Genomic DNA, 288,358 nt, shown 5'->3' with positions numbered 1-288,358 from the left:
TCATAATTGTGTTTGACAGATAAACAATTTTCTTTCTAGAGCGGGCAGTTACGTTGGCCAACGAATTAGTTTGGCCATCCAAAGGGGCAATGCTGCCAGCATCTCAGGAACTGTGCCTCGCTCCGGTGGTTTCAAAGACGTTTAAGATTTTATTTAGTCTTACATAGTTTATTTTAGGTTATATTTATAAAAAAAATTTTCTTTCTTTTAAAATTAAATACCTCCGTTTCGATGCTGTTTCAAAATTACCTTCAAACAACATAAACACAATTATTATTTCTCTATATTATTATATATATCCAAATCTATGAAGTTCTTCACGGTGGAAATAAACTATGTTATTCTTGGTCATATTTCTGATCAAATACAGATACAACGCACATGTAGACGCAGACTGATTTTCTTTTTAGAGAAATTTATAAAAAAAATTGGGATTATAAAAATACTAAGTAGATAATTTTGGTTAGGTTAAATTAAAAAAAGATGGAAATTGAAAGATGTGTAGTGTAGGTATCATTTTCAGTCACGTTTAAATGGTCGACGTTCTGAAATCGAATCCATGGCACGGTCTTAAATAAAAATATGATGGCCAAATATCGAACGCCTGTCTGATAGCTGATATATGTGTAATCTGTAACGCTTTACGTGATTGTTATTTGACGAAGAGCTTCCTTGTGTAATAAGTTCACGTTTTAGGAGTTCTCTCGAAGAATTTCATGAGGATTAATGGCAGGCATTTGATACATGTCTTATGAGAGAGAAAATATAAGGGAATTAATACTAGCTTTAAGATATTACTATTACTTTAACTCGCATAGCACTTTTCGTAAAGTTATCATCAGTAACTTAATTAGTCAGTCACCCCGAGTTTAATTGTATACTTTCTGTTACTTTATATTTATATTTTAGTAACTTCTATTTCTTAATCATTGTTTATTTTTTATAATTAGTCTGTTCAGTATGTAGATTAGTTAAACATAGTTGTAATTTTAATTTTAATCATAACTTAGTTTTTCCGTTTGTAACTGTTTCGGCTTTTGTTGTTGTTCTTCGTATTCGTTTTTTTTTTGATTCTCTTTGAAAATTATTAGTTCATAAGCGAAATTAGCATGTAGTGTTTACCTTTAAATGGTTTTGCATACTCTGTGTAATGTACATATGATAAGTAATAGTATTTTTATTTATGTGAAACTGTGTTGACTTTTATGCCATGTTGACTTGTTACTTCTAAATGCATTCGTGACTTAATTAGGTATGTAACGACGTAATGTTATGTAGAGTTGTTGTTATGCTATGTTAAATTAATTGGTAACTTGACTTGGTATGTAATCTTAATATATATAAATCTCCTGTCACGATGTTTGTCCGCGATGGACTACTAAACTACTTAACCGATTTTAAATAAAATTGGCACACCGTGAGCAGTCTGGTCCAACTTAAGAGATAGGATATCTTAGATCTTTAAGTAAAGTCGCAATTTTATTTTATTGCAAATTATTTGTCACATGTCATATATATATGTATATATGTACTACAATACTCACTTAAGGCTAAGCGATACTGAATACTTTAAAAACAAAATCAAACGCAGACGAAGTCGCGGGCAACAGCTAGTGTTATTATATTAAAATGGTATCTCGTTTAATGAGTACAAATTACTTTGGTTACCCAAATCGGTACATTAATGATTTGGGATAATGTACAGAAATAGTTGTTTTTTTTTTCAATTTTCTTAATTTTTGAAGTTATTATTCTTTAGCAATGTTAGGAGGATTTATAGGAGTGAAATGTTACGAAATGCGCGCGCTCATGGTTACGTCATTGTAACATGATGAAGGTAGTGCAAAGCCTCACAATATATTTATAACAATATAGTATTTGTAAGACAAAATACTAGTCGACTTACAAGAAATGGTCATAAATTTGTGACATCTGCATAACGTCTGCGAAAGGTGCAGGGGTCATTTGTGGGATTGAGTATACGTCTTTATAACATGATTCCTAAAGTAATTTTGGACCTACCAATTGATGAATCTCTTAATGACTTTGCTTGGAAGCATCCGGCTCCGCTCTCATCTCTCACCAGATGAATTTTAAAATGTAAAATGTAAATTGTTGATATTGGAAAAGAGCAACTGCTGAGTTTCTTGCCGGCTTCTTCTCGGTAGAATCTGCCTACCGAACCGGTGGTAGAGTAACTACACACAGACAGACTTGACGTTTCAAAAGTGCTTATATTAAGCCTACTTGAAATAAATGAATTTTGAATTTTGAATTTGAGTAAGCAGTGGTCCGATAATGAGATAACTAGATAATGCGTTCTAATAAAACTTTCAATGTATTGACACACACGTTTTTTTTACCTTCCTTTTACATTTAACTACATTCCAAAGAGACGTGATTGCCTGAAGGTTGACACTTTGGTCTCCATTCCGGGGGTTCCCAGACTTCCGATCTGACCAGCTTTGTGGACTACAGCCTAAGCCCTCCTCATTCTGAGACACATGTATCCTATAGTTAGTATATTGCAATCTTGATAAAATTGTCAGACATGTAGATCCAGAAGAGAGTATCTATCCCGAAACAGATGCTGGTACATGTTCTAACGAAATTTGCCCGGAACGAAGATTACTGACGACAGCACTTTAATAAGCTGATTCTAAGCTCCGTTCGATATTTTAACAGTGTGCTCGCCTACCCACATTCAATAACAGCAAGAAAACTGTTGAGATTGGTTAGGATTGGTATCGAGAAGAGACAACAACAATTCCTGTCTCGATGGCCGTCCTGGCTACTGCTGTATGTAGTACTAGTACTGTTAAATTAGTAGTTAAATAGGGATTTAAAAAAAAACAGATGCTGGTATGAGTTACCCGCGGGATTTAAAAATAAGCACATGCTGCCTATTTATATCTTGACTTACCTACCTAAATTTTGCCTAGAATGGTTTGCATCCGGGATACGGCCATAGGATACCTTTATAACCAGGTTGCTTCTTTAATAAAGTTAAAAAGTTTTTAAAGGACAATGTGAGATGGTGATTACAAAAAAAATAACAACCGGCTAAGTTTGTTGTGGGCTTCTTCTTAGACCAGGGAACGCGTTCGCGTTTGGAACCCTAGTAGCTTTAGTTTTAAGTTGACGAATTTATTTATCGCCATCAACACACTCCTATGTCATATTTAACATGTAATGTACGCATCAAAAGTGCCATCTATGTGCCTATTTGAATGAAGAAATATTTGACTTTGACTTTGACTTTATTTCCGGAATTAAAGGGTTTTGGATTTGAAAAATCCAGATAATGCCGAAGACGGAAGACGGAAAAATGAAAGACGAAATCACGAGCTCAGCTTGTATAAGATAAAAGTGACAATTCATAAAGCCTAATTTAATTTAAGGCAAATTCCATACAAAAGCAACGGTAGGTATTTTGTCTAAATTAGCAGATGGCCGCCCGGGGAGCGCGGCTAAGCGTGATTTATAGTTTATTTACATTTGAATATTATTCCAAAGGAAAATGTTGCGAATTTCTGTATTACGCTTATGAATAAGTTATTTGAGCTGCTGATCTTAAAAACAAGTGAGAATGTCTTTCATTTTTTTGTGTTATAGAAATGTGGAATGCCTTGCCTGAAGATTCAATAACTGCAGTATCACTGAATCAATTTAATAATAGACTGGACAAACATCAAACAGACAAAGAGTGCAAGAAATTATATTGACGCATCAGCGAAAGCTGCTTAGTCTGTTATAAAATAATAATAATGTATGAATATTTTTACAGGATAAATTAAAACTGTGATAAAATCAATTATAATTATATTCTCATACTGTATTCATAGCCAATTTATTCATCAATATGAACCCGTTTCAAGCCTATTACATCGCACGGGTCTCCTTTCAGAGGAAGAAGGGTTTTGGCCGTAGTCCACTATCAGCATAACGATTTTTGGCAAACAGAATCAAACCCAGAACTTTAGAAGAAGAAGAAACACCTTATTGCACGTATAACATACAGGAAAATAAACAGTAAGGAGTATACAGTACACAATGTATACATGCAAAGGCGGCCTTATTGCTGCAAGCGATCTCTTACAGGCAACCTTTGTAGATAGGACTTACAGCAAGAGAACGGGATAGTGCCAAGAGTGTTGATAGATATACATAAATACCAAAATGTTAAGATACAAATACATATATAATTTAAATAAATATACGTAATATATAAATATATAACAAACACAATATATATAAGTAGATCTTAACATACAATTTAAAAGAAAGAAATATAAAGAATCCGCTTCGAATTCCATCACTCAAAGAGAGGTAGTCTTTCGGTGACTCTTAAATATCAGAAGGGAACCTTCCGTGCCTTAAAGGTGAAAGAACTACTGAAGAACTTCGTTTTACAAAATGTGAGGACCAGAAGGTTACCAAGGCGAGATCGAAGGTTGGAATGAGAAGAAGAGTCAGAAATAAAGCGAAAACGATCCCTTAAATAAGGATCCCTTTAGGTGGATATTCAAACCGTTTTTAGATAAGATGTCATATCTCTTGCACGGCTCTCCTCCCACAATAAGAAGGGGTTAAGGCCGTAGTCCACTAGACTGGCCCAGTGCGGATTGGTGGACTCCACACACCTTTGAGAGCATTATGAAGAACTCACAGGCATGCATTACATTAATTGAATTTAAAACGGTTACACGTTGTATAAGACTAACTTAAATCTCTGTTATTACGCCACTTGGTTTAGTAAATACCATGACATTATTATAGTATCTACATTATTTAACTCTTTACGTATACAAGAGTACGTAATACAAGTCAAGCGAAGTGTTTCTCTGTTTAAAGGCAATGGCCTACAACTTGCTTATGCCATTAGCTTGGTCTGTCTATTATAACTAAGAAAGACACGTGGGCAGTGGCGTGCATAGAGGGTATGCACAGGGTATGCATATGATACAAAATAAGGAAAATCTCCAATACGAGTTATAAATACTTAAGGATCGCCACATATGTAGGTCAGACGTACATTTGAAACGCGTTACAAAGAGCATATGGTAGTCTTCAATAATAACCATCCTGAAAAATCTAATTTTACAAAGCATCTTTTCGAAAGTGGACATAAAGTAGCCAGTAATCATTCATACGAAATATTACATACTTGCGACAAGCGGTTGATACTTAATTTGAGAGAACAATTTAGAAATTATAAAACAAATAAAATGATCAACCACACCTCTATAGATTCAGAGGCACTAATGAGGTGGGAGGGGCTTAGGTATAAAAGGCGACATTTGGCAAATTTTTCACTTAACAATTATTCATTGTAAAGTCAACATCTCCTGAGGATAGCGAAACGTGTATAGAGGGTACATTGCTGAAGATCTGTTTGGTGTGGAGTATAAGGATTGAAGAAATTATAAATAACACCATACAGATTCTCCTGCTGTTCGCGAAGTATAGCAAATGAAGCTTAATTTTCATAGTACATATGGATCGGCTTTTTATAACTTACAGAGCCGGTCCTTAGGTTTTTAATAACTTGTACTGGAGATTTTATGCACGCTACTGCACATTTTGGCAAACGGAGGACTAAACTCAGAACTATATATCCGTATTATGAATGCGACAGTGTCTTATATGTATGTTCTAACTAAGGACACAATAAACTTGATTTTTGGCATAGAGTTAGTGAGGTAGAGAAGCATAAGGCTGTTAACAGTATTATACTATACTCGGTGGATATTCAAACCATTTCGCGTCTTGCATCTCTTTATTCAAATATGGCCATTTTCTCAGACACCGATACTCCAGAGTTCGCATATTTTGCGCGGCACCTTATCTCTCAGTTCAGCTATATTGAGTGTATTGTCAATATTTTATTGCTATCTGCATGCGCCGGTGATTTTATGGGGCTCTTGAATACCATCGGTACAATATTTCCTTTTCGCTTGAACATGCCAAATGTAAAATATAAAAATTACGGCATACGGGAGCGGTTCTACGGTTAAAAACATTTTGTAAGGGTCTGATACTGTAACAAACCTAATCCTTACTAATATTATAAATGAGAAAGTGTGTTTTTTTGTCCTTGCTTCACTCCCTATCTTAGCAACGCGTCAACTAGACTTGACTCGGCTCGGCTTTTTATCCCAGTAAAATTAACGGTTCCCACAGGGTTTGCTAAAACCGTAATAGCTGATAAGTAGTACACTTAAAGGGTGATAGCCTAGTGGTTAAAGCTTCGGACTCTATTTCGGGGAGGCTGAATTCGATTGCCGAGAACGCACCTCTAGGATTGCGTGCGTTTTTATTTTAAAGTAGTAGTTAATATACTACTTATTTTAACGGTGACGATAAACATCAGTAAGCGTGTAGTCTACCATTAGGCACTTGGCTGGCTTTGTAGAATACTGCTTCATTATGAAAATTACGCTTAATTTGCTATATTCCGCGAAAAGCAGGAGGATCTGCCTGGTGTAGTTTATAAATTCTTCAATTTTTATACTCCACACCAAACAGATCTTCGGCAATGTAACCTCTACACACGTTTCGGTACAAAACCGTAGCATCCTTAGGAGATGTTGACTTTACAATGAATAATTGTTAAATTAAATATTAATTTTTAAACATCTCCTAAGGATATTGGATAGAAGGCTATCCTACCTAGCTAGGCTAGTTAAATCAGGCTTTACTGAATGAATTATTGTTAAGAGACACAACAATAACAATCATTCATTGTAAAGCCAACATCTCCTGAGTATGCTCCGGTTTCGATGCGAAACGTGCGTAGAGGGTACATTGCCGAAGTACCAGATGTCAGCCCAATAAAAATTCTTAACATTTATAAAATTTGCTCAAAATATCTACGTTATTTCTGAAGACTTTTTCTTGTTTAAGTACCTTATTATAATATAAGTACGGATCAAATATTGAAAATTCTAAATTACATATTTTATCAAAAATTATATATTATGGATGAATCGTAAACAATTATTAAAATTAGTCATACTGTCATTTTAAAAATAGGGGCATTATTTTAGATAAATATTGAACATAGTGTATTTTCCCACCTCATAACAATTTGTTCCATTATAAATACACATGTTTTACAAAATATGCACACCAATAACAAACAAACAAACCATTAATCTTTCGCACAAAGAGACAATACCATTGCGAAAGCTTTTTTCAGGTTTCGCCGGATGCGAGCCGCCTGTATCCGCTCCCTATACACACCCTGAATAATGTGACCTCTCCTTCACTCTTTGTTGGTTAGTGAGGGACAGTAAGGGGCATTTTAAAGCGGATTTTGAGAACGATCGGCGTTGTGGTCGCAGGAAACAATACTCGATGCCCTGAATTAATGACCGCGACTGGAAGTCAGGGGTAGATAATCACTGGTTTTGTTTTGAATACTTTAATATTTTAAGCTGTTTTACTATATATACATATATAAAGTGAGCGTACGAAATCTGCGTGTGCAGTTAATCAAAAATATAGAGAAAACCTTTTCATATCTCAACGTTTTAGGCATGATTTCAGAAATCTAGTCCCTGGTGGACGAATTATTCTACTCAACAGATACAGATTCAGGATATTTTGTACTCTTTTATTCCTGAAACAACCTTTAACAAAGGAAACAACGAAAAAAAATAAGTGCATTTATTTATTACTTCTTCGAAAAGCCGTTTGGGTCCCTCATATATTAAAGTCGAATAAATGATAAGCGAAAGGTTATCATTTTATTAAATTTTTTACCATCTCCCCACCATTCAGAGGTTGCAGAGATCGTTACCCCAATAAAAATATAAGCTACGGCTATATAACAGTGTGAAAACTAGACCCCATTGATAAAAAAATTACCTACACTCCACGCGACCTACCTACACAACAGTAAAGCGAGCGACTTACATTTCAGTTCACTTTGATTTTGTAACTAAATTAAATAAAAATAAATAAATAAATATATTACGACAATACACACATCGCCATCTAGCCCCAAAGTAAGCGTAGCTTGTGTTATGGGTACTAAGGTGACTGATGATTATTTTTATGAATAACATACAAAAATACTTATAATATACATATAAACACCCAGACACTGAAAAACTTTCATGTTCATCATACAAACATTTTCCAGTTGTGGGAATCGAACCCACGGCCTTGGACTCAGAAAGCAGGGTCGCTGCCCACTGCGAAAACGAATGAATTTAACTGTCTTTTTGAACCCTGAAAGTTTTAGTTTTAAATTGACAAATATAGTTATATCACCATAGAATAAATTGTGAAAGTTAATGTGAATAATGAAAATAGCTCACATAACATGGTTATCGTTGCAGCAAATTTTAAACTGCTCTGCTCAACAAAGGTAAAAAGGTTGTTGATACCTGCCTTCAGCAATATTCCAGTAGAACAATGGGAAACGATGTCCCCACGCTCGTTCAGAGCTCACCTGCGGATATTAGCGCACCGCCCGTGCGTGTTTTGGTAAATATGTCTATACGTAGCGACTTCGATTACTTGGAATCACGTTCCTGATTCCAATGGAATTGAAGTCTTAACCGCGCACGAAATCCTTTTCGTTAAGAATATCATCCTACCTATTTACCCCTTTATGTACAACCCCTTCTATTTATTTATTTATTAACTAACTGTTGATCGCGTTGTGCGTACGTTTCTTACGGTTTTTTTACAAATCCCATGCATAAAAAGTTACTTTCCGTCCTTTTAACTAACTCTATGACCAAAATCACGTGTATTGCTTGTTTTTTATGGCATATAGGAAGGACAAACAAAGATACTTTCGCATTTATAATATTAGTTTGGGGGTTTTAACCCTTTTTTGCACACCTCGACAAGGTACGGAAAAAAAAAATAGAAGAGAATCACAAAAACCTCGCTTAGTAGCGATCTCTGGCAGGTAACCTAAGGACAAGGAAAACAGGCAGAAAGTAAATGAATACATCACAGCAACCCATTACTGGCCGATAACAGAATTAAGGCCGTAGTCCAGCATGCTGGCCAATTTTGCTCGTTCCGAAAAGTAACTTACGGGCCTAACAAGTTGATTTTCGATTAAATTAATAAAATAAACGTTTTGTTCTTTAAATAATTAACGCCTTTCAACCCCTAAATAAATAAGCAAAATGACTATATACTGAACTATAATCTCTATTTCTTCCATACAAATTTTATTTTTACTGAAAACAAAACTTGATTGGAAGGTGAAGCTACTTTCACAATAACATGGCAGTTATTAGGCGGGTGGCGACGAAAATACATCCGGCCGCTTCTATTGAAATTAGAATCAACAACCCAACGCCAATCACTGGTTTCCGGAACACCCTCTATATCTGTACGTACAGCAATTTGAGTTTGGTTATTGCGCGGAATATTATTTCAATATTGTGGAAGTTTTATTTCAAAATTATAATTCTTATTTAAGAGACGTCAAGTTATGTCATTTTAATGCTATTAAGCGAAACGTCTAGTTATGTAACGGCTTAGAAACGGTATCATACACTTCTCTATTATCCACGCAACGTCGCATTGTAACACTAAATCCGTCTTAGTCGGCAGCATGGTAACCAACCACGGCCAAAGCCTCCCACCAGACCAGACCAGCGAAAATTAAGAAAGTATAAAATCCCAAATTGCCTCAGACGAACCCGAGACCTCCTACTTAAATTCACAGCGCTCACCGTTACGCCAGGGAGGTCGACAAATCTTTATCAGAATTAAAAGTACTCTTCAACCTGACTTACCTACTACCCATTTGCGCATTCGACGCCTGCGTTGTAACAACTGTTCCATACTGCTATAATCACCATATCGACCCATTACCGGCCCACTACAGGTCATGAGTCTCCTCCCACAATGAGAAGGGGTTAAAGACGTAGTCCACCACGCTGGCCCAGTTCGGATTAGTGGACTCCACATACCTGTGAGAACATTATGTAGAATTCCCAGGCATGCAGGTTTTCTCACAATGTTTTCCTTCACCGTCAAAGTAAGTGATATTTTTAATTACTTAAAACGCCTACACTTGGAAAAGTTAGAGGTGCGTGCTGGGATTCGAACTCGGCCCCCCGAAAGTGAAGTCGAGTTCTTACCCACTGCGCTATAATAGCTTCGCTATACTGAGAAACTGCGGATGCGAATACCTTTGCTAAAGGCGTTTGACTGCTAATTTCTACCAATTCGCACTTGGTGTTCCCACTGTAAGAGGAGACCCGAAATATTCCTAATGAGACTTTTTATAAACTCCAATTTAGCATCGGTAAACTGCAAAATGTAAAGTGTTGCCTCCGAAGTAAGCCATAACTCGAGCGCCCATTGATTCGTTGAGCTCGATAAGTAAATGTTCCGAGCGAGCAGCAATAGTTGTGCTTGTACTCACAAATCGTTTTATAATCCCACCTTTTATCAACTTGCTGACTTGCTGACATTAGATATCTGAATAGTTTATATTTCGAATTTATCTGTTTTAATTAGAAGTAATGACATATGCTAAGTTTACTTTAATAAAATAAATAAATAAATAAATATACTACGACAATACACACATCGCCATCTAGCCCCAAAGTAAGCGTAGCTTGTGTTATGGGTACTGAGATGGCCGATGAATATTTTTTTATGAATATAATACACATAAATACTTATAATATACAGATAAACACCCAGACACTGAAAAACATTAATGTTCATCACACAATCACTCTCCAGTTGTGGGAATCTAACCCACGGCCTTGGACTCAGAAAGCAGGGTCGCTGCCCACTGCGCCACTCGGCGTCAAAATGACTAATGTGATATTATTATTCTCTATAATTTATTGATTTTAATTTTTTCAAAGTCAAAAATATCTTTATTCAAGTATGCCCGGCCCATAGGCGGCACTTTTGATCCGTACATAAGAATTACACGGTAGTGGGATGATGGCGATTACCACATTCTTTAACTTAAAACTAAAGCTACGAGGGTTCCAAACGCGTCCTGGTCTAAGAAGAAGCCCACAACAAACTTAGCCGGGAGTTTTTTTTTTGTTATCACCATCTCACAATATCATTTAAAATTATTAGAAGAGCAACCTGGTTAGAGCAATAATTTACACCCAAGCTTTTTTATCGATTACGTAGTCCTTTATACTATAATAGGACTTTTCTATAAGCTTACGTTTAATACAAACTTTGAAATTTTTAAGACACATCTCCAAGATGTCAATTGGTAGTTTATTGTATGAAATATCCTTTAAACGAATTATGAATTTTATGTAACCTAGTAAATTGCACTGTAAGTTTATTATTACTTCTAATGTTTAAATTATTGCAGTCACATTTTTTCTTAAATTTAGTTACTATTAAAAATTTATAAGAAATAACATCCACCCTCCGCTTGCGGGGCTTTTGAATGCCCAAGCAACCGGCGTTCAGGGCTCCAAAGTGAGGAGCCTCCTCACAATACTTACGCGCCGTTTTAAATAATACTGCCTTCTGTATCCGACCCTTGATCCAACAACCAAGCGAAAGCTTCTTAAGATATTATATTTATTAATATTACTCTTCTTATTATACTATTATAATTGTTATTATTTGTCGTTAGTTTGTATTATAATCTTTTTGTTAATATTAAGACAATTCATAATTCCGTGCTAACATCTATTAAATTTGACCTATTTAAAACATATGTAATGACATAAAATTATGAATCTATTGAATTATAATTAATTGTTAAGTACTTCCTTAATTTAATCTCACTACTGTAAAATTTTCGATAATGTCACATTTTCATACACCGACTAGTGGAATGTACTACATTCTATTTAATATTATAAAATCTCAATGTATCTAAACTCTTGTGAATAAATTATTATTATTATTAGTAGTAGTACATAAACATAAAATGAGCAAGAAAGCCTTAGTTGGAGGACACAACTAAACAACGAATTCGTACGCGTTGTTTTCAGCTTTTTTAATCCCGCTCAAATAAAATGCATCTTACGTCCATCTTCAGGATATAAGCGATACGTAAGATATCTGAATAGCTGGATTGCATATATAAACATGAAATGAGCAAAAAAGTCTTAAGTAAAGAACACAACTAAATAAAGAGTTCGTATGCTTTGTTTTAAGTTTTTTTTTATCCCGCTTAAATAAAATGTATCTTATGTCCATCTCCAGGATATAAGCGATTCGCTGCCACTGCGCACAGTTGGAAAATGTTTGTTCGATGAAAATGAATGTTTTTCAGCGTGTTTATCTGTATATTCTAAGTGTTTATGTATATTATTCATAAAAATATTCATCAGACATCTGAATTTGGGGCCATGTGGCGATTTTTGTGTTGTCGTAGTATATTAAGTATATTTTGAAATTATTTTGATATGGAGCAGACACGTACCCTGTAGTGGGCTGGCAGTGGGTCGATATGATGATACTAAGTACAGTGTACCAGCCATTTGTAAAACATTAAGAACCGCAATCGCCCAAATCGGCATAAGTCATTAACCCTCTCACAATTAGTTGACGCGATGGAAAAGTTTGGTGATTTCGTTCGGGCGTTTTATCTGGCCACTGGTGCGTGAATTATTGAGTTCCGCTCGTGCTCGGTCTGCTTGAGTTGGAGTTTGAGTTCGGAAACGATTATCATTTAATTTTGTGGATTATCAAATCCCACAAAATGTCGTGAACTTCATAGATAAATGAATCTTTCACTTTGATTATTACATAGCTGTTATAGCGTCCCATAATTTTCCTGCGCTGAAAATTATGCTAACTCTGTTTCTAAGATGCGTGTTGTATATAGAGTTTTGTCAAAATAATTTTGCTACGATGCCCTACATTCTCACTACCTCTATCTTTCCTAATATTATAAATTCGCAAGTATGTTTGTTTTTTTTTATCTACGTCTAACATACGCTTTTTATCTCAGGAGAAAAAACGGTCCCTACGAGATTTGTAAAAAACCGTCTGAAACTGTTGTTACCTGTTGTTGACGCGCCTACACCCTTTTCAAAGCAAATGCTACTGAAAACGCATTCGTTATTACTTATATTTATTACCCATCCACCCGCTATACATCCCATATATTTTGTTATGTCAATGTCTTTGACGCACACATTTTCACTACTTTTTCATCTTCTATTTTAATCCGTGTGAATCGGGACAATAAATTGTGGAAAAGACGATATAATTTTGATTTATGCAACCAAACACAAGACCTTTATTGGGCTTAACTGCGGCAGATAACCTGGGAAGAACAAAGGAAACCTTTTTTATATACCGAGAAAGCTTACATCATCGTTGTAATATCAATCCATTACTGGCCTACTACAGGGCACGGGTCTTGTCCCACAATGAGAAGGGTGAAAGAAAGTGAAACATAGTCTTGACTAGACAAAGAGTTGAGAGAACTTATTTATTCAAGACATATTGATCAAAATTAATTAAAACATAGAGTTTCTTCGATAAAATAAATATATTATTTTGCTTATTAATTTAATAATCGGCATCATCATATCAACCCACAGGCCGTAATACACTACGCTGGCCCTGTGCGGATTGGTGCACTTCAAACACCTTTGAGAACATTATGTAAAACTCTCAGGCATGCGGGTTTCCTCACGATGTTTTCTTTCACTGTTGAACTGTTAATGATATTTGAATCGCTAAACACGTATAAAACTTTGAAACATTAGCAATGCGTGCTGGGATTCGAACTCGGTCCCCCGCAAGTGAAGTTGTAGTCCTAACCACTGGGCAGCTCAGAAGTAAACCAAAACAATCGCAAATAAAGTCGAGTCTAGTCAAAATATATTTTCCCTAATGTCTTTCGAATGCTACATTATTTAGAGACTTGCGTGAATCGACGCGTTAACACCGATACCTTCGATTCGAATGTTCCTCTCCGTCAAATGGCTTGGAAGCGTACGTGTGACATGCTGGCCTTTCTGGCTTGATGACTTACATTTAAAGGCTTTCTGGCTTTTGTTACATTAGGCTAATACAAATTGGAACCACTATTTTGCCCCTTAGAGAATTCTGAGAAGAGAAAAATTCTGCCTTAGAGGACGCGTGCGTTATAATATGTATTATGAAAATTTAGCTTAATTTGCTATACACCGCGAAAAGCAGGAGAATCTATATAGTGTAATTTATAATTTCTTCAATCCTTATACTCCACACCAAACAGATCTTCGGCAATGTACCCTCTACGCAGGTTTTTCTCCGAAACCGGAGCATCCTCAGGAGATGTTGACTTTACAGTAAATAATTGTAAAGTGGTAATTGTCTTTGATTGATTGGAGAATTTATAAATAACACCATACAGATTCTCCTGCTTTTCGCAGTTATATGTATGCCAAATTTCAGCCTGGTCCGTCCATGTTCTGACTTGTCTCTGATAAATGAGCCGTCAGTCAGTCAGACCCTTTTTTGTCTTATATACTACTAGCGTACCCAGCCCGCTTCGCCGGGCTAGATTTTGCTTTATTTTATTTAAACAATAAACTTACATCATTAAATTTTTAATTTAAGTCTCATAATATATATATTAAATCATTTATTTCTCTCCGTATTCATTCTCTTCTATTCTCTTCTCGAGTGGGTGAAGATCATTATCTACACCCATGTACACCCAACAATAGAATATCATAGTAAATAAAAGCTGTATTTGACAGTTTGACAGTTCAAAAATAGGAGTGCTCCGATCGTCACCAAACTTTACAGGATTATTCGCCAGGTAAATCCGGAGATTCCCTGAAAGTTTAATTGAAATCAATCCAGCCGTTTCGGAGCCTATACGGAACATGCCCACACACTTTCTCTTTTATATATATAGATATGTTATATATTATATATATATATTATTAGCTGTTGCCCGCGACTTCGTCCGCAGTGAAATTTTGATTCGCCCAGAAATTAAATGTAATCCCGGGAAAAAACGTATTTTACCACCCTTAAGGGGGCATTTTTCAAAATATTTTTTACAGATTTTTGTTATTTAAACCAAAATGCCATTTCCACGTAGGTACCTAACAGGTAGTGCTTTCCAGAAAGAGCTCTGTCACAAAAACCTCTACTACTACTGGGAGTTTAAACCGAGTTTAAGGAAAACCTCGTTTCAAGAACTTAAGCCTTCATAGTAAGTGAAGTTGAGCTTTAAAAGAGATAGTGTTGATAACCCTACCGCTGGGCTATGTATAAATCAGTTAGCGAAGATTGTCGCTAGATGACGCTGTAACGCGGTTTGCGCGGTACGCTACTGTTTAGCAAGCCTGCTACCCAGGGTTGTCACAAAACAAAGATTAATAACATTGCGATCTAGAGTTTGAATCGCTATGGAAATTAAGATGTAAAAAATAAAGACGTATAATCTGCGATGCCAACTTCCACACCTATTTACACGAGATTGATTAAATATTACGTTATAAGCATGGTTTTTTTAATATTTCTATGGTTATATATTAGCGAAAAGTGTTTTGCATAGATTCTTTTTTTATGTGCTTTATTTATATGTACCGGTATGCTTCACCTTCTTTAACATTTTATCAAAAAATTAAGGGGTGAAATTCCGAACGATACATTATATTGTTATAAATATTTGAAGATAAAACCTTATTAAAAAATTGCGTATCGTTAAAAAGTATGACGCTTATTAATATAAGATAAAAAAAATGTATGTTAGTTAAAAAATAATAATCAAAAATTCTGCTTCAACAAGTGCCCTCACAAATACGGTAAAAAATATTTTAAAATAACACAACATGCAGATAATCATGAAAACCCTTCAAAAATGTCTAAAGTAGAACGATTGTAATAAAAAATGTCAAAACTTTTGTATGGAAACCTAAAATACCTGGCCCCTGATTCTATATGGCATTTGCATCTACACTTCGCACAAAATAAATTTTTTGACCGTGTTAGTTTTTATATTATCACAAATAGCAGTTATGTCTAGTATGTAATAAAGAATTAGGTCCTGCTCAAAAAATACATTGTTAGTTGGAAACATACAGTTTTAAAACTTTTTTATTGACGTTTCAAAAGTGCTTATAAACTGGGCCTACTTGAAATAAATGAATTTGTATACTTTGATATACTTTGACATGTGTGTTTGAATGTTTTCTACTAACTAATTAGTGTTTTTTCTCTTACTTTTTTTTTATCGCTGACTCAATGTATTGAAACTGTAATAAATTTATTTAGACGTTGCATATTCCCTCTAATGATTAAACAAAATTATAGAATGTAAGCGGGTAGCTGAATCAATACATAGCTTATTCTATTTTTAGGTATATTTTACTTAGTAATGCTTAAGTGCCAACCCTAACAACCCCGTTCATAGCCTAAAGGGTTCGTTCCCCAACAAATTGTCGTTTAAAAACAATGTTATTAAACAAACCGCAGGCTGATGCGTTTTGCGAACTCATAAATATTTAAACACGGTGTTTATACATTTCAACTTTAGTTTACTGAAAAAAGTGATTCTAGAAAAATATGCTTATGAATTTACATTCCACTTCCTACTACTACATATTTTAGATGCTTGAGTTTATATGCCTCTAGTTAGTCATAAACCTATATGTAGCAGCAGAGCTTTTCCTGGCAGAGCTCGTCCGGGGAAGTACTACCGCCGCTGTTGCCAAGCATTTCTGGTCGGTAGGGCGTTCTTCTGTCAAAAATCCCACAGTGCCTGAAGACCAAAGTCTTCGGCCATGCCATGTCTGCGTGTTGCCAGTGATGACCTATGGCTCCGAAACATGGTCACTAACTATGGGCCTCATGGAAGGGTGTCTAATAACTATAAGCTTTTAAGGGTTAAATAATATTTCTTTTTTTAAATATACCACATCGCCACCTAGCACCAACATAAGCGTAGCTTGTGTTATGGGTACTAAGACAGCTGACTAATATTCAGATAAACACCCAGACACTGAAAAACATTCATGTTCTTCAATCTTTCCAGTTGTGGGAATCGAAACCGCGGCCTTAGACGCAGAAAGCAGGATAATTGCCCATTGCGCCAACCGGCTTTCAATTATCACAACAATTCTTTATATTTTTATGTATGTATAATGAATTTAGCACACATTATTTTATTTTTTATTTATGCATAATGTAGTAAACATCTATTACATTTTATTTTATGAGTTTGTTGGACAGTTTATGTCCAACAATCCACTCCGATGTCATCTGTCCATCTAGTGAGGGACCTCCTACATTTCATGGATAGTACAAAAATGATAATACTAGTATATTATTTTAAGGTTCCGTCGAAATAGCGGTGCATCTTGCTATATTCCCTGTCTGTCACAATGCTGGCCCGAGGCGAGGCGAGATTGGAATATGCAAATACGTTGTTTAACTTCGACAACTGCTATCAAGCCGGTTAAATGCTCTTCACAGGACTACGGGAAACATTGTAGCTTTATAATCTCCACCATTTTTACTCACAAATTTGCGGAGACGTTTATTTATTTTATTCATTCACTTTATTACACAAACAAAAATACAGTTTTCAAAAGGCGGACTTCTGAAGCATTTTCTACCTTAGGACCTGCGAAAAAAACGAGTGAGGGCCAAAAAAATTTAGGCAGTAAAAAAAAATACTTTTTGCATGTAAAGTACACAATATATAAAATTCAAAATTCATTTATATCAAGTAGGCCTAATATAAGCACTTTTGAAACGTCAAGTCTGTCTGTTTGAAGTGTCTCGGAAGGCAAATTCTACTAAGAAGAATCCGGCAAGAAACTCAGCAGTTGCTCTTTTCCAACATCAACAATTTACATTTGACATTTTAACATTCATTTTTCTATCTTGTGAGTTATGAAAGCGGAGCCGAAGCCGTATGGATGTACGAAGCTACCTTGTCAATAAGAAATTAGGGGGTTAGGTTATATATATATATATAAAATTTATTGACATACGGGTACATTTATATTTGAACGTGTATTCAAAATTTAAAAAAAAAGGCGTGTACGGAAGAAAAACAAACTAAACATATAAAACAGTAGATAAGAGGAAAACATGGAGACGAGTGTTAACGCATGGAGCAAAGTAAAAGATTTATTTATATAAAATTTGATTTCGTTTTTATAGTTATAATATCCTATCAACAGAGCTCCGTTTTTACCATGGGGTATAGTGAAGTCAAAGTTTTCTTCTTTTATTATCGGGCTTTTTGGAAAGTCAAAGTAAAGCTTTTTTTTATTGATGGCCGATTGTCGCAGTGGGCAGCGACCCGGCTTTCTGAGTCCAAGGCGTTGGTGGGTTCGATTCCCACAACTGGAAAATGTTCGTGTGACGAACATGAATGTTTCTCAGTGAATGGGTGTTTATCTGTATATTATAAGTGTTTATGTATATTATTCATAAAAATATTATTATTATTAAATATTATATAATTTGACGGCCGACTGGCGCAGTGGGCAGCGACCCTGCTTAATGAGTCCTAGGCCGTGTGTTCGATTCCCACAACTGGAAAATGTTTGTGTGATGAACATGATTGTTTTTCAGTGTCTGGGTGTTTATCTGTATATTGTAAGTATTTATGTGTATCATATTCATAAAAATATTCATCAGCTATCTTGGTACCCATAACACAAGCTACGCTTAAGATTCTCAGGAACCAGTTAAAAAAGCGTCCAAAATGTATAATCGAATAAAGTGAGACAAAACTGAAAAAATATTGCTTATTCAGTACCAAATGGGGTGTATGAAAGCACATCTGACCTAAACGTCTTTCCCGTCGCGCAGTGAATCATATTTCATTATGTAATGAAATGCGTTCAGACTTGACCGTACGCCCTGGAAAAAGAAAACGCTGCGGGACACTGAGTCATTCACTGCAATATATAACTAACTCTAATAATTTGACCCGTGGCGCAGTGGTGAGCGCTTATAATCAGTAGGTCCGGGGATCGATACCTTGAAGGGGCAATTTAAATAAATAAATAAATAATAAATATACTACGACAATACACACATCGCCATCTAGCCACAAAGTAAGCGTAGCTTGTTATTGGTACTAAGATGACTGATGAATATTTTTTATGAATAATATACACTGAAAAAAAAACATGTTCATCACACTAACATTTTCCAGTTGGAATCGAACCCACGGCCTTGAATTCAGGAAGCAGGGTCGCTGCCTACTGCGCCAATCAGCCGTCCTTTTGTAAATATATGTTGCTTTTTTCTTTATCATCATCATCCGCAGCCTATAAATGTCCCACTGCTCAACACAGGCTTTGTCTCTCATAGGAAATACTATTTTAGAGCATAGACCCAAAACGCTGCTCCAATGCGGATTTATAGTCTTTGACGACTAATACCACAATTAAGGGATAATAACTGGGACTGACGGGTTTATGAGCTCCCGTGGCTCGGGCACGCTGCTCAAGCTAACACTCAAGTTCTTTAATAGATAATGCACAATACCTTATACAATTTAGCCCGGCCCGAGATTCGAAACCCTCGTGATCGTGAGTTGAAAATACTATTCTGGTGGGAGGCTTCGGCCGTGGCTAGTTACCGACAAAGTTATCGACAAAGACGAATTAGCGTTCCGGGACCGATTAGGGTTATTGGTGTAATATGACTGCCATGCCTCTCATTGTTTTGCCCGTTAATATCTTGGACTGTACCTTCCGGTGACATTACAGTCGAGGACTAACTTGTGGTGAAATAAAAAAAAGTTCCTAGTAATATAACGCAGGAAAAAAACGCAGGTTTTTTCGCACGCGGCGTTATATCACGCAGTGCGTAACCCGCCCCTACCATTAGCGGATGACGGTGGGCGCATCGATCATACGCTGCCAATTCATTATCACCACTCGGCGCAGATTGCGAGCCACGCATATCTACATATACATAATATAATTAATAATATGTCACTATTCATCAATACTAATATTTTAAATGCGTCTGTTTGTTTGTTTCCTATGCACGTACCAACAACTACACGATCCCGGGTATCTTCGGGATCCCGAAAATAAAGGGTTCCCATGGCGTTCATAATTAAATAAATAAATAAATAAATAAATATACTACGACAATACACACATCGCCATCTAGCCCCAAAGTAAGCGAAGCTTGTGTTATGGGTACTAAGATGACTGATTAATATTTTTATGAATATAATACACATAAATACTTATAATATACAGATAAACACCCAGACACTGAAAAACATCCATGCTCATCACACAAACACTTTTCAGTTGTGGGAATCGAACCCACGGCCTTGGACTCAGAAAGCAGGGTCGCTGCACACTGCGCCAACCGGCTGTCTAAAATTGTTTGGTACGTTATGTAACCTTTTTTTGGCTCAAACGCTAAACCAATCTTAACGTTATTTAGTATAGACATAGAGTGAGATAAAATCCGAGAAATTAAAAATATATATATCGACGTACGGCTACATACTAGGATACACGCGGACGCAGCTGTTAACAAAGCGAGTAATATACATAAACTCTGGAACTATACAACAACAGTAGTTGTCCGAAAATCAATGTCGTTAACAAGAAGGATTTAAAAAGCTGTCGTTAAAAACGGTCAGAGAATTTTAGTGTAATGTAATGGTTAATTGTGTAAATGTTAAATGGATAGAAAGATCTTTATTTGCATAATACACACGTTTACAATTTACATAGATGCCATTTCAATATCAATTGCGAAGTCACAGTTTATTGCCATGTTAATAATATAACAAAGAGTTTTAAACTAGCTACTGCCCATGTGGCCCCAGACCACTTCTTTTACATTGTACTCATCATCATTGTTATCATATTAACCGATGAACGTCCACTGCTGGACATTAAACTTTTGTTGAGAGTTACAAATTCCAAGGTATTGTGCTACTTGTGTTCAGAAGCTCCCTGAGACGTGCGTGATGTCGTCTGGGAACTTCATTGGGAGTCGAACAACCCTGCGTTCACTAGAGCGGGGTAGCCATTCCAACACCTTGGGAACCCAAGGTCCATCGATTCTCCGAGCCACGCCACGCCCATTTCCACTTCAGCTACTCGGCTCACTTAATATCGGTAATTTTAGTTCTTCGAGGAATCGCTTTCATTGTGCAATTATATAAATATTGTAACATGCGCAATAATATGTAGTTTTTGTGGGTTCGATTCCCACATCCGGAAAAAGTTTGTGTTATGAACACATGAATGTGTCTGGTTGTTTGTATATTATATAAGTATTTATGTATATCTATATATATAAAAGAAAGTTTTTTTAGTTACACCATTTATAACTCAAGAACGGCTGGACCAATTTTAATGATATTTGATTTTTTTTGATTCCTCTTAGACCGGAATAGGATAATAAATATTAAAATAAAACATTCATCAAAAAAACAAAATATCCGCGGTACGAAGTTCGCCGGGACAGCTAGTTATACATAAAAATATGCATCAGTCTTCTTAGTACCTATAAAACAACCTATCCAGTATAAAAATAATTATTTAAATCGGTTTATATTTGACAGAGTAATGGTTTAAAATCGCCAAACACTTTCACACCGTCTCCCAAAGGAACTAAGCTTTATTATGGGATAAAAACTAATCTATGTCCTACCTCGTAGTATGAACTCAAATCGTGCAAAATTCATTAGAATCCGTTCAGTAGTTTCAGAGTGAAGCGGCCAAGATACAGACAGACAGACAGACAGACAGACAAAAATGAAAAAAATACAGTTTTGGCTGCATTATCTATTGTATATAAATCCCACTATATAAAAATCTGGTCACTAATCCAAAAAAAAAATCTTCAATGTTCAGAATTCGACCCGTTACAGTTTTATTAGGTTTCCAACTGTTGTTAGCAGTAGCTACAATATGCTTACCCTTCCGAATTTCTTTGGAATTTAAAATATTGGTATGGATTGGTCAAAAAGTTTGCAAAACCTAATATTTTGCTTCGTACTCACATTGGCAAAGCTTGAGCTGTCCGTCAGCATATGCGACAGTTCGCTATGACGCGGCACAATCTACTAAATGGGTATTTTTAGAACACAAAACAAATGGATGCGCTATTATTTGTAGATACAAATTAAAGTACGTAAATATATAAAATGAAGAGTATGTGTTAAATAAATAAATAAATAAATAAATATACTACGACAATACAAACATCGCCACCTAGCCCCAAAGTAAGCGTAGCTTGTGTTATGGGTACTAAGATGACTGTTGAATATTTTTTATAAATAATATACATAAATACTTAGAATATACATATAAACACCCAGACACTGAAAAACATTCATGCTCATCACACGAACATTTTCCAGTTGTGGGAATCGAACCCACGGCCTTGGACTCAGAAAGCAGGATCGCTGCAAACTGCGCCAATCGGCCGTCGTATGTGTGTTATAGTACGCAAGTCAAAATTAAAAGTCTCAATCAATCTTAATGGAAATCTGTAAGCAGTTTAAGATGGATGCGATGGATGGATGCTAGCCTGTGTGGGATATGGCACCCCAATCGGCTTCTACGTGGCATCGTACCGGAACGCTAAATAGCTGGGTACGGCTTTACCGATAGAGTCGTAACTATCTACCGAAGTCCCCCACCAGATCAGACCAGAGAAAAAAGGAACTTTTGAATTTCAAATAGCCCACGCCGGGGCTCGAACCCGGGGCACCCATTCATAAGACAACAGCGCTCACAACTGTGCCAGCGAGTTCATCAAAGATGTTGCAATTTGGTTTACTTTTCAGCTAAAAATGACTTTTTATTATTTTTTTCCGTCAGTCTTTTTGTGTCCCGTTTCTGGGTACGGACATCTCCTCCACGCTACTCCAAAGTTAGCGGGTTGGCAGGCTAAAGAGCTTATCACATAAAAATACCAAATTTCTACATATACTTAATGATAGCTACAGTAGAAAGGTAGGTGGTAAATAAAAAATGTTATATTTAAATTTTTATGTTAATATGGCAATTCATATTTTCTTAGCTCCACGGAACTTTGTGCGCTGTGACGGCTCCACTGCATTTCTCTGTCCAATTTAATTATATTAGACAATCTCAGCATTTTGTAACATTCTCCTGCACCATATATCATCATTTGGACCAGATCCAAATCAAATTTCATAATTTTAAATTTTGTACATACACATAATCCTTTTCCTTCTTATTTCTTTTAGATTCCTTCCTCAACCAAAATCTTCGTTAATATCTTTTCTCTCAATTCCTACTAGAGTTACGCTAGCACATTCTCTCCTTCTCTCTAATCTCGATTAACCAGCTTCACAAACTTAAGCTCCTCTGAAATCTCTAAAATGTTCTTATTCAGTTCATATTTGGTCTACGCAAATATGGCTGCTTTTTGTATTCTGCTTCTATTTTATCTGTTTTCTTGTACACATCTTTTACTTCATGTGATGTACAAATAAACAGTCATAATAAAAAAAAATTTACTACGACAATACACACATTGCCATCTAGGCTCAAATTTTGCGTAGTTTCATAGTACGATGTCTTACGGGATCTTATTATGGGGCAAAGCTGCTGATATTGAAACTATATTCATATTGCAGAAAAGAGCTGTACGGTCAATATATAAACTTAAATCACGTGAATCCCTCCGTGAAAAATTTTAAGAAATAAGTATCCTTACGGTAGCCTCACAATATATTTATAACAATATAGTATGTGTAAGACAACGTATTATTCTTTATAAACAAAATGTGGATATAAACAGTCGACTTACAAGAAATGGTCATAAATTAGTCACATCTGCATATCGTCTGCGAAAGGTGCAGAAGTCATTTGTGGGATTGAGTATACGCTTTTATAATATGATCCCTAAAGTTATTTTGGACCAACCAATGCATAAGTTTAAAGAATGGGTTAAACCACATTTATTACAGCGGGCCTATTATACAATTTATGAATTTCTTAATGATAAGGTTGCTTGGAAGCATCCGGCTCCGCTTTCATCTCTCACAAGATAGAAAAATGAATTTTAAAATGTAAAATGTAAATTGTTGTTGTTAGAAAAGAGTAAGTAGTAGTAAGTATTTAGTGTAAATTATGCTTTTATGTAATGAGAAAGCATAATCTACCAAAAAAGCCATAGTCCACCATGCTGACCCAGTGTGCATTGGTGAACTCCAAACGCCTTTGTGAACATTATAGAGAACTTCCATGCAGGTTTTCTCACGATGATTTCCTTTACCGTTGAAGCAAGTGATATTTTTATTACTAAAAACGAAAATAACTTGAAAAAGTTAGAGGTGCGTTCCGGGATCGAACTCGGACCACCGAAAGAGAAGTCGAAGTCCTACCCACTAGGCTATCACCGCTAGTTAACTAATATTCAATATTTAATAAACTAAGTGGCACATTGCGAACAGAATCGCCCTTTACACAATACAGTTGTAAATCTCAATCAAAATGATGCTAACGGCCGGACGGCCTCGCGCCTTTACTCTGAAACCATAACGCGATCTCAAAACGTTATAATTTCAACATCATATTCGTCAGTATTAAAATTTATAGTCATATTTTATAGTATTAATTTTTCCGATCATCATCATCATCCATTAACGGCCCACTACAGGGCACGGGTCTCCTCCCACTATGAGTAGGGGTTAAGGCCGTAGTCCTCCACGGTGGCCCAGTGCGGATTGGTGGACTCCACACACCTTTTGAGAACATTATGGAGAACTCTCAGGCATGCAGGTATCCTCACAATGTTTTCCTTCACCGTTGAAGCTAGTGATATTTTAATTCCTTTAAACGCACATAACTTAGGAAAGTGACAGGTGCGTGCTGGGATTCGAACTCGGCCCGGCGAAACTGAAGTTGAAGTCCTGCCCACTCGGCTATCGCCACTCCTATTGATCTGATGGTAAGAGGAGAACCATCGTCTATAAACAGATTCTACAAAAACAAGTCCTACAAGCCGCCCTGTGTCTGACAACGTCTTAATGCCAACCGCACACCGGCAACCATGCCCTTCAGACCTGTATACCTCCTTAGTCCTTCACTCTTGACAGAGTGATCGTGATTGACGATGATACATTTTCTTTGGCTACAGCAGCCCTCGCGATGCACCTCCACTTGTTACGATCTTCAGCGTTTCTGGAACATTGGACTACGGAGGTTTGTGTTGCAGCTTTTATTATATCTGTCCAACGTGTGGGTGATCGGCCGCGTGACCGCTTGCTATAATCCTAGTTATGTGTCCAAAGAACTTGAGGATTCGTATCTGCACAGTCGACGATAACCTCTCTTTGACTTTTAGAGCCTCCAGGATCAACACGTTAGTCCGAAAAGCTGTCCAAGGGATCCGCAACAGTCGCCGCCAGCACGGTCGACGATCGGTAGAAATATTGGAAAGCCCAAAATTCTCATCAGGTGGATACAGCAGTACTGAAATAAGGATTGTGGTATAGCATTTCCCAGCACGAGTTATGTCACAAAGAGATCAACAACTATTAAACCGTACATGTTACGTGCATAAAACTTAACAATGCTTTTTGCTTAAAATAAAGTTATACTCTGTTAGTTTTTAACTCGTTAAACGCGTTGTACGCGTGTACGTTACTTCAAAACTCTTTCATACTTAAAGTTTCACGATAGTCCCGTAAAAATAAAACCTGAACGTTTATCGATCGAGTTTTATTTATCACGTACCGCGTACCGAATAGGAGGTATAAAAAATATTTTCAGTTATACTACGTGTAACTGAATTACGAAATACCGTTTAAGTGTGCATAAGTATATTTCATAAGAAATAACCCTGTAAAAATATTAAATCAAAATTGGCATATTTATTTTTCCATACAAACTTATTCAAAACATGTTTACTTATGACAACCCTATTGAAGATAAAAGACGGACACGTTGCATGGTGCCTACGCTACGTGACGCGTACCTAATGAAGTGACAGGAGTCGCATGATTTTAATTTAGCACTTGATATTAGGGCTGTATCGAATTTCTTTCAGTAAAAACTATGGCAGTGGTTTGCTCAAAAACTATTAGCGTTTCGCTTTCACAGATAAGTCCCGGAACAATGTCGTAACAAACATATTTTGCTCATACCTTACGAGATAGATTGAATTAATGAACCACGGATTTTTATTATTACTCCAAACAGCCCTGTATAAGTATCTAACATTGAATACGTGCGAAGCCGGGGCGGTCGGTAGTAGTTTAATAAACCAGAATAACGCCGTCGGCAGGCGGCGACGGGTGGATGAAATATGCTCGCCTGAAACAGATAATGCATGACGGGAAACTTTAAAATATTAGCACAATGTACGGACATACATATTGCGCTATAAACTATTGAATTAACTGACGTATGCTGCTACAACTCATGTACATATAGTATATGTAGAGATACATGTTACGGAGTTGTTGTTATTATATCTATACTAATATATAAATCTATAGAGTTTTTTACGGTTGTTCCGTTATAACTAATAAACTATACATCCGATTAAGTTGAAATATTGCATCCATGCAGAGGATACATTGACTTAATGGATAGGCTAACTTTTTTATAAGTGCTAAATCTCCGAAGTGTATAGCGGGGGCGTTAATGATTAGAAAAAATCATAAAAAACTTAATTTTGTATTTTAACTCTTTTAGACATCAAATTTGGACAGAAATTTTTTGGGCTATGTTACGAGCAAACAAGAATGTATTGAATGAAGTTCAAATCACAAAATCGGTTACGGGGGTGCTAATGAAAAAAAATTAAAATTTCATACTAAAATTCCCACAGACTTAAAATTTAATAAAAGTTTCATGTTTGTTAAATTAAGGTCACTTACTATCAGATTTCGAAAAATTTTAGCCCTAGAGGAGATTTTGGGGGCGTTAAAATTATTTATATAATTATAATTGCTGATAACATCCTAAAGGTTTTTTATAGTAATAAATGATGGACCAAGCTGTGGTATTGTAATTTGTTACATAAACAGAGGAACACTTTGAATGCCATGCAAGGAACATCCTATGAAATGACACCCTTCGGACTAGAACGCAGCTTAGCAGCTTAAATAGGCATGGGGGTAGTAGGAACTCCGCTGGAAGAGCTTGGCCACAAAATGCTTTAATAGGTACTACTACTAAAACTTTAAGTGCGGAAGAGTCTATGAAAGATTTGCAGTCAATGATTACAACTATCTATAATTTCCAAATAATACTGGTTGCCTCTGGAAATAGGAGGGACATCTTTAGTGCTAAAACACATATCTATATATATAAAAATGTTATGTTGGTTTGTGTACGCTTCAAAAACTCAAAAAGTTCTGCAATGATCGGGCTGCAATTTTAGCATGATATATAATACGCATCAAGGATTGTTTTTATCTATTTTTCTCAACCATTCAATCACAATGTGCCACAGCGAAGCGTGGCAGGGTACAACTAGTATACAATATAACAATGTTTTCGGTATATGTTGATAGATGTCTGTATAGTTAAAATATGTGTGGTGATTGTGGTACGGCATGCAAACTTCGGCTTCCCTTTTGGGAAGACCAAATGCGATCCCACCAATCCGTACTGGGCCAGCGTGGTGGATTACGGCCTTCTCATTATGGGAGACGACTCGTCCCCTGTAGCGGGCCGCGAATGGGTTGATATGATGATGACGATGATGATGATATGCGATCCCCGGTAGGCAACTCCAAATTCGGAGCGATGTTTTTTTTTTATGTTTATTTTTTTTTGCGCTTGACTGCGATCACACCTTATGGTAAGCGATGATGCAGCCTAAGAAGATGCCTATTCACTCTTGATTTGAAGGTACTCATATTGTAGGAACTGGGGAAGATAGAAGCTGGAAGAGCATTCCAGATCCTAGCGGTGCGGATCAGAAACAAAGATGCGAAGCGCTTCGTACCTATCCGCGGTATATCGACCACGTAGGGATGCAGATCCTTACGGTGCCTCGCGGTTCGATGGTAAAAAGGCGAGGGGGGAACTAGATCAAATAGTTCTTGAGCACACTCTCCGAAATATATCCTATAGAATACCGATTATATATACTTAAAAAAATTAAATATAACTTGAATGAATGAATGAATGAATACACTTTTATTGTACACCACAGAGAAAATTTACAGAGATACAAATACAACAGCACAATAAGGTAGAACGTACAATTTGGCGGCCTTATCGCTAAATAGCGATCTCTTCCAGGCAACCAAAGGCATACAAGAAAATGTTATAAGAAAAAAGTAGGTGGTACAACAAACAAAATTAAATATTAGGACTTGAAACTAAATTAACATAAAAAAATAAATAATAAAAAAAAAAAAACATAAAACATAGTATATACTAAACATAACATATTAACGATATGTACATAAATATAAAATATATTCCATACATATATACAAACATATAAACATACAAATACGCTACTATAAATACTTAATTAATAAAATAAAAGAACCCTCAAAAATATGTAGAAAACGAAATAAACAAAAAAGAATACAGTGATCATTCCCATCAATGCCCGGCCGATACAGACAAGTAGTGATCCTTCACTTGTTTCTTAAAAATGCCGATCGTTTGCGCCTCACGAATCTCTAACGGCAGGGCGTTCCAAAGTGTAACGGCCTGAACCGTAAAGGATTTGTGGAAAAAAGAGGACTTATGACCAGGCACCTTCAGGATAAACCTCCTCGTAGAGCGAGCATCCTCAGGAGGCCCTGTGAATACAAATTTCTCTTTGAGATAAACAGGAGTAGAAGGATGGAACAAGATACAGTACAGAATAGAAAGAATATGCAAATTCCGGCTTTTGGCGTTAAAGACAACATCGTTAGGAAACCCTCTCATGTTCTTCTTTTTTCTTTTGTAATTTGAGGGTACATTGCCGAAGATCTGTTTGGTGTGGAGTATAAGGATTGAAGAAATTATAAATTACACCATAAAGATTCTCCTGCTTTTCGCGGAGTATAGCAAATTAGGCTTAATTTTCATGATATCTGTAATGTGTTGATAAGATGAAATGCTTAAAGCGGTCTTTAGGACTTTTGAGGCAACTGAGCACGATGCAGCCCTTGAATTAAGTCTATACAGAATCCTCATTCAGCCTTTATTGTATGCATTGTTTCCAAAAACAGTGAAAACGAACAGCGTACGTCTCACTTTACCCGAAATTTTGCTATCTCACAAACTCTTTCCCATTATACGGTAAACGTTTAGAACATTAGAGGTAAAATAATCACTGTCAAAAGCTAAATGGGATGAAGTGATTGACAGTTTGTTCGAGAAACAATTCTCGAAACACTACTAAAATGGAGTGGTTTGATGCTTCAATATTAGTATTATAAAAATTCAAATTCAAAATTTCTTTATTCATGTAGGTCTATCACAGGCACTTATGAAGCGTTCATACATATTTGTTAACATAATTGTAAGGAAGTGGTGATAAGTTCGTTCGCCAACTTAAACCTAAAGCTACGAATTTCCAAATGCGCTCTGTAGAACAGAGAGTACACGTAGTAGTTAGTACACGGTTTCTGTATGTTCTTAATTCTGTGGATGCAGCTATAACTTTCCGGAGTTATAAGCGTTTTATAATGTACTTTGTATGCCTTGAAAAGTGCGGCTCTGTTTATTAGAAAAATCCTATTATAATATTAAGGATTACTTAAACCATAAAAAACTTTGGTGTGAATTGCTCTAGCTTCGTAGCTTAATATAAATTTACTGTGAGATGGTGATAACAAAAAAAAATACCCGGCTAAGTTTGTCGTGGGCTCTTCTCTCTGTTCTACAGAGCGCATTTGGAAACTTCGTAGCTTTAGGTTTAAGTTGGCGAGCGAAGTTATCACCACTTCCTTACAATTATGTTAACATATAGGTATGAACGCTTCATAAGTGCCTGTAATAGGCCTACATGAATAAAGAAATTTTGAATTTGAATTTTGAATTTAAGCTATTAAAAACAAACACACGATCAAAGGCCCTTAACAACTCTCTCTTTGCATCGTGGCTTAAAAATATTAAAACGGTCGTATAAGTAAGTAAGTAAGTGTACCCTCGACAATATCTTAACAATATGCGTATGCAATTCATCGTGGGATACGTATGCTCGCGAATAAATATGGTTACTGGCGACACGAATATGCCTTTAAGTTAATAGATTGATAAAACAATATCCCTAATGGTTTAGCGTTGTCGAGGACCTTGGGATGGGACAACGGTGAAAAATGTCTGAATGCCTCCAAGATGGAAATGTAATGTATGAATTGAAATAGACGTTTAATTTAAATAGTGGTTTTTCTAACACAACTCACTTAGATAACACTTTCTTTGTTAGAGTATACGCTTTTATGATATGATTTTTGACCTGCCAATGCATAAGTTTAAAAAATTGTTAAAACACATGTATTACAGCGAGGTTACTATACAGTTGATGAATTTCTTAATGACAAGGTTGGTTAGAAGCATACGGCTCCGCTTTCAGCTCTCACAAGATAGAAAAATGAATGGTAAAATGTAAAATGTAAATTGTTGATGTTGGAAAAAAACAACTGCTCAGTTATTTGCCCGCTTCTTCTTGGTAGAATCTGCCTTCCGAACCGGTGGTAGAGTCACTACAAACAGACAGACTTGACGTTTCAAAATTGCTTATATTAGGCCTACTTGAAATAAATGAATTTTGAATTTGAATTTGAATTGTGGGAGGAGACCCGTGCCCTATAGTGGGCCGGTATTGGGTTCATATGATGAGATCACTGGCCTCTTATAAATAATTAGGGGATACCTCTTGGCTGTATCTAACTATATATTTTTTGCCATTTGTTTGCTCACCAACCCGTAATGAGTTTTTGTCGGGTCCCAACCCGATCCAATATAGCCCGACACTGAAATATGCTATTACCATATTCACAGCGCAAATGAGATGTCCGTAGTATAGTTTAACGCCCCGGCCCCGCCTCCCCATTACCTCGCAGCCCCGGGCGAGGTAAAAACGTCGAAGCTTACCACGGATGTAAATCTTTCGAATGCGCATTCTCTGTCAAAGCTTTCATACCAATATTGAAATCAGAAATCCTTACTTATATTATAAACTCGTGAGTGTGTTTGTTTGTTTGTCCTTCTTTCACGCCCTAACTAAGCAACTAATTAACTTGATTTTGCATAGAGTTAGTTGTAAGGACGGAGGGTTACGTAGACTACTTTTTGGCGCAGTGGGCAGCGACCCTGCTTTCTGTGTCCAAGGCTGTGGGTTCGATTCCCACAAATGAAAAATGTTTGTGTGATGAACATGTTTTTCAGTGAACGGGTGTTTATGTGTATAATAGATGATACCCGCGACTACGTTCGCGTGGAATAAGGTTTTTATTCCCGTGGGAATCGCTTATTTCCCTAATCAAAAAATAGCTTTGTGCTATTCCAGAATAAAATCTATCTCTGTAACAAATTTCAGCCAAATCAGTTAAATCCTTGGGACATGGTTGAGTAACAATCATCCACACCTTCACATTTATAATATTATATAGTAGGATTATAGGTATTTATGTATATTTTTCATAAAAATATTCATAAGTCATTTTAGTACCACATAACACTGGCTAAGCTTTCTTTGGGACGGATGGCGATGTGTGTATTGTCGTAGTATATTTATTATAATTTATTACTTTTTATCCCAGGAAAACCTGTTTCCACGATATTTGTAAAAACAGTAGTAAACACGAACGAAAAATGTGGACAATAACAATTTTTTACTTCTATATCTATACTAATATTATAAAGTTTGTATCTAATGGGCTCCGAAAGTACTGGACTGATTTTAACCTTTTTGAGACCAAATAAAAACTAAACTATCACGTAGTAATAGGTTATAATGTATTTTCAAAAAAAATGGAGATCCTTAAGAGAATTGCAATAATAGCAAAGTAGTAAAGTATGAAAATCATTACTTGGCGTGCGCTGAAAACTATTAACGATACATAGAAACTATACTATAGTACTTGACTAAAGTAATTATTATTACCTACAAAAAAGTGTATGAAGTAATATATCTAACTATCATACTATAGTATGCTATATGCAATAGCAGCTTTTGTGTTCTTAAATTTTATTAAATCGTCGATAGAAACAAACAAACAACATTAGTATCAGCAGTTGTGTTAGTGGTGTTACCTGGTACAAGGTGCCAACTGAAAATCAGCGCTGTATGCTCCCACTGGCGCATGCAGCACAATGCTGAGCTGGCACCTTTTTTCTAGGTTGTGCCACACATAACATATGTGGTGTTGTGAATATTGTAATGTGTGGCGCAATGTAAAAAATAAATGTTTCTTTCTTTCTTCTTTCTTTCTTTCTTTCAGTTTTAATTATCTTTTAAATAAATAGTTTAATCATTAAGTATAATTATATAGCAGTACATTCTAATTCATTCCAATTGGACATTTAATTTCAAAGTTAAAGCGAGTTCAGAAAATTACTAGAACTATTCCTGAACAAAACAGTTATTTCTAGAGATATACAAGTAGAAACAACTTCAAAATATCTGTAGAACTACATCTAAATTAAAATATTTAAAAAAATGTCAAATATCTCTCTTTCTCTGCCATAAACGCAATCGAAGACGCACGCAAAATCTAGTTTTTATATATTTTAAGAGGCACTTCATAAAAATTACGAAAATAAATATTAAAAGGCTAACTATAACCTCCTATATATAACTTGACAGCCGACTGGCGCAGTGGGCCGTGGGTTCGATTCCCACAACTGGAAAATGTTTGTGTGATGAGCAATAAATATTTTCAGTGTCTGGGTGTTTATATGTATTTTCTAAGTATTTATGTATATATAATTCATAAAAATATTTCATCAGTCATCTTAGTACCCACAACACAAGCTATGCTTACTTTGGGGCTAGGTGGCGATGTGTGTATTGTCGTAGTATATTTATTTATTTATTTATTTAACCTCAACAGTAATGTACTATTCTGTTAGAATAAGAATTTTTTAATTATGAAAGATCATTGCTATTGTGAAATTCATAAGTCCACCCAAAAAATTCCACTATTTTGTTTTATACTGCAGCTTTATTTATAAGTTCATTAAATGGACAGTTTAATACAATACATTTTTTCATGTTTTAAAAGTGCCACCTATGGGCCTAAGACCTATTATAATCCAGATATTAACATGAATAAATTTTAACAATCGGCTTGCCGTACCATATTATAATAAAGTATATCCAGTTAAACCTAACTCCCTGTAGCAATAAGAGCTGCGAGATGGAAATATGAAAGGCCCTGGATAAAATATGTAATACCCATATTGGGCGGCACTACCCGTCCGCCATATTGACTGCCGACGCGCTACCTTTTATACAAGCAACAGACCTAATGTACCTACTACCTAATAATGTATTCTATTAATAAATCACTATCAACCCACAGTAGACTTCATATGCCTTTGCGAACGTTAAGGAACTCTCAGGCATGCAGGTTTCCTCTAAATGGTTTCCTCCATCGTTATCGTGAGTAATATAAATTAAAAACGCACATAACTCCGAAATTTACAGATTGGTACCGAGGTTCCAACCCTTTTTCCAGAAGGGAAGCCGACGTCATCGTTACATCTTGATAATAATATACGTAAGTTTTTGAGCCGTTCTTCTACGGCAAGACCTTTTTCTGCCTGACTTTCTTACATTTCATGATGAATTAAAGAAGTACAAACTTTTTGTGTTCCGAATCACATGTCCAAAAATTTGTTAAATATTGTTCAGACTGGACTAAGGACACCATATTTGTCATGGTACTAATTTAAAAGTCAGTTCTTGTCTTACCTGTGATAAATTTTCCTTTGTACACTTCATGTATCTTATGTTCAGAATCACAATTTATAGGACATCCCTACTAATATTATAAATGTCAATGTAAGTTTGTTTGTTACGCTTTCACGCAAAAACTACTTAACCTCACTCATGAAACTTTGTAAAAATATTCTTGGAAGTGTTAGAAGTAATATAGGATACTTCTTATCCGACATTAAGCTCGGGTCCTTTGGGAGAGGGAATGAAAATGTTTGACGATTTTACACCATAACTCCGACAGATTATAACCGATTTAAATAATTATTTGTGTACTATAGAGGTTATAATATGTGTTTAATTTTGCCCAAACTTTGTGAAGATCTGATGAATGTGGTTGGAGATAGAGGACAGAACTCCTCAGCGGACAGCAGCAAACCCCTCATTTAAGGCTTAGCCATACTGAATTCTTTAAATTTATGTAGAAGTACAACTAAATTGAATGCCACATCAAAAAACAATATCAAACGCAGATGAAGTCGCGGGGAACAGCTAGTAAATAATAAATAAATAGTTCTACTTCTTGGAGTGTCTCTCCGACTAGTGAAGGTTGGCAGTCATCTTTGTATTTTTCGCGAGGCAAAATAATTCTGCTGCACTCGCAATCCACTCTCTGATCCTTGAGCTAGGACCAGGCAATGTTTGGGGCACAGAGCTCGGAGAATCGATGGACTTTGGGGTCTTAAGGTGCTCAAATGGCGACCCCGCACAATTAAACGTAGGTCAACCCCCAACAAGGTGGACGACATCAGGCGAGTCGCTAGGAGTCGCTGGAGGCAACCGGCCCAGGACCGTGAATTGTGGAACTCGCAGTCCTATATCCATGATAAAGTAGCCTATCTCACTCTCCAGTCCATAATATCACAACCAACAAACACAATTTCGCATTTACAATTCCAGTAGGGATTCTTTATTGAAACAAATAAAGTCAGACATCTTTGAAGTCACTTTCTTAATGGCACCTACCACATTTCCCTTGTAACCTTCCCAACAAAACACATAAGCCGAGAACAAACTTACAAGTTACAAGGGTTCCGAAAATAAAGAAAACACAAGTCACCGTACCGCGCACGACACCGCAATTTATATCAGCAATAAATCGGTTATATCGCAAACGGAATCAGATTCGCCGCGTCGCCTCCTATCTGCTGAAGTTTGATAATAAATACGCGGGATCTGCATAACTCGAATATACATAACGTTACCGAGTTACGTTCTCTTTCGTATGTACCGCGGGATACACAGATGAACACTGTGCGAGCTTTTGTTGATACGGCATTTAGGATTAACTGTTCATTATCAGGATAGAGTCGAACAATAGTTATGGCCCCAATAATCCTCCTTCGACTACACCAGTTTAAATTACTTTTCTTTTTTAATTTAAAATGTTTTTTATTCAGTAAAGGCTTCTCAATAAATAAATAATTTGTTCATTGGGGCAACTGAAACTCATAATGATGTTAGTGCTACATTAAACAAAGAGACTAAAAACTACTTCTAGTAATTCATAAATAATAAAGAGTCATATTAATTAATACAAGGTATAAGCCATAGTATAATATTATTGAATATTGAGAATATTCGTGCGACTTTTATGCATCTAGCTTTGTAGACCTTAGGTAGATCTCACACGCTTTTGAGAACATTATGAGAACTCTGAGGCGGCCAGGTTTCCTCACGATCCTTCACTGTTTAAAACAATTGGTATTTAAATTACTTAAATTAAAAACGCACATAACTCAGAGAAGTCAGTGGTTTGGAGCCGGGGTTCGAACTCGTCTCCGCGAAAGGAATACCGAAGTCTTACCTACTAGGCTATCACAGCTTCTTAGGTTAAATGGTTTACTCATTTCCATTTCAGTTTACCGCGATTTCAGTGATATGATTTTAACATAATAAGATTTCATGTTGTGACATAATTTTTTGAAATCTTGCCTGTTATATTTAGAATTCCAAACATACCGCATCCATTATTCAGACATCAGCACATTAAACCTAGATGGTTGAACATAAGAGAGCTAGTGCGGGACCCTCTTCCGGTGAGAGTCTCGCTAGAACAACTGTTTGTTTGTCTGCACGTTACACGGGAACTTATATACATACGTATCGCGAGTTATTACCCCACTCTGACATATATGCGACATGATAAAGTTGTTATTGCTAATGGATATTATGGCAATTCGGATGGAGTGTTGGTGAGGTACCTATCTGTGAGGCAACTTAGGAGATTCCGGCCCAATAAAGGGCACGGGCAGTGGCGTGCAATTCATAGATGCAAATAAGCAGTGCATACCCTGACCTCAGGGCCTCTCAGACCATAAGGACGACCTAAAATTTAAAGATTAAAAAAAAATTAAACAATTAATAGAAAACTATAAAAGCGCCATCTATATAGTTTTTTAATAATTGTTTGTATATAGTTACAATTATTATTGTTAACATTAACCTATCTGACAGTGTACTGTTTGTAAACGATTGTGAAGAATATGCTACGTGTAAGAAAGTTCTTATGTTCGGCGTGTGATCTGATGGCTCAGTGTGCTTGGAAAATGTAGGTAAGTTTAGAGCTAACTAACGTTTTATTGAGATTATTCGTAAAGGAAGGAATGCACCTACAAGGAACGGCACGGGCTCTGACTGACTTACATAAACAGGCGAATAGCAGTGATCAGTTTTTTGTTTCATTATTTATTTATAATAATACCTATGTTTGTTTATTGTTTACATTAAAAAAACATTATTTAATATAATTGCCGCAATTGCAGACAATTTTAAAAACCCGCTGGTCGGTCGTCTCAGAGCTTACTATACTGGACAAAGGAGATGATGAGAAGATCTACATGGATATCACAAAAAAATGTTAGGTTAGGTACCTACTCACAAATAAAATTATACAGTAACATCAAAATAGCATGTTCAGTACCTATTTTTTTTAATGCATACCATGACCGAAAACGGGTCACGGGCACGGGTCTCTTCTTATAATGAGAAGGAATTACTTGCAAATACTCCAATAGTTAAACGCTAATAAAAAAAAAAAGCCTTGAACCACTGTCTGTGTGAATTTGTTTTCCTTTAATCCTTTTTGTGATTAACTAGGTTAAATACTTTCATCGTCATCATCAACCCTTTACCGGCCCACTAAAGGGCGCAGGTCTCCTCTTGGAATGACAAGGATGTAGACAGTAGCCCACCACGCTGGCCAATTGTGGATTGGTACACTTCACAAACCCTTGAGAACATCATAAAGGCTCGGTGAATTTGCGATATATGCTTATTTTTTCCACCAAGCAGCATGGTTGGTTTCCGGTGTAATTACAGGCATATGAGCCATGTCACGTACACCTCTGGTTTATATTATCAGAGTGACACAAGACCTGTTCCTTACAATACCCTGTATAGTTTTGCTGTCACTATAAGCGATTGACGCTCGGTGCGTTAATTTTTTTTTTCTAGATTTTAGAAATCGAACGGGACCCGTTTGTTTTCCCGAGATAAATTTATCCTAAGTCTGTCTCCAAACTGTCTCTGTGCGTTGGTAAAAAATGCTGTTTTAAAATGCCCAGAAAAATTATCTAATCCCTACTTATATTATTAATGTCAATGTAAGTTTGTTTGTTACGCTTTCACGTAAAAACTACTTAACCGATCCTCATGAAACTTTGTACACATATTCTTGAAAGTTTTAAAGGTAAGATAGGATACTTTTTATCCCGACATTAAGCTCGGATTTTACACTATAACTCCATGATTTTACATTATAACCGATTTAAATAATTATCTTTGTACTATAGAGATTATAATATGTATTTAATTTTGCTCAAACAGTGGTTGGAGATAGAGAACAGAACTCCTCAGCGGACAGCAGCAAACCCCTCATTTAAAGCTTACCGATACTGAATACTTTGATTTTTTTTAGAACTGCAACTAAATTTAATGCCACATGAAAAAACAAAATGAAACGCAGACGAAGTCGCGGGCAATAGCTATTTAGATATAAAGAATTGTGTGTCCATCTCCAGGATGAAATCTATAATTGTGCAAAATTTAATCAAGATCGGTGTAGATTGGTGTTAAACTGAACATAGGTAACAAACAAACATATTAGTTTCGATTGCAATAGAATGTGAGTTAAGAGTTTTGGGTATCGCCAAGAGAATTATAAACTTGCGCTTCGCAAATCGTTGTGCACAGCGTTTTCGCCGGCAAAGACGAGGTCCCCGACTTCTAACGTCAACCGGACGTGGGCTCGCACCACGTTCTCGGAAGCGTGCGGATTAATCACCGTCCGTAACCCTTTCACTCCAATCGTCGCCTGAGCCGAGGTTCGGCCTCACATGAGGCGCCCTCAGGCCGACGATCCCTTCGCTTCTTCGAGCCCTAGGGTTCAAACTCTTCCTGGCAGAGCCCCATTCCGAGGCTCGCCAACAAGGCCCCGTTACGCTGTTAAAATCATTAGGGTTAATCAGCTAAAAAAAAAGTCTTACTATAGTATTAAGGACTTTATAATCGATAAAAAAAGATTGGGTGTGAATTATTAGGCTCTAATTAGGTTTCTTTTCTAATAGTTTAAAACGACAATGTGAGATGGTGATAACAAAAAGAACACCCAGCTCACTTTGTTGCGGGCTCCTTTTTAGACCAGGGCGCCTTTGGAACCCCGGCGAAGCCTTAATTTAAGTTTACGAATATGGTTATCGCCCTCATCTCAGTACCATGTACCTTTCTCATGTAATGTGTATGCTATGTGCACTTGTCATTGACGTGCATATCAGTCCATGTTTTTGTGTGTGTGCTATGTTTAAAAAACGTGTAATATGCATGTTGTTAGTGCTCTAAAATAAATAAATAAATAAATCATAGTGCCATCTACGGACCTACCTGAATAAACATATTTGTGACTCTGACTTTATGTATATTATAAGTATTTATGTATATTATTCTTAGAAATATTCATCAGTCATCATAGTAGCTACAATACAAGCTACGCTTACTTTGAGGCAAAATGGCGATGTTTGTATTGACGTAGTATATTTATTTATTTCGATCACATTCGTTTTATAAACATAACCTAAAATAAACTATGTGAAACTAAATAAAATCTTAAACGTCTCCGAAACCACCGCAACGAGGTACAGTTCTAAGATGCTGGCTGCATTGCCCCTTTGAATGGCTAAACTAATTCGTTGGCCAAGGTAACTGCCCGCTCTAGGATCACCGGTAGACTCGATAACCCTTTTCGATAATTCTTTAAAAAGAGCTCGTGCCTTCGGACCCCACGGTCCCAAAGTCTCTACTCCAAAAGGCACAAAAATGAAACTGCTATCCAGGTTTTCATATTTACGCCTCTTGGTCTGCTCGGCACTGGTAGCAGCCGCGCCCACTATTGTATATTTAGTAATTTAAACAGTTGCGTAAATTCATATTTTCACACTATCAATCACTTCTCTACGGTCAGGTGACCATGTTGTGCTTACTTAAAAACTTCATGTCTTCCCGACCGCGTGCTCGGTTATCTTTAAAGTTTATGCGTTTGTCTCCGCTCTTGTATTCAGAAGGTGTTGCCAGTCGTTACTCGCGAGCATAGATGTTTAAACGCGCACTTAATATTTTATTAGAGCAAGATTCGCGATGCTCAGGGTTGGGGCAACACTGACTTTAAAAAAAATAAAGTGATCATCAATTTATTTTTTTACTCAATTACAATTCCATTACAATGCCATATAGATAGAATAGAATAGAAAAACTTTATTGCAATACACAATAGGAAAAACACAACGAAAACAGTAATAGTACTTAGTGCAAGGGTGCAAGGGCGGCCTTATCACTGAAAGTGATCTTTTAAAGGCAACCTGAGCGTGCGTAGCTGGTAAATAAAATATAGATTACATTATTATTATATTTTCAAGAGAGAATGTCAAATGTACACATTTGAAATGCACGCCACTGCTTTGGAGATAAACATATACCATGGCGGACTTTTTTATTGATCGAAACCGTTAAGGTATGGGTTAAGTGAAATTGTCATACTCCCTAACAGGTTTTTTTTTTCCTGTTCCTTCCTATTTTCCTCCGACATGACGGTAGGAGACTGTTCTAGGTCGGTACTTACTATTTCGCTCAGTTATTTTATTTGCTCTGTTTTGTGTATTCTTATATACATTGAGGTGCAGATTTGTCATTCGGGGTACATCCTTATCTATCACGTTGATTATACGTATATACTACTTTTACATTACTTCAAATTACCTACATATTAGTCTTACTTATTTTATAGTGCTTACCTATAAACTAATAATATTTGACCTTTATATTTTTTTCTTCTTTTACAGTAAATTTTTTTTTTTTTTTTTCTTATAATTTATTATTCTGTTCAGTATTTTTTTTTTCTGTGGAGTATAAGGATTGAAGAAATTATAAATTACACCACACAGATTCTCCTGCTTTTCGCGGAGTATAGCAAATTAAGCTTAACTTTGATAATGCTACGCCGGTTTTTCTTAACAAACACGTGCGAAGTCGTATGCAATAGATAGGCGTGCACAGCAAGCAGCCCTACCGCGGTATCTTGATCACGTAGAGAGAGAGCTCGCGCCTTGCATATTCCCCGCATTTAAACCTTATCGTTTCGCGTTACTAATTACCGCAACAGCCTTGTGCGCTATCTTAATTGATGTATTAAGATATTTCATTCAATTTCTACAGAATTTTTCTTAAACGCACGGGGTTAACCGCAATTGTTGTTAGTGCGCTATTCTAAATCAAAACTCAACGGGAGGGTCAGCTATCATCACCACGCTGGGCAGATGGGTCGGTGATCGCAGTAGATGGTAATTTTATCACGGAGGATATTTAGTTAAAAAGAGCACGGAGATGAGAGACGCAGGATTTAAGCAAAGACGCAGCAAAATAGTAGGTACTAATTTGAGCATTTTGTGACAGAACTCTTTGACCAACTTGCTTTCTTCTACCGCCAAGCAGTATTGTTATATACCTGATCTGAGGCGGGGGTTGTTGTCTGTGTAATTACAGACACAAAATTAAAAAAAAAAAAAAAATTCAAAATTGTATGACTTCATTTTAAAATTGAATTACTACATTATATATGTCTGTTTTTAGTGACACCGGCACCGGCAGTTTCCACCGAGAAGAACCCGGCAAGAAACTCAGCATGTGAACTTTTCCAACATTAACAAAATTTACAATTTAACATTCATCTTCTGAGATATAAAAGCAGAGTCGTATGCGTCCAGGCAACCTCACCTGGTCCTCCTACTCAGGCTTCATTTCCCCTCTGTGTTAGCTAAGCTCTCAGATAACCAGATCCTTAATAAAGCTACCAAAACCTTATCATAATCATCTGAGATGACCCGCCAACAACATTAAAGAGAAACTAAACAAAAAACACTTCCAATAAACAAAACAAAAAACGGTGAAAGTTTTCATCGTCCCATCCACTGAGGCGGTGGGACTCCGGGGCTGCGGGGTGGTATCAACAGTATCTCGTTTATAGTTAGGAAACAATCCCCCTGAGGACATTATAAGTGGCCAATGATTATTTTGCGTTGGGGGTGTATTTTTGGGGTATGCGATAAAAACTGGAGCAATAACGCATAACGTGTGTAATTTTACGAATGCGAGAGTTTATATATTTTCTATATATTTTCGTCAGCTATCTTAGTACCTATAACACAAGCTACGCTTACTTTGGGGCTAGATGGCGATGTGTGTATTTTCGTAGTATATTTATTTAGTTTTGCCATATAAAGTCTAGATTTTTTTATTACCGTTTTTTACAATCTGAAAGTATCAAGCTGGCAAGGTGGCAAGTTGTGTTGCAAAATTTAAGGAACATAATAATACATGCACCGATTTTTTTATGTATTTCATACAAATTGAGGATGTTATATGTTATATATTTATATAGATATTTATGTTATATATTTTATTTGTATTTATATGTAATATATTTATATATTTGTATAATTTTTAAATCTTATTTATTGCACCACCTACCTCTTTTCTATGTTTTTTCCTTTTACGCTATTGGTTGCCTGGAAGAAATCGCTATGTAGATAAGGCCACCAAATTGTACTCTCTTGATATGTATTTATATCTTTGTAACTACTTTTTTTTCTTTGGTATACAATAAAAGTGTATTCATTCATTAATTCATGCACCGTGTGGTGTAGGTAGATCTGAATACTTTGTCCCCACCTCCTTTTACTCGCGGGTGTCTGAGGAGGCGACTATTGGAGTAGTGTAAAGTTTAGAGAAAAGGCAGCAACTTCTGTGCTACTGGTACCATCTACTGCGAAAACCATCCCGCCTGCCCATCTATCCTATTATTATAAAGCATCACAGAAAGCTTCCACTTACAGTTTTTTATAAGTATATGAAAAATCACTTCAAGTATTAGGTAAGTGATGTTAAACTAAATAATGTTCACCGCAAAGCTTATGTATCAGAATAGCCCCCGCCCTGTCCCGCATTCGCCCCTCTTAAGATGCTCATAAACATGTTTTTCTCCCAATAAAAATGATAAATCACCTTTTTTTATATGGTCAATCAGGGGATATGGTGTTTTTTCCATTGACGGATAAAATCTATGGAGTCACCGTCCTTTACCGATGGGAATATCGGGGTACTAAGTATGATTTCATTTTGATTGATGGCTATCTATGATATAATAACCCAAAGATAAGCATCCGAAAATATTCTAATAAAAAACGATTGACTTCGTGGATTTTTAATAATGATTAAAACTAGGAAAAATAAATTAAAACTTATAATGACTACGTTAAAAATACTTTATATAATTAAATCATTATTAACAAGAACACTTTTGCTGGTATTTACATTAAAGTACATTGGAATCTAATAAAAAAACATAATTAAAATTTTCATAAATTTAAGTCAATTGTAGCCAACACACTAGATACAGATTACAGACTAATATTAGAAATGCGAAAATGTGTATTTTTGTTAGTTTGTTTTTTACCTATTTTTGGCCCAGCACATCGTAATTAAATTTGGCACACATATAACATGCTTGAGACTGAGATATATGATACTTTTTGTACCGGAAAAGCTCAACGGTAAAGTTTCCTGAGGTTTAAAAAACCCCTTTGATACATGGTACGACTTAACAGCTACCCTGATTATACCTAGGCGAAATAATGCATAAATAGCTTATACCCTGATTTTTATAAATCGTAAAAAAACGCGGATGAAGCCGCGGGCAACAGCTAGTATACAAAATTTTGAACTATGTATGTATCTTCATATTGTTATATCAATAATGGCTATCATTGTTGGCGAGTGTTTATTATGGGACGAAGAAGATTTAGGATGGACGCGAAAAAAAATTTTATTGCAATAAAAGAACGATAATTTTTCTTGTTACTATTGTTTTCTACGACAGAGAAAACTTTTTAGTATGAAAGTCATCATAGTTTGTATTTATTCATACGCTGGATTTTATTTAGGCATAAAAAATAAATTTCAAATTATCAAATCACATCAAATACTTACACGTTACAACACACACCAAATACAAATTATTAAAATAATACGCAATTCAATAAAGACAAAAAGGTACAATTGGCGGCCTTATCGCTAAAAAGCGATCTCTACCAGGCAACCTACCAAACTACATTAAGTAAAGAAGAAGGGTTAGGGTGTGCGCAAAATAATACTTAAATAATAAACATAAATAACAAAATAAATATTTTATTTTTTTATTTATTAGCTTTTTCATGGGAAACAAACAGTACTATTACACATAAAAGTAATGCCGTATTTTTATATCACATAAACCAATGAAGTTTCCACAACTTTGTTATACATATAATAGGATAACATTAACCACAATTGCTTAGGAATAAGTACCTACCAAGCGAAAATTATACAAAAAAGGAAAAACATAATTAAATTAAAACTAAAAAGAAAAACAAAAACTTTAAAGATAGATTCCAATGTAGAGTAGAGTTAATAATAATTTAATTATAGAAAGTATTTTAACTTAGTTATTTTAAGTTTTAATTTATTTAAGCAATGATAGTTTTATATGATTATTGTCTATGCGTAACCTAAAAAATCCACATCCATGTCCTAAAAGTACCAATTTTGACATGAAAAATGTCCGTCTCACACTATTTGTTGTTGAAAGCATTGCACGCACGAGATAAAAAGTTATTTGCCGAATACCAATGTCTTCCATCTAGCCCACGCAAAGGGAGGTTTACGCCTTGCATTTAACCTACGACATGCAAAATCGATATTACTTACAAGAAGTGGGGAGTCAACTAAATTATGTATTATTTTATATAACAACATTTGATCTCTTAAATCGCGTCTTTTTTCTAAAGTAATTTCAGTTGCAGATATACTGTGATCAAACGTACGTACGTACACATATAGGTAATATAATAATTCTATTATATGAATTATTTCATTGCTGTTAGTAAGTAACCTACCAGTTTTTTTAAATTCCTTTATATTTTCTTCTTGACATTACCTGCGACTAACTCTGCGGTTTTAAGGGAATTTTAATTCCGTTCAAACCGTTCGTCTGTTCGTTGTCTCAGGATAAATTCCAGCTTCCATGATGCAAGCTGTCTATTTGTAAGATTTTGACAAGATCGCTGAAGCTGCAAAGCCTTGCATAAAGAAGCTTTTTTCGAATATATCAGGAAGGTTACCATGTGACACAAGCTCCGAATTATATGGACCAAATTTCATCAAAATTTATGTAAAATAATTTTAAATTAGTGAACTTAAATTTTTTTACTTAGAGTAGAATCCTAACTTTTGTTTATTTGACGTAACTAAGCAAGCAATCAACTTGGTTTTTGCATAGAGTTAGTTGAAAGGACGCAGAGTTTATACAACATTACTTAACAACCCAATACTGGACACGGGTCTCCTCCTACAAAGAGGAATTTCGGCCGTAGTCCTCAACGGTTGCCCAGAGCGGGTTGGTGGGCTTAACACGCTTTTGAAAACATTATAGAGAACTCGCAGGCATCCAGTGTTTGTTCATGTTTTACTCCACTGTTAAATAATAATAATAATCTCTTTATTCCAGGCAAAGCCCATAATAATACATTTAAAATAACCATATTAGAGAAAAGAAAAAGAAAAAAATAACAATATACAATATCGAATTAAAATTTAAATTGCAGTACAAATTGATTAAAATGGCATTTCATAAATATAAAATTAAAAAATAAATTAAAAAGACAAAATAAAAAATTACAATGAATAATGAAAATTATTAAATAAAAAAAAATTAAAATCTAATACTTTTTGATCCGTGTGTGTATGTGTAAAGCAAATTTAATTTAATTGCTTAAAACGCACATAACCTAGAAAAGTAAGGTCTTTCCTAAAGTGAAGCGGAAGTCCTAACCACTATATATATACGTGTACGTATAGCTTAAGCTGAGAAAATAAATAAATATACAATTGAACAGGTATATCTTCCCGAATTTTTTTACATCGGCATATTCATGACAAAATATCTGCCAACAAAGCACACGTTATGCCTTATTAAATATGCCGCAATAACAAACGAGTGAGTTATGCCGTGAATTACGAGCAACGCATGAAAACAGCCCCTATATCATCCGCTGACAATGGCGGCCAATGCTGGGAGAAAAATACCTTTATTCTAATAAGCCTCTATCGAGGGCAAACCAGTGATATGTCACAATAATAGGGTATTTTTAAATGTATTTTCGGGCATACCGTCGGAGGGATTTGCAATTTTTTTTTGTTGTTCGAAAGAATCCCATTTTAATTTCATATAGATCTGATGAAGAGTTTCGAAAACAGACTACGGAAGCTTCGAAAAATTACAGCAAACCAACCGCGATTTCTGCTATTGTATAAATATACATTGTTCACTCAATCGCATAACATAACATCAAACTTGTACTCTTAGAAGGGTTACGTTTAAGGGGTACATTTTCCATCAAAGTTAGTCTTCTTCTTCTTCTCTTCTTTGAATCCTTCAACACCTGGTGGTGCATAGGGCCGAAACAACTTTTTCCATCCAGACCTATCCCGAGCTGCAGACCTAATCGTGTTCCAGGATAAGTGTGAAGCCTTCATTTTCCATCGAAGTTAGCCTTCTTCTCTTCTTTGAATTCTTCAGCACCTGGTGGTGCATAGAACCGAGACTACTTTGTAGCACCCAGACCTATCGCAGCTGCAGACTTAACCGTGTTCCAAGATGAGTTTGAAGCCTTCATTTCCGCTTCCAGAGACCGCTTTCATGTTACCTTTGGCCTTCCACGTCTCCGTTTGCCCCCCCATGTTGAAATGCTTCTTGTTGGACACCGGATGTTCGGCGTACAACGCGACCCATCCAGTTCCATTTTCTACGCTGTATTTGGTCAAGGATAGAGTTTTTCTTAGCAAGGGCCCAGAGATCTGAATTGGTAATTTTTTCAGGCCAAAAGTTACCAAAAATATTAAAGTAAGATATCAAAATAAGTTGTACTTTCATATTTTTCATAGTACCACATTGTGTTCAACCTTGAGTAATGCAAAAATGCATGTACATTTTAAGTTGCTGTAACATTTGTGAAATAAATCGCGTGCTATGTAGTATCTACACAATTATTTTATAAAATAACTAAATAAATTTATGTCAGTCCTTACTATCAGGCACTTTCTGAGATAAACAGTTCAAACATGCATGCAAACAAAATCATAAACTTCAGCATCATCATCATCATATCAACCTATTACCGGCACGGGTCTCCTGCCACAAGGAGAAGGTGTTAAGAGTTAAGGTCTACCAAGCTGGCCCAGTGTGAGATTGGTGGACTCCACCTTTGAAAACGTTATGGAGAACTCTCAGGCATGTAGGTTTCCTCACGATGTTTTCCTTCACCGTTGAAGCAACTGATATTTTAATTACTTAAAAGACACATAACTTAGAAAACTTAGAGGTGCGTAGATTCCACCCACTCCTACCCACTGCGCTATCACCGCTTCTTATAAACTTTATTATACCTGCCAGTTGGAATTTGGATAGTTATTTTATTTGACGGCCGATTGGCGCAGTTTGCAGCGACCCTGCTTTATGAGCCCAAGGCCGTGTGTTCGATTCCCACTACTGGAAAATGTCTGTGTGATGAGCATGAATGTTTTTCAGTGTCTGGGTGTTTATATGTATATTCTAAGTATTTATGTCTGTTATTCATAAAAAAATATTCACCAGTCATCTTAGTACCCATAACACAAGCTACGCTTACTGTGGGGCTAGATGGCGATGTGTGTATTGTCGTATTTATTTATTTTGTTTATTTATTTATTAGCTTTTTCACGGAAATAAACAAAACATAAGAGTAAAGTCGTTTTGTACCACATAAACCAATAAAGTTTCCACAACTTAGTTATACATAAACGATAACATTAACCACAAAATGCTTACAGACCAACTAACCAGCGAAAGTTGAATAAGAAAAAGAAAACTTTGGAACCATTTAAGACCACTTTGGGATCACACCGTTTCTATAATTGTCGTGTAGACTATAAGTTGTTTTAATTCTAGTATGTGTATATCCAAATAAAAGTTTTTTCTTTCTTCTTTCTTTCCTTAAAATTAAGAAAACTACTTTAAAGAGCTGATGCAGCTCTTGGAAATCGTTCGATGACGATGAAGCGAGTTTCATAATTTTTTTACCCAAAAAGTAATCAACGCCTAAAGAACCTTTAGATAACCCTGAGCGAAGTTCCAGGCAATAGCTAGTTTCGTCATAAAGGAATAAAAATCCGCATCCCCTAAACAGACTCCGAAACAAAACTAGTTAATAAAACGATACAATAAGTCAGAAATAAACGTTTCGCAATAAACAGAATTAACTCCAAGCCAAAACAAGATTAAAACAAAAGCAGTTCATATTTTTTATTATTTAGCTCTTGCATCTACAAAACGTTATCCAACAAGCCACTGTGCTCGACACTGTGCCGAATTTTATAGGAAAACTTTAAAGCTCTGTGTTTAGAACAAGCACAGTGTGGATGGTGATTGCAATGGGAAAAATAAACACTATGGCGTAGTCGACGCCAAGTTTTGATGATTATTGCTTTATTAACCAATATTGAGTGGCAGTAGTATAGTGAGGGCGGGTGAAACCGCAATTAGTTTAATTTTTTTAATCTTAGGTTAAGATAAATGTCGTATGGTTGATCATTTAGTTTGATCCATACTCAAATTACAAATGTGAATGTGTGTTTGTTTGTATGTCCTTACTTTACCCGATTTGATTTTTGGCATAAAGTAGCAGGCTACTTTTTATCCCAGGAAATCAATAGGTTACCCCGGGATTTGCAAAAAACGAACTGTCGTGTAATAACTGAGAATTAAATACATACCACTATAAATTAAAGTGCAGTGCGGTGGCAGAAAATCTTTGACACTTCTTGTCCTCTTTCCGCGGGTGTTGTACGAGGCCACTAAGGGAATATAACGGAAAAACGAGGTTCCCATTGCTACAACTAGCGTCTACAGCGGTCACCAAACAATCTGCCCGGCTTGGTAATTATGGACAAAGCCTACAGTTGGGAGAGGTTTTTAGTCCAGCCATGAATTTTCATAGGCTATTGCTGAAATACACACACATACTGTGATATAAGTAAGTGCATCAACTGATTTTGTTTTATCCTAACTTTTACAGATAAACCTTTTTTCATAAATAGGCTTTAAATCAATTGCTGCAATAAACGTTTTAATCTTTAGTTAAACCATGATTAAGCGTTCGGTGTAACCGGTTTAAAGCACTCTTGAGAGCGGCAGTTAGCCGAGGCGTCGCCGCTTGATTGGGCTCCTCGTAAACCAATCCGCACCGCCTGATTATAGTGATGTGCCTTTAACTGTGGCGAGATTTATCGAAATAAATATAATCCTTATGGCATGTAAATGATCCTAATTAATATATTATTTTTATTATAATATTTTGGCTTTACCAACAAAGATAAAAAGAAGACATAAACATTAAACAATCAGCTTACTTAACCGGTTCATAAACTCTTCCACTTCTTAATATCGACAGAAGTTATTTGTGGGGTTGATTATATATACTTATTATGAATATGTACTTTTCGACGACCTCCCTGGCTCAACGGTGAGTGCTGTGAATTTAAGCAGGAGGTCCCGGGTTCGATTCCCGGCAAGGGAACTATAATTTCTGAATTGCGAATTTCGGTCGGGTCGGGTCTTGGCTTGGTCGTGGCTTGCTACCACCCTATCGACCGACTTCGCATAGAAACCGATTAGTTGTAGGACTACCATACTCCCTAACAGGTTAGTCCGCTACCATCTTAGACTGCGTCATATCTTATCACCAGGTAAGATTGCAGTCAAGGCTGACTTAAAGTCGAATAATAAAAAATACTTAAGGCTGATGCTTTAAGTATTTTTTTATTATTCCCCAGGTAATTTTGGAATTACCAAAGCTTAAAAAAATGTGTTAAAATTCATTTATTACATTAAAGAAGTTCCAATTGTAATAATTAAGTGTATAATATAGATGAATACACATAGACTTGACGAGTCAAAAGTACTTTTATACTTGGAGTAAATGAGCAATGGATATAATTACCTACTTAGAAATAAATAATAGTAATATTTCAAATGTGAAAGCGTATTTAATTGGCTTGTCCTTTGTTCAAGTAGCAAAAGAGTAACGTAGATTTTATATATATTAAGCCAGACATAGATAGTAACAGTACTGAAAAATGACAAAGTACTTTTTATTCTGAATTATTTTTGGTCTTTGAAAATTCTGTTTCAGATATTTTACTTACTATAGTTTACTTACAAAATTACATAAGATGCTTCTGTATAGTAAATAATCTAGGTTATTATTTAAAGTAGAGGTTTATAAGATTAGGCTTTAATGGGAATCCTAAATATAGGTAGATATTTACCTTAATAAAAGGTATCGACATTTCACCACTCTATTTTAAAACTTTTAAAGCGACAATCTGAGCAGCAAAGCTTTTAATATTGACGATAAACTGTCGTATAGTTACTATTTAATGTGCTACTATTTGTAGTTATTTGATCTCTAACCGTGTCGTATCAGAAATAAGGAGAACCGTAGTATGACTAGAGTTACCCACACAGCTGAAGTGGCAATGTCCGGGGCATGTAGCTCTGAGAACCGCTGGATGTTGGGTTTCTAAGGTGCTGGAATGGCCTCGCATCGGTAAACGCTGCGACGGTCGGCCCCCAACGGGGACAGATGACATCAAACGATTCTCTGGAAGCTTCTGGACTCAAGCTGCCCAGGATCGTGCATCATGGAACTCCCTATAAGAGATTTGAGCTGTGCTGTGTGACGTCAATCGGTTGAAGTGATGATGACTCTTTGGAGATATTCTCTTACATGATGATCGGCATCCTTCTTCTCAATTCCGGCATAGACTTCTACTTATAACTATGGAAGAGGGAGTAAATACACCACTTTGCTTGCTTGCAGTATGTTGGGAGTTATATGTTAGCTAGCTATCAGGACCCATAGTATTAAAAACGTGTAGAACCCAAATCCAGCCATTAATGCATGAAGTTCATTGTGTCCAAAAACTTCTTCTCACACTCGCATGTTGCAAGCTCACAACTTTTTTTTTACTTTTTCCCCATTTTTTTGTAAACGTTTAGAACATTAGGGGGAAAATAGTTACAAAGTTATTAACTACCTGTTCTTGAAAGACTAGTAAAGTGGAGAGGTTTTTCATGCTTCAATATAAGTCGTGTAGGCGGTTTATGTACGTTCTAAACTCTCTGTCAGCTCCGTACGTTTAAACAAAATGCAATGGCTCAACTTCAACGTACAACTACACCAGAGCACTTTAAAAGAATATAAACTAAATGATAGTCTGAAATGATTTAATAAAAAAGACCGGGTCTCGAATGTGCTAGTCAGATAACAAAACTTTCCTCTTTTAAATTATCATAATCTTCACTCAGCCTAATGCAAAGGCCTCCTCTCTCATAAGTCTTAAAGCCTGGAAACCCAACACTGAATTGAAAATAACCCTTCATTAAAAGTCTGCGAGTTTGGACAATAACCACAATATAAATTAATAATATCACAATAATTAATTTTGAAGATAGTACCCGGGATTGATGAATTCACGTACTCTCCAAGGCATAGGATTTAATTCGTACACCTTTTTAACCTCTGATGTCCTTTAGTTTCCGATTTCCGAACGTAGGTACCCAGGTAGAGCAACTCATGCAGAACTCAGTTGCAAATGACATTAAAGTCATCTTTCTTATAAGCACAACAAACTTTCTAATTTCAACTCATGCAGAACTCAGTTGCAAATGACAATAAAGTCATCTTTCTTATAAGCACAACAAACTTTCTAATTTCAGGCTATCCACCCAATTTCAAGACAGATCCTCTCACTTACAAGACCACATGGCATGTCGTAGCTTGACCGTGATCGTGTCGTGAGGCTAAAGGGGGTTTGTTTACAGCGCCAGCCGCCATGGCTGAATATATTGTGTAAAATGTGTTTAGTTTGACAATTCGCTGGCGTGGAAAGTGTGGCTGTTGTCATTATTTGTGGCGCTTATTCCGTAATGTTCGCTCGGTGCGGTCATAGCTTTATCAGACTTTTTACCATTCTAGTGCAGTGGTTAGCGCTGTCTTAATGGGAGGTAATGGGTTCAGTCTATGGGGCCATATGGAAATTTATGATTTCTCTTTTGGTAGGGGAGTTTTGCCATGGCAGTTACCTACCTACTGGCAATACATGTGGTGATCCAAATAAAACTGCCCTACCTCAAAAAGATTAGGCTGTTACTTAACTCAATACCTATGCTTCCCGTATTCGCCCGTAAACATAAAAAATACCTTAATAGGTACATAATTCTTTGGAGGCCTCAATAGATTATTTATCAAATATACGAATATTTTGCAGTTCCGATATCATGTATGTACTTAACATACGTGTCGAATTGATAACCACCTTTACTTGGGTTGGTTTATAAAACATTGTACCGAGCACCCAGAATTTTTAACACATGAATAATAATAAAAATGGAAACATAGTGACATGTTACGCCATCTACAAATCTAATGCGTAAACTTTGTATGCGCCATCTATTGCCAGCTAAGCGAATTACTTTCGAAAACCTTACCTTTCACCACAATGTCTTTTGATTTACTTTTAGCTTCACATGTCGACTGGTAGATGGCACTGTGTTATAAACTTATACATATGCTTATATAAAGAAAAAGAATTATACAAAGCTTTCATAGTAATAAAAAAACATCAGTTCAATTTATTATATTTGCTTGCAACTTGATGCTGTTTTTGTGCGTAAGCATTATGTTTAAAAATTACCAAGAAAGCTGCGGATTCTTATTTTTATTTTGAAAGAAAGAAAGAAAGAAAAATCGTATTTATTGTCACACATTTGTGTAAAATGTTACATTTGTGAAATAAAATACTTAATTGTTAAAGTATAAAAATTAAAAAAAATAAAATAAAAAATGTGTGACAAAGGAGCTGGCTCAGTATAGCTGCAAACTAAAACGCGCAGCACTGGTTTTCAGCCAGCCCCATTATCGTCGTCATATTTCATGTGGTGTCTTTTGAAATTATTATGAAGAAGATATGAAAATTGAATTGAGTTGCTCAACAATTAAACAAGTAGGTATTATACCTAAAGTCCTTACAACACGTTATTAGCCTGAAAAGATTTGTTTATTTATTAGCTACTACTTCGACTGCGTTAAACTCAGAATTGGGTCTAATGATTCACACGAAACTATTGGTTCCCCAGGATCCAACCCAAGGGCAATTTTTTATTTTCTGTGGTCTGATCTAAGGAGAGTTCGGCCGTGTCTAATAACCATCTGACAACAAAGACGTCTCGACGAGACATTAAGCGTTCCGGTACAATATAAATGCCATAACCTAAACAGGTTGAACCATTACTTACAACCTCCGTGACGCAATGAAGAGCAGTGCGGTGTTATACGCGGTGGTCTCGAGTCTAAGCTTTTTCTGGTCTGGTCTGATGGCTTCTGCTGTAGATGGAGACAAACCTGCCAGCAAGGGCAGGCACTTCTTCTTCTTCTTCATACAAACGTACAACGGACGGTCCCACACCAACCAAGTGCGGAAAAGGCCCAGGAACAGAAGAAGAAGGCAGGCACGTTAAAAATTGTTAACGAGCAAAGCTTTCGACCCAATTCTAAAGTCCACGCAGACGAAGTCACGGGCAGAAGCTAGTGTTGCTATAATTTTTGGAAGTGAGAACTTCTTTTGGCGCACCGCACACACATTTTTTCGTAGGTAGAAGGTTAGGCTGGACCGTCACGCTCTGAGGTGAAAGGCTCGATCAGGTGAACTCGGGATCGCCGAGTTTACCTACCCGAGCGAGAAGGATACAGTCAGCTGCTCTTAGCTGTTGTATCGCTCTCTTTATCTTTGTTAATTTAATAGTTATTATTGGTCCGTAATAATAAATTGTTTTATCAATTATTTGGTTTACATTTTGAAGTTGAAGAGTGTTTAGTTAGCGGTTAACGTGCTAATATTACCCACTACCATTTTGAAGTGTATCATACCGAGTTAAGGGCTATCTTATATAAAATACTGACGACCTACTGGCGCAGTGGGCAGCGACCCTGCTTTCTGAGTCTAAGGCCGTGGGTTCGATTCCCACAACTGGACAATGTTTGCGTGATGAACTCGAATGTTTTTCAGTGTCTGGGTGTTTATCTATATCTTATAAGTATTTATGTATATTATACTTAAAATTATTCATCCGTTATCTAAGTACCCATAACACAAGATACGCTTACTTTGGGACTAGATGGCGATGTGTGTATTGTCGCAGTATATTTATTATTAATTATATATGCCTTTGTAAGAAATAGGCCGATTAAACACCATGCTGATGTGGCCATGCCCTCGCGCCGTAGACTCGATAAAATATCTAACGTAAGCTTCCGTATTCGCCCGTACCTTTGATCGTTCGGCTAATATTAGCCGCGGCGTTCTAGATTCGGCACTCAGGACTCCTACTGCCCACTGTTATGCTTTTTACTCTATGGTACTCTATGGAACGTGACATGGCCGCATTTAATTTTGTTGTTACTCTGTTGTACTCTATGGTGAATAAGCGGTTATAGCTTAGTGGGCTTTCCATTCGTGGATACCGACTTCGAGCTCCGGCACACACCGCTGACTTTTCGGAGTTATTTGCGTTTTTAATTAAAGCAATTTAACTATCAATTGCTTTGAACGGTGAACCTGCATGCCTGCTTGTTCTCAGAATATTCTCAACGCGCGGCGTGTGAAGTCTACCAATCCTTCTCATTCTGATGGGAGACCAGTGCCTTGTAGTTGGCCGGTAAACGGTTGATGATGATGATGATGACTCTATGGTATTCTATGGATTGTAGCCGGATTACAAATTTAGAACGTTGCAAACTAACACGCGTCCTAAATTGCTCTATGCATTTTTCCACTTTCATTGCAATTTTTAGTTGTTGCAATATTTTTTGTTGTGTTTATGTTTTGTTGTTGACAATGACCCGCTTGCTTTCGGTAATATATTACTGTTACCAAAGGTTGTCTATAAGTGATTACTTTAGCAATAAGATCGCCTTTGCATAGCTAGCATTGCTAGCATATTTGTATAGGTGTTCTTCTTATTTTCTGTATATTGTATTGTCTCCTATGTATGTGCAATAATGTTGTCTACGGCCTATTATAAAAAACTGGCGGTCCCTCGCCAACTTTATCCGCGTATAATCAACCTCAAAAGGTAGACATATGCTGTCGCGTACTTTTTTTTAGAACTTTTCTTTTTAGAAAGGAAACCCCTGTAAACTTTGTCTTAAAAAAACTTTAACAACGCAGCGGAAGCTCTCAGAGGGGAAAATAAACTCGATTTTAAAACATTCTTAATTGTCTTAGCGTGATGATAGCCTATAGCCTGTCTGGATAAATGGACTATCCAGTATTGAAAGAGTTTATCAAATCGGACCAGTAGTCCTGACATCATCGCGTTCAAGTAAACAAACAGACTCTTCAGCTCTATATACTAGTATATATATAAGATAATATTTGAAAAGAGTTTATTATTATTGCAATTCCCTAACCACCGTATAATAACTGTGATGTTATCACAAACCTTATCGCGTCGCCGGTGGTACCACGGGTCGCGTCAAGCGTTGGGGGCAATAAATCAATGGGGACTTAATTATTTTGATTAAGGGTACCCACGTAACCGTGCCGAGTCGCATAAAACGAAAAACCAGAAGTTGTATATTTAGTAAAGAAAATTAAGCTTGAATGTCACGGCCACATATTGAAGAACCGAAAATACTACCTACTACAACTCTTCTTCTAAATCTTCTCCTACTCTGCGCTTGTCTCCGTATTTCTCAATTTTTTTTATAGTAATAATTGACGGACCAAGCTGATGGCTCATCATTGGCCCAGTGCGGATTGGAGGAGTAGGCTCATGTGCCTGCAATTACACCAGCAATCACACCCTTCAGACCGGAACACAGCAATGTAAAGCGGCGTAGCGGCAGAAATAAACATGGCGATAGTACTTCCCCGGACGAGGTCTGTCACAATAAGCTCTATATATATATGTCTACCAAAAGTATGTAAACCTTTCGTTGTGCCACTGTACAGCACCCCGCTGAGTCACCAGCCAGCCGAGCTCACTCCAGAAGATTAGCAGGCCGCCCTGGTCCCAGATTGTTAGTAATACTACAACCGATCATACAGTCCAAGATCCAAGGAAAACGATGCGTGGGGCGAAGAACATCTTCGCTGAAAAACTTACCATAGGCTGCTATGGTTTGGGTAATAGCACTCGTTCCTTATTTTAAGCCGCGGCATCGAAGATACAAATTGCCTTGATCGCCGATCTTCAAAGAAGGGTACCCACGTAGTACTGCATAGTTGGCGGATTTCTCCGGTCAGCCTGGAAACTCATTCTCTAAATACATCAGGTATTTAAACAATGAGTTTCTCGCATATTGAGACCAAAAAATTACTGTCTGCAGTGTTACCCTTATGATAAGAGCTTCGGTCAGCATGAAAACTCATTGTCCAAATACCTGATGTATTTGTTACTTTAGGAAGAAGAACCCAGGTAGTACTGCATAGTTTCGATAGAAGCAGGCGGAATTCCGGAATTACTTTGCGGAAAACCATAATATAATATGAAAATAAGGCTTAATTTGCTATAATAAATTCCACGATCTGCAGGAGAATCTGTATGGTGTAATTTATAATTACTTCAATCCGTATACTCCACACCAGACAGATACTCGGCAATGTACCCTCTACGCACGTTTCGCTCCGAAACCGGAGCATCCTCAGGAGATGTTGACTTTACAATTATAATTGTTACGAAACCGGAGCATCCTCAGGAGATGTTGACTTTACAATTATAATTGTTACGAAACCGGAGCATCCTCAGGAGATGTTGACTTTACATAATATACTGGTATAGTTGGCGGATTTTTTCGGTCAGCCTGGAGATTCATTGTCCACACTGAGTTTCTTGGCTATAAGACCAGGAGTAAAACAAAATTACTGTCTGCAGTGCTGGCCCCTAGTCATGAGAGCTTCGGTCAGCCTGGAAGATCATTGTCCAAATGCATCAGGTAAATGGACATTGATACCAGGGCTATTGAGAACAAATATATTTTTCAGTAAGTAGGAAGGTAGTTATTAACGGTAAAGGAATACATTGTGAGGAAACCTACATGTCTGAGGAATCTACATAATGTTCTCTCAGGCAAGTGAATTCTACAAATCCACTTTAGCCAGTGGTGGCTAAGGAGGCTACGGCCTTAACCCTTCCCATTCTTTCATTGGTAATGGGTTTATATGATGCTGATGATAACAGACTGCATGACCTCTTTGTGAGACTGCAGTCAAGGGATAAAAACAAATTACGATCACAACAAACCGAAACAGTGCACGTCGCTTAATAAATAAACATGCAATGATTACAATGTTTTTTTTTTTGTTTATCGTTACTTCACGATCTTATGACGCAATCGATTGACTTAAGTTTTAGGATAGAATTAGTTGAAAGGACCGAGGACATAAGCTAGTTTTAGTCCTTGAATAACATCAAACTCTAAAGTAAACTGAAGGTTCCAGCCGACCAAGTGCGGAGACAAGCCCAGAGAAAGAAGAAAAAGAAGAAGAAGAAACATCCAATTCTCAAGGATTGTTTACATCTATATTCATATTTTTAAACCTAAATATCGTTCTTCCTTTACGTCTTAACATAGCAACCAAACCACTTCTTCTCCGAGGATAACACAGCGAAAAACAGCTATAATAAAATAAGAGTACCTAAGTATAGTAATGAGAGGAATAAAAAATAGTTTTCTTTCTTTAACCACTTTGTTAAACCACTTTTGCAGTCAAAAGTTAACTTGTAGTGGAATTTAAAAAATAATTTCTAATGTAATTAACGAATACAACACCCCACTACAGCGTAAGTCGGTTAATAAATAAACATGCAAGTGATTACGGGGACCGCCCGCGCCGGCGCTGCAAAAAGATGAAAAAACACGCGAAAGGCGAACAACTCAATTTTGGAGGCACAGCGCGGTGGAAATAAGACGGAAAAAACGCGAACGAGCCTGTGGCACCGGGCCACGGTTAACCGACTTTAAAGACGCTGAGTGTCAGTGGATATTCGAATTTAACGTTATGGTTGAATATTGGATAGAAGCAGGCGTTACTTTGCGGAAATCCATGATATATTATGAAAATTAAGGTTAACGTGCTATACTCCGCGAAAAGCAAGAGAATCTGTCATTATTTCTTCAATCCTTTTTCTCCACACCAAGCAGATCCTCGGCAATGTACCCTCTACGCACGTTTCGCTCCGAAACCGGAGCATCCTCAGGAGATGTTCACTTTACAATGGATACTTAATTGTTAAGTCACTTAACAATAATTCATTATTGTTGGTGTGGAGTATAAGGATTGAAGAAATTATAAATTACACCATACAGATGAAAAAGAGACAGACGGAAAAACTTATTGAATGTTTCTCTTAAGCGCCCTTAAGAGAAAAATTCAATAAGTTTTTCCGTATGTTATTTTCAAATTCGATTCGACTGTGATTCGACTTAAATATTAAAGGATTTCACTTCACCTCGCATTCGAAAAGTCGAGCTCGGTAACAAAGGCTTAATCAGCACCCTTAGTGCGACATTAACACACTATCAATCGTGGAATCGTTTTCGAGTAACGAGACGCTGGAAGGACAGAGTAAAATGGAACGTATTTGTAATTAGTTTTAAAGTTCAATTTTGCCTACAATTTTTGAGCAAGTGATTTCAGCAGGACGCTTGTAAAATAAAATTTAGTAGTACAGAATAAAAAACTTTAAGGCTATGAGATTGGGTCCATTTTGCTATGACGGGGTTATGTTTCGGTACGCGAAAGCGGCTCTACTTTTGCGAATTGTATACTAAGGTGCAGATTACAGAGCGGCCGCGCTTGGTGGTCCTTACCCCCCTAACGAGCGCGCGATTAATTAGCGGCCCGTACTGTGCTGCAGAACAGCAGAGACCGGCAAGCGTGCGGCACATGACCGGATTCGATTTTAGAACGATTCAATGCGAACTAAAACGCGACCTAAAATGCTCCTTAGCCATATCCCCATTTTCATTTTAAATATTAAACTAAAAAATGTTCTATTCATTCAGACCTATCACAGGCACTTGTTAGGAAATAAGGAATTATAGCACTTTATAATCCGATGATTTTATTAAATATGTGGAAAACCCTAGTTGGTATACTCATTGATAGTGTATTGAAAATAGAATAATGGTAGTAGACTGTCAAAGAAAAAGTATAGGATCTATGGCGGGTGACGCGAGTTTTTGACCAGATCGATTGGCGGGAAAGAAAAGTGAGGACGTATTTAAATTAATAAATTGGGAAAGGAAGATTAAGAAAAGTATTGTGGATAGAACGTTACTAATTGGGAATAGATGATTTATAATGGAAACGATATACTTAACGAAATATTGTTGTGGCGAAACAAGAGTCGTATGTACTGGTGATGGAGTTGTTAAAAGTTGTTGGTACCATGGTTGTACCTGATGTTGCATAAGATAAGTATATCTCATCCTTTGGGTTATTTAGGTATCATATATGGAGCCCTAGCATTATTTTGTACAAACAGTTTATGAAGCAGATGTTGCTCTATACAAACAACTTGTTCCAAATGTGATATAAGTGATAATAGTAGTTATGTTTGACCGGTCTTAAAATATGTCTTGTATCAAAGGGCCCAGCGTTATTACATATGACAATGTTGTAATTGTGTTTATAAGTTGTTTTAATTGATTGAATAAAAGAGCAACGGTAGAGTTTTTTGCCAATTAATTTTTTTTTTAAAGTATTAATGAAAACTATGCCTAATTTCCTATACTCCGCGAAAAGGAGAGAATCTGTATGGTGTAATTCTTAACAATTATTCATTTTTAAGTCAACATATCTTGAGGATGACCCGGTTTCGAGGGTACATTACCGAAGACAGTGGCGTGCATAGAGGGTATGCACAGGGTATGCAGATGATATAAAATGAAGACAATCTCGAGTACGAGGTATAAAAAACTGAAGGATATGCTTTGTAAGAGTTATGAAAAGCGTACCCTTATGTATTTATATCATCTGCATACCGTGTGCATATCCTCTATGCACGCCACTGGCCGAAGATCTGTTTGTTTTGGAGTATAAGGATTGAAGAAGAATAACAGATTCTCCTGCTTTTCGCGGAGCATAGCAAGTTAAGCTTAATTTTCATAATATATCATGGATTTCCGTAAAGTAACGTCTGCTTCTATCCAATATTTAAAGTATTCATAAAACTCGTATTCTGGAATAAAAAATGTATGAAAGCACAGTTAGAACTAAACACAGTAGAGAGCTTTTGTGTCGCTAAGCAGCATTTTTGCAAGCTGTGTCCCGGTCTGAAGGGCGTGGTTGCCGGTGTTGTTACGGGCGCATGAAGCTTAAAACCTACGCCACAAATTGTTTATTGTTTATTATTTTGAGTACACAAAACAGGAAATAACTAAAAGTAGATCTAAATATAAGTAATAACAAGTTTTGTTCTAAGCTACAACCCAAAGTATGTGTACACAACTTGGAATTAAATTAAACAAAAAGTTAAGATAAAATTAAAGTTGAAACAAAAAAGAAACATTTAAAAAATAATATATATATGATTTCCCTAAAGCTTATATGGAATAGTGCTTAATAATTTGGTTTTTAAAAATTCCTTTTGTTAAAAAATGACAATATTACGATTACTTGATACTAAATCATTATAAAGGCGGCACATGCGAACGATGGGATTGTAAAAGGAAGTATTGTTCTTGTAGACACTTAGAACAAAGGGTTTAAAATATTTTAATCTGATTTTAACGATTTTCGGATGGACACTTGCCGATAACAACCTGAGGGGTTGCTACGGTGTCACCGGGGGAGTGGGGTGAGCGCTAAAGCTCGCCATGAGAAGAGCCCCAGGGCTCGATGACATCGGGGGGAGAGTTGGAGACGTCGACCCGAGGGTGCCTCCTGCTCACCTCGGCTCGGTTCGACGTTAATCTGACTGTTGGTGGACTTTTGGACTAATGATTGTTTTGTCCGAACGCTCCCGTGACGTGGATCCCGTTTTGATGCGTACATAAGAATTACACGGTAGATGATGGCGATAACCACATTCGTAAACTTAAAACTAAAGCTACGAGGGTTCCAAACGCGTACTGGTCTAAGAAGAAGCCCACAACAAACTTAGCTGGCTGTTTTTTTTGTTATCACCATCTCACAATGTCATTTAAAATTATTAGAAGAGCAAGCTGGTTAGAGCAATAATTCACACCCAAGCTTTTTTATCGATTACGTAGTCCTTTATACTATACCAGGACTTTTCTATAAGCTTACGTTTAATACAAACTTAAATCTTTTTAAGAAACATCTCCAAGATGTCAATGGCTAGTTTATTGTAGAATTGTATGCAATGTCCTTTAAACGAATTATGTGAAGTGCTGCTCTGTCAATAGGCGATGGTGTTCCACTAACCATCAGGTGGACTATCTGCTAGGTCCGTCAATTATTACTATTTTAAATTAAAAAAAAAATACAACTGTTAGTATCAATAACACTACTTTTTATTCACTTACCCTGACAACCCCCGGGAAGCGAATTCCGGCAACGCCCCTAGTGAATCCCGTACGTGTCAGGCACGCCTCTGGAGGGATTAAACAATAAACTGCGCTGGGGTACCAATAAAGGTAAAGGAATCCGATTCGACAAAGGACACGTTTTGACGTCCCGAGGTGTCTTTGACGGCGTTTTTTGGTCGTTTCGCCGTTTGTCGGGAGTCACGGATAGACTGCTGCACTGTGGGAATGGGGAGCGGCGCAAGTGGATGGTTTTGAGGTTTTTTTTTATTTGCAATTATCAGCTAGGTGAGTGCTATTTTAACTGAATTATGTTAGGTGTCATGAGAAGGTGTTGTTTTTCAATAATGGGTTTTTGTATTGAAAATTGGTACGCACTCATCCGTTTTATGCTATTTTGAGCTTTCGTACCTAATAACGGGACTTGGCGGTTTTTTTTTACATTTGTCTAAAGGAAATAGAGTACCTTTTCCGTAGGCTGCATAAAATAACTAATTTATATAAAGAAAAATGAATATTTCATAAATTAGAATAGAATTTTTTTATTTGCAAAGTACACGTTATTTATTATTTATGTACCATAAATTGTGAATGCGTAACATGTAATACATGAAGTGTACAATCGAAACGTTTAAAAGCTGTTACATATTTTTTTAAAAAGGTAACAGTTTCTTGACACACATGGCGTGCAAAATCTAAACATCATGCAAAGTTAATTAAAGCAAAATTTAAAAAATGATTGTCAAATGCAACAAATATAATTTTGTTGTAAAAAATCATTAAGATTATAAAACTTCATGTGTTGCAACCATTTTCTGAGTTTATTAATAAATTGTAGGTATCATTGGAACCACTTTTATGTTAATAGAAAATTTATTAAAATTTTAAAGCACATTGCGTAACAATTTTTCTGAAATAAGACTAAGTCTTCGAGAGTCTATCATAGATTAATCTTTTTTTATTAAGAGTTTTTACTTTTCTTGTTTCAACATTATAAGGAATCTTTTAAAAATGAGAGCGTTCATTTTAACAAACTGCTATTTCTAAAATATACAAGGAAACGGCTTTTGAGTTTAAAAATTACTGGATGAAATCTTTGAGATGTAACTCGAAAGTTTATATAAAACGTAAGCATACAGGAAAGACTTATTATAACAATTAAGGTTTACATTAAAGGTAAAAAAGCTTGGTTTTGAAATGCTGTAACTTGATAGCGGAATATATTATTTGACTGGAAAATAGTTAAAGCAAAATAAAATAAGCCCTGCTAAGATTGTTGTGGGCTTTTATTAGGAACACGAGCCTAGAAATTACTTGGTTTAACTAGATTTAAGTTAACGAATTTAGTTATCACTATTACCTCACAATAATCCATTCTTGATCTGGAATACCCTTCCAGCTTCCATTCTCCACAGTGCCTACAATATGAGTACCTTCAAATCAAGAGTGAATAGGCATCTTCTAGGCAAGCGCGCTCCACCCTAGCCTGCATCATCACTTACCATCAGTTGTGATTGTAGTCAAGCGCTCGTCTATAAAAAATCTAATATTATGAATGCCAGAGTGTGTTTGTTTTGTGCGTAGTTTATATAAAACGTAAGCTTAAATACAAATCCTATTACAATATTAAGGATTACACGTTTGATAAAAAAGCTTGGGTATGAATTGCTCTTACTTCATAGCTCAACATTAAATAGACTGTAAGATGGTGATAACAAAAAAATGTTTGTTGTGGGCTCTTCTTAGACCATAGTACGCCTGGAATTCTCCTAGCTATAGGTTATAGTTAACGAATGCAGTTATCACCATCACTAACATTAGTGTAACATGTTAAATGTATGAACGCTTCATAAGTGCCTGGGATAAGGTCTACATGAATAAAACATTTTTGAATTTTGTCTGTTTGTCTTTACTTCACGCCGTAACTCTCTAACCCTAAACCCCAGGAAAACAATCAGGTCCCACGGGACTTGAAAAAACCGTAATAACCGCGGATGAAGTGTGAAAGCATACAGCTACTATGAGAATAGAGAATGTTTGTATTTGTATATGCGAATATTGAGGTGCTCTAAGAAAACGTGTTGTCGAAAATAAAAAGTTATAGTGAACAATGCAACTGGTATTAAAAAATATTTTCCTGTTATTAATATTAGTCTGATATACAGTATGTGTAGAATATACTATACTATGTACCGCACAGTATATACAGCGTGTCCCACTGGAGGTTGCGCCGCTCGTCCCGGCTCCATTCGATGCAAATTCTCACATCGACCGTATTTGCGCGTGGTTCAAGTCATAGGTGCTCGGCTGCAAATTAAAAATAATATTATAGTTACAATGCAAATTATTTTTTAACTATTTATTTATACTCTTTATTTGTGCACTACTACGAAGTAAGGAAAATAAAGGAAGAATAGAAAGAACCACGAAGGTTGGAGTAGAATACATAATAATAAATAAGCATGACTTAAATAAATATTTACCAGGCCATTTCCAAAAAGTTGCTTGTAGATAAAGTCATCTGCTCTTTAGTTAATTACGCATATGTATTATGGAGTGTTGGTTGCATGCAGTTTTATTGTGTTGTTCGATCAGTATCAGTTTGTTTTGTTTTTCTTATTTTAATTTATTTGTTTTTTTTCAGTGTTCACTTTGTTTAAAGTAAAAGTCTCTTTAATTAAACAAAATGCAATTTTTCTCCGTATTTTGTATTTGCCGCGTCGCTCTTATAATATTTAACAAGCCTTTTATTTAGTTACAAAACATAGAATTTTTAAGACAGTTTACTCTACCATGTACAGTAGCTATCAAGTTTAATTTCAGCAGTTATTCCAGATTTAGAAATACAGAGTCACAATTATCGTTACAATCTTTTAAATTAGACCAGCCCCTGAGGTATGTTAGGAACGCAATATTCGCCTCTATGGTGTAAGGGCCGACTTTAAATAGCGATGTTACCGGTGAAGGATTATGTGATCGGGTGGCGATTGTTTCTGTGTTTATGTGTGACCAGATTAATGGTCACACAGGAACAATTGCCATATGTAGGATTCTCAAAATGTATTTTATTTCGCAGACCAACACTACGTTAACTTAAATTGTAATTAGGTACTATATGCTATTTTTGGAAAGATAAAGCTAGATAGTGATAAGGTAAACGTCTTGGTTGATTTACTTTATCAATCAAACAATTATGATAAAACAGTAATATAGATCAATTTATTAGGATACCTTTGAAAGCATCCTATTAAGCTTTTTAAAGCCTTGTTCATAGAAAAAAAAATATTATATCTTTCTTATAAGTTATTATAGCAGAGTTCAACGCTTTATTTTATTGATATATTCGTACATTTTGCAAATAAAACATAACCAATGAACCAAATGCAAATGATTATTTAAATCCTTCTCACATACAATACCACAACATTGTAATTTGCAAATCACTTGAATTTATAGGATTGGGGAACACAAAATAACAACCCTATTTAATATATTATGTAATAACTGTTTATTATAAATACAAAACACATTTACTTTATAAGTTTTACATCTTTCGTTAGTAGCTAAGTTTTCAACATTTTATTCTAATCAACCGTTAACAGTTTAAACTTTTTAACTATAGACAATAATGTTGCTACTATCATAAAATACAAAGGCGAATCGCCACAAATTGATATAACAAGAATCTTTAATGCAATATATTATGCATAATATAAAACGAGACATGAAGCCTTACCGTTTGAATTCCATATTTCCTATCAAATTCTAATTGTTTGTTACACTAATTACTAAATTTTTACAACAATTTCACCTCATATTATACGTTTTCAGTGCGTAAATATTATATCGTGACCCTTTGCTTCTGAAAAAAACTCGTCCACATACGCAAGTAAGAAGACTTCTCTGTAAATATAATTATTTGAATTTACTTCACAAAATTCTTTTGGAAAGTGATGAAAATCAGATGAGATGCATCTGATTTTGATCACTTTCCAAAAGAATTTTATAGCTTTGAAAATATTACATCAAATTATAAATAAAATGTCTGTATTATCTTGTGAGTAGGAACTAGAAACTCGCGCCTCGTAACCCCGCGGCCACGCAAGGTCCCGTGGGAATGGATTCCTCGAGTCTAATCCCTAGGACGCTCCTGCTTTGCATAGTTTATTTGTGTCGACAGCTACGTTTGCTATTAACTTATTGTATCTTTTACCGTTTATTAACAGAAGATTAAAGATTGTAATAAGGTTAAGGTTATTTGTGGGCTTAATCAATAAAATACTTTATTATGACTCTGAACGTACTCAGTTTTTGGCTATCAAATACAATTTATGTTAACGCGGGACTATCATGACAATAAAATCAGGTATTATGACTAATTGGGTATTAAATATGTCGTCTTTAATAAGGGGGAAGCCTCGAACACATTAAAAACTGGAAATTTTATATTATATGGATCACATATTTTTTAATAACTCGGATAAAGTAGTTAATATACTACAAATCACCAGGGTGTGTTTGTAGACAATAAAATGAACCACTAGAATTGAAACCCCAAAATATGAAATCACAAATATATCATGGGTACGGACATCAGCTAATTTTTATCGTGGAAAAGCTGCTGGTAAAAATTACCGGCGGGATTTAAAAATATCATTTGGTATCGATGCATGGCTTGATCGCTTAATTTATATTTAATTTATATAGAAATTGTTTGCATCCTGGTAACAGCCATAGGTAGGATACATTTCATCTCAAGAAAATAAACGGTTACTGTACGATTTTTATTCCAATCTAAGGCAGATTTAACTCATACATTGCCAAATCTCACCTTATATTACTCATCGGGTAAGTTACCTGTAATCACAACGCTGGGCAGTTGGTGCTTGCACACGGTTGTACTCTGTTATATTCCCATAGTGGCCTCGTCCGTAACCTGCGGGATGAGAGGGATGGTTTTTTTAAATAATTTATTTTTAACTTTAGATGCACAAGTTAACTTTATTTAAATATCTCGCGAAACAGGACAGCTAGTAATTAAGCGTAATGCAATTTTATTTAAATACGAAAAATGGTGAAAATTTTCCAAACCTCACAAATACATTAACAACTAACTGTCTGTCAGTGTATTCTGTACAATCTTTACTGTATTCTGATCTGTCCTCATCACCCATAATATCATCATCATCATATCAACCCACTACCGGCCCGCAACAGGACAAGAGTCTGCTGACGCAATGAGAAGGGGTTAAGGTCGTAGTTTCCCAAGGGCCACTGGTTCAGTGCGGATTGGTGGACTCCAAATGCCTTAGCACACACATAAAAGCCAAATAATGATTATTATACACATAAATCTGTATAAATATTTATGTGTATTATATTCATAATAATATTCATCAGCTATCTTAGTACGTATAACATATACAATATCACATAATTTCTGGATGCGAAAAGTTGGCAGGGAACTATTATGTCAAGCGACATAATAACCTTGTCCAATACGTCTACTGGTGTTTGGCCAAAAAACACAAAATTGAAGTTTCTGACCTCTGGTGGAAAGAAGCGCTCACTCAACCACAAATCAAAGAAAATGAATCCGCTAAAATTTTATGGGAAATGCCCATACAAACAGATGTCACTGTGACGCATAACAGACCTGATATAATATACATCGACAAAAAAAATAATAAAACATTTTTAATTGATATAACAGTACCATCTGATTACAATATAGGGCCAAAAGAGATTGAAAAGTTGAGTAAGTATCATTTATTGAAAACTGAAGTCAGTCGTTTGTGGAATACTAAAACGACTGTTATTCCAATCGTAGTAGGTGCAACAGGTGTAGTTGCTAAGAGTATTACAAAATATATAGATAAGTTAGACTCGAACATTGACATCAGCATTCTTCAAAAACAAGCAGCCATACATACATCAATCATTCTCGGCAAAGTCCTAGGTGACACTGTATTTGTACACAATACTCAACCAGACCAGCGCGTACAAAACACACAACAACCATCAAATACTCAAATGTCTTCAAGGATACCAGGCCCCTCAAACATTACTTACACACAAAACACGCGTCAGTCACCAAGCGGGATAAATAGATCTTACTCAAATCATACACAGACTCATCACAATAGACGACGAGGGAAACGCAGAGGGAGGAGAAGAAGAAGTACAGAACACCATAATATAGATACATAGAAGGGAGTGTAGATATCTTTTTTCCTGTGAGTTGCGGGACGGGATATTTATAACAGCCGACATAGGAAGTCGAGAAAGTGAAATTCACCGAATAATACAATATCATATATATATAGCATATATATAACACATACGCTTACATTTGGCTAGGTGGCGATGTGTTTATTGTTGTAGTACTCGTATATTATTTTGAAATCAAAAAAGTGAAAAACGAGATAAAAATGAAAATCACATTTGATAACCGCATCGCGACCGCTCGAGACTTGCGCCCTCACGCACACGCGTGCAAATTGGTCGGGCGAGCGACACCGCACATTGAAGCTGGGTGGTCGCACCGGTCATTGCGCGTTTTGCCCAAATTGACGACCGGCGATACGAGCGCACTGTGGGAACCAAGATGCAATCACGGAAGGGTTTTTGTTGTGACATGCGCTTTATTATCCCGTTATTTTGTAATACATAATATGAATTACAATATATCATTCGCTGTAACAGCGCAACACATCCAATTTGTAATTTTCCAGGAGGATCATTGTTTTAATTTGAAACATCGATTCGAAAAGCTCTTCTGTGAGGTTCAAAGCGTACCCTTAATCGGTTTTTACTTGACATCGCACCGGAACTCTAAATCGTTTAGCGGAACGCCTTTTTTCGTAGGGTGGTAACTAGCCACGGCCCAAGCCTCCCAGACCAGACCAGAGAAAATTCAGAAATTGTACCGCTCCCGGGATTCGAACCCGGAACCTCCTACTTAAAATCGCAGCGCTCACCGTGACGCCAGGGAGGTCGTGGCTAAGGCTTTAAGTACTCTTTCGGCATCGGTGTTTCCTGCCACGTACAACCTGAATGCCTTCCTAGGCAAGAATGAATAGGCGTTTTCTAGACAAGCGCGCCCCAACTTAGACCGCATCATTGGTTTCCATGAGACTTTATAGTTATAATAGGTGTTGATTATAATTTAAGAATCAAACTGTTTTCTTATCTGCCGTCACCACACGGCACATGTTGCATACACCCTCTGATATTAAGTAACGTTCCCTAACCTGACCTTTACATAACTTAACACAAGGCAAGTCTAGTTTTTTTGGTTTATTGTAAAAACGTAAAACTTAGTAAGTAATTATTACATTTTGTCTAAAACTAACACAAACGCGAAAGTAATTCCCACAATAAATCATTTAGCAAGCAAGCCAGCTTGGAGGTCACAGGTTAGGACGCTTGTGCACTGCTTCCGACTTGAAACTGATAAAGGTGTACATACACCTAGGAAAAATCGTCATGTTTTGATAGACGTATTACATCATAATAAGGTGAAAATTTTGTCTGGCTTTGGACGAGGCAAAAAAGTCGTCGTAGAAGCCGATTAAGCGGGTTTAATATAACTGCCATATATCCTAACAGATTAACCTATAACCAACTTGGAAGGCATCATCATACAATCATCACGGCTAGCATGGGCACGATACTGATTATGTCCCCCACAGAGGATATAATTAACGTGTCAACCAGCTAACTGAGCATTTAAGTTTATTATTATACACATTTATAATTTGGTTATTATTTCCACTTGTGCACCAATGCTCTGAGACTTGATAAAGCGGAGGGAGAAGATAATTTGATATTATATCCCCTGGCAGTTAATATTTTGAACAAGTGGAAGTAATATACAAAATTATAAATGTGTGTAATAATAAATTTAAAAACTTCTCCTATTCCATGTTCCCGTGCTTTAGCAGGTGCACACGTTAATTATATCCCCTGTCAGGGGAAATTATTTTTGTCTTTTGCCTGTGCTAGCCCTAGCTAGCAGGGTTAGCACGGGCGGGAGATAAAAATTATATCCCCCGATTATATCCCCCAATTATATCTCCTGACAAGGGATATAATTTACGTGCCCACCCGCTAAATCACTGGAACATGGAATAGGAGAAGCTTACCCCCGTTTATTAATACACATATATTATTTGAATATTATTTCCACTTGGATGCCAGTGGAAATAATATTCAAATTGGATAGTTGATAAAGCTGTGGGGGAAGATAACTTTTTATCCTTCCCCCGGGGATATAATTTTCTCCTGTGCAGGTGCGATTAAATTCCAGGAGTTTTTTGTTGTGGTAAAAACAATAGATCAAAGCAATCACTAGGTAAATAAGTACTTCTATTGATTTACTTCAATCTGATTTAAATGGCCTGTGAGCGATTTTTTGTTTTTTAATGCCAAACTATCTCCTTGAGACACGATATTGCAGAGCGTGCATGGAGGCAGATGAAACACCGACCTACTTACTGCCTCAATGTAGAGGAGTAGCAGATCAACACGCAGCATACCTTGGCTCCCCAGCATCACTCTCTGAAGCACTTGGCGACCTGGGCGGCCTGCTAAGCTTCTGGAGTGAGCTCGGTTGGCTGGAGTGACCCAGCGGGGAGCCGTACCAATGGCACTACGTACAACGGAAGGTTCCGGCCGACCAATTACGGAGACAAGCCCAGAGAAAGAAGAAGAAGAACACGTCATTTTGTCGGTTCCATATCGTATAGAGTGCACAATAGCTCCAAGTTCAAGTTGCCGTCACGCGGCCACGACCTCTACGCATCGCAGCACACCCAGACGGACTAATTACTTGATAACAGCGCCGCGCGCAGCCAACGAGACGCCCATCTGATTGGGAAAGTAAATGGCCTAATGTCTATATTAAAACCCTTTTGGCCGACCTCGATTTCTGATTTTTTTTTGTATTCCACTGGCAAACGTAATAAATATGTAACTAGTACTTGAAATAAAATTTGAATTATGATTTTTTTTTTACTTTAGAGAGCCATGCTTACCTTTTAAAATGATCAGCCATCTAAACGCCTCAGATGAAACATCGGCTTTTTTAGTATTTCTTTTTATTCTACTGCAATCTCACCTGATGGTAATTGATAATGCTGTCTAGGATAGTAGCGGGCTAGCCTGTTAGGGAGTATGGTAGCCATATCCTAATCGCACCGGAACACTAAATCGCTTAGCGTCACTTCTTTGTCGGTAGGGTGGTAACTAGGCACGGCACAAGCCTCCCACAAGACAATGTTACCAACTAAAACGCGACCTAAAAAGCTACGTGAACACATTTTTTCATTTGTCAGTTCATAATATCAACCCATTACCAGCTCCTTTTGCAAGCTAGCTAAGTTCGGGATGGAAGACTTCATAAGAAGCCTTTGAGAACGTTGTTGAGAACTCTCATGTATGCAGGTTTCCCCATTATGTTTTCCCTCACCGTTTAAGCAAGTTATATTTTATTTCTTAAAACGCACATGACATTGAAAAATTAGAGGTCGGCACCTCTAAATTTTTCGAATTTTCCTCGAATTCGAACTCTGCCCCCCGAGAGTAAAGCCGAAGTTCTAACCACTATTTGCGACATTACCGGCCCAATACTTGGTTCGTCTCCTCTTGCAAAGAGAAGGATTTAAGGCCGTAGTCCACCACGCTAGCCCAGTGCGGTGTACTCCACATACCTTTGAGAACATTATATAGAACTCTCAGGCATGCAGGTTTCAACACGATGTTTTCGCTCACCGTTAAAGCAAGTGGTATTTTTAATTATTTAAAACGAAGAGAAAAGTTAGAGGTGCGTGCTAGGATTCGAACTCAGCCCCCGGAAAGTAACCTCACAAAAATAGCATTTTGTTTTTTAATAAATTTAAGTTTTAAAATAGAATCGATCACATAGAATATTTGCATAACACACACGTTTACATTTATGTCATTTAAATGTCAATTAAAAGTCCCAGTGTTATGCCATTAATTTGTGTTCACTGTTTTAATCTTTATCTTACACAGCCGCATAAACTTAAACTCATTCCAATATTTTTTGCAACTATTTAACTCCTTAAACCGTAGACTAATAACTTTGAAAATAGAAATAGATGTTAATTAAACATAAAACTAGTATTCTGACGTATTTGTCACGGTCGAAAGAATTTAGTGTGATACTTAACAAACTTACTTATTTGATGCGATATCTACGACATAAATCACTTGTTATAATGTGTTAAATTAACACGATTAAATGTATTCCGCAAATTATTTACCTCCATCAATTTTTTTTTCTTTGCTTACGAATTTTTGCAAACTAGTTTGCTTAAAATCAATACAGGAATTTTAATTTATTTAGTTTTTATGTACAGTAGATATATATGCAAATATATATGTATTCATATATGCACCACCAGGTAGCCTGGAAGATAAGGCCGCCAAATTGTATACCTTCCGTTAAATTTTAATTTACAACTTTTTGTAGGTATGTTTATGTGGTGTACAATAAAAGTAATAATAATTTAAATAAATATATATACGACACGGTGTTTATCTATATATTACAAGTATTTACGTATATTATTCATATAATTATTCATCAGTCATCTTAGTACCTACCCATATCACAAGCTACGCTTACTTTGGGGCTAGATGGCGATGTGTGTATTGTCGTAGTATATTTAATTATTATTTATTTATTATATCTTCGATCATATACATAATCAATTACAACCGCATTGCAGTCAAGGACTAACTTGTAGTGAAATAAAAAAAACACTTTAGAATATGAGTTTAATAAACTACCTTAGCGGCGTTAGTAGCCGTGATAGACCAGTGGTTAAGACTTCGGCTTCAATTTCGGGGGGCCGAGTTCGAATTCTAGCACAATTCAGTACCCCTGACTTTTCTAAGTTATGTGCGTTTTAAGCAATTTAAATATAATTTGCTTCAACGGTGAAGGAAAACATCGTCAGGAAAACCTGCATGCCTGAGAGTTCTCAATAATGTCCTCAAAGGCGTGTGGAGTCCACCAATCCGCACTGGGCCAGCGTGGTGGACTGCGGCCTAAACCTATCTCATTGTGGAAGAAGAACCGTATCCAGGGGGCCAGTAGTTGTTTGATATGATGATAATGAAGATGATGAAACTATATTGTTCGTATATAGCCCTATATTGTTTAGGGCTACAGTTTTGCATGTAGGGTGGTAGATATAATGTGTATACTTAGTACATTGTTTATGCGCGTTAAAAATGTTCGCGAGGGCTCCTACTGATGACTTCTTTGCCATCAGAAGAAATTGAATAGCATCCTTGATGAAAAGAACGTGGGTAAGCAGTAACGGCATTCTGAAGCAATCAACAATTAGATACGACTCTCCAATTAACTAGCTTTATATTAACCTCCATGTAGGGCTTCCTGGAGGCAGAAATTCTAATTTGTAATTATGTTGTGTATTTAATTTTAATATCTCATGTAAGTTTTATAATTTAGTTTTTGAAAATTACTATTTTTAATTATTTTGTTATATATAATAGTGTAGATGGCTCAAATTTACCAAGAATTATTATTGAATGAATGAATGAATACACTTTTATTGTACACCACATAAACATAACAAATTAAAAGTAAAAATTTAACAAAAGGTATACGAAGGTATACAATTATTATTATTATAAAAAAAAAAAAATCTGCGTTAAGGATCATACTCGTACCTTAACTTTATTGTACATATCTAAATTAGGTAAAACTAAAGATGTTTAAATGCTCCAGAGTCCAGACAACCCCATATTATCGTATCTTGACCTCTATATCACGCCGTGAAATCTACCCCAGCTTGCAGAGCATGTCGTCATTATTTGCAAGTTTCGCATCACTTTCCCATGCATCCGTTTCCCTTTAAAACTCATTCTGTGTCATAAATCTCCACGTACATAGGGATTTATGGGATTTACGAGAACGAGACCTTTGAGAAAGTTAGAACTTGAATGAGATATTTTTTTTAAATTTGGAATACAGATTCGCTTTTGACTAGGATATAAATTAGCAACATATGCATATTTTCTGAGAAAAGTGCAGACATTCTTAGTGAGGATGGGTATATAGGCTTTTATAACATAATACCGAAGGTAACCGGCCCACTACAGAGCACGGGTCTTCTTCCACAATGAAGAATCGGGCCTTCCCCCTTCAGGGAATGGGAAGGGGGAAGGCCTTTGTCCACAACGCTGGCCTTCGAGAACATTATGTAGAACTTTCATGTGTGCAGATTTCCTCACGATGTTTTCCGTCGTACATAAAAGGCACATAATTTAGGAAAGCCAGAAGTGCTGGAATTCGAACTCGGCGCTCCGAAAGTGAAGTCGAGCACGTACCCAATGCACTATCACTGCTTCCTACATTTAAACAAAGTTTTTAAAGACATTTACTCAAAGAGCAACCTGGTTAGAGCACTGACGACAAGACCGCTTGGAAGCCACTCCGTAAGGCCAGTCCGCTCTCATCTCTCATCAGGTCATGATAGAAAAATGTTAAAAACTATAAAATGATTGCGGGCTCTTCTCGGTACAAGATTGGACCATTAAGGGGGTGCCAATGATGATGATGAAGTCATGTAAAGATTTATGTCACATGATGCATTTCGGTATTATAATCCTTGTTTTTTATTGTTAGGAATGTCTTTCGCTGATTACGACATGTCAATTATTTAAAAAAGTTATGTTTAAAATATTTTCTTTGTACGAGGAGAGTTCTTGCCACTTTACATACTTCATAAATGAAATGTAAATTTGTTCTAAATTTTAAAAAGATGGTAATGATATTTTTTTACGTAATCACAAGGTCTCGTATCTCATAGGAGAAACGGTCTTAGAGCATAAACCCACCCAGCTGCTCCAATATTATTTTGGTCGCCATAGATAAATCTAAATAATAATAAGCTTCCTTTTAATAGATTATAGCAGACACTGACAGTGAAGTCTCGTCTCTTGTAACGAAGTGCTTGTATACTCATTGGTTTCATTGCCTGCGATAGTCTGTGCGGCGCCGGGGGCGGCAAAAGGCGACTCGGCGCCACCTCGCCTACCCTTCCTATTGAAGATGTACAATGCTAACTGGAAGGATTACTCGAACAATATATATATATATTTTTTTAATAATTAGCACTGCCTAATGATAAAGTATACTGAACTACGGATCACGAAATCCTAGATTGCTCGATTAAAAGTTTTGGGTTGGACCGAAAATTATTACGTTAGGTATCGGATTTGCTGTCAAAAAACTCTCAGTGCCACCCAAAGTTAGAAAAATTGCGCATACAATCTTAGTGTATTTCTTACTTTGGTCCTTAGCTCTCCAGGAGGACCACGCCCAGCCGTGAGACATTACTGGGCTTACCATTGTACCCGTACGTTATCATTTTTGAATGGCGATCAACCCAAGTTCAATCGACAAAGCTTGTGAATTGGAGAATCGTATCTATTTATGAATGCTTTCAGAATGCCGTTACTGCTACCCCACGTTCTTCTCATCAAGGATGCTATTCGTTTTCTTCTGATGGCAAAAAAGTTTTATACTGATGACTTTTTTGCCCTTGCGAACATTTCTTATGCATTGCAATAACGTGGTAGGCCTAACAGCGTTCTGAAACCATCATTATATATAACCATAGAATCTCTTCTCGGTAGAATCTGCTTCCAAACCCGTGGTAGAATCACTACAAACAGACACACTTGACGTTTCAAAGGTGCCTACTGGAAATAAATAACTTTTGAATTTAGTTTTGAAGTACCTTACATACCCTAAAATGCTTTCCAAGCTAGTTTGTTTACTCCGGGTTGAGTTAAATGTACATCTATTACTAATACATTAAGCTGAAGAGTATGTTTGTTTACATGAACGCGATAATCTCAGGAGCTACTTATCCGATTTGAAAAATTATTTCAGTGTTGGATAGCCCATTTATCGAGGAAGGCAAGGAACTAGGAAGGGATTATATATCGCATATATATCACCACGCGAGGACCAATAGGGGTATAGCACCAATAAAGATGTTTTAAAATCGGGGGATTTTTTTTTCTCCTTTAAGAGCTTGCGCTGCGTGCGCAGCGTAAAAGAGTGTTTAAAGTTGTTCCTTTTAAAAGATCTAAAAAAAGTACGCGACGGGATAAGCATATCTGTTACGGTTGACTTATACGCGGATGAAGTTGCGAGGGAATAGCTAGTATATGAATAAAAATAAACCTGCCTCATCTAGTAGCTGTAAATCCGTTGGCCATAACGTAACATATTCAAAGCGAAGTAGCGATTTTATATCCATTACGGCGTTTATCACGTCTGTTACTCTGCAGTTAACGTTCAACGACCCCCCTGAAATTAATATTGTCCATCATCTTCAATGCTTCAATCATTCTCAATTCAAAAGTTAAAAATTCATTTATTTATAGTAGGACTTCTTTAGAAGCACCTTTGAAACCTCACGTATGTCCGTTTGTAGTCACGCTACCAACGGTTCAAAGTCAAAGTCAAAAATATCTTTATTCAAGTAGGCCCATAGGTGGCACTTTTGATGCGTACATAAGAATTACACGGTAGTGAGATGATGGCGATAACCACATTCGTTAACTTAAAACTTAAGCTACGAGGGTGCAAACGCGTCCTGGTTTAAGAAGAAGCCCATAACAAACTTAGCCGGGTGTTTTTTTTTTTGTTATCACCGTCTCACAATGTCATTTTAAATTATTAGAAGAGCAACCTGGTTAGAGCAATAATTTACACCCAAGCTTTTTTATCGTTTACGTAGTCCTTTATACTATAATAGGACTTTTCTATAAGCTTACGTTTAATACAAACTTTGAACTTTTTAAGAGACATCTCCAAGATGTCAACTGGTAGTTTATTGTAGAATTGTGTTCGGAAAGCAGAGTCCACCTAGAATCCGGCAAGAAACTCAGTAGTTGCTCTTTTCAAACATAAATAATTACAATATTTTTTCTATCTTGCGGGAGATGAGAGCGGAGCTGGCTGCTTCCAAGTTAACTTGCTATCAGAAATTCATCAATTGTATAGTGTTCTCGCTGTATTAATCGTGTTTTAACATATTGTTTAAATGTATGCATCGGTAGGTCCAGGAATCATATTGTAAAAGCGTATACTCAACCCCACAAATGAGTTCTGCACCTTTTGTAGACAATAATATGCAGATATAACTGATTTATGTGAGATTGTTAATATTAGCTTATCTTAATACATATAAATCTCTTGTCACGATGTTTGTCCGCGGTGGACTCCTAAACTACTTAACCAATTTTAAATTAAATTGGCACACCGTGAGCAGTCTGTTCCAACTTAAGAGATAGGATAGTTTAGATTTTTAATTATAGTCGCAATTTTATTTTATTGCAAATAATTTTTCTATAATTAATTGACAGTCACATGTTATATATATATAATACTACTATACTAATTTAAGGCTTAGCGATACTGAATGCTTTAAAAATACAAAATCAAACGCAGACGAAGTCGCGGGCAACAGCTAGTTGTTTATAAAGAGAAGGTAATATTGTGTCTCACAAGGACTATATTATTATAATTATATTGCGATGCTACTGTTAGTAGGTATACCTATTTGTTTAAACTCTTTACGAAGCGATTCCCGTGATCAAAGTTTATACTTCGGAGAAGGGTTTAAGGCCATTGATGTTCGCTGGCCACTTGCGGATTGGTAGACTTCACACGCATTTGATAATATGGAGAACTCTCAGAAAAGCAAACCTGATTTTCGTCACGATGTTTTCCTCTAAGCAAGTGATATTTTAATTGTTTACTACGTCCATAACTTATCGGTTAGAGGCGTGTCCAAGATCAAACTCGGTCACCCCGAATAGGAAGCCGAAGTACTTATTATTCGAATGTTTTTCTGATGAGTACTATATTGTCGTTGAACGATCACTCATACCGAAATGTAATAGCTGAGCTGGAGTTATTATTGTCCCAACGCTGGGAACCGGCCTTGTCGCTCATGGGAGAGAGGTTTTTGAGAGGCCCACCACACTTCTCCAATGTTGGTTGGCGCGAATGTTGGTGATTATAACCGGTGCAGATTGCTTAATGTGTTTTCCTTGATAGGAAAGTGCATATAATAATAATAGTAACAATTTCTTTAGTTCAGGCAAAGCCCATATTAATATAATTTAAAAAAACAATTAGTATTACTTAATATACAATATCGAATTAAAAATTAAAATTACAGTATAAATTTATTCAAATGGCATGTCAAAAATATAAAATTAAAAGACAAATTAAAAATAAAAATAAAATTAAAAATTACAATGAATAATGATAATTATTAAATTAATAAAAAAAAAATAAAAAAAAAAATAAGTAAAATTATTTACTATTTACTTCGTGCGTGTGCATGTAAACCCATATGTGCATATAGCCAATTTACAAAATCTTAACTGGTCCAATAAAACCCAATAACTAAACTGGTCCTGTTAATTTCCTAAAATCCCAATAACTAACAAACAACAACTATACAAAATTATAGTAGTTTTATCGTCATCATAATCTATAAGAGTCCACTATTGACGGCCGAGTGGCGCAGAGGGCAGCGACCCTGCTTTCTGAGTCCAAGGCCGTGGGTTCGATTCCCACAACTGGAGAGTGTTTGTGTGATGAACATGAATGTTTTTCAGTGTCTGGGTGTTTATCTGTATATTATAGGTATTTATGTGTATTATATTCATAAAAAAATATTCATCAGCTGTCTCAGTACTCATAACACAAGCTACGCTTACTTTGGGGCTAGATGGCGATGTGTGTATTGTCGTAGTATATTTATTTATTTATTTATTTATTTATTGGACTAAAGGCCTCTCCCAGCGGGAGGGTTTGGGGCCACGTTGGGTATACGGGTTGGTGATCGCAGTAAATGGTAGTAACGCGTCCGCGGTATATCGACCGTGCGGATGCAGATCCTTACGGTGCCTCGCGGTTCGATGGTGAAAAGAATTATTAGCTTAGAATTATTCTTCTTTTTCGTTGTCATCATCTTGGTTTTGGCCCTGTTGAAGGTAAAACCGAATTCAGAACTAGTTACTTCCAGACGTGTTAGTAGAATTTCTAAATCCTCTTCGTTTTGGGCAAGAAGCAACATATCGCATGTTAGTCGTTTTTCGACTTCCCACCGGTAATATATTTTATATTACCTACCTGTTAATCCAGCACCATTTCAACAGGATGAAAACAATAAGAATAAATGCAGACAACGCGAATTCGCGGACCGTCGCTGTTAATTAAAATACTTCTTTGTTGCATCCAATATAAATTATCACCAATTTATAGGTAGGATGGGCGGAGGAGACCTTTTTTCCGTCGCTGGTGGCTACAGTCCATTCCGAAATCTGACGCCGACGTGAAATACCGCTGGAGATACAAAACAATGCTCCCTTTTAGATTCCTGACAAAGCAATAGCTTTAATTAGTTTATTTTTGTGTACTTCAGTGACTTGGATTTTGTATACTCTCATTGGATCTCTCATACGATCTGATTGCTCAGCATTAACAAACTATCGTCATCGTCATATCAACCGATTGTTACAAATACCGAATCGATGGACCGTCCATCAACTAATATACATTTTATCCTGGGCAAAAGGATTACCCAGGGGTTTTTAAAAAAGCGAAAAATGCGATCCTGGCACGAAATAGTATGCCATAAATAAATTCTGATTCTGATTTTGATTCTGGCGAACACTCCCGCGTCCGCAATCAGTATAAAAAATGTTAAATGTCGATCTCGATCCAACGGTGAAACGTCGATTAAAATCGCTGTAAAGTACTGATTGACCGCCCTCGGGGTAAAGCTTCACAAGCACTTCACAAGCTATGCTATCGTTCGCTTGATGAATTATGGAATCTTTTGGACGAATTATGCATTTCATCTAACAGATAAAAAGATGCATTAATTAGATTTTAAAAATTACATTAATAAGCATTAAAAAAACATAAAATTATGTTATTCTTTTTTTTATTAGTAACTACCTATGTTCTTTGTCTGCGTTTATTGCAAACCACGTGGAAACTGTTGGTTTTCTTGCGATGAAAAGTAGTCTGTGTTGGTCACCGTCCTTTTAACTAAACCTATGCTAAAAACCAACTCAATTAGTTTCTTAGTCAGAGCGTAAAGAAAGGACAAACCAATTCAAAATTCTAATTCAAAATTCATTAATTTCAGGTTTTTTGTTGACGTTTCGAAAGGCCTAGTTTATAAGCACTTTCGAAACGTCAACAAAAACAAAACTTCTTATACTAGTATAATACTGCTCTAGTATAAACCGCTCTAACTAGTAGAATATCAAGTAAGTATTTTTTTTATTTATTAGGTTTACTTACAAACACTTACACCAATACAGTCAGATTTATGATTTATTTTTAACTATTCTATATATGTATATTATTTGTATTTGTATTATTTATAGATATTAATTAATTTTCTATTTGGTTATTGTTATTATTTGAGTTGTTTATTATCATAGTTGCTTTGTACTTATTAATATTATATAGCTATTTATATCTATAATTAATACAATTATTTGTATGTAATTAGCAGAACTCTTTTATAGACGTGGGAAGACGAATTGGGTAACTGTAAGGTCTCCCCGGGTTGTGTTTTCCTCTTCACTTAACAAATAAATAAATAAATTACATCATCGTGATTTAACCCATTACCGCCTCACTATAGGACACTTGTCTTCTCTCAGAATGAGAACGGTTTAGGCCATAGTCTACCACACTGGCCAAGTGCGGATTGGAAGACTTCACACGCCCTTGAGAATGTTATGAAGAACTCTCAGGCATGCAGGTTTCCTCACTATGTTTTCCTTCACCGTTTACAGCAAGTGTTATTAAATTTCTTAAATAAAATAAATTATATATCTTCAGCATATCTTGCATTGCGTTGCAGCCCTTTTGCCTCATCGCCCGAGGCTCAGGCCACCCGGTGAATTTATGAAAATAACCTCGCGATGTATCATTTTGTATTTTGTCGCGGCCCTCATCTGCAACAGGTGGCATTTGCGAATTAACTCCCAGGCTTGTGGTCAAATAAATCGCGGGTCATTTGGTGTTGCTGAATAACGGAATGGAGAACGCGGTCGATATATCTCAGTAGCAAGATCAATGCGTGGAATTAATTCGAAAAAATCAAATCGTCAGAATTTTATATATTATCGAATATATACATTTGAATATTATTGAAAATAGGAAAAATAATTGTGAGCTAGCAAAATTCCGCGTGTTTGAAGTCACACTTGCGCGAGGCGTTTTCACTGTTTTTGGTCACAATGCACCCCATGCAATAATGGTTGAATGAGGGTACTCTTCGATGGGCATAACATGTCATAAACGTAAAGGCTAAAGGCTGAGGTCTAAATGCAATGCGTTGCTGTTGTTAATCCCAAAACATTGAATAAATAAGAACACTTATATTTGACATTTTTTATTTATTTATTTCATTAGATATACCAACGATGAAATGAAATGAAATATTTAGTTTGCTAAATATGGGTTAGTTATTGGTTTTTAGGATAGAAAGTTAAAACATATTCTATAAATACATCAACATGCAAAATTTTGACATTATGTCATATTAATAATAATCTTATTTGTTATCAATTATATAAAATAATGTTCTGAGATTTATAGGGTCATATTAGATCAGTGTATTAGTTATTTAATCGCAATTCTAAGTTTTAATATCAAATAAATACAATTAAAATTAAATTTAATTAATTAACATGTCAGAAAATTGAGGTCACGCACACATGCAAAATTAAGCAGGAACCACAGATATTTCCTGATAACCATAGCATTTGAGGTATTCTGCGATGGTATAAAATGATCTGTCATACAACAATAGAAACAGTTTCCTTTTAAAGGTTTTCAAGGGTAGTTTTTTTACATTTATTTCAATTTTATTATACATTTGGCAGCTCATTACGTAAGGCGATTTTAAAGTAAGAACGATACACCTTATCATCATTAATCATTTTAGATTATAGTTTATTGTCCGAGTACAGTTATCACCTACAAGTATATACAACATTGAAGTAAGTACGGTTAAAATAATTAAATTAAGTTAAAAGCAAAAATAGTAAGAATAAAAGAATAAATATGAAACAAATAAAAATAATGATTCAAATTAAAAAAAAACTAGAACAATTAAAAAAATATTACTCTAAGTTTAATTTCGCCTTAAAGCTAATTAAAGTGTAGGAATACTATGACAGCAAATAAGAATTCATAGAGAAAGGTAGAAAGAGCGAACAATTTGGCGGACTTATGGCTACATAGCGAACACTTCCAGGGAACCAAATTAGTAAAAGACATAGCTATAGATAAAGCGGTCATAGCCTAGTGGTTAGTTCTTCGGCCTGACTTTTGAGGAGTCCGAGTTCGAATCCCAGCACGCACCACTGACTTTTCCAAGTTACGTGAGTTTTATGCAATTTTATTTTATTTTTTATTAATTAAGCATATAGGTAAGGGTACAGAATTTACACAATAAAAGTGGTGCCGCGATAACCTTTGCAGAAGTATAAACTGTTTCACAAGAATTAACGCCCACCTCCAACAATGAATGTATGGTACCAATAACAAAAACATGGTAAATGTCTATAACAATAATAAGAGTGAAGTAAGTAAATTAAACAAAAATCGACAAGAATAATGATTAAGTTTCAAATTTAAATATCACTTGTTTTATCCGCGAAGAAAATACATCGCGAGGAAAGTGGCTTACCTATGACTTATCTATAACGTTGTAAAAGGCGTGTGGAGTCCACCAATCCGCACTGGTCAGCTAGTGGCTAGCCCAGTCCTGTCTTATTTAAAGAGGATACACTCCAGTGGGTAAGTTAAGTAAAATTTTCAATAACAAATAGCAGCGATATTAATACCTAAATTGTATTAAAACAGAACAGTGTGTTAGGAAAATATTTACTCTTCATCCAATTTATAGTATTCTTGCATGCAGATGTTAGCGTGCACGCGCGGGCCTCTAAGGTGAAAACAATCATATTTTGCACCAATCAACATATTGCTTGTGTTACAAAAAAGACTCTTTGGTCATCATCGTCATCATCATCACCCTTTTAGCGGCCCACTACAGGGCACCGGTTTCCTCCTACAATGAGAGGAGGTTACGGCCGTAATCCACCACGCTGGCCCAGTGCGGATTGGTGGACTCCACACACCTTTGAGAACATTATGAAGAACTCTCAGGCATGCAGGTTTCCTCACGATGTTTTCCTTCGCGTTAAAGCAACTTATATTTTAATTACTTAAAACGCATATAACCTTGAAAAGTTAGAGCTGGGAAAGTAACTTCACAAAAATTGCACATTTTTTTCAATAAATATAATTTTTAGGATACAATAGATCACATAGAATATTTGCGTGATACACACGTTTACATTGATGTCGTTATAATATCAATTAAAAGAGTCTGTGTACAGTTTTTTTCGTGATGTTTTTTTCACCGTTGAAGCAAGTGATATTTAAATTGCTTAAAACGCACAGAACTTGAAAAAGTAATAGGTACGCGCGTTCTGTTCGAACTCGGCCCCCCGAAAGTGAAGTCGAAGTCCTACCCACTGGGCTATCCCCGCATCTATTATTGGGGTCATTAAAAATCTATCATATTATTATTATCCATGAATAAAGACATGTCTATAGCGGGCTAACTTGTTAGGGGTATGGCAGCTGTGTATGAAAGTTATATATATTACTAGCTATTGCCCGCGACTTCGTCTGCGTCTGATTTTGTTTTTTGATGTGGCATTAAATTTTGTTGTAGGTCTAAAAACATTTAAAGTATTCGATATCGCTAAGCCTTAAATGAGGGGTTTGCTGCCGTCCGCTGAGGAGTTCTGTCCTCTATCTCAAACCACATTCATCAAATCTACACAAAGTTTAGGCACAATTAAACACATATTATAACCTCTATATAAATCCGTTATAATTTGTCGGAGTTATGGTGTAAAATCGTCAAACACTCATCCCCTCTCCCAAAGTAACCGAGCTTAATTTCGGGATAAAAATATCCTATATTACTTATAACACTTCCAAGAATATGTGTACAAAGTTTCATGAGGATCGGTTAAGTAGTTTTTGCGTGAAAGCGTAACAAACAAACTTACTTTCACATTTATAATATTAGTAGGGATAGGGATACGCTATATCGCTTGGCGGCAAGTCTTTGTCGTTAGGATAACTAGTATACCGAAGACACCCTCCTGACTAGACCAAAGGAAATTCAGAAATGAAAAAGTCGCTAACTACCCTCGTCGATGATCGTACCCGGAACCTTTCACTTATAAGATCGCAATGCTTACCACTGTGCTGAGGTGGACAAAGATAATTTGATACATCAGTGCTTGCGTTACGTTTTACGTTGCTCAGTGTCACGAAACACAAAGATATTCTCGTCGTAATTATTAATGTACGTTAACTGTACCATCAGTACTCACTCCATTCTCGATTGGAATAAATCTTACTTCAATGCTGGATAGAAAAAGGCGGTACTTTGTGGAATTCCATGATAAAATTGGCAAGCAAGCCCGAGCTATAATTTATGTGTGTTAAAAGTGCTTAGCTCGTAAGGAAATTATTGTTAGCACGTGTTTCATATTCATTTAAGTATTATATTAACGTGATTTTTTATCAATACATTCGTAGATGGAGATATAGATGGAATTTATACACAATCCAAATATTGTTGGTATATAAGATTAATCTAAACTTCTGTACTTTATACCTCTATAGTCACGTCATAACGCTCGTACTCGTACTACGATTCAATATATACCAGTAAATAGTCCGTGTCTACATTATTATTATCAATACCTACTTCACTCAATCAATCAATTTTTATTTTGCTTGTATATTGTACATGCAACATGTTTACATAAGGGTTAATTAATTTTTATAAGTGTCACATATCCTGCCAAGATTGGCGGGCAAGAAATGTTTTCGTTAATCATTAAATTAATTTTCCACATTAAATAACAAGCCACATTTAAATAAATCAATTACAAGAAAAAATACGAGAAAAAAATTAAAAAATAAGGAATAAGGATAGGAAATGAAAATAACAGATTAAATAAAAAAATTGATACTTAATAAATAAAATGAATTCATGAATGTCTCTAAATATAATAATTTTCCATTTAGGCAGTCATCGATATGATAATAAAGTCTACCCGAAAGTTAATCAAATAACACTGATTTTAAACGTGCAACGCATAAGTACAGCCATACAGTGTGCACTTTTACTGGTTACGGTGAGCTTTTGCATCGGAACATATAACTTAAGTTTATTCCTGTTATTCGGATTTCTTATGTTACTAAAGCTTTTAAAAAGATTTGCAGGCAAGTACGTAAAAATATACAGTGAACATGAAGCTTTATTTTAAAGGTTATACCCCGCGAAGATCTGTTCGGTGTGGAGTATAAAAATGGAAGAAATATGTATAGATAAGAATAAATCACCCTGTAAAGATTCTTCTGCCTTTCGCCCAGTAAAGATCAGATAATATTAATAATAATTAATATTATTTGATCTTTACCCTAATTCGCTATAACGTACTACCCTACTTACTGACCGCTGATTAGTTATGAATAATTCATTCAATCTGTAATAGGATTTATAAAAGTTTCAAATTAAAAACTTAAAAGTGTGTTTTATTCGAAGGCAAATTAACGCTTGTTTATCTCAACATATGCTTATTATATTAGTATCAATATTACTGCCTGTAGCCCAGCTGTGGGACTTTGTTTTTTGACTTTGGCGTATACCCGCCAAATAAAAAAAAACATTTACTTCAAGTAGGGTGACTTTCGAAACGTCAAAGTAGCAACGATTTAACCTCCAAATTTAGCCTTCATATGGTCTGCCCATCTCATGTGCAATCTTCCGCGTGCTCTGGTGCTCCCAACTCTTCCTCGGACAACTAGACGTTCGTTGGAGTAATTTTTTCTTCAATTTCGATTCTACTACCGAGTTATAAGGCAAACTGCACCATTTTGACTTGTACCAACTGACGGCCGACTGGCGCAGTCGGCAGCGACCCTGCTTTCTGAGTCCAAAGCCGTGGGTTCGATTCCCATATGTGATGAACATGGATGTTTCTCAGTGTCCGGGTGTTTATGTGTATATAATAAGTATTTATGTATATTATTCATAAAAATATTCATCAGTCATCTTAGTACCCATAACAGCTACGCTTACTTTGGGGCTAGATGGTGATGTTTGTATTGTCGTAGTATATTTATTTATTTTCATTGCTATTCTCATTGCCAGTGCCTAATTTCATTCCACTTGCATACGCCAATGAAATGAAAGGAGGCAAATGGTAGCGGAAGCGCCGACCGAGTTATATTTACTAGCAGGCGTGAAAGAGATTAACCAAACCCGACCTACCACTACCTACACCTACCGCGGTAAGTGCTATAGACTAGTCTACCTACTGTACTGAACTGAATTATGCTGATTAATGAATTGAGTTTGTAGTTTTTATTTTTAATAGATACCATTCAAAACTTTATTTATAAAAGAGGACAACGAAGAATAAGACTATCTTACGAGGGGTCCCTAACTATTGCATAAGATATACTTAACGCTTAGCAATATCTATATCCTTTTGTAAAATAAAGTAGGCAATCATATATATGTATCATTTAATTTGAGTAGGGCCTGTCCACACCGCGCGTTTCAACGCGCCGTTGACTCGCGTTTTAGAACCTGGCGTCGCCGAAACGCTTTTAAGATACAGAGTAGCTTGTTGTCATCTGCGTCGACACAAACGAGATGCTAATGCGCGTTTATGTTGACTCAAACGCGCGTCACTGCAGACCGACTGATCATCTTGTTACTGACGAGGTTCTGCTTAAAATTCAATATCTGGCATATTGAATTTTAAGCAGATCCTCGTTTTAGAATCGCATCTGTACCGCTACGCACACGCGTCTGTATCATGCATAGGTCTACAGGCTGCGTCTGACTTGCGTGAGTATCGCAACTGTACCACTACAAACGGGATCTGAGACTAGACGGCGGACTTTCAAACGTGAAAATCGTCATGTACACATGCCCTAAAAGTCCCTATTTTACTTTCAGTCCTTTCAACTATGTCTATGCCATTTTGTTTTGTTTCGAACATAAATTAGGGACGATATTTCTTTCGGCAATGTTCCTGCAGAAAACACGTGGGTATATTCAAATTCAAATTCAAAAATATTTTATTCATATAGACCTTATCACAGGCACTTATGAAGCGTTCATACATTTAACATGCAACACTAATGTTAATGATGGGCAGTCATCTAAAAATAGGAATGTGCAAGGCGTGTTCCAGGATATTTTATACATCGAGAAACAGTAAAACAGAAGTTCCGTGCGTGCAAAGTCGCGTTTAGCTGCTAGTCGATAATAATATCGATTATCGCGGTCCGAATAAACACCGTTGTCGGCGTCGCGCGGGAATTATGACAATTTTGACAATTACACGCTTAACGAGAACCGAGCGGCGACCGGGGTGGCCGGCGCGCCCGACCGGAGTATGCTCTGTGGGAAATTGCTTGTCTGTACACTCTATTTCTTTCACATTTACTCGTATATTATTAAACTATTTTATTTTTGTTACCTGGATGTTTTGCTTCTGTGGTTCCCATATAAATAATTATGTTTTTTTTCTTTTATTATCACCAACTGTCGCTGTATTGTTTTTATCTACAATTGATTGACACCAATTTGGTGCCTTTTAACAAAATATAAAAAATTAATGGTGCGTTTTAAAAAAACATGAGAGATGAGATGAGAATGTACCTTGCACAATAGGCACATTATACTAACACATAATTTCATGGCCGATTGGCGCAGTGGGCAGCGACGCGACCCCGCTTTCCGAGTCCAAGGCCGATGGTTCGATTACCACAACTGGAAAATGTTTGTGTTGTACATGATTTTTTTTCAGTATCCGAGTTTTTGTTTGTATATAATAAATATCTATGTATGTTATTAATTAAAATAGTTAACAGTTATCTTAGAAACATCATAAAAATATTCTAGAGTCATCTTAGTACCAATAACACAAGCTACGCTTACTTTGGGGCTAGGTGGTTTTGTCGTAGTTTATTTATTTAATATATTTTCTTTTTCATTTCCTTTTAAATTACATCTTCTCCGACTTGTTATTGTTTACTTTACCTAGCCGATTTAATATAAGTTAAGCTAACTTGGCATTACGTTTCACCTATGTGCTTGTGTTTTACTGTAATTAAGGAGTAAAAAGTAAAGTTTCTGTAATTCCAATAAAGCCCCATTTAAACTACATACTTTGATACAAACAAACAAACAACATTTGGCGCGGGACCCTTCGCGTGCTACTGTAACTGGCACTTAGCCGGTATATTTTTCATTTTAGTACTCTGTTTTATAATGTAGAGTGGCCTCCCAGTCATGTTTGCGGTACGCCGGACGCACTTTACATAATATTTAGTCATTTCGCATCACGTAATTATGCGTTGCGGAGACGCAATGAAGACATTACGGTGGGGTTTGGACAAAGCGAATATATATTATGTGCGTTGTATACCTACTCTAAAGGATCTCTTTTAACTTTTTTTAGCCCCCAACACAATTCAACGGAGCGTTATAGGTTTGACGTGTCTGTAAGTGTGTGTATGTGTGTGTTTGTGTGTGTGTATGTATGTGTTTGTGTGTCTGTCAGTAGCATATATGTTTATCATTTTTTAAAAATCGATTCAAGATGTCCGCTACTATAAATTGACGGATTACATATGTTTTTAAATGGCACGGCCGAGTGGCGCAGTGGGCAGCGACCCTGCTTTCTGAATCCACGGCCGTTGGTTCGATTCCCACAACTGGAAAATGTTGGTGTGATGAACATGAATGTTTTTCAGTGTCTGGGTGTTTATCTGTATATTATAAGTATTTATGTGTATTATATTCATAAAAAAAAATATTCATCAGCTATCTCAGTACCCATAACACAAGCTACGCTTACTTTGGGGCTAGATGGCGATGTGTGTATTGTCGTAGTATATTTATTATTTATTTATTTATTTATTATTTTAAATAGTTTATAATTAACGTCACTCACTAAGCATATTATTATTTATGGTTTTTTAATTTTGTTACTGTAGGAGTAATCTCGGTAGAATCTGCCTTTCGAACTGGTGGTGAAGGCAAGACGTTTCAAAATAGCCTATTAAAAAAGTTTGAATTGTGTGCCCAATCTGCTGAGTCTGATCATCTTAACCCATTTGTCCGATAGCTTGGCATATGCCCAGGGGCGTGCATTGAGTAGACTTTGTAATACTCTTACAATGCCTATCCTTAAGTTTTTTATAACTCGTACTGGAGATTTGCTTCATTTTATATCATGTGCATACCCTCTATGCACGCCACTGCATATGCCTCATCTCTCATAAGTCATAGAGACCCTCCACACTGCTCCAAAGTGGTCTGACGGGTTTAGACATTCAACATAATCTAAAACACCTGCCTCAGTATCCATAATCCATTAATATGAAAACGTATAAGAAGTAAACACAGAAGAAAAATAATTGTAAGGATTAACTAAATGTTTAGGTTTCTCCTAAAACAAAATTACATTATTTGTCCTAATCCAAAACACCTGTAGCAATAGATACCCTTTTAAAAGGTACCCTTAGAAGTGAAGTGAATAGGTACAATAAAACAATTAGTAATATTATTATGATGTGAACATCTGTTACACTGATAAGTAACGCGAATGAATCGTTATTAACTAAATGTTCAGATATTTATTTTACGTACTCATGTGGATATACGGAAAGAGTTAAATAATATAGACACGGAAAATTTTCTAGGCTGTATTTCCTTTAAACGTATAATGTCAAATTATAAATATCAGTTATCTAAGTACCTATAACACAGGCTACGCTTACTTGGGCTAGATGGCGATGTGTGTATTGTCGTAGTATATTTATATTTATTTATTTTTTATTTCTTAATCTACTGTGACCAATTTCTGTGTTCTAGATAATACGATGACGGCCGATTGGCGCAGTGGGCAGCGACCCTGCTTTCTGAGTACAAGGCCGTAGGTTCGATTCCCACAATTCAAATCGATGCAGCTAAATTTGTTTATGCTAAATAAGTTTCTTGTTTACGTTAATTCAAATTTTTATGTTTATAATTATGTATTGAAGTAATTCTAATTTTTATTTGTAAAATTATTGTCTATTGTCGTTTTCATTTATAAAGTAAGTTATATAACTACTGCAATCAGCACTGAAAAGCGCAGCGCAAACTGAAATTCAGCGCTGAGCATTGTTGCCAATGTATAGCATAATGCTGAGTTTCTGGCCAATTGCCATATTGTTATGTTACTTATTAATAAAGCATGGCAATAAAGTGATTAATTATTATATTATTAATAAAAATAATTCTCAAACTTATAATTGAATTTAATTAGGGATTGAATTTCGACCACTCAGCGACCACTAGTTAGTATTAATAGACAAATAATCAACCCAACAAACAGACGCTTTCACATTTGTATGAATACCACTACCATGGAGATGGTCAAAACTTATCTTAATCCAAAACACCTGTTGCAATCCTTACAAGCTTGTTAAGGTAAGGTGAAAACAATGCAATTAGTATTATCAGTGCGAACATCTGTTACACCGATTAGTAACACGTTGCTACGACTCCTTTTGCAAAGGCACCTATACAATCTTTTGTAACTTTTCTAATTTATCAGAGTGGTTTATGGGTTAGCTTTTCCAACTACGGATCACAAGGTCCTAGCTACGATTATCAAGTCGGGCAAATAATTTTGTTTATTTATAATAATAGTTAGTATGAAACCATAAAATAAAAAAAAACAATATTTAAATTTCATTTATATCAAGTAGGCCTAATATGAACACTTTTGAAACGTCAAGTTTGTTTGTTTATGGTGACTATACTACCGCTTCGGAAAGCATACTGGCGAGAAGAAGACGGCAAGAAACTCAGCAGTTGCTCTACTCCAACATGAACAATTTATATTTTGACAAAGTGAGGATCGCGTCCTACAAAGTTGCCGCCCTGTGTTCATTATCCTACGAGTAAGTCGTAGGTATTAAGCCTCTTGTGCCTGTAACTACAACGGCAAGAACCTCTTAGGACCGAAACATGGCGGAACTTATTGTCATTTGTAACAAATCATTCCAGTTCTGTCCTCTAATATATGAAAATAAAATATATATCGCAGTACATATATGATAATTTTATTTATGTCCATAAAAATATAACAAAATTTAAAAAGAAAATGGACTGTAACAATTTAAATATTAGAAGCAAAAATAAACTCGTTGTGCAGTTTACTAGGCTATATTAAAATGTAATAAATTATTCAACTCTGTAAAAAATGTCTCAAATGTTTTTAACAATTAATAAATAAATACTTTTATATAAACGTAAACCTTCTATTAGAAACTACCTAGCTGTAAAAACTAGATGACTCATCCAAAAAAAGAGTGATTTCATTCATACAAATCTTATTAATATGTAGCGGTGTGATAAAAGCTTCACCGTTCTATGATATACACCTGCCAGCGCAACCTTGACTTTCACTTCATAAATGCGCAGGGAAAAATAAGCTTTACTTATTTTTATATAGGAATAATTTTACCATATTCAAAAATTATTATAAATCAAAATACGTGTGGTTAAGAAGCCTCTGCTCAGGTGATACTCCGTACACAATACTACATACGATTTGACATTTTTTTCAAGGATTTTTACAGTAAAGTATGCAAATGTGTTAAACATTATTTATTTATGTATTGAGTTGATTGCTAAAGAAGGTTTTGGAACAAAGTTATTGTTAAGTAAATGTTAGTTATGATTGATTACTAAAACAATCTGCAATATAGAAAACAGCTTATTAAAAGGAATATTTCTGATAGGGGCAAAACTCCATTACTGCTAAACACACGTTAAAACAACAGTTCATCAAACAAGTATTGAAATGTATCAACCATATTTTAAAACAATCACAAATTATTCTTTAATAATAAATGTAGATAATTACCGTACCGGGAAATACAGGTTGTATTTCCCAGTACGGTTATTTTAATATTATGTGTAATATAATTACTTAAACGAATCTGTCAAATAGAAACAATATACAAACAACAGAGCATAGCCGCAAAACTTTTTATTAATGTAAAAACTATTTATGAACTGAAGGTGTAGTTATGAATGTAAACTACTTGAGATAAGTATTTAATACGAGCATTGTAAGTCAAACCAAAAACTGCTTGACTGATCGCCAGTGATATTTAGTAAATTCTTCTTTGCCGAGATGCTAATAACCTTTTTTTCTGGAATATCCGGCTAATGTAAAACTACTTTCGCCGACTAATTTTTGGCTAAATTAAAATTATGTGGCTTACCACCACCGCTTAAAGAACTGCTGTACTTTCGTCTCAGAATAATGTTCCTTATTTTTTCAATATTTCGAAATTTTTAAATAATACTATATAATACTATACTATATATGCCTATTTATGTGTGAAGCATTCAAATATTTAAGTATTAAACATTCAAACTATATTTTGCCACTTATTTATTTTATTCATCATCATCATCATATCAACCCATTATCGGCCAACAACAGGGCACGGGTCTCCCACAATAAGAAGGGGTCCTCCCTACGTCTTAACGTAGTTCAGCACGCTGGCCCAGTGCAGATTGGTGTACTCCACACACCTTTGAGAATTTTAAGGAGAACTCTCAGGCATGCAGGTTTTCCCGCTATGTTCCTGTTGTGTTTCCTTCACCTTTAAAGCAAGTGATATTTTAATTACTTGAAAAGCATTCAACTTAGAAAATTTAGAGGCCGAACTTCGCCCCCTGAAAGTGAAGTCTACGTGTTCCCACTGGGCTATCACCGCTTTATTTAATTACTAGCTGCTGCCCGCGACTTCGTCTGCGTTTGATTTTGTTTTTTAATGTGGCATTAAAGTTTGTTGTAGATAAAAAAAAATTAAAGTATTCAGTATCGCTCAGCCTTAAATGAGGTTTGCTGCTGTCTGCTGAGGAGTTCTGTCCTCTATCTCCAACCACAGTTTGGGCAAAATAAACACATATTAAGACCTCTATAGTACAAAAATAATTATTTAAATCGGTTATAATTTATCGGAGTTATGGTGTAAAATCGTCAAACACTCATCCCCTCTCCCAAAGAAACCGAGCTTAATGTTGGGATAAAAAGTATCCTCTTTTACTTCTAACACTTCCAAGAATAGGTGTACAAAGTTTCATGAGGATCGGTTAAGTAGTTTTTGCATGAAAGCGTAACAAACAAACTTACATTCACATTTATAATATTAGTAGGGATTAATAAGAACAGCCAGAGGGCAATTACACTAGCCATGAGGGCTATGAGTTGAATCTTACTGCCATACCCATAACAGGCTAGCCGGTTACCATCTAGGACTGCATCAGCACTTGCCAGCAGCTTGCAGCAGGTGAGATTGCAGTCAAGGTCAACTAAAAGTGGAATTTTAAAAGTTACTAAAACTATTCAGTCAAATCATAAATACAATTGCGGACGGAGTATAACTAGTCTGAGAGTAGGTCGACTTTTTTTGGGTTGAAAAAAAGCTCGGTCATTCATAGAGCACGGTGCGTGGAAGGTATCGGTATGAATGGGCCTACCTGGGATAAGTAGCGTATTTAGGGGTGTTGGCGTAAGGCTCCGTTTCCGTTTACGTTTTTGTTTGTTGTTTTTTTTATACGCCGTCCGGATGTGAGGCAAATTGGCGTTGACCGTTAGGTGTAACACTCATTAGAGTACCGTAGGATGGTTCACTTTTTGTTATTCCTTTGGTGGAGTTATTAGTTTATTTATAGACAAAAATATTTCCGTGTTTTTTAAATCTACTACCATGTGACACCACCCTCGTTGGCCTAATTTTTACGCTGTGTAGGATGAGGATGATAATTTTGACAGCTCACAGTAGGGTTGTGGTTTTGTACAGTTATAGTTATGTATCTTTAGTTAACCTTTTCGGTTATTCTTTTCATAGAACTTGGAATCCATAGATGCATGGCAATGCTGTATGTTCGGATTATAATTTATGATACAAAACATTTGATATTTCATTTTAGAATAGATTATTTGCATCTTTTAAAATGTTAAATGTAAATTATTACTTATCTATGTAATTGAGTATTATGTAAGTTTATAATAACATAAATATATATCATATATATCTATTATAGTATATATAAATTTATATCGGTATTTGTGTAGTTAATATGTAAATGTAGTATGTATGTTCATGTAAGTTTATATAATTTTTTTGTAACATACTTTATGCACCATCCACTTTCCACTTTTTTTATCGGCTTCGTACGCTCAGGTTGCCTTTAAAAGATCACTTTTAGTGATAAGGCCGCCTTTGCACCCTAGCACTATTACTTTTTTCCTATTGTGTTGTGTTGCAATAAAGTTTTTCTATTCTATTCTATTCTATTGTTGATTTTGGAAAAGTGCAACTTCAGAGTTTTGTTGCTGGCTTCTTCTCGTTAGAATCTGCCTTCCGAACCAGGTAGAGTCTTCGGTAGGTGGGTAGGTAGTTGCAGTAGACTCTACCAAGTGTACAAGTTACTTGGTAGAGTCACTAGAAACATACAGACTTGGCGTTTGAAAAGTGCTTATATTAGTCTACTTGAAATAAATGAACTTTGAATATGAATTTTACGTGCTAGACGACGACTAATCTTTATCTTGTGACAGACGAGAGCGGAGCGGCCTGCTTCCAAGCTTTGCCGTTAAGAAGTTCATCAATCGAGTAGTAACCACGATTAATGAAATAGGTTTTAATACATTGTTTTAACTTACATACGTGTAGATCTAAAATTAACTTCGTTATTATGTAATAAAAGAATATGTGTGTTAAAAGCTTGCCACCTGAGAAAATAGAATAGCTTTTGGCTCGAGAAAGCAAACAAAGTAACGGGCATTAGCTAGCAACTAATTCTGTATAGGTAGGAATAAAAATTTGTCGCAAAGCAACAGCAATAGAAAGAATTAAACTAAAAAAAACTGTAAATGTGTACGGAACCATTTTGCTGTTAAACAGTTTCGAGATGACGCAGGGGTACTGTGGGAACCACTTGTAAAGTACCTTTCCACCAGTGGACATTAAGAAGACAGGTAAGTATTTTAAGTAAAATACTTTTATTTTCAAACACCTTTCTTTTGCAAAGGTTTGTTTAAAATTCAAAATTCAGGTATTTCGAGTAGGTGGTAGTCACTACTTTTGAAACGTCTTGTGTCTGTTTGTACTACCACCTTACTCTACCACACCGACGAGAAAGTCAATAGTTCATCTTTTCGAACTTCAACATTTACAATCATTTTTCTATCTTGCGGGAGATGAGAGCGAAGCTGGCTGCTTCCAATCTTATCATTGCGGACGGCCGACAGGCAAAGTGGGCAGCGAGCCTACTTTCTAAATCCATGGCCGTGGGTTCGATTCCCACAACACAACATGATTGTTTCTCAGTGTTTATCTGTATATTATAAGTATTTATGTATATTATTCAAAAAAATATTAATGACACAACTCAGTACCCATAACACAAGATACGCTTACTTTGGGGTTAGATAGCGATATGTGTATTGTCGTAGTATATTTATTAAAAAAATAATTAAATAGGGACTATAACCTCGCTGATGTGTGTATGTTAAATGTGTTATCACACATTATAAGCATGTTGTAAACCAATCTCTTAAATAGTTTGCGTACTTAGATTAAAAATAGCGAAGCTTTAGACCCAATTCTGAAGTCCACCCAGACGAAGTCGCGGGCAGAAGCTAGTAGCATATTAAATGTTATCATCGGTTGCACCAAAAACCAAAAACTTTTTTCTTGAGAGTGGATCAAAAATATTAGTACAGGACTAAAAAACACAACATTCGATAGATTGTCAAAGTTAAATCTCGTCGGCTACGCGTCTACGCGCTACACCCCGTAGCGAGCTACGCATATAAGTACTTGGATGAAAACCTTCGCTACGATGCAGAGATTGCACTATTCATATCGATATATTATGTAGTATTCACACCGACATAATATGGCTATTTCCCCATAAGCTTCTAACATCTCTTCATTCCAACAATAGATTGAACTCCAAAATCAATCAGTTAACTATATGTTTTAGATTCATAGGATTATGGCCAGGAAGGCAAGTAGATCACGACCCTGGATACGATCAAGGGACTTTTACTGCGGTAAAATAAACTTTTCCCGCGAGATTTGAAACCAAAATCGGGAAAAATGTACACAAAGACGCGGGCAACACCAACTAAATAAGTAAATGCGTCATTTTTAGTATAGATAATAGAGCATTTTTCACCTGGACTTATCAATGGCTGTCAATGTAAAACCTTTCTATGACATACATTTTTTTTCTATTTAGCTGACATTTTCTTTTCCATATACCCGATATATCTATCTTAACTTTATGTATTTACTAAAGTTCAAGGTTTTCCTTCGTTTTTCCGAAGAAAATTATCTTTGTCTGAATAGCACACAGACAAATACGCATGAGATTTCCATCGTTGCAATAGGTTAAGTGCCGAGTTCTGATTGAATAAAACGAAAAAACACGAAATCTCCTCCGAATTTTGTTTTCAGCCTAGTTGTCTCTTGTTAAATATTATATAAAAGTACTCAAAATTCTTTCAATTTTAAATTCTAAATTCATTTATTTCAAGTAGGCCTAGTTTATATAAACTTTTGAAACGTCAAGTCAGTCTGTTTGTAGTGACTCAACCACCGGTTCGGAAGGCAGATTCAACTGAGAAGAGCCGGCAAGAAACTCAACAGATTGCTCTTTTCCAACATCAATTTATAGTTTAACAATCTTTTGTACAACATCACTTCACTTGTCACTTGTTCTAATAATCACACGTCAGGCAAACTTTTTGAGCACTGTATCTTGACGCAGATGTGACTAAGGCACTAATAGTCCAAGTGCGAGTGGAACTCGAAAACAGAAAGTTCCGTACCACCACTCAATACAGATTCTAAAAACAAAACTATAGCAACATCAAGGTAACAGTCGTGAAATGGTGACGTAAATTGTTATTGTTATTTAAAATAGTTACAGTTACAGGTATATTTACTTATTTGTTAGTTTAAAAGTAAATAAAATATCTGTAATCGTATTGGCCCTGAACGGTTACCCCGAGCCTCATTTAGGGGGTCCGAGGAAGACTCTAGAGGCAATGTAAACGGAGCGTTTGTCGGCGCCCAACGAGGTGGACAGACGACATCAAACGAGTCGCTGGGGGCAGCTAGAAACAAGCGGCCCAGGACCGTGGATTTTGGAACTCCCTACAAAAGACCTATGTCCAGCTGTCGACTTCCATCGGTTGAAATGATGATGATAATATATATAGCATAACGTTGGAACAAACTTATATCGAATTATATAATAATTATAACTTATATATGCAAAATATGAATATGAATATGTGTTTGAAAAAGTGTAAGCGAAAAATTTACGGGTTTTAATGATTTTTTTACCAATAGATGGAGTGGCTGAATGTGGCGTGATACTAGCCCTTACTTATGATTTTATCCGAAAACTTTAGTAATGAATCTCTTACTCGTACGAAAAACGTACTTACACATCGCGTCACAAATACCACAAAGCTTGTTGAAAATAATATTTGTACGAATAATTTGTGAAAAATATCATTATTTACTGACAACGATATTACGTCCGACTTGTTGGACGTAAGACTGTATTATATAATATATATAATAAAAACAAATAAAGCTAATATGCCAAGGTACATTTTGGTTTCAGTTTTCTTTTTGTATAATTGGTCACAGAAGGTCTAGGAGAAAACTTTAATATTTTGATAAAATAACAGATACCGCACCTACGGCCACCTACTACGGCGGAAACTATGTAGTATACTAATTGTTGGCCGTGAACTATGGGTATATTTGGTAATTATACTATATATGTGCATGTCTAATGTCTATGTGTCGTATATCTGTATTCTATTCGTATCAGTTATATCTGTAAGTTCCCACTCAGCACTTTTTTGTCACATTCGAGGGTTTCTGGAAGAAATTTCTTTAGATATCATTGACCCTTGTGCACGTAATGTACTTTTCATGTTAATTTTGATTTTTGGTACTAAATAAATAAATATAGATATGACAAATCGCGGTACCTGCTCTTGGCATATTCCCAGCCTGCCTTCTTGACGCCCTATAAGGTCAATTATCACCTTCCTTGTCCCCAATTCAGGACGCATAGACATTACGGTTCTTAACGGCAATATTTTAATACCGAACCCGAAAAAAAAAAAACAAGAGGCCTACTTAAATTTACAGGCTGAAAGGAAATTTTTAAAACGATTATTTCTGGATCTATTGAAGCACGGCACTTTATCTCCCTCCAAAAATAGAATGTTAGTTGCAGAAATAGATCTTCCTAGAACTGCGCAAGCGGACCTGGTGCTCGTCGCATTACTCATATATTATTACCTAAATCGATGTTAGCTTAGTGGTGAAGACTTTTGTCTTACTTTTGGAGGGAACGCGTTCGATCCCAAACACGCACTTCTACTATATTAATGAAAGCTTCATATTAACTGGAAGGTATCACTAATATAATATAGAAAAGAACCAATGGAAATCTATAATCAATAGATTTATATGTCAATAGAGATATATAGATTTGTTTTTTGACTGTGAAAATGAAAAACAAAGAAGTGAAGAAAAAGTGAGCAATAAAAATGAATGAAATGGGAAGAAGAAGGACATAGAATGAATAATTAAACACAACTGATAACACAAACAGTATTGTACGCTACTATTAAGAAAAGTGTTATTATTAGAGGATTTATTCTTCACGTAGGAGCACTGTTTTTTTTTTTTTTGGGAACGCATTCGATCCCAAACACGCACCTCTAAATTTTGTGAGTGTTTTAAGCAATTGAATATTACTGGCTTTAACCGTGAAGGAAAATATCTTAAAGAAACCTGCATGTCTGTGTTCTCCATAATTCTCAAAGGCATAAGTAAAGTCCACCAATCAATATGCAGTCAGCACGGTGTTTTATGGCCTAAAACCTTCTTCTTCTACTAGGAGACCTGTGCCCTTTAGTGGGGTAAGAACTGTTGATTCTAAAGAGTTATCAAAATTAAGCTTAACTTGCTTACTTGCATAATTGTTAACAATTATTATTGTAAAGTCAACATCTCCTGAGGATGCTCCGGTTTCGGAGCGAAAAGTGCGTAGAGTGTACATTGCCGAGCATTTGTTTGGTGTGGAGAATAAGGATTGAAGTAATTATAAATTACGCCATACAGATTCTACCGCTCTTCGCGGAGTATAGCAAGTTAAGCTTAATTTTCATAATATATTATGGATTCTGAAGAGAATATTTGGACATTTAAATATAGTCACGTTCAAACATATGCTAACTGAGAAAAAGAGATGCAAATAACATTTAGGTCCTTTCTACCAAGCACTAGAAAATTATGGAACCACCATCCAACCAATTTGACGGCCGTGCTGCCGCTTTTTGAGACGTACTCGGCAAGTGAGAAGCTGCCAACGTATCAACGCAGGTCGCATCCCACACCAGCGCTCGCCCCATCGACCACGGTACTATAGTCATACCGTCTGGTCTCTTGCCATCATCCCTGAACAAACCGGGAGGTTCCAATATATCTTGAAATATATGAAATTTTTAAATATTTCTTGTTCTCTGAAATATATCTTGTGGAATACTTATAGAGAGGCCACTTGCGATATAGAGAAAGACTGCCAGTAGACATTTGACGACCCGCTTGGTACAATGATCAGCGCTGATAGTCTAGAAGTGGGATGTCTCAGGTTTGATGCTCGGCAGAGGAAATTTATGATTTCTGAATTTTTTGTGTTCTGGTCTTCTGGGAGGCTTCGGCCGGCTAGCTTTAACCCTGCTGCTCATATCCTCATAAACCTCTTCATCATCATCATCATCATAATAATCATCATCACCCCATTTATTCCCTCAAACGCAAAACCGGTCTCTCGTAGGTAAGGGGGATAACCGCTTTGACAGCTTAGCCAACAATGCGCAACAATTCTTAGCACGATCCCGGAATCGAACTATCGGCCTTATAATATGTAATTCTAAAAGCGTAACCCTAAAGCCCAGATAGGTAATAATTTCACAATATTACTGAAAAATTAATACATTCATTTATCTCTTAATACCTGCTTACCGACATCAAAGCTAACGAAATATCATTCAAAGAGCAAAATAAACAAATCTGTCTTGAATCATTCACAGAGTTACTCACTCACTTTCAAAATAAATTGTGAAGCGAGGTGATGCTATCTATGAGCCTAATGATGTGTAGCTGCTTTATACCTATTGTTGACCACACACTTTTGGTATTGGTATTGTTGCAAATACCTTTGTTAGAGTAATAAGACATCGCAGGCTTGTCGCTTACTAATATTATTATCATAGATTCGAAGGAGCAGCTAATTAAATTAATAGAATCACAAATAAAATAATGAGTTGTCACAGGACAGCTGTGAAAATAAAGAAATATATTGTGTAAAAACTCAATTTTTTAATATACTTTATTTAAACATTTTTAAGCTTTCTCGGAAAGAAAGCTCGATATAACGTCCAATGTTCGTCGCTACGCCACCAGCTGGTCTATCCCGCTTCATAAGTCTATGAACTCAGCAGTTGTATTGCTGCGCGTACGCAGAGCCACCCCAACACGCCCGAGCCGGCTGCGCGGGCGCGGGCCGGCGCAGGCGCTAACCCGACGCTAATTGCAATCGAAAGCTGCGAATTAATCATCGTGCGGGCAAATCGGCGGCGGCGCGTGCCTCGGCGCAGCGACGGCGGCGGGCGCTGCGGACGGCGTGTTGACTATTTCGGTGTAGGCGGGGCGCGGGCCGTGCGGCGGAGGGTGGCGGAGGGTCGGCGGCGGCGGCCGGCCAGTCGCGCGCCGGCTGCCGACGTGCGAGGGTCGCACGAGTGAGCGACGCGCGAGCGCTGCGATGGCGCGATGAAGACGTGCGGGCGCGCGGCGTTTTGCTGGGCCCTGCTGTGCCTCGCTGGCAGCCTGGCGGCGCCGCGCCGCCTCTACTGCGAGCGGGCGGACGTGGCCTGGCGCGCCTACAGAGCCCCCGCCGCCTTCGAGGCGCGCGTGCAGTCGCTGGCCCGGGACGCAGCCACCGTGCGGGTGCGACGCGTGCTGCGGCGCCAGGCCCGCTGGCCGCGCGAGGGTGCCGTTCTACGACTCAAGCTGCCCGAACAGCCGCAGGACTGCGCCGGCCGCTTCGAAGTGCCGCTGCAGAACCGAAAGAACTATATCGTGTTCGCGGAGAGGCAGGGCCACGCCGCCGTGGCGCTGGGCCCACCGCTCCGCAGGACTGCCAAGTTGATCCGGAGGATCCGCGCGGTCTACCGGCCCGGCTACAGTGAGTGCTTTGTGTTTTATAAGTGCATGGAAGTTGAGCTCCTTGCTCCTCCTCTAAACCTCAGGGTCCACAAGGTTCGACCGCACATCGACTTCTGTGCTGTTGCATGCTTAGCCTAAGAATTACTATATCTGGAGAATTGCATACACCCAAAACAGTCAAATTTTAAGAGGAGCGATCATTTAAAGAAACTGACGATCGTAGGCAACGGTAATGTGGTAACCATAACTCGTCATATTCACAGGATATTAATTTAATAGACACAGAAGACTTCAACGACGCTAAAATTATAACCGCACTCGGACTTCGGAATTACGGCCGAGCAGACTGCACAATGCGAAACATATCATTATGGTTAAAGATACCAATAAATTTAACTGCTAACAAATATGCTATGGCAGGTGTATCGTACGAACAAGTAGCCATTAGGAATCCATTTTAGGTGCAGTGTAAATAGTCGAGCGTGGCTACTGTAGCAAAACATAGCCACTAAATGCACACTTACCTCGATCTCATTTATGCACCCTTCATAAACGGTCAGATGCATAAGGAAAAGTGCTGTAATTCGTTTTAACTAAGATCATTTTACTATCGAGAGTAGAGTAAATAATTTTTCCTCACACTGCATACAGTTAACAGGTCACATCTATAACTTTCCTTTAAAATATAGTAATTTCGCAAAAGTCAACCCTCATCATTCTGTTTTAATATAACTAAGTAAACAACCAGTAAGTTTCAAGATAGTTATGTATCAAAATTCTACAATTGAGTTTAACCTAGTACATATATGAATTAAATGTAAGATGTAAAATGTAAGATAGAAGAACATTTGAATGAAGTTTTGAACTGCGAGCTGCACTTTTCCTCAAACAGAATGTATTGCAAAAAAAAAAGCTGAGAATGCAACGAACATTCTCACAAAGAAAAATGTACCGTAAGGACGCACGTTTCAAAGAAATTAATTGAGAAGAGATATCAAGAATAAATTAAGAAAATTACTCGAGCCCAAATTGTTAAGTAAGCAAAAAATTGAGCGGTAGAGATAATAACGGCAACGTGTATTTAACCACTGGTAAAATTTTAATTATCAACATAGTTAACCTTTTTAAGTCTAAATGCATTTACGGTACTGGAATAGATAAAAGTTATTCTTTTACTGTTGAAAACATACTATTTGTAATAAAAACGTGTAGAAAATAAATAAAAATATCGAGAACGAACCAAATAATTTCGACGATAAACGCTCAACTGTAGAAAGTTAAGAAGCTCCGGAAATATCGGAACAAGTGTCAAAAAACTGATAGCAGGGTTCACGTAAGAGAACGTCATGCTACATTTGACAGACGGGCACCGACAGGTATGAACTGGAGCGTGTCATGACGTCATCGACTGCCAACTGATCCGAACGCCTCCGCGATCCGCGAATCCAATGCGATAGATGCAATCTAGATTAGTTAAGAATATTAAATCCGTAATCGTTCAGGGCCTTTATCGGTTTCACTAAAGGTTAAGCTTTTAATCGGGTAATACAAATGAGCTCAATTTTAAATGTTTAGATTAGATGCCCAATTAAAATATATTGAAATTTAAGGATAATATTATGAAATCATACATTTTATTTATTTAAACACTTTTGGCTGAGTCACCAAATTCTGTTAAAAATTTAGTTTTTATATTTGATTTTATTAGTCATATTTAAAATTATTATTCTACATCATAACCGTATATTTTTTTCTTGCGAATTGATTTTCAAAGATTGTTAGTTTCGCAACTATTTGTGTAGTGTGTATTATTAAATATTGCTTTTTAATTGAACAAGTCAAATTTGTCATTCAGACTTACAGTTACAAGTACGTTAAGATTTAAATGAAAGAGAAATTAGGTCCAAATGTTCAATTCTCCTTACTCCTTAGATTTTATCTTCCCAAGAATCTTCCTTGCTGACTAAGTACTACTAACTTTATAGGGATAAAGTTATAATATATCAGACGAATGAATATTAAATATATGCCCTCATTATTATCCCCAGTGTTTAGCTTTATTCTCTTAACCTGTTAAAGTTCTTTAAAGTTTTAATTGCTCATAAGCAAACCATTTTCAGTAGTAGAGTGGCGCTTGCCGCAATGTTTACGCTTGCCGTTCGGTTGTTCAAAATGTTTATCTATCTGGATGCTATCCATCGTTTTTCCTTTGTTAATGTTCCACTCATTATTGGCTTGTAAATCTGCTTCGGTTTGATCTACTTGTTAGTATTTTTTTTTAACTTATGCTCATCGCCATTGTTAATTGTTTAGTCGTTTATACTTTTTATAATATTTGCAAAAATACCGAACTGGTGAGCTTGATGACGTTTAAAATTCAAACATATTTTTATTTTTAATTTGTCTAGAGAACTAACTTTTTGCCTTTGGTACAAGTTATTATCTTCAACGTTAGTTAACTATTTTTCACCTAGACACCTGAAAGAACTCGTAGCGTCTTATTTCCATAATATGATTTAAACCTATACTGTGCGTTCAAATAACTGTGAGTTTCGAAGTAATAAAACAAGTCCTCCCTCCAAGATTTAATTTGTATATGTTTCTGGTATTTTTTCTACGTGTGTTTACAATCTTCGAATTTTAAGCATTGTTGTCTGTCGAATACTTAATAATAGATCGTCTGTCGTCGAGTGACATTTAATTCGGCAGTCAAGAAACTCATGTACAAGTATAGTTTATGGATAAGTCATCAAATGGCTTGACATAGATTATAAAATAACAATGCTGTTAATATTATAATTTGGTTTGGTTTTAAGACTTCTTACAAAATTACTTAGTAACATGGATAAAACTATAAACAGGCACTGACTAATCATTTAGTTTCACATTTTTTTTCTAAACGCTTCGTTTATATTTCATTTGTCTTGCCATATATTTTTACAGCTACGCATGAAAATTGATTTTAGTTTTCAGCTCATCCCGCTAATTCGTCTTAAAATCAATATGTCACATTACTCCCAACTGTCAACACAAAGATACGTTTTCTATAATCCACGACCTCCTAACAAATCTGTATGGTTTAATTTATAAGTAAGATGACCATATGATGATTTTTAGTGCCATAAAAAAACACCATCTATTGACGTCATCTGAGGTGGCAATTCCGAAACAAAATTACCAATATCGATTTGCCACATTGTTTTAGAGAAAAAATTCGAGGGAAGAAGCTAGTATGATATAAAATAAAACAGAACAGACACAGATCTTCTTCAATACGATCTCTAGCATATAAACTGGTTTCCTGGTCTTTTTGCTTTGCTTTCATCCTTGTTGATTTTCTGAACCAATGACCGAACTCAATCCGTTGCAACTCATGTCCAGCGAATTACCTCTCTTCAACTAACAAGGTTTATCAACACTGTGGTATTTGATACAGGTTCACTTTCAGCAGCTTTCAACTCCCACATATGTTTACTCTCACTGCCATATTAGCATTACACAAAGCTTTATGTCTATTAAGAGTAATCAATTTCTTCAGATACCATTTTAATCTGATATCGCCACGGGAATGTAATCAACGTATAACTAAATCGGTAATAGCAGTGGTTAGGACTTTGGCTTCACTTTCTGGGGCCCGAGTACGAGTCCCAGCACGTCTTACTTTCTAACTTCTTCTCACTTATGTGCGTTTTATATATCACTGCAATTAAAATATCACTTGCTTCAAAGGTGAAGGAAAACATCGTAAGGAAACCTGCATGCCTGAGAGTTCTCCATAATGTTCTCAAGGGCGTCCCCCAATCCGCACTGGGGCAGCGTAGTGGACTACGGCCTAAAACCTTCTTATTATGGGAGACCACCCGTGTCCTGTAGTAGGCCGGTAATGAATCCATAAGATAAGATGCCACAACAAATGATTCCAAATGCCACTAAGAGGTAGAAAAAAAAAAATTATTCCTATCGACTATATTCTGTACGTTTCTCATTACGTATAATACTTAAAAATAGAACTAAAAATAACTGCCTAGTTTTTACGTATGTCTAGTGAGACTATGTGTTAGTATATGTAATATGGATACACATGAATTGTAATACAAACATTATCATAGGTGCAGCCGACCTTCGTAAAGAAGTCGCACGGCGTCTTATTAAATGCTTTTATTTCATAATGGCGTTACGGGTTGGCGGCTCACCATTATGCTCGACTCGCTCTGTCGACTTTACTGTCCTAATAGGACAGTGCTACACGGAAGGCTCTCCCGCTGCGGAAATTCGCCTGTCCAAAACCATTGCAGACACGGCTCAGAAAACAAAGCAACATATAGAAATCCCTCGATAGAAAGATGTTTCATAAATGTTAACCCACCGAATGTAAAGTTAACAAACGCCTTTAAAAAAAATTGTATCTAACCGTTGTCTCGTCTTATTTATAGAAATCGGACGAGATATTGGTAGACATAATTATCTCTGCGCATTAGTGGACTTCGCTCTCGCTCATGTCTTATTGAGAGGATTCGGAGTCTTCTAATAACAAAATGAAACTCCTTTGCAGGACTTCTGTTCTTTTTTTTTTTTTTTTTGAGGGAACAGAAGTCCTGCAAAGCCCATCCCACGATTACGAAATCTTACTGTGAGGTATGGCTATTGGTGACACTAGGAAATATTTTATATTATATCCTTTATATTTTGTAGAGTCAAGTTTAATTGTAGTTAGTATTTGATAGTGACCCAATACCGCAGCGTGAAAACCGTCCGTGTGGCACAACCCTTTCTGTCCTATTAGAAATATTAACTCACGCAGTTATATTTTATATAGCTTCATTCTCTTCCATTTTATCGTAATCTCTCCCAACTTTATCATATACATCACTTTCTTTTGAATAAAATTTCCACTTGCGCCTTTATGTGAACTTTAAAGCTTCAGTTCATTTCAATTAGTCGTATTTAAACAAAAAAAATCTTCCGGGCGTAAAAATTTAATGACTTCATTTAATTTTTGTAACACGAACATTGCCTTTCAAAAGTATCTACTCTCAAAAGTTCACGTATGGAACGGTTATTGAGGAAAAATTTAATTTTGTAAAAGAGCATGAACCTTGGACGGCTGATATTATAGTAAGAACGCATTGTATAATCCTTCACTTAATTTACAAAGTAATGGTTGTAAAAAAAATTGAGTTCTAACTGAAAAAAGTGATGGGTATGACAAACTAAATTAACAATCAGATCATCATTATCATCATCAAATCGACCCATTACCGGCCCTTCAGATGAGAAGGGGTAAAAGGGGAAGTCCCGCTGGCCCAGTGCGGATTGGTGGACTCCAAACACCTGTGAGAAAATTTGAACCAAACCGTTGAACCAAGTGATATTTTAATTACGCACAAAACTTGGAACAGTTAGAGGTGCGTGCTGGGATTCGAACTCGGCCCCCCGAAAGTGACGTCGAGCTCCCACTGGGCTATCACCGCTGAATAAACAGATATCTGTAAGTAAATGTTGACATTACAAGAATAATTGTTAAGTCAAGCTCTCCTAAAAATGCTTCACTGTCGTCAAACATGCCTAGTGAATACGTCGCCAAAGATCTGCCGATGTTTGGTGTGGAGTATTAAGGTTGAAAAAAAATATAAATTACACCGTACAGATTCTCCTGGTTTTCGCGGAGTGCAACAAACTAAGCTTAGTTTTCATAGAAGATACCAGCTCTCTAACAATGCAAATAATGCGTCAATTTTAAAATCCGAATGCCCACGGTTCATCAAACTCGATACATGTAGACATATAACTGAGTTATTTCCTGATTATGTTTTACATAAAAAGTCTATGTCCAATGGACATGGGAAGCCGACATCGATGGCTGCCGTTGAACAATGGCGCACGGCGGACTATTGGCCGCGTCCTTGCTACTAACGCGTGCATCCGCGCTACATAATACAGTCTCGATTCATTGCCTCCGTAGGTTAATTATATGTATTTTAGGGCCATCGAATCTAGTCGGTAGGTAGGCTTTCGGGTTTATTGACGTGTTGCACGCTTAGTAACAATAATTGTATCCATTTCATTAACTAACAGTTCCCCGCGACTCCTTTGTAAACGCGAACTCCTGTCAATATATATCTCCGTAAAATCCAAAAAGATTACGATTTTTTTTACAGTACTAGCACAGAAAGGAGACAAAAATTATGTCCCCTGGGGATATAATTAACGTGTCCACAGCTAATGCATGGGAACATGGAATATGAGAAGTTTACCCCCATTTATTATTACACATATATGATATTTCTACTTGTGCGCCAATGCTCTGAGAGTTGATAAAGCTGTGGGAGAAGATACATGTTTATCCTCTCTCCGGGGAAATAATTGTCTCCTGTCCATGCTAGCCGTGCTGGGAGGATCATTAGTTTTCCTGGGTTAAAACTTATCCTAAACTCAACTACAGGATTCTAGTTTATTTCTATTCACATTTAAATTAATATCAGTCTGTCTGGAAAGCTAGCAAACGATTTGTGGTAACGTTTTCGGGATAAATAGTATCCTACGTCCATCTACAATGAACTGCAAACTAATACATACCAAAAAACAAATAAAACAGTCTAGATTAAAATAGTTTAACGACCATTTGTTTCCATCAAAATTTAATGCTGAACTGATATAAATTGTGGGAAATCGATCAATATACAACAGTCATCTATCGCTTAAAGCAGTAGATGTCAATTTAATACGAATGTCACTCTTGTCAGAAATTTTATCTTTATTTTGGGGACGTCAAGGAATGTCATATAAAATTGTCATCTTACAATAATACTGGATTAAGCTAACGTTAGTAGACCTCAACGAGATAGTTACAATAGTTAACATTATATCTACACCGATTTCTTTATTGACGAAGAATTTGAAGACGGCTTGGTTATTTATATTATGATATAATCATTATTAGTTTTATATACTAACGGTCGGGTCATTAATTTGTGAACTCGCATATATATTTTGTGGAATTCTTGGGAGACACTAACGTCTGCTAGGTATTTTGGTGTCGCCTACCGATACAAGCGCGGGCGCGTCTGTGCCGGCCCGCGAAACGCTATAAAACATTAAAATAAACTATACTGGTCACAATCTTTAGAGCGACGTTCGGGATCGGGCTTGTTTATAAAAAGGGAAACGAGCGAGCTTACTATCCAATATCATTACTATAAGTAGGTCCAGCATAAAAGCTTCACTTCGACTCCACTTCAAAAACAAAGAAACGGAGAAACACGACTTCCGTATGGTTCTTCTGTATGGTTTTTGAAGTGTAACTTCTTTATCGGCGTTGGAAAAAAATTACCGTCACATTACCGTCATAAAGAAGTTTCACTTTTTACGTGTGTACACTAGTACACGCACACCTTTTTTTTCTTATCAGAAAACGGCACCATACAACCGTGAAAGTTTCTCATAAAAGTTTCATCAAAATCATTTTGTTGAGCTTCTATGGATCTCCTAATTTCTGATATGACCTCTCCAACGTATATAGCCTTAGAAATAAAACAATAATTTTCAAAATCGGTTTATTAATTATGATTCCCGCATTATAACAAACGTAAAAAAACGCAACCGATTTAAAAACCACGTCCTTTTTTAAGTCATGGTTTTGATTAGAGTCATGTCAGTAAAAGATACGACTGCCTTATTGCGCACCTCGTCGTCGTGTACTAGCTTTAGCAAGATAAGGCTTACTTTAAAGGCTCCTTTGAAACGTCTGCCTGATTGTATTGACTATCAAAAGTCATGGAAAGCATATGCTACCATTTAGTTGACTTCAGAGATTTGTGTGGTCCAATTAGCATAACTATTCAGATAAGACACTATGATATTGTCTGAAGAGTATATTTCTAATTTATCCTACTAATAATTAAATCCCACGTAAGTATAGTTTTAATTTTATGCAAATTGAAGGCTTTTCACATACTTAATGAGTATTATAGTACCTACTTATATTAAGAACAACATTCTAGTAAATTAAGTAATAAAGTCGTTAATATTAAAACACGGTTCGTATGAAACAAAAAAATGCATTTAATATCGTTGTAGAAAACAATAGGTAAGTAGGTTGTACTATTAAAAATGTTGTTGTAAGTTTTTATTATATCACCTCCTTCGTTTAATGAATATTTAAAAACCTCCCTGGAAAAGTGGTGGGGTGCGGGGTTTTCTAAGTATGTGGTCTCGGCTTCTATCCCCGTCGAATCGTATTATTCTTTCTGATTTGGTCTGGTGAGACGCTTGGGCCGTGGCTAGGTACAACAATACCGAAAAGACATGCGACCAAGCTATTAAGCGTTCCAGTTACCACCTTAGTCTATACCAGTGCGGATTGGTGGGCTCCATCATTTATAGGGACTCTCAGGCGTGCATATGCTCACGATGTTTTCCTTCACCGTTGGAGCAAGTGATATTTTATTGTAAGTGATTTATAATGTTATTGCTTAGAAATGTTAGACGTGCGTGCTGGGGTCGAACTGGGCACTCCGAAAGATAACTCGAAGTCTAAACCACTGGGCTATCACCGTTTATATACCACTACATACTTAAATAAAAAGCATTATTTATACGTAATAATCTCAAAATATATATTGTACACTCCATTTTGTCGTGCATGTCTATTGATGGCAACAATTTTTTCATAGCTTTTTAGTAGTGTGTTTTAAATATTTAAATAAACCAGTGCGACTGATGAAGATAAACAAACAGTATAAGATTAAGAAGATTTTCTTTACCTTACTGTGCTTTAATTATTTTCTAAGTGTGATTTTTCTTATAAGACATAAGAAAAGAAAGACTGCATAAATGTGGATTTGGTCGTTCCCACCCAAGATCAATATGTTGAACGTAAAGGCGGTCTTGCTGACACATCCAAGACGAATTTTGTTTTAGAGAATCCTACATTATTTGGTACCGAAATAGTTTACACTTGTCAATAGTACGTGTAACGTGAAATTTTTTGCCTCTTTCCCTGGCTCGCGATTTCCTACGTGCTGTCTGCGCTATAAATAATGCCTTGAGTCACGGCTATGAGCTAGGTGTCAGGAAAATGCAGTGCGATTCTTTCGATTCAGTTGTTGCTGTGCCAACGGCGATGGGCAGACGAAAATAGACAGTCTACTGTACCCTTAAGGTACTGAGTTCTGCTATATGAAGATTAAATAACTTACAATATTAAGAATCTGTGCAATGGTTTGTCGGCAGATCATATTGCAGTTGTCACCATCAGTGGCGTGCACTTCATACATGCACAAAAGCTCTGCCTACGCCAAAATTATTGTAAAACTTATAAATGCGAAGGATTTTTTCATTTTATGGCATCTTCCTTCTTTATGCATACCCTGGTCACCACCCTGTGGCGTGCATAGAGGTGCACAGGGTATGCAGATGATATAAAGTGAAGAAATTCTCCAGTACGAGTTATAAAATCTAAAAGAGAGAGATGTCTCTTAAAAAGCGAACTTTTTAAGTGTTTGTATTAAACGTAAGCTTATAGAAAAGTCCTATTATAGTATAAAGCATGGCTGTCCAGCGCGGGAAAACTGCCAGCGTTACGGACACCATTGCACGCGGGCATGACTTGTACAGTAATTAGTTATAAATTTTAATGTAACACTAACTGCTAAGCTTCGTCCGCGTTTATTGCGTTTTTAAAATCCCGTAGAATTGTTTATTTACCTACGATAAAAAGGAGCCTTAGTTATTCTGCGTTTTTTCAACTAATTCTATGTCAAAAATCAAGTAGATTGGATCCTTGGTTTGGGCGAAAAGGAAGGTCAAACAAACAAACAAATAAACAAAGACACTTTCACATGTCACTTACAATAAAAGTAAGTAAGTGTTATCGATATAAAGTATTGTTATAAAGTTATATGAACAAAAAAAAATGTTAACATTGTTTATTAAAGGTCCATCAGAACGCACCGTTGGTTTTTGCAAATTGGCGTCCCGTGTGAAAGGGCCGGCTCATCAGGCGCGGGTGGTCGCTAATGCATGCCGCTCACCGCCCTACCGCATGCCACCTCACCGGCTATTGACAATTTATTGATCTTTTAATTTTCCATACTAATAGCATATTGTTTATATCCGCACATTATATAAAAGACTCGCTGTTACCCGCGGTTTCACCCGTAAAACCGTAAAGAGAAAGGTAGTAACTTAATGTTATATTGGCAACCTTCATTGTGGCTGAACTATAATCGTTATAGATTCATTCGTGAGGGTTTTTTGTGTAGTTATGACTACTTTAACCATGCAGTAGATACGTAATTTTTAAGGATAACCGATAATTTTCTCAACGCGCGTCAAATAATGAATGGCAAAAAATTGTGAACACTTTTAGTCACACTCTTACGATTTACTTAAGGATCTCTCATTTTTTTTATTATTGCAGGAAGTATCCTAAAAATTGAATTTTTTATTGGTAAAATAAATAACTTTAAATTCGGTCCGGTTCAAAGCCTATTCGGTACAAACAAACAAGAAATTCTTTCCTCTTTATAATGATAGTATACTAATTAACTAGTTTTTTTGCTATCTCTTTCACACAATATATGGCTCAAGCTATACACTTGACTAGGTAAAACATAAGTTTATCTATACTTCAACTTGTACTGTAGATCAGTGGATAGTAAATAAAGGATACCGATATTTTTAAATATCCTGGTGTTCTTTCGGGATAAAAAGTATCCTAAATCTAACCCCAGGATTCCAGCTATATATGTGCCAAATATCTTCAAGATCCGTGCTAACGCCGGTAACAAACTCTGTGTAGACCCCCTGCTCTTCCCGTGGGCGGACGTGGCGACTAAGGGAATGTAACGTAGAACGGGCAACACCGTCCAGTCTGTCCTGCGTTGTGATTATGGGCACACCCTCCCCTGCAGGGCTAGCGCGGACAAGAGATAAAAATTATATCCCCCCGATTGTGTCCCCAAACAAGGGATATAATTAACGTGTCCATCCCCTAAAGCCCGGGAACACATATATTATTTGCATATTATTCAGACTTTTGCACCATTGCTCTGAGATATGATAAAGCTGTGGGAGAAGATAATTTTGAATTCTTTCCCCGGGATATAATTGTCTCCTGCCCATGCTAGCCGAGGACTTAAGTCCACTGATAATGATGATTTTAGAGCCAATTTTAACTCATAATCCAGAAATACATTATTTAAATTTTCACTTATAATAGTGTCTTAAATGTAATTAACTTATCTCACATTCTCGCCAGCCAAAATCAATGGGGCATAAATCAGCTCGCGAGGGCCTTATCAATGCTTTATCACTCTAATTTCTCCGTCATAAAGTTAATGAACGTAAATGATAACCTGCGCAGGACATATTGCGTAACTGTTGACCACTGACCGACCGCGGGCGAGATTCGGTACAATTTACCTGGCAAATGTCGAGGGCAACAGTGCAAGTCACAAGCGGTAGAGAGTGATGCGATAGAGCAAGATGAATTATTGTTTTCCCTTTTTTTATGTCACTAATTAAGTAACCACTTGACTGCAATCTCCGCCACTGGTGGTAAGCTGTGATTAGTGATCGGAATGAGTAAACTTCACTAACTTCGGAGACAAAGAGACGAGAAACCCTTAATTTTTTTTATGGGACCTTTCGGGACTTTGCTTAATTACATTATAAAAAGTTATTTATGTAGCAAAAGAATCTAATTGTAAAAAAAATCCATAACTTGCTTTAATGCTACTTAAATTTAACTTAATCTTAAATCAAGTAATAAATGTAATATTTTTTATATAGTAGGTTATACATTTTTGTTAGGTTTTAAATACTTTAATTGCATCTTTTTGTAAGTAGTGGTTTCTAATAAAATTTCTTACATTTATAACTATTGCAGGAGTTTATACATGCCTGTGAATTCATTCATAATATTTTTTTTTTAACATCACATTTCAGCCATTTTAATTTAAAGGCGTAAATTTTCACTCTGTTGGTTAACTACATAAACTGTAAATATTTTCAGAATACTTTTAAAGAAACGGTATTTTATGATATATTTTCAGCTAAGCCTTATTTTGGATTTTTTAACCCAAACCTTTTTTGCAGCTTATATTTTCAAATTAAATTTATACTGTTATATTATAATATTTTAAATATAGTTTATATAACTTTCACATTTGTTTTATAAATATAACCTAAAAAAAATCAAATTCAGTACAAATATTCTTGTATTTCTTACGCATCGTCGTTGCAATCGTCGTCGAAAATTGTCGTCCCTCGTATTCCTTGGGAATTGATAAATCCCATGTCTTGAAATTCTTGACCCGCATTTCGCCTTGCCCTTTACACTTAATGCAAGCGAAAAAAAACCCCGATTCCAATGACATTTAGAATTAATTGGTAGGTGCGGTCGAATAAGTGAAAATGTTTACCGATTATAACGTAGCCTTAAAGAAAGTAGCCGCTTAAATGTTTGACTTTATCCCAGTTCAGGTTTAGGTCAATTTGGTTACCGGCTGTATCGCCCATAATAACAAGTCGCAAATTTAAATTTACATCATTGAATAAATAATGAATAAAAAAATATATTACGACAATACACACATCGCCATCTAGCCTCAAAGTAAGCGTCTCTTGTGTTATGGGTACAAGGATGACTGATAGATATTTTAATGAACAATATACATAAATATGTACTTATAATATACATATAAACACCTAGACACTGAAAAGAAAAGACTCAGAAAGCAGGGTTGCTGCCCACTGCGCCAATCGGCCATCATTAGCCTATTGAAGACCCACAGCTGGGCAAGCTTTTTCTTTCATAGGAGAGATGATTTAAAAGCGCAGATCCACCACACTGCCTATTGGCGGGTTGTTGGGTTTTCAAGTATTATCACATGTCAACACTTGAGTGGTGATAGTCGTTAAGACTTCTGCCTTATTTTCAGAGTTATATGCGTGCGTGCTGTAAGCCTGAGAGTTCTACATAATGTTCTCAAAGTTTTGTGAAGTCCACCAATCCGCACTGAGCTAACGTTGGGGACGAGGGCCTTAACCCCTTCTCATGTGTGAAGAGACCCTGGCCCTGTAGTGGGCGGGTAATGTGTTGTTATGATGATGATGATGATGACTCTTCAACCCCAGGATTCGAACCGAGGACTGCGTGATAGTCTAACACACTAACCATTAGAGCAACGAGGCAGTTATACATATCAACTATGTAATACATATGTATCAGATCATGCGCCGCGCACGTCGCACGTAGATCGACACCAGATCGGGCCGCACGGCGCCACCGCCATAAACGGACGGCGTTTTTATATTGAATCGAAAATTAATCATTAAGCCTTTATATGCCTCCGAGTATGACAGGTCATCAGTCTTAAAGCATGTCCAGATGACGCGTTTCGCACGCGGCGTATCGCGCGTTTTCATTCGGGTTGCCTAGACGATGCGTTTTATGACCAGCGAAGTCCTGGGGAAGATAAAGGCAGTGCTTTCTTTTCTTCATCATCATCATTTACATCAATAGCTAGCACTACAATACTAAGAGCCTCACGAAAAAAAATGTATCCCTACCCAACCTCACCAAGATCGACCAGATCGACCCTAAGGCATCAAAAGGGATTTTCCGGGTCGATCTCGAAACATTGTTAGTCTGTACCTCATTATTACTTAGTAGTTAAGTATAAATTTACGTGGGTTGAAGATAAAATGTCACTCTGCACCCGGTGTTCTCTGGAAATTATCGGCATGCAATTCACACTAGAGCAGCGAAACGCGCGTCTACATCGCGAAATGTACGAAATCACTAGTATCTAACAAACGCGCGATTGGTTAGGTGCGATAAGACCTAAGCGTTTATCGCTTCATGTGGACAAGCGGTTAAGCTGCTCTTCCACAAGATATGTGTGCATAAACCCACCAGTCGGTAACTTCTACTTTAACGCAGCAAAAAAGTTAAAAGAGATTTGATCTACCACCAGCAATAGTAGTAGCTGAAATTGTGAAATTAATTGTTATGTTTTCACCATGCCAAAAAATTAAACGGCGCTAGTTCTTTCGATCGAGTCCCGGATAAATATCAAAAGTAAAAAATTAGTTTTCTAGGGAAATTTTATAACAAATAACGGGATGAAATCTTTGAGTTGTCTCTCAATAAGTTCAAAGTTTATATAAAACGTAAGCTTACAGACAAATCCTATTATAGGATAAGGATTATTTAAACGATAAAAAAGCTTGGGTGTGAATTGCTTTAGCTTCATAGCTAAATAAATTTACTGTGAGTGGTGATAACAAAAAATAAAATTACCCGGCTAAGTTTGTTGTGGGCTCTTCTTAGACCAGGGTGCCTTTGGAACCCTCGTAGCTTTAGGTTTAAGTTGGCGAACGAAGTTATCAAAAACTTATCATTTAAAATAAATATTTGAATTTGATCTAGCTTATCCAGGAATGTGCTGCGACTAATGCCTCTGGTTTCAGCAAACTTTCCCATCATGTTTAGCTCTAGGATTAAATTACTCTTATTCTAGAGTACTTACCAAAAATATAACACCATTTTTCTCCAAATCTTTTGCAAGAAGTAAGACTACTTCACATACTGATGTTTGGTTATTTCTTATTCGAGTCAAACAAGGCTAGCTATTAAATTATAAGCGTGATCTTCTAAAACGAACGTTCACAATACAAACTTATAAATATGATGCACGAGTAAACCTGCAGCAATGCTGCAGAACAATAACAGCTGATAGTGTTATATCACTTTATGTAATTGTTACAGAATGGTTAACATTTACGTCTGTTAAATACCTAACTGTGCAATAACCTACGCCCTGACCTTGTGTGGCTTTTATCCAATTAGTTTCCACACGCGATTTTGTCCACGTGGAATGTATTTGTGCCAAATTTCTTTACAATTCGTCATTCTATCTTTACGCGATTGACTCTATCAGATATTTAGGAATCCTAATATCTAAACATACAAAGATTCATTTATGTAGAAAGAACATCTCATTTAAATAGAGACTTTGAACTGCATTAGTTATGCAAAACGCCTCTGCTACAAGATTCTCGTAAATGTGTAAATCATCATCATGAAATCCATACATTGCATTGTCTAAACATCACAAATGACGGCTGACTGGCGCAGTGGGCAGCGCCCCTGCTTTCTGAGTCCAAGGCCGTGGATTCGATTACCACAACGTGGAAAGTGTTTGTGTGTTAAATATGAAAGTTTTTCAGTGTCGGGGTGTTTATCTGTATATTATAAGTATTTATGGATATTATTTATAAAAATATTCATCAGTCATCTTAGTGCCCATACCACAAGCTACGCTTACTTTGGGGCTAGATGGCGATGTGTGTAATGACGTAGTATATAAAAAAAACATGTTTTTTGTCGCTGAGATATGGAACACCTACTTCTGTCCTTTTGGGCAGGATAGAGGTAATGTGGGACTCGGTTACCCAAACTGAAAACCACCACGGCATGTCCCTCTCGTTGGCTTTAGTAGACGTCCGGGGAACCCGTTGGATACTTCCCAGACGTCTACCAACCGCCCCAACCGAGTGCCAGGGCTGCCACGCTAAGGAGGAGGGGATCAGGATAACAGGACACACCCCGGGTAGCTAGCCCAATAACTACCCGCCGCAATGGAACACCGGCCTAGCATTTCTGCTTTCTTGCCACGACTGACTAAAACTCCTTTAAATTTTCGGATTTTGTGCGTTTTAAGCAGTCAAAGATCAATTGCTTTAACGATGCAGGAGAACATCGTGAGGAAATCTGCATGCCTGAGAAATCTGCATAATGTTCTTAAAGGCGTCCAAGGTCCAACTTGACGAAATTTCGCAAGACATAGCTTATATTTTGGCTAAGTATATTAACCCATTACCGGCCCACTACAGGGCCTCCTACAATGAGAATTGGTTCACCACGCTGGCCCAGTGCGGATTAGTGGACCGTGGAGTCCACACCTTTAAGAACATTATGTAGAACTCTCAGACATGCAGGTTTCCGCGCGATGTTTTCCTTCACCGTTGAAGCAAGAGATGTTTTAATTACTTTAAACGTACATAACTTAGAAAAGTTAGGATTTGTGATTATATTATGTTTGGTATAACATATGATACAATACACGCAAGCAAGCATGGTCGCGAAAACAGCCAGTTAAAAATATAAGTTTAATTAAACCTGGAATGAAGTGTTATAGATTTGGCGTTAACAATCTATCGGATTACCCAACAAGTCTGAATTCGGCATCTTCCCCTTAAAACCACGTCTTAACTTTATAATTATAACATTGGTTACGTAACGCAAGTGGCCCAAACTGAAATTATATTTTCAGAGTTCAGAGACCGGTGTTGCGTCCAGACGTATATCGACCTTGTCGGTCACCTGTTAAAGTTTATTTTGCGGTGTCGGCTAGTGCGGTGATTGTGACGTTTCGCTGCGATGGCGCCACGTGTCACATATCACTCGACGCGACGCTTCCTTTTGGACAATATTAAAGAAAAAAGTTTGGTAACGCGCCTCGTATCGTATCCCTCGACAGACACTACCGCGCAGCGATATCAGATGTGTCTTTTTAAGTAAAAGGCCCTGGGTTCTGCAAAATAAAAAACTTTCTTTATAAATTTACTAACTGTTGCCTGCGACTTCTTCCGCGTTTAATTTCACTATAGATTATAATTGAAAATAATATAACGTAACGAAAACCTTATTTTGCTAATTGAAAAATGGAATGCTCTTACCAATTTGGTGTATTGTCCTTGGTCATCGATATATCTACACAGTTTGAACGTAATCAGACCGTTTGAACAGGGTCAATTCCAAAGGAGTCGGTTACAAACATACAAACAAACATAGAAAGCGTGTAAAAAGCGCTTTTGATGCCTACCTAAAATAAATACAAAGTATTTCATTCAGATTTCACAAAGCGATGCGTTTGAGTTTTCCCCACAAAGGATAACTGCACTCTGCGCAGACTATGTGACGATGTAACTAGATTATATCCATAAATATATACGGAAGTCGATTGTATATACTTACAAGGCTAGTAAAGTTTCTAAGCCGATAAGGTTAAAGTGTTCATTATAATGAAAAACATGTAGTCGAACACTTTTTTGTGATATCGTTGTAACTTTACAGATATAAATTGTCATAAAAAATACGCAATGACAACCGCAACACCAGATGCATTCAAGGTCAAACGGGGTTACAGATTATTATGGTAACCGCTAAAAGGTTATGTCCCCGATAATATAAAAAGTCTGTCTGTTTTTGATTGTTAGCTATGTTTAGCTATTGCATGATAGATCTTGATGAATTTCTTTTTACTATTTCTATTTCTAGTTCCGGTTTCCGGCTCCAGTTCCGGGAATGGAAAATATAACTTCCTCAATCTTTATACGCATAATAAATACAGAGTTGGTGCCGCTTGTTTCCAGCGGATCCCATCGACTTGTTTGATGTTGTGTGTCTGTCTGTCCACCTCGTTGGAGGCCGACCAAGCTGAGTCGCTATTCCAGCACCTTGGTTCTCGACCTATTGCCATTTCAGCTTGGCGTCTCGTTGAGCTGTCGGTAACCCTAGTTCTTCTACGAGATCTCCTCATTTCTAATACAGAGTACGTCCGTACCCTAACATAGCTCTCTCCTCGCCCGCTAAGTGATGCTTTCTATGAGGCCCATACTGGAAGCGAACGATACGGAAGTCATCACTGGCAGTTCGAAGACTTATTGTACATTAAAAACGACAAAAATTCAGCAAGATAATGTTTTCACAAACATTGGTAAGTATGCAAAGGCGATCTGATTGCTAAAGCAATCTCTTCCAGACAACTCTTGGGAAAAGTATACAAATACAACATAAAGTATCATCATCATCATCATCATCACCGGTACAAATACCGGCACGGGTCTTCTCCCATCCCTCCCTCCCTCCCAAGAAAGAGAAAAAGCCGTAGTGCACCACGCAGGCCCCGTGCGGATCGGACTCCACGCACCTTTGTGAACATTTTGGAGAACTGTCAGGCATGCAGGTTTCCACACTGTTTTCCTTCACCGTTGGAGCAAGTGATATTTGAATTGGTTAAAAACGCAGATAACTTGAAATAGTTAGAGGTGCGTTCTGGGATTCGAAGTCCTACCCACCGCTTGATATAATATAATATACTATAATCATACTATAATTATTACTGTTATAATTTTTTTTTTGTTCTTTATATATTTATTTATTCTTTAAAATAATTGTTTTATAAATATAACCCAAAATAAATTATTTAAAACTAAATAAAATCTAAAACGTCTTCGAAACCACCGCAGCGAGGTACAGTTCCTAAGATGCTGGCTGTATTGACCCTTGGGTTGGCCAAACTGATTCGTTGGCCAAGGTAACTGCCCGCTCTAGGATCACCGGTAGACTCGATAAATATTTATATATTAATACGAGAAGCAAACATTTTGTGACAATTTTTAAGAAAATTGCGCCGATTGAGGAGTATGCAATTTCCCACACGTATATTTTATATAGAGAAGGAGTGCAGAATACTAGTTTTTTTTATATTTAATTATTAAATACATTAAATCAATAAAAAAATCATTTCACACACTACCACGTATTTGACATACCGGCATAAATACTCCTTTTTTTATAATTTTTTTAGGACTATAAAATAATAGGTAAATGAACAGTGTCACAGACAGAGTCTTGTCCAAGTGATCATAGAAGAAGAGTCTTTGACAATAGTAACTTAATAATGTCCAAACTTATTATTTAAATTAATTATGGTCACATTTTGACCAGTGGGCGACAGTAGGTACACATACTCGTATCTACTCAATAAAGATCGTATGGATATTGCAGATTTTCCTGATTTTTGCAGATAATAGCTAATTATAATAATAATCATAATAAATATACTATGACAATACACACATCGCCATCTAGCCCCAAAGTAAGCGTAGCTTGTGTTATGGGTACTAAGATAGCTGATGAATATTTTTATAAATATAATACACGTAAATACTTATAATATACTGATAAACTTCCAAACACTGAAAAACATCCATGTTCATCACACAAACACTTTTCAGTTGTGGGAATCGAACCCACCAACGATTCGGACTCAGAAAGCAGGGTCGCTGTCGACTGCGCCAACCGGCTGCCTAATTGTGGTTATGTCCGTAGCGTACTAGAATTCCTAGAACCCCTTACGAACCAGCTTTTAAAAAAACAATTGTTCAAAGATAAATGTTCAGTGAAACTGCATTTACCAGGCGAACATAAATTAGCAACATCGTTATCTAGTTAGGTATAGCCCTTCCGCGCGAACTGGGACAAATTATTACGTAATTAATAATGACCTACAATCGGTGCATTTACCTCAATTACCAGTATCACTATCAGATCAGAATCAGGCTTTGGTACAAATCTAAGCAACCTAAAAGCTGTCCTGTCCGTACCACGACACTTGCATCTTTTAAATATTCTGTTCGTTTAACTCTAAGGTTGAAAATCGCTTGTAGGCGTGGTAAAAACAAGTTTGTTGGCTCGTAACGGGCTGGGATCAAATGTGTGGCAGAGTACGAGACGGTATAAAAAGAAGCTGTTACCATATTAGACGGTAACGATTATTGAGTAGCCGTAAGTGGACAGGTCAGGCTTGGTGCCTTAAGAAGGTCCAGGGTTTAAAGCCAAGGTCGGTGTGCCCTTCGCTAAATAATATAAAGTCAAAGGTGTCAGTGTTTTATAAAACTATTCTGAATATTAATCGCCATCACTTTCGTATTCTTCAACTTCCTTCATTAACCCGTTATATTTTTTTTATTCCGCTTATCTGGCAGTTATAAAAAAAAAACAAAATTCAAAATTCATTTATTTCAAGTAGGCCTAATATAAGCACTTTTGAAACGTCAAATCTGTCTGTTTGTAGTGACTCTACCACCGGTTCGGAAGGCAGATTCTACCGAGAAGAAGCCGGCAAGAAACTCAGCAGTTGCTCTTTTTCAACATCAACAATTTACATTTTACATTTTAACATTAATTTTTCTATCTTGTGACAGCTGAAAACGTAGCCGGATGCTTCCAAGCAACCTTGTCATTAAGAAATTCATCAATATATTAATCCGATATCGGAACGCAAAATAGCTTGGCAGCATGTCTTTTTCGTTTGCATGGCAACTAGCCTAGTTTCTTCAGATAACACCGGGGATCGAACCTAGGATCTTCCATTTTTAAGGCCACAAAAAAATTATAGGCCATGAGTCCAGTACTGGACTTGTACTTCAGAGAGTCTGCGCCAAGCAGTCACGTGGGACATTCAATTTCGATTTATTTATACAGCACAATCCATATAGTTTGATTTGTAAACAAGATTTAAAATAAAAATTAACTATAAAATATAACGTATTAGTTATGACAGCCAGATGTAAGTGCGCAGCCATTTTTAAAATTAAAAAATTACATAAATTTCTAAGACATAAGTCAAATATTATCAAAGGAAAACAGAATTTAGTGGGGATGCTATTGTGATATTATACAAAAAGCATTATTATTTACTGAATAAAAGCATATATCGATCAGGCATGTTTTTAATATTATAAAAATTAAGCTTAATTTGCTACACTCCGCGAAAAGCAGTAGAATCTGTATGGTGTAGTTTATAATTTCTTCAATCCTTATACTCCACACCAAACAGATCTTCGGGAATGTACCCTCTACCGTACCATCCTCATGGGATGTTGACTTAACAATTATATTTACACCATACAGATTCACCTGCTTTTCGCAGATTAAGCTTAATTTTCAGAATATATCATGTAATTCCCCTAAGTAACGCCTGCTTGTATTGAATATTTGGAATTAATTATAATAATAATAATAAGTTTTATTTAATTAACAATTACATTCATAATTAATTAATACGCTGAGATCTCCTTTTAAGCATATAATATACTTGTATTAAAAGGTCTCGCTCTTCTCTCTTTCTAATTCAGCTGTATATTATTCAACTTTTTTTTTTGGAATTGCGTATGAACTTTGCTTGTGGGGCGCTAATTTTGTTTTTTTTTTAGCTCTGGGACCTCTTATTTAGAACATTAAAGCACATGAGTGGTCACACTCAATCGCATTTGCGTCTAATCAATCCGTTCGGCGTTCTTCCCACCAAAACAAGATGTAGACTTGTAAATAATGCAGTTGGTGCTGCCAATTGGAGGCAATGGTTAAATTGCTACTATAAAATGTCAACGGGTAAATTGGAATTACTGGCATTCCGTCAGGGACAGTTCTGTCTGTATAATTTGACAGCCGACTGGCGCAGTAAGCAGCGACCCTGCTTTATGAGTAAATGGCAGTTGGTTCGACTGGAACATGTTTGTGTGAACATAATTGTTTTTCAGTGTCTGGGTGTTTATTTGTATGTGATAAGTATTGATGTATATTACTCATTAAAATATTCATCAGTCATCTTAGTACCCATAACACAAGCTAGCTACTTTGGGGCTAGATGGCGATGTGTCTATTGTCGTAGTGTATTTATTTATTATTTATATATTTATTTAAATTTATACTTAAATACTTAATTTTATCAAGAGAAAAGATATTTATTTATTTGCTTGTTAGTTTGTACCAAATAGGTAGGATCTGAAAGTACTAGACCGATTTTAACCATTTCATCACTAAGATAAAGGTAATTATTATTATATAAAAAAATCTCTCGCGGGATTGATAAAAACCCGTTATTAACGCGTACAACAGCTAGTATATATAAAATCTAATACACATACAGTCATTGATTTAATATGTTACTATCTGCATTTAGCTATCAAATTCACTGGCAACCTTACTGTCATCGCTTTAAACAGCTTATTTGGCAAACATTGTCGTCCTATATATATATCTATACCAAATAATTCTGCAACTAAAGGTCAACAATGTTACAATAATACTAATGTTACTTATAAAATGGGTAAAAAAATAACTTTTGATGAGTATAAATTAATATTTGCCAGATATTTTATTAAATTGATTAGGGTTTTCAAGAAATAAAAAATATTATTTAATTAATAAATAGTTGGAAAAACAATGAGAATTTTATTTCATTCATAGCCAAAGTTCATGACATTGTGCCGTTGGGTATTTTGATATACATACGGGTGCATTTTCGATATAATTCAGTGCTTTATGGACTCGAAAAACGCATAGAAACCAGGTGTCTTAATCTATATCACTGCTTTAAGCGCTGGTGGCGCCCCTGCAAGGCACGGGCAGGAGAAAATAATATCCCGGGGAATGGATAAAAATGTATCTTCTTCCACACCTTTATCAACTCTTAGAGCACTGGCACAGAAGTAGAAATAATATCCAAATAAGGAAAAGAAACAGTAAGGAGTATACAGTACACAATGTAGACATGCAAAGGCGGCCTAATTGCTGCAAGCAATCTCTTACAGGCAACCTTTGTAGATAGAGACTTACAGCAAGAGAACGGGATAGTGCAAAGAGTGTTGATAGATATACATACATACCAAAATGTAAAGACACAAATACATATATAATTTTACAATATACGTAATACCGGATGTTTGGTGCATCGTGTGCCAAATCGAATCTGATGATTGGAGGGGTCTTTGGCTATCTCTTCAGCCCTCGTAAAAAAATCTTGCTCAAACGGTTTTTTTTATACTGATTTTAAATTGTTTTTTTAAAAATTGTAAAAATTCTACATTTAAATTTTAATAAAAAATAAAGTTGTTAAGTATTAATTAATTTTCTTTTTAATCTTTAATTTGTAACGTTTTACGCTTCTTTTGAAACTAGAATTACACGCCAGCAACATCTAGTTTTTGTTTTACAGCCCCGCAAAGTTTTTTTTACGTAAAAAAATAAGCTTGAACGTCAACTTTCGGTTTTAATAAAAAAAAAACTAAAAGTGATCATGTTCTTCCAATTTTTTTAAAACATCTCTGGACTGTCCCCTTTCTAATGGTGTGCAATATGCCATGAAAAGTAATTAGTAACATCACTAATTTTCAAATTTTCTAAACTTAGTCACAATTTTCTAATATTCAACAGATGAAAGAAAAACAAGTTTTTGCGTAAATAAAACTCACAAGCAGGTAAAATTTTTAAATTTCGTAGGTTTTACTTGAAATAAAAATAATACATTGCATTTGAAACATTTATTTCATAATTTTTACAAATTCTGCTCAAATTGTTCACCCCTGTTTCGAATGCAGGCCCGACATCTTTGACGTATTGTTACAGTTGTAGTCCGAAGCCGTATTTCGTTCTTAATTGTACCGAAGGCCGCTTCTATGCGTTGTATTAGTACCTCCCTCGTTGGGACTTCTGTGGCGTATACTAGCTCTTTGGCACGTCCCCAGACATAAAAATCTAACGGAGTTAAGTCTGGGGAACGTGGAGGCCATGCAATAGGCCCATCGCGCCCAATCCACGAATTGGGGAACACATTATCGAGGTATTCCCTCACAGTTAAACGCCAATGCGCGGGACAGCCGTCATTTTGTGGGAATCAGGTAATTGGACCGCACTACCTGCCTGATAACTTAAATGGCGATAATTATTTAGAGTTCCTGCAAAATGATCTGCCGGAATTATTGGCCGAGGTGCCCGTGTTTAATGAAGATGTGCCCATAGTATTTCAAAATGACGGCTGTCCCGCGCATTGGCGTTTAACTGTGAGGGAATACCTCGATAATGTGTTCCCCAATTCGTGGATTGGGCGCGATGGGCCTATTGCATGGCCTCCACGTTCCCCAGACTTAACTCCGTTAGATTTTTATGTCTGGGGACGTGCCAAAGAGCTAGTATACGCCACAGAAGTCCCAACGAGGGAGGTACTAATACAACGCATAGAAGCGGCCTTCGGTACAATTAAGAACGAAATACGGCTTCGGACTACAACTGTAACAATACGTCAAAGATGTCGGGCCTGCATTCGAAACAGGGGTGAACAATTTGAGCAGAATTTGTAAAAATTATGAAATAAATGTTTCAAATGCAATGTATTATTTTTATTTCAAGTAAAACCTACGAAATTTAAAAATTTTACCTGCTTGTGAGTTTTATTTACGCAAACCCTTGTTTTTCTTTCACCTGTTGAATATTAGAAAATTGCGACCAAGTTTAGAAAATTTGAAAATTAGTGATGTTACTAATTACTTTTCATGGCATATTGCACACCATTAGAAAGGGGACAGTCCAGAGATGTTTTAAAAAAATTGGAAGAACATGATCACTTTTAGTTTTTTTTTTATTAAAACCGAAAGTTGACGTTCAAGCTTATTTTTTTACGTAAAAAAAACTTTGCGGGGCTGTAAAACAAAAACTAGATGTTGCTGGCGTGTAATTCTAGTTTCAAAAGAAGCGTAAAACGTTACAAATTAAAGATTAAAAAGAAAATTAATTAATACTTAACAACTTTATTTTTTATTAAAATTTAAATGTAGAATTTTTACAATTTTTAAAAAAACAATTTAAAATCAGTATAAAAAAAACCGTTTGAGCAAGATTTTTTTACGAGGGCTGAAGAGATAGCCAAAGACCCCTCCAATCATCAGATTCGATTTGGCACACGATGCACCAAACATCCTGTATATAAATATATAATAAACATTATATATAAATAGAAAATATACATAATATATATAAATATATAACAAATTAAATTAGATATAATTTTTATCTCTTGCCCGTGCTAGCCCTGCTGGTATCTATTTTGGACTTTGATTTTTCACTACCAATCGAATCTGAATAATTTTTAATGACTATTAATACGGCTTTAATCTGATTATAACTTGGACAACTCTATAGGAAGCTCGGTATGTCTTTTTATTTTAAGCATATGTTCACAGCATTGACGCAGCATTCTCGTCAAGCTACCACGTTTCGGTAGTTTCAATATTATACAAAAGCCTACTCAGAAATAGCCTACTCATTTCACACATAAATTTCGCTAAGCTGTTATATTTCATTCAAAGTGCCATAACTCCTTATAGAACTGACAAAGGAGTCGCCGGTATCGCGTACAATTCCTATTACGAATTACGATATAAGGTCAGGAATGTTTTTTACTTACTTACTCATTACTCATATTTTTCCCATCGATATATTTTCACACGCAAGATTTTACATAACTATACAGCTATTCTTATTTGAGGAAGTAGTTAGGTGCTTAACCAGGTCTCTCAAAGAAAGAGGGATACAGACGCTGTTTTAACTGCATCACGTCTTAATCGATATTAGGGTTTATTTAAAAAAAAAAAAGTACCGCCATGGTTATATCAGCCGCATTGTTTTGACGGCCGACCGGCGCTATGGGTAGCGACCCAGCTTTCTGAGTCCTTGGCCGTGGGTTCGCTTCCCACAACTGGAACATGTTTGTGTCATGAATATGAATGTTTTCCAGTGTCTGGGTGTTTATCTATCTTGATATATATAAATCTCCTGTCACGATGTTTGTCCGCGATGGACTCCTAAACTACTTAACCGATTTTAAATTTAATTGGTACACCGTGAGCAGTCTGCTCCAACTTAAGAGATAGGATAGCTTAGATCTTTAATTATAGACGCAATTTTATTTTATTGCAAATTATTTGTCTATAATTAATTGACAGTCACATGTTATACATATATATAACTACTATACTCATTTAAGGCTTAGCGATACTGAATACTTTAAAAACAAAATCAACCGCAGACGAAGTCGCGGGCAACAGCTAGTATATTATAAGTATTTATGTATATTATACATAAAAATATTCATCAGTCATCTTAGTAGCCATAAAACATGCTACGCTTACTTTGGGGCTCGATGACTATATGTGAATTGTCGTAGTATATTTATATATTTTATTGCTGTGTTTCGGTTCCGTTCTGAAAGGCGAAGTGCTTTCGTTTCGGATTCGCACCGCAAAGATCTGGAATACCCTTCCAGCTTCCATTTTCCCCAGCACCTATAATATGAGTAACTTCAAATCAAGAGTGAATACGGATCTTCTAGGCAAGCGCGCTCCACCTTAGGCTGCATCATCACTTAGCATCAGGTGTGACTGCAGCCAAACGCTCGTCTATACAGACCAAAAAAAAACGTGAGGCTCAGGTTGATTACATGCCCTACAAAGTATTGCTCTTCTATAAGCAATGATTTTTCATTATATATTATGAAAATTAAGCTTAATTTGCTGTACTCCGCAAAAATCAGGAGAATCTGCATCGTGAAATTTATAACTTCACACCTTCAATTATACTCCACACCGAACAGATCTTCGGCAATGTACCCTCCACGCACGTTTCGTTCCGAAACCACATTAATTCACACAATAATCGTATTAATTAATGCTTTAGAACTAGATTTTAAATAACATCTATTATATATTTTGAGGCTGTAAAATAAACTTTACTTTACTTTAATTATTATTGATTGATTGATTTGTACTTTTTTTTCGTTTGTGCATTAATATGTGAAACAAAAAATTGTTATTATTATATTTATAAAACAAAGAAATGTATGACGTTCATAATTACTGTTATATAGCCTAAACTGAATAAAGATTTGATTGATTGATTGAATGGCAATCGGCATTCTGAGGAGATGTTGACTTTACAATGAATAATTGTTAAGTGCGCAAACTTACACGTACAAACATAATAAATTTTATAAATTGTACCATACAGATTCTCCTGCTTTTGTGCGGAGTATAGCAAATTAAGCTTAATTTTCATAATATAACGCCTGCTTATATCCAATTATGGTTCTTTACTTACAATAGGGCAATATTCTAGATTCGTTGTTACGATAAAAAAAAAGTTTTTACTTAAAATAATTATAATCATAAAAATTGCTTTGATTAATAATAATTAAACTTTATAAATTTTATCTTTTTTTAAACGAATTAAAAAAGAAATTAAAAAGAATAAATGATAGAAAAGAAAAATTAAACTAGAAAAATCATAAACGGGATTTTGAACATTTGGAAGAGTCGATCGTACAAACGCATTGTCAAGTGGTCCAATTAGAACGCAAATAAAGACATTAACGCATGTGATAAAGTACAATAATATGGTACTTCCCCTTCGCCTACTTGCGTCTGATTGCCAAGCGGCTCACATAGCCTGCTCGTCGCCTAATATGTACGTTTGACCTCGGCTATGCCACATACAGTGACAGATTTACAACATACGACACGATCACTTTGTACTTTTAAACCTAATAACCTTTTGCTGTTTGTGTGCTTGATCCGGCGATGTTATTCTGTGATACCAGTTATACTTGGATAGCGACTGTCCGGCTACGAACACTCTACGGTCTGAGGGGTGGTTCAAGCTGTCCTGATTTCCTCCTCGCTAGCGCGGGAGCTCCAGCAATCGGTTGGGATGGTTGGTAGACGACCAGGAGGTCTACATTTCTTCGGGAGGTTCTCAACAAGAGGGACATGCTGTGGTGGTTTTAAATTTGGTTATACCCCATTAAGAAAGGGGAGTCCCACGTTACCTCCGTCCTGCCCAAGGGTCGGAGGTAGTTTTTCCACCACGCCAAAAAGAAAAGAGCAAACTGTATTCTTAGACGACGAAATAATTGTTTGCTTGTAGTTAAAGGGCTACTAAATTTAAGAATATAGCTAACATTATTATTTTAACTTTTAATTTGTTATGTTTATGTGGTGTACCATAAAAGTGTATTCATTCATTCATTCATTCATTCATTCATAATTATGAACTTGGTATAGGTACGGTTAAAATTATTTGCTAGAGTAAGTGTAACTTGAATCTACATCGTGCTACTGCTCCTTACAATATCATGTGGATAGTGTTGTGGATTACATACTAACCCAGTATTTTTGTTTAAGAGGTATTGTTATAATATGTAATTGTTTTCTGCCCAAAAATAAAATCAGTGTGCGGGAGTAATTTTATTTAGTATTTAGGATTTGAAAAGATTTTTAGAAAAAAAATTCCCAGATTAGTGCAATTGTAGAATCTTATGAATAGGATGGTAGTCTTGTGGATACCACTACTCGCTAAGAGATGGCGCTATTTTAACGCATCTTTTAACTTTCATCTTATAATGTTTATATTTTCTTATAATGTTTCTATACTTGAAAACAATTCTACGCTTACAAGCGTACCAAGCTCGTTTCATTTTTAAAGTTTGTGACTTAAATGTACTTACCATAACTATGTAGATCGTCGCGTCGTACCGTTAACGCGTAGTAGTCGTTAGGTAAAGTTATGTCTTCTACCAATAAGAAACCTCAAAAAAAGCTGTCGGTTCATAGCGTCTTCTCATTAGCTCATAAATATTTATTATATTTAACGTAAAAGTGGCCACTACGCCTCTTTGACGTAAATGCAGTATGATTTATGGTACGCGCTTTCTATCGTATTTTTTCAGTCAGTATACTCATTTTCCTTAAGATTTCCAGATTGTACCTCTCTACTAATTGTTATTATACAATTTTAGTTGAAGTAGAGCTTTTGTGGTAGAGTCAGAACAAACAGTTAAGACTTAAAATAAACAAAATTCCAAAGAGCTTAAAATAAACCTACTTAAAAAACTACTATTGAATTTGAATTTATAATTCAACGAAATTTTGCATTGCCTGGATACTGGAATATTCGATACTTTATCGCTTTCACCAAGCGACTTGTACTTTTTTTAAGAAAGAACTAAATTATACAACCCAAGCTTTAAAAGCTACGCTTCTAAAAATATTTTTTACAAAAATTTCAATGTAATTGTAAAATTGACGGCCGAGTGGCGCAGTGGGCAGCGACCCTGCTTTCTGAGTCCTAGGTTGTGGGTTCGATTCCCACAACTGGAAAATGTTTGTGTGATGAACATGAATGTTTTTCAGTGTCTGGTTGTTCTACATACATACATAAATTACTTATAATCTGTAGATTATGTGTATTATATTCATAAAAAAAAAAATATTCATCAACTATCTCAGTACCCATAACACAAGCTACGCTTACTTTTGGGCTAGATGACGATGTGTGTATTGTCGTAGTATATTAGAAAAAGAAAAACATCTATGCCCATTTCAAACAAGAATATGTCAAGAAATTCCGCAAAATAACGTTTACAATAATCATGCACAAACAAAATTACAGTGTCGGATGTAAAGCTCATCTCATCTTGCATATCTACTATAAAAGGTAATTTCTCGGTATGGATCTAACTGTCAGCTAGTTGACGTCAGACAAAAGGGTGCGATGTTTAGTCTACGTTTTCAGTCTAGACTTGAGGAAGCTATGTTGACACATTGGGATGAGAAATTTTATCATCTTAATTTGTTTAATTGTATTTTTTTGTCTCTTATTCTGTATTCATTACAATCCCAAACCTACCAGCAAGTTGTCACTTTGGAGCATCGCGAAAGTCAAAGTCAAAAAAATTTCATTCAAGTAGGTTCATGGATGGCACTTATGATTACATGAGAATTGTGAAACGGTAGTGAGATGATGGCGATAACCATATCCGTAAACTTAAAACTAAAGCTTTGAGGGTTCCAAACGCGTCTTGGTATAAGAAGAAGTCCACAACAAACTTAGCCCGGTGTCACTAAAGTTATTAGACGAGCAACGTGGTCTGAGCATTAATTTATTTTATTAGCACAATTCACGTGTCTACATGTTTAACGTAGTCCGTTATACTATAATAGGACTTTTCTAAGAACTTACTTTTAAAACATACTTTGAACTTTTTAAGAGACATCACCAAGATGTCAATGGATAGTTAATTGTAAAATTGTATGTAATTTCTTTTTCAATTAATTTTATTTAACCTAGTTTATTGCACTGCAAGTTTATTCTTACTTCTTACGTGGTCAAGTCAGTCCTCTATACGTTCACCACCTTCCCTATTCTCAGATCCTACCATGCTTGATAGAAACAAATGTTTTCCTACGACCTGGATCGCTGGTATTCCTAGACGAGACTTTCTACCATTTTTCCCCCACAATTAAATTGTATCAGCTTATACTTAATTTCAATATTCGAAGGACGAATTAATAAATGTCTCAAAAGACGGCATGTCGTATTGGCAGTCCCTCTAGTACTGTTAATTGGGTGGCAGTAAAAACTTATCATTCGGTCTACTGCAATCCACAGTTCTTTGCCGCAAAAGTCCAGCCATTCCCTGCGACTCTCTTGATGACGTTTGTCCATCTTTTTTTTTAATTAGTTCAGCACCTTAAATCTACACTATCCATCGCTTTGCCGTGCTATATAACAACACTACAATCGTAAAGAGTGTGTTTTATGAAAACCATGTACGACTAAACAGACTGTACATTTTTTTCTAATAGGAAGGTAAACAGTCATTATTACTGCCTGTAACACTTCTCAAAATATGTGTACTGCTCAGCATTTGCACCTCAATATCACTCACTCTCTCATAATATCTCTTCCTCATGATACACGGTTTCTCTAATAGACGGAATTCGGAAACGGTCAATAACTGAAGATGTACGTACACTTCGTTACCTTCATTTCGGATGACTTGAAAACAGATACCAGCGATGGATTCGCGCGCGATTCCCGGAATACGCATCTTGCGAACCGTTGACCTATATGTTTACATTATATACAAGCCGGCACATTCAACAATTTGTACGCTTATATATAAACTAGACTCAAGCTTCTAGTAGCATTTAATGACCGCGTGGTCTAGATTTTCGATAGTGTTAATTGGATATTAAACTTCGAAGCAAAGCGAATTAAGCATCTACTGTCCGTGTAAGCGGTGATAGCCCAGTGCTTAGAACTGTGGCTTCACTTTCGGGGGGCCGCGTTCGAATCCCAGCACGCACCTCTAACTTTCTTAAGTTACGAATGAATGTCTATACTTTTATTGCATACCACAAAAGTACATAACATAGAAGAAAAGTATAAATAAACAACGTATACAATTTGGCAGCCTTATTTCTTCCAGAGCGTTATGTGCGTTTTAAGTCATTAAAATATCACTCGCGGTCTATAAAGAAGCCCACAACAAAGTCAGCCGTTTTTTTTGTTATCACCATCTCACATTGTCAATTTAAATTATTAGAAGAGCTACCTGGTACGAGTATGAAGCTTTCATAACATAACAGCGTGTAAACCCCGACAACATTGCATTGCCACAAAGCTGCTTCTCACGTTGAGCTCTGTCGCTAAAAGAAGAACTACTACGTATCTAAAAACTTGGTTGTAATTGGCTTTCGTAACTAATAACAGGCCATATTAACCTGAGTTGGAAATGTAACCCGTAGCCTCTGCGGCGGGGAATTAGTCAAAACTACGCACCTTATTGAACTCCCATACTATATAACTACACAAGATAATAACATCGGCCATATTCCAAACATCTTTTGTTTATTTGACTTCTACACAGAATGTTGGCGCCGCAACGATGTGCGTCGTTTCCCAGTAACTTAAAACACCACCTATATTATCTATACATTCAAGCATTGCCAGATTTACAGCCGTAATGGTCTAATCTTGACATGTCCAAGGTCACAATTTTGAATCCCCTACAAGACGGTCATGTTAACGCTTGCTATAAATGTGGTATCACCGCTTGGCTGGCTTTTATTCAATCGACGGATAAATGGATTTAGATGCAGAACAGAGAAAAACTACGAAGAAACTGATAAAACTGATACCGTTTTATACAACGTGTTACCGAATTACGAAAAACTGTTGCAGGGTGCATAAGTGTATTTCATAAGTAATCACCCCGTAAAATATTAAATCTAAAGAAGCATATTTATTTTTTTAACAAACTCATTCAAAACATTCTCAGTGTTTATTTATGACAACCCTATTGAAGATAAAACAAAGTACCAACACGCGCATAGTACCTACGGTTCGCAACACTTGATTTTAATTTTGCATGTGATATGAGGGCTGTATCTGATTTATTTATAATAAAGGTTAAGGCCTGGCTTCAAACACTAGATTACGATAAAACGGAAAATCTATTAAGAATTACCAGATAAAATTTAACCGTATCAATATTTAAACCTATCCTTACACACGCACGCAAAACACACACATGCACACACACACACACACTCATAAACACCCATACACCCACACCTATACACACCCAATTCGCCACACTTATTAAATAATCTATATATTATATCTCAATTCTCTTAACTCAAATAAAAAAAAAAAAAAAAAAATTGAATTGAGTCAATAAATATAATAGTTTGCAAGTTTCATCAATTACATTATTTGAAATTGTAACTGTAAGTTATAAATTATTAAAGTCAAAGTCAAAGTCAAAGTCAAATATATCTTTATTCAAATAGGCACATAGATGGCACTTTTGATGCGTACATACAAAATGTGTACATAGAAGTGAGTAGTGATGGCGATAACTACAATCGTAAACTTAAAACTAAAGCTACGAGGGTTCCAATCGCGCCCTGGTCTAAGAAGAAGCCCACAACAAACTTAGCCGGGTGTTCTTTTTGTTATCACCATCTCACATTGTCATTAGGAAATATTTAAGAAGCAACCTGGTTAGAGCAATTGTTTATACCCAAGCTTTTTTATCGTTTACGTAATCCTTTATACTATAATAGGACTTTTCTATAAGCTTTCGCTTAATACAAACTTTGAACTTCTTTAGTGACATCCCCAAGATATCAACCGGTAATTTATTGTAAAATTGTATACAATTTCCTTTAAATGAATTGCTTATTTTGTGTAGTCTAGTGTACTGCACTGCAAGTTTATTTTTGCTTCTAACGTTCAAATTATTGCAGTCACATTTTCTTTTAAATTTTGATATATTTTTGTGAACATACATTAAATTTTCAAATATGTATTGGCTATAGAGTGTCATTATTTTAACATCTTTAAATTTATCTTTCAATGACTCTCTCGGACCCATTTTATAGATCGCACGAACAGCCTTCTTCTGCAGCACGAAAATAGTGCCAATATCAGCAGCATTACCCCATAGTAAAATTCCATATGACATAATGCTGTGAAAGTAACTAAAATAGACTAGCCTAGCAGTTTCTATGTCTGTCAGGTGGCGTATCTTCTTTACTGCATAGGCAGCAGAACTAAGCCTGTTCGATAAATTATTATGTGCAATAACGGATACCTTCTATCAGGAAGAGATCCAAAAGCTATACCACAAAATCGCAAGATTTTAGCTTAGTTTTCGGTTCAACCATTTTAAATTAATTTATTATATTTTGCATCATTTGAAAAAGAAAACTGTATCTTAGATAAATTACGTTAAATTGGTATTTGTAATGTTTTCACCACTATGAATGAATAAATAAATTTATTATTATAATTTATTATTTCTGTAAAAACCATGGCAGTGTCTTTCCCAAAAACTATAAGCGTTGGGGTTTCATAGATAAGTCTCAGAGACAGTTAATACTGTGCCTCTAAAGCTTCTGAAGTATTCAGCTTCGGTTTTCATTTACATGTTGTATATTAAGACGGCCGATTGGCGCAGTGGCTCTTTCTGGTCTTTCTGAGTCCAAGGCTGTAGGTTCGATCCCCACAACTGTAAAATGTTTTGTGTGATGAAAATTAATGTTTTTTTAGTATCTGATGAATCCCACCAAGCCGCTTTGATGCACCGTGGTGGGTCTATGCTCCAAAATTATCTCTCTCTCTCTCTCTCTCTCTCTCTCTCTCTCTCGTAGCTTCTGTGCCTAGGTGTGATATGTAAATAGGCAGATGATATGATGATGATCCTAAAAGATCTTAAAATATCACCACAGACAACATTTTTTTCCTTTTACTGACGTTGAGTGTAGTGGAATTCCTTTATATATTCTGTAGAATGTCTGAATTATACACTTTGTAACGTATCGTATACATTAAAGTATAAAGCCTGTATATTTCGAGCCTGTACGTGGCGTATAAGGCTATCGGGAATCGCTCCCACCGCCTCTGAATCATAAAGTGATCACTTCTGATATTAAATTTGTTCTCATACATTGTATGATAGTTTTATTACAAATGTAGAATAGAATATAATATCTTCTAATGCAATTACTTTAAAAAGTTACGAGTATGCTGTTTAAGAAATCCTTTGTTTTCCTAGAATTAAGAATAACCTTTGACGGTGAGCGCTGTGAGTTTGAATAGGAGGTCCAGGGTTTGGGCAGGGGCAATTTGGAGACCGAGTTCGAGCCCCGGCACCAATGACTTTTCGGAGTTATGTGCGTTTTAAATTTCAGCCATTCTCACTTGCTTTAATCGGTGAAGAAAGCATCGTGAGGAAATATGCATGCCTGAGAGTTCTCCGTAATGTTCTCAACGGTGTTTGAAGTCTACCAATCCGCACTCGGCGGTCTAAACCCTTCTCATTCTGAGAGGAGAAGTGTGGGAAATTTCATACTCCTCCGTCCGCGTAATATTCGTAAAAAGGGGTACGAAGTTTTTGCTTCACGTATATATATAGTATAATATATAGATGTATTCACACCAATCAGATTATTCTGATCGCTCCAATCATAGCGAATTAAGCTCAATGATTGCCTGACAGAAAACACGTTAATATAATTGGGAGATAAATTCGGTAAGTATTCCATTCTCCACAGCACGACCTCTGACCAAACCTTGAGCTGTTACCAGTACCCGGTACACGACGGTATACGTCTGCGGCTTGTTAAATTACCCCGTTACCATGTTTAACGTGACCGTTTTCGACACCTTTCCCGAACGCGTTCTACAACATGACCCATTTATTTGGTACTTAAGTTAATTTAAAGTAAGCGGTAGCCTATATATTATGTATATATTACAACACTCTGGGCACTATACCGTTCTCTTGCTGTAGTCCTGTCTGCAAAGATTGCCTGCAGCAATAAGACCGCCTTTACATGTCTACATTGTGTTTTACTGCAAACTTCTTACTATTTATTTTCTGTTGTTATGCATACAAGAAAGTGTTTCTTCTTCTATTGGTATATAATGTTCATATTACTGCAGTCACATTTTCTCTTACTATTTTCAAGCGCTTCATATTCTTATATCTATTTTTTATATTTATCAATAGTATTGTTGTATTTGTGTAGTCTGATTTATGTATTAGTATGTAGTTATTCGTACGTATGTTCTTAATAGTGTACCCCACCTATTCGTTTTTCTTTTTAGTTTTCCTAATCCTAAGGATGCCTGCCAGAGATCGTGGATTTTGTATCACGTGATCTTTATGTGTTTGTTCGTTTTTTTTCTCGTTTTTCTGAGTGGTGTATAAATAAAGAGTATAAATAAATATAATAAGCTCCTAATGAGGCTCTTAAGGTTTTACACCGTGCAATTCTAATTTATTATAATAACTAGTTTAGTATTTAAATTTTTTCACATGATAGATTACTTTTTTGTCTACCTCAAAGCCCATTTTCATTTATACTTCATTATTTATCCGTATCCTTATAACATTACTCTTGCTTAACGATAGATATGATGATTAGCGGTATTGATGTTTCTCCGGCCTTATAAATTCTGAGAAAATGTTGAGGAAAACTGCAGTGCGAGGAAAACCACCCACTAACCGATAATTGAAGGTGTTTTCGTGTATTTATATAAACACTCGTTTCTTTTATAAATCCAACACAAAGTTTTTGTTTTTGTTCGCGATGGAATCTTAAATTACTTAACCGAATTTAATCAAATGTGCACACCGAGTGCCATTTGATCTAACTTAAAATATAGGATAGCTTTTATCCCCAAATTTAGCTTAGTTTCTTTGCGCAGCTGTCAACCAAGAGTTGGTGAAACGTTATTTTCTGCATAGGCATCACCTAAATCAACAGGAACTAACTTAAGGCGATGCAGATGCTTTCTTTTTAGACTACTAAAAGGGCATATTGAATTTAACTTCCTATGTATACACGTATATGAATATACTGCGACAATACACACATCGTCATAGTCCCAAAGTAAGCGTAGCTTGTGTTATGGGAACGAAGATGACTGATGAATATTTTTATGAATAATATACATAAATACTTATAATATGCAAATGAACACCCAGATACTGAAACACATTCATTATTCAGTTGTGGGAATCGAACTCACAGCCATTGACACAGAAAGCAGGGTCGCGCCAATCGGCCGTATATATGTTCCGTATATATTAAGCCCCTATTGGTAATTGTCTTAATGCGTGAAAACCCTACGAGGGCTTTTAAAAGCATTTTAAGAAATCAACAAGAACCAGTACATTACTAATCTTTGGGCATATCCCAAGTTTTTATAATAGGTTATTCATGGGCATACCTCATGACTTTGTAGGGCTTTTTAAGTGGATTTTTCAATTTTTTTTTTATTTTCAAGTCCTTTTCTTTCAAGCAACAGTCCTTGCAGCCTTTCCGCATTTTACTATTTAAAAAAACTCTCATTGTAAACAGCTTTGTTCAAAGCTCCAAGGCGAAATCACAGCTTAGCAATCGTACAGTTCAGAAACGGCCATACATTGTAATTTGAAGACTGTTCGTACTTCACACTAGTATTTTTAAAAGAAACGAATTAAAGGATCATAATTCGTTAAGAACCGTCTAGTCTAGCATTCAGATGCTTTTAAACTTTATAACTACTTAAACTTATTTACCTATTACTTTTTCTTTAGTTATTAATTACTGTTTTATTTGTTAATAAATATATATATTAGTATTTCTTATTTGTGAGATTAAAAAATTTTTGCGCGGGGCCTAGCCGATCTTCAGGATGCGAGCATTGTTTGCTGTTAGCTTTGTCTTTGAACCAATTTTCTATTTGAAACTTTTCTGCAAGTGTAGGACTTTTATATAACCTTTAATTTCCCATTTTACTCGTATATTCTTAGTTAGTAGTTATGGTTACTAAGATGAATGAATATTTTTTATACTTTTAAATACATATTTTTTATTTTGTGTGTAATTAAATTTTATTCACAAACTAGAATAACCTATGTATCAAAATAAAACTTTAATATTCCAATCAATAATAAGCTATTTATTATACTTCGCCTTCGGAGCTTAGTCTGTGCCGCCGGTTTCCGCCGCGTCATCGGTCTGAAGTTGCCGATCTGCACGCTTGTCAAACCGCGTACCCAACCATGAGTGCAAGAGTACACGAGGTGATGAGTTACGCCTGTCTATAAATACAGACACACTCGCACTATAATTAACTCTCATTGCTATGAGTAACCGTGCTATTGTTAACTGACTTGTCAAAGTGCGAAACACCTCAGTGCGCAACTATGCTGCTTTACGATGATCTGTGGCTGTAAACTTGACAAAAAAAAAAGTTGACAAAGCACACAAAAATGACAAACAAAGTTTGTTTTTTCTATGGCTTTAATATTAAGGATTACATAATCGATAAAAAACCGGCTAAGTGCGAGTTGGACTTGCACAAAAACGGTTCCGTATCATTATCTTAAAAAAGGCAAAAAAATCAAGTCTGTTATAATAATAAATAATAATAAATAAATATACTACGACAATACACACAATCGCGATCTAAGTGCTTACTTAGCTTGTTTTATGGGTACCAAGATGATTGATGAATATTTTCATGAATAATCTACATAAATACTTATAATATACAGATAAACAGTGAGCAGCGACCCTGCTTTCTGAGTCCAAGGCCGTGGGTTCGATTCCCACAATACCTATTACACAATAACGCTTTGTTTGTGGCTAGATGGCGATGTGTGTATTGTCGTAGTATCTTTATTTATTATTATAACAGACTTGATTTTTTGCCTTTTTTACAATTCATAACTCAACAATAAAAACATTCATATTCATCACACAGACCTTTTTCAGTTGTGGGAATCGAACCCACAGTTTTGGACTCAGAAGGCAGGATCGCTACCCACTGCGCCAATTGGCCGTCTGATGTATCGGAGCCCTACTTAAACATTTGTTTAATTTTGTTTTAGTAATATTCTTACTACTGAAAATACGGGTATCCACTGGGACAGATTTTTTACAGTAGCCTATATTATAACAGTTTGCTAGACTAAGGGTGTCTCCCAACTAGAAGGTTTTCCTATGGGTAACCACACCATTGGCGGTTTGGGTATTATGATCACCACGCTGGCCAAAGGTATGCTGATCGCAGTAGATTGTAGTGTAGCACAGAAGACACTGCTCGACTCCGTTATGTGCGCTTAGTCGCCTCGTAGAACACCCTGAAGAAGGTGGTGGTGGCACTGTTTTCTGATATGTCTTCACACTGCTCAAAGTTTTAACTGATAAATCCAATGTAGTAGTTTTAGCCGAATCTAGGATCTCGTGATCCGTTGTTTATCATGCCTGGTTCAAATAGTTAAAAAAATGTAATTAAATACATGCTTTTTTACGACTCATACAATTATTTGAATCTGTTATTGGGTTTCAAGGCTTCAAAACAGTTTACTTTTCCTCTCATAGCTGCTAGAGTTACAAAGTTACGACTGTATCATTTACGCCTTTCGCTAAGTGTAACAGCACATTAGCGACATGTCGCCAGACAAAATACAACGTGTAAAATAATTACGAAAGAATATTGAAGAATGCATAAGTATATTTCATAGGGAAACTGTAAAAATATTAAATCAAAAGAAGTAAATTTATTTATCCATAACAACGAATTGAAAACATTTATGTGTAACAAGCCTAATGAAGATAAAAGACCGACACGCGCATAGTACTACGCTAAGTAACGCGAACCAAATAAAGTGACAGGAGTCACATTATTTTAATTTTGCATGTGATGCAGCATGTGGTTTACTCAAAAACTATTAAGTTTTCGGTTTTACAGATAAATCTCATAGACAGTACATAATCCAAGGTCGGAGTGCTCGTCCGAATAGCAGTTTAACTTTTTGTCTCGTAGACCACTTGCTTTGTTTTTCGGTGATCAAAGCACGCTGCCCAAGTAAGGATGGCTTGAATTTAATACGCCTTTGATAACATTGTGGTTAACCCTCACGCATAGAGTTTTCCTGACGATATTTTCCTTGACTATTAAAGTAATATACATAAAGCACACAGCTCTGAAAATTTAAATGCTTGTCATGTTAGGTGCGGTGTTTAAGCTCATCTAATATAAACTAATATATAAAGCTGAAGAGTTTGTCTGTTTGTTTACTTGAACGCAATGATCTCAGAAACTACTGGTCCGATTTGAAAATTCTTTCAGTTCCCATTTATCGAGGAAGGCTATAGGCTATACTATATCACCACGCTAAGACCAATAGGAGCATAGCATCAATGAAGAATGTTTCAAAATCGAAGTTATTTTTTAGATTTTTCTCAATCATGTATTTATTACAAAGTTGTTCCTTTCTTTAAAAGTTCGAAAAGTCCGCAACAAGATATCTTTTAGGTTGACTTATACGCGGACAAAGACGCAAAGGACCGTTAGTACCTACTTTATAGTTGGAAATTCTTTAACTTCAAAATGGTTTTGAAAGCTCCTTCAGTGCGACTCACTTTGAAAGATTTAAACATCAACCATTCGATTCATCGATAGTCAAAAACCAAATTCTAAATTAATTTATTTCAACTAGGCCCAGTATATACGCAATTTTGAATCGTCAAGTCGGTCTGTTTGTAGTGTCTCTGCCACAGGTTCGGATGCAGATTACACTGAGAAGAGCCGGCCAGAAACTCAGCTACAACTGAATGATAAATATAGCCAAAATTAAAGACAATCTACGTGAATGAGATTCAGTATCGTACAACCCCATATTCCATTGACCCCTTGCTGTATTTATATAGTAAGTGCAGAGAAGCAATAAAAAACAGTTCGTTCAACAAAAAGTGTGCAGTGTGGTCTTACGCTTAAATCCGTCTGATAAAAGAGCAAAAAGTGATGGACCACGGTCCGCTGAGTCAACTATCGATTTCGTTCCCGTAGATTTATTCTTCCTGGTGGATTAGCCGATGCTTATTTACCTACCATAGTTAAGCAACCGTCTATCGATATCTTGTAGTGCTGTGACAGTCTACTGGGTAGCTTTCAATATTATCAAGGTGGTATAAGATCGAATCCCGACTTATAATTCTACTACGAGTTGAAAATTTAAATAACAATTTACCATGCGCAAAAGAAAATATTCTAGAGGCTAAAAAGTTGTAATCCTGTCATATCTATTTATTATTTAGGTGAGCTTATATTCATTAAATAAAATACGAAAAGCGCCACCTACCGGTTTCAATTATAGTTGAGAACCATTCAAGTGACACAGTTTGTACAGAAAAAGTCATCAAAATCAATTAAGCTGTTTAAAAGACACTACCAAAGTTTGGGTACGAAAAAGTTTTTTTTTTTTTCTTAACAATATTTATATAAAAACTCTATAAATAAAATCATATTCGCTCGATTACTACCCTTTTCATAATGTTGTCGTTATGGTACAGAGCTATTAAAACTCCTATTTTATGGTTCGACATGCAAGTCATTTTTAAATAAGACTGCTTTAAGCGATTGAGGTAAGCACTCTTACGTAGGAGCAACATTTAATTTTAAACTAGACAATGATGCGCCGGTAAAGAGCCATCAACCTAGCGCCACACTCATTAGAGCCGGTCGACTGGCCCGCCGCATTTCCGGCGGACGGCTATGCCAAGCGAGCGGTGGACTTATGGAGGGTTCTATACCCCTCATGAGTACGGAATTCTTCTACTTTAAACATTCTTTACTTATATAGTTCTATCTAAAAAGTTATGAAGGGTTCCGGCAGTTATATTAAACCCGTACCCCTAATCGGTCTACACATAATGGCTTAATCACTTAGTGGTACGTCTTTTTCGGTAAGGTGGTGACCAGCCACGGTTGAAGCAGATAAGAAAATATTCAGAAATTATAAATTCCCAAATTTTCCCCTTCCAGGGATCGAACCTGGGACCGCCACTTACAACCACAGCGCTCACCGCTGCGCCAGGGAGGTCGCCAAAAATCCTCACTATATCGTTATCAACTAAAGCACAAACAAACTCACAGACACAACAAACGAGGCGACCGGACACTGAGTAACGCGACACCTGCTAGAGATGTCAAAACGTTATCGATAAATCGATTACCTTTAATACTTAGGCCGCATGTTATTATTTTTAATTATAATGACATTAAGCTCGGCGCACCTGTTTCAATTTGTATCTGATCTACAAAACATTGTATCTACGCAGTAATAATTCCACTAAAAGGTGTTACCGCTCGATAAAACGAGGTTGCGTTTTTGTGAAATAAATTTAAGACGTTATTAACGACTTGTTAGAATACTGCGTTAAAGTGAGACGTTTAAGAAAAATTTACATCTTTCCTCAGCCTCTTAAAGTATACAAGATAGCCCTAGACAGCAATATCACCCGATGGTAATGATGCAGTCTTAAATGGTAGCGGGCTAACCTGTTAGAGGTATGACAGTTAATAATATGTTAAACCCAATAGGGGTTTAATATGGTTTCTCCGGCATCGTAAGGAAACTTGCCTCAAACCGATTTAGTTTGACGGCACGTCTTTTTTGTTAGGCTAGCCACCGCCAAAGAATATTACGAGATAAACGACGTAAACATTCAGAAATAATAAACCAGGGACAGCCCTCTTAAAGACCGGTCACCATTGCGCTTAGGTGTTCGTCAAAACATATTACCATAGATCTCTTGAGACGGCCGATTGGCGCAGTGGGTAGCGACAATGCTTTCTGAGCCCAAGGCCGTGGGTTCGATTATTCATAAAAATATACATCAGTCATCTTATTACCCATAACACAAGCTACGCTTGTTTCGGGGCTAGATGCTAATGTGTGTAGTGCCGTAGTATATTTATTATATCTATTTATTATTCCATTGTCATAAGAGTGTAGTGTACTAGATTTTAGAGCATAAACCCGCCTCATAACCCGCCAGAAAGCAGGCTGGTGGGCTATTTTTAGAAAATTTTAACAGTTTCAATAGTCACAATGTTCTGGGGATAAACAACAAGCAAAACATTTTATTTCATTCTTTATTCTAAGATAACTTCACCATATGATATCACAGATTTCTGGCGAATGCATACGTAATGAAATCAAGAAACATTAAAACCATTCTGGAAGTTTTAAGAAAAATAGCAAACAAACAAACTTACAAATAATCAAACTCCAACGTTTAATGCATAACCTCCGTTTCGCGGTAGGTAAAAAACCTAAAATAGTGTAATGCCTAGACACAATACTACTCACAATAATATTATTTGTTTGGGAATTAGTATTGGAAAGTTTCCAAAGAACTTTTCCAGTGGTAAGATAATGCTGGCACGCTCATTTTAAAATTAGACGTACCTGATTAATACGTACAGATCGATACATCATCAACCTATTAACATCCCACTGTTGGGTACAGGCCTCCTCTGTCATGCTACAGAGGGAAATATAGCATTTACCCATCACGCTGCTTGAATGTGGGTTGGCGGGCTTTATATATTTATCATGTGTCAGTGATAATAGACAGGACTTCAAATGCTCTTCGACTTTCCTAACTCCAGACTGTAATGAAAATTTCTGGACACATAAACTCAACGACTTAAGAATAACTTAAGAATAAGAACTCGTAATCTGTAGTTAAATACGCTAACTTATAGATAAAGGAGCTGGGTCTCTTCTAGGCAAAAAATTTATTATAATGGTAATAATAATAAAAGTTCTTTATTACACATCGAAGCAATGATAGCGTATTGGATAGGAGCTCGACTTCATTTCCGGGGGGCTGTGTTCGAATCCCAGCTCGCACCTCTAACTTTTCTAAGTTATGTGCGTTTTAAGTACTTAAAATATCACACAATTCAACGGTTAAGGAATCCTCCTCAGTCCTCATCGTGAGGAAATGGCGTGCAGCTGAAGTGTTTTACATAATGTTCTCAAAGGTGTGTGCAATCCACCAATCCGCACTGGGCCAGCGTGGTGGACCCCTTGACATTGTGCACCGTAGAGTTAATGGGCTTTTGTGATGATGATAACGATGACACACCAAAACTAAACAATACAAATACAACTTATAAACTCAATTAGAGCTCTGTTTCCATCCAGCTATCTACAAGAGTTCCACTTCCAACTCAAAGCTACTTCACCTCGCGCCAGTAGGAGACGTAAAAATGATTTTAGTACAATGAATAGAAATTTAAGCTCCATACGCTATAGCCTGCAAAAAGCCGGAAAATCTGTACGATGCGTTTTTCAATTCCTTCAACAGTTATAGCTCAAACCAAACAGATCTTCAGCAATGTACATTAACATCCTCAGAAGATTTAGTATTCAAAATTCAAAATTCAAATTCAAAATTCAAAAAATCCACCCTATCGACAAACACGCGCCGCTAAGCGATTAAGCGTTCTGGTGCGATGTCGCGTAGAAATAGACCATACTCCCTAACAGGTAAGCCCGCTAACATCAGACTGCATAATCGCTTACTACCTGGTGAGATTGCAGTCAAGGGATAACTTATAGTGATAGTGAAATAAAAAAATAAACTTTTTGCTGCACAGTAGTTAGATGTACCTAAAACTAGAACAAAAACCAAAACAAACCGCATCACTAAACCTATATTTAGCTAACAAATCCACCTATTACTTTTCACGCTCGGTAAGAATAAAGTGAAGTTTTTCCAAAAGTTTTTATAACGCCAGTAATTTCTCCACGCGCCGCCCGGCCTGTTAAGATTTAGGGTTGATATATCGTCTCATCTCTAAATATAACTGCCCCTGTTGCTGACTTAGTATTAAAGATGATATATTCTAATAGCAACGAGTATGTTTGAAACTCAACTCAAATCTTCCAATAATAATGGATTAACCTTTAAAAAAATATTTCAGACATTTAATAAGATTGTGTTTATACAACATTAGGAACTTGTTTGTCATCATATCAACCAATTGCCGGCCCACCACAGGGCACGTTTCTCTACAATGAGAAGGGGTTAAGGCCGTCCACCACGCTAACCCAGTGCGGATTGGTGGACTAAACACGCCTTTTGAGAATGTGATGGAGAACTCTCATGTTGCCTCACGATGTTTTCCTTCACCGTTGAAGCTAGTGATATTTTAATTGCTCAAAACGCCAAATAGAAAAGGTAGAAGTGCTGGGATTCGAACTCGGCCCACCGATACTGAAGTCGAAGTCCTGCCCACTGGGCTATCACCGCTTCTCCATACTCATATAATATTAGTATGGAGAAGCGTTTGTGTGACAAATATTATTTGTCCTTCCTTGTCGCTCTGGCTAAACGAACAATAAACTTGATTTTTGGCACATAGTAAGTTGAAAGGTCGCAGGGACTAACAAAAAAGACTTTATCCCAGAAAAACAAACGGTTCCCATGGGATCTATAAAAGAGCTTAATAAACGCGGACGAAAAACGTGGGCAACAGGTAGTATTTTTATAAAATATCTCTTAAAATAATTGGTAATATTGTAATTTTCTTCCTGTCATGGCAGAAAGGATTTGTCGAGCGTGAACCCGACACGCTGCTCCTAATGTTGAAGCACATCAATAACGGTGGGCTTTAAAGATAATAATGTTTTTTTGTGATAACCGGAAAAATTGGCTTAACGTGCTCGCTAGGCACGTGATAGATAATTCCGAAACTCCGGGCTAGAACTAAAAATATATGAGAAATCCCCTATACTTATTATTTCACCCTTACCCAGAAATCAAGCGGAAGAAAAATGGTTATAAGGTAAGTACAATGTGGTACAATGAAGTGACGATATAAAATAAAGTTATTAAGAAAATCACAGCTGCAATTTCAGTCCGAATTACGCAATAAAAACTGATGAACAGCTCAAACACATTTATAAACGCAATGAATCATTGGAAGCATCTCTTAAACAGCTTCAAGAGTTATCGATATCTGTCGTCAATTGGATTCGAGCCACTTGAAATTATCGAGTGTTTATGTGCGGCCATCACTAAATCGACAGCTACTTATTTTTAAGATGTATGAAATATACAAATGTATACGATAAAAGGTAATCGTTCTTTCATTTGAATGAATGAATGAAATATAATATTTTTAATTCAATTTACGATAAATTTCGCTACAAGAAACCGATTAAAAAATGTAACCCAAATAATTAAAAATGCGTAAATGTGTCACTTCGTTTGTTTTGTTTTTATCACCTAATTTTTACAACATAAATCTTGATGAAAATTGCCTCATATAATATATCTTGTATCCTTGAGATCTGGAAAAAATTCCTGAAGGATTAACAAAAATATAACCTCTTCACTGTTTCACTGTTTAACCTATCCTATCGGTATTTTTCATAGAGATAACTTGCATCCTAGGAGGATTTTTTCATCGGATAACCGAAAAACTATGTTTACGGTTTGTGTAAAAAAGCTTGACTAGAAGAGTAATGAACTATATTGAAAGTCGGGGGTATTATTTATATTTGTCGTTTTTTTTTGCTGGCCCCGGTAATGTATTCTGTAATAATCGTCATAAACCCGTCAACCAGCATTTGAGCAGCTTGGTGGGCTCTTAAATCCTCTCCAAACCCAGGTGTGGGACATTAAAAGTTTAAGAAATATTTGCAGTTTACTTTGATACGTGTGCGTTAAGGATATACTCGTACTTTAGTCTTGTCGAGAGACTCAACCGGCGCGAAGATATTTAAATACCTGCTATTTTGTATAAGAGTGATTAGAGGGCATCTTGCACCTGTCATTTTACTACTACTTTGGAAGATTCGTCTGTTTTCTGTGTGCTTTCTGGATTCCATCGGACTCGGTTTAGCGTTTTCAAAGTACCTACGTTAAAATTGCAAAGGATTTGTTGACGTACTAAAATTGACTGATGCACAAAAAATTTCAAAATAATACCTTTGAGTAAAGGTATCCTTTGAATAATTCGAATTTATTGCTTTAATATTCAAAATTACAGACATATTCTTCAATTTTATTTTATTTGTACAGATGCATAGATGTGAAGTATCTATAAAGTCTTCATCTCCCAACAAGATTGGCCATAAATCATAAAGCCTTTAACGTATCCTATTAAAATACTTATAAACATTGATTATATAATAAAACATTACGACCTATCAAACCACCCTAAACGCCCGCTCAATACAAACGTCTTTATTTAGAAAGCTCGTATAAATATAGATTGTGAATTTATACGCAGACGCATCAATCGATAAAGTTACGAATCGGTGATTATGTGACGGTATTATTATATCGAATATCGACAACGTTTCATTCATGATGTATGTAAACGACGGCTAAATCATAAAAGCTTTGTACGACTTCACGTAATAACGATTTGGTGGAAATTCTATATCATAGATGGCATGGGAAATAACGCCGAGTGTCGGTATTAGATGTGATGAATTTCTTGGTTTGAACAATTTGCTTGTTTTTTTTTTGCAATTATTATTTATTAACTTTTATTTTCCTTATTTGTTTTTACACTTCTATTTTCATTTATCACTCGACACTATTTAACACGAGTTGCTACTTCGTTGAACGTTCGCGTTCGAATGCCTAAATTTTCGTAGAATGGCCGCTTAGGCGCCATCTTTGTCCCCTCCTAAATTGTTGATCACGTTTTCAGCAAAAGCGCGCGGACCGGAAACGAACTCGCAATCCATGTTAAATCTTATACAATTTACTTAATATTATTATAATTATTCATTAAGTCTATTTTTAATTAATGTTGTATAAATAACTATTTCAAATCTACCCTAAACAGTATTTATAAAAATTACATTCATAACTATCATCCGGAAATAACAATTCTCTAGTCATACTAGGATATTGATCATGTTATTTTATATATAATAATGTTTATAATACTCCCTCCAATGGGTAGTTGAAATAAAGACGAAATTGCGTTTCTGTGAAAATACAAGAAACAACATTTAAAGCCCTTACTTCAGGTCTTTAAAACCAAAATAATTTATTCTTAAAATAAACTCTTAAACGTCCTTTTTTAAATGTCACTTATCACTGTAAAAACATTGGTGACTTTCAGTAAAGGTTCGATATATGAACTCGAGAAAAGAGTTCTTTACATATATATTTAAATAATATTGTGACAGTAAATAATCTTGACTTAATAAATAACCCTAACACTTGTATCCCAAAGGTTAAAGGGGAATGGAGTTTTGACTGACCCTACTGTTTTGATGTGAGCTGGTTGCTAATACATGTCAGATATATGTACGTCTATCTGTGAATCTCCCTGCGAGCGCTTTGGTCTTATAATTAGAAGGACCCACATGCGATTTCCAGCAGGAGTAATTAAGAAATTTATATATATATATTTTCAGAATGTTCTATGGTCTGAACTGGTTCCAAGCTTGGGCTTTAGCTATTAAATTAGTTTTCTGGAACAATGCTGTGTAAAACCGATTAGGGGTGGTTATAAGTTTAATATAATAGCAACACCCATTTTATAAACATTTCGTAGCTTTAGTTTTAAGTTTACGAATATGGCTATCGCCATCATCTGACTACCGTGTAATTCTCATAGTACGTAAAGTACGCATCAAAAGTGCCATCTACTTGAATAAAGATATTTTTAACTTTGACTTTGACTTTATACCGCTGCTATCTTAGAATCATCACTTACCACCAGGTGAGATTGCAGGTTAATTAATCGTGGAAAGTTATAAAATTTAGCATATTATTGTACATTTTGGAGAAAAAACAATCTTACTTTATTATTATTATTTTCATAAATTGATTTATAAACAATGGCTAAATTTCTACGTCCATGATTTTAATAAGTTTTAACATTAACATTTCTCACACACAAATTTAATCCTACTAATATTATGAATGTGTAAGTGTGGATGTTTTACCCAATCGCACAAAAACGGCAAAACGGATTTGGATGAAGTTTAGCATGCATGTAGACTTTGACATGAAAAAAGCCTACCTTTTATCACGGGAAATAAGAGAGTTCCCGCGGAAATAAAAACTTTAATCTAGTCGCGGGTATCAGCTAGTGCACAATAAAAATTTGTCACCGAAGTAGGGAACTTCTATCATAGAAAACACATTGTCTCAAACGATCTGCTGATAATAGATCTATCAGCCGTTATTTCGGGGGTGTGCTCAGAGCCGTTTATAGCTAGACCATTAATAGCGGGCCTTGCGTTGAAATTCACGCAAGTGAGGCAAAATAAACTAAAATATAGGGTGAAATTCCCAGAGAGGTCGGCGAGATGAACTACTGAAACTAGTCAGTAGAAATAAAGTCTTTATTATCATTATTACCTCATTACTGAGACTCTCAGAATGAGAAGGGCTTAGGCCGTAGGCCTTAGGTCCAACACTCTGGCCGAGTGCAGATTGGCAGACTTCACATGTTTTCAAACTATCTCAAAGGACTTTCAAGTATTTTAAGGTTACGCTGTTTAGTCTTCACCATTGTAGCATACGATATTTAATTGCTAAAATAGCACAGAAAGAGGTCGAACTAAATTCTTCTTAAAACGTCCCGAAAGGAAGTCCGGAGTCCTAACAATTAGGCTATCACCGCAATAATAATTCAAAATAATCACAGAATGTCTCTTAAAGTTTTATGTTTATGATTTGGTCTTGATAAAAATTCTTGATTGAAGTTTCAAAATTCAAAAGTGAAACTCAATTCATCGTTTACTGTATATTATCAAATCAGGCGGATCGGATTGCTCGCTGCCGTGGCGTCTATTTCATGGAATTTAAAGATATATATATAAAAAAGACAAAAACTATGACTAAATCTAACTACTATCTCAGAAAATTGTATCTATAAAGATTGAGTATTTATGTGTGTGAAGCAAAACGCTTCGTACGTTTTGATGGTATTACATGATGGTATTATTAATAACAATTCTCTAGTCATACTAGGATATTGATCATGTTATTTTATATATAATAATGTTTATAATACTCCCTTCAATGGGTAGTTGAAATAAAGACGAAATTGCGTTTCTGCGAAAATACAAGAAACAACATTTAAAGCCCCTTACTTCAGGTCTTTAAAACCAAAATAATTTCTTCTTAAAATAAACTCTTAAACATCCTTTTTTAAATGTCACTTATCACTGTAAAAACATTGGTGACTTTCAGAAAAGGTTCGATATATGAACTCGAGAAAAGAGTTCTTTACATATATATTTAAATAATATTGTGACAATAAATAATCTTGACTTAATAAATAACCCTAACACTTGTATCCCAAAGGTTTTGATGGTATTACAGCAACGTAACGGTGCAGATTATTTCGGTACCTCGCAGCTTCGCGACTCGAGCGTGATAATACATCGAATATCCACCACTCGAACGTTATTCAGTGTTTATTTGTAAGGCCCTTTTTTGCCGCGCTGACCGCTCCCAGATTCCCACCCCGTATATCGGTCGTCTCCCCGAGCCGTTAAACGCGTATTGCGTCTTTAATCAGTCTCGCCGAGGACGTTTTATGATAGGCATTAAAGTTGCACGCGGTAGGTCGCTGAACTTTGATGAAAAACCATAATAACGGCTATTCTTTTTTCACTTTACCGTGTTACGTGCCTTTTGTTTTGTTTTTCAGTTATTTCTGTATCGAGTAGTAAATATTGCTACGGTTCTCATAGACCCACGGAAATACACAGTGCCTTTTCGTATTAACTTAAAGCTAACCAATTTGAAGCTTTTCTGGGCAATCATCATCATTCCCATATCAATCCATCACCGGCCCACCACAGGGCACGGCCCGGCCCACAATGAGAAGAGGTTAAGGCCATAGTCCACCACGCTGTCCCAGTACGGATTGGTGGACTCCACACACCTTTGAGAATATTATGCAGAACTGTAAGGCATGTAGGTTTCTTCCCATTGTTTTTCTTTACCGTCGAAGCAAGTGATTACTAATTTTTTTAAATAATGCTTTCTGGGGCCATATTAACTATAAATTATTTAATGGTACTACAATTATTAAAGTAAGCTTATAAAAAAGCCCTTTTATAGTTTAATGGATTACGTAAGGGATAAAAATAAAGGTATGAATTATTATGTATTGACGGCCGACTGGCGCAGTGGGCAGTAACGCTGCTTTCTGAGTCAAAGGCCGGGGGTTCAATTCTCACAGCTAGATAATTTTTGTGGAAAATTATTCATCAGTAATCATAATACCTATAACACAACCTACGCTTACTTTGGGATTAGATGGCGATGTGTATATTGGAATATTTATAAATTTTTATGAAGTTCTGGTTCTAACCAGGTTGTTATTAAAATAGTTTTACTCTATTTTTATTATTATTCTTTTTTTTGCGTCTACCACAAATATCTATGTAATGAACCAACTTGACTGGTGCTATGCAATAAGTTTGCCTTTTGTATACTGTATGTTTTTTAAAAGAAATTTTCATCCTCTACGCTCTTCTAAAACTCTTTATCTAATCGCAGAATTAAATGAATCTAACAACACAAAAACATAGCAATTGTAAATTAACCTACATTTAAAATAAAATTACAGACGAGATTTTTCTGTACAGAAGTATCGTATGGAAAGATGTTGCTAGGAATTCGAGAAAGACGAGTAGAAATATAGGGAAACGTGTGTTTGCATTATCTTAACGTCCAAATAATTTACAGAGACACTTATTACCAAATCCAAGGCCAACTTATATTTTATTTATTACTTTTTATATATAAGTCAGGCTGGTTTATGCCTAGCCCAGTCCACACCACCTGCACGCTACTGTTTCGAAGATACCATTATATATACAGCAAAATTAAGAAGCTAAACCTAAACATTTTAGCTTGCAAAGTCGGTCTTATCGCTAAAGCGGTAGTTGTCGGTAGCGCCGCTGCGTCTTAATGAAACCCGATGCCTGTCTGTCTACCGCGCCGGATACTAAATTACTTTCTCGTTACAGATATAAGAGCGAAGGTGATCTTTGGGTACGGACTGCGTGATTTTATTGCGTTGCGACCTTGCTCACGAGATTACTGCCACGTGGACTGTTGACTTAACGGCTAGGCTCGATAGTATCTGTCGAGCCTAGCCGTGGAGTGGCGTGCTTAGTGCATACTCTATGCACAGAGTATGCAGATAATATTAAATTAAGAAAATGACCAGTACAAGTTGTCAATACATTACTTATCATTGTAATGTCAACATCTCCCGAAGATGCGGAACGTAACGTGCAATGTGCATATACTTCACTGCGGTAAATCTTTTTGGTGTGGAGCATAAAGATCGAATAAATTATAAATCGAATCGTACAGATTCTCCTGCTTTTCGCGTAGTTAGCTAATTAAGTTAATTTTTCATTGTATATGCACTTGTCACTAGTCAGAGTAGGTGCATGAAAATATTTTCTCGTTCGCGTATTTCGGCGCGAATGCCAATAGACGAGTTGGTTCCGAAGGTAGGTCAAGGGCGCCCTTGTACGCCGCTGCCAAGTTGCCGCTTGTGATCTAAAAGAACTGTGTCAGAATATCCGCTGGTCTGTTGTTGTGGTTTATATTAAATGCAGTATGCTATTGTTAAGGGGGGTAACGCTTGTGATCAAATCAGGTGTTGGGTCCGTAGATAGAGTTACCGACATAAATCAAAGAAGTTGTACTCCAATACTGCCTGTTATGCCCATAAAAGATCTCTATTGGTTTAATAATTTTATTCCCCTAAACCACCTGAATCTGTATGGTGTAATTTATAATTTCTTCAATCTTTATTCTCCATACCAGACAGCTATTCGCTTTGAGCCGGAGCATCCTCAGGAGATGTTGACTTACAATAAACAATCTTTAAGACAATCACTAAACAATCATTCTCCTGCTTCTCGTGGAGCATAGCAAATTAAGTTTAATTAAGCTTCATTGTATATCATGGAACTCCGCAAGTAAATGGCTGCTTGTATCCTATATAGCTCAAAAAGTTGCGAAGCTAAGATGGCAATAGGATACCAAGAGTATTAGTTACTTCACAAAAGTTTTGTATACGACTATAAGGCACGGCAACTCTCAGTCGGTAAAAAAAAACGTCAAATAACATTACTATAGGTACCTATAGAGTTCATAAAAGTGCAGTATTGGAGTTTAAGTCGCGGCAACTCTCAATCGGTGGAAAAAAACGTAAAATAAAATAGCGATCTTACTTAAATGAGATTAACATAAAAAATATCGAACGTGTAAGAGCCGAATCACACTGACCGTATTTTGCGCCCGGCACTGAGGGCAATATAGATCGTTTAACAGAGTTACGAAATAATATTGAAGGATGCATAAGTATATTTCATAAGGATTAACCTTGTAAACATACTAAATCAGAATAAGCATATTAATTTTTCCATACAAGCGAATTCAAAATATCCCTACTGATGTTAAAAACCCGATACACGCATAGTACCGACTCTACGCGACGCGTACCTAATAAAGTGACAAAATTTAAATCATGTGATTCCTTCACATTATATATATTTATTATCTGTCTATGTGGTGTACAATAAAATTGTATTTATACAACACTATAATGTTAATTACACAAAGACTCGTATTTTATATTCTCCTTCAAATAGAGATAAAATAAAATAAAATCTAGTCCGGGGAAGTAATATTACCACCTTGCTTATTTCTGCTGCTAAGCAGCATTGCCATATCGAATTTCTGGGCGGCGTGATTGCCATTATTTAGCCTTAGGTTGATAGACACTTTGGAAAACGTGTTCTTTGCATGCCCTGCGAATTGTGGCTCGTTGTCGCCATCTGCTTTGTCCATCAATTATTATCACTATGAAAATGATATCTTTCATAAAGGGTTATGCCCAGGGAAGGCAGATGATATAAAATGAAGAAAATCTCCAGTACGAATTATAGAAAACTTAAGGATAGGCATTGTAATAGTTATAAAAACCCAACCCTTAAGTATTTATCACTCGTACTGGAGATTTTCTCTATTTTGGTCGGACGCCACTGGACGGTGCAGTGTTAATAATAAAGGTCATTGGATACATCGCAGGATACAGCGTGTCGCGTCGAACCGCGATCGCGTTGCATCGCGTTTGTCGTTCAGCTAGAAGCGGCAAGTGTGACTCAGCATTAACGCCGCACCACACGGGACGTGGGAACTGAACGCGACATGCGCGGGAACAATGGCGCACAAAAACGGCTTGCACCGGTTGTTAGCACTAATTAACTTACTTAGTGCTTGAGGCGAGGGAGGTGCGGACATTGGCCGTTCGGCTAGCGATGCTCCACTACCACGAGCTGTTGACAATCATCGTCATTGTCGCGTTTTAGCGTCTTGAGAATTTAGCAACAGTAAAATAATTGATTTCGCGTATAAATAAATATATAGTAGTACTACGACAATACACCCATCGCCATCTAGCCCCAAAGTAAGCGTAGCTTATGTCATGGGTACTAAGATAGCTGATGAATATTTTCAAATAAATACTTATAATATACAGATAAACACCCATGTTCATCACACAAGCATTTTTCAGTTGTGGGAATCGAAACCTCAGAAAGCAGGATCGCCGCCCACTGCGCCAGTCGGCCGTCAATATAATTTTATTAAAGCGGTGATAACCTAAGTGTTTAGGGTTTCCGCTTGCCTTCGTAGTGACTGTTCGAACCCCAACACGTTCCTCTAACTTTTCTGAAGTATTTAAGCAATTTAAATATCACTTGCTGTAAAGGAAAACATCTTGAGGAAATCTGCACGCCTGAGAGTTCAGTATAATATTCTAAGTTGGTAGGCATACCCGTAGAATATTATAGATAACTATAAAGCCCAATATATATATATATATATATATATATATAAATTCAAAATTCAAAATTCATTTATTTCAAGTAGGCCTAATATAAGCACTTTTGAAACGTCAAGTCTGTCTGTTTGTAGTGATTCTACCACCGGTTCGGAAGGCAGATTCTACCGAGAAGAAGCCGGCAAGAAACTCAGCAGTTGCTCTTTTCCAACATCAATAATTTACATTTTGTATTTTAACATTCATTTTTCTATCTTGTGAGAGCTGAAAGCGGAGCCGGATGCTTCCAAGCAACCTTGTCATTGTCGCGCAGATACCTATATATATATATATATAGGTATCTGCGCGACATCGCATCGGAACACTAAATCGCTTAGCGGCACGTCTTTGTCGGTACACTTCCAGCCAAAGCCACGAAACAAAAACACGACCTCCTGGCGCAACGATGAGAGCTGTGAATTTAAGCAGGAGGTCCTGGGTTCGATCCCGAGCAGGGGCAATTCGGGAATTCTGAATTTTCTCTGGTCTGGTCTGGTGGGAGGCTTTGACCGTGGCTATTTGGTGGCCACCCTACCGGCAAAGACGTGCCGCCAAGCGATTTAGTGTTTTGGTGTGATGTCGCGTAGGAACCGATTATGACTACCTCCCAAACAGGTTAGCCCGCTACCATCTTATTCTCCATCATCACTTACCACCAGGCTAACTTGTAGTGGAATAAAAAAAAGGGCATAGATAGATAGATTATTGATAAGTTTAGTTACGAGTATTTCAACGTCATTTAGTACTGAGCGCCTTAAAGCCATGGTATTAAGGCGATGGTCGCCATGTCTGTACGCAGCTACAGCCAAGGGCAAAACAAACGAATTAAAAGGTAGAGGTAAAAACGTCGGCAGATGGCACGCACATCTGCCGACGGCACGCGCACCTTCCGAGCCGATCCCGCTCGCACTAGCGATATATTTAGTTTATTAATTAACACTGCCTGCAGTTTCGTTCGCGTGTACTCTATCACAACTTCTCTACTTATGTTATAAATGCGTTTTTATTTTAAATTCCACTACAAGTTAGCCCTTGACTTCAATCTCACCTGATGATGGTAACGGCATAATGATGGGTGAAGGCATGATAGGAAACATTCATCTCTTTTATGAGACATATAAAAGTTTTGGGGAAGGCTTTACCGACGGCTGACGGGCGCAGTGGGCAGCGACCGCGCTTTCCGAGTCCATGGCCGTGGGTTCGATTCCCACAATCTGAACATGTTCGTGTGATGAACATGAATATATTTCAGTGTCTGGGTGTTCAACTGTATATTATAAGTATTTATGTGAAAATATTCATCAGCTATCTTAGTACCCATGACAAAAACTACGCTTTCTTCTGGGCTAGATGGCGATGTGTGTATTGTCGTAGTACATTTATTTATTTACTTTGTACTTTTACGAAGTGCACGCCACTGGGTAATAGGCTACACCCATACCTTTATCGGTTTTCGCACGATAACGTACCGGAACGCTCAATTGATTGGTGGCACGGCTTTGTCGGCAAGTTAGTAACTAGCCACAGCAGAAGCCTCCCACTAGACTAAACGACAGAAAATTCAGAGATTATAAATTCTCTTATTTGCCCTGCGGGGATTGGACCCGAGACCTCCACTTGAGTCCACAGCGCTCACCGCACGCGCCACGGAGGTCGCCAAAATTTGCGCACCTACCACCTTTGCGCAGGTACGCCCACCTTACTACGTGTGTGAAGTCCACCAATCCGCACTGGGCCAGCGTTGTGGACTACGGACTTAACCCGTTCTCATTGTGGGAGGAGTGGGAGAAGACCCGTGCCCTGTAGTAGGCCGGTAACGGGTTGATATAATGATGATTAGGTCTGAAAGTAATGCAGTGTGTTACGACACTTAAACTGAGAGAAGCTTCCAAATGTCCCAGCGTGACAAAACATTGAATAACTATTCCGAGATTATTACGTGTTTACCAGCAGGGTAAGCGTTTCGGCATGATGTCGCGTAGAAACCGATTAGTGCATGGAAAATGTATGAACTCTTTTAAATATATGGCGGCCAAGATACAGACAGCAGTGGCGTGCATAGAGGGTATTTCATTTTATGCATACCGTGTGCAGATGATGTAAACTGAAGAAAATCCCCAGTACGAATTTTAATACTTAAGGGTAAGATTTTTATAACTCTTACAATGCCTATCCTTAAGTTATTCAATTGAGTTCATTTTATATCATCTGCATACCCTGTGCATACCCTCTATGCACGCCGCTGAGAAAAAGACACAGATAAAAAAACATATTCCTCTAAGAAAATTTTCACAAAAAAGCCGCGGATGATCTGACCTAAAAATATCTTGCCCCCTCCCTAGACTAGGATATGTGGGCTTAATATAATGTCATTCGCCTAACAGATAAGCCCGCACCATCTGAGAGCGTATCACCATACACCAGTAGGGCAAGCATGCGCGCCACGAGAGATTCATACCTACCCCTCTATCTCTATAGAAAACTATGAGAAACGAGTAGAGATAAGTATCTCGTAGCGCGCATGCTAGCATTACTGGTTAAATTGCAGTGAAGGGCTTACTTTATGTACAATATTAGAAAAACTCATTCACAACTATTAATATATTTTTTATTATTTACTTGCTTTCCAACAGCCGAGAAAAAATTTACTTTACGTAATTTATAATATCCAATTATAAGTTACCGAAACTCGATTTTTTATGAGTTATACTTAGTTATTACTTTGTATTTTGATATTACAAACTAACACTATTTTATTTATTTGTATAAGTTCAAGTATAGATTCAATGAATGAAATAATTTTACGATTGAGAAATAAAAGTTGTCTGAGGCTGGAGGTTCGATTCCCACAACTGGAAAATGTTTGTGTGATGAACAAATGTAATTTGACGGCCGATTGGCGCAGTTTGCAGCGATCCTGCTTTCTGAGTCCAAGGCCGTGGGTTCGTTTCCCACAACTGGAAAATGTTCGTGTGATGAGCATGAATATTTTTCAGTGTCTGGGTGTTTATATGTATATTCTAAGTATTTATGTATTTTATTTATAAAAATATTCAACAGTCATCTTAGTACCCATAACACAAGCTACGCTTACTTTGGGCCTAGATGGCGACGTGTGTATTGTTGTAATATATTATATATTTAATTCAGTATCTGAGTGTTAGTCTTTATTTTATTAGTATTTATGTATATTATTCTCAAAAAATATTCATCTGTCTTCTACGTACTCATAACACAAGCTACGCTTACTTTGGGGCTAGATGGTGATGTCTGTATTGTCGTAGTATATTTATTTATTTAAAAAAGCTGATGTTAACAATCGACTTCGACCAGAAACGGACATGAATTAGTTGTAGATATCTGCATATCGTCTGCGGTAACGCTTTTACTACATGATTCCTGAGGTAATTCTGGACCTATCGATGCATACATTTAAAAAATGTGTAAAAGCACGAGCAAGAGGTTACTGTACATTTGTTGAATTTCTGAACGGTAGTTTGGAAGCAGCCAACTTCGCTCTCATCTCCCGCAAGATAACAAAAATGATTGTAAATGTTGATGTTGGAAAAGAGCAACTACTGAGTTTCTTGCTGGCTGTTCTCGGTAGAATCTGCTTTCCCAACCGGTGGTAGAGTCACTACAAACAGATATACTTGACGTTTCAAAAGCACTTATAAAGTAGGCCTACTTGAAATAAATTAATTTTGAAATTGATATTTTTTAAAATTTAAATGACAATATTTTATATAAGACTCATTAGTGGAATTATGTGTAATTAGTACTCTTAAGGCTAGTTTTATCCTTAACTCATATTACATGTAATTTAATTGATAGTCCTAATAAAAATAAATTAATAAAAGGATTGAGCTTGAACAATTGGAAATTATTAAACAATAAGAATGGCAGTTTGAATTGCTAAGCGAACAAATATATTTTTCAACTTCACTTTTAGAGAGATGGAGTAGACCACTTAAGCGACCTGTTTTTTTTTTCTGTTCGTGCAATAAAGCTTTCTATCTATCTCTCTATCTTAATTAAACATATTCAGAGGTTCTAATGAGGTGGGAGGAGCTTAGATGTGGTGGGGGAAAAAAGGGATAAAAGGCACATTTGGCTAATTTTTCACTTGAAGCAAATTAGGGCAGTTAATTATTATAGATCTTCAGCAAATTTCACTTCACTTAACACCAGTTGAGATCGCAATCAAAGACATAGGTACTTGTAGTGGAATAAAATATCCAGAACCACGTGATACGTAAAAAAAATGCTAACTAAACGCAAGAATTCCAATTTGCAATGCAAGTTCGTCAAAATCATTCATATGAGTTGCATTTCATTCAAAGTATCGATATGGTATGTAGACGAATCCGGGTAGTAGTCGCGCCGAGTCAATAAACTTGGTTGGGCGGGCGCTAGAAATAGCGGGCGAGACGGCGCGGTAGTACCGACAGCAACGATTTATTGTGCTGAAAAATACACCACTGTCTACTATAGAGAAATGTCACAAATGTTTGATTGTTTGAAATCTTTGTTACTCTATTCTCTTTATAAATCTATATCCTTTACGCTGCGGTGAGCGCTATAATATCAAGTGGGAAGTCCCGTGTTCGATCTCCGGCAGATGCAAATTTCCGAATTTTCTGTGGTCTAGTCTGGTGGAGGCTTCAGCAGACTGACTCAGCTATTTAGCGTTCCGGTACGATATCGCATAACTGTTTTGAGGTCCATAAAAAGAAGAAGAAAGTCTCTAAACATTCAAGTGAAAAAGCGCAAGGGCAACAAGAGTATCATATAGAACACATAAGAGCTGAAAATATGTTGGAACCCTGATTAAATAACAAATATCTTATATTTAAGAAATGGGCTTAGTCTGTGGCCAAATATTCCACTAAACTCAAACGAAGGTGATTTTACACGGTCACAATTCATTGGCATACTCAACAACACTGCGGTTGCAAAATTAAAACACATAAAACATGCTCATACCAAATTTAAATTATTCGCCAGTAAATTGAATTTTATATAAAGAAAAAAACTAGTAATTATAATTCCAAAAAAGTATTTTATTTTTCCTTTAACTTAAACTCGGAATATTTATAACAAAATTACCGTGAATCGCTTTTAAAAAGGACTTCTTGACAGACACGCAGTCTTACGTTAACACGTTTATTTGGCTATAAATATACACTAAGGACGTTTCGTTTTATATTCAAAGTGCTAAAACTTTCGAGAGCATATAACGTTAGCACAGGCGATGATGCCAAACATTTTGTAACATTTACGAGATTTTCCATCGCTATATTGTTTTCTTTGGAAGAAACTCCGTAACCGCAATTGAAAAGTGTTAAGTTTAATAGAGTGTGGCTTCCGAATCTTAAATTCTTCAGAAATAATAAAGCATTTCACTGGAAAAAATACTATTTTATAATAGCCTTAATATATTTACTCATAAAAATCATCATTATCAACCCATTAGCCTCCCACTCCAGCCGCGAGTGTCCTCTCGGAATGAGAAGGGTTTAGTCCACCACGCTGGCTACGTGCGGATTGGTGGACATCACACGCCTTTGAAAATGCGAAAGAAAACTCTCAGGCGTGCATGTTTCCCTTGAACATTGATCAGTTACTGTTTAATAAGTGATATTTAGAACGCACGTAACTCCGAAATTTTGCACCGGGGATTGAACTCGGTTCGAAACCCGTAAGATAGGCAAAAGACCCACAAGGCTATCACCGCTAATAATACTCAATGTAAAGATTTATACAGATGAACATATGGTGCAGTTTAATTTTATTAAAAAAGTAGAAGATTTAATTTCAGCACTTTTTTTGCCGACCTTACCTCATTTGTTTCTTTTTTCCCATAGCGTTTTCGGATTGAGACATTACACGCTTTCTGTACGAACGGTGGTGAGTGGGTGTCCTCTTACAGACAGCTTTTCAGTTAGTACACCACTTATTACGTTTTAGTATGCGCATACGCTTTATGCAATGAGCGTAACTGCCTGGTCTAGTGGCTTAGCGTGGTCGACTCCTGATCACAAGGTCCTGGATTCGCGTCACGGGGGTCAATAAATTATGACTGATGGTAGATGCTTTAATAACGCCATGTACTACGCCTCTGTAGTTTTATTTACGGTTCCATTCCCGGAAGATAAGTTTTAGGTAAATATATGTTAAACCTAAAGCAGTTATAGTTATATGGTTAGGTCCAGTTGGTCCTAACGTTCGGAGGCCGTAGTCTACCACGCTGGCCAAGTGCGGATTGGCATTTGCAACTCCCATGCAGGTTTCCTCACGATGTTTTCTTTCACCGTTTAAAGCAAATAAGAAAAGAAAACTCCAAAAGTCATTTGTGTGTGCCGGGCTCGAACTCGGTCTCTAAGAAAGGAAAGCCGAAGCGTTACTCACTAGACTGTCCCCGCTTATATCCCTATCCCTACTTAATATTATAAATGCCAATGTAAGTTTGTTTGTTACGCTTTCACGCAAACACCACTTAACCGATCCTCATGAAACTTTGTACACATATTCTTGGAAGTGTTACAAGTAATATAGGATACTTTTTATTAATACATTAAGCTTGGTTCCTTTGAAAGAGGGGATGAAAGTGTTTGACGATTTTACACCATAACTAAGACAAATTATAACCGATTTAAATAATTATTTTTGCACTACACAGGTATAATATGTTTAATTTTGCCCAATCTTTGTGCAGATCTGAATGTGGTTGGAGATAGAGGACAGAACTCCTCAGCGGACAGCAGCAACCCCCTCATTTAAGGCTTAGCGATACTGAATGCTTTAATTTTTTTAGAACTACAACTAAATTGAATGCCACATCAAAAAACAAAGTCAAACGCAGACGAAGTCGCGGGCAACAGCTAGTACATAATAATTATAAACACGTATTTATCTGACACTGAAAAACATTCCTGTTCATCACACAAACATTTTTCAGCTGTGGGAATCAAACCTACAGCCTTGTACTCAGAAATCAAAGTCACTGCCCACTGCGCCAATCGGCTGACAATATACATAAGCTTAAGTATTTACTGTGGTGGTAGCCTATAGCTTAAGCCCCTCTAAACGGATCCAAGTGAATCGAATCCGGGACCTCCTACTTATAAGATTGCAGCGCTCACTGCGCCACTGAGTTCTACAAATATATTTACGATTAATACGTATTACGTATTAATTACGTTTAATAATGTCACTTTCGTACCAAATTTCGATCTTTTTTCGGATGAATTTCGCAGAATCGTATAAAATTTCGGGTCGCGAGCACCAGAGCGACACTAAGCTTTATATATGTCACGGCTACACTATTTTCTTGTCAAGTTTTTTATTCTCTCGACACTGTTCCGATTTCTTGGATTGTGTGAAAAATAATTCTTAAGTACAGAATCTTCCTATGGACGAGGAAAATATTAAGTGTACCTATTCAGATGAACATGCGACTTCAGGCACGTAGAACATATAAAAGTATAGAACATAAGATAAACAAATCATATATAAAAGAATAAGGATCATCCTAGTAAAATAATCATAACAATCACTCGTTTATTGATAGTGTTTATTGCGCGATAGTGTCAGAAATTCTCTGACATAATCGTGCAATACCCACTTTCTTTAAGAAACCTATTAAAATTGCAAGCCGAGCAATATTAATCGTTCAAAAACTTCGATAGCTACATTAGTTATCGGTTCATTTAATCAACTCAGTCTCAGAAACTTTGTTAGGGGTTTAGTTAACATTATAATATATTCTTCACGTTATTAAGTGACTGGGCTGACTTCAAAGTTACAATTTTAATGATGTGTTTTGATATATTAGATGTTGACATTATTATAGATCCCAATTAGATACTTCAGCATTATTTAGAAAACATAGTTTTATATTATTTAAAAAAGTAGCGTAGCCCAGTGCGAAGGACTTTGACTTCACTTTCGGAGGGCCGTGTTCGAATCCCATCACGCACCTCTAACTTTTGTAACCAATGTACGTTTTAAGCGATTAAAATATCACTTGCTTCAACGGTGAAGAAACCTGCATGTCTAAGAGTTATCCATAACGTTCTCAAAGGTGCGTGAGCCCACCAATGCGCACTGGGACAGCATGAAGGGAACGAGCATGATCCGAAATTTTAGACCCACCAATCACAATAATCATCTTCACATCAACGCATTACCGGCCCACTACAGATATAAGAGTACACGCATTAAACTAGGTTTTAAAAACTTGCTTATTAAGAAGAGATTTCTATACAATTGATGCACTTAGTGAAAATTTTGCTCCAAAGCAGTCCTTATTTCCATTAATTTGTAAATTATTCTAGTCAGTCTCCTCTCGGAACATCCTACCTTCCGAACCGGTGGTAGAGTCGCTTCAAACATAGAACTACTTCCCTTTTAAAAGTACTTACAGAGTAGGCATATTTGAAATAAATTATTTTAGAACTAGCTGTTGCCCGTGACTTCGTCTGCGTTTGATTTTGTTTTTTGATGTGGCATTCAAATTAGTTATAGTTTAAAAAAAAAGTATTCAGTATCGTTAAGCCTTGATGAGGAGTTCTGTCCCCACAATCTCCAACCACATTCAGAACTACACAAAGTTTGGGGAAAATTAAACACATATTATAACCTCTTTAGTACAAAAATAATTATTTTAATCGGTTATATTTTGTCTGAGTTATGGTCTAAAATCGTCAAACACTTTCATCCCCTCTCCCAAAGGAACCGCGCTTAATGTAGGGGTAAAAAGTATCCTATATTACTTCTAACGCTTCCACAAATATGTGTACAAATTTCATGAGGATCGATTGAGCAGTTTTTACGTGAAAGCGTAACAAACAAACTTACATTGACATTTATAATATTAGTAGGGATAGGGATAGGGATTTTGGCATTTATTGTACCACGTCATATAAGATGTAAAGATAAAGATTTTACCGATATAACCGGCGAGATAGTTTTATGCTACGGGCTACGGACGTCGTCAAAAGCTATAAATGTGTCACAGAATTACGAAAAGCTTATGCAACGTTCATTCATATATTTCCACGAGTCCCTCATATCCGAATGCCATCTCGACGCGTCGTATTTTTAGAGGAAAAAAAAAACTTCTTTTAACGTCTCGTGAACGTCTTTTAGTAGCTAAACAGCCTATAATTGTCTCGCGGCCGGGAATAATTTCATATATTTTTTTTAATGGGCATCAATATAATCAGGTATTTACAAAACCACGATACTCTAGCTGGTGTTCCGTAACGGAACCGTTTGTTTCTCTGGGATAAAAAGTACCCTGGTTAATCTCCGTGCTTCTAACTGTATTCTCCTTCTATGCCAAAAATCAAGGTGATTTATAGGGCGTGAAGGAAGGATAAACAAACAAACAAACACACTTTTGAGCCACTTGGTACGAATCAACATTCTGAAAAGAGAGCTACTAATTTGAATTACAAGCCTCTATATTTTAAGTCATTATATTTTTCATTCGCCGTTTTTAGTAATGCTCTCTGACAGCGAGCCCTCTCTGGAAAAATCTTAATATATTATTGCAACCATGATATGGTACTTCGCAGTTTTCACAATTTGAAATTAAATGAAAACAGTCATCGTCATCATCATATCGACTGTTTACAGGACACGAGTTTCCTCCCACAATGAGAACGGTTCAGTCCCGTTTTCCACCACGCTGGCCCAGTGCGGTTTGATGGACTATATACTTCTTTGAGAACATATGGAGCAAGCAAGGAGAACATACAAGTCTCAGGCATGCAGATCTCCTCACGATGTTTTCCTTGTGAACTATGAGAACATGATAATAAAACCGTCAATCATAAGTTACCGCGACTTTGTCTGCGTGGACTTCAGAATTAGGTATAAAGCTTCTCTCTTAATCTTAATCTTAATCTTACCTTGGGAACTACTTGAGAGATCGGTATAGAAAGTACATATCCTTTTCCATAGTATAGGCGACATGCATACCAAATTTCAAAGTTGCCCGCGGCTCGTAATCAATTTTCAATTTTCCCTCAGGAACTACTTAAGGCATCGGGATAAAAGGTAGCTTATGTTATTTTCCATATCAACGTCTACATGCATACCAAATTTCATCCAATTCCGTTTAGCCGTTTTTGAGTGATGGAGTAACAAACATCCACACTTTCACATGTGTAATATTAGTGGGATATTTGGATAGTAGGATTAATGCTATAAACATAGCTATAGGAAATAATAGTTTTCAAAACGTAATACGCTTTTGTATACATTTTAAATTCGTGCCAAAAGTATTTCACGTAAAGTAGATTTAATTATATACTGAGAATAAAAGTTAATAAGTATGGATACATAAAAGTAACATACCGCACTGTGCGGTCATAAAATTGTATTTTGATATATCTCCAGATTATGTTGATCCTGAGTTATAGAGATTTTTACTTTTAAATCTATTAATCATAATTTTATAGCATTACTTATTTATTTTTTTGGTTTTTAAATAAAATAGATATTTGGCAAGAAAAGTAAGATACGCTAAACTTGGTATAAGCTTAGCATATTTGACAACTGCCTCGTTGGTCTTGGATTTGATTCCCAGGTCGATCCAAGATTATTTTTCCGGGTATTTTATGTACAAAAACCTACAGGGAAAAAATGAATTTTGAATTTTGAAATTTTTTGTATTGCGGCGAAATTCAAAAAATGTCAAAATTTCACTTTGCTTCTTCAGAACATTTAACTCAACCTCGGAACCTTCACCTTTATTCAATGTATCAATGACCCTAGAAAATCTAATCGCAGATATTTTAATTCAATAATCTCGTACGCCAACAAGAACGTGAGCAAGCCTTTATAAATACCGCCATTAAATATAAAATATATATTTCACGTGTGAATCACGCCTTACGTAATATTATAGCGTCCTCAAATTTACGCAGCTTTACAATAATTATCGTTTGTAAAACGATGTCAGTGTAAGGTCTCGTTCACGCGCAATACAATACATTAAAAACTAGACCGTCGTGATTTTAATTTAAGATTCTGTTACCAAAATGGCAAAGATAAACCCTTTTGGTACGATTTTATTCATCTGTCAACAACCTTTAAAGTATTCTAAACTTTTAATAGTCTCAAATGTAGCTAACATTTGGGAGGAAATACAAATTAAAGAAATTTTAAAATGCATATAAAAGATTCGGGACAGAGATAATTTTAGTATCTGTAATATAGCTTCAAAGAAGTCTTCATTAGTGCTTTCAAATATTCTATAGATAATCCTTGTAAACCTATAGATTCGTATATAGTGTCTGCAATGTTGAAAATTATTTCGTATGTCGAAAAAAATATTTTTTTTTTAAACGCGCCACATTTTATTTTATTTAACAACTAAAAGCTGTTATTATTTTAAGCTGCTACCACTTCTTTATGTCAATTTTAATTTCTCACTAAGTGAAACTGTTTCTTTTGAGAACAATCGAATTGGTAATAAATGTTAATCGAATTATTACTTATTTTATTTTTGCATAATATGGTCAGAGAGTTTGTTTTGTGTGATTTGAAAACCTTGGTTATTTCACTAGTGCGGTATTGTTAGCTATGTTACGTTATCGTATTTTTACTAGCACCTAATGTTACTGGACACAGTTCAAAATTCAAAATTCATTTATTTCAAGTAGTCCTAATATAGGCAATTTTGAAACGTCAAGTCTGTCTGTTCGTAGTGACTCAACCACCGGTTCGGAAGGCAGATTCTACCGAGAAGAAGCCGGCAAGAAACTCAGCAGTTGCTCTTTTCCAACATCAACAATTTACATTATACATTTTAACATTCATTTTTCTATCTTGTGAGAGTTATTACTTATACCTATTTTTTTATGATATTTATTTGTCGGCCGATTGGCGCAGTGGGCAGCGACCCTGCTCTCTGAGTCCAAGGCCGTGGGTTCGATTCCCACAACTGGAAAACGTCTGTGTTATGAACATGATTTTTTTTCAGTGGGTGTTTATATGTGTGTTTAAAGTTTTTATGCATATTATTCATTAAAATATTCATCAGTTTTCGTAGTACCCATAACACAAGCTACGCTTACTTTGGGGCTAGATGGCGATGTGTGTATTGTCGTAGTATATTTATTTCTTTATTTCTATATCCGTTTGTAGAGGCCCTAAGGCATCTATTCTTTGTAAACATTATGTAAATGTTTATGTGCACGAATGCACTGACAATATATTAACCACTTTTTAAAAAGAACACTAAAGAAAAACATGAAAAACGACCACGCGTGTACGACAATTTTTCGTAGGTATAAAAACATTTGAATGTGTTCGTAATTAAATTTGCATTGAATATCCAGAACAGTTTGTTCACAAATTCATTTACAATCTCTTGTTGTAGACGTATGTGAATTGATGATTACCTTTTTACGAATGTTAGTTATGAGATTGACGGCCGATTGGCGCAGTGGGCAGCGACGCTGCTTTCTGAGTCCGAGGCCGTGGGTTGGATTCCCACAACTGGACAATATTTGTGTGATGAACACGAATGTTTTTCAGTGTCTGGGTGTTTATCTATATACTATAATCATTTATCTATATTATTCATCTGTTATCTTAGTACCCATAACACAAGCTACGCTTACTTTGGGACTAAATGGCAATGTGTGGATTGTCGTAGTATATTTATTTATTTATTTAGATTATCAACGAAGATATCCAGCAAGTATTGCCACCTGAGCGTTTCACAAATTTATGTGTGCTAATGTTTTTTGTACATATATTTTTGCAACTAAATGTGCTGTTAAATGTAAATTTCAATTTAATCATAATCATTATCATCAGCCCATTACGGGCCCACCACAGGGCACGGGTCTCTTCTCAGAGTGAGAAGGGGTTAAGGCCGTAGTCCACCACGCTGGCCAAGTGGATTGGTAGACTTCACACGCCCTTAAGAACGTTATGGAGAACTCTCAGGCATGCCGGTTTCCTCACGACGTTTTCCTTCACCTTTTAAAGCAAGTGGTATTCAAATTGCCTAAATTCAAAACGCACATAACTCCTCCTGCGTGCTGATGCTCGAACTCCGTCATCACGAAAGGAAAGCTGAAGCGGGAAGCCTTACCCACTAAGCTATCACCGCTTCAATTGCAGAGGTTAGTGTTTTCAATTTTATGATTACATTAAATTATTAAAATGTAATTTAGAAGCACAAAACATTTAAAACACATGCCTGTAAAAATATTTAAATAAACTTTCTCCTTCTTCGTCGGTTATTCTTAGTCAGCGGTAAGATTCGATACCGTCGTGATAGCCATAACTTACACTCATAATTAGATAATCATAGAACCAAAGTTAGTATAACTATACCGCTTAAGTGAGTTTGTAAACAAACTGTCTAGGATATTAACAATGGCGTAACCCTGTAAATATTTTATAATCAGGTTAAACACCTAAAGAAGTTATAAGACCTTGTAAATAATTGTGTACATCTAAGCCACTACTTTTAATTAAAAACGTCTACTGTATTCCTGCCTTTCAACTTAAACACGCAAGCTGTCATTCCATTTCAGTCATCAGCGTTATTATCAAGCCATACGCAGCCCACCACTAAAAGACCACAAAATGGGAAGGGTTCAGACCGTAGTCCACTATAGTTTGACTTCACACGCACTTCACACGAGAACATTATGGGAGAACTCTCAGCACCGCTAGCAAAAATAAATTTGCTTACGGGGGTAAACTTCTATAACACGTTCCCGTGATTTAGCAGGTGGACATGTTAATTATATCCCCCGTCAAAGGATACAATTAACGTGTCCACCTGCTAAAGCATGGGGACATAGAATAGGAGGAGTTAACCCCCGTTTATTATTACACATATATTATTTGGATATTATTTCCACTTGTGCGCCAGCGCTGTGAGATTTGAAAAAGCTGTGGGAGAAGATATTTTTTTATCCTTTCCCCGAGGGTAATGGCTCCTGCCCATTCTAGCTGTGCAGGCGTGTAAGTGTCCTAACGATATTTTCCTTCAGGTTAAAGTCAATGATATTGTATAATAAATAAATATACTACGACGATACACTGATCGCGGTCTAGCCCCAAAGTAAGCCTAGCTTGTGATATGGGTATAAAAATGACTGTTGAATACTTTTATGAATAAAATACATATAATTAGCGATAAGGCCGCCTTTTGTATCCTGCTTCATTCTTCATGTGTTTGTTCTTTTTTTTTGACTCGTTTTTCTGACAAATAAAGAGTATAAATAAATAAATACATAAATATACAGTAAACATATTTATGTTCATTGAAGAAAATATCGAGATGCCATGTTTCATTACATTGCAGTTTCTAATTATAGTTGGTGTCTGTTCTGAACATGACCCGGTGGGAGTAGAGTACCTAGCCTTGCTTGCACCCATACTCACCTTTACCAGATTACCATTACCAGGATATCTTTGTCAAATTACCGTTCCAGGAATTACCAGGATAATGGGAAAACAGGAAAATGGAATAACACTCTTCATAAATAAACGTGATCAGTAAAGACTTTAAAGCTCAGCTTAGTCACTGGGAATCCGATGAACTTCATCACTATAGAATACAATAAACTCGAACACAAAACCTCCGAAGCCCAAACTGTGCCAAATCAGAATATCTCATTTTTATTACATTTTCGTTATGTTTTATTTACAACGCGTTCGCACTGGCGCCGAGTTTTTGACAGTCGGCTCCTTTGCTGATCTCAAACTGTCAGAATCTAATTACCAAATTTGGTCACTCTATTTCCACACAACAAGACCTTTATTTCAACTGGACAAGGTATATGTTTTTGCAATTGAACTGCATGGAATTTGGTTAACTTTTTGCGGTCCAATCTTTATAGTAGCATCGGTTTCTGGAGGCATTTACTTTTTATGGACGAACTATCGTTGGATATCGCGGCTTTGACTATCAATATTTTATCAAGAGAACTTTTAGCTTATAGTATATACTCGATAAAAAATCTATGTATAATCTAATCTATCCTCTAAAATTCAATCAGATTCGTTCAGCAGTTGATGCTTTTGTAGCCATAAAAAGAAACATCCAATCATTTTAATAATTTTTCACATAAAACAAATACTTGAACTTTGTTAGAATTTTTTTTTTTTTAAATTTGAATGAATTCTGATACTTTACCCATATTCGCATAAATAGGGGTTTTTATCCCGGTAAATAACAAGATTTCTTATACAAAAGCAAAAAAACAAAAAATATTAAAAAAAGGACTTTATTTAAACAAAATAATGTATTTATGGTAGAGGTCACGTAATTAATTATATCCATAAACTTAAAATTTAAATTTTACACCTAACTCCAAATCGACGAATTCACGGGCAGGCCTGTTGTACGTGCAGTATCCACAACCATCAATTGTTTTACTACATTCATTAGCATTATGAAATAAGAAGCATTACCTAGACAAATTATTATCATGTGCATTTCATACATGCACAAAAGCACTGCATACCCAAATTATTGTATATGACTCGTATTGGAGGGGAATTTTTCCATTTTATGCCATGTAGCTGCTTTATGCATACACTGTTCAAAAACCCTGTGCACGCCACTGCATGTAGCCCCTTTAGGCACTGTGAATATCTGTTATCTGATAGTTGTTAACTAGTGAAAACCTATCGTGTTCGTTTGTATGACCATGTAGAACAAAAAGTTCGTGACCAAAGTAAAACAAAACCTTGGTTTTTATATGGCTACGGCCATAAACAAACAATCGGTTGGTAACAAAAAATCAAAAAACAAAAAATTCAAAATTAATTTATTTCAAGTAGGCCCAATATAAACACTTTTGAAACGTCAAGTTGTCCGTTTGTAGTGACTCTACCACCGGTTCGGAAGGCAGATTCTACCAAGAATAAGCCGGCAGGAAACTCAGCAGTTGCTCTTTTCCAACATCAACAATTTACATTTTACATTTTAACATTAATTTTTCGATCTTGTGAGAGCTGAAAGCGGAGCCGGATGCCAAGCAACCTTGTCATTCAGAAATTCATCAATTTTATAGTAACTATTAAATAAGTTGCATAGATCGACATCGACAACTTTGGAAGCGTATCAAACGTATTAAAGTTCAAATTCAAAAATGTTTTATTCTTGTAGACCTTATCACAGGCACTTATGAAGCGTTCATACATATAACATGTTACCATTAATGTTAGGCAATGGTGAAACGTTCTACAGTCGTTAACTTAGACCAGGTTCCAAACGCGCCCTGGTCTACGAAGATCCCAAAACAAACTTAGCCGGGTGTTTTTTTTCGAATTAATATTTAGCTATAAAGTTGGAGCAATTCATACCCAAGCTTTTTTATCATACATGTAATCCTTAATATTATAATAGGATTTTTCTCGATGATTGAAAAAAGTATTATCGAAATCAACAGACAAACACCTATGATGATCTTCACATTAGGGAGCGGGGTGTTAGGGTCAGTGAAAAAATGGCGCCACTGCCGGCAAGATTAATGACCTATGCGGGCTTCGCTCCAGAGATCGGTATCGATTATATTGAAAGTGAAACCAGTCCGATTAGAACTTTGTTTTGCATACCCGCTATTACAATTTAGCGGGTAAACTTTTGGCAGACTTCTAAACATTTGAGAAATGCAAATCAAATTTTTTTTTGAGTGCGTTTTTGCTGTTTATTCAAAGCCAGAGGATAAGTGAGTAGAAACCACATATTTACATATTTGCACTAAATGTTTTTTAAACAACTGGATACATCTACAGCTGGAGAAATAACTTTTGCATTGATTGAACCACGCGACGCTGTGCAGCTCATATCCAGCTACTTCCTGCGACTCATTCTATGTCGCTTACCTTCGCTTTTATATACGTCTGTCCTCAGAGCTATGCACCACCTATCCAGCTTCGCAACTGGCTGAACTACATCAGAACTCTCGTTCTTTTAAGCCCCATCTGTGATTTGATCTCCGAGCATACTTCTCTCCGTCATCTGCTATGTGACGCTAAGCTTTTTTGAGGTCATGTTTCGGATACACTAAAATAAGCATTACTAAATAAATATAATAAATAGTAACTCGAATAAACACACACCATTTCGTTATGTCTACTTTCCAAGCAGGTGCCATTCTATGAATACTGGCTCTTAAATTATGATTAAGCGTTTATTAACGGACATTTACTTAACCTCTCGTTAAATCGTTCCATTAATTGTCTTTGGGCTGGTCTTTGTCTTTGATGAAAGCTCAGGATATTTCTCCAATCTCCATCTCAGTAGCTGAAATATCTTAATAACATTTCCAGCGTTTCGTAATACATATGGTAATAGCGCATCTCTATTTGGTAGCATCTTGGCCGTCGGCGCCTGCGCGGCTGAACAAAGTCCCCCCGGTATTTATGTAAATGGTAGAATTCCGAAAATGCGCCGCACAAAAACAATGAGATGTCGAAAAAAGCCGGCGAAAGTTTAATTTTTCGGGTTGGGACACTTTTGCAAGCGGTCGGTTGATGTCGACCTTATTACTTTTGTTTTAACTTCGCACCTTTTATGGATGGAAAATTCTTCAAGTCTTATAGAATGCGATGAAAGCAATGTGAAAATTTTAGTATTGTTTCAAATGTAGAAATATTCGCCGTTGGGAACACATTATTTAACATTCAAGTTACTATTCTCGGAAATGTGATGAACGCTTATTTTATTTTACAACACGATAAGCTTACAATCAGTTACAGTCCCCAGTAGTGACGGCAGATCAGTAAAGGAATAATATATTTTGACGACCTTCCTGGCGCAACGGTGAGCGCTGAGAATTTAAGTAGGAGGTCCCGGTTTAACTTTCTGGCAGGGGCAATTTGGGAATTTATACTTAATTTCTGAATTTCCTTCGGTCTTGTCCGGTGGGAGCTTTGGCCGTGGCTAGTTACTAACCCTACCTACGTTCCGCTAAGCGGTTTAGTATTCCGGTGCGGTGACGCGTAGAAACCAATAAGGGGTATGACTACCATACTCCCTAACATCCAAAGCCCGCTACCATCTTACGTGAGATTGCAGTCAAAGGTTAACTTGTAGCGGAATAAAAAAATTAAGAACGGGCAGCGGCGTCCTTGGTGCTTTTGGCATCTACTGATATCACCAACAGGTCTGCATGGTGATTTAAGCGTGATGGTCTCAGTGGACTGTGATAGACTATTGATGAAGTATACTCTACCTACTGCAGGTGGAGAGCATTTCGGTAGCTTCGCGTTACCTTTAAAAATTTCTGAAGACCAGTGCGTGTTGCCGATGATGATTTATAGATCCGAAACATGGCCGCTAACAATGGGACTCACAAGAAGACTCAAAGTCTCTCAGCGGGAAATAGAAAGAGCCTACGTGATGAGATCAGAAATGAAATGGACAGAAGATGGGCCAGGGTTACTAACATAACTCCGCGGATTGAAAAATGAAGCGGCAGTAGCACGGCGGACAGTTGGACGTTTGCCATACCGATGGAAGCTAGGATACTACAGTGGTGGAAAGCGCAGAGCCTCCACAAGGTGGATAGACTACATAAAACGAGCCACAAAAGTTGCTTAAAACAAAAAAAAAATTAAACGCAATAACATGTTGTCTGTGAAGCCCACAACGAATTTGTAACGATGAGATTTTATTGTATTGTTATAACTAACTAAAATAAACCAATGAATATTTTTGCGCCCTAGTATCATAAATAACTATATAAATGCCTTTCCCAGCATCGAGGTCGTGGATTAACGCTAGAATGCGATTAAAGATTCAAAGATTGGCGAACCATTTTGATGAAAAGCAACATTTAAGCACCGAATATTTTAATTCGGAATCCTCGACTTTTTTGGGAGCCGCCGACAAGGGTTTAACGGGGTACCTTTTTGCAGTAACCGTATCTTAATTTTATTGTCCATTGCCTTTTGCATGTTTTGTTTTGTCTGCCTCGCCAGATCCTAATCTTTGATTTAGTAGTTCACCGATGGAGACGCGCTTGGTAACATGTCGGAGGCCGGATTGTTTTGTTTTTCGGCCCTTTGGATTAATGCTAAATCTGGCGAATGGCATAATGATACTTCAATTATTTTAAACAACTTCACTACCTATTGAAGATTTCTTATCGAACGCAATTATACATAGGACTTTTTATTCAAGTCTTGCAGAAAGTGTTTCTTTGTCTGCCTGAAAAGTTATACTACGTTTTTCTCCGATATATTTTTTTTTAAAGCGGAAGAAGGAAAAAGTATTTTTTTTAATTTATAAGTCTTTGGATTCTCTATCAGTCTATAAATAGCCCGCTACAGATCTCCTATTAAAATAAGAAGGGTAGGCCGTAGTCCACCATGCGTGACAAGTGCGGGTTGTTAGACTTCACACGCCCTTGATAACATTTTGAACTCTCAGGCTCACACAAGCTGTTGATTTTAAGGTGCGTTCCCGGATTCGAACCTGGTCCCCCCGACAAGGAGGCCAAAACCTTAACCGCTATGACGGCGTTTTTATAGTTCGACTTTACTATACTATACCATATATGTAACAAAGAATTCTTTAGTCTTAAAAGTTGCTTCTAAATTAACTCATCCTCGTCGGTTCTGAACACATAAGAAATTTTAATATTAATTTAGATATTAGGAGTTATTGTTTCTATCGGAAGTCATCATTCTGTCAGACAATAGGTGCTAAAATGTCAAGGTCAGGACCCAATATCGTTTGTATCTAGGTGGTTATTTGTATGGGCCGACCAACATCTCAAACGGGTTATATAAATACAACTACTTATCTGGGATAGAATTGACCCCGATTTTTGTTTCTCGACCATGGCAAAAGAATGAATCATTTATTTATATTTTTTTTTACAATTTCCATTGCCATGTTGACCTACCTTACTGTGTGAAGCAACGAAATGTTTGTATCCTCTTTGCAAGAGAGAAATTAAAAATCAGTATTACTTTTATAATTATCCAATAAGCATGGATGGCAAAGCCATAAGGGCTGTATTTCATTTTTGTTAACAGTCGTTTTAGGTACACAAACCTAGTAATAGCTACTATCTTTGTCCAGGTTATAGAAAAGTCCTATTACAGTATTAAGGACTACGTCAACGATAAAAATCTTCTTCTTCTTCTTCTTGCGGTGCCTCTCCGACTAGCGAAGGTTGGCAGTCAGCTTCGTAAATTCTTGTCTATCTTTCGCGAGGCGAAATAATTCTGCTGCACTCGCGATTCCAGTCCACTCTCTGATATTACGAAGCCAGGACTTTTTTCTGCGACCAACGCCTCTTCTTCCTGCAACGATAAAAATGCTTGGGTGTAAATTATTGATTTAACCAGGTTGCTCCTTTAATAGTTTTAAATGACAATGTGAGATGGTGATAACAAAAAAAAAACAACCGGCTAAGTTTGTTGTGGGCTTCGTCTTAGACCAGGGCGCGTTTGGAACCCTCGTAGCTATAGTTTTACCTATGTCATATTTTACATGTAATGTACGCATCGAAAGTGCCATCTATGTGCCTATTTGAATAAAGAAATTTTTGAATTGACTTTGACAAATAATTAGGGAAAAGCAGCTGTAGCTTTTTTGTCAAGCAGAATTGCTGTGTTTCTGTCTAAAGGACGTGGTTGTCCGTGTAATTACAGGCGCATGTGGTTCTTTTCTGGACGTGTTCCTTGCATGCCCTTAGAAGTTTTGTTCTTTTTACTGACGATTACTTTCCACGTACTAAGAACCAGGTGGGGCATCTTCTTGTTCCGTCAATTATTATGATAAAAATCACTGATACGATAGGTTTTCAGTACCGAAGCAACGGGTTAGTTCTATATACAATATAGCTGTAACTTATGTAATATAGGCTCTGCACTACTTATATCCTGGAAAGCTCTGGAGGAGGCATAGGCCTCCTCCATGAGAACCCCTTACGGGTATAGACCCGTAAGGGGTTCTCATCCACAAACACAATTAATGAAATGTAATAATAATAATACTAATATCAATAATAAGTTATAATAATACAATATAAGGATATTAAGTAAAAAAAAATATATATTGACACGAAAACATGAAACTTATGCTGAGTAAATGCACGGTAATAAAAATTAACTCTGGTCAAGGTCTAGGCTATATTTTGTGTAAAATAGAATTTAAAATCAATGTAAATTTTATATATTTGTGATGAGAAATAAATGGCTTTTTTTATTGTAATACTACTTATACCTAATTAGTTTCATATCGCACGATGTAAGTTCTTTTCCCAGAACTATATATACTCAGCGTAGGGTTTTTTTACCATTACCACTAATCCTGGGATAATTCAAAATTTCCTTTAAAGATTTTCGTTTTTCCCTATCTCTTGCAATTCTCATCCATTCTTGACCAGCAGTGTTATGACGTATAAGATGATGATCACGCATAGCTGCATGCCCGCAAAGGAATCCACCGCCAACACCACAGCGTAGCGAAGTGCATACAAAACACAAACTACACAGTCTAATGAAAATGAAAGGTGATCCCTTTTGCATACAAATTCCGCGGTAACAGTATCTGTGCCGATCTGCGTTGCACCTGGGAGGTTACGATTTCTAAATGCGATTCTTTTTTCTTCGTGTAACTACACAAAGTAGACATGCACTTGTGTACTAACCTCGCTAACATCAATTTCATCAAATCTCAAGAGAGATATTAAGAGTATAGAGAATACTACTACTTATTTATTTATTTATTTAAATAAATAATAAATAATAAATATACTACGACAATACACACATCGCCACCTAGCCCCAAAGTAAGCGTAGCTTGTGTTATGGGTACTAAAATGACTGATATTTTTATAAATAAATACTTAGAATATACATATAAACACCCAGACACTGAAAAACATTCATGCTCATCGCACAAACATTTTCCAGTTGTGGGAATCGAACCCACGGCCTTAGGCTCAGAAAGCAGGGTGGCTGCAAACTGCGTCAATCAACCGTCCATGCCTCTTGCATCCATGCCTTAACATAGCCTTGAGGCCCTATCAGGACGTAGCAATAAGAAACGGTTGACCCTTATAATTAATGTGAGATGGTAATAACAAAAAGAATACCCGGCTACGTTTGTTGTGGGCTTCTTCTTAGACCAGGGCGCGATTGGAACCCTTGTAGCTTTAGTTTTAAGTTTACGATTGTAGTTAACGCCATCACTACTCACTGCTATGTACACATTTTGTATATAATAACGCATCAAAAGTGCCATCTATGTGCCTATTTGAATAAAGAAATATTTGACTTGACTTGACTTAATACAAATAATCGATTTCTGTCTTAGGATTCTAATTAGTGTTTTAGTGTTTATTTTTACGATGCGCGCGCAACACCGTCAAAACATGAAGTTAGCTATAGTCAGCATTTATGTTTTTCAAAAAAGGTTTTTCTTGGAAACTTGGTTGTCCTTGGTTGTATAATGAGTTAATGTATTAAATGCCTATGTTAGTGTCGTTTTTTTCTACAAACGTAGAATAAATAAGGCGAAAGATAAAAAAAAATTTAAAAAATTCTTTTGTTACGCCAAATAAGTATAACTTCTAACGCGTGAACATATTAAGTACACACGTTTTTTTTAAAGCAAAGTATAAAAAAAATATTATACTTTTAATGTACGCATCAAGAAATTGCTAACAATTATTCATTGTAAAATCAAAATCTCCTGAGGACGCGGGGTCGGAGCAAAACGTGCGTAGAGGGTACATTGCCGAAGATCTGTTTGGTGTGGAGTATAAGGATTGAATTAATTATAAATTACACATACAGATTCTCCTGCTTTCCGCGGAGTATAGAAAATTAAGCTTAATTTTTTATAATGCATCATTAATTGAATAAAGAAAATTAAAAAGAAAACTTTTGTAACGGTAGATAGAATATAGATTTCATAATATTATATTCTAAAAGTTAAACAAACTATCCAGGATAAACCATAAACCGATTTAAAGTATACGTCAAATTGGGCCTCACAGACCGCGGCGGCATGTCACCATCCCGAATCGATACAATCGCCCTAATTGTGGCCCGATTAGCGTCGATTATGGCCCATCGCAAAAACAATTGAGGGCCGTGTAATTACACCCACGTCTGTTACCGTTGCTCCAAAAATGTTAATCGCGGCCGAACTGCAACTCGCAAGCACGACAGCTATCCTAATGCTAAATGTGCTAAACGATGGCTGCAGTTTAGCAATTCAAATGTGGTCGCATTGTTTTAATGATTGTCTTCAAAAACAATTATCGCGAACATTTGTGTGCTGTAAATATTTTTCGGACAATGTTTCTTAGCGCTCTTTTTTAACCTTCGGCTGACTTTTGGACTAAATTCGATTTACAAATTTTAAATCGAGTTAGCATTTACGTTTCTTTTTTATCACACATTTTTAAGTCAGAGTGTATGCAGCAATTCTTAATAATATGAGGTATCTATATTGTATCACAGATTGCTCTCTAGAGTTTGGATAATGTTTCTTAACGGTCTTTTGAACTAATTTCGATTTCTAAGATTTAATTTTTCCAAGCGTTTATGTTTTTTTCCGTTTGATGTTTTCCCATTAAACAACAATTCAATTTATACAATCAGAAGGAGCAATTCTTGATAACATACCTTTCTCTACAGCTTCAACAGTTTTCTTATCGCTCTTTTAGGACGCTCTCGTAGGACGAGACTTTTGGGCTATTTTTACTTTTTATAATTCCATTTAAGACAAAATTATAAATAGAGTGTGCTTTTATCTTCAATTTATTATGAACTCAGATATCGAGGATGGTTTCTTGATAACATAAAAATTTCAACAAATTTCTACAACGAAATTTTCAATCAAATTAAGATAATAAATACTAAAATACTAGCCATTTAAATCGCAATTCATAAAAAAATACGTTAGATTAACGATAGTAAAAAATCATTATATTTTTGAAAATCATTATTGTATTTAACAATACTGAACGAACATTCTTAACGACTTACAAGTACATCCTAACCTAACAGTACATCGATTCGCATGCATTCCATTGTCGATACATATTCTCAAATTTCCAGCTCGCATAATGGAATCGCCATAGCTCTATTAGCATTATGGCGTCTCTAATTACAGTAATATCTGTCAGAGTCACCTTTTAACCCACTTGTCTGTGGATTCCTCACCATTGTCACTCAGCCTCATTGGTATTCCGCTCGTTCTTTCATCACGAACCGCTGTGGTATCAAGTGTTTTTATCTGCCGTCCCTTTTCGTCACGTGTTTAATTTATATGTTTTTCCTTATCATAATAATATGCCCAATCCATTTCGATATCGGTATACAGAGTGGGATTACGGGAGTGGTCAGTGAACACTGAAAATAGTTAGCTATTAGTGCCAACCGTATTGATTTCTCAAAATCATCTAATTTAGTAAAATTATTTAGTATTTTAATTATTTTTTCTTTTACAAATTAGTATAATAAATGAATAAAGCAAATTTTAACCTGTAAAACAATCTTATCTTTTTTTTTTTTGGTAACTACTACAAACAAAGGAAGGTTTTTCTGGCACTGAAACATGATTTTTAGTATTAATCTTTCGCGTGTTTATTGTTATTTCTTCACTATATTTTACTTTCACTACATCATTATAAAGTTCTGATTTACAAATTTACATCATCAAAATGAAATTAGCTTTTTTAACGTGTCATTTTTCTCATAGTTTATAAGCGTTGCAGATTTTTTCCATTGAGATTATTCAACATAATGCTATTTTTCTTAAATTCAATTTAAAGGTTTAGCTTAATATTCCATTGATTACATTGATTCCTCTCCAAAAACTCCCCCCTGAATAAACCCGCGGTAGCTATCTTTGTATTATTAATCCATATACAAATAGAGGTAAGTAGTGTATAAAATTGTCTTTCAGTCACAATCGCTGTTTGCGTTAGAAATGCTTCGGCGCCTTTGACTCTTTTAAATTACAAGTATTTGCCGGTCGCCGTATTTGAATAGCTCTTTTTATTTCTAAAACATACCATGCATTAATTATACTACGTGACTCAAAGAATATATAAATTTCTTTTGAGGTAAGGACTTCGATGGCACCATGTAAACGCTGTTTCTTTAAATAAATAAATAAATAAATATACTACGACAATACACACACCGCCATCTAGCCCCAAAGTAAGCGTCGCTTGTGTTATGGGTACTAAGATGACTGATGAATATTTATTCAATGAATAATATACATAAATACTGATAAAATACATATAAACACCCAGACACTGAAAAACATTCCTGTTCATCACACAAACATCTTCCAGTTGTGGGAATCAAACCCACGGCCCACTGCGCCAATCGGCCGTCATCAAGTTCTTTATAAGCGGGAGATTTAATGACGACCTAATTAGCGCTGTGGTTTGAATTTGGAGGTCCCGAGTTCGATTTCCAGCAGTTTGGAAATTTATTATTTCTGGAATTTCTCGCCGTGGACAGAAACTTACAAAGACCTACGTTTTAGATTGTTGGACACAGGGTGGCACGTTACAGCACGTGTTACTTGCATGCCCTGCAAACTGATGCTCTATTTAAAGACGATGGTTTCCAACTTAGCATCAGGTACTATAAATAATAAATTAAAATAAGAATTATGAGCATATTCGTAAAAATTGCAGACATACATTAAATCTAGATTTAGTTATCAACAAGGTTATTTTTTACCCACTTAACAAAATTACTGCAAGAAATATCATTTTTTATTACTGCATAAAATAGGAGATACATGAAGGAAATAATAAACACACATGTTCCGTTCGAACAAAAGTGGTGCATGGTTAAGCAAAGCTTAAATTTATGCAAACAATCTTTTTCCTGCACTACTTGACCAGGTGTTGCTAGCAGGCATTGGAAAAAAATGTTTTTTTTAATCACTCTCGTCCTGTGAAAGTGGCCGACAGACACAACGACCTCTAAACACAAGTCATCGAACTCTTAAAATATTTCCTAAATCGGTTAACGTACCGTCCATCACGCAAAGTTCCCCAAAATCCAGGAATCCAATTTACGTGCGAATGCCACTTGATTTGCGATTATAAAAAAAATACTAATCGACTACTCACTGCGTTTTCAAAGAGAATACAAACCTAATTGCGAAATAAATAATCCAAAAATATTAAAACTAACATGATACATTTTTTTATATATTTTTGAGTGACATACCGAGAAATTTTAATTAATTTAAAAAACTTTTAAAATTGTGTACATTCTTCTATTATTTATCATTTGATACCCATATTTAAGGAAATATGAAAAGATATTTAGTCCGCCATTTTGTGGTGGGGGCCATTTTGGAGCTGTTTTCTTCAAAAAAACAACACTTCCGACTAATTTACCTTTCAAACCAAAAAAAAAGAAAATCAAAATCGGTTTTTCCTTTCGGGAAATACGATGCCACAGACAGACCCGTCGTTTTTGCAGTCAACCGTTAAATGGTCACTCGGCACAAATAAAGCAAAAAAGTGGAAGGTGGAATCTACGAGAAAGCAATAAAAAAATATTCAGTATTAGTATCAGTTAGAAAAAAATACATAGATACATTTACACTACATAAAGTTTTTTTTTTTTGGTGTCTTTAGGGCTGTTTTTGCTGAAATAAAGTATCAGCTACGAAATTCAATTTAAATTAATAAAATCAAATATATATTTAAAGATATACACATAGATATTAAATTATTTTTTTATTACAGCGAGGTTATTATACAACTGATGAGTTTCTTAATGACAAGGTTGCTTGGAAGCATCCGGCTCCGCTTTCATCTCTCACAAGATAGAAAAATGAATGTTAAAATATAAAATGTAAATTTTTGATGTTGGAAAAGAGCAACTGCTTCTTGCCGGCTTCTTCTCGGTAGAATCTGCCTTCCGAACCGGTGGTAGAGTCACTACACACGGACAGACTTGACGTTTTAGTGCTTGTATTAGGCCTACTTGAAATAAATGAATTTTGATTTTTTTTTTTTTTTTTTTAAATTTGTATGTGTATTTTTACACACATCAATATTGAATTATTTATGTGAAATGCTTTCAACAGCAAATATAGTGATCCGGACATTTTTCACATCAAAATTGGAACTTTTAAGCAAAATAAGTATTATAAGCTTTGTAAAGTTAACGTTTATGTATGCGTAAATATATATATTATGTGTAATAGTACTGTTTGTTAGACTTGAAAAGCTTATACAGAAAAATATATATATAATATATTATACATAACGAAGGCGATGAAGGTGCGGAGGTTATTTTTTATATACGCGTATATTTTTTATTAGCCATATTTAATGGACAAAGCAAATCATCCACTTTGTGGTAACTTGAAAACAGAGAAACTCTTAGACATATAATGCAACACATTAGAAACACGTCTAAGAAAGCGAAGGTGTTAAATCCAATGTGCCTGCAATTCCATCGGCAACCACTTCCTTCAGATCCGAACAGCAATGCTTCTTGGCGACAGAAATAAACAAGGTGGTAGTACTTACCCGGACGAGCTGATCCAAAAAGATCTACTACTACTACTAAAATATCCTGACTATCGTCCTTAAAGCCCACCAACCTGCAACCTGTTTAGTATGCTTTAATAGTGGGACTATAAGAGCTCATACATACCTAGGTCCTTTGAAGTTGACAAAAACATTTTCCGCACCGCACGTGTCGGTTATTAAAAATGCGGCAATTCTTAGTTATACGAGCTTAAATGTGGGAACTGCTGTTCGCACATTTAACGCATCGTATATAATTAAAAAAGAACGCACGATTAATAAATTAATAGTTATGTTATTAATATGATCATAAAAATGGTAAGCGTTAAATTGATAAATGCGTACCTAGTTATTACACAGTACATAGCACAAGTCATGCCATAAAACATTTATTTTAATAATGTTTTGAAGCGTATCGTGAGTTTTGACGACGTCCCTGGCACAGACTTGAGCGCTATGCAGTTAATTGTGAGGTCCCAGATTCGATCCCCGATAAGTCAAATTTCTTAATTTGCTCGTGAAAGTTAAGTACCTGAAATGCCAATTCCCATAATGATTTTTAATTCGAACTTTTGGTTTTTCCCAATTTTCTTTTTTTTAAACCAGCTGTGGATTTAAAGCAAAAATGAAAAATCCAATAGCTCCAGTCACTTTTAGACATAGTAATTCCTTTTTATGGCTAGTAGGCTCTTAAAAATCCTTATCAGACGCAACTGGGAATCGAACAGTGAATCTCTTGTTCCGTCTGCGCATTGCGCGATAGAGGCTTTCGTTCCCATCGAATTAGTAAACCTACTTGGGCATGTAAATGCACATTCTTCGCATGATACTGCGAATTCAAAGAGACAATTATGACCTATCAAGTTTAGTACGAAAGCCATCTTGGATAAAGTGCTCGGGGCTGAGTTTTATATATTTATCAAATTATTTGGCGTGCGTGGTAGCGATGTTCCAAATTGTTGGAATTTAGCATAATTTATTAGCAAATACTGCACCACAGATTCGTTACTTTTTTAGTTTTAGCAAAGACTAAGAAAGGACTTTTTATAGCTATCAGAAAAGCTGTCCTACCTACGTATGAAGTGGATACTAAAATGGCGATTTTGACACACATCATGGCATCCCATGGTTAAAAATTATTTTTTTAATAAGTTGAGGATGATGTTGACGTTATGTTAATAATCGCAACCACATACTTAGCTAGTTTAAAATGTATTCATCACACATCGTCATCTAGCCCCAAAGTAAGCGTAGCTTGTCACCTTGTGTTATGTCAAAGTCAAAGTCAAAAATATCTTTATTCAAGTAGGCCCACAGGTGGCACTTTTGATGCGTACATAAGAATTACACGGTAGTGAGATGATGGCAATAACCACATTCGTAAACTTAAAACTAAAGCTACGAGGGTTCCAAACGCGTCCGTCCTGGTCTAAGAAGAAGCCCACAACAAACTTAGCCGGGTGTTTTTTTTTTGTTATCACCATCTCACAATGTCATTTTAAATCATTAGAAGAGCAACCTGGTTAGAGCAACATGGTTAGAGCAATAATTTACACCCAAGCTTTTTTATCGTTTACGTAGTCCTTTATACTATAATAGGACTTTTTTATAAGCTTACGTTTAATACAAACTTTGAACTTTTTAAGAGACATCTCCAAGATGACAATTGGTAGTTTAAAATATGGGTACTAAGATGACTGATGAATATTTTAAATGAATATAATACATATAAATACTTATAATATACAGATAAATACCCAGACACTGAAAAACAATCATGTTCATCACACAAACATTTTCCAGTTGTGGGAATCGAACCCACGGCCTAAGACTCAGAAAGCAGGGTAGCTGCCCACTGCGCCAGTCGGCCGTCAAATTTAATGCAGTTTTCAGCAATAGAAAGAGCATATTAGAGAAAAGCCAAGACTTTCAAAGATTTGTATATATATATGATGTAACATATTTTTAAAATAACAAACATATTTTAGCGCTTACTTTTAAAACGCGATCTTGAGTTGCATCGCAAACACTGACATCATAATCACAATATTATTAATCACTCCAAGCTGCCCCACTTATATGCATAATTATGTATAGTACATTGCACCCGGAGGAAGCCGGGGCGTGTCGCTAGTAAATTATAATTTCCCAATTGGTCCCCGCCGGGGATGGAAACCGGAACCAGTGAAACCAAAGCGCCTACCACTGCGCCGGGGTCGATAAAAATTGTACCTAAGTTACAGAGTTAGATCGTATTGATGTAAGCCGGAACGTTTTTGCTCAAAGCCCTACGCGGAATAAGGAAAGTCTGAATTTAGACATAAAAGAAAAGAGAGGAAACAAACAATTGGATACTTTTACTGTCTTCAGCCGGAATGGGATATTGCGGAGCGCTTATCGCCGCGCCATGTGGGGATGGACAAAAGATCGCCGACTGCTACACGTTCGGACGATTCGATTGCGATTTCTCGTGAATACTTTTTTATTGGTATGTTATATAGAGCCTTTTGTATCATAACTCGTCCGGGGAAGTACTGCTTCCAAGCAGAATTGCTGGTGTAATTACAGGCTTAAACACATTGACACCGGACGGTACTTTGTAGATCCGGTTCCGCTAAAAGTTGCTCTGTTCATAAGTGGTGGTTGTCAACTGACTGTCAGTTGACAACCATTCTGTTGGTTCGTCAATAATAACTATAAAAAGTCTAAGCCGCCCTATTGGAACCCTCGTAGCTTTAGTTTAAAGTTTATTAATGTATCACCATCATTTCACTATCATGAAAAATACATTTTGACTGCCGAATGGCGCAGTGGGCAGCGACCCCGCTTTCGGTGTACAAAGCCGTGGGTTCGATTCCCACAACTGAAAAATGTTTGTGTGATGAAGAGAATGTTGTTCAGTGTCTAGGTGTTGATATGTATGTTATAAGTATTTATGTATATTCTACGAAAAAACATTTTGACTGCCGAATGGCGCAGTGGGCAGCGACCCTGCTTTCCGTGTCTAAAGCTGTGGGTTCGATTCCCATGAACTGAAAAATGTTTGTGTGATGAACATGAAGGTTTTTCAGTATATGTTATAAGTATTTATGTATATTATATTCATAAAAATATTCAACAGCTATCTTAGTACCCATATCACAAGCTATGCTTATTTTGGGGCTAGGTGGCATGGTGTGTTTTTCGTAGTATATTTATTTATTATTTATTTATATGCCATTGTATTTACCTTTGCATCACAGGGTATTTTTTTCGTACTATGTATTACACAATTATCACACAGTTTTATTATACTGCTTAAATTGGAATCCGACGTTCTACATCTCGAAAATTTATTTAACGTAACCTTATTACAATAAATTTTGTAATAAAAGATTTCTTTAAAGCTTGGGAATTGATTACCTTAGTATTAAATGTGAGATGGTCGTAACAAAAAGATTACACGGCTGAATTGTTGTGGGTTCATTCTCAGGCCGAAACTCATTTTTTAGGCCCTTGTAACTTTAATTTTAATGTTGACTAATATAATTATCTTCATTGCCTAACAATAAAATGATAACGAGCTATTCTTAAGGGCATTTCAAATTTTTTTTCTGTCATCAAGATAATAAATAGAATAGAATAGAATAGAATTTGTTTATTTACCAGAACAACACAAACAGACTTACATACGGAGTAACTTAAAAAAATTGTACTTAATTATTAATAGCTCAAGTCTATGACGTGTCGTGCCAATAAAAAGGTTCTGACTCAGCTTAATGTTCCGGATACTAATGTACCCAAAACGCTGGAATTCTGTCAGTACCTATTTAGTTGAGGGAAGTCCAGTTATGAAATCACATATAAAAAAAAAATATATATATAAACTTTATAAAAGAAAGTAAACTTCATTATGGAAAGGAGATGAAAATTCATTTTTGTTTAAGTAGTAATGGAAAAGTATGTTAGTCAGATAATATTTTTTAGTTTTTAGTAGTTATTATTGTTAGATAGTGCCACATTAGATTTTTGAATGTTTAGTAGATAATAGCGATATAATTTTTTAAAGCAAAACTTTGATTTGGCATTTCTAAAAGGCGGTGGGATGTCGTTCCAGCATTTGGTGGCAAGATATTTAAAACTGCCACGAAATGCTGCAGACCTGTGGCGTGGCATCGATAGTGGTGGCGCTGTAGTTCTTTTACCGTAGCTAGGGTCGGTAGGGTAAATGGTATACATGCATTGCTCTAAAAAGAAGCCTACAACAAACTAAGCCGTTTTTTTTGTTATCACCATCTCACTGTTAACTACAACTTAGCTTTGCAGTTAGAACAACTCAAACCCGAGCTTCTTATCGTTTATGTAATCTCTTAATTCACTTTTAGAAAACACTTTTAGAAAAATAATTATGGAAAAATAAGTATGATAAGCTCTTTGAAGTTTTTTTAATAAATTTAGTTTTTAATGTTATTATCGCTTGGTTGTTGATCCCAAAGCAATTTGTGGCTAATATTATCGTTTATGTATAACTAAGCTGTGGAAACTTCATTGGTTTAGGTAGATACGTGATAAAAAATACAGCTTTACTCTTATGTGTAATAGTACTGTTTGTTTCCCTTGAAAAGCTAAAAAATAAATACTGCTACAATACTCTCACTATAACTCAATATCAGCTCATGTTTTTGTATAAATTTAACTTATTTAGAGGTGACAAATTTTTTTTTACAAAATAGGATACAATTGAATAAATTACCAATATTGTTTAGCTTAGTAAACTGTACTACTAGTTTATTTTTGCTTTTCGGGATACTTCATATACCGAAAATGCTCAGGGCTTAGATACAAAACCGACGATCTTTTGAAAATTTTACATTCTGGAGATAGCATAATTTTAAGCCCGGGTATATAAACTGCTCTTACGCGATTTTTTAAACAGATCCGGACAAATTTGTTTAAAAAATCTAAAAATAAATAATTTGCTGCTAAAGATAGTTGCTCGTAACTCGCAAAGGTTAGATGTGCGTGCCGGGATTCGAACTCTCTAAATCAATTTAAGCTTTACCAATCAAATACCCAGGTCGGGATTAAGCGAGTAAAAAAGTACCTCGCTAATATGGAACCTCTGTCCAGACAATGAACCACCCAGATTAAGCGAATCAAAGCATAGCGCCCCAGCGAAAACTTAAAAACTAAAAACAACTTTAAAACCAATGACAATCAGAGATCCAGAATAAGGGCCTGTCTTTCAAGTGAAATATGCGAGGAAAATACAGAGATGCCAGTGAAAATAGATGCGACAAAAAAAATAACTTAACTTAATATATATATATATATATATATAAAGTTAAGATATACCGCAATTATGCAAGTAAAATAATAGATTCAACTAATATAAATATAAAGTAAATACACTTTTACTTTTTATAGAATATACAATGACCTACATGAATAATAAAAATTCACTAATTACGCAAGTATTTCTTTGTCTTCAAAATTTTTCAGCTGGTACCTATTTATAGTACCGAACTTTCAACCGTTAGAAGTGAAAAAAAATGATTTGTTTATAAAATATTTCATGACAATAAATTTTACTATTTTACTAAAAGCTTGCGTTTTGTAGCTTTATAACTGATATACTGATAATCAACAACGCTGAAACAAACATACGTATCGAACTAATAACCTCCTTCTTTAGGAATTCAGTTTTAAATATACTTAGGAGGGCCCTTAAGCAAACCAATGCGCGCGCGCACCTCAATTCCACGAACGGACAATAAACGCCTGCGCACACGCACACCACGCGGCGACCGCTTCAAAAACAATCCGCGGGGTTGCCTCGCGAGTATAACTGTTTACGGAGTCGCCTCGCCATACTGGGCGAGGAGAAAAAACCGAGCGAATCAAAAGGAGACCCGAATGCGGCGAAAAAACGCGACCCATCAGACGTACGAGTCGTAGTGGAATTCCGCCCCCCGTCCCGCGCCCCGTGCCCCTCTACTACGTCGCAGCGTAAACAAACTGGTATGGGAGGCAGGGCTGGCACTTACGACTTACTTGAATCGCTCTTGAACTAGTGACATCTCCTTAAGTCTGCATCTGCATTTAAGGAGTCATCATCATCATCATCATCTTCATCAACCCATAATCGGCCCACTAATAAACTACCATTTATCTCTTGCAATCTCACCTAATGCAGTCTAAGATGGTAACGGGTTAACCTGTTAGTACTGCCTGTATGGCAACCCATACTACCATTCTGTGCGGCATTGTACCGGTATGCTAAATCTTTGTCGGTAACTAGCCCCGGCCGAAGCCTTCACCAGAACAGAACAGAGAAAACTCTGCATAAATAAATTACCAAGTGGTCCCTACTTCCGACTCATTAGACCAAAGTTGACCAATGCGCCATGGAGGTCACCAGTCTAGATGCCTTTTTGAATAGGTTTGCTAAACTTAAGTGGCGATGTGTGCAATAACACGAAGGAATGATAAATGTCGGGGTTCCAAGGTGTTGGATTCATCATATCGTCCCATTGGGTTCGATTCCCACAACTGGAAAATGTTTGTGTGAGGAGCATAAGTGTTTTTCAGTCTCTGGGTGTTTATATGTATTTTCTAAGTATTTATGTATATATAATTCATAAAAATATTCATCAGTCATCTTAGTACCCATAACACAAGCTACGCTTACTTTGGGGCTAGGGGGCGATGTGTGTATTGTCGTAGTATATTTATTTATTATTATTACCGGCCCACTACAGAGCACGGGACTCCTCCCACAATTAATTAAATAAATAAATATATTACCCCAAAGTAAGCGTTGCTTGTGTACTAAGATGACTGAACATTTTTGTGAATAATATGCATAACTACTTAGAATATACCGATAAACACCCTGACACTGAAAAACATTCATGTTCATCAAACACACATTTTCCAGCTTTGGGAACCCACAGCATTTGACTCAGAAAGCAGAGTCGCTGTCCACTGCGCCAATCGACTGACAATGAGAAGTGTTTAAGCCCTAGTCCACCGCGCTATCACAGTTTTTGTTGGTGGACTCCACACACCTTTGAGGACAATTTTGAGGACTCTCAGGCATAAAGGTTTCCTCCCGATGTCTGCCATCACCGATGAAGCAAGTTATATTTTAATTGCTTCAAACGCACATAACAAAAGGTGCGTGCGAAGCTGAAACTTTACCCACAAGGTTATCACCGCTTCAGAAGTAGTAGTATTTTTTGTGACCTAGCTCGCAGGGGGTTTACTGCAGCCAAGCATAATTGCTGTGAGTTTCTGGTAAAAGGGCGTGGATACCAGTGTAAATAAAGTCAAAGTCAAAGTCAAAAATATCTTTATTCAAGTAGGCCCATAGGTGGCACGTTTGATGCGTACATAAGAATTACACGGTAGTGAGATGATGGAGATAAACACATTCGAAAACTTAACACTAAAGCTACGAGAATTCCAAACGCGTCCTGGTCTAAGAAGAAGCCCACAACAAACTTAGCCTGGTGTTTTTTTTTGTTATCACCATCTCACAATGTCATTTAAAATTATTAGAAGAGTTGGTTAGAGCAATAATTCACACCCAAGCTTTTTTATCGATTACGTAGTCCTTTATACTATAATAGGATTTTTTTATAAGCTTACGTTTAAAACAAACTTTGAACTTTTTAAGAGACGTCTCCAATATGTCAATGGGTTGTTTATTGTAAAATTGTATGCAATTTCCTTTAAACGAATTATGAATTTTATGTAACCTAATATATTGCACTGTAAGTTTATTCTTACTTCTAATGTTTAAATTATTATAAAAAATGTGACATTTTTTCTTTATTTTGAAATGTTTTTATGAACGTACATTAAATTTTCAAATATGTACTGACTATGCACTGTCATTATTTTTTTTAATACATGCCACGCGTCAGGTTGATTGACATAGAGAGGCAATTTGTAGGTCGTGTTCCTTGCATACCTTGCACTGTTTTTCTTTGGTTTTCCGACTACCATCGGGCAGGCAGTCTGCTGGACCGTCAATTAATACTTTAAATAAAAAAATTCATGGTATTGAAAACTTTCTTCCAAACGGGGGTAGGTAAATAATTATATTTCAACCTTGCGCTACCTTATCTACGTTGGTAAATTAGGTATACCATAGACTTACCTTACATTACCTTAGAACAGGGCGAATTCGGAACCCTCGTAGCCTTAGTTTTAAGTTGAAGAATTGACTATAAAAAGTTCCTTATGAGATTTATTTATTTTATTTATTTTCTTATTGCTTGTTTATTTCTCTGGTCTGGTTTTACCATTGCCAATCCAACACCTGAAAAGCGGTGATAGCCTAGTGGTTAGTAATTCGGTTTCACTCTCGGGGGGCTGAGTTCGAATCCCAGCACGCCTGTAACTTTTGACGGCCGATTGGCGCAGTGGGCAGCGACCCTGCTTTCCGAGCCAAGGCCGTGGGTTCGATTCCCACAACTGGACAATGTTTGTGTGATGAACATGAATGTTTTTCAGTGTCTGGGTGTTTATCTATATATAATAAGTATTTATGTATATTATTCATATTATAATTATTCATCAGTCATCTCAGTACCCATAACACAAGCTATGCTTACTTTGGGGCTGGATGGCGATGTGTGTATTGTCGTAGTATATTTATTTATTTATTTAAGTTATGTCTTCTAGACTGATCTAGACTGGTGACCTCCCAAGCGCTATGGCCTTATTTGAATAGATTTATATATGATTTCAGACGGCCGACTAGCGCAGTGGGCAGCGACCCTGCTTACTGAGTCCAAAGCCCTGGGTTCGATTCCCACAACTGGAAAATGTTTCTGTCATGAACATGAATGTTTTTCAGTGTCTGGGTGTTTATATGTATATAATAAGTATTTATTCCTCATCAGTCGGACTAGATGGCGGTGTGTGTATTGTCGTAGTATATTTATTTATTTTTTTATTTAGTCATAAACTTATACAATAAATAATTACATAGATAAAATTTTTTAAGAGATGTTTGAACAGGTGAATAGACTTGGAATGACTTCCCAAGAGAGTTGCAAGCAACAGATGTGATTGTTAAAGATAACTAGTAGTTTAATAAAAAAAATAGGCATCCCTGATAAAGATTGCAGCATCGGCGGCCGTACGGTTTTTAATCGTCGATTTGTGACTTTATTCTCATGTTTGGGATTGCAGATTTCGACGCCCATTTTGGGCATTTTGGCAAAATATTTTCAGCTGTGTTCCCGTAAAGGTCTTTAGTACTTATGTGTTTCTTTTTGCAACTACTTTAAGTATTGCTTAAAATAACTTTGCAATCTGCATGGCGCGGCGGTGAGCGCTGAGGAGTTATATGGGAGGTCCCGGGGTTTGATTTCTGGCAGAGGCAGTTTGGGATTTTATAATATTTGAATTTGGTATGGTTTGGTCTGGTGTGAGGCTTCTGCCTGACTGACCATGATATCCAAAAAGACGTGCCAAAAACTTATCCTCTATTTCTTAATTTCATTTATTAACTTATCACACATAATAACATCACTGGTCTTAATTTAAAGTAAGCAAAACAAAAGAACTTTTATGATTTATTTTTTTTATGGTTCCGTACGCCAGCAAGAAACGCCTATGAATAAATTCTCATCGTATTTTCAACGGAATTTCAAATTATTATTCCGATTACACCGATTTGTTGGCTGACCGATTTGCGTTTTTTTTATTTCGTAGGGGCTCTCTCAATTTCAATTTATTTGCATTTCACATTACATTTCTCATATATTGTCTAATGTCTATAGTAATTATCGAAAGCAATTGTAATTAAAACCCTGTTAAACCCTCAAACAGTTACATTTGGAATAGTAGGTAGGTTTTTGATACCTCTAATTACGCGGCGGTATTAAGGCCGCCTTTTGTATCCTGCTTCATTCTTCATGTGTTTGTTCTTTTTTTGTCTCGTTTTTCTGAGTGGTGTACAAATAAAGAGTATAAATAAAAATAAATAAATAATAATAAATAATAGATCAGGTATAAAAAATAATAGGTTGTAGTCAGTGGCGTAGGAGCTTTAATAACTTAAGGGTAGGGTTTTTATAACTCTTACAATGCCTATCCTTAAGTACTTTAGAACTCTTATCGGAGATTTCTTCATTTTATATCATCTGTGCATACCCTCTATACACGCCACTGGTTGTAGTCAGTGGCGTGCACAGGAATTTGGACCAGGGTAAGCATAAAAAAGTAAAATGGCATAAAATGGCGAAATCCTCTTCCGCTGTCAGTTATTTGAAAATGTTAGGGTAGGCAGCGCTTTTTGCATGTATGAAGTGCACGCCACTGGTTGTAGTAATATCACAGAGGACGCTGCTGTCCGTTCTTTATTATATCATAAAGTAAGTACTTCAAGCTTATGTAATCGTGAAAAAAATGGAAACAATTTACAAGATTTTCTATAGTTGTAACTACATAGTGAAAACTATAAAAAATCTTAACGATCGTTAGTTTGCCCTCTCCCAAAGGATCCGAGCTAAATTTCGGGATAAAAAGTATCCTGTATTACTTCTAACACTTCCAAGAATATGTGTGCAAAGTTTCATGAGGATCGGTTAAGTGGTTTTTGCGTGAAAGCGTAACAAACAAACTTACATTGACATTTATAATATGAGTTGGGATAGGGATAGGGATTATTCTCAATTTCTGTAAGCATTTTAATCTTGATCATATGCGAGGCTGTCAATAAACTAGCTCCCATTCGCCGGGAAATTAAGTTATAAAAACTTAACTTTACGAGCCTCGTACAAAGCACTCACGTCTCGATGTTTTTGTTTGTATACATTTTATGATCGTAATTCCTTTTTTTTCTCTACAAGTTAGCTCTTGACTGCAATTTTAACTGATGGTAAGTTACGAAGATGGTAGCGGGCAGTTTATACTCGTTAAACTCATATGCGGTTTATATTAGGCAACTAGCCACGGCCGAAGCCTCCCACCAGACCAGACCAGAGAAAATTCAGAAAGTATAATTTTTTTAATATATAAACTTTTAAAATGCATATGAGAATTTTCTGGCAATCGCGGCCTGAGCGCTTTAAGACTAAGCTACGGCTCTGACTCAATCAGTGCCGAAATTAAATAATAAATAAATAAATCAATAAAAATACTACGACAATACACACATCGCCATCTAGCCCCAAAGTAAGCCTGTGTTGTGGGTACTAAGATGCCTGATGAATATTTTTATGAATTATATACATAAATACTAAGAATACACATATAAACACCTAGACACTGAAAAACATTCATGCTCATCACACAAACATTTTCCAGTAGTGGGAATCGAACCCACGGCCTTGGACTCAGAAAGCAGGGTCGCTGCAAACTGCGCCAACCGGCCGTCAAATTAATATATTAGTATATCAATCTCATTAACTATAAAACCATACTTTTCAATTTCGTAGGCTCAATTGCATAAGTCTTCATATATGGATAAAACTATAAATTTAAAATACGCCCGACTTTCAATGTACATTATTGTAACTAACCATGTTGTGGCGGCGGTCATCTTAAACTGATTTTCATCAAAAATACCTAAGAACACTCCCACAGTACATCCGTTCGGGAAATACGATGCCACAGACACACACAGACACGTGAGCGCGCTGCACCTTAGGCTGCAGCATCGCTTACCATCAGGTGTAAAGCAGTCAAACGCTGGTCTATAAACATAAAAAATAAAGAATTTTCAAATCAGACTCATACCTGAATAAATCAGCCGTTTAGTTGCAGTAAAGATCTGTCGGGCTGATTTGTAAATCTAAACCATCCATCCACCCAAACGCATACAAAAAAAATCATTCAAATCAATCCAGCCGTTTAGGAGGAGTTCAGTGATATACACACGTTCAGAAGAGTTATACAAGTATATAAAGATACATCATAGGGTTAAATAGGGTTTAAATTATAATTACACCGCAGCTTTTCAGAGTATCAAACTTCATTTCATATTACTGTCATGCATAATCCAATTCAATACGTGAACGAAGTTTAGCTTGCTTTTGATTTTAATTGTGGAATCGAAAGTAGTACTTTACTTTTTTCTTGAGCATCCTGTTTTACGTCTTGCAAAATAAAAGGACACAAATACTTGACCTTAATGAAGCTGTCAATAATATTGACGTCATTCTATTGACGAAGAAAGCAGCTATTGCCGTCACTTCCATTCATGAAAACCACAAAAGAAACAGTGAAACTCTCGCCCTGTCAATGGACCCACCTACACCTAGCTAGTAAGTGACGTGAAATATGAATTTAGCTGGCACTAAAAAAGTTTAAATAATATCTAAAATACAGCGCTGAAAGTAGGCTGGAAGTTAGGTATATACGTTTGTTCGTACAACGACATTTTAGGCTAATTATAAAAAGTTTACAAATCGTTCAGAATTTATCACGACACGATTTTGGCATAGTACATTTGTGTTGACATTTGAAATAAAAATTTTTTGTTTGGCAATTTCGTTTAATATCAGTAAATATTTTTGATAGGGCGGTGGTAGCCTGGTTGTTTACACCTCGGCCTACCTTTCGGGGGAAAGAGGTTGATTTCCGGACGCACCTGTAATTTATCTGAGCTATATGTGATTTCACTTTAAGCAAATCGATGTTATTTGCTTTAACGGTAAAAAACATTCCGAGGATAATCCCATTACTGGCACACTTCAGAGCACGAGTGTCTTCTCAAAATCAGAAGGGTATAGACCGTAGTCCGCGACGCTGGCCAGCTACGGATTGGTAGACTTTGGACGAAACTTTGCTATGGAGAACTCGCAGGCATGCAAGTTTCCTCACGTTGTTTTCCTTCCAGCTTTAAGTGTGATTCCAGCAAGTGATTTTATAACTACCTAAATTAACATGTTTAGTAGTAGTACAGCTCGTCCGGGGAAGTACTACCGCCATGTTTATTTCTGCCGCTAAGCAGCAATTCTGTGTTTCGATCTGAAGGGCATTGTTGCCGGTGTACTTAATTACAAACACACGATTTAAACCTACGCCTCAGTTTTATAAATTTTAAATGCATATAAAAAAATGTAAGCACTTTATATGACGTGTTCCTGGCACGCCCTGTGAAATGTTGCTCTGTTTATAAGGTAGGCCATTTCAAAAACGCACATAACTCCGAAAAGTGCTCGGTGAGGAACGAACTCGTTCCCCCCGAAAAAGTGTCTGAGGCTCTAACCATTCTATTGCTTCTTTAATAAAAAACAAAAATTCGAAAAGAAATGTATTATGATTCAAAAGTAAGTACCTAAATAAGTAGGTTTACACTGAAAATATTTTTCCCTGCTCCAATTTCTGTGTAAAATAACAAGGTTAATCATCTCGTTAATGGAACGATATGTCACGGCAGTGCGCGAATCATTTCACGTTATGTAAGAGGATGATTCCATATCATCTTGATTTCATCGTTCGAAGAAGAATTTTACTCGTGTCGAGATAATTTAAAGTTTATTTTGTTACAGAAGGGACAAAGCAACAAATCTTAAAAAGTTTTTTGGCAATTATTCGAAATAAAAACAATATTTAAAATAGTTTATAAATGGCCCGAAAGAGGCCTTTAAAAGTGCTGTTTTATGCCACAGCATTACAGCCGTGCGAAGAAAAACTACAATTTCTAAGTTAGTTAAATTCTCTTGTCAGTATTATTTTTATAATTTCCTGCGTATTATGCTGTAGTACTTGACTTAGGCCTGTTTTCAATCATTGGATTCTATAATCTCTAAACGGTAGAATTGATAGATAGATAGGTAGATAGCAGCTGTAGAACAATAATTATTACACCCAAATTAACAAGATGTCATAAGAAATTATAACATATTTAAAAATTACTATGTTATTGTTATAATTTTTAATTATGACAACCCTGTTGAAGATAAAAGACTGACACGTGCATAGTACCTACGCTCCGCGATGCTTATCTACTAAAGTGATAGGATTCATTTAATATTACTTTTGCATGGCTGTATCAAATTTCTTTTAGTAAATACTATGACAATGGTTTACTCAAAAACTATTAGCGTTTCGGTTTCACAGATAAGTCTCAGAGACGGTAAATAATGTACCTCTAAAGCCTCTGAAGTGTTTGTTATTTCGGTTTTCATTCACACGTTGTATATTTTTTTCAGTGTATATCAATCACGTTGTAACCACGATCCATGCCATCATTATTATGATCAGCTCATTAACGGCCTTTTACAGAGCACGGGTGACCTTCAGAATGTGAAGGGTTTAGGCCGTAGTCCACCACACTGGCCGAAAGTACGAATTGGTAGACTTCACATTCCATTAAGAACGCTATTACGCTAACTCTTAGGCACGCAGGTTTCTTCCTTCGGTGATAAAGCGGGTGATATTTTGAATTTCTTAAATTAAAAAGGGACATAGCTCTGTAAAGTTGGTGGAGGTCCGTGCCGGGTTTCGAACTCGGTAACACCGAAAGGATGGTCCAAGATCTAAGCACTAAGCTATCACCACTTTTAAATGTTGTTATGTGCCCCTATTACAAGATTACCAACTGCAACTAGACCGAAATATCGACAAATGTGAAATCATTATCGCAATATCGATACCGAAAAAAGTTTTAAAATCATTAGTTTAATGCCAAGGAAGCCCTCCTTAGCGGCTCTACCCTTTAAATCTCTTACGGCGTCTCACTTTGGGGAAGCCAATTAACTCTCGCGCGTTGTCATCAGCTGGTCGGGCCGCCATTATAAATAGCTAACCACATCCTGAGCGGAAACCGAATTGGATCGCACAGGTAACCTGGATCCCCGCCAACATGGCGGACGATAAGGACTGAGAGAACGTCATTGAGATATCTGATTTGGGTGATATCTGATTTTTTTTGTTCCACTACGAGTAGTAGTTAAGCTTTTGTGACCCAGGGACCCAGGCGGCACAAGATCTTCCTACAAAATACCGATGTCCAGAAGTGGACGTCCATTGGTTGACATGATGATATTTATTAATTTTAATTGTTCTTATACAAAAACATTTTTATACGAAAATATAATAATTATTTAAAGGTAAAAAAAATAGCTTATCTCTTCAATAGATATTTCTCCCAGCTGGGAAGCTGGGATGAGCTGGGACATAAGAGGGATCTTATGTGAGTAAGATGTAAATATATAATCGTGGTATATGTTCAGGTTAGGCAAAAATCAGACTTCTGAAATAAATGTTATGACAACTAAAAAGTAAATAAATTTTACTATAAATCAAACTGGAATTCTATGTGCTAAAACTGTTCCAATCGTCCATATGTAAATACTAAATACTACTAACTTTGATTAAAAATGTGGGTGTATCCCGATATACTGAATACATTTGCATTATTAATAATCATTTTTTTTTTTACTTTACATTGACTCTTCCACATTGTGATTATACTTATTTAATAATATTATTGTACGCCCAACTGTGGGTGTACTGTTTAAAATGCTTTTCTAGGGCTTGTCACCTGCCTTTTTATGACTATACAATGAAAAACAAAACTCTTCTATTCTACTAACCTTGTAGATGGTGTCTGATTGTATAAACAATGCATATTAATGCGACAGACAGCTATCTCAATTGATATTCTGCCACTTTTTTAGAGTTCCGTTGTCTGTCTCAGAAACTCATCATCAGATCTATATGAAATTTAAATATGACCATTTTGAAATAAATCCCTTCCATATAGAAAAAAAATTACAAATTCGTCAATAATATTTTAATTTTGATTTTTTTTTTATTTTGTTTATTTTGACGTTTTTTTTAGTTATTATATTAATGAATTTATTTAAATTAAGATTTGCATGTCATATATTATGACTAAACCTGTATACCCACAATGTTTTATCCAAATAAAAAGAATTTTAAATTTGAACAACCGACGGAACTATCGAAAAAAAAACATCCGAATGTATAACCTCCTCCGTTTTGATGGATCTCTATTTAAAATTATAAGTTTTCGAAATCGAATATTGTAATGAGTAGAATGAGTAGGTATGATTCGCTCTCTCATTAATTGCCATTGCGCTTCATAGTAGCTACCAGGCTGATATTTTCAGTGGAACGAAGTGATTATGTGTGACGATTTAGTCTAATTGCTAACTTCAATATCTGAGGCAATGACCTGTCGGATATGTCATGTCTATGACTGAGGATGAGTAAGTTAATGACGCTCTGCAAGAATTTTCCTGCGAAATACCTTGATCAAGTGGCTGTGCTTTGACTTTCCAAAGTCAAAGTCAAGACTTTTGTCACATATTTTTTTCCCTTGTCACTATGTTATAATGGCTAAGCCCTGCGAGTGTAGGTAAGTCAAATTTAACACTGCTCAGTTTTCACTTTTCATACAAGGTTCCTCGGCTGTTGTGAGGTTTCAATGATAATTTTCCATATTCTTTAACTAACTGACAATTTGGGATAGTGGTAACAAAAGAACACTGCTCTATGTTGTGGGGATTTAGGCCATCGTGCGTTGCGAACCCTCGTTACTTTGCGGAATTCCATGATATGTTATGAAAATTAAGCTTAATTTGCTATACTCCGCGAAAAGTAGGAGAATCTGTTGTTGACTTTACAATGAATATTTCTTAAGGCACAATTATTCATTGAAAAGTACTTAACAATTACTCATTGTAAAGTCAACAATGATGTATGTGTGCAGTATAAGGATTGAAGAAATTATAAATTACACCATACAAATTCTCCTACTTTTCGCGGAGCAAATTAAGCTTAACTTTCATAATAAAGCACACATTTTGCCGGCCGGGAATTGAAACCGGGACCTCCGCTTATAAGATCACAAAGCATACCGCTGCGCCAGCATTGTGAACTTGACGCAAGTGTTTCGTTTTGGTGGATTACCCCGCATATGATAAAATCGTGGGGCTGTGTTTAAACGGCTCTTTCCGTAGCATACAGCAATTTTGTACAGAAATGTGACTCAAAGTTCTCTCTCCTCTGACTCAAAATTTTATAATCCGTTAAATAATATGTTGTCCCGATGTTATGAAATCACAAACTACGCGGACTCTTATCCTCCCAGAGAAATGAGAGAAATGAGATAGCTTCGCGACTCCACCTCTTTTAAATCCGAGTTTTCAGAGGCATAAATTAAAGATTACCGGGCGTGAAGCGCGACTACCTAATATATAGTAAATTAATTGCTGACATTTTTCACCTTTACAATTCCGCCCGTTGAAACTGAGCCAATATTTTTTTGTCGCCCTGAATGGTGTGTCCAATGACTCCTGTTTAGATAATACGTGTTATTTCTGCTCTTACATATGTTACTCGTCAGACGAAATAATAAGGCCATTGGCCTAATGACAGGAGCTTATTTTTAGTTCGGGACTTTTGAAGGCGACTCGATTTTAAGTGCTACCGAGGTGAGAGAGAGTGGAAATGTCGTACTACGCTATTACACTATAGTAAGCAACAGGTAAATATTCTTTCTACGCTAAAAGAGTGTAATAATTTTATCCGCTTTGAATATCTGGGCGTCTGCTTCATTGTTGGCAGATCGATTGTAATGCGATTTTTTCATCAAAGTCAAATATTTCTTTTACTTAAATAGGCCCTGGAATTTTTCATGCGTACAGTACATATCACATACATCCGTATGATATCATGTGCATAATAGATACCTATGACATTAAGTATTATGTTTCACGTTTACTTAGAATGTGTGCTCGTAACTTTTTTTTGTATGGTTCTGGCTAGAAAACGAAAACTATTGGATCAACCTGTTTCGATTTTAATATACAACGTTGCAATTTGCAATATTTTTTTAGCAATAAACTAGTAATTACTCAGTACATATTATATCTTTAAGTTATATCTACACTTTGTAATTATTTTCTATACAATAAAATTTACTGTATCTTTTAAAGCGCACAACCATAAAGTCACATTGGTTTTGAAAGTTTCACACAGATTTTGAAAGTTTCAGTTCTTTCAACCTCGTTTTTAAATATTAGTTAAATTCCATGACTTACAATGCCAATTAAACCTTATTTGCATACTCCTCGAAGAGAAGGATAATCTGAATGATGTAATTTATAATTTGTTAAATCTTTATAATCCACACCAAACAGATCTACTAACTAACTAAGTAACTTGTGTAGAGAGTACATTACGTACTCTCTACACAAGTTTCGAGACACCGGAGCATCCTTAGCAGGGCTTGCACAGGCAGAAGACAAAAATTATATCCCTCGATTAAATCCATTTATCACATTTGAATATTATTTCCACTCGCGCGACAAAGCTCTGAGAGTTGATAAAGCTGTGGGAGAAGATACATTTTTATCCTTTCCCCGGGGAGATAATTGTCTCCTGCTCGTGGTAGCCGTGCTGGAGATGTTGACTTTGCCATGAATGGATGCTCCGGTTAAGCTTTGTGTTCATTCTTTCAACCACATTTAGCAGCAATCAGCGCCAAATAGGTTCTTAGATACATTAGAAAGTTACCAAGGGGGTAGAAGTTTTTTCTCTGTGGCATATTTTTATTTTTCAATATTATAAATTATAAATATACTACGACAATACACACATCGCCATCTAGCCCCAAAGTAAGCGCAACTTGTTTTATGGGTACTAAGATAACTGATGAATTTTTTTTATGAGTGATATACATAAATACTATAAGTATTATATATAGATAAACACCCAGACACTGAAAATCATTCTTGTTCATCACACAAATATTGTCCAGTTGTGGGAATCGAACCCACGGCCTTGGACTCAGAAAGCAGGGTCGCTGCCCACTGCGCCAATCGACCGTCCAATATTATACGTTCTGTGTATCGTTTTGGCAAGGGACGGTAAACAAGAGTGCAGGGCTTTGTGACTGTGACAAACGGGGTATTTATTCGAGAACACACTCGTAGGTATTTTCCTCCGAGCCTGAAAAACTACTGATCGTATTAGTCACTGTACAATGTTGTGTGATAATAAACATTAATTCATGACAGTATATTTTTAGAGCATTTTCAGTGAACACTAAATGTTTTCTTAGCATTCAGATATAATTAAAGGCCTTTTGGAAAAGCTGGTTGGGATTTTAATAGGGTTAGGTAATTTCTGTTGCTAAACGGGTCTTTTGGCAAGGTTTTTCTCGGTTTACAATACGTCGATTGCTTTTTTATATCAATAAAATATAGTGATATTTTATTCTTTTCAACTTCAATCTTTACATTCATTTTCTGTACGATCAATATTTATAAAACTTAACAGAAACACAATATAGATATACCTATATATATTGAATGGCACGGGTCTCCTCCCAAGTGAAGGGTTTAGCTCGTAGTCCACCCCGCTGACCCAATGCTGATTGATGGACTTCATCCGCCTTTGAGAACAATCAATATAAATATAGCTTATTATAATTAAGTATAAGTGGTCCCAAACTGATCTATATTCGACAATAATGTATTTAGATAATAAATTTGAGAATTATTAAAGTTCTATCGTCTATCTATAAGTCTTTAATCACAGATTGCCTAAGGCTACTCTGTCAATTTATCTGCTTTTTTCAAGCTAAATATTATCCCAAAAATGATTAAAAAAGTGTATATAAAATATATATGTATGTATGTTTCCAATACATGGTAGTGTGTGTAATGTCTTTATTATTGATTTAACGAATGTTTTGTGCATAATTAAAAAAAAGATGAGCCTTCTGCAAGGAGTGCAGAAGGCTCATATTCTATAAGCTCATCTTTATATAAACTATAAGTGTGCGAAATTTCATACTCCTCCGTCCGTGCAATTTTCGTAAAGAGGGGTAAAAAGTTCCGTTACACGGGCAATCCATCCGGGGCATCCATCCACGGGTGATATTTACCCTTTCAGCGTGCGGGCATAAAGTTAATGTTTCTCTGCAGGTAGCCCAGCGCGGGTGGAGCCGATGACGCCGGTGCGTGCGACGCGCGGCGGCCGCGTGAAGCTTGAGTGCCGCGCCAGTGCCCGCCCGCCGCCGCGCATCGCGTGGTACAAGGACGGCCGGCCCGTCGCCGACATTGCTTTAAGGAGGTTCCGGGTGCAGAACTATAGGTGAGGAAACTGTCGAATGGCGCAGTGGGCAGCGACCCAGCTTTCTGAGTCAAGGTTGTGGCTTGGATTCCCACGATATAAGGATTAAACAAAACGGACATAAATCAGTGATATCTGCGCAAATCCTTTGTGGGATGGGTATATGCTTTTATAACATGTTATCTAAGTGTAAACAATGTATGAAAACACATTAAATTAATCGCGGTTACTACATATTGATGAATTCCTTAACAATAATGCTTGGAAGCAGGCCGCTCTGCTCTCATCTCTCACAAGATAGAAAATGTATAAAGATTGTGAAACTATAAAATGATGTTGAAAAGAGCAATCTGCTGAGTTCCTGCCGGCTCTTCTTTGTAGAATCTACCGTTCGAACCGGTGGTAGAGACAGACATACTGACTAGACGCTTCAAAAGTGCTTATAAACTAGGCCTGCCTTGAAATGAATTAATTTTAAATATTATCACAGGCTTAAAAGTAACCTTTATCTTCTACTGGATGTTACTTTGCCAATTGACTAGAAACGATTTGACGTCCGATTGGCGTAGTTTGCAGCGACCGTGCTCCCGAGTCCAAGGCCGTGGGTTCGTTTCCCACTATTGAAATGTTTGTGGGACGAGCATGAATGTTTTTCAGTGTCTGGGTGATGTATATTCTTAGTATATAATATAATATATACTACGACAATACACACATCGCCATCCAGCCCCAAAGTAAGCGTAGCTTGTGTTATGGGTACCAAGATAGCTGTTGAATATTTTTATGAATATAATACATAAATACTTTTAATATTCTCGTATATATAATTATAATATAAACACCCACAATTATAATATAATTATAATATAATAATAATATAAACAAACAGTATATATGTATATTATGCATGGAAATATTCATCAGTCATCTTAGTACCCATAACACAAGCTACGCTTACTTTGGTGCTAGATGGCGATGTGTGTATTGTAGTATACACAATCAAAATTTGTTCAGATGCTTAGGCGTCCCAAACTAATAACTATAAAATTTAAATCAAGCTAAAACCCTTCTCATAATGGGAGTAGACCCGTGCCCTGTTCTGGGACGGTAAGCGAGTTGATATGATGAGGATGATGAGAGAGTGTGTTCAGGAGCTTTTCGATTTGGTCAAACCATCCTTTCTACCATCGAACTGCGAGGTACCGTAAGAATCTGCACCGTTACGTGGTTGAAATACCATCAACACGTACGAAGCGTTTTGCTTCTTCCTTTCTGATCCGCACCGCAAAGCCCTGGAATGCCCTCCCATCTTCCGTCTTCCCCGATACCTATAATCTGGGTACCTTCAAATCTAGAGTGAATAGGCATCTTCTAGGCAAGCGCGCTTCATCTTAGGCTGCATCATCACTTACCATCAGGTGTGATTGCAGTCAAGCACTTGTATATATATTTAAAAAAAAAAATGATGATGCTTTCATCATCATCATCATCACATCAACTCATAGTACGGTCATCATTCAGTTTCTTCATAAAATAATATAAACAATGACTCAGGCTTCTTCGACGTAAAAACGAATCTATCTCATAGAATTCGAAGAAAAATTTCGTATTCGTATTACAGTGTCATAATATTATTTCCACTGTAATGACCTGATTCATTTGTCTCTAATAAACTTGTAATCTTGATCCAGAAGTAGATTGGGTAGCTGTAGGCCTAGCGCAAAGGGTTTTTGACGTTTTTCTTGTGTTTATTCATGAATAAAGTAATACAGCTATTTGTGAAAGAGCTCGTCCGCGGGAAGCATCGCCATGCTTATTTCTGCCGCTACGCAGCATTGTTGGTACGTCGCAAGACATGCTCCTTGCATGCAATGCGAAGTATTCCCCGTTTATAGGCGGTTTTCCACTGACCATCAAGTGGGGCATCTACTAGATACAGGTACACTATATTATAACTAACGAGCTGCTGCCCCCATTCTTCGTCCCCGTTTATTACGGCTTTTTACGAATCCCGTGGGAACCGTTTCTTTTCCTGGGATAAAAAGTAGCCTACGTTACTCTCCGGCCTTTTAATTAACTCTATGCCAATCAAGATTGGTTGCTTAGTTACGGCGTGAAGTAAGCACAAACAAACAAACACAGTTTCGTATTTACAATATTAGTTGTTTGATAACCCTTGACTGCGTGTAATTATGATAGAGACCTACTAACAATGAAACGCCGCTCATATGGTGCTTACATCAGGAATGCTACGGTCAATTACTGCAAACAGATACATTGCATTAATAGCTGGCACAGACTGTCGTTGACCTAAGGTGATACAGATCTTTGACATAAAATGATCCTTATAGCATCTACAGATATGCCAACTTTCAAAGCCAACTTGGGTTCGCCGGTTGGCCGTTTCAGTGTGAGGCAGTGTGAGATTTATTCCTAATTTGGACCTCAGTATTGTCCATAGATGACTTTATTTCTATTTCAAATAAAAAGTAGTTTAATTTCACGCGATCGAATTATATCGACCCACTACATCACGGGACCACTACGGCGCACGGGTCTTCTCTCAGAATGAGAAAGGTGTAGGTAGTCGACCACGCTGGCCAAGTGCGAATTTATGCAACACGTCTTTGAGAACGTTATGCAGAACCCTCAGACATGCAGGTTGCATCGCGATGATTTCCAGCACCATTAAAGCAACTGATATTTGAGATGCTTACATTATAAACGCACATAACTCCGACAACTTACAGGTGCTTACAGGAAATCCAACTCTTTCCCATCGAAAGGGATATCATTGTAAAAGTAACCACACCATTTAATGCGCGTTAAATTTATACATCGCAGAAAAAGCTAAAAAATAACACACTCCTAGTAATTACTAGCTCATCCCGTTCAGTTTCTGTAATGAGACATGTCTATAAATGTCCCAACATAGGTATAATACATTAGACAAAGAGTGAGTTGTGATTTGGATAACATAACCGCGGCTCGCGTCAGCCTTTCACCATCGATGGGATATTGAAACGATGGTGCTTCGGAACTACCCACTTACAATTTTCGATTTATTTATTGTGCGCTCGAAGATGGAAATATACCTAATTACTTACTTTATGTAAAGTAGCCAGTAAGTTCCATTTCAGTGGGAATTCCTTTACACTGCAATAAATATCTTAAAACAGAACTATCAAAGCGCGATTGTAACGCGTTGGCAGCAATGTTGGCTCATCTGTTGACGCTTTAATATCAAACAGGGGACGGTTGTAGCAAGACCTAATTGTGGGGGATAATTATAATGAAGTGATACGAACAGCAATTTCACGGGTCGTTTGCGGTGAACTAGATACTATGCCATCACCCATAAGATATGCAAAGAGAATGTAAACCTACTTCATAAAAGGAATGTATGTATGATAAAAAAGCTTGGGTATGAATTGCTGTAACTTCATAGCTCGACATTAACTAGAACGTTAGATGGTTATAACAAAAAAAAACCTGGCTATGTTTGTTGTGGGCTCTTCTTAGACCAGTGCGCGTTTGGAACCCTCACAGCTTTGGTTTTAAGTTAACGAATGTTATCACCATCCACATCACCACCACTAGTTTTCATTAGTGCAACATGTTAAATGTGTGAACGCTTCATAAGTCCCTGTAATAAGGTCTACATGAATAAAAAAATTTGAATTTGAATTTGAGTTTGAATGCTTTATTAATAGTTTTAGAAGGCGTTGTATTGTCCATTGCTCGTCCGGGGAAGGAGGTACTACCACCAGTCTCGTCCACTGGGTTTCTTACCAGGGTATGCATACGTCAGGAGAATTTCATTAATGACAGAAATCCTCCTACTACTAGAGTTAAATATCAATTTTAGGGTAAGCAGTCCTTTTGTGCATATATGAAATGCACTCCACTGACTACCACCATGCTTATTTTTGCCGCCAAGTTATTGTGTTACGGTCTGAAGGGCTTGGTTGTCGGTGTCATTATTTTAGCAATGAATGTAGTTATATGTTTCATTAATTATTTCGGGATGTTAACTATATTGCGGTTAAATCACGTATGTACGTTGCATAATTTTAAATAGAACTGAATCTCCCTTAAATTGAGGAACACATCTTATAGTTAAGGATGTGTTTAAATTTATGGTTAATTGTGGTTCCATTGTACCAATACATTGTAGTGTATGCGACTTGTCTAGAATAGGTATATCTTTGTCTTTTTGCTCTATCAGCCCACCTTTTAGTTGAATAACGAGCTCAATTACCATCATCTAACAGTTTACTTTAGTGGCAGTGTTCCTGCAAACCGGGAGCAATCACGAAAAATAGTTTTACGTATTTTCCAGGAGGCGCTCGGTATTAGTGATAAGACATGCGCGTCGAGAAGACACCGCGACGTATGAATGCAGGGCGCAGGGCGCCGTGGGGCCACCAGCGATCGCCGCCGCAAACGTCAGCGTCCTACCACCGGCCACGATGGCACCAGACACTCGTAAGTCAATGAGCTACTATTTGTTAGAATCCACGAAGTAAGGTGCGGGACATGATGAGACAGCCAGTGACCGCCACCGTCAACGTTAGCGTCCTACCACCGGCCATGATGGCACCACACACTTGTAAGTCAATGAGCTACTATTTGTTAGAATCCACGACATTAGGTGCGAGACATGATGAGACTACCAGTGACCGCCATCGCTAACGACAACGTCCTATCATCGGCCACGATGGCACCAGACACTCGTAAATCACTGAGCTACCAGTGGCAATACTCCGCGACATGTGCAAGGCTCAGGGCATGATAGGGTAATCAGTAATCTCCACCATAGACGTCAGGGCCCTACTACCGGCCCGGCCCCGATGGCGCAGCGCTAGTGACTATACGCGTGGAAATATACCAAGCATGCCACGGCCAGCGGGGACCTGTCTATCCACACATTTATTGACATCGCGCTAAAATTCCCGCAACGCGATCTGTCCCGTGGCCAGCACGTAACACTCACGCACTCGGGAAAAATACCAAGAAAATGCTAAGGGACTTAGTCCCGCAAGCAATTTTCTAAAAACAGTTGTATGCAAACCCACGGCAACGGGACGCAGCCACACGTGCTATTGTTTACCGAAGCTCAATACCGGTTCAGTTTACCGACACAGATCATACATGCACACACAAACACTTCCCAGCGTATTCTGCGAATGTCAACAAACAATGCATAAAGGCCAATAAAATCAGTTACCCGTAATGAATAAACAATCGTTCCTAAAGATATCGGCATTTAAGCTATTCGCAGGCTTCGGTACCCACAGGCTAGGAAAACATAACGTTTTCCTTGTCATTTCCTATTCTCAGCTTTTTATTTTAAATTTTACAGGTTAATTTATGAATGGAGTCCCGTTTAATAATGTATACTTAGAAGTCCACGCTATAATGGGCCATAAACTTATCTAAATACAAATAAATAAAATCAAAGCTGATTAAACACTAGAGACTGATTGGATAGAAGCACACGTTAGATTGCGGAAATCCATGATATATTACGAAAATTATGCTTAATTTGCTATACTCCGTGAAAAGTCGGAGAATCTGTATGGTATAATTTATAATTTCCTCAATCCTTATACTCCGCACTAAACAGATCGTCGGCAATGTACCCTCTCCGCACGTTTCGCTCGATAACATATTATAGTTATTATTAATACACACCTAGCCCCAAAGTAAGCGTAATATCATAAGTATTTATGTAGACATTTACAAAAATACATATTATATGCTGATAAACACTCAGATACAATAAAACATCCATGTTCATTACACAAACATTTTACAGTTGCGGGAATCGAGTCCACGGCCTTGGATTCGGAAAGCAGGGTCTCTACCCACTGCGCCATCCGGCCGTTAATCTACTACTAATGATTATTGTTTGTTAATTGCAGCAACGGGAGCACCGTGTCCGATGCCAGATCCTGCGTCCTACTGTCTCAACGGAGGCACTTGTTTATTCTTCGAGCTCGTACAGGAGCAAGCTTGCAAGTAAATATACTTTTTGTATCCATAATCGCCATTTTTAAGAATCCTGCTCTCTTACTTTATTCTATCTAAGTCGGCACGTTGTTGTCGGTGAGGTCGATAGTGTGATATGTTAGTTCAAATGGACTTGTTTATAGGGTTTGGTAGGTATTCTATATGTTGTTATTAACTTCCAGATGCCCGGAAGGCTTCACCGGGCAACGCTGCGAGATCAAGGACGTGTTGAATAGGAACAGTATGTATCATTCCTACACATGCAAACTGGGCCTCTCCACGTCCTACTACTGCTAGCCAGCGTAGCGGCGGCGCGTTCCACCTTGTTCCAATTTTATCTTAGCAACGCTCGGACTACGCGAGACTTAAAACATGGCCTGAGGGTTATTACTTTGGGAGATTTCGGGCATTTACGCGGGGACATTGGTCTCTATTCTGTTATACAAATCTTGCGTTAGACTGAGTCAGTAACCTTGGGGCGAAGCTTGATTAACATATTTCTATTGTCGTGACGTTGAAGTAAGACCAGTCTTATATCGGACTGGTCTGCGAATTGAGCCAGCATAGAATAGGGGGCTCGCTACAACTGGGTTTTTTGGCAGAATATTTATTTATTTATTTATTTAGGAAAACCAACCGCTGACACATTTTTTCTTGTCCAAGTTTTTACGTTGCGAGCTAAGTGAATGTTCAGCTTATTACAGGTTTTCACAACGTTTACAAATAATTTCAATATTAATGACATTTTATTTATAACTGCATTACAAAATAAATTTCTAAAAATATTTTACTAATTAATAAGGTTATAATGTTAAAAATATAAATAGAATTAAAATTCAAATTAAACAAAAAAAAAAAAATTAACATCAATGTCCAGGTTTAAGCTTATTAAATTTTGAATATTTGATAACATTTCAAGTATTTATTTTATTTTTATCTTGAAATGTCAGATAGAACAATTAAAAGTGTCATATGATTATCTGCATATCGTCTGCGAAAAGTACAGAAGTCAATTTTGAAATTGAGTATATGCTTTGAATAATAATATGATTCGTACGGTTATTTAGGAACTACCAATTCATAAGTTTAAACAATGTTTTAAAATACATTTAATGGTGGTTACAATTGATGATTTTTTTAACGACAAGGCTGCTTGGAAGCAGGCCACTCCGCTCTCGTTTCACACAAAATACAAAACTCTAAAGATTGTAAACTGTAAAATGATGCTTAGATGGTGATAAGAGCAATCTGCTGAGTTTCTTGACGGCTCATCTCGGTTGAATCTGCCTCCCGAGCCGGAGGTAGAGTCACTACAAACAGACTTACTTGACGTTTCAGAGTATATATTTTCAGAAAACATCTAGACATAAAACGTTTCTAATTCCTGCTGATTAAAGCTATTAATTTTATTTTTAATTCTAAATAATAAAAACCCTATACTAATTTAACAATTCCCTTTACTCACAAATTGCATTTTCCGCGCAGTTAAGATTTCAATTACATAGGAAACCAGTGCCCGTAACGTAACGTAACACCCTGAAAATAGGTATATGACATATCCATGTTTTATGTCTTCGCTGTTGTCTCCCTAGGACTCTGAAAATATTTTTTTTTATCTTCAACTTGTCTGCGCGATAGATTCTTAAATGGATCATTATTCGAAAATAATTTATTTCTTATTGTTAAACGAAATATTTTCGTAGTCCACCGACGTTTAGCGAATTTAGACAATGCTTGAATATTATATTTAATTTTTTGCATACGTGATTGCAATTTTTTTGTTATTAGGGCCAGCTGTTTGAATGGCCATTTTATATTTATGTTTTTAATAGAAACTCTTGTGACTCGTACGTTAAACGAGAAGACATGTAGCTTCTTTTATTTATAATAGAGAATCTTTTTTTTTTCATTTCTATTCAATTACCGCGTTTCACTTTCTTTGCTCTTTCACTTTCAGTAAAAGCTTTAAATTGTAGATTAATATGAAATATAATTTATGAATAGCTGGCCCAGTGAGATTATAATTTTAAGTAAACTATTAAATATAACTAGCACTGAAACATTTTTACAAACTACTTAAAGCCGGCATACAAGGGCATGGATCAGAAATATCTTACACAAATTCCTAAGTTAATTTATTTATTAAGTAAATGATTATATTATGCAAACAATTTTCATGAGCCAATGAGCAATTTACTCGTGAGTTACTTTATTTTTGCTCGAGCAAAATATTTTGATGAATGTAAAATAGAACGCCCGAATGATTTCCTGCATTTAGACGTTACGTTCTACACATTAAAGTTAAATTTGCTCGTGCAAAATTGAGGTAAAAAAGCACGTATTTTTTCGATTTGTATTCGAAGTTGTAAATATTTTACACATATATGTAATTTTGCAATTTTTTTATTTTGTTATTAACTCGTAAGATTTGATAACTCATTTTAGTAGGTAAATAATATTATTCTGATAAAGAGACTTGCAAGTTATGTACATATCTATTAGGATAGGATTTTTTAATAACACTCATCTACCACTTAATCAGATTACCCCGCTCGCTATACACCTTTTTCATTTTAAAATACGTATAGAGTTTCTCTTTTATATAAACTTACGACTCTTTTAATTTAAATCCAAAAAATAATATTTTTTATTACTTTCACCATTTTTGTTCACGCCTCTGAAATAGATAGATATTATTTTAAATAAGGACGAGGTTTTTAACTCCTTTATTACCGTTTTTGTAGCGAGCGGTAGAAAACTTAGCTACCAACAGTTTATACAGTTTTAAATCCCCCTAAACCAGATTTACTCCACCTAGTCAGATAGCAGTTTTAATACATGAAACCCTAGATAGGACTATATAAATAAATTTATGTATAATTATAATACGAGTGTGGATTTGGATGGATGCTTGTGGATATAGCGAAATGTCTTCTCTGACTACTTATTCTTGTATAGCTCGAGTCAAAGAATAACTAATTGAAATAAGAGGTTTTACAGTTATATCCCTGTGAGCAAATTGGGAACTTTTTTATTCAAAATGTCACAAAAAATTATTATTTGATATTTTTATTATATTTAGAATTCATTATAATGTCGATACTAATACCTTTTTAACAGCTGATTAAAGGTTAATGTTGCAAATTAATAAAAGTAAGTTATATTTTGGAATAGGTAGGACCTAGTGTTGGAAAAAATAAAATAAAATAGTAAACATTTTTATAAATGTTACTCATAATGCTTGGTTAATTGTATGCCTTTTTTAGTTATTCTATGTCTTCGAACTAATCTCGCTATATGGGACCGAAATTATTTATTCAAACTATGGTTTTGTTCTAATTTTTTTTTTTATTATTCATTTTGTATAAAGTTCTTCTATAAGTTCACTATTTATATTATATAATTTTAACTAGAAAAGGGACTATTTATTTTAATTCAGTTTGTGGATTATAGGGCATTACAATAATTAGATATATAGGTGAAATGGCGTCAGTAAGTACGTTTTGCATTTTGGTTTTTTAGTCAGTAAAATGAATTTCGAAAATTACTTCGTCTTTGAATTCAGACTTCCTTCATTTTGGTCGTCTTATATGACGTCATTTTACTTACTTTTTTAGTCTCACAACAAATACTAAGAAAAATATTGTTTAATGTAATGAGGATACCAAAATCACAATAAAAGAATGAGTGTTGGAATTAACAGAAAGGCGATAAATCATTTGTTTTTTTTTATTTATTTACATTTGCACGTTCCTTAACCCTTGAAAGATTCGAAAACGGTGGAATAAACGGAAAACGGTACGTATTATTTTTTCAAAATTTATTTTTTCCTAGTTGTTGTTCACTAAACTTCCGCTGTCCGCACTCATCTCATTTAGAAAAAATGTAACTATAATTGAAATTATTTCAATACACTTCTATCACTCAAAAAATTGTACTAGTTTATAATGTATGTGGTTTTGCAAGATTCGGGGGGTTTTTCTCACTGCACTGGCAACACTAAGACAAAGGTTGTCACCACGAAAACAATCTAATTGCTTTCTTAAGATAGAAAAAATCTTTAAAAAAAACAAAATGAAAAATAGCAATCTGCTGAGTGTCCTGAGTGGCCTTCTTCTCGGTAGAATCCGAACTGGTGGTAGAGTCACAACAATCAGACTGACTTGACGTTTCAAAAATGCTTATAAACTAGGCCTACATATAATAAATTAATTTAGAATTCGAGTTTTGAATCGCTTTCTTATTTTAGGATAGGCCAATTTCATTAAAATCTGTTTCTACTCACAGCTTTATTAATTGCAAGTGCCTTGTGATATAACCCTATTTTAACAACTTAACTTAAAAAATACGTTACATTTTTTCATAATTCTAATTATATAGGTACCTACTACTAATGCTTCTATATTTCCACTAATGGGCACGGGACACATGCTTGTTATTTGGGGTCATTAATTAGATGAATAGATCACTAAAATACCTTCATACCATAAAAAATCTTATTATTTGTTGTGAGATAACCAAGCAAGAAATATAACAATGCATGAAAATATAATATTACCTATTATGTATTATTAAGACATATTACTGTGTATATTACATAATACGTAATCATGCATAAAGAAATATATAGTTCATTATTTTCCATTTTTATTTTTAACAAAATTACTGTTTTTTTTTATATGGCAACAATCATTAAAGTATTTATACAAAGCAACGCAATAAGATTTATTAATCGATTTACGAAAATACTTATATTATAAATTGATGTTTCAGGCTTTGGAGAACGATTATGGTGAATGAAACTACGACTTGGGGAACGAACAACTGGCTGACTGTAGTTTGTACATACAATGAAATCATGCATTCCTGCATATTAAAGCAGGATCAGACTGTTCACCAGAGAGAAAATTGACGGAACGATCACATCAAATATTTTCTAAATATCGTTTACTAGGTCCTGATTTCTACTCACTGTGTGATATTTAGTTTAAAAAACACCATAAACTAACACCTCTATTAAGAAACTGACATCGACATGTCGGCGAATGTATGGTTGAGATCTGGCTTGAGAATTCATTCTTTTTATTTAGATGTATTTTTACCTACACTTGGAGCAATTAGTAATTTTATAAATTTAAAATGCATATAAAAATTTTCGAAACCGACAGGATATTAACCTGCGACTCTCTGGAAAAGGTCCAAAAACTTTAGAAAAAATTGATTGAAACTGCAATGTTTCCTACTAGATGGTGCTAGAGTCGCTATAAGTCTTATGTAAAAGGCATATACAAATGTCGGTTCGGAAAATTTTGATATGCATTTTAAATATATAAAACCCAATCTTTGCCCGAATACTGTTGTTGTTGTTTGTTGAGTTAATAGTACGGTATTCTTTGGTACGGTGAATCGAGGTATAACAATTCGATTTTCACTAGCCATTGCAACCGAAACGAAACAGGTAGGTACGAAAAACTCTAAACCTACTACTAGGAATTTTTCAAATTTGACTAGACTGAATGAAAGATAGGTGGATAGATAAATGAGCATTTCTGTATATGTCGATTAATATTAATAGTTACGAACTTTTTGTGACAGAGTTGACCATACTTGTTTCTGCCATTAAGCAGCATTGTTGCAATGCTGTGTTCCGGTTTGCTGGGCGTAGTGACCATTGTATTTACAGTCCTAACACTTACGCCTCAGGTGACAGGTCAGCGCCATGAATCCAGATCTTTTCCCGCAAGTTTTCTGTATTCAGTGCAAAAAAAAAACTGCTTTCCTTTAAGACACGCGGCAGTGTGAAAGACAAGTTTAGAATACGAAGAAATACTTAACGTGAATATGTATGGCTACAGTTATTGCAACGTGTTTAGACATTTGTACCTAGGTAATTACTAAAAAAAAGGTAACAGTCTGATTCTAGCTTTACATTAATTTGTATTGCTTGCCTATTTGGAAATGCGCTGTAGCGACATAGAATGTATACGACATATAATATGATGTTAACGTTATATAACATTGACTGTTTAAAAACTGTCAAGCTGTAACCAAAAGGGTTTGCTTTGATAGCCACAAAAAGGGGGTTGTATTGGTTTGCACTGGAATGTTAACAAAACTTATTCTTAGAAGTTGAAAACGAGCAAGATTGATAACTTTGGCTGGGTCGGACATACCAATTTGAATGCAGTTTTGCATTCAAATTGGTATGTCCTAGGCTAGGTATACATTTATGTCTGAAGGTCATTTAGGGGCGTTGTCTTGGTTTTGGTTTATTGTATGAACTACTGGGCTGTTTTTATGAGGTACCTATATTGAATAGGTATGATCACAAGATTTTAGTATGATGCCAGCACCCCGGACGTTTGTTTTCTGCGTGAGTTAACAGGTTTACAAGTTTAAACTCTGATCGAACTGGCGCAAATAACGCATCAGACGCCCGCTTCTATTGTGTCCACTACGTCCTGTAGGGGTGTTTAAACTGACGCAAATAGTCGCTCTATAGGCGCACAATTTTAAAAACGTATCTATACTATATTAACATGTATATCCTACCTTCTTCAATCTAATGCTTTTTCTAAAAACAGAAAAACTTTGTCTTTAGAGTTAACAGATATTTCCTGCATTGGGAAATAAGGAATAACTTACCAAGTAGCGTCAGTTTGAAGAGGCTAAACGAGCTAGTTTGATCAACCAGCGCACAATGTGCTCTCAAGTTATTCTTAGGAGCCATGCACGCGAGTGATGTATTGTGCCTTAACTTGGGCCTTAACACAACCGTGCTCTAAAGTCGTTTAGCTTTCACTATAATACGATGGCTAAGTTAGCATTTGTTTATCGTCAATTTTTTGTGCAAATAATAAGTGTTTTCTTGTGAGAACTAAATTAGACATCAAGCAGGCCACGTCATAAAAAAATTGTCCATAAAAATTCTTGAATGAATATTGATTAACGAATTTTTCAACAAGAGAGTTTAATGTTGGTTTTATGACTCCTCCTAGTACTACGTTACTCAAAAACTCTCACTCTTTTAATTTTTATAAAAGTCAGATAATTTTTCTCCTCCTATGAGTCAGTTTTTAAATGGTTTTATAGCCCATGTGAGAAACCCATAAGTTTAAAATGGGATATCATTGTTGAGATTAAACAAATTTTGTATTTAAATGATAAGAGTTCCTAAATATTAACTGTCTCGTGAAAGTATGCTTCATAAATAACACTTTTGTCTCTTGTAGGTAATTTGCACGAAAATAGGATGACTTATCCATTTTAAGAGTGCTCTTAGTAATCAATACCCAAGACATTTTATTATTTTTTTACTAAAAACCATCGTTTACCTACGGCTCTCTTGAAACAAATGCTAATTTGACTGACATGGTGTTAGTTAACCGAATATTCTTGAATTGTCAACTAAGTAGTTGAATTTGAAAAGAAAAAAAGACAAATACTTACCTATATTATGTAAGTAGGTTCAATTGTTTTTGTATAGGTATTTTAACTAGCGATTAATGGAAATCTGTATTAACAGGTTGTTTTTTCTTATTAGAATTATATATGAATACTCAGCCATAAACCCACTGACAGAAATCCCACCTTGCTATCTATTATAAACGAATTTAGGTAAGATACGTGCGTTCTTCGGAGGGTTAAATCCTGCTGTAGCCACCGGCTTAGTGTAACCGACAAAACTATAATTCTACGGTACACTTTTCTGTCGTTAAAACCGTTTTTTGACGTGACAACGACTTATAAATCAATGAACGCCGGCTGCACGTACGAAAAAGCATGACTCATTGTCACGTTCTGCCTGAGCCGAGGATGCAAGCGAGAGCGCGAAACAAGTGACAGAGAGGCATGATCGGTCTAATCGTTCGGCTTGCGACGCATCTTAAAACAATTGTCCGTAAATATTTTTTTTAATTTCTTAAAATCTCCACATATTACACGGTAACAAGCACAATAATGACTTGATTAAACACAAAAATGTTGAAATTCACACTAGAAATTTCTGTATCGTGGAAATCACTTCCGTCTAATTATTAACGAGGTAAATATTTATATAGATAAGACTGAAGAAGATAAGCTGTTCAAATTGAAAATTAACAGTATTATATCATACAATTTAATGTAATTGCAAATTTACTTATACAAAAATATTTTTTGATTATTGTCGGTACACTTACGCGGTTGCAAAGGAATTGCTGGGTACTTAACACGTAATGATTTCAAATTTCTATTTATTTTCTACAAGCTAGGTAAGCTTCGTTGTTTGAAACAATAGCAAATAAAATGGAGAGCTATGTGCCTTTGAATAAACCTTTTATTTCGACTTAGGTTATTAATATTTATTGATTAATAATTGAATACGTACTAGAGGTGACGTCGCAACTTTGTGGTCCACTGGGCTGCAAGTAACAAGTATTAAACTTTGATTTTTGCTGTGTGCCCATCATCTCAACCGACAGAAATCTATTGGCATTTATTATGTCTTTTGGAGGATTTTCTACAATTATTATGTGGGAATGTCTACAAAAACTGCTTATCGGCTTATTCAAATATTAATATAAAAAAACAGTCCTTAAAACTATGTGCCCACCCGCGCAGTCACTTCGGATTCGCAACTCGCTGAGCTTTGTCAGTAACGTTTTGCTAATGATTTAAGATAGTAATTTCAAAATGCCTTCGTAAAAACTCTAAACTAATGAACGCATGTGTCTATATTTTTGTATCAGGGACCATAGACGCAACGTAATTCCATTGGGCACTCTAGAACGCAATACATTATTACTCAATGTACCTATTGTGTGCTTTAGGAAATATGAAGTAATCCCAACGTTATGAAAGACTTGCATCCGATATTACGAGTGAAATGTTAAGTTATATTAACAATTTTGTACAGTATTATTTGCTGAATAGACATTATTTATTGTACTCTTTAATACGTATTTTTTAAGTGCTTTGTTATAATAAACACGAATGAAAAACTCAAACTGGATTTTATTGCTAAAAGTATTTTATGGCTGAAGGCACACGCGTTAATATTATTAACAATATTCTGCATATTACAGACAATAATATTGCCCGTATTGAGTTGAAATATTGGTAAAAATACTGTCATTATTTATTTTATTAAATAATATTGACTGTGTGCGAGCAGCCTATAGAGACCGATTTTTTTTAAATACTTTTATAAAGTGCGCTTATGCATCGCAAGCTCGCATTAAGGTTTCTACAAATATTCCTCTTAGTTAGCTTCCCATTTAGCTTCCGTGCTCATAGCATAATAGTTTAGAGCACAAACCCACAAAGCTGTCCTATGCTTGTTTGGCAGGCTCTAAAAAATTATTGCTGATTTCTACAAAATTGAGTTCCGCTCCGTCATAAAAACTTAATGAGAAATATGTAGTAGGTACAAAAAATATAAACAAAAATGCAAGTTATTAAAATCTTGTATAATTTAGTATCCAAAAAAGTAGAACCAAATAATTACTATAAATAAAAAAAAGGTTACATTGAGGCACAAATCACGATAATTTTAGTGTGAAAAAGTAACTATTTAATTTACAATGTTAAAGTCGTTAAATGTAAAAAAAAAAACTAGATAAACTGAAAGTATGGACTTATAGCATTTGAGCCGGGTAAGTATAATTTGATAGAACAAAAAGATAACATTCAAAATTTGTGACTCTAAAACAATCAAAATTAGGGCCACTTTGCATTGGCTTTCTGTCAGACACTAGTTGTAGGATTGTGGCCAGATTCGAGCTTTAAAATAAGTTCAATTTTACTCCGAAGTTTCAGTGATGGCGAAACTTCAGAGTACCAATTTCACCATGGATACTGAACTTGGCAGTAGCACTTTGTTTTGATATGGGCTATTTATTACAAAATGTTTAAAAATGCTTAACATTACTCTTAAAATACTATCACAGTTCTATGTACAAATTATATTAACTAACCTTTAAAAAAAAACCAAAACCGACTAAGGTGTCTTTCATCTGCTAACAGATTATAGTTTAAAATGGATTATTTACAATCGTTAACATTAACGTAGCTTTAAATTAACGATTTTAAATATCAATATCACCTCGAAAACTTATATGTATGTACGTACACATCAAAACTTCCTTTTCCATAATATGGAAAATCTTATTTATTTTCGAGATGTAAATAATACATAGATTTTTTTAATTTCAGCAGATAGCATAGTAATAGCAAATTAATTTTTAGATACTAGTATAACACAAGGTTTAGCTTGTTTTATTAAATTCCTATTTAAAGTTAATTAAACAGAGGAATCCTTGTATATCTCATAAAATCTACATGCACTAAAAATATGTACTTGAACAAATAAGATCAGTATATACTGTATATATCTAATTCTACAGCTATTACACACACACACACTATGCTCTGTAAATTAAGAAAACGCTTCATAAAAAGCTGGAATTTTATGAAGGATTACAAAACTTCAGAAAAAAATAGGTTGTCTATAAAGTCGGTTTACGGACGTATTGTTTTACGTGATAACGTCGAAGATAGATGCGTAACAAGCCAAACGCTTACGCCGATCATGACAATCTATCGCTTGCTCCGCGCTCTGAGGCGGAACGTGACAATGAGTCGTAATTTTTCGAACGTGCAGCCGGCGTTCATCGATTTAAAAGACGTTAACACTTCAAAAACTAAAGCACAATTTTACATAAATAAACACACATATCAGGCTGCACTTAGAAATAATTATACTATACATTTAACATAATTAAGGTACCATATTACAAGCCTTAACCTAACCCGCAAAATTGTGCGATTTGTATAAATAATTCCTATTACCTAATCCATAAGCTTATAACTAACAACGGTTTCCATCTTATTAAGGCCTGTGGAGAATGTTTTGAGCTGTACGTTTTGGGCATTGGCTATGGAAACAGGCTCGGCTTCTGCCCATTTCTCAGGTATATCACAATCAGTTTTAGCGTGTACTAAAACGTCAAATGAACAACGGCAGTCGAGGAATGGTAAATATGATATTGTAGCAGCCACCTGTAATGTAATATAAATAATGGTTAACAGAGTATACCATGACCTAACTAATGGTAATTTGTTTTTGTTACTATTGGCTTGGTAATTTTTTACTATATTACAGATATTTAAAAATACACCAGCTAGTCATCAGGTAGGAGTAATGTCCCAATGGTGAGCACAGGCCTTCCTTCTCATTTGATAAGAGTTTAAAAGAGACAACATGTTTAACACATATTACACGGCAGTATATTTATATTATAAACACCATATTTATATAGATCAATGAATCTATCTCCAAAACAAATTAAGCTAGCTGGTATATCATACTGTCTCCATGTAATACAGTGCTTACCTGCAACATAACATCCCTTATTTCCAGCTGAATTTTCTTTAAGTCTTTGCTAGCGACTGTCTCTTTCATCTCCTTTGATAGCTCAACATCCCCATCTTCATATTGGACGTTGAAATCCCAGCATTCAAGCACTTCCTTGTTTGCAACATTAAGTATAATAAGCGAGAGTTTACTCACTTTTTTGCTGACTATCCATTCTGAGTAAAAGACAAAATAAGTTAGAATATTTAATGAACAAACAAATACACTTCCATAGTTCCTCACACAAAAGTACAGAATTTGCTTATTATTATTTCTATACCTATGGCAGACAGGATGACACTCATAATATTCTTTTCAGTTTAGTTGCCAACACGATAAGGCAACCACAACAGTAATACAATATGTGTTGTTTGTATATTAATATTGTTGTTGTTCTTTCTTATACAAATATATATAGGTATAGGTGTATATGCTTCATAACTTTTGAAATTGTGAGAAACTGATTACTGTTTGTGAAGCTAAGAAAACATAAAATCATCAAAGTTCTTGTTTGTTGCTAATCTCTGCAACTGCCAGTCTAATTTTCTGAAGATTATGAGGTATTTAGCAGCAATCTACAACCCTTAAGAGTAACAGCAGGGAGGGCTAAACAATTAGCTAGATTGGGGTATATTTTGTAGAATAGCAAATCAGAAGTTGTATGGAACCACTAGTTATTACATACACACATACCTTCACTTTGTGTCAATAGGTTCGTGAGAAAGTTTTTAATTTGTGCATCTTCTGACAATAGTAAAGTAATTCCATATTGTTGCTCTGCTTTGAAGGTTTCTGGTGGATATAGACCTCTTTGGAACAACACTGAATTTACTGCAAACTCTGAAACAGTTAATTTTACAAATAAAATTTGCCTGTGATTTTATAATCACTGTGCACGCACACTAAAACAGCACAGAAGTTCTCTCTTTTAAGAGAGACCTGTGCCCCGCAACAGTGGCAAATCATCATTTAGCTCAGGATAAACCCAAAGATGTAAACAAGTTTTGTCTGTTTGTCCAGGCTATTGTTCAGAATAACCAAATAAATATTGACCTATCCGGAAAGTAGTATTCTTAATTCTACTATAATTCATACTGTGGGAAAGGTTCAGAATGGGTAGGCAAATTTTCACCCTAACCTTACATGAAAGTAATAATTTTATCGATAAGAACCCAAAGCAATGCAGACTCCAACCACCCATTAAAAGGAATAGACCTTAGAAAATTTAGAGGTGCATTCTGGGATTTGAACTTGGCCCTTGGCCCTGTGAAAGTGAGGTTGGAGTCCTATCGGGCTACTGGGCTACTACCAGTATAAGTATTTAAATTTTGCCACTGTACTTATTTTTTTCTGTATCATGGGAGCTATAGAAACGGATGACTATTAGGATATGGCATTTTATAGATAACACGTTGCAGCAATTTATTTCGATATCTAAGGTTATAGACCAGCAAGGGATGCTGCTGAGTTCTAGGTTGTAGGTTTTAAAAAAATAATCGCCCTAACGGAACAGCGCAACGAAGGAGTTCTGGCTTTTTCTAATGTTTAACACACATTCTTCGGGAATCTCTGGTTAACACACTTTACCACTGGGAATCACAGTTTTTCGTTATACGATTGTTTTAAGTCCAAGTAATCCAAGAAGCTGTTTGTAAACAATCAAATTATTAGATGCTCAATTAGTGTTGTACAACGTGTTTACATTAAAACCTTACGTTTTAATGTAAACAGTGATATTTACATTAAAACGTAAGGTTTAAGTAATCTTTGTTCGTCATGAACCTATGGATTTTATTTACGTCAAGACCAACCTTCTGAAATAAAAAAAATAAATAATAAAGGACATAAACATACTTAAATATTCGCAGATTATTTGTGCCGAACCTCGAAGCGTTATTGAGTTTTTAGTTTGTTGTTGAGACATCTTAAATAAAACAATATGACACAAATTAAATGAACACGTTAGTTCTTAAACTAATTAGTCGTACTCATTCAATCTTTCAATTAAGGAGAAAAAATGAACACGATGGTTAACTGAAACCAGTAACTTATAATTTATAATAAACCGAAAACCGTTACATTGCTGCATTCAACTATTTTTTTAAATATATATGTAGCGCTGACTCTCGAATCTGGGTTCCAGCTTTTTTGAGAGTAATTTAAAATTAGGTACATCCAGTATCTGAGGTTTTATCACCTTATTTCTCTTACTGATATGATCATTACTTTGAGCAACTATTTTTTTACAATTTGAGCGCATCATACGTAATAAAGAAGCAGACAAAGTATTTCATTTATATTATAGTATGTTTTTATACCATACTAAAACTAGCTACTTAATATATAATCATCATCATCAGTATATCCATCCATTTCCAGCCCACTATAGGGCACGAGTCTCTCCCACAATGAGAAGGGGTTAAGGCCGTAGTCCACTACGCTGGTTCAGTCCTGATTAGTGGACTTTCAGAACTTTCGTTCCTTTGAGAACGTTATTAAAAACTCACAGGCACGCAGGTTTCCTCACGATGATGTTTTCCTTCGCCGTTGAAGCAAATTATATTTTAATTTCTCAAACGCCCCACGAAAGTGAAGTCGAAGTACTACACTGGGCTACCGCCACTTAATTTATTATATAATAATAGATATTAATCATTTATTACAATCACACTACAATCATATCTTCGGGGCCGTGAAAAAGCAGAGAAAAAATTAACCCTAAAGGCTAGAGACGAAAACCTATCGAAAGATTATCTATGGTGATAGATAAACCATCTGTCACCAATATCATTGTCATCTGATTTAAGGTAAAAACGCTGGAGTCCAGAGCCATAAAGCTAGTAAGTCAGTCGATTAAAATTACGACTGTCAGACGTCGCAGATGTCAGTTGTCACTTGTCACAATCACCACTATTTTTTATTTGAATTTTATCGACATACGCAGGTAAATACGGATCAATGAAATAAATGGATCAATGAATACCTGAAATAAAAAAATTATAAAATTTTTGAGTGGAACTTTATCAATATGGTATTTAAAATTGTTAAAATCACCGAGGGCCGATATGCAATCCTTGTCAATTACTGAAAGTTGGAACTTCCCGTGTAAACATGGGGAGGACTCAGCGGAAACGACAACATAAGAAGTTGGTCCAGTTTTACACATGCAATAATGAAACGAATTCAATCTTATTTAACACCTGGCTGTCGGGTAATGGATTGCGAAGCAGCAAAAAGCTTGTTTTCGCTATGTTTGAAGCTCCAGGCCGAGGACTCCTCACTAAAAAGAAAATATCTGCAGGTGAAGAACTTATGAATCTGCCACTTAGTTTAACCATTAATGTAACTACTTTATTGATGGATGATGTGTTTTGTAGCATTTTTTTAGAGAACAAATTGTCATGCCTTTTAAAGTATAAGCAAAAGGTCTCATTCCAGTCATTAATGGCATTTTATCTTATACATTTAAAGGCTGGAGGCAATATTTCCAAATGGCATATTTACTTGGCAAGTTTACCTAAAGAATACACAGTTCCATACTTTTTGCCTGATGAGGTGATATGCCATGTTGATGGTGAAATTGCAAATGCTATCGCAAAACAAAAAAATATTATTAAGACCTCATTTCATATTTTTAATGAAATTTTACAAAATACTATGAGCAATAATATTGAGGTACAGAATTTGGGATCATATTTTACATTATTGAGATATGAATGGGCATATTTTACTGTAAACACTAGATGTGTATATATGGATTTAACTAAACTTATTAACTTAGAAAACATTAGTAGTACCATTTTGTCTGTAATCAACGATAATACAAAGATATCATTATGCCCTTATTTAGATATGATTAATCACAGTGCAAATGCTAGAAATGAGACAAAACTAATGATTAATAAGGATTTAGGAAATTTACCTTTAACCAAATTAAATGATGATATATTTTCTGATGTACGGTTTTCTATTTATACAAAAAATAATTTTGATCCTTATACACAAGTTTTTATATGCTATGGAGACAGTCATAATTTAAAATTAATAACAGAGTATGGTTTCTTTTTACCTTCAAATGATATTGACTTTGTATCATTCAACTTTGATGAAATTGTTTTATATTTAAGTTCTAGAGGTACAAAACTTTCTTGTGATCAAATAGCATTTATTAATAACCACGGGTTAAATAAAGATTTGTATATTGATTTGCGAGGCCTAAGTTTTAATTTCTATGGTTTATTGATGGTAGTAAAGTATTACTACAACCAAAATTTAGATATAAGTAGGTTAATATATTCTGCAGCTATTTGTTCTAATGATAGGGTTTTAATAGAATTTATAATGCCAATGGTTAAAGATAGACTTGTAAGTATAGGTGTAGATCTCAACAAATTATGTAGTTTTAGCAGAAATATGATCCTAGACAACTGTATAAAACTCATGGGGCAATATGTCAATATACTAGAGAAGTTTATTAAATGTTAGATTTCAAGTATTTTCATCTTTTATTTTCTTCAAATCATAATATAATAAAAATAGTTAGGTATACTGCAAATTGGAAATTTTTTTGCTGGTGTCCATGATAATTTCATTTATTTACAGTTTATACAGAAACCTCCTATATAATATGTAAGAGTGATCATGGATTCTTGATTTTCCGTTTAAAACGTTTGAATAAATAAGAATACTTAAGTAGGTATGCCAATAGACAATAGTGCCAATTAGATTAGTAGTGCTGTTCTTTCATCATCATCATCATTATTTTATGATTCTAGTGGAAAAGGTCAGTACTATTTTAAGACCTGTCAATTTATTTTAGAGTTTATTAACAACAGAATCTGAGTTGGTGGCCACCAAGCACCTGTACATGTGGGCGCCTAAAAACTACCTACGGTTAAGGGTCTGTACAAAAACAATGAATTTATATGGTGCCATGGTAATGTTATATTTATATGGTACTATTCTTTGGTTACTATCACTGATGCCAACTCTGTGTACTGTGAACAAAAACTAGACACTTGCGGAGTTCGTAGCTCTACACGAAACTAATCAGCATTAAAAGCAGTCCCTATTATTATATTTTAGAGATTTGCGAGTGAGATACACCTCAAATGCAAATTAAAATATAATATATGTTTCTTCTTTTCCTGTATTCATTCTCAGTCTATTGGCAGGCTTTGATGGTTAATTACCACCCTATAGATAAATGTGTTCCAAAAAAAACCCCTATTCGGGCCACTGCGTGTACCGAACAACATGCGCAACATGCGATTCAGCGTGCGAAATAACGTAAAAACTGATTACTTGCTAGTCGCTACCATCTATGACTTAGACAGCATCAAATCTTACCATCAGGTGGGATTGTACGTCAAGGACTTGTAGTGGAAGAATACTTGTAATGTGAGAAAAAAAAGAATGTAATAATGCATTTAAATTGTTTTCTCCCTATCTCTGTTCTTAAGACTCTGTGGCTTCGGTTGACTTCTGTCAACTTCATATTACCATCCATGATGTCAGTGTCAGTTTCGAAACGACCATGGCGGCAGCGCTCTTGTCAAACAGGAGATTCGATAAATTATTAAATAATCATGTTAAATATATAAAAGCGTTTTCAAATAAATCAGTGATTCTAAACAAGCCACAGTTCAATATAATTTGTCAGCAATGCGCTGCCGCAACCTACTTCAGGGTACGAAAAAATTATTAGCTGATGATTTTTCATTGAATTTCTTTCTATGAGTTAATTTTCTTGTGTTTACATTTTAGTTTTATTCTTCACAAACGCCAAGCAATGCTGGACAAGATTCGGCAAAGAATGTTTTGGCGGCGGTTTTGGCTAATAAGCCCAAAACTGGAAAAATTCCTGTTGGTAAGTTGTGAAGTGCCTAAGAATGCAATTATTGACTGATATTCGGTTCTGGTATAAATATTACGTATTGTTTGCCAATTAAAGTTGCGTAATTCGAGGTTGACCTTGAAGTGAATACTATGGCTTATCAGTTACAAGTGAAGATGCTTTGTAAGCAAGTACTATTATAAATCAGCTGTTAATAAGTACAGTTACAAATTAAGTACCATGTTATAGAGATTAGATATATTCAAAAGTATTAAAAGCCCACCATCCTGCATTAGATCAGCATGGTGGGTCTATGCTCTAAGACTGTTTCCTGTGCGAGGGGGCAGTGCATGTTAGCAGTAGGGTGTTATTAGGCTGTGGATGGTTGTATAAATAATCAGGGTGTAAGCCTATTTATTAACATATGCTGACATGGAGAATCACCTAAGGAGAACATTGATTATTGAAATAAACTAGCTTATGCACATAATGTGGGAAAACCCCATAGACACGGTAAACAAATTAAGCACATTAAGAAATTGCCTATATCCTTAATGAAAATGGCTCTCCTAGTTAGGGCATTATAACACGCCTTTTAAGAACCCTCACTCTCAAAAGCATACCAGATTACATAATGATGACATACTTGAAAGCATAATTGCAACATAAAAGCAATCGAAACTGCCCATCTTTAATTTTATATATTAATGAACTTTAATCAACATTTAAGATCAAAGCATAATTTTTTTTAAATCTCACATCCAGTTAGCAGACTTGCTGACATTTGGAAGCTATGATCAGTTGGATTTTGTCATGAGTTTTAAAAGTTATGGGAAAATTTCACATAGGTCCTCATAGTAAAATGTTAGGCAGGAATATCATCAGTCAATGGGGTCTGTGTTTTAAGGACTAAGTAAATTATTTTGGCAGCCATTACTACCATTTTTTTATTTTATTGACGTTTGAGGCTTAGTAGTTCCGAACTCTTACAAACTGTAATCAGTTTGGGTAAAATATGAAAAATGAATTTTTCAATGTTTATTTATTTCACTACCTGTCAACTCTGAATACATTCTGATGAAATGTTAGACGGTTAGATGATAGGTTTTACTATAACTGTCCTGCCCCTAACAACACCCCTAACTTTTAGCAAAAAAGTAGTTCTTTTGTTAATAAAACTTCCATTTAGTGACAGCATAAGTTTTGTTGCTTTAGTAAAACATTTTTAGTTAGTTATTTTAACATACTCTTTAATTAAATCATTGAATTCCTTATTCATTGCTATATTCATGTAACTATTATTTTTTATTTCATTTTGTGTTCTTAATGCCTGGTTGACGCAGATCTCTATCCCGTACTCATACCCAACTTTGTTTATCCCAGCTTGCCTTAACCTTTTTGTCATCCACATCCTTTGCACCCGTATACTTTGTATACATCCTGATAGTGTGTCCCGTCCTTAGGGATCCAAAAGAGAGACTGCTTTCACCCAGGCGCATCTGTTTTGTCCCGAGAAGATATAAACCTTGGAGATGCTAAACCGGTGACGGGGACTGATATGGTGAGGGGCATGCTGGAGTATGTATGGCCTAAGGTACTAGTTTCTTATTTTTTAAATATTAAAAATATACAAAGATATGATATAGATATACAAAAATTTGTGAATATCCAGTCAGTCATTAAATGCCGCACTTATGGTAATTAAGAAAAAATAACTAATGATTCTTCTTAGTGTCTGACATGGTTTTAACATCCATATAAAAGTTTATTTACTTATTCACTCTGTAAATAAATATTTGTAGCACTTACTTGTACAAATACTGTTTCATTTTGTAATAAGGCCCACATGATGTAAATGGGCCTCTGTTAATTAGGTTACAATAACAGTTTCGTAATTGACTAAACAATATCACATCTTAATTAACAGGATAATCAGATGATACGAAACAGAGTTATGCTATCTCTCTCACTCCTTTTCGGCGCAAAAGTGATGAATGTGACTGTACCCTTTCTGTTCAAATACGCGGTGGACGAAGTTAATCAGATGACAGTGACTCCGGCTGGTGATGCGCTGCTAGGAATGGCGACGGTGCCTCAAGCTTTGGGAACAACTGCCTTCAGTATGTTAGTAGGATGTGAGTATCTGTACTAGAAAAATATCATGTTCAAGGCCACCGTAAGGCGCTGGAAAGTTTGTTCTCGTCGTGGGTTTTTGTTATCAATTGTATAACTTATCCTTTCAGACGGTCTCGCCCGAGCAACAGCGGCTGGTTTCAACGAGTTAAGGAACGCGGTGTTTGCGAAAGTGGCCCAACACTCCATCAGGAAGTTAGCCTGTAATGTATTCATGCATATACACAACTTGGACCTGAGCTTCCACCTCGGCAGGCAGACTGGGGCATTATCAAAGGTAATATTTTACCTTTATTGTCCAAGTATTTTTATATTACTTCATGTCATGCTATATATATATGTATAATATTTAGGCCTTCCCTAGCTCCTTTTCTATTATTTTAATATTACCTCTAGAGGGCTCTTGTGATATCTATAAATAACCACTCTTGTGATATCTATTATAAGTAATAAAATTGGAACCTTCTGATTTCCCGGGATAAAGGTTGTTGGATATTATCTGGGATGCAAGCTATGTATGCAACATTCGGTAACAAGTCATTTAATTTAATCATTGTTTTAATTGTTATTTAATTTATTGTAATAAAAAACAATAATTAAATTAATTATAGTTTTTTTTTAATTTATATAAATTATAAATCTGAGTGTGTTTTATATTCATTTTATTTTAATCTCTCAATTTCGTAAATAACGTCCCCGACCTGAAATAAAATGTTTTTTTTATAAGCTCATCGATTTTGTCTTTTTGACTTTGATAATGCTACTTGTATGGTATCTTCCTAATAAGGCCATATCGAATAACAGTGTCAGGGTACTATTAATTCAGCTGTAATTAGCTTAGCGCTTCTTTGGGTCAGTGGGGTGCATATAGCATTTGGCCACGGTATGCATAAAGCAGGAAGATGGCATAGAATGGAAAAATCCTAATGCTATACGAGTTATATCAAAAAATTAGGGTAGACAATGCTTTTGCTGATCTGTTATTTTGAAAGGGTTTATTTAACTCTTTATTTGTACACCACTTTGAAGTTAAGAAAATAAAAGAAGAATAGAAATAAAAAGACGGAAGTTGAATACAAAAGGCGGCCTTATCGCTTAGTAGCGATCTCTGCCAGGCAACCTTAGGATTAGGACAAGATGAGCGAGAGGTGGTGTAAAATTATTATTAACCTGCATTCAAATAGCTAAATACAAATACATAAACAAAATTGCACAAATAAGAAAAATATTAAATAATAAACTACATACATAACGAACATATAGATAATAAAAGTAAATAAAAGTCGCCATTAAACTGGTTAACTCGATTGCGTCTGTTTTGAACTTATTTTTTTTTCCGCAGACGATAGATCGCGGCTCCCGGGCCATAAACTTCGTTCTATCGGCAATGGTTTTCAATATAGTGCCTACTATATTTGAACTAGCTCTCGTGTCTTCTATACTCGGTATCAAAGGGGGGCTGGCTTTTGCAGGTAACTTTTTAATTTACTGCAACATCTTATTTATTTAGAAAAGTCCTATTGTAGTATAAAGGACTAAGTAAATAAATAAATATACTTCGACAATACACACATCGCCATCTAGCCCGAAAGTAAGTGTAGCTTGTGTTATATGGCGATTTGTGAATCTAAACCATCCAGGGTGCCACCCAAACGTATACCAAAAAATTCATTCATATCGGTCCAGCTGTCTAGGAGGAGTTCAGTGGCATACACACGCACACAAGAAATATATATATAAAGATATCATGGATTTCCGCAAAGTAACGCGTACTTCTATCCAACACTCGACCCATCTCTAAAATTCATGTAATTTTTTTCTTTTTTTACAGGCGTGGCGTTTAGCTGCGTAGGCGTGTACGCGGCCTTCACCCTGGCCGTCACGCAATGGCGAACGAAGTTCCGAGTGTACATGAACAAAGCGGAGAACGAAGCTGGTAATAAGGCCATCGACTCGCTCATCAACTATGAGACTGTTAAGGTTAATATATGAAATTATTTACTAGTTGAAATTACATTATATTTGGCTGCTTGTCCTATTAATGGCTTTATATGACTGTGCTAATTCGCCTTAACATAACTCTTCATTCGTTCAACGAAATTTTGGTAAATAAAAATATTAGACGAGAGTTTTTTCTTTGTCTTGGCTGATATTATATTGCGGACAACATATACCTAAAATACAAAATCATAACATCTTTGACTATATGTTTTTCAAATAAAGATTTTGAATAATTTAACTTTGTAGATAGAATAGTTAATATGTTTTATCAGTATTAATTTGACCGGAGACCAATTAATTTGTAATGACAGTATTCATTTGATCAGAGACTATTAATTTGTAATGAAAATATTAATTTCACCTGAGACCAATTTATTTGTAATGACAGTATTAATGTGACTGGAGACCAATTAAAATGTAATGACTGTATAATTTGACCGGAGACCAATTAATTTGTCATGACAGTACTAATTATATCGGAGACCAATTCAAAAAAATCAAAATTCAAAATTCATTTATTTCAAGTAGGCCCAATATAAGCACTTTTGAAACGTCAAGTCTGTCTGTTTGTAGTGACTCTACCACCGGTTCGGAAGGCAGATTCTACCGAGAAGAAGCCGGCAAGAAACTCAGCAGTTGCTCTTTTCCAACATCAACAATTTACATTTTGCATTTTAACATTCATATTTCTATCTGGTGAGAGCTGCAAGCGGAGTCGGATGCTTCCAAGCAACCTTGTCATTAAAAAATTCATCAATTGTATAGTAACCTCACTGTAATAAATGTGTTTTAACAAATTCTTTAAACTTGTGCATTGGCAGGTCCAAAATCACCTTAGGAATCATATTATAAAAGCGTATACTCAATCCCACAAATGATCCCTGTACCTTACGCAGACAATATGCAGATGACACTAATTTATGACCATTTCTTGTAAGTCGACTGTTTATGTCCACTTTTTGTTTATAAAGACTAATATGTTGTCTTACAAATACTATATTGTTATATATATATTGTGAAGCTACATTAAGTTGGCCTATTTCTTTAAATTTCTCACGGAGGGATTCGCGTGATTTAAGTTTATATATTGACCGTACAACTCTTTTCTGCAATATAATAATTATTTGTCCTTGCAGTATTTCAGCAACGAGGAGTACGAGCTGCGCAAGTACGACGCCAGCCTCAAGAGGTACGAGGACGCGTCGCTGAAGACCGCGTCCAGCCTGGCGCTGCTGAACTTCGGCCAGCACGCCATCTTCAGCGCCGGCCTCAGCGCCATCATGATCATGGCTGCCAATGAGATTGCTCAGGGTGAGCGCCTTAGCGGGGGTTGGCACCCCCAATCAAATCAAATCAAACATACTTCATTGCACACAAGAACAATACAGAAATAAATAAAAAAGAACAAAGATAATTTAAATTTGTGTAACAAAGGCAGCCTTATCACTTCTAGAGATGACGCTAGATACGTGAATTGTATCAGCTGTCGCTAGAAACGGGGTTAGCATTGGCTAGATGACGCTAGAAAAGTGATACAAGATTTCAGCCAAATAGAATTCGTTATGTACGCTTAGAATTTTTTACACTATTCTTTAAGTTTTTTTATTAGGTTTTCTAAAAAAGCGTTTTTTTAAACTAATATGTATTTTCTCCTTTTTAATTGATTTATTTATAAAAGCGCGTATTTTTAAATTTTTAAACTATTATTTCATCTAATCTACTATCAATTCCGTGATTACATAAGTAACTGTAATGATTTTCCAAATTATTAATGTATACAGCTGTATTGATAGTCAAATCTTAGGCTGAGTGCCCCATCAAAAAGTAAGTCTCTGGCACGCATGCGCATTTCGCGAAATAGCTCCATCTCTCTTACTCTCATATAGCGGCAAAGGATGCGGAAAGAATTTATGATTCCTGGCGAATTAAATCAGGATAATCGGATATTTTAATCGAATTGTTGCTGAAATCGGGCCGTTTAAAGTGGGTCAACATCGCGGCCTAAGAAGTCGGTTACAAACATACAAACAAACAAGTGAAGCTAATATAAAGCATGTAAAGAACTAGAAAAAATAATGGTGCTTTCTGTGATTCAGGTAATATGACGGTGGGCGACCTGGTGATGGTGAACGGGTTGGTGTTCCAGCTGTCCATACCGCTGGGGTTCCTGGGCTCCGTGTACCGCGAGGTGCGCCAGGCTCTCGTGGACATGCAGACCATGTTCACACTCATGACTGTGCAGCCACGAGTCAAGGCGAGTGCCCTGTATTTAAAACATCTAATATTTTAATAGAATTAAAGAGAGCGCAACGTCCTGTCCTAAAAGTACTACTAAAATAACCCTTCAGGTATCCAACTACACTACTTTACAAAGAAAGTGGAGTACTTACAGTTCGACAGCCCTTTATACTGAAAGCATTTATACTGAGGCAGAAACAGTTACTCCAATCTCCAAATGTTGACAAGATTTTTAAGGGAAGAGTAGTGAAAGTCAGTCTTCCAGTGGCGAAAACAGCTTTTGCTAGACGTTTTACACCCTATGTTGAAACTGGTTAAAAACACGTAACTTACAAGGACACAGAGGAAATACTTACCGCAAATATGTTATAAATATTTTACTTCCCCTTTACGACATACTAGTATTTTTATTTTTCTTTTTATTTTTTTCTACTTATTCGAACAAACATATTTATATATATTTATTTATTTATTATACCTCAATGTATATATCTAATTGTATCTTGGTATCTATAATATATAAATATTTAGATCATAAAAGGAAGTCTCCTAGTCCTATGTTAATCTAAAAGAGAAATCTTTCATGGTCTCCACGATACAGGATACCTAGTGTGGAGACCTAGTGGTCTCCACACTAGGTAGCAATTGATTTTTGTAATCTTTTTGAAAATAAAGAAATTTTTTTTTTCTTTTAATTATTTTAAAATAAATTAACAAATATATGCAACGTGTAAACGAATTACGAAATAATATTGTAGGATGCCTAAGTATATCTCGTAAGGAATCACCCTGTATAAATATTAAATCAAAAGAAGCATATTTATTTTTCCAAACAAAAGAAATCAAAAAATTCTATGTGTTTGACAACCCTATTGAAGCTAAAAAACCGACACGCGCATAGTAGGTACCTAGGACACGCAACGCGTTGCAATGCTGTGTTTCAGTCTAAAGGGCCTTGGAGCCAAAGTATTCAGGCATACAAGGCATTCAGCACATTTGACAACCTCTGCTGTGGTCAGCGCTGTGCTTTTTATTTGGAGGTTTTGGGTTCTATTCCTAGCAGGCAATTTGGGAACTTGTAGTTTCTGAATTTTCTCTTCGGCCGTGACTGGTTACCACCGTACCGGCAAAAGCGTGCCGCTAGGTGATTTAGCGTTCCGGTACGATGTCGCGTTCAGAAAATACAGAAAATGAATTTACGAATTTTTCCCAGGACTTCCCATTTACGTAAGACCACTAATTCTTATACTAACTTTTACACTTATCCTTATAGGAAAAAGAGCAAGCACGTAGATTGATAGTGGACGCGAAAACGGCAACCATCGACTTCAAGGACGTTAGCTTCAAATACATCAACGGGAAGCCGATCTTCAACAACCTGACCTTCAGCATTCCCGCGGGGAAGAAGATCGGCATTGTTGGAGGCTCGGGCAGCGGGTGAGATGGAATTTATTCATATTTACAACCAAACAAACAGTTTTCCCGACCGATTTCGGCCACGGTGGTCAATCTCCAAAGAGATTTTCCAATAACGCGGAAGATATATTTTTTTCATGTTATACACATCGCCATCTAGCCCCAAAGTAAGCGTAGCTTTTGTTATGGTTACTAAGATGACTGTCTTTATGAATAATATAAATAAATACTTATCATCATCCGCAGCCTACTAACGGCCCACTGGGAATAGGCCTCGTTTCTCACAAGAGATACAATTTTAAAGCATAGACGCACGACGCTGTCCCAATAAATAAATATCTGGTATAGTCTAGGAGTTTCCTTAGAATAGGCGTTAGTTATTTAGGCATTGCCTTGTTTGTGGTTACTGAAAAATTTCATAACAACTGGATTTCTGAAATTTCATACACTACAATAAAAAAAAAATTAAGAGATATTTATTATATACAACGTGTAAATGAAAACATTATAGGTACATTATGTACTGTCTCCGTGACTGTCATCTGTGAAACCGAAAACCTAATTGTTTTTGAGTAAACCACTGCCATAGTTTTTACTGAAAGAAATCACATGCTAAATTAAAGTCATGTGACTCCTGTCACTCTTTTAGGTACGCGTCATGTAGCGTACTATGCGCGTGCCATGAATGACAGCAGCAAACCCCTCATTCAAGTCTTAGAGATACTCAATACTTAAATTTTTTTTTATAACTACAACTAAATTGAATGCCACATTAAAAAACAAAATCAAACGCAGAAGAAGTCGCGGGCAACAGCTAGTGTTAATATGAACCCATTAAATTTTGTTTTTCCAGTAAATCGACAATGGTGCGTCTTCTATTCCGATTCTTCGAGCCACAGTCTGGACAGATAACGATTGCGGGACAGAACATCAAGGACCTAGACTTGGCCAGCTTGAGGAGGGCCATTGCCATCGTACCACAGGTAAGGCACGGTTCGCTATCATATTGTTACAATGAACCTTATTAATAGCAACGTAAAGTTCAAAATCGCGCGTGGCAAGGTTCATACGTGTAGGTGTTTACACCTAATACGAAATCACGAAGTGATTCCGAGGTCATATTTCGAAATGTCAAATTAGACCTTGACTGCAATTTCACCTGTTGATGTACACCTCGTAATGATGCTATATTGGATAGAAGCAAGCGTTACTTTGCTGAAATCCATGATATATTATGAAAATTAATTTTAATTTGCTATACTCCGCGAAAAGCTGAGAGAGAGAGAATCTGTATGGTGTTTTTTTATAATTTCTTCAATCCCTATACTCCACACGAAACAGATCTTCGGCAATGTACCCTCTACGCACGTTTCGCTCCGAAACCGGAGCATCCTCAGGAGATGATCCTCCTTAAAACGAACATCTCCTGAGGATGCTCCGGTTTCGGAGCGAAACGTGTACGGTGTAACCACATCACAGCATTGCAACATTGTTGTTTAGCGCAAAAAAAACATGGTGGTACTACTTCCCCGGACGGGCTCTTTCAGTATTTTAGACTGCATCATAATACACCGGACGACCTTCCTGGCGCAACGGTGAGCGCTGTGAGTAGGAGGTCCCGGGTTTGATTCCCGGCAGGCAGGGGCAATTTGAGAATTCATAATTTCTGAATTCTCTCTGGTCTGATCTGGTGGGAGGCTTTGGCCGTGGCTAGTTACCACCCTACCGAGAAAGACGTGCCGCTAAGCGATTTAGTTTTCCGGTGCGATGTCGCGTAGAAGCCGATTAGGGTTATGACTGCCATTATTCCTAACAGGTTAGCCCGTTACCATCTTAGACGGCATCATCACTTACCATCAGGTGAGATTGCAGTCAAGGGCTAACTTGTCAGGGTCTCCTCCCACTATGAGAAGGGGTTAAGGACGTAGTCCACCACGCTGGCCCAGTGCGGATTGGTGGACTCCACACACCTTTGAGAACATTATGGACAACTCTAAAGAGATTGCAGTTATGGTCTTATTTGTAGTGGAATAAAAAAAAAAAAAAATCTAAGTAAAGATTTGTTCATTGAATGTTTTCTGTTGTTACCAGGACTGCGTGCTGTTTCACGACTCGATATACCACAACCTGCATTACGGAGACCTGAGCAAGTCCCAGGAGGAGGTGTTCCAGGCGAGCAAAATGGCGGAACTCCACGAAGCGGTTAACACGTGGCCTAAGGTATTTAACATTTGGAAGGACTCAACAGTTTAACGCTATAGTAGCCTCCTAAGAAGGCTCCGAGTCACTCAACGGGCGATGGAGTAATCTTTCAGCTTTTTAAAAAATTGAATACTAGCGTACCCAGCCCGCTTCGCTGGGCTAGATTTTGCTTTATATTATTTTAACAAAAAACTTACATTATTAAATTTTTTATTTAAGTCTCATAATGTATTAAATCATTTATTTCTCTGCGTATCCATTCTCTTCTCGAGCGGGTGAAGATCATTATCTACACCCATGTACGCCCAACAATAGAATATCATCATAGTAAATAAAAGCTGTATTTGACAGTTCAAAAATAGGAGTGCTCCGATCGTCACCAAACTTTACAGGATTACTCGCCAGGTCAATCCGGAGATTCCCTGAAAGTTTCATTGAAATCGGCTGAGCCGTTTCGGAGTCTATACGGAACATACCCACACACTTTCTCTTTTATATATATAGATTAAAGAATTGAAATTGAAGCCGAGTTCGAATCCCAGCACGCACCTCTTACTTTTCTAAGTTATGTGCGTTTTAAGTTATTAAAACATCACTTGCTTCAATGGTGAAGAAAAAAATATCGTTAGGAAACCGGCGTGCCAGAGAGTTCTACATAATGTTCACAAAAGTGTGTGGAGTCCAGCAATCAATGTCATCATTATATCAACCCATTACGGTTCTCCTCCCACAATGAGAAGGGGTTAAGGCCGCAGTCCACCACGCTGACCCAGTGCGGATTGGTGGACTCCACTCACCTTTGAGATCATTGTCGGTAAGTCTCAGGCATGCAGGTTTAACGATGTTATCCGACACCGTCGAAAGAAGTGATATTTTAATTACTTGAAACGCATATAACTTAGAAAAGTTAGAGGTGCGTCCTGGGATTCGAACTCGGCCCCCCGAAAGTGAAGTCGAGCTCCTACCCACTGGACAATAACCGCTTGTGTTTTCTTTGTAGGTAATAAAAACCTTTTTTATTTCAGGGCTACGAAACGCAAGTAGGCGAGCGTGGTCTCAAACTCTCGGGCGGTGAGAAACAGAGGGTCGCGATCGCGCGCGCCATCCTAAAAGACTCGCCTATTATTATATTCGATGAGGCAACGTCTAGTCTGGATTCTCTTACTGAACATGTAAGTATCAGTGATCGGCAAAGTTTGTGTGGAACTAGCCTTCTCATCGCGGCTTCGCACGCGTGGTTATTCGGAAAACATTGCTAGGTGGGATAAGTACAGTTTTCAAGGACGCTTGTGTTAGCAAATATTTTTTTTAAGTACTAATTGTCGGACTGTACAGTTTTCCCGGCTGATGGTAAGTAGAAAACCATCGCCTATAAACAGAGCAAAATTTCGTAGTTAGGGTGGAAAGTAAGGACAAACAAACCAACTCAATTTGCAGTTCTAACATTTGTAACTAATATGTTTATAACAGACTTTCCAAAATGGAGGAGGCTCTCGAATCGGTTGTATTTTTTTTGGTAATGTTTGTTAGCTCAGAACTCTCGCATTTATATACTTACTTTTTTTTTTTGATATGGTATACATCCCATGTGGTCCCATTTTCATCAGGTCAAGATCGGTTGAAGGGACCCTGGAGAAATTGTTTCTTACGTAACTACTATATAAAAAGGATTACGAAGTATATGATTAATACATAGTAACTTTCTACATTTTACTTGGCACTGACTTGAAAATGTTGTAGGAAATATTTATTTCTTTCTTTGTAATTGTGTAACAAAGTCGTTTATTTTTGTCATAATTTTTTTTTAACGTAGCCATTGTGGACGCATTTCAAAGTTCACAGTTAGCTGCGTCAAGTTGCATTCAAATATTTGAATGTTGGTGCCAATGTTTGTTCCAGGCCATACTCCAAGCACTAAAAGCTGCTACCGTCGGCAGGACATCCATATGCATCGCGCACCGATTGTCCACAGTGGCGGACGCGGACGAAATACTAGTTCTGGAAAATGGCGGCATTTCCGAAAGGGGGGACCACAATTCCCTTATTGGCAATAAATCCTCACTGTATTATAGGCTATGGGAGAAACAGAATAGAGATGCGCTCCCCACTTAAATGGAATTGGTGTATCCCCAACCAACATTGGATCAAATTTTTCGTCTGACAGCTGATATTCCAAAAAAAAAACAGCAAGATTAAAACGAACGCTCACCAAAGTTGGTTCAATATTTGATCCAATAAGAATGTTAAGATTGACAAGTATTAACTATTTGTTCAAAGTGACCCACCAGTCTTGCAAGTCAAAATAATCAGGTTTTTTTTTTTAAATATTAGGAAGTGTAATCTGAATTTGTGGTAGATTGATTATTAATCAACTTCTGACTATTATTATTTATTTACCTTTCAATTAGTTTTTTCTTTCGAGTGTCACACAAAACCTCTTGGATAGACAGCATTTAAACTCTTAGAAAGTCTTAAGAGTTTAAATGCTGACGATTAGGTCGAAACTACGTGATTTCAAGTTTTCTAAAAAGAGGACTTACCGAAGGAGTGTTATCTAGGCTAGTTATTACTGCGAAAAATTCTGCACAGAAAAAGTTGACGATGAAATTATGTATCAACTTTTTATTATAAAGGTATGGATAACAGAAAAGACACTTGCTGCATATTTAGAACAATGATAGATCAAATGTATCAAAAAACATGCAAATTATATTACAGTTTACATATTACATTTAGTGATATTACATACATTTATTTAAGTGTTATCAAACATAACACTTAACCATGTTGTCTGTTTTTTTATTAAGTATTTACATAATTTCGTACTTTTGATCAAACATTTGACCCAATATATAAACACTTAGAGAAATTTACCATTTATTTCAACAACCAAATTCACAAGTTAATGTGTTTTTTACATGGATTAACACAAGCAATGCTTGGCCCAAAATAATGATTACAGTTATTGATATCACATACATTTAGTTAAGTGTTATCAAACATAACACTTAACCATGTTGTCTGTTTTTTTATAAAGTATTTACATAATTTCGTACTTTTGATCAAATATTTGACCCAATATATAAATACTTAGAGAAATTAACCATTCATTTCAACAACCAAATTCACAAGTTAATGTGTTTTTTACAAGGATTAGCACAAGCAATTTTGTTTATCGTAAAATATTATTGGATCAAATGTTTTGCCCAGGTAACCAACGCTACGTGTCCAATAGCAGTTATCAAAAGTATTTTTTTTGTAAATAGATAACAGAGTTTTGAAATTGTTTCATAAATTCAGTAATTAAAATACTTCTCTACCTCTCTACCTCGTTAAATACCTACCTTTTGTACAAACATTCTGGCAAATCAACGATTATTTATTTTATTTATTTACGATACTCAACGGAAATCCTAACATTATTACACCTGTATTTTTAAACAGTACTTTGATGTCTCACAGTGGATCCAAAATCAAAAGTATTGACTGTATAAAAGGTTATCCTAGACGCACTGTTAATGAGATATCTACTCTGACTGTACGTCGTTAAGTTGAAATTAGATCGTAGCCTCGCCTTACGTTTGATTCAACTAAACTACGAGCCAAATAATCTTTAACATCATAACGAAACGCTGCCATTCTAAACTAGCCGAATTACAGACACGTCGACAACGTGCGTAGGAGTGGCTCTCGCTTGACGCTCCTGACAACATTTAACGGATGGCGCTGACCTTTGCGAAACTAACTATTTTGTGGTCTTAATTTGGCAACAGAATAAATTGTTTTGTGGCGAAATTAGATACACCACTGAGATGTAAATACGAAAATTAACCATGTAACACGTCGACAACGTGCGAGTGAACGTTTAGGGCTGTCTCACGCTCGACGCTCGTGATACCATTTAACAGATCGCGCTGGTCTTGGCAGAACTAATTATTTTGTGATCTTAGCAAACTACTGAAAAGTATAAAACGCGCACTTCTGTGAGTGATGTAGACCTGAAGATGCACTGTAAGACTTCATTAGCAAATATTGGTGTTAATGTATTTTGTTAGTTATCGCTATTTGTACCTTGATATACGAGTTTGTATAGTTTATGAAAATAAAATTGGATATCTTTTATAATAACGTTTGCGAGATGTACTCGTACTAAAACTAAATTCGATTTAGTATTTCTTCGTTTATAAAATAGAACGGAAAGTTAACCTTTAATTTAAAGTTTAGTATGGAATATACTACTTTAACTTAGGAAAAATAAGGTACATTTTACTCTGATCGTTACTAGAAAAACATCGATACTTGCGAGTTGTTTAATCCCATACCTAACTAAATTCGAACTGTACGAAGTAGCTGGTACTTCGTACAAAGTGTAAAACCAAAAAAAAAATGCCATAAACAACTACAAAGCAAGAATTATTGTGTCCTTTTATGGCCCTGTGGCGTTATATTTTTAATCTATACTTGAAAACAATAGAAATCTTAGTAACAAGACATAAGAAATTCTGTATAGGCTTCACCTTGTTGCCGCAAACGAGACTCAGAGAACTCTAATTTTAACAAAACATGTTAGATAGCGACTAAATAGTAATTTTTAAGATACATGTTCACGAACTCTTTTATTTTTTTATTTCGTGGAAACATACAGTACTATAATTAACATAGGAAATAGGTGATATATATTTATAATACTCAAACCTAACGGTTTTCTCTGTAAACTTGGTACATATAACAATATAAACCCCCAAACATAATAAAGAGTCGTAGATTACTAACTAAATAATATATTATAAAATAAATTACTAGACAAAAACATACAAAAAACCGAACCAGTGGCCGTAACCTTAGCTAGTCGGTTCTCAACAAGATATCCTTTATAGCTAGTTTGAATTTAGGAAGAGAGAGATTTCTTTTCCAGAAAATAATTCATTAAATACAAAGTTTACAAATTCTTCTTATAAAAGTATTAGAAGCATAATTTGTCTTTCTTGGTGAAATTTGAAACAATTTAGGAAGCCAAAATAAGTAAGCATATATTGTGTCCATAACACAAGATATGCTTACTTTGGGGCGTTGACTCGAATTTTGGGGCGTACTAAGATGATATAGAATATTGTTATGAACAATATACATAAATACTTATAATATACAAAAGGATGAAAAACATAAATGTATGACTGCCAGCGCGCTTCTTATTTCCACTGCGAACTTTTAGTACGGCCGCTGGGAGCCGTCGTTCGGCGACAAGTGGTTTTTCCACAATTTAAGTGCTAAACGGAATTTCTATTGTCTTGCTGTTAAGAGTTCTATGTTGAATACCAGTAAAAATTATATGAGTGGTGCAATCTCGTAGGATAGAGGTGACGATTAAGTCTCATGAAAACGCCCCGACCTCGAAAGGTAGCTTTTATCAAACCAAGCAAGGTTTTGGTTGTAAACGTTAAAGGGGAAAAATTGTTAAATTTGGATAAATTTTCTTTATTTAAATGTTGATAGTAAATTTATTGAACTATGTAAATATATATATGGTACTATGTACAGTTACTGTGGAATAAGAATATTATTTTGTTTTAGTTTGTGTTTTATTTCACCCCAGAGCATTACCAAATTCGTTACTTTTTTTGGATTTATAACACATGGATCGTTGTGTATCTCACAACAATGAATGTTTTAATTAGTTAATAAATAAAAAAGTAGAAATTGAATTAAACAATTCACACATATTCATAAGATGACAGTCACAGACGCATAACCCCAGACTGGTAACAACTGACTAGTAGCAAACACACCAGCCTCTGCCTGAAGGTGAAATATTTATAGGTAGGTAACATTGTCCGCGGCTGTTTTGTGAAAAAAAAAATTGAGGGCCATCTACGAGTATAATCGATACTGAAGCCAAAACTATTTTTTTCATTCTTGTCTGTCTGTCTATCTGTATCTTGGCCGCAATACTTTTTAAAGAGAGTTCATACATTTTCTGGAGGAATTTTAGGGGGTCAACTGAACTAATAGGCTTGTTTAGGCTGATACTGGAGCAGTTGAGCAGCAGAGCAGCCATATTGTTAAATAATAAAGTGTATAAATAATTTAGTTAAAGATCTTGTATTAACAATAGAGTATGGAAATAAAGAATTATAGTCCACCTTTTTAATAAGGTTACGGTTATTGCTTTACGCGTCATAAGAGACTGAAAAATAAACTAACATCGAGCTAAGAACAAGCATTGGTCAACGTTTATTATACATTGTTCTTAGGGTCAACCTTCGCTTAGAAGTTTCTTTAGAACTGATGCTCTGTGTTCGTCTTTTCCTACTATTCTTATTCAGTTCCGAGTAATTTAGGTTCGCTAGCTGGGCTTGAAGTTCTCATTACAAACAAATACTGAAAACCTTTCAAATATAAATGTTCAAGAAAAAATAGTCCATATGCTTGTTTTTTCTTGCACAATGCACAATTTCATCAATCATCAACAGCCTGTAAACTGTTACAGGCTGTTGATGATTGATTGGGAGAATGGATGAGAAGATTGAACGGGAGGGTTTGTCCATTATCACCATGCTGGGCAGACATGAGGGCAGTAGGAGCTCGACTTCACTTCCAGGGGCCGACTTCGAATCCCAGCAAGCACCTCAAAGTCATGTGCGTTTTAAGTAATTAAAATAACGCTTTAACGATGAAGAAAACCGTGTGAGGAAACCTGCATGCCTGATAGTCCTACATACTGTTCTCAAAGGCGGGTGGACTCCCCCATTCCGCACTGGGCCAGCCTAGTGGACTACGGCCTTAACCCCTTCTTATTGTAGGAGGAGACACGTGCTCTTTTGTGAGCCGGCAATAGGTTGTATGAAGATGATGACGACGGGCAGACGGGTTGGGGACAACTGTATTTTGATCTGCCGTCACCACATGGCATTTTCACAGTTTACTTAAAAAACAATTTATCCCCCTAAATACGATCATCGGTTAAATTTGGTCCTGTGACACATTATTTATGATTCACGTAGGTAGCTTCCTCGAATACTTAGGTATCACGCAACTCCGAACTTTTCCAAGACCCAACTTTTAAAGAAAATAAAGAAATAAAGTGGCCTGTATTAAATATCAATACACTATTGATTGAAACTGCCTCGAACTGTGTCACCGGGGACAGATGTCAAAAACTTATCGGTTGCCATAGCAACGTCACACACAACGCTAAGTTATCAAAAAGTGTAACAAATTGATTTGATTATTTTTCTGTTTTCGTTTTTAAATGAGATGGAATTTATTTAGTTTAAACCAAGAATGTCAGTTTTGAGTCTTGTGCCGGAAGAAAAACGTAAGGAATTGAGGTAGGTGCACATTTTATCGAAAGTTTGGATAACCTAAGCCTTTGTTGATAACGGAGCTTTCGAGGCAAGTGTACATACAGTAAATGATATTATGTACCTAGTTTATACAACGTGTAACGGAATTAAGAAATACTGTTGAAGGATGTATAAGTACCTATACTTATTTCATAAGGAATCGGAAGGAACCCTGTAAAAATATTAAACCAAAAGAAGCATATTTGTTTTTCTCTACAAACTATACAATCTTAACTAATAAAGTAAATAAAATTTAAAACATTCTAAGTGTTTACTTCAAATGACAACCCTATTGAAGATAAAATACCGACACGTGCATAGTACCTACGCTACACTAGTGACAGGAGTCACTTGATTTTACTTTTGCATGTGATGTTAGGGCTGTATCTGATTTATTTTAGTAAAAACTAAGGCAATGGTTTATTCAAAACTATTAGCATTTCGGCAAGTGTCAGAGCCAGTAAATAATTTACCTCTAAAGCCGTAAATATTAGTTTCTTTGTTTGTTTGAATACCTTCTTTGTTGCACACACAAATTTGATACCGAATTATGAAATATACAGATACACAGAAGACACAGAAGAAACTTAGCCTATACAATCATTTTGACGACCACCCTGGCGGGTTCGATTACCGGCAAGGGCAATTTATAATTTCTGAATTCTGGTATGGTCTGGTGGGAGGCTTCAACCGTGTCTAGTTACCACCCTACCGACCAAGACGTGCCGCTAAGCGATTAAGCGTTCCGGTACGATAAAAAGTAGTTAGGTACTCTCCGTTTTTTTTTATCAAATTCTATACCAAAAATCTAGTTGATTGGTTGCTTAATTAAGGCGGTAAGGAAGTTAGAACAAACAAACGCAATCGCATTTCCAAAAAATAAGTTAGGATTACTTTTAAAATTACAGAAATTCGCTCGAGAGCGTCTACAGCAGCAACTCCCGCCTCACCTTGCTCCAGAAGCGCAAGCGCCTCAACCCCCTCGTGGACATGTCCAACCAGTCCCTCAACAAGGGCGACCGTTACGTCACCCAGCGGGTGCTCTCCGCCAAGACACACCGGGTGAAACAGCTGCAGAATCAGTTGGCTGATGCTCATTATCATTTACAAGTAAGCCAAATACCCCACCTACAAAATAATTAAGAACATAGATAAACCGTGTAGGTGCACGACTAAAATTGAATCGTCAAAAACCACTCCCCTTTAGTGTTGTATCGCAAATAAATGATTAGTCACTTCATACTATTTAGCAGTTAAAAGTAATTATTTTACCTCTAATGTTCTAATCGTTTACCATATAATGGGAAAATGAGAAAAAGTTTCTGAGCTAGCAACATTCCGCGGGTGAAAAGAGAGACGTTTGCGGGGCGTTTTTTATGTTTTTGGACACTGCATACAATAATGGCTGAATGAGGATTCTCTATGTTCTTAATTCTGAGCTACCTACATACATCCAATGAATGCTCTTGAATGTGTCTCTTTAGAAGAACTAGAATAACCGACATAGCTCAACAAGCTGGGCAGGGCACAAAACGTCGACCCCTCACGAGGTGAACAGACGACATCAAGCGATTCGCTGGGAATCACTGGAAACAAGCGGTCCGGGACCGTGGATTTTGAAACTTTCTTCAAAAGATCTTTGTGCATCGTACATCAATCGGTTGAAGTTATTATTTACCTACGTGTTTCTATTGCCTGTACTTAATTTGTTTGGTGAACGTAAAATACAAGTTTATTCTTTAATTCATTCATCTACATCCGTTTCCCTTACAATACACTTGGTAAATGCAAATCATCATCGTCGTAAATAAATCGGTACACAAGTCCATTGCTGGACATACTAGGTACAAAGGAATAAGTAAAAAAATACCCTTCCATCCATAATACCCGTAGTTAGATTTATTAGAATTGGAACCGTACGATTCCACCAATAAAAACATCTCATCAGTCAGGAAGTAGGTTGTAAAACATATTCCAGAACCGAAACAACAAGTCTATCCTTCTGAAGAAGACACAATATTATGCCAACCCCACATAATGTAGGATAAGAGTAAGAAAAATATTTCAATGACAATTTCAAAATTGATAATCTAAACTTATTATTTTGTACAGGAGCTCAGCAACGAAAATCGAGTATTACGTGCTCTCCAAAAGAAACAAGAAATCGCCTTACAAAGGTAACCAATAAATTTCATTAAATGCGGCTTATCCAAAAATATGTCAATGAATTATTATAATTCACACACTCATGACATCAGATTATCAAACCACAAAAATGCCAGCTTCTCACTCTCCCACTCATGAGCTGTCATCTAGAAAACGTTTGAAATGAATAATTATGCCTTGGTTTTATTTTCAGCATACCTTACCATAAAATGCATTGATTTAATTATCAATGTTCTCATAAGGATGATAGTATGGGAAAAGTTCGTAAGTTAAAGATTGAGGAATATCTGAATGGTGTTATTTATAATTTCTTCAATCCTTCTACTCCACACCAAATAGGTCTTCGGCAATTTACCTTCTACGCACGTTTCGCTGCTTTGTTAAGTGACTTAACAATTATTCATTGTTAAGTCAACATCTACTGAGGATGCTCCGGTTTAGGAAGGCAACGTACGTACAGGGATTTTACTGCATTTCGCGGAGTATAGCAAATTAAGCTTAATTTTCATAATATATCATGGAATTCTGCTAAGTAACGCCTTCTTCTATCCAAAAGGACTTCTTCAAAGTGAATTATACTGAAAACTGACTAGAAAGTAGTTAACTTGCTAAACTTCGTGTAACAAGATCCTGAGTTCATTAATAAAATAACCAGTAGGCTGTTAATAGGCTAAGGATGATTATGATGATTATAATATTATTTAGATACGGTCGGACGATTTATCACGCGTATTTATGCAAGAGTAAGGGATTAGTTAGTGCAGTATAATATCTCCCGCGTAGAAAAAATCTATCTGGAGACCACCTTAGACATATTGGTTCGGGAAACTGTATGTCTGTCTGTCTATTTAGATACGAGAATTCAAACGCGGAGCTCCCTCAAGTGCTGAACTCTCACAACGAGGAGATGCGCATCCAGCAGAGCAAGTTTAAGCAGCTCAAACTGCAATACCGGGACGCAGCGCAGAAGCTGAAGGAGCGAGACCTCCAACTGCAGCAGCTGAAGGACGAACACCAGCATTTATTGGATTTGAGCAAGGACAGGTAAAACAGACAATGTAGCCTTTACGAACGTGTCAGTATCTTAATATTTGTCAGAAAGAAAATTGTTTTGTCCATCAGTTCTGTCTTCCAGTCTGATCTGAGGTTTTCCTAACCTTAAGGAATATGGATTTAATATAACTGCTGTACCCCTAACAGGTTAGCACGAAACCGTCATAGACTGCATTTCAGTCAAGGGCTAACTTGTAGTGGAGTAAAGAATAATAATATTTTTTCAATAGTGCATCATTTGAGCCCCTTGGAGGATCTAAGCTCTGTATCCTACACTTCTATAGAAGACACTTGTGTTCAGCGGTGGGCTTAAAGTCAGCTGATTAAGATGACGTTTTAAACTATCTAACCATAGCCTGTAAAAGTCTACTGCTGGAGTAAAAGGCATTCTTAACGGAGGGTTTTGATGGTATTGACATGATCATCACGCTTGGCAGACTGGTTGGTGATCGCAGTGGAGTGCGGTGGTAGCACAGATTACGCTGCCCATTCACCGCTATAAGAAGAACAATTTAATCTGCAGGGTGATAACGTATCTCGGGACAGGCGTGCGATAGGCGTAAATCTTGCAATCACAGCAACGTCACTTTTGTGACTTTTGACCGCAGTGATTGCAAGATTTACGTCTGTCGCAAACCAGTCGTGAGATACGTAATCACCACAATCACGATCTGCCATCACCACACGGCATTAACTAACTCAAATTAGAAGTAGAGAAAAGGATATTTGGTATAAAACTATTGAATGCCAGCCTCCTCGTTTTCCTTGGTTTGCTCATATAAGATTAAGTAGAAAATGTATAGTATTAGCTCATAGGTTGCGTTCTGGACATTATCCATCTAATAAGTTCGCATTTGTAATGAAGAAAGCTAGTTCTGCCAACTGCGATATTTGCGGTACGATGGATGATGTCCAGCATGTACTGGTGGAATGTAGCAGATAGATTTGGAGCGACTAGATGTTATGCGGCGGTACAACATCAACAGACTTGACGTGGGTGCTCTAACGAGCCTTCTCTCTCAACCGACCACAGAAGGTTTCAGGTCTTTTGAGATATTTTTGCGTAGGCAGCAATAACAGATTGTATCTGTTACATTTCCCTTATATTAATATAGTTATTAGGTTTTTTGTTTCCTAGTTACTTAAGGGATGATGGGGCTGGAATATCAGTGTTGGATAAAAGTCCCAAATAAATAAAGAATAATAAAAAAAAAAAACTAACTCAAATGAAATTTCAAGGAACCTTCTCGAACGCGAGAAGCTGCAAGCTCAAGTGGCGGAGCTCACGTCGAAGGTGCAGCAGCAGAATGAGGCTATAAGCATGCTGCAGCGACGCATCGCGCTCGAGGCAAAGAACCACAAGCACCAGTTGCAGGCCGAGATCAACAAACACAAGGACACCAGGCACGACCTGGATCTAGCCATCAACAACGCCGACAAACTGTCCACTATAATTGAGGTAATTACTACCTGTAACTATTTTGACGTCTTCCCTAGCGCAACGGTGAGCGCTGTGAATTAAAACATATCGTCTGCGAAAGGTGCAGAAGTCATTTGTGGGATTGATATGCTTATAGGCTTTTAAAATATGATTCCTTAGGTAATTTTGGACCTACCAATGCATAAGTTTAAAGAATGTGTTAAAACACATTTATTACAGCGAGGTTATTATACAATTGATGAATTCCTTAATGACAAGGTTGCTTGGAAGCATCCGGCTCCGCTTTTATCTCTCACAAGATAGAAAAATGAATTTGAAAATGTAAATTATTGATATTGGAAAAGAGCAACTGCTGAGTTTCTTGCCGGCTTGTTCTCGGTAGAATCTGCCTTTCGAACCGTTGGTAGAGTCACTACACAAAGACAGACTTGACGTTTCAAAAGTGCTTTCATTAGGCCTACTTGAAATAAATGAATTTTGAATTTTTTTAGTGTGTGCGCTTTGGAAAAAACCACAGCTTTTTATCCAAAGCGCCACCAAGCTTACCAAGCCAAATTCACACCCATGCTTTTTAAACGATTAAAAAGCTTGGATGTGAATTGCCATAACTATATAGCTTAATATTAATTTACTGTGAGGCGGTGATAACAAAAAAATAACCAATCTAAGGGTTTTTTGTGGGCTCTCTTCTTAGACCAAGGCGCGTTTGGACCCCTTGTAGCTGTAGGTTTTAGTTGGCGAACGAATTTATCATCATTCCCTTACAATTATGTATCAACGCTTCATAAGTGCCTGTGATAATTTTTGAATTTGAATTTGAAAGCGGCCGCCGACTCATGCTAAAAGGTGGGTGTCACGTCGGCTACTACAAAGACTCAGCACTTAATGTACAGCCGCAATGTACACAACTTATTTATTATTGTGTTGCGATTCGAAAACTACTATTTACTATGTAGACTTTTGGTTTACCGATGTTCCATTATTGTTATTTATATAAAAAAAATAAAGCGTGTAATTAAATAAATGAGGTAGGTACTAATTATTTATGTCTCTCAGTTACCAAAGAAGCTGTGTACTGCAAAATAAAAAAATAAATATACTACGACAATACACACATCGCCGTTTAGCCCCAAAGTAAGCGTAGCTTGTTTTATGGGTGCTAAGATGACCGATGAATATTTTTTTTATGAATAATATACATAAATTACATATAAACACCCAGACATTGAAAACAATCCTGTTCATCACACAAGCATTTTCCAGCTGTGGGAATCGAACCCAGGGCCTTGGACTCGGAAAGTAGGGTCGCTGCCCACTGCGCCAATCGGCAGTCAAAATACGAGTATATGAAGGATGGACTACCGTAGCTACTAAACTGCTAACTACTATCTACTAGCGGGGCGACTTGTTCAAAGATTAGCGCGTTCAAACAACAATACAGACTCTTCAGCTTTTTGATTAGCATAGATATGGAAGACAGCATTCATTAATTATGTTTCATAACGCGGTTTTGATAAGTTTACTTGTGAATATTTCTTGCGCATTCAATTTTCATAAACAAAAGGTCTATAACATTATATTGTTTTAAGAGTTTCTTGTTATGATATAAGAAAGTGATTTGTGACAAATTAATATGATTAATGAGAGTTTTAGTCAAACAAATAACTTTGGAGCCAAGAATAATTATAGTTTTAGGTACATAAGTAAAATTATATTAAAATTTAAATTTAACACAGGCTTTCAAACAGATTTTGAATGACCTAGTATCAAAAATATTTTTGACAATCTAATTCCTAACCACCATTCCACGCCATTTAGGGTAATATAGATTATATATATTAATATATAAATTATATATAGATTATATATATTTTTTTAATAGTTTTTTTAGTTTTTAATAGTTTTACTTCTTCATTGCACCGGAACACTAAATCGCTTAGCGGCACGTCTTTGTTGGTAGGGTAACTAGCCATGGCCGAAGCCTCCCACCAAACCAGACCAGAGAAAATTTAGAAATTATAAATTCCCATATTGCCTCTGCCGAGAATCGAACACGGGAGTCGCCACGGAGGCCGTGCTTAATGTAATACTAATAATATAACACCAACTATAATATAATACCGATAATAATAATAACTATAATATAATACCAAGTTGTGTACACACACTCTGGGTTTTAGCTTAGAACAAAAATTGCTATTATTTATATTTAGTCAACAAATCCCAACACATCACCTTAGCATTAAAGAAAGGTGATTGTCCACCTGTTAAGCTAGGAAACGAAGACCTACCTCCAACTACTTGTGTCAAGTACCTGGGCTTCCGTCTGGACCGGCGCTTGACCTGGAAATACCACATCGATCACAAAAGAGATGAACTCAATGCCAGATTCCGAAATTTGTTCTGGCTGCTTGGCCGGCAGTCTGCGCTGAGGCTCAATAACAAATTGCTCGTATATTGCGCAATGCTTAAACCCATCTGGCTTTACGGCATACAATTGTGGGGTATCTGCAGTAAGTCTAACATGATGCGCATCCAAAGGGTCCAAAACAAAAAACTTATATTCAGATCTAACTATAGTTAATACCTGTTTTGTGTATCTAATAACAATAAATAAAAAAATAAAAGATTTGTTTTTGATAATGTTATCAATTAAAGTCCCAAGTCTTTGGACTATAGAAGCTATATTCTATATTATTTTGATGCGTTCAAACGTCATATATTTTTTTTATATTGCAGATGAAAGAAAAGATGCTGACCACTGCAGCGTGCAGAAGTGTCAAGTCTCCCACCAAGGTCGCTTCGACCACTAACATTACACGCGCGATCAGCAAGAGTGGAAGGGAGACCACTAGGGGAAACGACGAGAGAGCTAATGTGTGATGTATTTTGTACTTTATTTTTAAATTTTGAACTTTACTTTGACTGCCGATTTGTGCAGTGGGCAGCGACCCTGCTTTTTAGATCTAAAGCTGTGGGTACGATTCCCACAACTGGAAAATGTTTGTGTGATGAACATGAATGTTTTTCGGTGTCTGGTTGTTTATATCTATATTAAAAGTATTTATGAATGTTACTCATAAAATATTCATCAGTCATCTTAGTACCCATAACACAAGCTACGCTTACTTTGCGGCTAGATGGCGATATGTGTATTGTCGTAGTATATTTATTTATTTCATTGACTACGTTGACAGGGACGGAGAATTACTTAGATGGAATTCGTATCAGTCGGGTTATTCTGTATCTTAATTCTTAGTTGACTTCAAATTTAGCTAGCCACTGTGGAAAGCTGCCATCACTACACATTATGTAATTGTATCTAACCATGTTGAAATGAACGCAGTTGGGACATTAGGGTCCAGAATCCAAAATATGGATTTAACAGGATATTTGGAAGCCACTTGCACACAGTGGCTAGCTAAATTTGGAGTCACCTGAGATACAGAATCGGCCTGCAGCTCGTTTAAGTACACGGATGTATTTCAGTGTTTCGGAGCATGCTTCGTCAATGCTTTCTGATTTCTTAACGCTATCTTGAGCTCTGTCAAACTATTAGGGTATATGTATTGATTCCGATTCTGTAATCAAAATATCTTTTCGTCTACTAGAGTAGACGCTCGTATCACTATGACATAACACAGCATAAGTTAAATAAATATATTTAAAAAAAAATCAGCAAATTCAGACAATAAAACCAATTGTGACCAGCGATAAACTTAATAACATATTTACAGGGATATAAGAAACATATCGAAATTCAAATTGATTTGATTTGTTGATTGAACCATGAAAAATTATATGTTTTTCAGATAATGCACTTGGAACAAAGCCTACTCACAAAACTGTGTGAGAACTCGCGTAATGTGAGCAGTTCACTATCGCACGAGGAAGATACGAGTTCATCCACTGAACCACGCTCCCGATATGTTTCATCCCGTAGTTCCACCAGTAACCGGACCACCCCAAGCCAAAGCCAGAATCGAAAAGGATCGAAAAGCTCAGACGATATGATAGAACTTGCGAAAACCGTTCAAGATGGTATGGCTGACCTTGCAATCATTGACGATGACTTAAAACACGCCACTCCTGAAGAAATGCAGAAAAAAATGGAAGCAATGAAGGCTGATCTGATGAAGAGAATAAAAAATAATGAGGAACCCGGTTCAAGAAAGACAAGTGCGTTGAGAAGAAAATCTACAGAAGATTCCATTGAAGAACAGATTGAGGAAGTGGTTATAGAACGCCCCAAATCGAGAGGAAGGAGAGGCTCTACAGTTTCGTTCTACGACAGTTCAAGTTCTGAAATGAATGCTGCAAGTAGCAGTACTGGCGACGAAGCGAAATCAATGATAAGACGTGAACTCAGCATCACCGAAAAGAAAGTTATGGGAAAACCAATAGAAAAATACTGCAAAGACATTATCCAAGATATAGAGAAAAGCAGCAAAGTAATCGATAATCATATGAAACAGTTCACACAAACTAAGTTCGCTAGTGACAAATTAGTAGAACAATTGCAAGCGGTTGATTCATTGAACGAATTTGTCAACGGTGGAGGCGATATACCATCAGAGGCCTTGAGTGAACTGAATGATAACTTCAAAATGATTACTGAGCAAGTATTTTCTGATAATGTTCCAATACCCCGTAAACGTTCGGTTTCCGGAAGAAGAAATTCCCGTATTGAATCCAGAACTAGCTTGCTAGGTGATTCTAATATGAGTAACCAGGATTTGCTGGAAGATTTGTTGGGGAAGAAATGATATACGGCACTTTTTAATACGTAGCCGTAGTGCGACATTCAAATGGACTGGATGTGAATTGTAGTTAGAACAATGTATTTGAAATGAATTTAAACTCGTTCATAATGTTCTGTTAATATCGAATTACCTTGCAATTTAATTATTCAAAACTGATGCAATAACTAGCATTTTCCCCGCGAACCGACGCTCCTTAATTGCGTGAAAGAAAGATAAACCTATAAAATATATTTTTGAACTAGTTGCGTGGTTTGACCCATGTTTATTATGGGTAGTAAATTAATATCTTACGTTAAATTAACTTTTCCAATTGGACTGTTACTCGTTGTGATCGATTCAAACATAGATACACGAAAACAAATTCTTCATCTTTGTAATACTACAGCAGATAAATATGTTTATCATCATCACCATCAATATCAACCCCTTATCGGGCCTGGGTCACCTGGGTAAGGTTGAGAAAGATTTCGGTAGCAGCTGACCACGCTGGCTAAATATGGATTGGTAGACTCCGCACGCCTCAGAGAACATTATTAGAACTCTCATGCATGTCCCCGAGAGGGAAACCTCAGGGAAAACTCTAAGCTATCCCCGCTTCGAATACGTTTATCAGTTCAACCCATTACCGGCCCACTACAGCGCACGGGTCTCCGTCACGAGTGAGAAGGGTTTAGGCCATTGTCCACCACGCTGGCCAAGTGCAGAGTTCACACGCCTTTGAGTACATAATAAACGACTCTCAGGCATGCAGGTTTCCTCACAATGTTTCCCTATACCGTTCAAGAAAGTCATATTTAATTGTACAAATTAAAATACGTTTTGATTCTAATAGGTACTAAAAGTTCCTGAAGGCTCAATTGGTGCAAAACGCCAAGTCAGAATGCACATGGCTTGCTATTCAATTCTTATATTTTTAGCAATCAGGAGGAAGAATGATTTTACTCGAGAAATAAAGAGATAACAACAAAACAAATAACTTACGAAGGTTTGTGCGATTTTGTGATTAGTCACAAGATGGCGGCGCAACGCCACTATTCCACGCAACTATTAACGCCACTATATTAGACGATAAAATGACTCCAATATGACAATTGCCTTTTATAGGAAAATTGCACCCCCTTTGTTGCTAAGTTATAATTGATTCCTAACAATATTGATACCTTGGGAAGGTTTATAGTTTAACGGGCAAACTTGGTAAATTGTTGTTATTCTCAACTTGAAACCAACTTCATGCTAAGCTGTTCTCGATATTACCAGAACATTGTGAAGGAGTATGTAGTTGGCTCTTACAATCTCAAAGATATTGCAACTGTAGCCATACTGAGTCCTTTACACTTTGTAACTAAAAAATTTAACTCGTTTAACACCCGAAATTAATTATCAATATAATCCATAATCTTCAGATTGAAGTTTTAATATAGAAGTGCTATCCTTTTTAGGCTTTGAAGGTTACTGAATTATTTCAAAGGCGTTTTGCACTGTATACAATAATGGCTAAATGAGGGTTCTGTATGTTCTTAATTCTATGCATGTACACTTAACAATCTGGCAATAAAGATATATTATTGTTATTAATGACAAGAGCCACAGAGAAACATAATGGTCGTAGTAGTTATAACAATATGTATAGATATTTTTGTACACGAATAAAGTCGTAGTCATAGAATACACACATTAAATCTAACGAAGGAATCGCGCTCGTAAATTATGTTAAACAAATATCTTGTTTAGTATCAACAAACGTTTCCTTTGGAATGTTTTACGAGATTTAAATGAACGTGTTATGTGCATGTCGGAATAATAATTTATGTTTGAATAGGTAGGTATTTCGCGGTAATTTGTGCCCGACCGGTGCAATTTGCATGTAAACACCTACTTAAGGACTCTTAATCTAAATATTTTTGTATTTCCATTCCATCATCATCATCATTCGTAGGTTTTTATCGTCTCACTGCTTTGCACAGACCTCCTCTCATAGGAGAGGCGGTTTTAAAGCATAGACCCACCACATGATGAGGAAAATAAAGTAGAAGGAGAATGACGCGTTGGTTAGTGGAAGAAATCCCGGTTGCGCAACATCCGTGGATGGATCAATATATCTAGCGCCAAAAAAACGGTGTTTTGCTTGGCGCAAGACCTGAAAGATGAAATATATGTAATACATATTAGTGTACATTATATATATTTCATATATTATTCGATTCCATAACTAATTCTGGCATAAGATTTATGCTGCAGCTTTTACACTCACGTTCATCAGATCTACACGAAATTTAGGCAAAATTAAACAAATATTATAACCTCTATAGTACTAAAATAGTTATTTAAATCGGTTATCGTTTGACGGAGTTATCGTCAAACACTCCCAAAGGAACTGAGCTTAATGTTCCCTACATTAAGCTCAGTTCCTTAAGAAGTATCCTATGTTACTTCTAATACTTCCAAAAATATGTGTACAAAGTTTCATAACGATCGGTTAAGTAGTTTTTGCGTGAAAGCGTAACAAACAAACTTACATTGAAATTTATAATATTAGCAGGGATAAAAGGGATTAGTAGGGATTTTGCATTACAATATGTATATTTTGCATAACTTCAATCATCATCATCATCATCATCATATCAACCCATTATAGTCCACCACGCTGGCCCAGCGCGGACTGGCGGACTCCACACGCTTTTGAGAACATTATAGGTAACTCTTAGGCATGCCTATTCCTCACGATGTTTTCCCTCACGGCTGAAGCAAGTGATATTTTAATTGCTTGAAACACACATAACTTAGAAAAGTACGTGGTGCGTGCTGAGATTCGAACTCGGCCCCTGAAAGTGTAGTCGAAGTCCTAACCTAACCTAACCTTAGTTTTGCTTTATTCTTTACGTTTTATTTATTAACTGTATACGGGTGGTAAACTCGTTGGAGATTTAATGTATTTGTAAGTATTGATCTAAAGAAGATTACGCATTATTAATTCAACGGCTGAGTTCCCGAAGCATTGGCTATTTCCGTTAACTGTTATTGCCCCGCGCGCGCCGGCCGGCTACAAGACTTTTCACCTGCGATATTTATTTTAGACGGCCGATTGAATTTATATTTATCTGTGTGATTGTGGATTTGTAGCGTCGAGTTCTTTATATTTATTGTTATTAAATGTTTTACCAATCTGAATGAGATTAAACTCTATTTTTGTGGATTTCTTGTTTTATTTTTGAAGTAGCTGTAGGCCACGTACTTTTTTTATTATTTCTCTACAAATTAGCCCATGACTGCAATCTTACGTAGTAAGTGATGATACAGGTCAGTCTGTTAGGGAGTATGGTAGTCATACCCCTAACCGGTTTCTACGCGACATCGCACCGGAACATTTAATCGCTTAGCGGCACGTCTTTGTCGGTAGGGTGGTAACTAGCCACGACCAAAGCCTCCCGCCACACCAGACCAGAGAAAATTCAGAAATTATAAATTTCCAAATTGCCCGTGCCAGGAATCGAATCCGGGACCTTCTACTTAAATTCAGAGCGCATACCGTTGCGCCAGGGAGGTCTTCAACAAACAAACTCTCGTATGGAAGTATGGACTAGTACTAAGTAGCTAACTACTGGCTACTCATACCGAAACAAACCCGCTACTTGACCCGCGTTCTGTTCGCGTTCTCATCCAGGAGCCAAGATGTCACTATGCAAAATAACGCTAGGATTGGCTTAGTCACTAAGCCTTAGGTTATAAGGCATAGTTTTTTAAAATTCAAAATTCAATTATTTCAAGTAGGCCTAATATAAGCACTTTTGAAACGTCAAGTCTGTCTGTTTGTAGTGACTCTACCACCGGTTTCGAGAAGAAGCCGGCAAGAAACTCAGCAGTTGCCCTTTTCCAAAATAAACAATTTACATTTTAACATTCATTTTTCTATCTCGTGAGAGATGAAAGCGGTTGTCATTAAGAAATACATCAATTGTATAGTAACCTCGCTGTAATACATGTGTTTTAACATATTCTTTAAATTTATGCATTGGTAGGTCCAAAATTACCTTAGGAATCATATTATAAAAGCGTATACACAATCCCACAAATGATCTCTGTACCTTCCACAGACGAAATCCAGTGTCACTAATTTATGACCCTTTCTTATAAGCCGACTGTTTATATCCACTTTTTTTTTATAAAGACTAAAATGTTGTCTTAAAAATACGATATTATTATAAATATATTGTGAAGCTACAGTAAGTATACCTATTTCTTGAAACTTCTCACGGTAGTGATTTAAGTTTATATATTGTTCGTACAGCTCTTTTCTGCAATATTATATATAGTAAATCCGCAGAAACGTTATCAGAATGCTTTCCAGGGATAATAATGATAAAGTCTACGGTCTTTAATTATTTGGTTAGTAACAATTTACTTATTAAACTAGGTATGTTAAAAAAACTTTGGTTTTTGAGCAATTACTTATTCTATGTTAGTCGTTATTATCTACTTCATAGCCTGGACTTTCGGCCAAAGCGATGTGCCCTGGTACACAATTCCAGCTACTCCATAGGCTGCCCAACTTAACAGACAATGTCCTGAGAAGGGTGTTGGAACTTCTCAATCCTGCTCATCATTGACACTGCAAGCTTGGGTTGAAGTCATCCGCAAACATTGCCAAATTACTGACTCGCTGGAATTTCCATCTCGGGATCTTTAAACGTCGAATTGCAAACAATTTTTATAAAAATTCACGTACTCTATTGAGACGTCAAGAAGCTTTATTTCAAAAGTAATGTTTGATACTTGCGTTATTTTTAATCAACGTCTGCAGAAGTCTAGTCTTTGATGAAAGAGTAATCAGCACAATCTATAGTAGTTGAATCTCAACCCAGTTTACACCTTTTTTTATTTGGTGGAAACATACATAAATAATAGATCTAGTTCTGATGTTGGAAAAGAGCAAATAATGAGTTTCTCGCCGGCTCTTCTCGGTAGAATCTGCTTTCCGAACCGGTGGTAGTACAAACATACACACTGCTGCTGCACACACATGCTTATAAGGTCTACTTGAAATAAATGAATTTTGAATTTGAATTTTTGAATTAAGTAATAAAGAAACACTGTGTGAAAGGTAGATTAACATAATTTAAACGAACTACAGCTATATATAGTATTAAAATTAAATGTATAGTTTAGGATATCCAAAGGCCTCTCCCAACGGGAGGGTATGCCCATAACTACCACGCTAGGCAGACGCGATTGTGAACGCAGAATATGGTAGTAGTAGCACAAAGGATGCTGCTGCCAGTTATTGATTAATCTACCGCACACAAAACAATAACAAAGAAACAATAAACTGTATTTTGATTTTTTGATTTATTTGATTGGAGCGATCGTCGTGCGACGCTCACAGCTGATACGTCAAGGCACTTATGAAGCGTTCATACATATATGCTTACATTATTGTAAGGGGCTGGTGATAGCTTCGTTCGCCAACTTAAACCTAAAGCTACGAGGGTTCCAAACGCGCCTGGTCTAAGAACAGCCAAAATAAACTTTGCGGGGAATTTTTTTGTTGTCACCATCTCACAGCAAATTAATCTTAAGCTATGAAGTTAGAGCAACTTACACCCAAGCATTTCGTATCGTTTAATCCTTAACATTACGATAGGAATTTTCTGTAAGCTTATGTTTTATGTAAATTTTGAACTTATTGAGCGACATCTCAAAGATTTCATTTGGTAATTTGTTATATAGTAATACAATTGCCCTTGAATGAATAAGCAATTTTATGTTTATTATACGAGTTTATTTTTGCTTCTAATATTCATAAAATTAAGTCGATAATGCATTGACTCGTTAAGGGTTTTACTTTAGCTAGAAAGTTCGCCAAAATATCTAATGAACGTATCCCGTTAAATAGCTCTGCTGATGTTTGATATATTCGAATTTTAAGCTAGAGGTAAAAATACTGCACAAGTGATAAAAATACAAATTGCCAGCGCTCGATTCACGTAACGTTATAATTTACGATTATACCTATTGCTCTGCATCACTAAACTGATAGATAAGTCCTTGTCCAGAAAGAGCGTATTTGCGACTACTCTTAAGGCGAGAACTTTAGATTCGCATTTACGACGTTTTTAAGGTTTAGAAATAATATGTTCAAAGTTAGCGGTTGCCTACTTTCTTCGTCCGCCATTGTTAAAGTTTTTTACAAATCCCGTGGGAACCGTATGTTTCATCATCATATACACCGATATGATAATAGTGGTAGCACAGAGTATGCGGGTCCACTGTTATATTCGCTCAGTCGCCTCGTACGACACCAGAGGAAAGAGGAGGAGTTGTGAAAACTGTATTCTGATCGGATACGCCACATGTCATTTACTATGTATTAACTTTGAAGGAATTTTAGTACAAACCCGGAGTTAGAAAAATGTTTGTGTCAGCCCCAGTACCTCAGAGAGCACGTTAAGCTGTCAGTCCCGGTTATTATAACTTACTCGTGTAATAATCGTTAAAGCCTACCCAGCCCATAGGAGCAGCTTGGTAAGTCTAAGCTTTAAAACCGCCTCTCCTTAAAGACACTCCGAAACCAGGACCGTAAGGTGATCCGTAGAACATGCAAACCACAAACCAACGAGGCAGTTCTAAATTTAAATTACCGTAACAGGTTGTAACGTCGCAAACCGAATTCTGATCCACTCATATCACATGCTTACCCTAAAATTCATAGACGAGAGTTAAAAAGTCCTCCAAAATCTAACACTCAACTTTTTATGCAGGGTCAGAACGTAGATGAGACTATTCTCTTTTTTACAATCACTGAAAAGTTCCATACACACAGAAAATTCTCTTTTTCTATAAACGTGTCTGTTTAAAAAAATCATTTAAATGCAACTGGCAATCATTTAAAGGAATGGTTCGCCTGGGTCTAGGGGATTGTTTGGTAAATTGGTAGTCAAATTTTTGACAGCCAGTCTCTTTTGTCTATGTAATAAATAATGGTTGCCTTATCACCTGCATCGTCCCCTAGACGATCGACTAGAGCTTCTTTCTTCACTGTGAATTCTAGTGTCACGGTGTCAAAATTACACACCCAACAGAGTGTGAGATTTTCTACATACGTTAACTTACTCGATCACGTGAAAGTAACTACGATTTATATGATATCGAAGTAGCGCCATCTAGTGACATTACTGGGAAACCGTACTGCCACTAGATGACGCTTTTTCGATACCATACAAATCGTAGTTAACTTTCACGCGTTCGAATAACACTTGGCACTCAGCCCGCTGAACGTATCCTCAAACTTTCCGGTCTGCGAACCGTGCGCTATTCTGGACGACGCCTTAGGGTGTATTATCGAAATAAAAACAGTTTCCGCGTTGTTTATGGTTATGAGACTCCAAATGGATCATGTATTAGAGATAAGTGTATATAAAAATGTAGTAAGTGCCTGTTAATACTGGTATTTCTGCACCCAACAGACGATGATATTACGTAAAATAGTTGCGTGAGACGAAAGCGTGTAATTTTAATAGGAAAATGTTTAAAAACAAACGTCATTAATTTACAAAAATAAATTGTTTGGAAAATAAATACATATATTGAAATTCAAAAATTCAAAATTCAAAATTCATTTATTTCAAGTAGGCCTAATATAAGCACTTTTGAAACGTCAAGTCTGTCTGTTTGTAGTGATTCTACCACCGGTTCGGAAGGCAGATTCTACCGAGAAGAAGCCGGCAAGAAACTCAGCAGTTGCTCTTTTCCAACATCAACAATTTACATTTTGCATTTTAACATTCATTTTTCTATCTTGTGAGAGCTGAAAGCGGAGCCGGATGCTTCCAAGCAACCTTGTCATTAAAAAAATCATCAATTGTATAGTAACCTCGCTGTAATAAATGTGTTTTAACAAATTCTTTAAACTTGTGCATTGGCAGGTCCAAAATCACCTTAGGAATCATATTATAAAAGCGTATACTCAATCCCACAAATGATCCCTGTACCTTACGCAGACGATATGCAGATGACACTAATTTATGACCATTTCTTGTAAGTCGACTGTTTATGTCCACTTTTTGTTTATAAAGATTGAAAGAATACTTTACACTCATGCATGTCTTCAGAAAGTAAGCGAGGCCATAGGTATGAAACAAAGTGAAAGTCAAATGACCAAATATAGATATTGAAAAGTAATAATAAAAATTGATATCTAAAAATTTTATTGCTCTTTTTGGCTTTCGGTTAGAATAAAAATTTATGTGTATGTAACAAATCTTCAAATCCAAACGTGACATAATTCATTTGAGTTCACATTTGCAAGCTCTGAGAAACAAAGATAAACTTGTTTTTACGAGACTGCATCAAACCGCACCATTTAGCAAAAATTGTTACGCTATGGCAATAAAAATCTACAATAAACTTCCATCCAATCTCAAAACACTTTCAATAAAACATTTTACGCAAATGTTGAAGAAATGGTTGCAAGGTTAGAATTTCTACTCCGTAGATGATTTTTTTCAATATGACAAAAAACAACTTTGACATTTGTATTTAATTTTGCCATTGAACACGTGTTTCTGATTTTTTATAAATATATATAAATATATATATATATATTTTTCTACTCTAATTATTATTACCGCAATTGTATTATTGTATTGTATTAAAATTGCATGTTTTTAAATTGATTCTTTGTTAATCGCAACCAATGGCTTGTAATATTTGCACGCCAGATAATGGCAATACACTTCGCAATTGATATTGAAATTATATCTATGTCAACGTGTGTATTATACAAATAAAGATCTATCTATCTATCTAAATAAATCTTTATTTTAACCAAAACCAAAAATATAAATTTTCACGGATAAAACTTTTGAATACTTAAGTAGGTAAAAAATCACAAACTTGTTAATTTTCGATCAAGCTCCTAAAATTAATGGCTTATTCAATTCGAAATGCCGTCTAGAAAAATGTATCGAAAGTACAAATTAGCTCATAAAAATTGCATTTGTTATAAACAAATTATGAAAAAACAAATTAAGTAATTTTGAAAAAAGATCCTTATAGATGAGGAAATTTCCAGTAAAAAAGTCCCGCCTTTCGGCATTCAATCTTCATTATTTTTATTTTTATTTAACGCCGAAAATAGGTCTACGCGCGGCCATTATGGTATGGTTGGACATTATTGTTTAATTTCAGAGTTTTGATACCTTATTTTTTGAATATACCTAGCTGATTATGAATATAAAATGGAAAAGTAATTTTATTTAGTAATTTCACCAATCCGCACTGGGCCAGTGGTGGACTACGGCCTTAACCCCTTCTCATTGTGAAAGGATACCCGTGTTCTGTAGTGGGCCGGGAATCGGTTGATATGATGATGATGAAACCAACGGTTCCCACGGGACTTGTACACCGTAATAAACGAATAACGCCTAGTGTCCCGTTAAGTTATTGGTAGCCCCCTTATTTTTACTATTAGGTGAGTTAACAAGTCAAAATTGGATTACACTATGAATTCCCATCAACTAATAGGGCCACGGCAAGTGCGGATGTGCGCAGTCAAACCCTACACGGTCCAGTGAGCGGAAATCCAGACCAGCCCACCGAGTCACAGTGTAGACTCTTACCCTTTGTTTCAACAAGCGCCATATTGTAAGCTTTGTTCGCGAACTCTTTTTGCTAATTGAAACTGAAAACTAAAGTTCAAGATTTACATTTAACTACCATTGCAAAACTACGCTATAATATGTTTAAACGTTTTGTAAACTTCTCTGTTATTTATGACGTTTATAATATCGTGTGGGGGCAGCACATGAGAATACAGTTGTCACCATCTCTCTTGTTGGTTATTTGATCCAAGACACGAGTTCTGACGTCATCCAGACGTGGATCCTTACCACGGTCACGGGGGCGTTTGGACTAAACAATGGTTAGTCCAAAAATCCACCAACACTCAAATTAACGTCGAACCGAGCCGAGTTTTGAGCCCTCGATTACATTCGTTAACAACTTAAAGCTAAAGCTAGGAGGGTTCCAACGCGCCCCGGTCTAAAAAAAACCACACCAAGCATAGCGGGTTGTTCTTTTTGTTATAACCATCTCACAGTCAAATTAATATTTAGCAATGAAGTTATAACACTTCAAACCCAAGCTTTTTTATCATTCATGTAATGCTTAATATTATAATAGGATTTTCTATAAGCTTAGCTTTTATGTAAACTTTAGACTTATTGAGAGGTATCTCAAAGATTTCACCTGCAAATTTTTTATAAAATTATATACAATTACCCCGAAATGTCGAAATGAGAAGAGTTTAGGCCGTAGGCCACACTGGCCCAGTGCGGACTGGTGGACTTTACATTACTAGTCTATAACAGTCCACTGCTGGACTAAAGGCCTCAAGCATCGCAGGGAATGGCAGTAGTAGCACAGAGAACGCTACCCGTTCTCCGTCATATATAAGCTCATCCGCCTCTTACGTTAGAAAGAACTCTCAGATGTGCAGGTTTCTTCACGATGTTTTGCTTGAGCGCTAAAGAAAGCAATTACATTGCATAAATTAACAACGCATATTATAACTTTGAAATTGTATCCCCCCTCCCAGAAAAAGGGAGAGGGGGGAGGCAAGCCCAAATCGGTTCTTAGTTTAGTTTTACATCAGAAAACTTAAGTTACTAGACTAACGCACAAAGCGTCATTGTTCTGAAGCCTCTCTTAATCTTAAAAAAGAGCCCGGAAAAGATGCGTACTTTATTTTAAACTAGCAGTTGCCCGCATTCTTTGTCCGTTTTAATTACGGTTTTTAAAAATCCCTTAGGAACCGTTGGTTTTCCTAAAACAGCTTGTTTAGTTAGGGCGTAAAGGTAATACAAACGAAACTTTCACATTTATAATATTAGTTACTATTAACAATTGATGGTTATCATAGGCATAGACTACCCGTCGATAGTGTCTGGTTGGTTACTCGTTAGAAAAAATCCTTATTCACGGTCTTAGAAGAGGACCACAACAAACTCGGCCGGTAAGCACCATTTCACAACGTCTTTAAACTACTAAGAGAAATTCATTCCCAACATTTCAGCGATTAAAGAAGTACTTAAAGCGTAAATGCTTTTCTTGCTTTGTTCTAATGTTTGTTGTTGTATAATGTAATAACTTGTGTGTTGCGGTTTTCATATTGTCGTTTTCGGCACACAGCTAGCCGATAATAAGCTTTGGCTAGACTTGGTAGAGTGACTAGACTAGACTAGACTAGACTTTTTAGTCGCGGTAGAGCTTTTTGTGACAGAACTTGTCCCGGAATGTACTGAGCTTATTTCTTCCGCCAAGCATTACTGTGTTTCGGTATGAAGCTTGTAGCTTTGGTTGCCCGTGTAATTACAGGCGTATACGCCTCTGAAAGCGGTGATAGCTCAGTGGGTAGGACTTCACTTTCGAGGGGCCGAGTTCGAAACCCAGCACCTATAACTTTTGTAATTTATCTGCGTTTCAAGCAAATAAAATATCACTTGGCCTACGCTTTAACCCCTCCTCATTGTGGGAGGAGTTCCGTGGCCTTTAGTGGGCCAGTAATGGGTTTATATGACGATGATGATGACGAGGACGTGTTTCTTGCGTGCCCTGTGAAGTGTTGCTCTATTTAAAAGCGATTATTATTATTATTATTAAAATGTTTATTGCACACACAAAAACAAAATACAAAGAGAAACACACTGAAAAATAAAAAATAATAAAAAACTATTTTAGGTTTGCAAAGGCGGTCTTATTGCTAAAGCGATCTCTCCCAGAAACCATTTGGCCAAAGTAGTTCTTATAAGGAACGGGATGGTGCGGCAATAAAAATTGCAACCTACATAAAAATATTGCAAACTAAACTAAATGTTATAAATTCTAATACTACACTTATAATTATTATATATAATACATATTGTTCACACATATAATAATAATAAACTACATACTATAACGCTACATACATAAAAGATAGTTTTTCAAAAACTTTTAAAAAGATTCAACGTTTTCTATTCACATAAAAAAACCAAATTGTCTATCATTTTATCCTTGGAAGTAAGTTTTAAACTCAGATATTAGATTAAGAATAACTTATATACTTAATTACTAATTTACTTATTGACGGCTGATTGGCGCAGTTTGCAGCGACCCTGCTTTCTGAGTCCAAGACCGTGGGTTCGATTCCCACTACTGGAAAATGTCTGTGTGATGAGCATGAATGTTTTTCAGTGTCTGGGTGTTTATATGTATATTCTAAGTATTTATGTATACTATTCGTAATAATATTCATCAGTCATCTTAGTACCCATAACACAAGCTACGCTTACTGGCGACTACGCTGGGGCTAGATGGCGATGTGTGTATTGTCGTAGTATATTTATTTATTTATATCAAAGTATTGCTAGCCCTAGCTAATTTGTATTTCTTGACCCCACATTTACGTGTGTATTAGTTTGTAAACGTGTTTGTTAATTATTGTTTTATTGTTGAAGGAAGATTCCAGGAAAAAGTCGTTAATGTTCAATTATAAGGTAAGTACCCCATTTACATCCTAGGTGTTTTTACGCACGTGTGTAGCAAGAGCGTATATAGTCTAAGGTCGGGTATTTCGAAAAATAATGAGGTGAAATATGGTAACATTTCTGAGAAAATTTCACATATAGTTCATCTCGCAATTTTCGTTTAAAGTATGTATAATTATTTGTTTTAAAAGTCTGGAATCTGGCATTCAATTTGCTTCATAATCACGTATTGCATCAATAAAGGACGACTTTTTTCCGTTATATTGCCTTAGTCGCCTCGTACGACATCCGCTGGAAGCGGAGGGGTGGGGACAACCTGTATTCTGATCTGCCGTCACCACACTTAAGGATTATTAATATTATAATGAATGTATACAGAGGCGCTCAATATCTGTTATATATTTTTTATGTGGTCATGAAGCAAGGATATCATAAAAATTAACCACAGTGATAGTTTTTACGATTCTTTCTATCTGTGAATGGTATCGTAAAGTTGTGTTATTACGACACTTTCTATGATATTGCTCGTAAACCGGAGGATTATGTTTTTGGGCATTAATAATTAGTAATAAACAGTGTATTATTGCTATCAATTATTTATGCAACTGAAATACGTGTTGGTGTTTAGGTGGGAAGTGGGAAAGAACTTAGATTTTATATCAAATCTAAAACAGCAAAATCAACAATTCCTATTTTCACCATTATTATTTCCCAAAAAGTTTATACCTATAAATTCCATCGCTCTAAAGTGATAAAGATAATAATAATATCCGCTACACTTTAATATAAGAGACTTCGCTACAAGGTTTCAAATAGCTATTATATTGCTTTAATGAATATTTACTATTTATCAAGCGTTTTACTGGAAAGAAGTAAATTGAGGAAGTTCTAAGTAAGTAAATTGAGGAAGTTCTAAGTAAGTAAATTGAGGAAGTTCTAAGTAAGTAAATTGAGGAAGTTCTAAGTAAGTAAATTGAGGAAGTTCTAAGTAAGTAAATTGAGGAAGTTCTAAGTAAGTAAATTGAGAGGGTACTAAATTAGTCATGAATTTTAGATTTCAAGTTCTATATTCCCGTGACTTCGGCTGCGTTTGTTCCCGGGAGTTCATTGGACATGGACTTGGACAAAATCAACTCCCATAATCATCATATAACCCATTACCGCCCCCCCCCATTACAAGGCACGGTTCTCCCACTATGAGAAGGTTCTTGGCCGTAGTCTGCCACAGTGACACAGTGCGAATTGATGGACTTTACCTTTTAAAACAATATGGCGTATTCTCAGGTGTGCAGGTTTCCTCACGATGTTTTCCTACATGTTGGAAGCAAGTGATATTTTAATTGTATAAGTTAGAAAGGTTAGAGGTGCGTGCTTCGAACTTAGCCCCATGATAGTAAAGCTGAAGTCCTAACCAATAGGCTATCACCGCTTCACAACGCCCGCTTCGATCCATTACTTCTAAAACCCGTTTAGCTAGAGAGTGGCTCGTATTTTAAATTTGAACCAGCCGTGTTTTATCTAACGACCATCTGCAAAGTCTCCATCAAAAATGAACAGCCAGCCTGCGGCGACCGGGATATATTCCACTTATACAAGAGTATATTCCACCTGCCAGCGCCAATTATTTATTTCCATATTCATTTATATCTGTCATAGCGAGGTGTTGGTCTGCAATCTGCATTTGAAATGTGCGAAACGCTGAAGAAACGTAATATCTACTCCATAGAGGTAAAACCTTTAGCAATTTAAATGGCGTGTTTCATTTTGAAATATATCTTACCTTGTAACCACTAGCCCTTTTAGCGATGGCAGTTGGAACGAGGTAAATTTCTATGCATTAAATTTGAATTATTAAAGTTAAAAAGACTAATAAGATGACTGCCAATGCATGAAGCTGAAATGTGTGTGTTAGTGGTCAATAGTCAACTATGGACTTTAAACTAGTTAACTAGTCCTGATGACTGTATGAAAACTAGTTAACTAGGTCTGATGAGTCCGTCGCTAAGCCAACTATGAGCCGAAGACAAGTTAATCAGGTCTAATGAGTCCATGGTAACTAGTCAATTATGAGTTGAAAACATGACAACTAGGTCTAATGAGTATTTGGCTACTAGTCAACTAGGAGCAGAAAACAAGTCAACTGGGGCTGATGAGTCACTCAAATGGTGATGATGTGAGCTATGCCCGAGGTTTCCCTACATGATCACGAGAAATTTTAAAGTAGTACAGTGCCTTATGAACCCGTCCGAGGAAGTAGGTACTACTGCAATATTTATTTCTTCCGCCAAGCAGCATTGCGCATTGTTTTGTATACTGCTTCTGTCTGTATTTTTTTTATTCTTCGTCTGTACTTTTTGTGTGCAAATAAAGAGTATAAATAATTGCGGTCTGAAGAACGTGGTAGTCGGTGTTATGCCGGCTTAACACCTACGCCTAAGGTATATGGACCCATAACAGCAATTTGTATAACGTTTTTGATGCTTGCCTTGCGAATTGTTGTGGTTTAAGATCTTTATTTCTGAAAAGAATGACAAAAAATTCGCTTAGTTTAGAAAACATTAAACTTAAAACGAAATCATGTTGTGAGCGTAGACTATAGAAGGTATATCTAAATCTATAAAGCATAACTTTGTTACTTTGTTTATAGGAGTATGTTATGGTAGTAAAATAAAGGCTTTTATTATTATTATAGGCGTTGATAGCCCAGTAGGTAAAAGCTCGATATAACTTTCGGGGGGTCGAGTTCGAATACCAGCACGCACCTCATACTTTTCAAAGTTATGTGCGTTTTGCAAAATACCACTTACTTCAACGGTTATGGGAAACATCGTGAGGATATCTGCATGACTAAGAGTTCTCCATAATGTTCGCAAAGGTGTGTGGAGTCCACCAATCCGCACTGGCCCAGCTAGGTGTACTGCGGCCTTAGCCCCTTCTCGTTGTGGGAGGAGACCCGTGCTCTGTAGTGGGCCGTTAATGGGTTGATATGATGATGATGATCATTATAGGCGATGGTGTTCCACTAAACATCAGGTTGGCTTCTAGATTCATCAATCCTATTACAAATGGAGAATGCACGTGTTTGTTAGTTATGATATTAATAAGTTAATGATATATGTACGTTTTTATTTTCAAGTTTATATAAATATATGTTACTTTAATTTATTTTTATTTTAGTTGTGGATTTATTTAGTTAGTTTTTTTTTTTAAACAAAGCTTAAATTGTGGTCAGTGGATGGCTACGTATTTCCGTGGTGTTACCTGGTACAAGGTGCCAACTGAAAATCAGCACTGTATGCTCCCACTGGCGCATGCAGCACAATGCTGAGCTGGCACCTTTTTTCTAGGTTGTGCCACACATAACATATGTGGTGTTGTGAATATTGTAATGTGTGGCGCAATGTAAAAAATAAATGTTTCTTTCTTTCTTTCTTTCTATATCCCACTGCTGGGATCAGTTAGATCAGAACTATACTTATGGTGGATTGTGCAGAGGGCGTTTCTTACGTTATCATGAACACTGACCGACTTTGTGATTAGCTACTTAATTTAGCTTCGTAAATTTTATATTTCATACCGTGTTTTATTTTTATTTTTATTATAAATAAATATATACGATACGATACAAACATCGCCATGTAGCCCCAAAGTAAGCGTAGCTTGTGTTATGGGTACTAAGATGACTGATGAATATTTTTATGAGTAATATACATAAATACTTATAATATACAGATAAACACCCAGACACTGAAAAACATTCATGTTCATCACATAAATATTTTCCAGTTGTGGGAGTGCTAACTTTTCGTATTTTTGTTAGTTATATTCTTTCTTTCTTTCTTTCTAATCAGACAGGAATAGGGGTTTTAGAACGTAGACTCTCTAAAGCTCCTAACCTACACAGCCTACACAGATAACTGAATATTGGTTAGTGTCATCCATTTTACTTTCGTAGAAACTACTGAGATCCATTACTGCTGGTGATAAAAACACGTTTAAAGTCAGCGTTTTATGGCTTGCACTCACGGCGTTTTTTTCCGTGATTAATGCTTGACTATCACTGATGGGTGATGGATTTTACGATATGGGATTTATTTTTGTACGCCATCGATAAAAATAGCATTTACTTCTGCAGTCTGTATGAATTGTTGTATCAATTCATATCTATATATATAAAAGAAAGTCGTGTTAGTTACACTATTTATAACTCAAGAACGGATGTACCGATATGGCTGAAAATTGGTGGGTGGGTAGCTTAGAGCCAGGAGACGGACATAGGATACTGTTTATCCCGTTCGACAGCGTTCCCGTGTGAGTTGACATAAAAAGTCAGTTACACCATTTATAACTCAAGATGGGTTGGACAAATTTTTATGATATTTGATTTTTTGGATTCCTCTTAGACCGGAATAGGATAATAAGTATTAAAATAATAACATTCATAAAAAAAAAAATTATGCGCGGTACGAAGTTCGGCGGGACAGCTAGTAGAGTATAAAAAATCTATTGAATTGAAGTTTATAAGTATTTAAGCTGTCTTGATGGCTTATATTATAAACTAGTTGTACCCTGCCACGCTTCGCTGTGGCACATTGTGATTGAATGGTTGAGAAAAATAGATAAAAACAATCCTTGATGCGTATTATATATCATGCTAAAATTTCAGCTGAAGCGTACACAAACCAACATAACATTTTTATAAATAGATGTGAAAGTTTGTATGGATGGATGGTTTGATGTTTTTCATGGTACTAATAATACAGAACGCTTTAGGTTGCGGTTGGGGTGCAAGGGAAATATACTGAATTCGAAATTTAACAATTCAATTTTAAGTAGGAGGTTCCGGGTTCGATTCCCGGCAGGTCAATTTGGGAATTTTAAACTTTCTCTGGTCTGGGCAGTTGGGAGTCTTTGGCTGTGGCTAGTTACCGACATAGACGTGCCGCTAAGCGATTGAGTGGTTCGGTGCAAAGTCGCGTAGAAACCGATTAAGGGGCGACTACCATACCATACATCATGGTGGTTCTATTGTATCGTTTGATAATTATATTTATATTGTTTTACTTTATTTTTCCGTATACTCCCTCTCCTTGTCAAGTTCACTTCGCTTCTTTCTTAAACTTTTCCCGGCAAATCCGTGACGCCAATCAAGGCTATACCTGAAAATCAGCGCTGCAGTTGTCAAATACTGCAGCAGCATGCTGAGGTAGCAGCCTTTTCAGCTGAAGCACCTTTCGATAAGGCATTTAGTTTGTAAAATAGTGTATCATTAGTTTTCATTAGTTTTAATGTAATTCGTAATTAGTTTTCATTAGTTTACTTATGTGTGGAAGCTGAATAAAGTTTATTATTATTATTATTATTATTATTATTACCCTAACAGGTTAGCCCGCTATCTTAGGCTGGCAAGGGCTAACTTGTATACCAACAGTGTTTTTCGTTGGAACTTACTAAAGATACGTTAACAAACTGTCTTACAATTGTAATGAAGTAAAGTAAAGGTTAGTAACATGTTAAATCAACGATTAAAATGAAATTAAAAAAGTCAAATATGTATTTCATTATTATTATTATTCAATAGCATTAATTATATAGCATTTTTGATGCGTAGATTACCTACATATAAAATAAATAATAGTGAGACAACGGTGATAAAAACAAGGCGTCCTGGTCTAAAAAGCCCACAACAAACTAAGCTGGGATTTGTTTTGTTATGACCTTCTCACATTGTTATTAAAAAATATTTAAAAACATCCTAGTTACAGTAACAATTTACGCCCCAGATTTTTATCGTTATAATCGATTACAATCCTTTATACTTTTTTTATAATTTTTATAAGTGTTTTTACCTACACTTGGAGGAATTATGAATTTTATAAATTTTTAAAATGCATATAAAAATTTTCGGAACTCCTTTAATTAAGCTCCTTTATACTTTGTTAGGACATTTCTACGAGCTAACGTTTAATGCAAACATTGAACTTCTTAAGAGAAAACTCAAAGATATCATTATTGGATAGAACCGTTACTTTGCGGAATCCCACGATATATTATGAAAATAAAGCTTAATTTGCTATACAACGCGAAAATCGGAAGAATATGTATGGTTTAATTTATTATTTCTTCAATCTTTATGCTCCACACCGTACTGATCTCCGGCAATGCACCCTCTACGCACGTTTCGCTCCGACACTGGAGCATCCGCAAGAGATATTTACAATGAATAAACTGTTTGTTGTGGAGTATATAGATTGAAGAAATTATAAATTACACCATACATATTCTATAATTGCAGAAGCGAGTCTTGAAAAATAAAATATTGTGAAAATTTACTTTCATTATCATCATGACATCAAATTCAAAAATTCAAATTTAAATTTTAAATTTCTTTATTCATGTAGGCTAATCACAGGCACTTATGAAGCGTTCATACATATATGTTAAGTGTTTACATAATTGTAAGGGGATGGTTTTAGATCAGCGACTCTCATGGCATAATCATATTTAATTAGAAAATTGTAAATAAAAATTTAACCATAAGTATACAATTTTGACTATTGATTTTCCTGCTTTTCGCGGAATATATAGCTAAATTTCATAATATCCAAGATATCAACCGGTAGTTTACTGTAAAATTTCACATATTAAAAATATAATGTCGCCTTCATAATATTAAGTAGGTATGGATTACTTGATATTACGAGTGCAAAATATGCATGGTCGTTTATCTGTTTGTATGTTACCCTTGTTCGGCTCAATCATTGTTTAGGTCAGTGCAATACTGACCTTGATTTAAATAAAGAAACACATAATAGGTTTTGTACCATTATCTCTCAAAACGGCATAAAAATCGTGTTGTCGTAAGGCATTATATATTTATTTCTATCTGTTATTTATATATTTACTAGTTTTTATAGCGGCAACAGAAATACATCATCTGTGAAAATTTCAACTGGCTAACAATCAAGATTCAGGAGAAACAGCCTTGTGACAGACAGACACACGGTTCGCAATCTTGTTCCTCCTTCACCGTTCTACCACAGAACAGCGTGAAACCGTGAGCGGTGGCATCCTTATGTGGTTGATATCATCAACACGCATTCCACACATAAGTAAACTAATGAAAATAAATTACTAATTACACACTATATTACATACTTATATAAATGTAAATAAAATTCAAAATTCATTCATTTCAAGTAGGCCCAGGTTATAAGCACTTTTGAAACGTCAAGTCAGTCTGTTTGTTGTGACTCTACCACCGGAAGGGTCGGAAGGCAGATTCCACCGAGAAGAGCCACAGTGAATAGGCAGGCGTGCTCCAACCTAGATCTCATCATTCGGGCACGATAGTCGTTCAGCGATGGCCTATCGCTACTAAAAAAAAAAGACGGACAGACAGGCGGACGGACATCGGAGTCTTACGTATTAGTAATAGGATCCCATTTGGGTATGTTACCTTAAAATGCACCCACTCAAACGTCCTTATCGAATCTCTAAGTATACCGCAATATATTTATACGCAATGGATAAAAATACAAGCTAAATAAAATTGTATTGCGCCGTATTAATCCCTTTACACCGATATAATCTAATTTTTCCACGACCGCCTTTGCCGTTTCATTCCTTTTGCAATTTCTGTGTCCTCAAGGGAATAAGGTAAAATACTTTTCCCGGTAATAAAACTATCTTAACCGAATAGAAAATCTAGAACTTGCTCTGTAAGTATGGTCATAACAAAAAAAAAATACAAAAACTAGCGGTTTAGTTTGCTGTGAGCTTCTTCTTAGACCAGGGCGCGTTTGGAATCTTCGTAGCTTTACTTTTGATGAATTTAGTTTTCGCCATCAACTCACTTCTATGTACGCATCAAAAGTGCCATCTATGTGCCGATTTGAATAAAGAACTATTTGACGACTTTTGATTTAGTACCCCAAAGTAACAAACATTCACTAATGCCCGTTTTCACCAACGACGGATAAGGCAATTCCTAATTAAGTATCTAATCAAAGAAGATTCCTAGGCATATATTTACCTTTCACCAATCGATTTTCACTAAGCTACTCATATAACCTAACTTGTCTATGTTCTATTTCTCATATGTCAAGTGTCAGTTTACGAGTCCCCTAAACTGTACGATCCGCCGAATCGGTGTTTTACCTTTAGACGGCGCCTCGTTAGACATCACTAAAGAGTTCGTGAAATGTTTTTTTTCTCTAGGAATAGTAAAGTAGGTTGAAATCGGTATGCAGTTAAAGTGTACCCATAACACTGATTGGCTTCTACCCGATATGGTATCGGAACGCCCCTTTTCTCCTTTTCAGAAATTGTAAATTCCTGAAAAGGAGAGAAATTGTAAATTCCTGAGAAGGAGAAAGGAAGAAATAAATTGGAGCTCCTGAGTTTAAAAGGATAAGACCCACTACTGAGCTACAGAGGTCAACAAATCCACCCAGATAGGTAGAAAACGTGCTCCAAGACAGTTAATAAGCTCAAAATCCCATTTATACACCCTTTGCCTCGGAGCAAGATTCGGATAGCCTATTAATCTTTTCATCTAATTAATTTTTATGCTTAACTTTCACTTTTAAACGTACAAATTGGTTCGCTTTATGGGCTCAAGCTGAAGATGAAGTATTTGAAAGATGAGATGTTTTTTAATTTAAAATTTATCGTTATTCAGTTTACAAATATACTTACACTACTTTTTATATATTTACCGTCTATCTAACGTAGGCCAAAAGTGTCTTTTCTACTCTTGCCAATATAGCGTTTTGCAGAAACCTAGGTAGCAAGTTTATGAGGTCAGGTGCACTTTAAGCACCCAATAAAAAGCTCTCTATCCTAGATCTAAAGACTTACCAATAATAAAAAGTTGGCTAGATAGAACTTATAATTATTAAAAGAAATATGGAGCTAAAATACATGAAAAATAGAATTCCATTAAAAAAAATTATGTAATTATTAGACAGAATACAGTTACAGAATAAAAATACAAAATAAATAAAGGCAGGCGCACAGGGAGCGTGACGACATAAGAGAGTGTCAGGCCGTTTGCAAATATTGGATAGAAGCAGGCGTTACTTTGCGTAAATCCATAATATATTATGAAACTTAATTTGCTATACTCCGCGAACAGCAGGAGAATCTATATGGTATAAAGTCAACGTCTCCTGAGGATGCTCTGGTTTCGGAGCGAAACGTGCGTAGAGGGTACATTGCCGAGGATATGTTTGGTGTGGAGTATACGGATTGAAGTAATTATAAATTACACCATACAGATTCTCCTGCTGTTCGCGGAGTAAAGCAAATTAAGCTTAATTTTCATAATATAGGCCGTTTGCCGTAACGGTGTATGAGTTGCTTTAAAGAAACATAACTTTAATTTACGTTACGATGAATGCTTACGATAAGAGCAGCGAGCTTCGCTTTAAAAACCCTCCCAAATGGAAATATATATTTTAACTTTTTAAATCAATTCGATCTCAATTCTCACCCTTAGTAGAAAAAAACGGGGAGAGTTTCTTCAGAATAGTATTTCAAACAAATAACTCGGTTATTGGTGTAGAAAGGCTGGAAAACTTAAGCGGGAAAGAAAAGTAGACTCGAGTTGACGCCAGGCAAAGTTAGATGTTATAAAACAACATTGCCTCAAGAAAACGTCCAAGAATCGTTACAAAAACGTCCCCACGTTTTTCTAAGGGTTTTGTTCTGAGGAGACACGAAACTTTGCATAAATAATAAAAGTGCGTTATAATGGAATTAAGAAATATATTCGTCCTTGTATAGTTCATCAGGTGAGTCGCTGGGAGCCGCTGGAGGCGAGTGGCCCAGGACCGTGTATTGCGGAACTCCCTACAAAAGACCTATATCCAGCAGTGGACGTCAATTGGTTGAAATGATTTTGATGATATTGTACTGTGTATTTATTGTTACGAAATCTGTTGGTCTAAGATTATGCTAGTGGACGCCCTATGTCGTTATCTTCCATACAGATAAGAAAAGTTAATGTTAGAAGAAAGAGTAAAGATCCGGAATGCCAAAGAACATTGATTTAACATGTTACAATGAATAATATATTATGCCGTACGTCAGAATGGGACGGAGAATCTGTCAGATTTTACAAGAAACCTCAGACAATGTACATTATTATAAATTGTGTGTGCTCTTCTTAGAAGAGGGCACGTTTGGACCCCTCCTAGATTAGGTATTTTAAATAAAAGAAGGTATTCAGGTAAAAAGGTATCACCACCTCATAAAATGGTAGCATTAATTATGTATTATAATAGTACCTTGTTGTATTAAACGGAAGCTTATAGTAAAAAACCGATTACAATATACAGGACTCCGTAATCGATAGAAAAAGCATGGTTGTGAATTATTGCTTTAACTAAGTTGATCTTCTAATTCAAAAACCAGGCATAGATAGATAGATAGATAAATTCTTTATTGCACACAATTAAGGGATAAATATAATATAAATTGAAAACATAAGAAGAATAAAAATGCGCAAAGGCGGTCTTATCGCTTTAAGCGATCTTCTCCAGACAACCCATAATGAAAGAAGAAAAGGAGTATGGAAACGGAATAGTGCAATTTTTAAAATATGTTATAACATAAACTACATCTACTATATATAACAATAATACATAAATAGCTAATACAAATACAAATAATATAGAAATAAATACATACACATATAAATATATATACATAAATATATACAAATACATACAGATCAAATATAGATAAGTTTATGACTCCGTAGATAAATAATATTCTTTTAAACGACTTTTGAAGATGCTTAATCATTTAGACTGTCTTATGTCTCTTGGCAATCCATTCCAGAGTATAACCACCTTGACTGTAAAAGAATTTCCATACACATGCGAGTGACTGGCAGGAACATGCAACCTTTTGTCATCCTTAGCCCTCAAATTGCACTGAACATTGCTACCAAGAAAGTTGAATCGCTCTTTTAAATATGGTGGCCTTTGAGGATAAAATAAAATAGAATATAAATTTTGCGACTCAATTCAGAAACTTGAGGTACCCAAGACATTGTATTGTCCAAAATTAGACCAAGGTCTCTGACTGCACTGTTCCAAGGTATAACAGTACCTTCAAATAGAACAGGTGGTAAACTGTTATATGATAGAGAGGAAAGGAAATAAGAGCGGCCTATTATAGTTACTTGGGATTTACTTGGAGACCAAAAGACCGACACCAAGCCGCAATTTTATTTCAATCAGTATTAATATTATCAATGGCACGGCTTAGTTTGTTGTGGGCTTCTTCTTAGACCAAGACAAAAATTCAAAATTCAAAATTCAAAATTCATTTATTTCAAGTAGGCCTAATATAAGCACTTTTGAAACGTCAAGTCTGTCTGTTTGTAGTGATTCTACCACCGGTTCGGAAGGCAGATTCTACCGAGAAGAAGCCGGCAATAAAGTCAGCAGTTGCTCTTTTCCAACATCAACAATTTACATTTTGCATTTTAACATTCATTTTTCTATCTTGTGAGAGCTGAAAGCGGAGCCGGAAGCTTCCAAGCAACCAGACGCGTTTGGAACCCTCGTAGCTCTAATTTTACTTAGCTCTAGTTTTTGACTTTGACTTTGAATTGGGCCTATCACAGGTACTTACAGATTACTTGTGTGTTAACAAAAAATGTATGAATAATGAATATGAATTTGAGTTCAATTTCTACGAACTTTTTCTAGACGATTCTATATTTGGCTATAAATAGTCGACCTCGGGACGACACCGTTATTTCAGTTTGGAACTACTATTTTCAATACTGTAGTTATAATTTATAATTTATCATTTATCATCATCATATCAACCCATTACCGGGCCACTACAGGGCACGGGTCTCCTCCCACATTGAGAAGGGTTTAAGGCCGTAGTCCACCATGCTGGCCCAGTGCGGATTGGTTGACTCCACACACCTTTGAGAACATTATGAAGAACTCTCAGGCATGCAGGTTTCCTCGCGATGTTTTCCTAAACCGTTGAAGCAAGTGATATATTAATTGGTTAAAACGCACATAACATAGAAAAGTTAGAGGTGCGTTCTGGGATTCGAATTCGGCCATCCGAAAATGAAGTCAAAGTCCTACCCACTGAGCTATCACCGCTCATCATTTATACTGTCATTGAATTAAACCCCAGTGGCAGGGGTCCCTTATCCCAATAACCTTGTATTAAGTAAATATTATTCCAATTTAAAAATAATAATTCTATTTTGCGAAGTGTATAAAAATCGATACGGATGCGTTAAATACAACATACGCCCACGAAAGTATCTTTACAACTCACTCGAGCAGAATGTTACCGGTCATTCATAACATTTAATTTGTATAAAGCATCTTTAGTCCGTCTATTTTGCCATCGTTTATTTATATTGAGCGTTCGTTCAGCGATAAAAGAGTTGAATGGGTTGGAGAGATACGACTTCCTTTTTGTGAAGTAGAGTAAATAAGTTTTTTTTTTATTTGCATATTTATTATTTTCCATCACGCAACAAAGCCCATATAAATCACATTTAATTATTTATATATTATTTATGTACCATAAATCGTGATTGTGAACATATGATACATGAAGTGTACAAAAGAAAGCTTATCTATATAGGAGATCTCTTCCAGCTACCCCAGGATGTGAGTAAGATGATTTTATTGTGGTATAGGTCAAATGAAGTAATTACTATCACTTTCGCATTTTATATACTAAATGTAAACTACTAAAAATATGCAATATATCTAAATATTAACAAGATTCTACATTCTTATATACCGCGTCGCGTTTCCCACCCGTGTAGTTACGTCATAGGTCTCGAAGGGTTCAAAATTCAAAATTCATTTATTTTTTCCTTAAGAATAGAGCTATCATATTTAAAAAAAGTTTTTCTAATACGAATGTTGAGATTAGTATAATGATGGTTTCAGAATGCTGTTGGGCTTACCCCGTTATTGTAGTGCATCAGAAATGTTCGCGATGGCTCATGCTGATGACTTTTTTGCCATCAAAAGAAATCGAATAGCATCCTTGATGAAAAGAACGTGGGTAAGCAGTAACGGCATTCTGAAAGCACTAATAGATCTATACGACTCTTCAATTTACAAGTTGTAAATTAAACTCCACATAGGGCTGCCTGGACGCAGAAATTTTAATTTGTAACTTTTTTTTTTATAAGGCATATTAATATTTAATGTAAGTATTTTTTTTAATTTAGTTAAGTTTTTAATTATTCTATTTATGTTATAGTGTAGTGCGTAGTGATGGGTCAGAGATACCAAATAAATGAAATAAATAAATAAATAAATAAATTAGTATCAATATAAATAAATACATAGATTTGATATCCGTAAGAAACCGATAATTCATCATATCGACACATTACCAACCCACTACGGGTCCCCATCTACAACTCGATGGGGTTAAGGCCGTAGTCCACCTAGCTGTTCCAGTGCGGATTGGTGGACTTCACACACCTTTGAGAACATGTAGAACTCTCAGGCATGCAGGTTTCCTCCCGATGTTTTCGTTCGCCGTCAAGCAAGTGATATTTTTTGATTACTTAAAACGCACATAACTCTGAAAAGTTAGAGGTGCTGGGATTAGAACTCGGCCCCCCGAAAGTGAAGTCGAGCTCCTAACCACTGCGCTATCACCGCTTCAACCTTTACTTGAAAAAATACGAAAAAAATGTTTATTTAACCCAGCTTATCTCCATTATTAGGTTAACCCGACACAGGCTCGGGTTTTATCGCGATCCTTCGAGCCGGGTATAATCGAGTTTATGGGTTCACCTGATTTAGTAGGAAGATATCTATAGACACATACGACCACGGGTGAACGGTTTTTTTTTCTATTCTTTATTACCATTTTGATAAGGATTTCCACACTCCATACATAAGCCCTTTTTTATTTTTATTAGGATTGTGTGTGATCATCATCATATCAACCCATTACCGGCCCACTACAGGGCACGGGTCTCCTCGCACATTGAGAAAGGTTTAAGGCCGTAGTCCACCATGCTGGCCCAGTGCGGATTGGTGGACTCCACACACCTTTGAGAACATATGGAGAACTCTCAGGCATGCAGGTTTCCACACGATGTTTTCCTTCACCGTTGAAGTAAGTGTTATTTTAATTTCTTAAAACGCACATAACTTAGACAAGTTAGGGGTGTGTGTTAGGATTCGAACTCGGCCTCCCGTAAGTGAAGTCGAAGTCCTACCCACTGGGCAATCACCGCTAGTAATTTTGTTAATCCTCATAATTTTAACAGCGTAACGAAGGTTTGTAGGCGAGTCACAGAATGAGCCTCTGCCAGGTTTGCCTTGCCTGAGATAAGAGCCTGAGGGCGCCTCACGTGAGGCCGAATCATGGCTCAGGTGAAGATTGGATTTACCACTTGACACGCGGTTCAGAGCATTATAAGAACTTTAGAGAAAGTGATAATTAAATTGCTTCAATTAAAACGCTCATAACTCCGATAAGTTAGTTGTGCGTGCTGGGACTTGAACTCGGTCTCTACGAAAGGAAAGCCGAAGCCTTACCCGCTAGGCTATCAACGCTTTATTTCTCATCTTGTAGAAATAAAAGTACCTACTCAGCGCTTAGCTCCCTCCATTGTCCGTTGATTGACTCTGAGCTTTCTCATCACCACTATACATTTAACATGGATGCTGTGTACGCACTGTCTGGATTAAAAAACATTAGTATCTATAAATACGCACCGTGCAAAAGCACCACGAACTATGTACAAGCACCGTTTAGTCTAAAAGTACTATGTAGGCACACCGTACAAGCACCTTGTACCATGTATAAGCAATATTTTGTCTTTAATCAATTATACATGTTATGTTATTAACTACAGTGAACGTGCACTATACATTTACATGTACCATTTTGCTACCTTATGTTTTGTGATTTGAGCAAAGACATAATTGTATAGGAAGATAAAGTAACTTGAATTGAACAGCCAGTTGCAATTATTATGAACACTCGCTCGTTTCACATTTTGTGAGTTAGGTCCCTCTTCTTCCAAAATCTCCGCAACTGTTCTTGTACCGTTATATAGTGTAACAGAATCTAAAGTTATTTTACTATATTTAATTTACTTACTAAAGTTGAATTAATACTTCTAAATTGTTTAGACTATAACAAAGATTGGGCAAACACCCTTTTAAGTAAATAATATTACAAGAGAAAACAAGATCTCTGAACTTGAAGGCTTTGGAGCGGAGCTAAGAAGTTTAAGTCGTGCCAATTAAAAAGAGCGCTGGCTAGTAAAAATATGTTCACAAACGAAATAAGGAGACTGATGTTTTAATTAATTATTTATTCTACTATAAGTGAGCCCATTGCAATGTCACCTGCTGTCAGTGTAAGTGATGATGCAATCTAAGATGGTAACGGGAAACCAGTCTTATTAAACCCATACACCTAGTCGTTTTTTACGCGAAATCGTACCGGAACGCTAAACCACTAAGCGGTACGTTGCCTACGGCAGGGTGGTTACTAGCCACGACCGAAGCCTCCCACCAGCCAGACCATTGAAAATTCACAAAAAAATTTGAATTCCAAGATCCTCTAACGCGAAACCAACCCGGGACCTCCCATTTAAGAGACCACAATGATCACCAGTGCGCAAGGAAAGTCGTCAAATAGGTCTATAGAGCCGGTAATGAATTCAACATCTTAAAAAGCAGGTTGTGATGAAACCAAATAAAAATGTGTTACAGTCGTGTTGCGGTTGTGTGCGAAAGCGTTTCCGTAGCCCAGTCGGTGGTGAGTTGGAACACCGTGGATTTTAGTCGATAGAAGTCCGACATAACCTCCTGGCCCCTCTGGCGAGAGGTATCCGTGAGGATTTTTCCACGATAAAAGATAAAGGTCGTGGGGTTTTAACACATTTATTAACATGCGAATAATATCCTCTTTTGACGTGACGCGACTTATAGCTGTACTTAATTTATAGGGTTGCCATATAAGAGAATTGGAAACGAGGACTTTACTTTTTTTTATTTACTTTATGGGAGGGTTTGTGCATAATCACTATGCTAGGCACACGGGTTGGTGATCGCAGTAGATGGTAGTAGTAGCACAGAGGACGCTGCTGCATATTTTCCGTTATATTTAGTTACATATAAAGATAGATCTTTATTTGCATAATACACACGTTTACGTAGATAATAATAATAATAATAATAGTAAGTTTATTTCAATTAACAGTTACACAGTAAATTAAAAATAGTACAAAATACGGCAAACATAAGGTAATGTGTATCATGAAACCCAAATTCGATAATACTGCTATAGTGCAAGACTAAACAGCACAGCTGTTTAAATAACAGTTACGAAGTCACAGAGTATTGTCATAAGCTGGCGTGCAAATATTACAAACCATTGATTGAAATTAACACATAGAATCAATTTAAAAAAATGCAATTTTAATACAATACAATAATTCAATAGCGGTAAAGAGTAAAAAATTATTAAAAAAAAAACAGAAATATTAATTGAAAATGTCAAATATTCAATGTCAAAATAAAATTAACGTCACAGTTGTTTTTTGTTAGATTGAAAAAAATCATCAAAAAAGTAGGAATTAATTTCAAAAAACTTTGCATTTTTTTTTAATCTGTTGAATTCTTGTTCACTTTGATATTCACAATTGATCCGTTTGAAAATATTGGAAATAAATAATCCTAATTGATTATGGTATTCGCCACTAGCTGGCGTATAAGTCAAGAAGCGTGGAGTATATGACAAATACTTACGTCCAACCCAAATTATTATTTTTAAATTGCGGAAACTACACAAACGTTTAAAGTGTTACTTGAGTCAGAAAAGTCTGAGTTACTCCCTAGTCACGCTTTAAGAAGTTTTATTTAAAAAAGAGGAGGGCTGATCTGATTGGTCTGCTTGGTTAAGAATGAAGAGATGTCCGACCAAAATAGAACGTGTAGGGCCCTTGGTGTGATAGTCGTGACAGTGAAGTGTAAATGACTTGATTGTGTCTGTACAAAAGTTAACAGACGACGATGAGCCGTTGGCCTCAAGTAGTTCATGAAAGCTTATTATTTTAATTACCTTACACGTTGTAAGTACTAAGATATTTTTATTCCCAAAGTTAGCTCGACAAACATGTTACCTAAAGTGAGTTGTAACGCAGAGTAAGATAAAATAATACAAATAATAATAATAATATATATAATAGTAGTTCCGATAATCGGAATTTAGTCAATGGTCTCGCGTAAAGCTGCGACCAACATCTTAAAAAACTTTCGTTTGCCTGTTGGATCAAGGGTCGGATACAGAAGGGACTACAACTTTACCTGGTGGTAACTGATGACGCAGAGTAAGATAAAATTATAATAAGTATAGTCGTACAACTGAAACGTTGACTGAAAAAACTGTAAGATCTTATAGTTGTTTCAGTCAATGGTCTTCTCGCGAAAAGCTTCGACCTACATATTAAGAAACTTTCGCTTGGTTGTTGGATCAAGAGTCGGATACAGAAGGTCGGATGCAATAATTGTTGTTTATATTCCACATGACGATAATCTGGTGAAAACTGAAAAGGAAAAGTATCTAAATACTTGGACCTTACTTGCTGTTTGGGTTTCTTGTTGTTGGGTGGCTGGGTTCTAACCCTCCATGGGTAATAACAACTCACTGATGATAATGATTGATGCGTATAATTTAAGGTATAGTTACAATTTTGGTTAGAACTAGAATTTGATGAACATTGCAATGTGATAGATGTCTTGTCGCTTAATGAATAGTGTAGGTACGTAGTTAGACCGGCCGGGCGGCGGAGTTCCTCTCTCCCCGCACACTCTCCTCCCGCGCGCCCGTGTGTATGCCTATAGTGTTTGATTTTTGCTGTACTGCCTTCTTAACATCCTCCCCCGGATTGAAAGAAATCTTCTTTCAATTTTAATCGACAATGGGAAGAGGACATATTCGATTGAACGCTCGACGAACCACTCCCTTTGCTGTCCGTAGATCTGCAACTCGTACAACGCCATCAGATCCAGGGTGTGTTTTGATGACACGTCCGAGACTCCATTTCATGGGTGGCAGTGCGTCCTCTTTGATTAGCACGAGCATCCCTTCTTTCAAAGCTGGACCCTTGCTGGTTTGCCATTTAGTGCGTTGCTGTAATTCAGCTAGATATTCCTTGTGCCATCTTGACCAAAAATGCTGCCGCATTCGCTCGAGTCTTTCAAATCTGCTGAGCCGACTTTCATTTGTATGCAGTCGTTCAGGCGTTGGCAGAGCTGTAAGAGGTCGCCCAACCAAAAAGTGTCCAGGAGTCAGTGGAGTCAAGTCGAGTGGGTCATTAGACAAGGGTGTTAAGGGGCGAGAGTTTAATATGGCCTCGATTTGAACGAGGACGGTGTATAAGTCTTCAAAATCTAAGTGAGCATTGCCGAGTACACGATTTAAATGAGATTTAAAGGCTTTGACGCCTGCTTCCCATAAACCACCCATGTGGGGTGCATATGCTGGGATAAAGTTAAAATCTATGCCTTCGTCAGACATAGAATTTATTATCGAGCTAGCGTTTGCTTTTAGAAATTTATAAAGGTCATTACGAGCACCTACAAACTGAGTACCGTTGTCGGAGAATAATGTTACAGGCTTTGAGCGCCGAGCAGTAAAACGACGTAATGTTGACAGGAAAGAGTTGGTTGAGAGATCAGTTACTAATTCAAGGTGACAACTTTTTGTAGTGAAACAGACAAAGATTGCAACGTAAACCTTAATTGTTCTACTACCCCGTCCCTTACGATTAAGAGCAATGATGGGGCCTGCATAGTCCACACCAGATGTCTGGAATGGGTAACCCGGATGAAGACGCTGCTCAGGTAAATCGCCCATAACAGGATTGGTGGTCTTTGCTTTCGTTCGAAAGCAACGATGACACTTGTGTACTATACTCTTAGCTAAATTTCGACCTCCAAGTGGCCATATTTGCTCTCGAACTGAAGCTAGTAAGAGTTGTGGACCAGCATGCATTAGACGTAGGTGTTCATTTTGGAAAATAAGTTTAGTAAGTGGATGTGTAGAAGTGACCAGAACTGGATGTTTTTTATCAAATGAAAAATTGCCGTTTTTAATCCTTCCCCCGACTCTTAGCAATCCCTTGTCATCAATGAATGGACTTAATGATAATAATTTATTCTTTGTTGACAATGGCTCACCTGCTGCTAACGTGCAGTACTCTGGGAAACTTTCGATTTGTGATAATTTTAATAAAGTGTTGAACGCTTGCTTTCTTTCAAAAAATGTGAGAGAGCCTGTTAGCCTTTCGGTTTTAGGTTGGCGGCAATTATGAATGAAACGCAACACATAAGCACATGTAACTTTAAGGTTAAATAATTTAGAAAAGCGAGAAAATTGAATTATTTCGTTTGAATCGGTTGTTAATCCTGATATTAAAACCACTTCCGGCAGATCTGACTCTTTATGGATAAATGTTTTGTTAGGCCAATTTTCATCAACATCGAGTAGAAATTTAGGTCCGTGTAGCCAAAAGTTTAATTTGTCATGTTGATTGATACCTATTCCTCGGCTTAAAAGATCCGCTGGGTTGGAAGAGGTTGGTACGTGACGCCATGCAAAACTTTTGGTGCTTTCTAATATATCTGAGACTCTGTTTCGAACAAATTGCTTTAACTTATTGGGTTGCGTTTTCAGCCAACTAAGGACAACAGATGAGTCTGTCCATAAATAACAGTTGCTATATTTTAAACGAGTTGTTGCTAAAACCTTTTCGAGCAATTTAGCGGCAATAGAAGCTCCACAAAGTTCAAGGCGTGGTATCGATGTCGGTTTTATAGGCGTCACGCGAGTTTTCGCACACAACAAATGCACTTGCACTGAGCTTTCTATGTCCATTGAACGAATGTAAACACAAGCTCCATATGCATCCTTAGATGCATCGCAAAATACATGAAACTGAATGTTAATGGGATTATGACATACAACTTGTCTTGGTATTTTTAAATCGTTTATCTGATTGAGACTTTTAAAGAATTTTAACCAAGAATGTACTATGGTGTCTGGTAAAGGGCTGTCCCAATCTAGCTTGTGAAGCCATAAATGTTGTAGGATTATTTTTCCATGTATTGTCAATATGCTAAGTAGTCCCAAAGGATCAAAAATCTGGGAGATAGTGGAAAGAAGAATTCTTTTAGTGATATCCGGATTTATTGCAATTTCCCTCTTAATGTTGAACAGAAGTTCGTCAGTAGACGGAGACCACATCAAACCAAGCGTTTTAGACGGCTCATGCTCGCTAAAATCTACGGTAACAATATTACTGAGGCTAGAAGAAGCATCACTGCATGTAGGGATGTTTGATCTAAACTTCCTTAAATTAAAGCAACCGGCAGCCAAAACATTAGTAACTTGCGAACGTATTTCTAACAAACCTTCTGCTGTATCGTGGCCTGTGATTAGGTCGTCTACATAGAAATCTTCGCGGATTGTTCTACTAACCAATTCGTTTTCGCACTCGTCAGCCAGTTGCTTAAGACAACGGACTGCTAAGAAGGGTGCAGAAGCAGTGCCATACGTAACCGTATTAAGATTATAAGTCTTTAACGGCATTGATGGGTCGTCTCGCCAGACTATCTGTTGTAGATGACGCTGATTTATATTTATTAACACCTGGCGATACATCTTCTCGATGTCTCCTGCCATCACGTATCGATATTGTCTAAATCGAAGTAAAATTGAAAAAAGGTCACTTTGAATCGTCGGTCCGATCATTTGTAAATCGTTACTCGAGACCCCGGTTTTCGAAGGAAAACTTGCATTGAATACGACGCGTAATTTGGTCGTGTTGCTGTCACGTAATATTCCATGGTGTGGCATAAAGTACGCATTTTTGTGTACATTGTCTATGTCACTTTCGGACATATGACCTAGATTCTTATATTCGGTCATAAAATCTAAGTACAAAGCCCTTAATGTGGTTTGTTTTTGTAGACGTCTCTCTAATGATAGAAAATGTAATTTGGCACATTCTAATGAATCTCCTAAAGCCGATTCGTCGCCTTTCATTGGTATGCCTACGGAAAATCGCCCATCCGGATCACGTGACATATTTTGTTTAAAATGTATTTCGCAAAGATTATTGTCGTTTAAAGTAGAATCTTTGTTTGAACATTGCAAGTCCTCAATATTCCAAAATTTAGCAAGTTGTTCTTGTATTACATCAAATTGAGAAAAATTGCACGAGATAGTTTGTATATTTGTCGTTCCAGTGGGCCCAGATATTATATATCCGAATTTAGTGTCCTGAAGCACTGGAGAATTTTTGCCTAGATAAATTTTGTTCGTGCATAGCAAGTCCCAGAAAATGTCTGCGCCTAACAACAAATCAATGCTAGACGGATTGTAGAATTCTGGATCTGCTAATTTGATTCCCGTGGGAATATTGTATAGATTTGTATTTAATGATTTACTTAGAGACGATGTTATAACTGGTAAAACAAAGAATGATACCTTAGTTTGAAATGAATTGAGTCTGGACTGTAATGTTGCATGACATCGTTTATTGACTGTAGAAATTAAGTTATTTATACCGGAAACTGTGAATTTAATCCTTTCGAAATTCAAACCTAATTTGTTTAGAAGAGATTCTGAGATGAAAGACGCTTGGCTACCTGAATCTAAAATTGCCTTAACTTCATAAAATGTATTGTTAATGTCCAAAATCTTAACTATGGCCGTCGCTAAGAGTACTTGACCGGGCTGGCAGGTGGAAGCTGAAAGACTAACTGCAGCCGCTGGTGCAGGCGCAGGTGTATCAGGACTGGATTCTATGTGTAATAAGGAATTATGTTTTAGAGTACAGAGCCTGCACGGGCCTAGTCTACATGAGCGTTCAGTATGCCCCCCTCCCCTTAAGCAATTTCGGCATAGTTTATTTTGTTTTACATATTTTTCGCGTTCTGGTACATTCATTCGTAGGAATGAATCACACTTATAAAGTCCATGTTCTCCCTGACAAAGGATACATTTAAATATTCTAGACGCGGTATCTGTAACTGAAGCTAAACTTTTAAAATTCTTAATAGTACATCTATGTGATGTTTCCGGCTTGCTGTTGTTGTTTTCAATGGTTTCGAGTAAATCAGCCTTATTTTTTAAAAATTTTGTAAATATTTCTAAGTTTATTGTTTTGTGTGTTGATTTGTGTTCCTCCCAATCTCGCAAAGTACGGCTGTCTAACTTTAAGCAAATGATGAAAATAATTAATGTATCCCAACTTCCGGTCGGTTCACCAAGAATTTGCAATGCGCGTATATTTTTAGTGTACATATCGATGAGTGTACGCAAAGAAACGGCAGACTCTTTTTTAAGCGATTCATGGTCGATGATGGCCTTAATATGATTTTGAACTAGCAGCCGTGTATTATCGTACCGTTCACATAATGCGTTCCAAGCTAAACAATAGTTAGACGCAGAAAATTCTAGTGAGCGAATTATCTGAGCAGCGCTTCCCTCAAGTGACGCGCGGAGGTAATGAAATTTCTGTATATTGCTAATGCTCGAATTGTCATGAATGAGTGATAAGAAAGTGTCACGAAACTCGAGCCAGCTCCCATATTCACCGCTATACTTTGGTATGTGTATTGTAGGTAGTTTGACCCCTTTAATGCAACTCTTTATCTGTTTTGTGTTCACTACACTCTCATGATCGCTCACAGATGAATCCGAACTGACCGAACCATTATCGCCATAGTTAAAAGATTTTTTGGTTTTTTTAAAGGCACCACTAAATTCATGAGCCCTAGCCATGACAGAAAAATATTGGGACTCAAACTCGGACCTCTGTAAACACTGGTTTTGATGCTCTTCCTCCGGCAACGATAAGCATTCGATGTTAGTTTGAACCTCATCAAATTCTGTGTATAAAGATTCAATTTTGTTCATCCGAAGTTTTAGTTCAAGCTTATCGAGTTGACTGCAGTCAGAAACATTGTTTAAGTTGTCTAAGTAATTTTCAAATTTAGTTAAACGACCCTTATAAGAACCTCTTTTTTTTACTAATTCTTGTAGCTTCGACATTTCACTTAAGTAGGCACGCAGAGTATATTACTATAGACGTTACTAACGACAAACTAAATGTTAGTATTGAGTATAAATATTATATAAATAAAATTTTAGTAACAACTTGAATAACTAACCTATTCTTACGGTTAGGCAAGAATTCAATGCTACATATAATTAATTCTCTTAAATTGTAGGTAGGTATGTAATATACATGTAAAGATGATTGTTTATTACAGCAATTACGTTGTGAATACAACTAGTAAACTATTTTAAGTACGTAATTCATAAAAATCGGGATAACATTAAAATTGTATCTATATTTAATTATGAAATTGTAATATTATAATTTATTTGCTATTATTTCTCGTAATAACTAGCTAACACTATTCAAACATTATGATTATGATTAAATTTAAATGCACAATAACTTATATCACTAAGTTATGGCATCTAACTAATGAATACAAAATAAAATTTCAATTCCAGTTCAAATTAGTACCTACTAGGTATATCGAGAGGTTGTTTACCGCAATCAACGCGTCTTTATAATAACTGCTCACTTAGAAATTGGAATCTTATGCAATTGGAATAGGTATTTACTTAATGGACTAAATTACTTTGCGGTTGGGACGTACCTGTTTACAGTGATGATCCGGCTCGAAGGACCAAAATGTTTGGGTTTCTTGTTGTTGGGTGGCTGGGTTCTAACCCTCCATGGGTAATAACAACTCACTGATGATAA

At 36.2% G+C, this 288,358-nt stretch overlaps 6 protein-coding genes across 9 annotated transcripts; 4 read left to right on the top strand and 2 right to left on the bottom strand.

The window, feature by feature from the left end:
- The first annotated feature begins 100,260 nt into the window (after positions 1-100,260).
- Positions 100,261-216,073, top strand: LOC120626058 (protein vein). 2 transcript variants are annotated; one of them, XM_039893340.1, is made up of 6 exons: positions 100,261-100,675; positions 201,852-202,020; positions 206,342-206,487; positions 207,927-208,023; positions 208,197-208,255; positions 212,788-216,073. In XM_039893340.1, the coding sequence occupies exons 1-6, from the start codon at positions 100,261-100,263 to the stop codon at positions 212,808-212,810; spliced, it is 909 nt and encodes a 302-aa protein (XP_039749274.1). In that variant the 3' UTR covers positions 212,811-216,073. The 2 variants fall into 2 exon arrangements, with proteins under 2 accessions (XP_039749274.1, XP_039749273.1); XM_039893339.1 differs by lacking the exon at positions 212,788-216,073 and having other exon boundaries at positions 208,197-208,592.
- A 1,555-nt stretch (positions 216,074-217,628) lies between these two features.
- LOC120625904 (mitotic spindle assembly checkpoint protein MAD2A) lies at positions 217,629-221,478 on the bottom strand. The gene is made up of 4 exons (XM_039893171.1): positions 221,264-221,478; positions 220,103-220,249; positions 219,389-219,585; positions 217,629-219,054 (listed from the first exon to the last, which is right to left on the bottom strand). The coding sequence occupies exons 1-4, from the start codon at positions 221,331-221,333 to the stop codon at positions 218,845-218,847; spliced, it is 624 nt and encodes a 207-aa protein (XP_039749105.1). The 5' UTR covers positions 221,334-221,478; the 3' UTR covers positions 217,629-218,844.
- An 847-nt stretch (positions 221,479-222,325) lies between these two features.
- LOC120626085 (SET domain-containing protein 4) lies at positions 222,326-223,904 on the top strand. The gene has a single exon (XM_039893373.1). It carries the CDS (start codon positions 222,521-222,523, stop codon positions 223,892-223,894), a length of 1,374 nt encoding a protein of 457 aa, XP_039749307.1. The 5' UTR covers positions 222,326-222,520; the 3' UTR covers positions 223,895-223,904.
- A 1,041-nt stretch (positions 223,905-224,945) lies between these two features.
- LOC120625652 (ATP-binding cassette sub-family B member 7, mitochondrial) lies at positions 224,946-237,448 on the top strand. Of its 3 annotated transcripts, none has more exons than XM_039892752.1 (14): positions 224,946-225,098; positions 225,176-225,278; positions 226,763-226,839; positions 227,173-227,380; positions 227,489-227,655; positions 228,721-228,850; positions 229,210-229,358; positions 230,516-230,690; positions 231,476-231,633; positions 232,891-233,054; positions 233,887-234,016; positions 235,125-235,253; positions 236,261-236,407; positions 237,135-237,448. In XM_039892752.1, exons 1-14 carry the CDS (start codon positions 224,946-224,948, stop codon positions 237,345-237,347), a joined length of 2,103 nt encoding a protein of 700 aa, XP_039748686.1. In that variant the 3' UTR covers positions 237,348-237,448. The 3 variants fall into 3 exon arrangements, with proteins under 3 accessions (XP_039748686.1, XP_039748685.1, XP_039748688.1); XM_039892751.1 differs by having other exon boundaries at positions 226,709-226,839; XM_039892754.1 differs by having other exon boundaries at positions 224,947-225,098; positions 226,739-226,839.
- A 5,020-nt stretch (positions 237,449-242,468) lies between these two features.
- LOC120625829 (lebercilin-like protein) lies at positions 242,469-252,643 on the top strand. The gene is made up of 7 exons (XM_039893065.1): positions 242,469-242,563; positions 243,487-243,688; positions 244,691-244,755; positions 245,597-245,788; positions 247,037-247,256; positions 249,978-250,115; positions 251,051-252,643. Exons 1-7 carry the CDS (start codon positions 242,517-242,519, stop codon positions 252,002-252,004), a joined length of 1,818 nt encoding a protein of 605 aa, XP_039748999.1. The 5' UTR covers positions 242,469-242,516; the 3' UTR covers positions 252,005-252,643.
- A 29,577-nt stretch (positions 252,644-282,220) lies between these two features.
- LOC120625761 lies at positions 282,221-283,197 on the bottom strand. Its single transcript, XM_039892959.1, has one exon. It carries the CDS (start codon positions 283,087-283,089, stop codon positions 282,481-282,483), a length of 609 nt encoding a protein of 202 aa, XP_039748893.1. The 5' UTR covers positions 283,090-283,197; the 3' UTR covers positions 282,221-282,480.
- Between the last annotated feature and the right edge of the window lie 5,161 nt (positions 283,198-288,358).

This window comes from Pararge aegeria, chromosome 8 (genome assembly GCF_905163445.1).
Source record: "Pararge aegeria chromosome 8, ilParAegt1.1, whole genome shotgun sequence".
Classification (NCBI taxonomy): domain Eukaryota; kingdom Metazoa; phylum Arthropoda; class Insecta; order Lepidoptera; family Nymphalidae; genus Pararge; species Pararge aegeria.
The sequence above is the reverse complement of the archived record's forward strand: the minus strand, read 5'-3'. Positions and strand labels throughout refer to the sequence as shown.

Coding starts and splice junctions, on each gene's coding strand:
- LOC120625652 (XM_039892751.1), top strand. CDS start 224,946: ATGGCGGCAGCGCTCTTGTCAAACAGGAGATTCGATAAATTATTAAAT. Junction 229,359..230,515: donor TCAACTATGAGACTGTTAAG/GTTAATATATGA, acceptor TTGTCCTTGCAG/TATTTCAGCAACGAGGAGTA. Junction 236,408..237,134: donor TGGATTCTCTTACTGAACAT/GTAAGTATCAGT, acceptor TGTTTGTTCCAG/GCCATACTCCAAGCACTAAA.
- LOC120625761 (XM_039892959.1), bottom strand. CDS start 283,089: ATGTCTGACGAAGGCATAGATTTTAACTTTATCCCAGCATATGCACCC.
- LOC120625829 (XM_039893065.1), top strand. CDS start 242,517: ATGTCAGTTTTGAGTCTTGTGCCGGAAGAAAAACGTAAGGAATTGAG. Junction 244,756..245,596: donor CAAGAAATCGCCTTACAAAG/GTAACCAATAAA, acceptor CTGTCTATTTAG/ATACGAGAATTCAAACGCGG. Junction 247,257..249,977: donor AACTGTCCACTATAATTGAG/GTAATTACTACC, acceptor TTTATATTGCAG/ATGAAAGAAAAGATGCTGAC.
- LOC120625904 (XM_039893171.1), bottom strand. CDS start 221,333: ATGTCTCAACAACAAACTAAAAACTCAATAACGCTTCGAGGTTCGGCA. Junction 220,250..221,263: donor AATAATCTGCGAATATTTAA/GTATGTTTATGT, acceptor TAACTGTTTCAG/AGTTTGCAGTAAATTCAGTG. Junction 219,586..220,102: donor CCTATTGACACAAAGTGAAG/GTATGTGTGTAT, acceptor TCTTTTACTCAG/AATGGATAGTCAGCAAAAAA.
- LOC120626085 (XM_039893373.1), top strand. CDS start 222,521: ATGGGGAGGACTCAGCGGAAACGACAACATAAGAAGTTGGTCCAGTTT.
- LOC120626058 (XM_039893339.1), top strand. CDS start 100,261: ATGAAGACGTGCGGGCGCGCGGCGTTTTGCTGGGCCCTGCTGTGCCTC. Junction 100,676..201,851: donor GGTCTACCGGCCCGGCTACA/GTGAGTGCTTTG, acceptor GTTTCTCTGCAG/GTAGCCCAGCGCGGGTGGAG. Junction 202,021..206,341: donor TTCCGGGTGCAGAACTATAG/GTGAGGAAACTG, acceptor CGTATTTTCCAG/GAGGCGCTCGGTATTAGTGA.